Source organism: Ctenopharyngodon idella, chromosome 19, assembly GCF_019924925.1.
Source record: "Ctenopharyngodon idella isolate HZGC_01 chromosome 19, HZGC01, whole genome shotgun sequence".
NCBI lineage: Eukaryota > Metazoa > Chordata > Actinopteri > Cypriniformes > Xenocyprididae > Ctenopharyngodon > Ctenopharyngodon idella.
Window position 1 is genome coordinate 28,697,685 of NC_067238.1, and position 288,358 is coordinate 28,986,042.

General features: G+C 36.6%; 8 protein-coding genes and 1 long non-coding RNA gene across 39 annotated transcripts in view; 5 read left to right on the forward strand and 4 right to left on the reverse strand.

The window, feature by feature from the left end:
• Positions 1-7,970: 7,970 nt before the first annotated feature.
• On the reverse strand, positions 7,971-41,502 carry LOC127501266 (uncharacterized). Of its 4 annotated transcripts, XR_007926573.1 has the most exons (11): positions 41,428-41,502; positions 38,802-38,919; positions 37,476-37,554; positions 37,160-37,350; positions 31,784-31,976; positions 24,596-24,747; positions 13,744-13,810; positions 12,165-13,141; positions 11,940-12,001; positions 11,777-11,859; positions 7,971-11,360 (listed from the first exon to the last, which is right to left on the reverse strand). It is a non-coding gene; the product is annotated as an uncharacterized LOC127501266 (long non-coding RNA). The 4 variants fall into 4 exon arrangements; XR_007926572.1 differs by having other exon boundaries at positions 11,940-13,141; positions 31,784-31,941; XR_007926571.1 differs by having other exon boundaries at positions 11,940-13,141; positions 13,744-13,807.
• col1a2 (collagen, type I, alpha 2) lies at positions 36,914-55,008 on the forward strand. 2 transcript variants are annotated; one of them, XM_051873166.1, is made up of 49 exons: positions 36,914-37,132; positions 39,722-39,755; positions 40,003-40,086; positions 40,481-40,537; positions 40,777-40,821; positions 41,031-41,084; positions 41,175-41,228; positions 41,321-41,374; positions 41,466-41,519; positions 41,703-41,756; positions 42,358-42,402; positions 42,518-42,616; positions 42,721-42,774; positions 42,972-43,070; positions 43,157-43,201; positions 43,750-43,848; positions 44,826-44,879; positions 44,987-45,094; positions 45,447-45,500; positions 46,232-46,330; positions 46,511-46,564; positions 46,720-46,818; positions 46,905-46,958; positions 47,075-47,128; positions 47,228-47,281; positions 47,805-47,858; positions 48,107-48,151; positions 48,244-48,342; positions 48,420-48,527; positions 48,654-48,707; positions 48,797-48,850; positions 49,892-49,945; positions 50,127-50,180; positions 50,329-50,436; positions 50,638-50,691; positions 50,785-50,838; positions 50,962-51,123; positions 51,216-51,323; positions 51,416-51,523; positions 51,609-51,662; positions 51,833-51,940; positions 52,024-52,077; positions 52,166-52,273; positions 52,386-52,439; positions 52,527-52,634; positions 52,852-53,098; positions 53,203-53,387; positions 53,504-53,746; positions 54,002-55,008. In XM_051873166.1, exons 1-49 carry the CDS (start codon positions 37,059-37,061, stop codon positions 54,146-54,148), a joined length of 4,059 nt encoding a protein of 1,352 aa, XP_051729126.1. In that variant the 5' UTR covers positions 36,914-37,058; the 3' UTR covers positions 54,149-55,008. The 2 variants fall into 2 exon arrangements, with proteins under 2 accessions (XP_051729126.1, XP_051729127.1); XM_051873167.1 differs by lacking the exon at positions 36,914-37,132 and having other exon boundaries at positions 39,720-39,755.
• Positions 55,009-56,753: 1,745 nt separating this feature from the next.
• casd1 (CAS1 domain containing 1) lies at positions 56,754-70,074 on the forward strand. 2 transcript variants are annotated; one of them, XM_051873180.1, is made up of 19 exons: positions 56,754-57,296; positions 57,421-57,837; positions 59,636-59,732; positions 59,825-59,945; positions 60,935-60,973; positions 61,078-61,140; positions 61,231-61,275; positions 61,360-61,483; positions 61,559-61,761; positions 63,104-63,517; positions 63,625-63,714; positions 63,804-63,923; positions 64,926-65,082; positions 65,230-65,309; positions 65,673-65,774; positions 65,877-66,017; positions 66,099-66,176; positions 66,453-66,545; positions 68,228-70,074. In XM_051873180.1, the coding sequence occupies exons 2-19, from the start codon at positions 57,540-57,542 to the stop codon at positions 68,477-68,479; spliced, it is 2,517 nt and encodes an 838-aa protein (XP_051729140.1). In that variant the 5' UTR covers positions 56,754-57,296; positions 57,421-57,539; the 3' UTR covers positions 68,480-70,074. The 2 variants fall into 2 exon arrangements, with proteins under 2 accessions (XP_051729140.1, XP_051729139.1); XM_051873179.1 differs by having other exon boundaries at positions 56,754-57,837.
• Positions 70,075-70,507: 433 nt separating this feature from the next.
• sgce (sarcoglycan, epsilon) lies at positions 70,508-87,522 on the reverse strand. 4 transcript variants are annotated; one of them, XM_051873190.1, is made up of 12 exons: positions 87,350-87,520; positions 81,908-82,030; positions 81,433-81,590; positions 79,835-79,907; positions 77,688-77,886; positions 76,463-76,625; positions 74,888-75,102; positions 74,266-74,292; positions 73,042-73,230; positions 72,028-72,071; positions 70,840-70,877; positions 70,508-70,755 (listed from the first exon to the last, which is right to left on the reverse strand). In XM_051873190.1, the coding sequence occupies exons 1-12, from the start codon at positions 87,384-87,386 to the stop codon at positions 70,705-70,707; spliced, it is 1,317 nt and encodes a 438-aa protein (XP_051729150.1). In that variant the 5' UTR covers positions 87,387-87,520; the 3' UTR covers positions 70,508-70,704. The 4 variants fall into 4 exon arrangements, with proteins under 4 accessions (XP_051729150.1, XP_051729151.1, XP_051729152.1 ...); XM_051873191.1 differs by lacking the exon at positions 74,266-74,292 and having other exon boundaries at positions 87,350-87,521; XM_051873192.1 differs by lacking the exon at positions 70,840-70,877 and having other exon boundaries at positions 87,350-87,518.
• ppp1r9a (protein phosphatase 1, regulatory subunit 9A) lies at positions 83,547-149,634 on the forward strand. Of its 15 annotated transcripts, none has more exons than XR_007926567.1 (22): positions 90,372-90,582; positions 93,006-94,381; positions 109,828-109,960; positions 112,319-112,439; positions 113,883-113,987; positions 117,636-117,771; positions 122,948-123,100; positions 124,222-124,275; positions 128,056-128,285; positions 129,907-130,003; positions 131,099-131,246; positions 135,746-135,798; positions 137,534-137,588; positions 137,800-137,851; positions 138,004-138,063; positions 138,823-138,871; positions 139,756-139,800; positions 141,228-141,347; positions 142,274-142,297; positions 142,577-142,759; positions 144,656-146,851; positions 146,972-149,634. XR_007926567.1 is itself a non-coding variant. In XM_051873169.1 (21 exons), exons 2-21 carry the CDS (start codon positions 93,095-93,097, stop codon positions 144,848-144,850), a joined length of 3,300 nt encoding a protein of 1,099 aa, XP_051729129.1. In that variant the 5' UTR covers positions 83,547-86,016; positions 93,006-93,094; the 3' UTR covers positions 144,851-149,634. The 15 variants fall into 15 exon arrangements, 11 of the variants coding, with proteins under 11 accessions (XP_051729129.1, XP_051729128.1, XP_051729132.1 ...); XR_007926566.1 differs by having other exon boundaries at positions 144,656-146,773; XR_007926568.1 differs by having other exon boundaries at positions 144,656-146,331.
• Positions 149,635-149,797: 163 nt separating this feature from the next.
• asb4 (ankyrin repeat and SOCS box containing 4) lies at positions 149,798-158,950 on the forward strand. Of its 2 annotated transcripts, none has more exons than XM_051873195.1 (5): positions 149,798-151,793; positions 153,265-153,564; positions 155,009-155,496; positions 155,571-155,684; positions 156,426-158,950. In XM_051873195.1, the coding sequence occupies exons 2-5, from the start codon at positions 153,306-153,308 to the stop codon at positions 156,612-156,614; spliced, it is 1,050 nt and encodes a 349-aa protein (XP_051729155.1). In that variant the 5' UTR covers positions 149,798-151,793; positions 153,265-153,305; the 3' UTR covers positions 156,615-158,950. The 2 variants fall into 2 exon arrangements, with proteins under 2 accessions (XP_051729155.1, XP_051729154.1); XM_051873194.1 differs by lacking the exon at positions 149,798-151,793 and adding an exon at positions 151,802-152,254.
• pdk4 (pyruvate dehydrogenase kinase, isozyme 4) lies at positions 158,432-173,446 on the reverse strand. The gene is made up of 11 exons (XM_051873196.1): positions 172,873-173,446; positions 172,125-172,266; positions 168,620-168,691; positions 167,739-167,923; positions 167,059-167,148; positions 166,860-166,937; positions 164,901-164,977; positions 162,684-162,782; positions 162,159-162,269; positions 161,821-161,934; positions 158,432-160,213 (listed from the first exon to the last, which is right to left on the reverse strand). The coding sequence occupies exons 1-11, from the start codon at positions 172,988-172,990 to the stop codon at positions 160,070-160,072; spliced, it is 1,230 nt and encodes a 409-aa protein (XP_051729156.1). The 5' UTR covers positions 172,991-173,446; the 3' UTR covers positions 158,432-160,069.
• A 2,010-nt stretch (positions 173,447-175,456) lies between these two features.
• Positions 175,457-258,928, forward strand: LOC127501261 (cytoplasmic dynein 1 intermediate chain 1). Of its 5 annotated transcripts, none has more exons than XM_051873185.1 (17): positions 175,457-175,731; positions 176,718-176,831; positions 176,919-177,033; positions 177,693-177,780; positions 184,215-184,274; positions 186,053-186,168; positions 211,261-211,353; positions 215,241-215,403; positions 216,538-216,637; positions 217,148-217,273; positions 232,080-232,226; positions 235,040-235,153; positions 235,237-235,370; positions 237,949-238,093; positions 247,196-247,336; positions 254,338-254,463; positions 256,850-258,928. In XM_051873185.1, the coding sequence occupies exons 2-17, from the start codon at positions 176,724-176,726 to the stop codon at positions 256,958-256,960; spliced, it is 1,887 nt and encodes a 628-aa protein (XP_051729145.1). In that variant the 5' UTR covers positions 175,457-175,731; positions 176,718-176,723; the 3' UTR covers positions 256,961-258,928. The 5 variants fall into 5 exon arrangements, with proteins under 5 accessions (XP_051729145.1, XP_051729146.1, XP_051729149.1 ...); XM_051873186.1 differs by having other exon boundaries at positions 211,264-211,353; XM_051873189.1 differs by lacking the exon at positions 217,148-217,273.
• Positions 258,929-288,358, reverse strand: part of LOC127501260 (electrogenic aspartate/glutamate antiporter SLC25A13, mitochondrial) — a 53,351-nt gene continuing 23,921 nt past the window's right edge. For 3 of the 4 annotated variants that reach the window (XM_051873182.1, XM_051873183.1, XM_051873181.1), the window contains 10 exons: positions 288,355-288,358; positions 283,278-283,362; positions 282,575-282,733; positions 281,078-281,130; positions 279,257-279,337; positions 274,597-274,737; positions 268,423-268,561; positions 265,413-265,571; positions 262,589-262,679; positions 258,929-259,862 (listed from right to left, as the gene is read on the reverse strand). The exon at positions 288,355-288,358 is cut by the window's right edge and continues 81 nt beyond it. In XM_051873182.1, coding sequence (XP_051729142.1) covers positions 259,694-259,862; positions 262,589-262,679; positions 265,413-265,571; positions 268,423-268,561; positions 274,597-274,737; positions 279,257-279,337; positions 281,078-281,130; positions 282,575-282,733; positions 283,278-283,362; positions 288,355-288,358 — 1,081 coding nt within the window. In that variant the 3' untranslated portion in view covers positions 258,929-259,693. The other variant, XM_051873184.1, reaches the window with a different exon arrangement.

Sequence of the window (288,358 nt, forward strand, 5' to 3'; positions counted from 1 at the left end):
GATCTGGTCCGCCCAAGTGCCATCATTCCATGCCACGTGTGGCCCAGATCATCATACCACTCGTGGCAGATGTGGGCCGGATTTGGGCCGGCACAAAGTTGCTATCTGAGGAGTGTCATTTGGAACTTAATATTTTTATTAAAGAGTTATTTTTATTAAAAAATATATGTTGATAATGATTAAACACTTCAGTGCCACCCAAAGGCACAATTTAAGCCTACATAAAGAGATGGATTGTGTGTGTGTGTACTGATAAAAAAATCTCATGAAATTCTGAGCTCTCTATGTTTTTAATAAAATAATGTTGCAGCCATACAGTCATTCTGCACAGCTTACAGGTCTGGGCCAACTTGGCCACTTGCATAAACATATTTTCATAACTTTGGTCCCATCATTTGCACAGCTGTGTTCCACTTCAATGAACATAATCTCTGTTTACACTCTGAGCTATTCTGCTTTCATTAATATACAATTATAAACTGTCCCTGGATATATTTTGTGCAAAGACCAACATTCACAAAGCAGTTTAGGAGCTGTAATAAATAAATATCAGCAAAATCTCATCTATTGCCCAGAGGCTGTTTATCATCAACTCTTCAAACATGCTTTCAAATTCTAGAAATCTTCCCTACGATCTGCACTTATTTTTCTTAATGATCTAAGGATGATAACTTGTACGGTAGATGAATCTTATGCTCCAGATGATACCAAATGTTCTTCTTTTCTCACAGAAGATGACATCACCATCATTTTCAGAATAGCTGTTGCATAAATTCTTCATGACTTGAAAAGGGAAATATAGCAAGTGAAGAAACAGTGATAAAGACCTGCACAGCAGGCCAAGAACATTCTTCTAATAGAAAAGTAATGCTTTCATGACAGCCATGAAAAAGCTCAGACCTCCAGATAAGGGCGGGTGATATACTGGTAGAGACGATTAACCAGTAGAAATTTGTCAACCGGCAGAGATTTTGTCTCTATCACAGTTACACTCACACTGTGCTGCTTGGTCACGAAAGTGTATCTTTTGCATGCATTTTTAAGCATTGCAGTTTAAAAACAAGTGTGATTTTAAACTGTTGACAGCACAGTAAGCAGCAAAAGATAACTCATTTCGATATACAGTATGCGCACGCTGAGAGGCACACGCACATAAATCTGCTGCTCATATAGCGTGTGAGTACTGAACTGAGTTCTTTTTGCCTAGTCAAAATGCCCGTCTTTGCAAGTATCATCATAAACAGTCATTTATAGGGGTTTTCGCACAAGAGGAACCTTTTCATAGTTCCTAGAACTACTGGCGGAAGTACCCGGATTTTGTCGTGTTCGCACCGCAGGAACTAGGAACGATTTTAGTTCTAGGAACTCCTTTTGGGGGAACTGATCTAGCTTCTTCTTCAGAGTAGGGTCTAAACCAGCTCTATAGGAACTATCTGTGACGTAAGTGTACGTTGACTGGTCAAACGCATGTCAAACACCGACACCCGATCACGGCATCCTCCATTCACCGGTTTTTAGCGTTTGTAAATGCCGCGCTTAAAGACGCTGCTGTCGGCCACTTCGCGGTTCCTATTTCCAGTGCGAATGCAACCGGGGCATGGAAGAAATTAGTTCTCGGGGAACTATCCTATTGGCTAGTTCCTAGAACTAAGTTCCTAGAACTATTCGGTGCGAAAGCCCCTTATGTCTTAAGTGAAGGCAAACAGTTGAGAAAGAATATGCATGCAGCCTAAACCTGCTGCTGTCTGTCTAAATTAAATTATATATATTGTTATCATGAAATAAAATTACTCATATCGTTATTTAAGATTTTGGTCATATCGCCCACCTCCAGATGTATTTCTAGAAAACTACAAACTCAACAAAACAACATTCACTTCATGCTTCTATATGCAGCCTTTTCCCTATACAGAATAACAGCAATTATCTTTGCTGAACGTGTTTTCAAATGTAAATGTAAGTCATTGAGACCTTCTTAAGTCCTCACAAAAAGCACCGGGCAGAGATTTAAAAGAAAACTCTTTTAATTAATAGTGGTTAAATCTGCATCAACGTTAATTAATCTGATTGAGGTAAACGTGACATGGACTAATTAGATATTTAAGACAGAGAAAGACGGGTTTGGATTGCTTCACATCACACCAGCCACCAGTGCAGCGTAACCCAAGTGCTAAAAGGTGAAGTTAATTATTCATCAAATTAAAATACATTACAAGTGAACTCATTAATAACATCATGCCTGAGGATGCACAATAGACCAAGAAAATGGCAAACATCTCAAAAATCATCAGCCAAAAGGTTCTTATCATAACAAAGCAGAGTAGCTGAAACTCTAAATTAATTTAGGTATTGAGATCTAATAAAAGCATACTGTCACGATCACCGTCTGTTCCTGTCAGTTCCTGGACTCCATTTCCCATAATCCTCCCTGCCAATCACATGCACACTCCACACCAATCACCTGTTGCCACATACAGTTTAGCACACTACCTGGACTATAAAAGACTCACACACACACCACCTGATTGCGAAGTCTTGATTTGCCCCGGTGATCAACTCTGAGCGTTTTCTTGTGGACTGTTTACTCTGTTTCTGTTGGACTGTTTATTCGTTGTAATTCTCTGCTGCCTGCCCTGATCCTTGCCTGCTTACTGGACTGTGTTTGTTTGCCGCCTGCCCTGATCTCTGCCTGCTTCCTGATACCGTTTGTCTGCCGCCTGCCTCGACCCTTGCCTGTCCCTGTTTATGTTCTTGCCTTTGCCCCTGTCTACCTGTGTATCTACTATTCTTAATAAAGCTGCAACTGGATCCCCGCTCTGCCGACCCATCATTACACATACAGTATTTCCTGGCTCCTATACAGAACCCTAGAGTTCTTGATTTAATTTTGCAGAACCCTTCATGCCAAAAATGTTCTATATAAGGAGAAATTTCTTAAATGATTGCATAATACTTTCATGTTTAACAAGTTATTTCAAATTTTCTAGTGATAAAGTGTGTGTACAATCTATATCAAATTTAATTAAAATTAAAACTAAATCCATGAAAGGAAACCCCTAAAAGATTCTATATGAAGCGCCTGATAGAATCCTTTAAGGTTCTATATAGAACCTTTTCTTCAGTTGTTCTTGTTTTTTCCTTGTTCATCCATTCCCAACAGGTCTCTTTCATTTCATTCTACTAACTAATTGCAGATTCACAGAGTTTAACAAGTAAATCATTGTTTGTTGAGCAGGGAAAATTGCTTTTGCAAATCCCCTCTATATGAAGTGCCCCATCTGGTCAAACATTTCTCATTCTATAACAAGAGCGAGGTGCTTATCATTCTGAAGGCAACATCGTGAGGCTGTAACTGCTTTCTTTATTAAAACAAAAGCATAAGTTGTCATTCACCGGGTGAATTTCCCCAGAGCCTCTGTTTGCCGAAAACATATGCACAGGGGAAGCATTCATCTGCTCAGCATAACAGAACCTGCTTGTAGGTTTGAAAAGACTTTGGTTTGTTCAAATTTGATGAAATTGCAACAAGCGATGCTCTAGGGTGCGAATGGTGATGTCTAAGTCTATTTTACGCAAAATGAACAGGCATAGAGCATTATTACATGCATAAAAGGTAATTAGAGTATCCCCCAAATTCATGTGCATCATTCATGTTCTGGGAGTACTGAATGCCTCATTAAGAGAGGGAGGAGAAAGAGAGAGGGGAAAATAAAAGATAATTAAATGTAGACTCGTAATGAGTTTAGTGCCTTCAAATTTGTTCACAGCTCTCAGAAAATCCTCTTAACATTTAAGTTGTCCTAGTTATACAAATCTATTTAAAAAAAGGTTGAACCATCTAACTGTGTGAACATGAATAGCCTATATATGAAAATACACTGCTGTACCGTACATCCCCATTCAAAATAAAAGCTGGATTGCTTGTCATTCCTCCATATTTCTTATACAAGGAGATTCTAATATTTAGCAAACTAAATTTGGTTGAGATTCCAGCATAGTTCGCTGCCTTTGATATCCTACAATCCTGCTTTCCATTCTGTGACAGTTGAGCTAATAAATAAAGATGGCGTCTGAAAGTTGCGGTTGGCAGTCAGTTTGTGTGTTTTTGACCTTTGTTTTCCACTTTTCATGTCATTTCTAGCTATAAATTACTATTGTAGTAATTAAATATTTGCTTAGTTATCACCAAAGCTTGCGCTATTTTGCTGTAATGTTAGATTATTAAACTGTTACGCTGCCTCAGAAGTCTGTCCGAAATCAGTTTCGTGGGGTGCCTTCGTGCGCAAACTCTGCCTGCAAAGGTATTGCCTGAAAGGGCAGAGAGGCAACAAGTCAGCCACCTAAGTTTTTGGATTCAGCCTCTATGTCGTAGCCACGACATGTCCCCTCCCGATCACTGTAAATTTACATGAATTCTTGGATGCTGTGTTACAAAATAGGCATGTATATATTTCATATTATTGTTGCTTTTATTCCAAGGAGGAGCAACACTGCCATCTAGTTTATTGCAGCTACATTACACCTCCTTTTCTACTGAGGTCTCTCACCAAATAGTCTGGTATAACCAAACAACTGCTCATTCCCAAAAGCTTAAGACATACAATACGAAGCATTTAAAAAATCCACAACATTCTTGATTTAGACAAACAAAATATGGTGCACAAAAAATTAGATAAAAAGAATTAAAGTAGGATTTATAAACATGACAGGTTGTCATGAGGGGAAAAAAATAATTTAAAGTCCTTTGTATTATTTCTTGCATTTTCATTGTCATGCTAGACAAATATCAGTACGTGTCAGAGAAAATGAAAATGGTGATTAAAGCACAGCCTTGTCTGACAGAGGCTTTCTAATGTAATCTCCTTTCATGTTTCACAAAAATCACTGTACTGTCAGGGGAAATGGCTTTCTCTGACCAACAAAATATACAAAGGAAAAACAACTATTTTTTGACCTATACAGCTCAACTAAAGCGTTGCAGACATGACTGAGATCAAACATTTATCAAACAACACTGTCCCACTACTTCAGCATTCAGTCTCAGATGTGGCATAGCACTTCTTCAGGCATAACAACAAGCTTGGGATTAAAGTACTACTTATTTGAAAGACTGAAAATGTGGGATCAGTAAAAAGAAAATAATACACAAGCTCTACTGTTTGTAGAAAGCTTGTTTCTGGCCAAACAAATCTGCAGTTTCCTTGGTTTTGAGAAAGAAAGAAAAAAACAATAACAAACAATCAAATAAATCAATTATTTGAAAGGAAAAGAGTTCATAAAATATAATAAAAAAAATTATATAAACATTATTTTACACTATCAATAATCCAATATGCTGTTACAATAGGCTGTTCCTAAAATTAGATCAGAACAGACAGTGCGGTCATTTATATTTGCCATGGAAATGCAACCCCTCTGGTTCTACTTGCACCGCTCTGAGTGGGATTCAAACCAGTGTTTCCGGCATGGGAGGTGGGCGAGCTAACAAGTACGTTCAAGACCGGATCCTCTAGCGCCAGTCACTAGTGTGCCTCTTAAGGCCAGGGAAGTGAGGTTTACTCACACAGCTCTTACTAGCTAGCCTCAGTTACACTCACCCACCTAAACCTCACTCCCATCCGGGTCACGGCACCAATATAACCCCTCCGGTTCTACTTGCCCCACTCTGAGCGGGATTCGAACCAGCGTTTTTGGCATGCAAGGCAGGGGCGCTAACAAGGACGCTAAAGGCTGCGGTCTTTTGCGTCAGTCAATAATGCACCTCTTGAGGCCAGGGAAGTGAGGTTTACTCGCACAGCTCTTAACTAGTTAGCCTCCGTTACACTCACCCAACTAAACCTCACTCCCATCCGGGTCACGGCACCAATGTAACTCTTTCGGTTCTACTTGCCCCACTCTGAGCGGGATTTGAACCAGCATTTTTGGCATGCAAGGCAGGCGCACTAACAAGGACGCTAAAGACCGCAGCCTCTAGTGTCAGTCGCTAGTGTGGCTCTTGAGGCCAGGGAAGTGAGGTTTACTCTCACAGCTGGCCTCCCTTACAGAAACATCCAACTAAAAATCTGCTTCTGTTTCCTATCCACTGGGGCTTCAGTGAATGAGGTGTTGAATAAATGTGAGAAAGTACTGTAGAACAAATCACAGTGACAAGAGAAGAGCTTACTTCTGCTATAGGAATCTGACAGATAATTAATCTGAAATATTACATGTGTTCTATTTAAGAAGAGTCAAATGAATCAACCTACAGGACCTTGATAAGAACGTAGTTGCTCATAATTCAAAATGACTCAATCCATTTCAAGAAATTAAATTGGTGCATCATCACTTAGCTAATGCTATCATTACTAATGATGGAATTGTTAAAAATGGCAATCTGTGAGGTACTGTCCGATATTAACTAAGCCATGGATGACAGACATATTGAGTTTCCAACAATATAAGGTAGACAGACAGTCTTTGCAAGACCTTTGCAAGGAAACAATGCAAGGAAACATGATCAATCACATCCACAAAATGCTGTAAATATCATTACAGATCACAAGAGTGATATTTTCATGTTATACAAATGAAGATTAATAGTGATGAGGTGCATCTCACAAGGAACTGCTATTGCAAGCTATTGTATAAGTGTCCAAACCCAATTAGTCTGACTATATATAGCCAATACACACACACACAATAGATTTAGCAATACTTTAATTTGCAGCATTAGTAAGCATTCTAACGTATCATGACATTATATTGCATCTGAGGGCAATGAGAGCATTATGTTACAAATAGCTAATGTCTGAAAACTGAACTCCATTTCTGTCTACATAACTCTACACTTCGAACTGATTTAAACTGATTTAAAGACATCAGTCTGCAGATCTCAATTATCAGTTGACCTTTACCTGTGGTCACAAAACCAAAATTCCAACATGTTTACTCACAAGGAGCTTTTCCAAATACTTGCGAACTAGCATAAATACCATGCTCTGCTTAGACTTTTGTGTAAATGGGCTCAGACTTTTTGTTATTTTGCTCTGTATTTGATAAAGTTATCAAACACGGGCCACTTCATGAATCATTGCGGCAGTGTTGATTAAACCAGAGAAGCTCTATACGACTTTTGATTTTAAGTCCTTGTTTAAATGATTACATAGTCTGTTCAGCTACAATCTACAAAAAATATTTCTTTGCAATATTTCACTGTATTTGCCAGATTATTCAAGGTTTGTGTTCAGATGTTACAATCTTTGAACATGACATATCTCTCTGCCTCAGAAATAAAGGGTTAATGACCTTTCAACAAGATCTGTATCATTCAAACACATTCCACAAGGTTTTTCACTCTTTGCATTAAACGAGCTATGCATTAGTCACACAAGCCACTCAGCATCTGTCAAACAGATTCAGTCTCCTGTTATCGCTCATCTGATGGCTAGAAGTTCATCTGAAAGATAACACTGCAAGATACGTTTTAAAAGTGACAAAAGATGTTGATTTTGTCGCTTTAAATGTCTGTAGGCCAGGCCTAAAATTCAATGATCAAGGACACAAAGGTAGGACAGGTTTATCTTCTAGCACATAAAATGGGTTTGGTCACGACTTATGCTCGTTGAAATATGGAAAAAAAGCATCATCCGTTTTTCCAACCCTCCCAGTTATACGTGAGCGCCACCCAGTGGACATAGATATATAGCTTCTTAGCCAAGTGATTCCCTGTCCAATTTTCAATATTCTTCTCCATTAAGAAACACAGAACCCGTTTTTGAACTCGTCTTTGCTATGTGGGTGCAAGAAAGTTCCAGAAACAGTACAACTTTTTCCCTAAATCACCGCATCATATTTAATTAGTCAAAAAATGTCCTTAAAATAAATGAGTCATGATTCAATGGGCTTGCAAGTGAGTTGCATCTATAGAAGCTCCACTATAGTCAGAAATAATCCATAAGAGTCAGCAGCTTTATTGTCACCCAGCTCTTTATTAACATCTAATTTTATTATTAGAGTAGCTGCTTCCACATAACCGGACCACAACAAAAGTTAACGCTTTAATTTGAGCAATGAATGTGAGCTAAATCCTCAAAAGCTGTTTGATGAAGCCTTTGGGCAGCTCTTCTTCACCAGAAGGGGTCGCTGCTCTCTCATTCATGGAGCTTCTGAGCGCCAAGAAATAAAGGCCGATCCAGAAATGGAAGGGTTGTTTTCATACAATTAAACAGTTTAAGTCTAGTAAACTTTCATTTTATTATACTGCGTTTAAAACTGGAATGCAAAATGAAGGTTTGTATTTATTTAAAACTTAAGTAGCCTATATTTTGCTATTTTTTTTGGCAAGACACTGATTTCTGAATGTCTAAACCGTAAAAAAAAATATCCATGAAGACCAAAAAGGTCACTTTCCCCAGCTTATTTTCCTTTTAGAGTTCAGTCTGTTAACTGGACTATTTCACTTTTCTGTTTTCTAGCTTGTCTGGTGAAGTCGTTAGGGAATGACTTGAGAATAGGGGGAGGTGCAGAATACCTCAAGTTTCTTAGTTTTGTTCCAGGGCTATTCGATGAACACTTTTCTATCCAGATGCCTTTACTTGAGTTAATGCAACAATATGGCTGCGATCAAGATTAAATAAACTCTTACAGTATTCCACATCAACAAATAAGCTTGAAAATCCAGCCTGTAAACCAAACCCCATTCAAATTTGAAGGAATGCAGGCTAAAATTGTTTTAAAAGATTAAAATTAATATGTGACTACAGGAAAGTGTCTTTACGAGGTTAGAAAAGAAAAAAAAACACTGGCTGCAGTTTGTGGACTTTGCTTGAGTCAAGAACGCCTGTCAGACCATTGCTAGTCTGTGAAGGGTTTAAGCTGTGGTCGTGTCACAGGTTTGAGCTGTTTTAGCTGCTTTCTTAAAGTGGTCAGATATGATGAAGTACAATGACAGTCTACCTTAACACTAAACATTCACTCTTAGGGGGGAAAAAAAGGTTCAGTGTGGTTCTTGACTCCATTTTAAAGAATGCTTTATGCCAAAAACTTCCTAAGAAGAAATGTCTTAAATGATTTCATAATACTTTCCAAGTTAAACAACCTTTTTTCTAGTGATAAAGTATGTTTATGGGCTGTTTAATTCATAAAATGAAAGGTTCTATGTATGAATCGCCTGACAGAACCCTTTAAGGTTCTATATTTTCTAGTACAGCATCTGTTCAATTGGTGTATTTGCAGTAAAGATCAGAGAAAAGGATATGTTTTACTGTCCCTGTAATCATCAACCACACTGCACCTGTGATCTAAGACCAGGGATTTTCCACAGGTATTTCATTGAATATCACTCCAACACACTCTTTTCTTGTTTTCCAGTAAAAATATCTAAACATCCTTAAAAGAAATTAAATTGACTTGAGAAATAAAACTCAATACAACAATTACACTTCTTGGTGCTCCGGTATTTGGTGACATGGTGGTTTGAGGATGGCATTGAGGTCATATTTGCCCAGGAAGTCCCTGAATTACACTGCCTCCTCCTGGCCCCGAAACAACCACATCTTAAGTCTGAAATCCATAGAGTTAAACATCAGGGAGGTCAGAGCGCATGTTAGAGAAAGAGATGGGATGGTACGCCAGCAGGGAAAATGCAGGGGAAGAAATAGACGTGAGAGACAGGGAGGGGAATGAGAATGAAGGAGACAACGTGGCAGTGTGTATTCCTGTGCTACTTCTGGAGACAGACAAATTACTAAAGGTTCATCTGAGGTAGCAAAGATGGCCATGTGAACACTCAATAGTGCTTTTCTTAAAAAAGGAAAAAAAAAATTAGTAAAAAGTAAAAAGTGCAACAAGTATGTATGCATGAAACATTGAATTGCTGAAATAAAATCTAAATTAAATTGAAACAATATAGCAGAGCTGTAAATTATATTACCAATATGTTCTGGGGCAAATCGTTGATATCTTATAAACATGTCACAGCAACTTACTATGATCTAAGACCATACAGTTTGGGGTTGGTAAGATTTTTTATGTATTTATTTAAAAGAAGTCTCTTCCGCTCACCAAGGCTGCATTTATTTTACCAAAAATATAGTAAAAACAGTAATACTGTGAAATATTATTACAAACTGTTTCTATTTGTATATAAAGTAATTTCAACCATGACAACTCTCGGAATAGTTTTAGCATGTTATTTAAAATGGCTATCAATGTTAATGTATTTGGTCTTGGCGGACTAAATCTGCAACGCTGCTGCTGCTGTTGATTATTGCTGATGCTGCAAAGCAAGTATGGACTGAATACTGCTAATAGATACACAGACACACTGCTGTGAGCATGTAAGATATGCTGCTGCTGCTGCACAAATAGACTTAGATAAATCCTGTAGCAGATCTAGGCAGGTGGAGCTGGGGGAGGTGGAAGGGTTCAGAGGAGCTCTGATAGCAGGACCAGCTTACAGCAAACACTGAACTAGGCTATTTAAATGTTGAGCAAGCAATCTCATTGGCTGCAGGATCAGCAGAAGCCAATCAGCTTGTGCCATTTGGTAATGATGTGATTGCTTGCAGATTGCATGTAAAGGACCTTTCAGACTGCGCCCTCTAGAGTTTCATGACTGAACTAGATATTTATTCCTGTGATGCAAATCTGAATTTTCAGCATCATTACTCCAGTCTTCAGTGTCACATGATCCTTCACAAATCATTCTAATATGCTGATTTGCTGCTCAATAAACATTTCTTTTTATTATGAATATGCATATACATTCATTCTTTGATGAATAGAAAGTTAAAAGAACAGCATTTATGTGAAACATAAATCTTTTGTAACATTATAAATGTCTTTGCTTCCACCTTTGGTCAATTTAATGCATCCTTGCTAAATAAAAGTATTAATTAAAAAAATCTTACTGACCCCAAATTTTTCATCTTGGACATCAGAACAAAGAGTCACAATTGCACAAATTCACTTATTTGATTAGTGACCTAGAAATAGAACAGAAATATTTCTTCATTTTACATCACTTCTTCATTTGAAATTGTTCTCAAACAAAATCCTAACAATCTAAATGTTGATCTCAGATGTTTGGACCCCACTGTATGTCCGACAAATGAGTTTAAAGATGATAGCACCTTTGCTTTTGAGAAAAAAAAAAAAGTTCCTTGTACTGTTCTCTATAGGTGTCCAGAACGACAGTCACAAACTGCTGGTAGCTGAGCTTCCCAAACCCACCTTTCCTTTTAAAGTTTATGACCCCTGAGATGGAGCCTCTCAACATGCAGTCACTCCACACGTGGCTCTAAAGAGCAGGTATGCTTCGCCACAGGTGTGTAATTTGATGGGCGGTATAGTCCCAAACGTGAGGCTCCAACACAGATCAGCTGTTAAGGAAAGAGTACAGATAGAATAGTCTTAGTTCTGATGCTGAATGAAAATGACACTTATAAATAAATCTAGGTTGGAAGCATGGAGCCATAAAATTGATGGTACCTTGTTTATATACAAATACAACACATTTTCAGAGCGTTTATGCTTTAATGTACACTTCCGGTAAAAAAAGTTTGGAATAATTACGATTTTTGTTGTTGCATTTTTTTTAAATAAAAAATACAGTAATATTGTGAAATATTATTACAATCAACCTTTCACCGGGAGTTTGATTGACAGGCAATCTAACCAATCATAATGCCGAATCCGCCATTTTGTCCGACAAAGCAGTCAGGGTGAGTTAGAAGATTAAAAATGAAACTTGAAAAATGGTGTGTACTGACTTCTTTCCGCGATTGAAACAACATACCTTATGATGTTCGTTCATGTTTATTTGATGCTATAAATGAACTAGTAGGAAGAGATGATCGGTTCACAAGGCGCTACAGCGATCTGTCACGACAAAATGGTATTTATTTATTTAAAAATTACAAAATTTGAAATTTTAGACTTTGTTTCATATCAAACGTAACCTGCTCTGTCTTGTCTGTCGACGTGTTGTCAGTATCCTCTTTGCTCTGCGATGTATTTTTCACTGTGTGAGAACATGATGTGTGATGAATAGAAAGTTCAAAAGAACAGCATTTATTTGAAAAATATTATGTAACATTTTAAATGTCTTTACTGTCACTTTTTGCATTAATTTAATGCATTCATGCTGGAAAAAAAGTAATAATTTCTTTAAAAAAAAAACTTACCCCAAACTTTTGAATGATGCTGTATCAGTTTCCACAAAAATATTAAGCAGCACAACTGTTTTCAACACTGATAATAATACAAATGTTTCTTAAGCAGCAAATCAGCACATTAAAATGATTTCTGAAGGATCATGTGACACTGAAGACTGGAGTAATGAAGCTGAAAATTCAGCTTTGATCACAGGAATAAATTATATTTTTAAAATATATTAAACTAAAAAACAGTTATTTTAAATTGTAATAATATTTCACAATATTACTGTTTTTACTGTATTTTTCACCAAATAAATGCAGCCTTGGTGAGCAGAAGAGACTTCTTTAAAAAAAAAAAAAAAAAAAAATTGGATAATTCCAAACTGTTGACTGGTAGTGTATATATAGTGTGTGTATATTATATATAATTATATAATTTCATAAATAAATAAATAATCGTACTTGGTACCTTTTACAATTTTAGTCTCCAAGTATGAAGTTAATGACTTTGATTTTTGACTTTAAATATGATTTTATAAAAAAAAATTAATATATTTATATACTGCCCTTAAAGTATGTCTAAATCTACATTATTGCTGCCATCAGTGTCATGTTAAACAAATACAACTAGGCAAGAAATCACAACGTATATGGTGTTTCAATGGAGAAAAGTTCAGAAATGGGCGGAGCATAGACGCCATTCAAAGGAAGGGTTTCTCAAAGCAGTATTTTCTTCAGTGACTGACTGACATTAACCCATAAAATCCTCCTTCCTCATCAAGTCTGGACCACACCCCCCTAGAACGAGGGTCTCGGCCTTCGGGGTCCCGTAAAAGCCCCTGGTTGACTGTGTTTGCTGACCACAGGCCCTGAACAGGGTGGGGCGGGGCCGAGAGGAACGACGTCCCACCATTATCTGTGTGTATGCGTGTAGCTCCAGGCCACAGGATTCCATTCCTTCCTTCTGCTGTGTTTTTTCCAGACCTGACAGGCAGGCTGAGGCACTGCAGGAGTGAGAGAAAAAGAGAGTGAGACAGGGGAGATAGTGAGAGGGGGCCTCAAGATGTCTGTGGAAAATGAATCACAGAGGCTGACTCAAGGGAGAGGGAGAGAGAGAGAGAGACGAGAAACACATCTGGACAAAAAAAAGGAGAGCAAGAAAGGAAAACTTTCACAGACACATCTCTAACTTTCCATTTTCCATAGATATATCTCTTTTACACCCTAAAAGTTTTTAAAGAAACCCTTTGTAATCATTAGTTTAGTATCATTTACAGATTTTGCTCAGCAAAATGTGTGCAAAGTTTTATTGTTCAGCTCATCTAGACTCTGCAATTGAGTCACGATCCCTTCTATTACAGTAAGAAGCAGTCTGGGATCTACAGTCTAAACATTCGGACAGAGTTACAGGCATCAAGCTCTCCTCGCCATCCTCGGGTTCCTTTAATGTCATGTTTTTTCAGGCTGCAGACTGCTCCGTAAAATACTAACCATCCTCCACAATAACAGATAGAACAGCACTGCAAACTTCAGCTGCCAATGCCCAAATCTCTTTGGCTCGCCACACATGTCATTACAGTTTTTTCTTTCCTCTTCCTTTTCTTACCGGAGGTGTGTGCTGCTCGGTGCAATAAGGTCAAGAAAATCTTTGTCTTCAGCCACGTCATATACTGCTGAGAGAAAAAGAAGCATCTTTTAGGCAGACGTGTAAAGGAGATACTTGAGTAATTGTGTTTAAATTCTATGCTATTGTATTATTTTGGGAAACCTACCTGTTAATTAAGTAACATTATGATTGAAAACTTATACTTTGAGACTGTAAATGAAAAATTAGATTTTTAATCCAAAATGTAGGATAAAGTGACTTATGAAAGATTAAAATCATTTGCTGTGAATTTTACTAAACTTTTATTTTAAACAATCCATTCCAGTGTATGTATACTTCATATACTTCAAAAGTTTGGGGTCAGTAACAATTTTTTATTTTTATTTTTTTGTTGAAAACCCTAGTGAAAAATAATTAAATATACTAATATACATTTATTTTACACTAAGTATGCTACAAATACATTTACATACTTATGTACTTAATATAAATACCATGCAATTGTACTTTTAGTATACTAAATTGATATACTTATTGTCTGCTAAATTGGAACAACTAACTTAGTCCAACTAAAGATATACTGAAGTATATTTGATTGTGCCAAAGTGGAACTATTGCAAGTATACTTATATATCTTGCATTTAAAGACTGATATTATACAGAGATCACTAATAGTGATATTAAAACACATTTTAGGCTTAATATTAAAAAATGTGCATTGTGCAATAAAGAAGTACTCCAAATAAAGTTTAATTATAATATTTATATCAGTACATCTCAAGCGATATGTCAGTAAATATGTTAATAGATTTGTAGTATACTTAGTATAAATGTATTTTAAATATGTTTTGGTATAGGTTTTTTTTTTTTTTTTTCGCTAGGGAAGGAATTAAATTTTTTATTCAGCAAGGACTCATTATCAAAAGTGACATTAAAGACATTTATAATGTTACAAAAGATTTCTATTTCAAATACATACTGTTCTTTTTTAGAATCTTCCACACACAAAAAATTAAGCAGCACAACTGAAATGTTAAAAAATGTTAAAAACTTATAATTACTAAAGAAAAACGCAATTTATAAAATTCATCAATTAAAAATAAATTAAATTATTTGTTACCATATAAAAATAATAGTTAATTTTAATTTGACGATGTAAAAAGTTTGCAAATCCATGACAAAGTCCTGAAACTGCTTTATTTTAAATGTAATTTTGGCATGATTTTAGGGGCCGTTTACACAACACCGTTCAACTAAAAACAGAAACGTTTTATGCGTTTTGGCCGTTCATTTACACAACAACATTGTGTTGGGGGCTTGAAAACAAAACTTTTGAAAACAGGATTCAAAGTGCAAGTTTTTACAAAACGATACAAAAACGGTGACGTGATGCACATGCGTATTATGTGTTCAATCTATAGGCATGTAGTTTTTCTTTACAAAGTGACATCGCCATCTACTGGCCTGGCATGAATAATACAGTGTTTTTAATAGTTTTCGTGGATCCGTGTGAACGGGGATCGTTTTGACAATGTTGTCGTCTGTACACAAAAAATGCGAAGGAAAAACTTTTCAAGTACATCGTTGTTGTGTAAACGTACCCTTAGATGGCCAATGTGAATGTAGTAATAACTAATATAAAGTATTTGACTATGAGTGGAGGGCTATTGTGTCACTCTGGACATTTCCGTCTCTAACTGAGACAGGATTGTAGGTGTTATGGAGAAGTATTGAAGCTTTTGGGGCAGTGGTGGTGGGAGCAAGTATAATTTGTAGTCAGAGCCACCTCACTTCCTCTGGTCCACACTTATATACACTGTACACTCTGATCACACATGAAGATCAGACGAGAGAAAACACAGCGTCCATGTTGTGAACTTGCGAAGAAGAGATCTGGGTCTTAGGCCAGCGTATGAGCGTGTTTATCTAACTGCCCCTGGGACAAGCAGAGGAAACCACTTTGATTCCAGCTCAGTACGGCTTATCCTGCCTGGTAGGGGCTAAACTAAACGTCCCGCACAACCCACTGACAGTCAGACACACACCGGCTAAAGCTCAGACATTTTCTTAACCTGCATGTGTGCGGTGCAAAGCATCTGCTTCATGCATGCATCTGTGAGAAACAGTGACTATAGCTAAAGCCTTTTTTGAACTGACAAGCAGCTGAATTCCTTCAGCATGCAACCACCAAATCTGTCAGCTGTTAATCACCCTGAAAAAGCCCATCAGCACTCTGATGCTCCGCTGTAAGGAAACACACAAGCAACAGCCCATTAAAGAAGCTTAGAGTTTAAGAGTCTGTCATCTCAATACGTCTACTGTTGTTTGGCTAAAATAGAAACATATATAAAATAACAGTTTTAGGAAACTTGATTTATGCGTTGAACAAAATACCTCATTATTAGAGTAAAAAGGGCTTGATCTTTTGACCAAAACAAAATAAAGATCCTTGGTAACACATTTGACAGTTGACATGTAGTTGCAAAGTTATTTAGAGTAAGTAGAATGTCTAAAGTGGACCATCGAAATAAAGTGTAACCAGATTCGTTTACTATTCACATATTTTCTTTTTTCTTTCATTTTTTCTTGTACGTTTTTACAATTTTTATATCGATTAAGGACCTTTTATAAAGGTGCTTAAATGCTTTAACATCTAGAACCTTTCCATTGCAGAAAAGAAAGAAAAAAAAAGCTCTTTAGACTATGAAAATGTCCTTCCCGCTAAGGGTACGTTTGTACAACAACAATGTACTAAAAACAGAAAAGTTTTTCCTTTGTACAGACAACAAAGTTGTCAAAACTATGCGGATCAGCGAAAACGACTAAAAATGCTGTATTAAACATGCCAGGCCAGTAGTTGGCGATGTCACTTTGTAAAGAAACTACGCGTCTATAGACTGAACACGTAATACGCATGCACATGACGTCACAGCTTTCACAAATTCACATTTTTGTAGTTTACACAGAGATGATAATGGTATCATTTTCAAAAACTTGCACTTTGAATCCCATTTTCAGTTTGCATTTCCAGGCCACCAAAATGCTGTTGTCATGTAAATGAATGGCCAAAACGCATAAAAAGTTTTCCGTTTATAGTTGAAAACTGTGTTGTGTAAATGGCCCCTGAGAAAATGGTTCTTCTAAAGGATTAGTTCACTTCAGAATTAAAATTTCCTGATAATTTACTCACCCCCATGTCATCCAAGATGTTCATGTCTTTCTTTCTTCAGTCGAAAAGAAATGAGGGTTTTTGAGGAAAACATTCCAGGATTTTTCTCCAAATAGTAGACTTCAACAGGGTTCAACGGGTTGAAGGTCCAAATTGCAGTTTCAAAGGGCTCTACACGATCCCAGCTGAGGAATAAGGGTCTTATCTAGGGAAACAATCGGTCATTTTCTAAAAAAAATAAAAATGATATACTTATTAACCACAAATGCTTGTCATGCATTGCTCTGCGATGCGCCACACATGACGTAATCACATTGGAAAGGTCATACGTGACGTAGGCGGAAGTACCGATCCAGTGATGTAGGCGGAGGTACCGCAGTTTCCAACATGATTATGTAATGCATGGCGCATCGCAGAGCAGTGCAAGATGAGCATTTGTAGTTAAAAAGTACATACATTTTTATTTTTTTAGAAAATGACTGATTGTTTCGCTAGACAAGACCCTCATTCCTCGTCTGGGATCGTGTAGAGCCCTTTGAAGCTGCACTGAAACTGACATTTGGACCTTCAATCTGTTGAACCCCAGTGAAGTCCACTATATGGAGAAAAATCCTGGAATGTTTTCCTCAAAAACCTTAATTTCTTTTCAACTGAAGAAAGAAAGACAAACATCTTGGATGACATGGGGGTGAGTAAATTATCACAAAATTTTAATTCTGAAGTGAACTAATCCTTTAAGTTCTTAGGGGAAACATAAATGGTTCTTCTATGGAATTATTGTGAAATCTCTTATAACAGAATTGAAGTATAAACAGTAGAGCCTCAGATCTTTATAATATGAAAGAACTTTAATTTCGCAAATCTGGGGATTTCAAATAAACCAATACCTTTAATAAACTCCAGTAAAGTAAATGCAATAAACAAAAAGATCTTACTAAATGTAGGTGGGATGGATGGCATTTGAACATGTTGCTTAGGCAATGTGCTGAGCACATCCACTGAAGTCTCAGCAGGAGTGGCAGGTGTTCCCTATAAAGAGCACCCCAGACAGGACCCTAATTTAACCACACTCGACACATGGCCACGAGGTGACACTCACCTAAAACGCTTCTTCTTTTACAACCAATGCTTCATACTTAGAATGTAACAGCATTTAGTAAATAATTCAAATGAGGGAAGAATATTTACATTCAAATTCTACATACAACTAAATGATCCACTGTAATACTATATATATTAAATGATACAGATTTTGGAACTGATGTAACTTCCCATTAAAATTATATGGGTGGAGGTAGAGGTGGAAGTGAATGAGAACTGTATAATTGTTTGAAGGTTTTTGTTGTACTACCACTAATTGGCTGTGGGTTGTAGATGTTATGGATTGTGCTTGTAAGGAGCCGTTCACACAGAACGCATTTTTCAATTCCACTTCACTACTTTTTCATTGTTGTAAACGTTCCAGACGGACATCTTTAACTGCTGCGCTCGCATCTTTTTGCATCATTTCATGCATGACGCCATTCTAAAAACGTGGCACTCAAGTTAAAAGAAGTTCAATATTTAAAAAATGTGTCTCTAGACCTCGCCCTTTTGGTCGTTCCACTGATCTGCGTCTCACGTTTTTAACAGCAAAAATGCATTCTGTGTGAACCGGCCCTAAGAGTTGAAATATGGTTGATCATTCAGCTTTAAATAGTGAGGAGGACAAAAGCTGTTATAAATTATATAAGAATGAATATTTACACTGATGAAGGATGTATTTTTCCATACCTGATCAGTCATGATTATGTTACTTTTAAAAAAGTAAATCTAAAAGTTAAAAGTGCAGAAAAGCAAGAGGGAGAAAGAAAAGAATATAAGTGTGAGTGTAATTTGAGTCTGTGCAGACTGCAGCTGCACCAGTCCTGGCCTGTCCTGTGTCTTCCAACCCTCCACACACACACACACACACACACACACACACACACACAAAGAAAAGCACAGCTCATGACCTGAGGGTTCCCATTCTTGACTCATACTAACCTTCACTCTCATCTCCCCCCATATACCTCCCAGGAAATACAACACTTCAATTCCTTTCACACAGAGGCCCGTTTGAACCAACCTATCCTCAATAAAATGCAAAGAGACAGACGTTTAAAGAGAGTTAGCAAGTTGGCAATTTATAACAGCGAACATAATGGAAAAATAATGAGGCTAAAAGAAATACAATGGCCTTTATTAACAAAAAATATTGCTTATAATGGACAGATATGGAGATTTAATGTAATAATAAGCCAAATAAGGCTGGGTATGGAGTGTTTTAAGGCACGACAAAGCAAATTTCATTTATTAAAATAATTAAATTAGCACACAGCTTAAGAAGACTATACATATACATAAATATAAGTTTTCAGAATTCCACAAACTTTTCCTCCAGAAAAGTATCTTTAAAGACTTGCGGGTATAGTATGATATTATATATACATATACACCACAAGTCTTTCATGGTATGTTTATGGTGCTTTTACATCCATTTTGAAACATGAAAGCTTCAATACCCATTCCATGCTTCAGTACATGCTTCAAATTTTATTTTTGGGGAACTATTCCTTTTATACAGAATATGTGCGCACAACTATGCATTTATAGTCAATTTACAATGGCTTTGAATGCGGCTCATAAAATCAGAACTGAAAGTCTAAATAATCTGTTTTCAAATATGTTACAATTATTCTTTTTTGTACTATGGTTTAATCACAGTGTTGTACAAGAACTGTATTGATTTAGAAACACCCAGTTATTCTGATTTCTGGTGGAGATTGTGGATGTCTGAGATACATGAAGCTCAAATCAGCAGAACGTCTTTAAACACAAGCATTAATATTCACTTTCCAAAGCGTCTGTCCACTTAAATTTAATCTAAACTCCATTAAACAATGGCCTTAAATGTTAATGTGCACTGAAAGGAGAATTTGGGTTTATGGATTATTGTTTTCCTTTTAAGTCTCTAAGTGGAGAACATTAAAAATACATGTACATACTTTAAAGAGTTCAAATATAGTTTACATGTATATGTGAAGGATTTCCTGTGAGTTAAAAAGGGGAAAATGCACCTCCTCTACAGTATAACTAAAAGAAATCATCTGGTGAAAAAGCAGCAATGAAACTGAGAGACACACCCATGAACTTGTTAAGCTTTTCTTCAAGCAGTAGAGAGAGAGGGGCAAGCCCATACGTATCCATTCTCAAATTTAAGTGATATATTCAACATGGAAGACACTGACAAAATATTCCAGATATAATCCTATTTTACATTTAATTCTTTATGATTTCATTCCGACCATATGCAGAGAATTTATAGTGATTCTGCTGGAAAATACATCTGTCTTATGTCTTTTTTTTCCATCTTTATTTAGTTTTTGTGGGTTAAAAAGAATGGAAAAAATTACAAAAGAATGAAAAGTATTCCTTTCAAATTTTTTGTGACCTGGCAAGTGCACTATAAATTCCAGGGCTAGACTATAATAGATCAAATCGAAAAGCCAACCTACAGTATATTACTATAAAGGAACAAAAGATTCAAATACTAGAATAAAGTGAACAGAAAGAGAACTGAATATTTTTTACTTAAAAGGATTAGTTCACTTCAGAATTAAAATTTCCTGATAATTTACTCACCCCCATGTCAGATGTTTGTCTTTCTTTCTTCAGTCGAAATTAAAAATTTTGAGGAAAACATTCCAGGATTTTTTTCCATATAGTGGACTTCAATGGGGACCAACAGGCTGAAGGTCCAAATGTGCAGCTTCAAAGGGCTCTACACGATCCCAGACGAGGAATAAGGGTCTTATCTAGCAAAATGATCGGTCATTTTCCTAAAAAGAAAATGTATATATAAGTATATAAAATTTATTTATTTTTTTAGAAAATGACCGATAGTTTCACTAGTTAAGACCCTTATTCCTTGTCTGGGATCGTGTAGAGCCCTTTGAAGCTGCACTGAAACTGCAATTTGGACCTTCAGTCTGTTGGTCCCAATTGAAGTCCACTATATGCAGAAAAATCCTGGAATGTTTTCCTCAAAAACCTTCATTTCTTTTCGACTGAAGAAAGAAAGACATGAACATCTTGGATGACATGGGGGTGAGTAAATTATCAGGAAGTTTTAATTAAAAGTGAACTAATCCTTTAATTTTTTTGTTATGCAGTAGTGGCCAAAAGTGAAGTCCAGAGGGGATATTTGTTTTTAATGACCCTACAAGTTAGATGAGAAAAATATTTATTATTATTTTTCTAAAATATTTAAAATATGAGGCAAGAACAAATCATGAAACTTGGTTAAGGTATTTATCTGACAAAATTATTTGGCAAAAAAAGCCAAACTAAAGCTACAGGTTTTATTTTACTATGCAAAAAATAGCATAGAAAAAAGTTCACAGGGAAAAGCTGACTACAACATAATCAGTTATCAATATTTTGTTGGTTCTCTCTTGTTTTTGCATGTGTTCATAATTTCTTTGTATAACAGCCATGGCCCAAAAATATGTCCGCACAATTTGGCATGTTTCATAGCATTATCACTAATAAAACCACTGACTCCAAGAACAACTACGCAATATGCTTAGAAAATCTTTAATAATATTTGATTAAAGGGTAAATTTTCCAAGGCTAGACATCACTTTTGGCCACTACTGTTGCATGTTTCATAGTCTGCTCAATGTTTCTCTACAACAAAGCATTAATGCATGTTTACAGTTCAACCTCCATTACAATATGTGCATGCTGCTTTATATGCAACGTGATGAACATGAATCTTTGCTTAAGAGACTGTAAAATTCTGTTGCTTGCTTCTTCTCACATGAATCGTCTGTTTTTCTTTGTTTAGAGAGAGCAAACGACAGAGAGAGGGAGAGGCAAAAAGAACCGAGAGAAAGGACAGGAGATTTCTACCAGATGCAGCGGTTTCACGCTGGAGAAAGGCCAGTGAGAATGTACTCATGCTTTAGCTATTTCATGGGCAGCCCAATCACTGAGGGAGGGGCTTATAGTTACAGAGTTCAAAAAAAACTTCCATCCTACATTCAAAACTTTCAAATGTGCAAAGAGATGTTTCCATGTTTTAGATGTATCTGTATCTACACCTCTCCAGAACGATGCATTAAATATATGATATATGAAGCTCAACTCAACAAGCAACAAGCACTGCAATGTTAAAACAGCAAATGTGTGCTATTATTGAGCTATTTACTGGTGACTGCCTCTCTTTCCATTTAAGAGGGCCGAGAGATGTTAAGCACAAGAAACTGCATCTCACATTAACTGTGACTGTGATTTTCCACTGCGAGAGCTTATGGAGAAGAAAGGGGGAGGGACGAGACAAAGGAAGCTGGAAAAAATAAATTCGTCTGCAGTTCTCCAAGCTGGAATTTCTGGCATCATCAACCAGACCTCTGAATGTAACCGAATGGAGAAGAAACAGAGAAACAAAACTTCATTTTAAGAAAATGTAGGGGCAATTTCTTTACGCACTCTTAAAAGAAAAGGTTCTATATAGAACCTTAAAGGGTTCCGTCAGACACTTCATATAACCTTTTAGGGGTTTCATCATGGGATCATTTTATGGATTTAGTTTTAACTAATTACTAATTCATTTTTTATGTTTTATTAAATTTTATGAATTAATCAGCTCAAACATACTTTATCACTAGAAAAATTCAAATAACCTATTAAACATGAAAGTATTACGCAATCATTTAAGACATTTCTCCTTAGAACCTTTTTCACATAAATGGTTCTTTAAAGGGGACCTATAATGCCCCTTTTACAAGATGTAATATAAGTCTCTGGTGTCCCCAGAATGTGTCTGTGAAGTTTCAGCTCAAAATACCCCACAGATCATTTATTATAGCTTGTCAAATTTGCCCCTATTTGGCTGTGAGCAAAAACACACTGTTTTTGTGTGTGTCCCTTTAAATGCAAATGAGCTGCTGCTCCTGGCCTGCTTTCCAAAAGAGGGAGGAGCTTTAACAGCTCACACTTGGGTTGCTCAACAACAACAAAGCTGGAGAATCTCACGCAGCCAAAATGAGGATTGTCAGTAACGGTGTTCAGCCTTACATTGTTCAAACTGGAGTCGACACTGATGGAGAGACTCAGGAAGAAGTTACAACTTTTAGAATGAAACTGGATGTTTCTGAATGGTTAGTGGATAAATTTATGTAGTTGCTGTGGAGTTGATTCAACTCATCGACTAGCATGTGCCGTCATGTTAATCTTTTGTGCAAATCCAGCTTTGAATTGACCCTCGTTTGTGAAGCAGTCCGGCATAAAATGACGGTATGGTAACAACACTCTACTACAACTCTTCCTCTTCTCTAAAGCAGCCCAACATGACTGTTGCGTGTTCTCGGGGGCGGGGTTTATGAAAATTTTAGGGTTAGTGATGTCACTAACCCGGGAAGAAGCTCACTGTAGTCCCTACCAGCTGTTTGTTGTAGTCCTTAAACAGCAAATTCTTTAAAAGAAAATATCTCCCTTTGCATTGAACTTTGAGCATTGTAACTTTGCAGATGTTGTTTATGCTCTAAAAAAAACATTACACACTAAGTAAAGTTAAAAAAGTGAAATTATAATCAACCGCCCCTTTAAAACTGAGTCTCGAACCACAGGGTTTTATATTAGAACCCCAGTGAACTTTTTTTTATTTTTTTAGATATTTTAGACAGCCTATTTTGTATTAAATTTATCATGTTAACTTAGTAGCTTATCTAATCATTTTGGTCGTCTTTGGTGACTTATGACATCACAAACATCTTGATGATGTCATGTACCAGGCTAAAGAGACCTCCCACAGACTCTTCAATACCTTTAAGCCACCAGTGTGGAAAAAAATGGAGCTGTGCCTCTTCAAAACTTGTGTGCCCTCCATATGTTTCCTCACGGATATAATGTCTTCCAGGTGTCTTTAGGGCTTTTTATGGCCCTAAGATATGAGTTCCTTCACCCTGGGATTGAATTTACAACTAACTAACCAACTAAGTTAATAGTTGTTAAACACTCAAAACATTTTGGACTACTCTTTCCAAAAAAAAAAAAAACTCTTGCGCTTTAATCTGATTCACTCATGCTCCATCTTTGCAGTTAAACTCTCTTCTCCTTCCTCATACCTAAACAGCTCAACAGGACAGTCCATCAATCCTCACAGCTCTCACTGGCTCCAAATTGTTCCACTAACCAAAGGTTTATGTGATCTGAGAATGTCATGGCATGCTTTTCAAGTAATCATACCATAAACAACCACTGATTTCCACCTATCATCTTTCCCCAAAGCACTCTCAAGTATACAACTCACTGTGGGGAATTGTTTTAGTAGTAAAAATCCTCATATCCCTTATGATTTTAATGAGCAAATGCAAAGAACATATTTCAAAAAAGTCATTGATTGCATTATTATTGCTTTTTAAATACTATGCATCATATTAACTGATTTAAATAGGACAGATCTGCAGGAAACTGTAAGTGAGTAAGTGCAGCATATTTGAACGAAAACTCTGTTTTATCAAACTAGATAAATGTTTAGATTTTATTTCAGCAACAGACGAGCTGAGCTGAAGAGGGAGGAAAGACCAGGAGGAAAAAAAGCATGAGAGACAAAAAAGGAGGAGTTTGAAGGGTCACATATGTTGCTTATAAACTCACTGAAAGTGGAGAAGGACGGAGAGAATTATCTGCTTCGGTCTTTGAGAGTGACCAACACTGTGTGCTGAGTAGTCTTCCCCCCAAACACTGACACCATGGAAAAAGTGATACGGCATGTGGAAAAATCACTTTACGGGCAGGAGGGAGTGACCCTAAAAACCAAAACAAAACAATGAAACAGTCATTTGACTTCTGTCATGAAAAATAAGTCAAACACATATAACTATACAAGATTCAAATTCAACACTATTAGTTTATCCTTCAACTCAGTTGTAAATATAGCTTTACTGACCTTGATAGACTTTGTGTTCAGTGCAATAATATAGACATGAATGTGTTTATGTGTGTTTACAGTGACATGATAGGAAGTCTCATCATGAAGTGATTCATGAAGATGAAATTTTTGTCATTTTGGCAACATGACAACAACAAAGTGTTATTCTAACATTTTCCCCTGGTTTCACAGACAAAGCTTAAGCATAGTCCCAGACTAAAATGCATGTTTGAACTGTTTTAAATGAAAGCAACTTGTACTGACATATCTGAAACTATGTCAGTGCCATTGTTTTGTCTGAAGATGCACACACACAGTAATGTTTTTTTTTTCTAAGGAAAAATATTACAAAAGCCACTTAAATGTCCTAACTGAACTAAGATTAGGCCTAATCCTGGCTTAATCTAAGCCCTGTCTGTGAAACCGGGCCTTTATGTTCTAACGTTCCCATTAAGTTATGAAAACATTATTTCTGAATGTTCCCTGAATATCTAGTTTATTTTAATGTTTAAAAATGCTTTTTCTTGGTTATACAAACGTTAAAGGGTTAGTTCACCCAAAAATAAAAAAAATCTGTCATTAATTACTCACCCTCATGTCGTTCCACACCCGTAAGACCTTCGTTCATCTTCAGAACACAAATTAAGATATTTTTTGATGAAATCCGAGAGCTCTCTGACTCCTGCAATTTAACCACCACTGTCAAGGTCCAGAAAGGTATTAAAGACATCGTTAAAACAGTCGACGTGACTGCAGCGGTTCAATCTTCATTTTATGAAACGACAAGAATACTTTTTGTGCGCAAAAACGAAACAAAAATAATGACTTTATTCAACAATATCTTCTCTTCTGTGTCATTCTCATACGCTTTTTACGTCTAGCGCTTCTACGTCAGAATGCTCGTTACTGGCTGACGCTGCACATGTGAGTAGCACAACGCATATGTGTGATGCTGATGCAGGAGCCGGCCAATAATGAGTCAGCGTTCTGACGTAGAACATAGTGTCTTTAATACCTTTCTGGACCTTTAAAGTGGTGGTTATATTGCTGAGAGAGCTCTCGGATTTCATCAAAAATATCTTAATTTGCGTTCTGAAGATGAACGAAGGTCTTACGGGTGTGGAACGACATGAGTGTGAGTAATTAATGACAGGATTTTCATTTTTGGGTGGACTAACCCTCATTTAATTTTATCATTTTGCAAACATTTTGAGAACGTTACTTTTGAATGTCCTCTGAACATTCTGAGACAAGTAGTAACATTTAAAAAACATTAAACGAACACCCAACTAAAATGTTTCAGAAACAAAACAAAAAAAAAACGTTCCATGAATTATGTATAAGTGATGTTTTTGTGTGGTTTTGCAAACATTATTAAAGACCAGATAACTTTAGCGAATGTTCTATTAATGTTACTGCAAGAACGTTTGTTCATAACTTTTGAGAGAACGTTCTCTGTTAGCTGGGAAGTTTCAAAACCTCAAAAATTTAGTCACAAAAATAATTACCAAAAGATTATTTGCAGGAATATATCTGTATCAAAAAAAAAGACGTACTGGAAAAATTGCTAGTTCAAAAATAAACATAAATAAAATGCATCTAAAACACATCTAGACTGACTTAAGGTCTTGTGTTTTAGACTTTTGTTAGAGATCCTCATATACTCTTTCACCTCTGCACCATTTTAAAAGGGTGTTGGATTGTGCCTGAGGACTAGTGATAATTTTATCAGAGATTCAGTGGCAGTTAAAGGTAAACTAGTTAGGAAGAGTTTTGTTTGAGAGGTGGGAGTCTAATTGTAAACAGGTGGCTGACAGCGCTACGTTTTCACCAAATCCACAAACTAGATACAGTAACTGTAATCAATTATCCAATTATATATCCTCATCTATCTATCTATCTATGCCATTTTGAATGGTGTGTTTGCAGCAGTTTCTCCTGCTGTTTCCATCTGAGCTCAGGATGTGTGTGGGGGTTTGGGGTGTGGATCAGGGAGAGAACTGAGGACTTCTGGGCTCTAAAGGTCTGATGATCTGGTCACTTCTGAATGCATAATATAAACTGTATTCGCTAGCTCATCTTTCATATCGATACAAAATACGAAAGAATGAGACTTGCTTGCTTGACAGTTAAAATAGTTAAAGAGAAAGGAATTTGTGTTGGAGAACATCATACTGTATGTGGAATGTGAAGTCAGCTGGGCAGCCACATTTTCCATATTGGAAAAGAAGTTCCATTCTCCTCTTTTGGAATGAACCAATCGGAATCTTTTCTTTGCAAGAGCTTATTAATTTATTTCTTTATATCAGATTTCAGATGCATGACATTTGCGAATAAAACCGTTTTTCTTTCTCTCATTTCAGATCAAGGCGGAGCCCTAATAAACGGTTCCCTCCCCTTCACTCTTGACGGACAGCTGTGAGGAAGCCAATGAACTGAAGGCATTGTAAAAATCGCTGCGTTCTATCATTGGCATTCACGTTTTCTTTGCTTCCCACACTGCTGGAGACCACAGTACCAAAGAGCTGTAATTGTGTGTGTTTACAGAGTGGTATATTGGTGCCTGGTGAAGCTGGCAGGAAAGCTAGCAATACTCAACTTCCTGTGCTTTTTGACATTTTAACACGTTTGTCTTCTTTTGCTGTTAGTGTTATTGAGAACAAAAAAACTTTCAGCTCACAGCTTTGTCTTGCTGCAGCAGACCAAGAGTGAGTTTCCCAGATGTGTGATGATATACTGCACCATATTTGCCCTCTTGCAGAGTTAGAGGAGAAGGGAGGTGGGAGAAAGAGAGAGAGAGTGAGGGAGTCCAGACAGCTGGACCCACTTAAACTATTCCTCATGTGCACTGTTATATGGAAAAGATTTCACCGTTCGCTTTTGCTGAGACTGTTTAGCTTAACCATTTAATGACCCACTCACTTGCAGGATTCAGCTTGGCTTGGGCCTGATCAAATACAGTCCTAAGCTTGTATTAACCAACTAACATTATGGTCTTTACTTATTATCTGCATTATTGAAGATATTTTAAGATTTAAGATATATTGAAGATTTACTTTGCATGCATGCATATACATGAAACAGTGTAGTATATATTTAAGGGTGATTTAGTGATATCAGTGAATCTCTAAAATTGCAGATATAGTCTCAGTTCCTATAAACTATTTATCAGTAAACTTATGTGATTATCAAATAAATAAATAAATAACTAAAAATAATAAATGAAATAAAAAAAATATATACTTTGTGCAGGACATTTTATTTGACCTACCTAAAAAACAAAAAATATATTTATACAGCGATATTAACCACTGAAATAATATTTATTTTGCATGTAAAAAATAAAATAAAATAAAATAAAAAATAAAACTCAATATACTTTTGTGCAGGACATTTTATTTGACCTACCTAAACAACAATAAAAAAAATAAAATAAAATAAAATAAAATATACTTTTGTGCAGGACATTTTATTTGACCTACCTAAATGACAAAAATTATATAATAATTATGGAACAATATAATAATAATTGAATATTTATTTTGCATGTAAAATAAAATAAAATAAAATATAAAACGCAATATACTTTTGTGCAGGACATTTTATTTGACCTACCTAAATGACAAAAATAATATAATAATTATTGAACAATATAATAATAATTGAATATATTTATTTTGCATGTAAAATAAAATAAAATAAAATAAATAATAAAAATATTAAAATATAAAACTCAATATACTTTTGTGCAGGACATTTTATGTGACCTTCCTAAATGACAAAAATTATATAATAATTATTGAACAATATAATAATAATTGAATATATTTATTTTGCATTTAAAATAAAAAATAAAAAATAAATAATAAAATAAAATATAAAACGCAATATACTTTTGTGCAGGACATTTTATTTGACCTACCGAAATGACAAAAATTATATAATAATTATTGAACAATATAATAATAATTGAATATATTTATTTTGCATGTAAAATAAAATAAAATAAAATAAATAATAAAAATAATAAAATATAAAACTCAATATACTTTTGTGCAGGACATTTTATTTGACCTTCCTTAATGACAAAAGATATATAATAATTATTGAACAATATAATAATAATTGAATATTTATTTTGCATGTAAAAAAATAAATAAATTAAAATAAAAACCCAATATACTTTGTGCAGGATATTTTATTTGGCCTACCTAAACAACAAAAATTACAATTATACAGTGATATTAACCACTTTGAAATACTGAAGATTTATTTTGCATGTAAAATAAAATAAAATAAAATAATTTTGTGCAGGACATTTTATTTGATCGACAACAAAAAATATATTCATACATTAATATTTATAATAAAATATAATAATAATAGATATATTATTAGATTCAATTATATTTCATTTCAATCTGCTATATGGTCCTTGAGCTGGACAACTCCTTTGCTGATCTTAAAAGGTATTATATGTTAGGCCTATATTCTCAAACCACTGCAGACCCATCTACCAATTTAACTGGCTGTGCACCCCTGTGACATTGTGCTTGTGTATTTTTATACCTCTTATTATGCCTTTGCTGACCAGACTTTGAGTCATGTGGACACGGAATAAAACTAACTATGTGTTAGGCAGAAACAAGGGTGGTTCCCAGCTTTGATTCTCTCTTCTTCTCTCTTTCGAGAAGGCTACGTTTTTGACTTATCTCACAGATGAAGAATGCTGGATCTAGTTTTAAGATGACGAGGGTGTTAAAAAGCATATTCAAGTTCGATTTTAATGGTGACCAGCTATGATGGTTGTTTCAGCAGGGGCAACTAACAAATATCTAATGATGGACGGACCTGTAGAAGATCAACTTAACATTAGTCGTTAAAAAAGCAAAAATGTAGCACTGATGTGTACACAGTAGGATTCATTCTGTTCATTTTTGCTGTAAATTTTTCTCTCTTTTCATATGGAAAGGTCATCACCACAGAGTCCAAAGTAAGGAAAAAGGATATCAGCCTTGGAGCACAGCCTGTAATTTCAAAACCTCAGTCTACTTTCTTTCTCTCTGTGCGAGTGTGTGCTCTTCTCAGTCAAATGAGTTCTAAATTATGGGAGTGTGTGCTCCTCCTCCTTAATAACCTACTGTCTAGCAGTGCTTTCTCAAAGATAGGATAATTCACGTGCCACACCAGCAGACTAGCACTCCTGCAGCTCACCCACAGTGCCTGTGTATCCATAAGCTACAATCCATTAGACTCACTATAAATCAGTTACAATATTTACACTATGTATAAGCAATAAGTATTGCTTTAAAAAATGTATACTACAAACACGCATTTGACAGATGCTTGTATCAAAAGAGACATAATCTGGGAATTGAGCCCATAGTGGTAGTGCCATGTTTTGCTGTTTGAGGTACATTTATTTTTTTCATTTTACATTATAAAGTCTGTGCCATGCAAACAATAACAATTTAACAGCATTAAGTTAGAATGCTGTATTGACCAATCAGCATCCAGGACTGGATCGATTCATTTTAAGAAAATGATATAGACATATGATTTAATAATAAACGTAAAAAATAATATAGTATAAATTATTACATAATGTATAGATATTTTACATTCAATACCATTCAAAGGTTTGGGGTCAGTAGGATTTTTTAAAAATACTTTAATTCAGCACGAATGCATTCAAATAATCAAAAGTGACAGTATAGATATTTATAATGTTACAAAAGATTTCTATTTATAAAAGCTGTTCTTTTGAACTTTTTTGGGGTGTTTTTTCAAATAATCCACAAAAATGTGAAGCAGCACAACTTTTTTAACATTGATCAGAAATGTTTTTTGAGCAGCAAATCTTTATATTAGAATGATTTCTGAAGGATCATGTGACACTGAAGACTGGAGTAAATGCTGAAATGTTATTTTAAATTGTAGTAATATTTCTCAATATTACTGTTTTTTTTTTTTTTGGTGAGCATAGGAGACTTCTTTCAAAAACTTTTACATTGTAAAAAATATTTTCATGATTTATCATCACAACATTTTTTCTTTTGTCAAATCAACTTAGATAATTAATGTGGTTCAGGTAACATAATATTTTGAGTTGATTAAACCATTCACCTTCATTGTATTAACTCAAATTTTTAATTTCAATGAACTCAAAATTTTAAGGCAACCAGGTAACTTACTTTTTTAAGTTAAACCAACAATTATTTTTTTTACAGTGTACCAACCCCAGACTTTTTAACGGTAATGTATCTATAATAATATGTCATTAGATAATACAGATGGGATATATTCATGATCTGTTGAATGAAATACAGTGGAGCATGTTACATGCCATTGATGGAGATGGAGATTTTTATATTTTGGACTTTTTCTCACTATCACAAAGAAACATCACTAACATATGTGTCACAAAAAATATATAATGTAATGTAATGTAATATATATAAGTGAAGACTGAGAGTGTTCAAGTCTTGCTACTCTATGCCAGCACCACCTACAGTCAATGAGAAGGTAGGTTGTTTAAATGCATGCTTCACTGAGAATGCCTTACTTGGGCGTGTCTCCTCCACCTTTAAGAATGGCAGATCTTTAGGAACTCTCCTCAGGGGAAGCACCAGCTCAAGTCCCTTTGAATACGAGTGCTATATACACATACAATGCCAAAAATAAAACACTAAATAAATTTGGGTTCTCTCGTTCAAGTTGTCTTTTGACCCCCTTCCTAGTTTACCTGTGAACCTACATTGTTTACATTTGGTTTTCACACTTGTGTCTGACTGCATTAGCTACATGCTGTGACAGCCACACTGGTATGATAGTCTTGTTCTGATCATGTTGCAGCTAGCTGGCAGGTGTACAGTGGATAAACTCTAACATGAGGCTTTTTGTGGTCCATGTACCTCCTCTGCTCTGCCTCTGGATGTGGAGAAATCTGAGACGCGGAAACTGGGTTGAGCACGCAGCCAATCACACGATGCCTGAGCTAAGCACATCTGGAATCCAACGACATACAGCACCAGCAGATCAGTCTGGAGACCTCAGTGGAAAAAGGAGAGTTCTGCAAAATGGCCGACAATAAAAGCTGAGCAACATCTGAAAAGCAACATCAGAAAAGAGATCTCAAATATTGTTTGATCTGGGTATAATGTCATGAAAGTGAACAAACTAAGTTAAGTCTTTACCCTGTTTCAGAACTGTTTGAAGGGTTCTATTATGAGTATGACTTATTGTTATATATTATTTTACTACACAATAGGCATATGACTACATACTATATCATAAAGGCCAACTAGAGCAGTCTAAATATGCAAAATAGCCAAGGAATTCAAATAAAAGGATGTCCACCTTTCAGACAAATGGCTATTCTTGTTCAATATGGAAAATTTAACAGTTTGCTGAACCATACAAGATTATTTCTTATAATTATTAGATTTAAATTTTCATCTATTTTACTTCAAAATACAGATTACATTACCAAAATTGTATCCTCTTTTGTAAAACAAAATGTATAATGTAATTAATAAATAATTTCATTAAAGGTGCAATACAATATACATACACAGTATATATATATATATATATATATATATAATTTATTAATTAAATTTTTAACACATCGGTTGGGTTGAAAGCAGTTGTAGAGTTGTATTTTATATATATATTAATTATTATTACTGTTATTATTTCCTTTCATACATAACATGCAGTTTAAAGTGATAACATTTGCACATACACTCAAATTTCTTAAAATACACAAAATCCATAGAAATAGGCCACAATGTACTGTATTAATTTGATATTAAAATTGGAATTTTACCTAGATCTTGAATTTTGAACTTCATTGCATTGTGTTTTAGAGTTAATGGAAATGTCCATAAAATTACTGGATAATGTCCTGATAATTTTCTGCCAGTGCATTATCCTTTTTTTTTTTTTTTTACAGATTTTTAATTTTTTTTTTTTTTTTTTTTTACAGTGTAGGCACTTTTTCAAGTTACAGCAGGTTGACTGGTAAAAGTTGACAAGTGCTTTTATTTTCTATGTAGTTAAATCTAATAATGCTTTTATAGTTGGAGTTTTCAGAACCTTTTCCACTTCTGACAATATAAGAAACATTGAATAAGGTCAGTTCAGCAACTTCTACTTCACTAGTGCAGTACGCAAACACTGTTCTCAAATCTTCATCTAGTCTCTCTTGAATCTGTTGAACTCCATGTTTGACTGAACATGCTGCAGTGCCTGGCCATCTTTGAAACACATTTGCTCTCATATGCTCCTCCCCTTCAATGCTTTCCCTGCTTTAACTACAAGCAAGTTGCCTGGACATTCCAGCTATGACTAATATTTTTCTGGCACACAGAAGTGAAGCCCTAAGGAATAGAAATAGTGGAGCGCCATTTTACGAAAACGTGTTATTCAGCTTCTTTAGGCCTAATAAGTATAATGTATATTGACAATATTTCTTATTCGCCACCGACAAGGACTTGCCAATAATATGAGACTATAAAATCTCTGTAAAAAAAAGTTTAGCTGACAATTTTCTAAAACCCAGAAAGCGTCTCCTACTTAAACAGAACAAGTACTTGTCAAACTCATGGGGAATCTGCCTGTACAGAGGTCATTAACACTTAATGACAATAATGGGTGTGAGTATGTTACAGTCCTGCTGAGGGGTCTAATTAAGTACTCACAGTCTATGAACTTTCCCATCCTGTCCAATTAACTATTTAAACAGTGGGTGGGCCCTAACAGACCTAGGAGTTTATTAAACTGAAGAAAACAAACATGCTTTCACATCAGTTATCATTACAGAGTTCCTATTTACACTAAGTCCAAATATAGCTTCATTTGTGCCCAAAACAGTAGCTCTTTTTCTGGTACTTCAAGGACACATTTACTGCAGGCTGATATGGATAGGTCCCAATAAGGGAGCATCCATTTATGATTTTAATAAATACAATCATATACACTGATGTTGTTTAGCTATTTGCACTTGCATCTGCTCAATCATTATGAAGTGCTTAGTGAGTTTATGTGTACATGTGTTCACGGACAACACAACTGCATCATCTATACTCTTTATAATAGTACCAGTTGCAGTTTACTGACAACAGAGCATTACTGTAAGCTGCAATATCATGTAGTCAAAAACAGCTGATGCTCTTATCTCAGGGGCTGTTCACACAGAACGTGTGTTTCCATTGTTTTTTAAGTGTAAATACGTGCTAGATGAACATCTTTAACCATTGCGCATGACAGGCGTTCTGAAAACGTGGCACTCAAGTTAAAAAAGTTAAAAAACGTGTCCCTACACCTTGCACTTTTTTTCATTCCGTTCACCTGCATCTCGAGTTTTTAACAGCAAAAATGTATTCTGTGTGAACCGGCCCTCATACAGAATGCGTTTTTGCTGTTGAAAACGCAAGGCGCAGGTCAGCAGAATGGAAAAAAAAGCTTAAGGTGTAGAGACTGGGGCTGTGTCAGAAATCGCCCCCTATACCCTGAAATAGGGCACTATTTGAGGGGATAGCTATTTGTAGTGGTGTCTGAAACCATAGTGGACATTATCGAGTGCAGTCATTCAATCCCACAATGCACCGCAATAACGAGTGTACAACCGATGTAAGCTTAATGGCTAGAGAATACCCATGATGCACTATGAGTGTCGTGCCGAATAAATTGCCGCGTATCGCCAGAAGATGGCGCCTGCAGCCGAATCATCCATCCATTCATTTTCCAAACCGCTGGTCCAATGTGGGTACAGCGTAACATCATACAGGTATAAATTCCTTTTTAATTATTAATTAAGGATTATACATAGTTTCCACGACAAGGTTCAAGATAAATCTTTTCATTACTACTGGAGTTGCCATTAAACAGCAAGTTTGCACAAACTATGCAAACTATAGTGTCTGAATTCACTCACTTGTTTTCATTCACTCCTTCAAGTGGACTATATTAGTGGACTAATGCAGGGAATAGGGGGTGATTTCGAACACAGCTGCTGCAGAAGACGCCAGTGCAATAGTCAAGCACATCCTTCTAGCCTGTGTTTACATAGAAAAACAATGGAAAAGTAGCACAATTAAATGGAAAAAATCCGTTCTGTGTGAACCAGCCCTTAATTAGTGTGGGATCACATGGCTACAGCCAGATAAATATTATTAATGATTAAAAGCTTCAAAGCACATGCATACTCATATTTATGGTTTCAATCTGGTAATAATTTCAGATTGTAAACCAACACTGGTAGACACAGTAAATGTGTGTTTTGGTGAATATGCCACCAAGGTTCTGTGTGCTTTAAAACGCCACATTCTGCAGAGGACTAAGTGGTGGATTCTGGCTGCAGACATGTCTGGTCCTGTGGCCACTGAGAAAGGAGGATCTGAAATTAGATCTCTCAGACCGGCCTTTACTCTTCTGCCTAAAAGAGAACTTAAGTAAAGGTCTACAGCAAAAATCTACACAAGAGTTTGAAAAATAAAGAAAAAAAGACCTGAGGCCAGCCAATTGGTCATCTATGTGTGGATAAAAGACAAACAAGAATGATAAAAGGAAGAAAGCTTGATTACACTTATTATGATGGTCCACTTTAGACATTCTACTAACTATTAGTAACTTTGCAAGAGTTTAGAGTAGAGTATAAGTATTAGTGGACTGTTAGGTTAGGGCTAGTAGAATTAGTTGATGTAGTTGCAAAGTTAGAATGTCTGTTGGGAGCATCAAAAAAAAAAGTGTTAGCAGATATTAAGCAGACAGTCTCTAATACTCTAATAACTGCTAGTTGACATGCAAAGTTAGTTAGTAGAATGTCTGAAGTGGACCATCGAAATAAAGTGTTACTGAAATCTTTTCTCTCTTTTTTTTATACAGTTCACCAAAAGCTAGGATGAGGGTTAAAGGTTTCAAACATATTTTTCAGTCTTTCTTGGCCTTACTTTATCAGATGAAACATGATGACAATGTAATATTTTTAAAGTAATTTTGGGGGTCTTAAGGGGTCATCACTATTGTTCTTGTCACATGACAACAAAATGGCTTCCTGCATGTCAGTTATGCCACACTGACTTTTCCACACTGATTTGCAGGAGAAATGTTTACATATATATATGTATGTATATATATGTGCTGCTCCACTGCATACTTTCTTAAGAAATAAAAATAAAATTATAAATGAATACAAATGTCAAACTACTCAAAAATTTTCTTTTTCCAACAATTTCAGTCCTTTAATGTCTTTTTGACTTTTTCTTTGAACAGTTATTCCAACCATTCTTATTTTAAGCCCTACAAAAATATCATGACTTTATTCATAACCTAAAAACTTTCATCACTGAAGAGTAGTCATTTTTGCCTGAATTTAATTTTTAATGTAACTCTGAATAACCAGGAAGAAAGATCGCCATGTCACTGACCCACATAGTTTACAAAAGCTTTACTGGAGGCAAAAACAATACTAACTGCACACTGTGGCCAACCTTTATAATTAATAGTCTGCACATAAAAAAGAAAAATGTTTCAGTGTGTGATATCAACACTGCAAATGCATTTAAGTGCGAAAAAAAAAGCAAAAAGATGCAGTTCCGTTTAAACACACGCGCATATTGACGGCCTGATCATAGTGATGTGCGTTTTCACAGTGTCTAAGACTGACTCATAACGAGTATTCTTCAGTTAGATAGGCTATATCTCCCGCTAATTCGGGGTCAGAAGCGCATTATGAAGATGCGTCAAATGCGTAAAATGTGCCATAGGTGCCCGCTTGACGCGCTCGGACCCATCCATCCCATTGAAAAGCCTGAGAAAAACGGAAAGCTTTTCTCTTTTAAACCTCGACCATGTCCACGTCCTCAAAAGAATGGATCTAATTAAAACGTTGTACTCGTCATCATTGTCAGAGCATTGCCAAAGTCTGAGAGAGAGAGAGGCAGGGATGAGGGCAGTACTAGGATGAGAGTCATATAGAGTCTCTCTCTCCCATTGGTTTGGGGGCTCACTCTGGACACGCAGTCAAGGGAACCTCCTGCCATATAAATAGGGCTGGTTGCTCTTTATTATTCTAGCATCACGGCAGCAGGTTCCTGCTAAGTTTGGAGTTTATACCACAACTGTATGCCTGCTTGAGTTAAACCAGGGCACTGCAGCACAAGGAGTCTGCATGTCGGTTTAGACATGCTCAGCTTTGTGGATACCAGGATTCTGTTGCTGCTTGCAGTGACTTCGTACCTAGCATCATGTCAATGTAAGTCTGAAATATGCTTTTTTTGTCTTACCAAGGATCTTAAGGCTTTTTCTTTCTTCTTCTACTGGATTTGCTCCGCTTGTTTGGTTGAACCTTGCTGGGAAATTACCTCAAGGAAAGCTAGAACTACATCTGAAGAATTGAGGCGTTTCCTTTTGGCATTCCACTGTAAAATCCAGCGGATCTTTTTAATGGATACTTCGTGGTCTTGGATATTTTCATCTGTTGCGATTGAGAAACGGAAACACATGGCATAGTTATCAAAAACTATTATCAAAAAAGTTTAAAATGTAAATATAGACGGACAGCTGGTTAAACGTGTTTAGTTTATGGTCAGGGCGCTGTACCTCATCTTTGTCCCAGACTCCAGGAGTGTTTTTTTAATTATGGGGGGGTCTGTAAAATCTGCCCCCTGCTGGCTGAAGTCTGTAACAACCAATTTAAGCAACATCATATAAAATTTACTGATTTAAATTCTTATTTAAATGAACTCTTTTCAGTGTAAAAAGCAATAGTTATTACTTTAAATAATCCCAAGTGTTAAGATATATCTGCAGAGTGACTTCAAATATAGGCCTATCATAAAGTAGAATTATGCCTCTAAAACACAAAAGTGTTTTAAAACGAGCTGATTTAATAAAATATTCTTACCTTTTAATATTTTATAGATTATCTTTAGAAAACAACGACATTTGGCATTTAATGTGGCATTAGGTCATTACTCAGTAGTCAAATACGCCACCTGGTGGAGAATAAACGACATGACACGTAGCTGCTCCTACTGGATAAACACTATTTAGTTCAGTGGGTGTCACAGTTGGCACTGCAACCGGAAGGCCTAAGCATGTAAACAATACCTGATAACATCTATAGGGTTAGTATTACCTGACAACCTCCAATGCATGTCACTCACTTGCTAAAATAAATCAATAAATACATTCAAATTTATAAAAAAAAAAAACACATCAATACAGTATTATATTATATATACAAAGGGACTATATAAATAATCAAAAGATTGCATATTTGTAAATTCACTTGCTCAAATTTACTATGATTACTTTATTTGAACTCAAATTAATCAGCACTTAATTAGTAAATTAATTAAGTACAAAAATAAGTTTATTAATTAGGAATAATTTTATGCTTTGGGATATAATTTTTTAGACACTACACAGTTTTTACATCCATTCATACAGGTGCTCAATCATAAGAATAAATTTAACTGCAAGTTATTAATCTTTTAAGGTTTTACAGCAAAAGACAGACAAATGCTCAAAATTAAATCCAGACCTACTAAAATTCGATCCTCTCATTTTAGCAACAATGCAAAAAAAATAATAAAAAGGCATAATTCTCTTCCTGTCATTACTATTTTACATTGATTTTTGCATGTAAGGATATTGTATTTGTAATAAACATTTACAGTATTGTTTTATTCTTCTGAAATGCTTACATTGAGTGAAGCCTAGAATAATAAATAGACATGTCTGGTTTTTATAAATGTTACAGTATTTCAACAATTTGTGGAGTGCATAACTCTAATCGATCACCTCTGTCTTCCCCTTTCTCTCTCTGTTTTTCTGTTCTCTTCCTCCACCCCCATCTTCATCATACAGCGGTCAGTACACTCGGCATGAAGTTATTTCAATTGTATTAATAGAGATATTTACCTTATCTGATCCCAAATCTCCAAACGGATGATGATATTCGGTGAACAGATCCTTTGGCCAATCTCAAACACACCAGAGCATTTGGGATTATCGTAATTTCTGGGTTTTTCCTTCTTGCCTGTGACGGGAAGGAGGAAAACAGTCCATTGGCTCAAGCAAATGTCAGTGAAACTAGAGACCACCTTATCCTGCCTACCAGACAGCCTGGGCACAATGGACCTTTTTAGATGGCCTGCTCAAGAGGTGGACTCAAAGTAACAAAATCAACATGCCGCAGAAATTCCTCTAACCTGGTGGATTTCGCCCAGCAGTTCCCTCAAGTGGACATGCGAAGCATAGATTATTGAAATTGGCATAAATATGGCATATTATTTGGGATTGAGTCAAACTGCTCACCTGAATATCACATAACAGTAATGATCACCAACAACAGAAGGTGCTTAAAGGAGCATAAACTTCAGTGGGACAGACTCAACGTCCTGTTGACTAGGCCTGTGTGCTCCTTAAAACACCTTTGTTGCTACCTTCATTAATATCTAATATTAATTTCAGGCATGCAGTCAATAGTATTTACTGGACAGTGCATGTTATAACTCTTTTTGCAGAATAATTTGCATGTTTGTAGTTTGAAGAACACAAGAAATGCTTTTAATATGAGCTACTGCACATCACATGACAGATGGAATAAATAAATCCTGTATTTATTTATTCTCTTTTCTATGTGCAGTTATACAAAGGTTATGCTTTATGGTGATGAATGTAGCATAGCATATCTAACCAACTCAAACCTGCACCCAAAATGCACCCTGCACATGCATATGAAAAGCAAGTGTTCTTCAAATGAAGGTCTTAATAAAGATGTTAGACTTTAAAACATAGGTCTCTGCCTGTTGTCTGATTATACTTTTCTATAAACAGAGCCCCAGGGGACCAAAAGGACCCAGAGGTGAGAGGGTAAGTTCATACCGTCATTTTTCAGCATTATAGTTATATTTAAAATAGGCTAAATGGTACATTTCAGAGCATTATTACAAGGTGTTTGACTTACTCATTATCTATAATGACATATGGACAGGAAAAAGCTTTCACTACATTGGCATAGTGGCTAGTTCACGTCAATACTACAGATTTACCTCACATTTTAAAACATTAGAGCAATCACAACTTGCTTAATTTTGTTATTTATACTTGTTCTACACAGGGTCCTAAAGGACCCGATGGAAAACCCGGCAAACCTGGACTTCCTGGGCCTGCCGGCCCTCCTGGCCCCCCTGGTCTTGGTGGAGTAAGTTTCTGTTTTAAACAAAAAACTTTTCCAGACACATGAACCTGTTTTTTACATAGCGGTTGAGTGATTAAAGCTTGTGGGTAGTTATATTCGAGGCTCATGCTCCTCCCGTTAACCCATGACCGAGTCATATTTAACATTTGACCTTTAACCTTTGCCCTGAACCTTGGCTTCAAAATGGCTGTGAGCTGTATATAGGACAGAAACAGTTTCATAATTTAAGTATGAAATAAAAAAAAAAACATTTAGAGAATGTTTTGTGCCTTCCAATTTTTTCTAAATACTTTTTTTAATGATAGTGGAATATTAAGTTCAGTATTTTAAAGTTAAAATATTCTAATACTGAATTAAAATAATATTTTGCTAAATATTTGCTCAATTACTTTTGTAGAACTTTGCTGCTCAATATGATGGCGCGAAAGGAATTGAAGCCGGCCCTGGACCAATGGTGAGTTCGTATCAGTTTCAGTTGCATTTCAGTTGTGAATCCTTTCTGTTAATATTAAATATATTAATATTAAGTTTATATTAACTGTGTATTAAATACTTCGGTACTAAAGTAAAGACTTTTTTTGCTGTATTACTGTTGCAGTGTCCATAGATTGGACCTTTACATTTTTGATAGGCCAACATTCATCATAATAGTTTTCAGGCCACTCATGTTTACTTTCACTTTCACTTTCTCAGGGTTTGATGGGACCCAGAGGCCCATCTGGACCTCCCGGTGCCCCTGTGAGTATTTCATTCTTTTTAACTGGATTGCAAATGTAGATTTGATTGTCTCAATAAAAATGTAAATACAACTGAGTGATTTAGAGTAAATTATCAGTTCAATAATCAGTCATTTCATCAAATATCATTTTGCATATAGCCTGTGAGTATTTATGGCTCTAAAAAACTAAATGTGACATTCCTTTATTCCTTTTCCCATGAATATATAGGGACCTCAAGGATTCCAAGGACATGCTGGTGAGCCCGGAGAGCCAGGACAAGCTGTAAGTACTCTTGGTCAACACTATTTCACACAGTTTGAAAATGACCTTTGAACTTAAAAGCTGATTTTTCCCTCTGTCATTTCATTACAGGGAGCTGTTGGTTCTCGTGGTCCTCCTGGACCTCCTGGCAAAAATGGTGAAGATGTGAGTGCTACAATATACTGAAACGATGCATTAACTTCAGCCATTTATACACTTTGTTAGTCTTGACCTCCTCTTTTATATTTCTCTCTAAGGGTAACAACGGCAGACCTGGAAAACCTGGAGATAGAGGAGCACCTGGAGCACAGGTAAGGGCATCAAAATTGACTTTTTTGTTTAAACCAAGCATGTTTGTATCTACCTCAGTAAGGAGCTTCATCTTTGCTCTTTCTTCTACAGGGTGCTCGTGGTTTCCCCGGAACTCCTGGACTTCCTGGCATGAAGGGACACAGAGTAAGTGCTTAGTGTTGATTACTGACGAAAAGACATTGTTAGCTTTTAGCCATCAATTCCAACATTTCTCATACTGAAGTGAGAGCTTACATGTAGTTTCAAGGGCTTACAGAGACGAACAAGTTTTGTAAGTAATCTCCTTAGTAGCCATCTTAATTTTGATCTTGATTTCTTGCTCATCAGGGTTACACTGGCCTTGATGGACGCAAAGGAGAGCCTGGTGCAGCTGGTGCTAAGGTAATAATCACACATCATATAAAAGTTTAGCACCCTAAAGTTTGTGTGTTTGTTTGTTTTTAATGCCATGGCTGCTTCTGTGGCTATTTTCATGGCGAGAAAAAAATGTGATAAAATTATATCAAGTTTTTACAATTTATTTTTGCTAAAAACTTGGTTTAACTTAGTTTCTTCCAAAATATTAACTGAATAAAATAGGTTTCTCACAGGGTTAAACCCAGCACAACCTAAAAAAACATGCTCCAAACGTGCTAATACGAAAAACTTGTGTGTCTTAGCACTCTAAAGCATCTCAGACTATAAAGAAATTAACCTGCCACTTATTCATAAAGTAATTCAGTTTAGTGGAATCGAAGTGCAATTCAAGCCAACTTTCATGTATGCATGAAAGAAAGTGCACTTGCTAATGCTTTACATAAAAAAAATTTGTTTTATGTTTTTACACTCTGACTTGTGAAGATTTTATGTATAAAAGATGCTATAAAAATAACATGCATTATTATTATTGACAATATTACTCATACTCTAGAGCCCATTTAATGAATAACTTCAAATCTATTGTGCCATTTTCTAAAGGCTTACATTTGTCTCTTTTCATCAGGGTGAGAATGGTGCTCCTGGATCAAACGGAACCCCCGGACAGAGAGTAAGTCAAATATTATTATTTTCTCAGTCATATAAAAATGTTTAATGCATATCCCAATACACACCTACTTCATCTCTTCATCTTCAGCTCATATCTCATTCCTCTTGTTGCACAGGGCGGTCGTGGTCTTCCTGGTGAGAGAGGTCGTGTTGGACCTTCTGGCCCAGCTGGTGCTCGCGGTGCTGATGGCAACACTGGTCCTGCTGGCCCTGCTGTGAGTGGACTGGCTGCCCTTTGACCCTTCTGTCTCCTAAAATGTGCCTTATGGCGTAATCCTGAAGTATTCTAGTAGAAGTAACACATTTTCTCTCCTCTCAGGGTCCTTTGGGATCAGCTGGTCCTCCCGGTTTCCCTGGTGCTCCTGGACCTAAGGTATGAGTGACAGCTGGTGAATTCAAAACTAAATTTGACATTAAAAGAATGTGCCAGAAGATAAGCTAATACTGGCAGTTCATATCATTTGATTAGATCTCATGCTCTACTTATATAATATCTTTCCTTAATTTATCATAGCAACCGTCCTTCTTTTGAAATCTGTAATTTACAATGTCTATAATAATATTTCACAGGGAGAAGTTGGACCTGCTGGTCCCTCTGGCCCATCTGGACCTCAGGGACAAAGAGGAGAGCCAGGCACGAATGGTGCTGTGGGCCCAGTTGGACCCCCTGTAAGTGCATTTTAAATAGTTTGCAGATAAATTCGTCTGATTTTCATGATATAAAAAATAATCTGTCTCTCTTTGTACTTTTACAGGGTAATCCTGGTGCTAACGGTATCAATGGTGCTAAGGGAGCAGCTGTGAGTTTCCATACATTTTATACTACTTAATTTGAACTAAATATGTTCACAAGAAATGTACTAATTATGCAACTGAATTATGGTAAATAATTGCCAAATAGTTTGTATTAGAATTATTTTTTGCAGTATTTTAAATGCACTATGTAACTTTTTTGTTCAAAATTGACAATGTCTATAATGAGCGAGTACATCATGAATCCATCTTCCAAACCGTGTTTTTTTCTTTTCCTGAATAACTATGGTATGCCTATAATAAGTGCTTATATTCGACAACCGCTGGAGTAGCCCAGTACCTGCGTGACTCGTCATAGACATAAACAGAGAAGATGCATGCAGTTAACATAGTAACATAGTGTACCTTTAAGTTTAAAACTAGCTTAAGTGTCAAAATTCATCGTAAAACAGATGACTTTGCATTTACTCTACTGTCTAAACTTGACTCACTGAAAGCAGTGTGCTTTATCTTAAAGTAACACTTCTATGTATCCAACCTTTGTAAATGTTAGTTCTTCTTAGTTTTTTAAATATATTTCTGATGTCTTTCACAGGGACAACCCGGAGTTGCTGGTGCCCCTGGTTTCCCTGGCCCTAGAGGAGGCCCTGGCCCCCAGGGACCTTCTGGAGCCTCTGGCCCAAGAGGTCTTGCTGTGAGTACCATGTGATTCATCACAATGTGTATTAATGATGTACCCAATTGTTAGCAGCCATTTTGGGGTTTTGGCTGGAAAGTTTTAGAGAACTTTAAAGGCCTGTTCACACCAAGAACGATAAATATAAAGATATATGTAACGATAACTACATTAGCGTCCACAACAAAGTACGATATCGTTCTGTTTATTCTAAGCGCATGCTGCAGGTTTGTCATCTGCTGCTTTAAATGTTACAGAATGGATTCTGATTGGCTGTCAATTATTTTTATCATTCATCAGCTGGAAAAATGGTTCTGAAAGTGAATCCAACGATTTCATTTCTCTGTGCCGTTATCGTTATAGCTGTGCTGTAAACTCTGCTATTATTTTACATTTAGGACAATTTTTAGAACTATATCTTTATGGTTATCATTACAGTTAATGTCCTTGGTGTGAATGGGCCTTAACAGATTCATTATCAAAAATTCTGACATGGAGAAAAAGCAGCTTTCATGTGAAATAATCCAGGTTTATATTTTTAAAAAGGACACGTTTTCAGTTGATAACACACCCACACCTAGACAGCGATCCAAAATTGCACAACAATCATGATATGGAAGTATTTTGCAGTCAAATTTATATTACATAGACCAACAGTAACCTAATTACATAGGTCTTTAGCTTTGTACATTCATTTTTATTTAAACAATATTTTAAAAAATAGTTTTGAGACTAGATGCTAATCAAAAGTATCACAAATTGAGCGAGGAACAGTTTAATCATTTATTATACATTAAAGGTAGTATGAAGGTTATTCTATTAAGTCATCCCAATTTAAACTTTTCTGTTGCGGTTTGGTTTTGTTTTTCATTTCGGTGTATCTCTGCTGTCTATTCTTTGTTCATTCATGAATTTTTAACAATGAATTTCTGATTTGTACATCTCATAAGTGGAACACTGAAACAGTCTAACCTTTGAACTGTTTTGCTGCTCAGGGTGACCCTGGACCCGTTGGAGTGAAGGGAGATTCTGGTGTCAAGGGTGAGCCTGTAAGTAAACACACTTTCAAGCATCTCAACATATTTTATAAAGCATGCAGTTGGTGCTCTAGCTGAATGCCCTTGTTCACTTCCTTTTTTTCCTGCTTCCTGTACAGGGTAGTGCTGGTCCTCAGGGACCCCCTGGTCCTTCTGGTGAAGAGGGCAAGAGAGGTTCAACTGGAGAGCAGGGATCTACTGGACCCTTGGGAATGCGTGGACCTAGAGTAAGTTTGATCTTGTTTTCATCCATTGCAAGTGTCAGAAAGAGAATGGTCATAAAAGCTTGACTATCGTTATTAGAGTACTATAGGGACAAAAACAAAATAATAAAAATGTATGATCACCACTTTTGGTTGGTTAAAAGGACAAGGAACAGATCTGAAAGAAAAAGTACAAGAGGTACAGAACAACAGTACAGAAAATAAAAAAAAATACAGTGGATTAAGTGAGAATAATGCATCTATTGAACTTGATGCTATGGTTAATTGTTAGCATAAAATATGCTCATATATGTAATAGGTTATGGGTTTTTATTATTTATTTTTATTAATCTATGTACATTTATGTTTCCTGCAGGGAGCTGCTGGTACTCGTGGTCTGCCTGGTCTGGCTGGAAGATCGGGCCCAATGGTAAGATTCAAGTGATATTAAACATCCTGTTCTGTATTGAACCAAACTACAGTAGTGGCCAAAAGTGATGTCCGGAGAGGATATTTGTTTTTAATGACCCTACTAGTTTGATTAAACCATCAAAATATGAGAAAAATCTCTTATATTTTGTAAATATTTTAAATATGAGGGAAGAACAAAATACTAAACTTGGTTAAGGTATTTATCTGACAAAATGATTTGGCTACAGGTTTTATTTTACTATGCAAAAAATGCATAAAACACAAAAAGCTAAAAGGAAAAAAATATTTATTTAATATTTAGTTGTTCTCTCTTGTTTTTGCATGTGTTCATAATTTCTTTGTATGAAAGCCTGGCCAAAAATTATGTACACACAATTTGGCATGTTTCATTGCGTTATCACAAATAAAACTATTGACTACAAGCATATGCAATATGCTTACAAAATCTTTAACAAATTTTTAATAATATTTGAATAAAGGGTGAAGATGTCAATTTTTCTACGCAGGACATCACTTTTGCTCACTAGTATATGTATATATACAATCGCACTGTCATTTAGCTGCTTTGGAAAAGCATAGATCGCTAATCTTAAGGTCATTTAAAAATAAATTTAAAATAAATAAAACTAAATAATATATTTACATAATGATAGTCTCTAAAAATCCATGCAGTTTCACATTGTTCTGATGCTTTTTTAAAACACTAACCTTTGGAATCTTGTACCTCAGGGCATGCCTGGTGCCCGTGGTGCCACTGGTGCCCCTGGAGCCCGTGGACCTCCTGGAGATGCTGGTCGTGCTGGTGAGCCTGGTCTTCTTGGAGCCAGAGTGAGTATCACAATTAGCCTCCCACTACTTTTTATCTGTTCACTCCATTATGACAAGGAAAATCTGTAGACTACAAAGCAAGACACATATGAAATACACCTAATCTCTACAATTCTACAAGTACATTTTGAGATCAGTCATTCTTGATATAAACAACACCTTCATCTTATATCTTTTCAGGGTCTCCCTGGTAGCCCTGGCAGTTCTGGACCCCCTGGAAAGGAAGGACCTGCTGTGAGTACAATCGCAGTTTATATTTTTGAGTTACCCAAAGTAATTTCTGAAAACATGCAATGAAAAAAATTGAAAGCAATGACAAAAAATATTATTCATATTATGAGCATTGTGCTTTGTGTGCACTCATCACCAATTTATATGCCATATTCTAGGGTCCCGCTGGTCAAGATGGTCGCTCTGGCCCCCCTGGACCAACTGGACCCAGAGGCCAGCCTGGTAATATTGGATTCCCCGGTCCTAAGGGACCTTCTGTAAGTAATGACTCTATTTTGTGCATTTCATCTTTATTTAGAGCTTCAAAAAGTACCATTGAGCTTATCAATAAACCTCCTTGCAGGGCGAGCCTGGCAAGCCTGGTGAGAAGGGACCTGCTGGCCCAACTGGACTGAGAGTAAGTATTTTCAGAGAGAGAGAGAGAGGAATATATGCTATTCATCAGTATCATTCTCAAGGAGCAACTTATTGATTATTGAGCTGCTCTGATTCAGTTCCTTACTTTTCACTTAGGGTCAACCTGGTCCTGATGGTAACAACGGCCCTGCTGGTCCCGTCGGACTTGCTGTAAGTAGGCCATCTTAAATTTTTTGAAAAAACTATCTATGTGGATTAGCACATGATCACTTTTTCTTAGTGGTAACAGATTGTTGTCTTCTCATTTAGGGTGCCCCAGGTGAGAAAGGAGAGCAGGGACCCTCTGGTGCTCCTGGTTTCCAGGTGAGTGTCACGTCATGCCTGCTGAAACTTTTACAAGCATTTTTTGAAGATTATATATGGTCTTCATTCAAACGTAAACTTTGCTAAAAGTACTTAAGTTAAATCTAAGAAGTGTTTCTCAAACTTTCTTGTCTTATGTACACCCATAACCCTATCTGTAGGGCTCAAGTACCCTCTATTTACAGCAAATGTGGCCAGAAACATGTTCCTTTTAACTTATATTACGCTGTGTATTCTTTAGCATAATCATAAATATTATTAAAGCGGTTGTTATTACAATGACTGACTTATAAACAAAAAACAATCAATACAGTGGGTGAAAAACTTAGTTCACAGGCAGTTGTAAGCAATGCAGACAAACGCAAAATCAAAAGGTTTCCATGTAGCCCTTGGGTTTACCCATGGTTGGGAATCACTGTCATAGACAAATAGCATAAGATAAAGTTGTAATAGTCTTGTATGCATTCTACCCATTTATCTAGTGACTTCTCAACAACTTATGTCGCTCATTCAACTTTAACAGGGTCTTCCTGGCCCCGCTGGACCCGTTGGTGAGGCTGGCAAGCCCGGAGATAGAGTAAGTTTTTGTCACGATGAACATCTTGCATTCAATATATAATGAAAATAAATATAAATTACTTAACACTAAATATTTGGTGATAATGAGTCAATTCTTACTTTAGAGCATGTTTTACCCATATTTTATTGGAGAATGAGAATTTATTGTTCTCAAAGCTCAGCTGCTATGCAGCTTATGCAGTTATTCACTTTCATAATATTGGATGTCATGCAAATAATTTACAAATATTCAACATCTCTCAACAGGGTATCCCTGGAGATCAAGGTGCATCAGGACCTGCTGGCGTGAAGGTGACCTACCTATCTCAGATTTCTTGTTGTGTGTTTATTTTCACATTCAGGAGAATAAATGACTGTTCTTCCTCCCTTTTATCACTGTTTAGGGAGAGCGTGGTAACCCTGGACCCGCTGGTGCTGCTGGCGCTCAGGGACCCATTGGGGCTCGTGGCCCTTCTGGTACTCCTGGCCCTGATGGAAACAAGGTAGGTATACGTGTTACCACACGTCATCCAGACAGATCATTTATACGAGTATAACTGACAAAATATGTATTCTACAGGGAGAGCCTGGTGCAGTTGGAGCTGCTGGTGCCCCTGGACACCAGGGAGCTGCTGGCATGCCTGGTGAGCGTGGTGCTGCTGGCACCCCTGGACCTAAGGGAGAGAAGGTATGTGTTAGAGCAAAGCTCATGGTCTCCATAATGATGAAACTGCTTTGGTGAGAAATTTCGATGTACTTGTACACCAAACCTATATGACTTCTAGCTGACTGAAAACATTTATCTAATACACAGGGTGAACAAGGATACAGAGGACTAGAGGGCAACGCTGGAAGAGATGGTGCCCGTGTAAGTATACCATGTACCTTTTCTCATTTTATATTTAATAGCAAAATTGCATACATTTTGATTCTGTGGTACTTTTCTTTAATTTACAGGGTGCTCCTGGACCCAGTGGACCCCCTGGACCCGCAGGTGCTAATGGTGACAAGGTAAAGAGCATTTTCTCAGCTGTTATGTGTGATCAAAGCAGAGAATCAAAAGCGACACCATAAAAATGAATATATTTAATGGCATGCCTCTAACAGAACATTAAAAAAGATTCTTACGTTCTCAAGGGGCACGTAATTTGCCTCCTTGACCCACTACTTGAAGAAGAAACCCCTGCTGGCAATTGTCACAATGTGGCTAAGATGAAGAGAATCACTTTATAAATTCAAACAATATTCCACCATTCAAAAACACTTTAGGTTAATGCCATGATATGATCATGGCATATCATTTTCAATGTTTTTTATTTGATTATAACCTACAATCTCTGGAAATATTTAACAATGGTGATCAACAGTGTATGATTCTTACTATATGATAAACAGCAATCAAACTTTGCTGCATTTTTTTAAATCAGATTTTTACTCCTCACGAATGACACATATCTGTTTTTAGATGACAGTGTAAACAGAAAAAATGACACATTTTCATTTCTGATACTGACAATTCTGTTCTAGACCACTTGCACATGTAAACAAATTAGAAACATGTACGTGTTTTTCTTTTTCATCAAAGTGATGCACATGAAGCACTACACAAGTGCAAAACATACATTTAAAAATATATATTGATGTGCATATTAAGGTCTCATATGTGGCTCTGAACAGTGAAAACAGCTGAAATGCCAATGCACTGATTTAAGACTGGAAGTCCAATGTTCTTCTAATTTCTTATGACAAAAATATACTAAATGTCTAGTACTCTGAAATTTGTTCGGCATGATTAAGGTGTTTTAGGACTCTCTCAAATTTAGAACAAATGGGCCACATTTAATTAATTTGAACAGCTTCACAAAAAAATGGAATAGGGACTACTTTTGGCATGAATGTAGCCGAACTGTTCTGATGGATCTCCAAAATGATTTGAATGACAACTACTTCCTTGGGACTTGGGACAGTTAATTAACTTGGAAGAATGGCAAAAGTACAAAAAGTATTTGTAAAGATAATTTTGATCAAACTTCCCTTTGTGTTCTCTTTCAGGGTGAGACTGGCTCCTTCGGTCCTCCTGGACCAGCTGGTGCTCGTGGTGCTCCTGTGAGTATTATGACCATTTTTTTAATCACACATTGTCACATTTATCACACATTGATACCATGATCCTTTCAATCATACAAATTGTCCAAAATTGAGGAACTGACTAGAAAAAAAGAACTGTGCATAAGCTATAATTCACTTCAGAATCAAGCATTCATGCTCGTCTTGTCTTGTCTTTTAGGGGGAGCGTGGTGAGTCTGGCCCTGCTGGACCTTCCGGTTTTGCTGGACCCCCTGTAAGTCCACATGAATTCTGCTAAAGTCTGCTACTAAAGAACGCTTCTTAGCGATTCATACATTAGATTTAAAAGCTTAAATCAGCTTTTTAAAAAACTCTGAACAGACATGCAGTGAAAACTGACAGGGACACAATGTGTCTTGTAGGGTGCTGATGGCCAGACTGGACAAAGAGGTGAGAAAGGACCTGCTGGTGTAAAGGGAGACGCTGGACCTCCTGGCCCTGCTGGTCCCGCTGGCAATACTGGACCCCTCGTAAGTTTGAGACTACATTTAATATGGCACATTTACTGGCGAAGAAACGTGCTTAACTGAGACTTTACTTCTTGGGTATAATTGTAGTAGTATTGATAAATTATGTCTCAGTTAAGGATTTCTAGTCAACACTTCCAAGGAAGGATTTATATACCTCTTTTGTGATTTTGAACTTGTTTTAAATGTCTTGTGTGTCTTTAGGGTCCTTCTGGTCCTGTTGGCCCACCTGGTGCCCGTGGTGACAGTGGTCCCCCTGTAAGTATGCTTTTATGAGTTTATGGAGTTTTTGTTTGTTTTGTTGTGTGACATTTACTACATGTGACCCATGAATTTCTGGCTCTATCCTAGGGTCTGACTGGCTTCCCTGGTGCTGCTGGCAGAGTTGGACCTCCTGGTCCTTCTGTGAGTAATATCAGATAACTATAAATGAACTTGTTCTGACCTAAAACTCTGCTTGCTTCATTTCAAGATATAATACTATCTTTATGGTCTCACATGAAATCTGGTTTTCTTCCCAACCATTAGGGTATTGTTGGACCTGCTGGTCCCACTGGTGCTCCTGGAAAGGATGGCCCACGTGGTGCTCGTGGTGATGTTGGCCCTGCTGGTCCCCCAGGAGAGAATGGAATTATTGGACCCCCAGGTCTGGCTGGTGAGAAGGGATCTCCTGGAGAGTCTGGCGCACCTGTAAGTACTAGTTGAACAAGCCAGACCGTGTTAATTGCGAAGTATTAAGTATATACTATGTCTCATGATAAACTTGTTCTGTTTAAAAATAGGGAGCACCTGGACTTGCTGGGCCTCAGGGTCAGCTGGGATCTCAGGGATTCAATGGTCTTCCTGGCTCCAGAGGTGACCGTGGTCTTCCTGGTGGCCCCGGTGCTGTTGTAAGTGCACTGAACAACGTCCTAATTGTGTCCGGTCAGGTCAAACTAACTTGTTACAAGGTAAATATTGATGATTTTTTTGTGTACTTTAGGGTGATGCTGGAAGAGTTGGCCCTGCTGGTGCCCCTGGTTCCCGTGGTCCCGCTGGTAACATTGGCATGCCCGGTATGACTGGTCCTCAGGGTGAGGCTGGACGTGAGGTGAGTAACAGTTTTACTTCATCTTAAGAATTTGCAGGGTACTTTTTCATACAATATTTACATATGCTTCTGTGTTGTTTTGTAGGGAAGCCCTGGTAATGATGGACCTCCTGGCCGTCCTGGTGCTGCTGGCCTTAAGGTATACAGCTCTGATATGAATTCTGACTACGCATTTATCCATACTGGTCCATCACTAGCTTATCGTAGGACTGTAGTCTTGTAATAAATCTTAAAAGTTTTATTACCAGAACAGATTGTGTTATATATAAATGACAAAAAGTAACTGAACTGGACTATTTCAACTGCCAGGGTGATCGTGGTGAGCCTGGTTCTCCTGGAGCCGCTGGACCTGCTGGCGCTCCTGGACCCAACGGACCATCAGGCGCTGTTGGCAGACCCGGAAACCGCGGTGAATCTGTATGTGTCACTGAACAAAACCACAGCATTTACTGAATTATAAACAAATAAACTAAACAATCTCTCATTTACACACCCTTCAGGGACCTTCTGGTTCTTCTGGCCCTGTTGGACCTGCTGGAGCAAGAGGTGCACCTGTAAGTCTGTCAGACAGAGTGACCCAGGAAAAAGCTTCTATGAAAGATTCTTCCATTTTAATTACTTTCTGTCTCTCTTGTTTAACAGGGCCCTGCTGGACCTCGTGGTGAGAAGGGTGTTGCTGGAGACAAAGGAGAAAGGGGCATGAAGGGACTTCGTGGACATCCTGGTCTGCAGGGAATGCCCGGACCCAGTGTAAGTGGCCCAATGTAACTTTGCTGATAATGTTCTGTTAGAACAGTTTGAACAGATTATTAATGAGCATCAAAAAGACTCCAGAACTAGAACAAATGTAACTGTCTTACAGGGTCCTTCTGGTGACAGTGGCGCTGCTGGTATTGCTGGTCCTGCTGGTCCAAGAGTAAGAAACTTTCCCATTCTCCAGACTTAAGATTTTATCATGAAATTGAGGAAATGAGCATAATGGTTGTCTGCAATTTGTCTTCAGGGCCCAGCTGGTCCTAATGGTCCCCCTGGTAAGGATGGTTCAAATGGCATGCCTGGTGCTATTGGACCCCCTGGACACCGTGGTCCTCCTGGTTATGTTGGACCTGCTGTAAGTAAATATACATTTGAGTATTTCTTTCGATTTTTCAATTCATGTTTCCAGAGACAACTAAGTCTGGACAATAAGACAACATAAGAAAACAAATACATGGAATACATATAATATAGAAAATACCATACCTTACCTTGAGATGGAATGCAGAGAAAACATGAAGTTGTAACCATAAATATGATATGTGGTTAATCAATGGTGTGTTTGACCGCAGGGTCCTCCTGGAACTCCTGGTCTTCCCGGACCCCCTGGCCAAGCTGGTGGAGGATATGACACATCTGGTGGCTATGATGAGTACAGAGCTGACCAGGCCTCTCTCAGGGCCAAGGATTATGAGGTGGATGCCACCATCAAGTCCTTGAACACTCAGATTGAGAATCTGCTTTCCCCTGAGGGCTCAAAGAAGAACCCTGCTCGTACCTGCCGCGACATCAGGCTGAGTCACCCAGAATGGAGCAGCGGTAAGTGACCAAAGCAATTTCAGGTCTTTCTTTTTCCAGTAGCTCTAACACTCTTACTGCTTCTGACTGTCCCTAATTATCTGTGTTGCTTTCTTCCCCTGTAGGATTCTACTGGATCGACCCCAACCAGGGCTGCACCATGGATGCCATCAAGGCTTACTGCGACTTTTCTACTGGACAGACCTGCATCCACCCCCACCCCGAGAGCATCCCACAAAAGAACTGGTACAGAAGCTCCCAGGAGAAGAAACACATTTGGTTTGGCGAGACCATCAATGGTGGTACTGAGGTAAGTCACAGTATTTCACAACAGTTGGGGAAGTCAGAAAGGACAAAATAAATTACTGTTCAAGATTTATAAAGAGAAAACAGTCTGAAGGTTGCATTCTGCCATTCTCTTTTCAGTTTTCTTACAATGATGAGACCCTGAGCCCACAGTCCATGGCTACTCAGCTGGCCTTCATGCGCCTGCTGGCTAACCAGGCAGTCCAGAACATCACCTACCACTGCAAGAACAGCATCGCCTACATGGATGCTGAGAATGGAAACCTGAAGAAGGCTGTGTTGCTGCAGGGCTCCAACGATGTGGAGCTCAGGGCGGAGGGCAACAGCCGCTTCACGTTCAGCGTCCTAGAGGATGGCTGCAGTGTAAGTTCTCTTTTTACACTTTGATTAAACAGACAAACTCTTCATCCACTTCGCAAAATCTATATTAATATTATACAATCACAGAGGATAGTGTTCAGTATGCATGTGAGACTGTCACATGTGAGACTGTCACAATTACATGAGCTAGCAGAGGCGGTCCATATATTTTTACATCACAGCATGTTTATGACAGTTTGATTTCTGTCAAAAAAGACGTCACTTAACATGTTTTGTCTCTTTGTTGCGTCCCTGCAGAGACACACTGGCCAGTGGAGCAAGACAGTCATTGAATACAGAACGAATAAACCATCTCGCCTTCCCATCCTCGACATTGCACCTTTGGACATTGGTGGCGCAGATCAAGAGTTTGGTTTGGACATTGGCCCAGTCTGTTTCAAATAAATAGACTCATGATAAATTAAACAAGAGAAAGAAAGAAAAAAGAAAAATCTCTGCCCTTCTTTCTGTGTTTTTTTATACTGAATGCTGATTTTTTCTGCAAATCCACTTGCTTAAGCTGGGCTCTATCGGAGAGGACCAATGGACTGAACGGAGCATTGCGCAATGCAAATTAATACAGCAGCCCAAAGAGACGCGGGATAACACCATGTTATGGGACATGTCATCATTTTGTAAAATAAAAGAAGTGTAATAAAACCAATGAAAGTATACATCACTTTGTGGTCTTTGTATATCTTCCAAAGAGGAAGTTTAAAACCACAATTTCCGTAAGGTTTAAACTACCTCATGTGTAAAGGAAAATAATAATCAACATCCTAGTTGTCACTAGTTGGTACTAAGGCTTCAAGTTCTGTCCTGTTTCAAAGGTGCTCCAATACTTGAAGCAGTGATATTATATGGTGCTAAACATGCAGCTGTGGAGAAAACCACTGTTACTGTATTACTTTGTATTGTCTCTGAGGAATATTGCACAGGTCCCCCTGATAACCCCATTTTTAAGCAGGTGGAATATTCCTAAACCTGATGTTTGTCTGGTTTTTACTTTTTGTTTCATTTGTTTTTGTTTTCTCAGAGTTTTGTTCGGATTTTTTTTTTATTTTTATTTTGTTCAGGCATTACATTCTTTTACGCCCCCAGTGTTAATACTGACAGCACAGTTCGTCCATTTTAAAGGGTTGCAGAGGCCTCTCTCTCAAAACAAACCACAAAGTTTATTGTACCTATTTTGTATATGTGAGATGTTTAAATAAATTGTGAAAAGTTCTGAAAATAAAGCATGTCCGATGTTCCGAAACACATTATTCTATGAGTTAAGTGCTTTAATGTTGAAAAAGATGTCTGACTTAATTGGACATTTTGGATGCCTTCCTGATTTCTAATTCTTAAATTGACTAGCAAAGGATTTTAATGTGTTTATTTTCAAAACATGAAATGGATTTTCTATTTTTTTCAAAGAATGGGTGTTTGTCTTAGCAAATATAACTTGGAGTCTTTTACCGTACGGAGCTTATTTTCCTCTGTTCTCAGTTATGACATGTTTTTTAGATGGCAAAATCTTTCTCACTTTTGGATCAAATAAAAAGGCAGTCACTGCAACTTGGCATGTTTGTATTTGTAGAGAATCCAAACATGTAGATTTTTACATAGAAAAGATAGCATTGAATGCTATACTTTGTTCGAGCACCAAATAGCATTCCCGCCAATCCCAAACAGAACAGGTTTCTTTTAGATGTTTAGGGTTATCCAACATCCCCACTCACATTCTTTTCATATATAATTTTTAAATGTCTCTCTCTCACTTATTTCAGGGCTAGTTTTTGATCTGACATAATACAGAGAATTTGCAAGGTTTTGACTGTTTAACATCTTGATAGAATCTGTTGAGGTTCAAGAGGGCTACTGTACATTTATTTGAAAGCATCCACTTCTGACCTAGCTCTGTGGCAGCCAATCCCAGAATCCCCTACTAAAGATAAGGGTTGTGTCCGAAATCGCCCCTTATATAGTGCACTATCTGAGGAGACAGCCATTTGTAGTGGTGTCCAAAACCATAGTGGACATTATCGAGTAACAGGAAGTAAGTGCGAAAGACTGTCTTGGGTCTAACAAACACTAAATCTCTTATACTGCTTTGGAATGATATCTGAGGTTAAGAGTATCCCATCATTCATCATGTTCAGGAACTCACATGCTCAGATATAAAGGAAAACATTTCAGTGTAAGATAAATTAATTAGATATTACATATAGGGTTGAATTCATGTTGATTGGGACACTTTTTGCCATTGAGATGACTGGGAAAAAGTGTACCACTCAACTTGAATTCACCTTAAATTTCGTAGTGAAATGCAAAGTATTGCATATTTTATTGACAGAGATGAGTATTTTGTAAAACATTTACAACTGCTTTTTATCACTTCATTAGATGTACCGCAATTAAATTGCGTTGTCTGTTACAGTACATAGGAACTACTAAACAGACATTTAGAAATGTATCTTAAAGTTCAAAGTATTTGAAAAATCTGAAAGTTCTGTTAAAAACTTTACTTGCATTTTTACACTATAATGTAACACTATAAGCATGTCCCATCGAGTAATCAAAAGTTCAACAAATACTTGCGATCTTCACATCCACTTGAATATTTGGACCAAACACAAGAAAAATACGTCATGTAAGTACTTAGACAAGTGGTCAAGTGCAAAGACCGAAAGTGTGGGTATTGGGACAGGCCCGAATTCCTGCATCTCGCCAGAAGATGGCGTCCACAGAACTTCTGGGCCTCACTGTTTTCTCCAAGTAGTGCTCACAGCAGAGCTAAATGATTTCCAGCTCCCCCTCTCTGAATGTAATGGGTAGAGCTTTACCTAGTCGAGCTCCACCTCTGTGGACCTAATGGGAGGAGCCTGACCTAATTAAGTTTAGGGTTGGGGTAGGGTTAGGGTGTGGCAGGGTAGCGTTAGGGCGTGGCTTGACGTTAACATACAGAAAGGGGGAGCTGGACATCAAGCTCCCCCCATTGGCTTTCACGATATTCATGCACTCCTTCAAAAATGAAATTTTGGGTAAAGTCCAGATTTTATGACATGGGCAGGGCTAAGGGTGGTATTACAGAATACAGCTAAAATCTGATTGGCTTCAGGCCTTTGTCCTGGATAATTATTGGTTTTAACTGGGTGGGAGCCACATGATTTATATAACTTAATTCATAACTCATGGATGTTTACTTTTTATTGTCTTTAAGAAACTATGGTTTTTCTAACAGTTTTTGACTATTCAATTTTAACGTTATTTAATAGTAATGGAATCATTGGAAGTGATAAAATATGTCAGCTGGTTAGTATCATATATGAAAAGTATGTGAGTTAGGGTGGTGGTGGTTTGTGTAGAAGAGAGGGACAGGACATTGATGAGCCATTAAATCATATTGAAATGTCCTTTGGAGAGTAATTTCTTACGCCCTGAAACTGTTTGGCACTGTGCTCGTCTTACACAACACAACATTTCGTCCCAGCCAGAACAACCTGATGAACAACATACCAAGGGAGCTCAAAAAAAGAAATATCCGTGTTCTTCACCCTGCAGATGAAAAGTATTATTCAACATAGCATTTACACACCTCTTTGTCTCGATCAAACTACATATATTCGATGTAACCCGGGAAAAGAGGGAAGAGGGAAAAGGTTCAAAGTCTAACTAGATTTGTTTTCCTTCAGCTTATGCAGGACAGTGAAAAGTAATTAAAAAAAGAACCCGAAGGAGTTGTTTGGGAAATCCGGAATAGTTGGAAGGCGAAAGAAAGTAATGAGAAGATAGTAAAACCTGAAAGGTGGATATGAAAGGTGATACAACAGCAACATCAGACTCCAATCAACGCTCGACTGCAGAAGCTGAAGCTGAGGCAGAGGCACACGCGGGAAGCGGGCACGCGCTGTTCGGCTCTGCCTTCGTCAGCTTCGCCGCAGCTCGTCTGTCTGCCTGTTGTCATGGAGGAGCCAAGATGGCGGTCCTGGCCTATAGCCTAGGCAAACGGGAAATAAATCAGTATTTCAGTATCAAAAATGCAAAATTGTTGTCTGTCGCCGCCGTCATTCTTCTCACTGTGTTTCACTCGGTTTCTCGACATTATGGAGGTAAGTGTTTGTGTAACAGTGTGTGAGAAAGAGCTGCGTGTTTGTATTAGCATCAATGCTAAAGCTGTCACTCAGTGTTTGCAGTCAGCGTGTGCGCGTGTCTGTCATTGCTAGATAACAGCTACAGCTTTGCTCGTGCAAACTCAGTTAAATTGTGGCCGCTTTGTTAAAACGGACGTCTGTTGGGTGCACTTTTATTACTGAGCACAACATTTTATCTGCCAACGACTTTAGCTAATCAATAACAGGTTAACGCTCAAATCAGTATTGTCGCCCAGCTGGCAAAAGCCTGTCTGTCATCACCGTTGCATTTCCAGTTAGACTTGATTTTTTGACGCATAGCGCCAAATAGGCTATATCTCAAAATGAATTGCCTAGGTAGTATTCTGGAGCATTATAGGCGTGTCTGATGCCCACAAATAAATAAGTAGTTCACTAGATTCAAATGCTTGTAGTATCTCTATTCTTAAGTCTATTTCAGGTAACTTCAGTCAATCCTATAGGTGTAACCATATCCTATACAGTAACCATGGTTGATCATTAATCTAGTACTGACATGTGTTGACAAATATTGAAAGCTTAGTATTGTTATTGGTTTTATCCTAATATTTAGGCATGTTCAATTAATTTTATTGTGCTCTATTAGGATTGTGCAGTGCATATTTGTTTAAACAAATTAATGATCTTATCTCATAGTCAGATTTTCATTGTTTACATCATTTACTTACTGTGTTTAAAATGAAATACAATTTAAATACAGTTGCATGTATAATAGAGTAATTGAATCAAAAAATATTAAACAGCACAACTGCTTTCAACATTGATAACAACAAATGTTTATTGAGCAGCAAATCGGCATATTGGAATGATTTTAAAATGATTCGAAATACAATTTAAATGCAGTTTTGCATGTATAATAAAGTAATGAAAGATACAAATGTTCTCCTGTTGGTCCGTTTATACCAGTAGTTCACATTCTTTCTTGCTTTACGTCTTCTTTAGCCCTGAGGTTATTTAAAATATGTGATATGAACAAATATCCTATTCTACCATGCTGGCATAGAAGCTGCATGAGAGGCAAATGGAGGAAGAAAATATATTGAAAGTGAAAACACCTTACATTTTTTTTAATTTAAATTATTCCTGTAATGCAAAGCTGAATTTTTCAGCCTTCATATTGGAATGATTTCTGAAGGATCATGTGACAATGAAACATTCAGCTTTGCATTACAGGAATAATTTACATTTTAAAATGTAAAGTGTTTTCAGTTCACTTTTCAATGTTTTCTGCCTCTCATGCAGCTTCTTTGCCAGCATGGTAGGACAGGATATTTGTTCATATCACATATTTTTAATTTTAAATAACCTCAGGGCTAATGAAAAAGTAAAGAAAGAAAGAATGTGAACTACTGGTATAACCGGATCAACGGGGGAACATTTGTATCTGTCATTACTTTATTATACATGCATTTAAATTGTATTTCAAATCATTTTAAAATCATTGCAATATGCTGATTTGCTGCTCAATAAACATTTGTTGTCAATGTTGAAAGCAGTTGTGCTATTTAATATTTTTGTGGAAACTGATGCATTTTTTTCAGGATTCTTTGATGAATAAAATGTTTAAAAGAACAACATTTATTTGAATATAACTTATAACTTGTATTTGTAACCATGTAAAAGTATTTACTGTCACGTTTGAACAAATTGAAGGAATTTCTTTAAAAAACAAATAAAATCTTACAGACCCTTTCCTGAATTTGGTTTATTCACTGTAATTATGTGTCGTTTCTTTCAGGCAGTGACACATGTGACTGGCTTTTATCTAGTGGACGTTTTTTAGGGGATAATGTGTGGCAGCCCTATGGCTGTATGTTACACAAGTACAAAAGCACGTAAGTCATGTTGTCATTGTTAATGTACATCAGTGATGTATGTGGCATAGATATGTGGGCTGGAATTTACAGTCTTTTTTGTTGTCTTTCAGTGAAGCAAAGTTTTGCCTCAGAGAGAAGAGAATAGCTTTTGTAGGAGACTCTAGAATACGTCAGCTCTTCTATTCTTTCATCAAAATGATGAACCCGGAGGTGAAAGAAGTTGGGAACAAGGTTTGTTGTTGCTATTCATTTCAGTAAGCATTCTTTTGGTTAACTGGTATGTATTCCAAACCAGAGTGAAAATTTACTTCATAGTTGTGTTTCGTTGGATGGCCCAGCAAGCAATTGAGAGTTTAAAGGGATAGTTCACCCAAAAATAAATTTACTCACTCTCAAGTTGTTCCATCCAAACCGATATGAATCTCTTTCTTCTGCTAAACACAAAAGAAGATATTTTGAAGAAATAGGTTTGGAACAACTTGAGGATGAGTAAATGATGACAGAATTTTCATTTTTTGGTGAACTATCCCTTTAATACATATGCCAAAGGCTGCAGTTAAACTAAAAAGGAAAAGGGTGTAACTGTTCCTGTTTACCACAGGATTACCTCTGGTATTTTAATATATGCCTCAGATAAAAGCAGTTGTTTATAGACATTAACCTGCATGCAGTCATTTTTGTTTTTGTATAGAAGACCTTTTCTAAAGAGTTTTGTATGACATTAGTGAAAAGTGTATGATAATGGGGTTGCAGATTCATCTCAACATGTCTGCCCAACCTCAATGTATGATAAAATAACGAATAGTTTTTTTTTAGCCCGCTGATGTGACTGGAGTTTTCATTTCATGTCATTTAACATGATTTAAAATCACCATAAAATTAAAATGAACAATTCTTATTTTTTTATGGAATGTTGCAGTGTTTATTAATGATTTATCCGTGCACATATGTATTATTTTTTTTATTAAAAAAAATATATGTGCCCCATAATCTGTAATAATAATTTTTTTAAGGAAAAATTATAATTTGTAATTATATTTGTAATTATTTTTTTCAAAATTAATAAGGATAATGCATTTTATAAAGATATAATATAAATACATTTAATGCTAAAACTTTATTATTATAAATATACAGTAGATGCAGTAACGGTTATAAATATGTCATTTATTATGAGTAAAGTTATTTTATTTTTCTGTTTTTATCAATTGTTTCACCAGCATGAAAACATCCCCTTTGTAGATGGTGATTCCACTGTGGTAAGTATTTTTAATTAGTTGTGTCCGGTGCAGCAGAAAGTTTCATTTTATTTGAGACTTGATCTATCACAGTTATTGAACTCAAAATATGTTCCATATCGTAGAACTTCCTGTGGTATGCAGAAGTGAACAATTCCTTGAAGGAGCAGTTGATGTTATGGACAGAGGTAAAGACAATTAAATTGTACTGGATACAAAAAAGGCGGGTTCTTACATTACAGGCTTAAGAATCTTGTCTCATTTCTCAATAATTATAGGGATCTGCTTCCAAACCACACATCATCATCATTGGTGCTGCTACGGTGAGTTCTTGTTTGCAATCATCATGCCTTCAGGTGCTATTAATGAAAATCAGTCTAATGACTGATGTTTGTGGTTTTCAACAGTGGTCCATTAAGTTGCACAACGGCAAGAGTGAGGCACTCTTTCAGTACAAAGCAAACCTCACGGCTATATCAGACACACTGGAAAAACTAGCTGAGCACAGTGAAGTCTATTGGGTTCTGCAAGGTGAGTTTTAAAATCCAGATGCTCTGTAACCCTTCATGTTCCTGTCTTATGTTTTTATTCTTCCTGTTTATGTAGATCCTGTTTATGAGGATGTGCTAAGTGACAGTCGAAAGATGATCACAAACGAGCAGATAAATCTGTACAACGAGGCGGCGGTTAGCACTCTAAATACCAGCAAAAAGAAGGTCAAGTTCTTGGAGGCCTCTCGGCAAGCTGCTATGGAGACCATTTCCCAGTCGGTGGATGGCCTGCACCTTCCTGAGAGCACAAGAGATGTTGTAAGTCTACACATGAGTCTTAGGGCATTTTCAGACCTGTAGACTTTTGCTTTGTTCCAAAACGGGGATTATGCAGCCTTCACATCCTATAGGAATTATTAGTTTCCTAGTTAAAAATTGGACATGAGCGCCCTCTCAAGTCGTATTTACCACTGGGAAGCTTGGGGATAATTAATACCTAAGATCCCGAGATGGGCGGGCCATAAACTTTAAACATGGCAGAGAATGATTGCTGCTTTGACTGGAATTCTTTATATTTTTTTCACCTTGTCTTGTTGTTAAATTAGAGCATATTTACAAATATGAATAATTATATAAAGCGTATTGTATGTTTTATACACTGTGAAAATAGCCTATATTTGACTGAAATTTGGCTTTAATAAGATTTTCCCAATAAACAGGCAAGAATAAACCTGGATTCCTCCATGATTCCTGTTCTTTCAGACAAAAAAAGCACTTGAATGCGATGAGCTCGTAATCATGACTATAGAAGTGGGAAGTAGGAAACTTCCAATAGTGTGTGAAGGCAGCAATAAATAAATTTACAATGTTGCAATTTCTTCCTGGCTTGGCTCACTTTTTCAAGATAACAATTCTGAACAGATCAAAATTTATTACAAGTAAACTGTACTCTCATTGGTCAGAGTGCACTGTTTATGTTCCGGGATTCGTCTCACAGCGGTCATCCATCAGAATGGATAGACAACTGCTCTGCATGGATTAAAGGGGACCCATTATGCCCCTTTTAACAAGATGTAATATAAGACTCTGGTGTCCCCAGAATGTGTCTGTGAAGTTTCAGCTCAAAATCCCCCACAGATCATTTATTATAGCTTGTCAAATTTGCCCCTACTTGGCTGTGAGCAAAAACACGCCATTTTTTGTGTGTCCCTTTAAATGCAAATGAGCTGTTGCTCCCAGCCCACTTTCCAAAAGAGGGCAGAGCTTTAACAGCTCACACTTGGGTTGCTCAACAACAACAAAGCTGGAGAATCTCACTCAGTCAAAATGAGGATTGTCAGTAACGGTGTTCAGCCTTACATTGTTCAAACCGGAGTCAGACACTGATGGAGAGACTCAGGAAGAAGTTACAACTTTTAGAATGAAACTGGACGTTTCTGAACGGTTAGTGGATAAATTTATGTAGTCGCTGTGGAGTTGATTCAACTCATCGACTAGCATGTGCTGTCATGTTAATCTTTTGTGCAAGAGAAAATGCACCAGGTTCTGAAACAACCACTCCAAACAAGCCAGGTGTGAAAACACCCTTAGTTTTGACAATTATTAGTAGTTCCATTTTTTATTCTTTTTAACACAATTAAATTATTTCCTCTCTTCACAGGGTGCCATGGTTCTGATGAACTCCATGTGCAACAAGATCCTGAAGCCCATTGACGGCTCATGCTGTCAGAGCGCTCCTCCGCTAAGCGTCCTTCAGAAGCTAGCTGCTGGCCTCTTCCTGGTGTGCATCATCTGCTTTCTCCTCCTGGGCTTTAGCAAACATAATAAGAGCAGGCCCATTCCTGATGTGGAGAGTGGAGAAGAGAAGAAACCCCCCGTTGTTATGGGTCAACTCAACCCAAAGGGTCCGCTACTGGCCATTTGCAAAATGAGCCTTATCATGTTGTACTTCTACCTGTGTGACAGGGCAGACATTTTTATGAAGGAACAGAAATTCTACACACATTCTACCTTTTTCATCCCTCTTATCTACATCTTCGTTCTGGGCATCTTCTACAATGAGAACAGCAAAGAGGTAACACTGACTCTTGGGAAATTGTTGCGTTTTTCTAGTCCGAAATAGGAGTCAAATTCTGTTTAGATATACATACTGATATTCTCAATTTTCATGTTTCTTTTCAGACAAAACTCCTGAACAGAGAGCAAACAGATGAATGGAAGGGCTGGATGCAGCTGGTTATCCTTATTTACCACATTTCTGGAGCTAGCGCTGTACGTTTTTTAATAGCTTTGTTTTGGATTACTTTGCATTTGTAGTGACTGCACTCTCAATTTCCTTTTATATCTATTTGCTTCCTCAGTTCATACCTGTGTACATGCATGTCCGTGTCCTGGTAGCTGCGTATCTCTTCCAAACAGGATATGGACACTTCTCATTCTTCTGGCTAAAGGGAGACTTTGGACTTTACAGAGTGTGTCAGGTAATTGTTGCCCAACTCTGCTTGTCTTGTTTTCCTGTATGCACCAGTGGCATGTGTTGGTCCTTTGTCACTGGTTTTAGTCTGAAACCATTAGTTTGAAGGGTTTTAGTTGAATAAAGAAATGAATACTTTTATTTCAGCAAGCAGACATTATATTGGTCAAAAGTGACAGTAAAACATTTATAATGTTACAAAAGATTTCTATTTTAAAAAAATGCTTTTTTTAAACTTTGTTCATCAAACAATCCTGAAAAACGTATCACATTTTCCTACAAAAAATTAAGCCCCACAACTGTTTTCAACATTGATAATAATAAGAAATGTTTCTTGAGCAGAAAATCAGCATATTAGAATGATTTCTGAAGGATCATGTGACACTGAAGACTGGAGTAATGATGCTGAAAATTCAGCTTTGATCACAGGAATAAATTACTTTTTAAAATATATTATAATAGAAAACAGTTATTTTAATTTGTAATAATATTTTACTGTATTTTCGATCAAATGCAGCCTTGGTGAGCACGAGACTTATCAAAACCCAAACTTTTGAACAGTAAAGTATATTATCATACTATTTATTAAAGCTAAAATCACAATAAAATATGATTTATATTAATAATATCATACATTATTATAAATAATATTATTTATGCTAAAATATCAATCTCTTCAAGTTTGCATTTTTAAACATGTTTACATTTATTAAAAAATAACTAACAATATAGTAATATAATTTTTTTTTTTTTTTTTAAATCAATTTTAATTAAACTGTCAGCTATTGTTTTTAATAGTCACCTTCTTTATGGATGATTAGTAGTTTGAAGTTAAAGTTTATAATTTACTAGATTATGGTTTGTTGGCTTTCTGTTATTGTGCAATGTAGAACAATTTTGTTTTAAAGTAGATAAAGTGACCAAACTTATTATTCATTGAACATGCTAATCTTAATGCATATTGGCACAGTATGATATAAATAATGAGTCCTTTCTGTTTGTCTTTTAGGTTCTCTTCAGGCTTAACTTCCTTGTGGTGGTGCTGTGTCTGGTTATGGACAGGCCTTATCAGTTCTATTACTTCGTGCCTCTTGTCACCTTTTGGTTTGCAGTTATTTATGCCACAATGGCTTTGTGGCCACAGATTCTTCAGAAGCAAGCCAATGGTAATTGATGTCACATAACAATATTTGCATTTGTTTATTCAGAAGACACTAAACAATCCTAACATCATTTTTTTAAACACATTTGATTTAATATATTAAGAATTGAAATAATGTTTTCTCTTTTTTCCCCCCCTCAATAACATGCAGGTAGTGCATTCTGGAATCTGGCACTTCTGTTGAAACTTCTGGTTTTGCTGTTTTTCATCTGCTTCTTTGCGTACTCACAAGTGAGTTTCTCTCTTACAGCAGGACTGTTTTGGTTTAAATTTGGGTTACGATTTAGTTCAATAGTCCACTTTAGACATTCTACCAACTATAAGTGACTTTGCTACTACATGTCAGCGAACTCTCATTAGAGTATTAGTAGACTGATAGCTTAGGGTTAGGAGAATAAGTTGACATGTACTTGTAAAATTAATTATAGTTAGTAGAATGTCTGCTGGGGAGCATCAAAATAAAGTGTTAGCAGATATTAAGCAGACAGTCTCTAATGACTGGTAGTTGACATGTAATTGCAAAGTTACTTATAGTTAGTAGAATGCCTAATGTGGACCATCAAAATAAATTTGCGTTTAAATCTTTTTTTGCAGGAACTCTTTGAGAGTGTTTTCTCTGTTTGGCCTGTTTCAAAGCTCTTTGAGCTGCAAGGTAGCATCCATGAGTGGTGGTTCAGGTGGAAACTTGATCGATTTGTACGTAAAAAAAAAAATTCATTTGAATGAGTAAGAACTGTAAAACATTTCTCAAATTCACAACTTGAAGTAACGGATTTTTTCTGCTCTTTTGGATGCTAGGCTGTGATCAATGGGATGCTCTTTGCCTTCATATACCTGCTGCTTCAGAAATGTCAGTTGCTCTCTGAAGGCAAAGGAGAGCCTCTCTTCTCCAACAAGATTTCCAACTGTCTGCTCTTCGTCTCTGTGGTTTCTTTTATTGTAAGGCTTATTCTCTCTCTCTCTCTTCGAGACACTTAAATTTTAATCTGACTCCTTCACAGTTGATTCTTTTGTTCACAGACATACTCCATTTGGGCCAGTGGGTGCAAAAACAAGTCTGAGTGTAATGAGATGCATCCGTATATTTCTGTTGTCCAGGCAAGTACCCATTACCACTACATGCTCTTTTATGTTCTCATTCACAGCTTTAACTATGGATGATTTAACCAAACCTTGAAAAGAAAAATTCTTTTGACTGTTCATAACCGCACTAACCTTTATCACAGATGATTCACACAGTCAGAAGGCTTTTGTGGGAACAGAAAGAACATTTGCAACCTAAAATAATGGATCCATTTCAAAAGGCTTTTTGTTTCGTTCTGTTGTGCCTGTGAGGCTGCCGACTTTTCATCACTGCACTTTTTCTGCCCACAGATTCTGGCTTTCATTTTGATCCGGAATATTCCTGGTTACGCTCGCTCTTTGTACAGTTCATTCTTTGCATGGTTTGGAAAGATCTCCCTAGAGGTGAGACTTCGCTGCAAACAAACATTTTATAAGAATACTCTAGGTTATTGTCAACATCATATTGATAATATTTTTGGCATACGGTTGATTAGGACGGACAATTCCAACTTGTCCCTCATTAAGTATATAAAATGAACAAGAAACACATTTACAGTAATACACAATCCTGTAGGCACCAATGTGAATGAATGTTTAAAATATGCGGAAAACAAACTACTCCACCATTTTGAATGTTTAGCCATAATACCCAAGTATTAAGGTGTGGTCACATTTACCATTGTTTTACGAATTTTCGGGGACGAAATCCAGTCAGGAGTAATCCACGCAATCTGTAATTTTACGTTAGGGCAAAAGATTTCCCAACGCAGATTTTCCAACGTGTTCAAGTTGTTCGCCATGTTAGGTTTGAAAGTGACTTCTGTGTGAGGTGCTTCATACATTACTACACTGTTAACAATGGCCTTTTTTACAGTCCCTTAAATTTAACTAATGTGACCCACACATTATAAAGGCATATGTAATTTTTCGCCGCTCAAAACAAAGGTGTAGCTTGATGACACTTTGATTTCGTGGAATCATGGGAGGTTTCGTCTCCTTACGTCTACAGCCGGTGGTAAAGAATCCAACGGGCAGAAATCATATTCATGGATGAACGGATGTATTAAAGATTTATTAACATTACTATAGCGTGAAGAGGGGTGTGGCTGAAAACCGTTGGTGCGATTGCTAATGAGAGACGAGCGTGACACGCGTCTTGAGAGCAGCTGAGCTTTTATTATGCCACAAATGACCGCTTCTGCTTCTTCCGGTCATGCGTATGTGGGGGTAACGCAGTGCTGTTTATCAAATTAGATACATTCGTGTGTTGAAAGTTGTTATAGTGCTACCCTGCGTTCGCTCGGCGGCTGCTATGAGACACTTGGTGCACACTGCAGTAAGCTAGAATGATATTAGGCATTGTAAAACATGGTATTTGTGGTAAATCAAGTAAACGAGATTTAAACAAACTTACTGTGTTATAATATATAACATTGTTCTTGTGGTTTTTATATATTTTAATACAAAAATCTTACATATTGTGCCTTCAAGTGTACTGTAAATGTGGTTCCAATTTAATTTTTACCACCTGAGGAATAAATTCACAATTGAAGTGAGTTTAATTCAGAAAGTCCACATTTCTTCAAAGAGCTGAACTTGATTTTGATTTATAGTGCCCCTATTATACTTTGTCAGATATTAGCTTTCATGTTGTGTGTTATGTAGCTGTTTGTGAATGTAAAAGGTTTGCAAAGTTTCAAAGATCAAAGTGCATAATAAATGGAGTTATTGGCTGAGGAAGCTACCAGAGCTGAAATTCAGATATGGTGATAGGTGTTTTGTTTGACATGCACTGTAAGTGGTTGACCAATCACAACAGACTAGGTCGTCTGACCAATCAGAGCAGAGTAGGCTCTCAGAAAGTAGAGGTTTAGAGAGACTGAATCCTTGATCAAACTGTTTCAGACACCGATTCTGCAATGTATATTATGAATTAAAATTAAAGTGTTTTTTTGTACCTAGATGCACGTAAACCTATTGTACGAGAACACAAAAATGAGGAACCTGTAAAATGGCATAATAGGGGCACTTTAAGAAAATAAATTATTGGAACCATTCTAACATTCTTCTTGTTTTCCCACCAGCTCTTCATATGCCAGTATCATATTTGGCTGGCAGCGGACACCAAGGGCATCCTGGTCCTCATTCCAGGAAACCCCACCTTAAACATTATCGTCAGCACATTCATCTTCGTCTGTGTAGCTCATGAGATCTCCCAGATCACCAATGACTTGGCCCAGGTGGCCATTCCTAAAGAGAGCGGGCCTCTGCTGAAGAGACTGCTGGGGGCAGGAGTCTTTCTAGTGCTGGTACTGATACTGTCCCAAAACGAGTAATTCAGGGCAATCAGAGACAGTAGCACACCTCATCCGGTGAGGATTCTAATGGATCTGTGTGTATAAAACAAATAAACTCCCACCAGCCTAGAACGTTTTTTTTCCTAGGAGTTGATCCAGCGAATTCTTTCGGCACTGGTCTATATACAAAACTCAAGCTGGAACGGAAGCCAAGGACCGTAGAGCAACAGTGACTGAGATGAACAAATAAGGATTCTTAAGCAGGATGTTTGCAGTAGACAAATCACACAGACTATGTGCAGATAAGTCAAGAACACTCGTGCTCCGTCCGCTCTTCTCTTATAGCTTTGAGGTGTTTTAGGGACAGTATTTAATAATTTATGTTTATATTTTATACTGTGGGTCTGTGTTTGTGTCTCTTCATAGTTTTTCCTGTTCTGTTTTATACATGATGCCCATGACTGCAAAATGTGAAGAAGTAACACATTCCTTGTAAAACTGATAGTGCGCCATTGGCTCGTGCACCAAATGTTTCGTTACAAACAATCAGTTCATATCACACCAGCAGCTTTAGCCTTCAGATGAACAACCTCCGAACTTTGGATTATTGAAACGTTAACATTCATTTATTGCTGTTATAAAATGAACTCGAACAATGGCAGCGAATTTAATGAGATGTATACTTTACAATTGGAAAATGGGGTGGTGCCACTACTAAGGGAATCCATAAGCACATTCTGCTTCTATCAGAATGTTTTTCAGAATGTTTTAATTTGCTGGAGGAACAGCATTTGAACTATCAAGACAAAATCATGTGCTTTGATCAGACACATTCAGAACACGACGGCCTCTTTCATTTGCACTGAGCGGGGCGTCTTCCCTGCAAACTTTAAAGTATTTGAGCCAGTTACTTGTTTGGTTTTCTTACCACATGGGTTTACACAGTTCATAAGAATTCAGCTTAATGTTAGAGCCAGTTTTGTCTACGATCAGTGACCTCATTATTTATTGTCTAATGTGCGTCTTCATGTTCTCTCCAACTGCTTGAATTGCAGCAACCGAAGCCTGATGTTCATGTTTAACTTGATGTATTTTTTTTTTTAAATATATTATATTTAAAAGAGTTACATTTAATTGTCAGTTACCTGATAATGCTGTAAATAAATCCTTCATTATGTGCCATTGAGATAAAAGTGGCACTTCGTTCTAGTTACAAATACTGACAATTTTGGCTGAAAAGTTGATTTACTTTGAAACTATTACATTTTTAACTCTACTTTTCATAGCAGTTCAGTATATGTGAATTTACAAGCAGCTGCAAGGTATATTCATTTTTTTTCCATCAGTGAAAATGTTTTTTTTCTAAGCAAAGCAAAATTTGTACAGATCGCCATCAACTGGCACATTCAAGCAACTGACTGTAAATGTTTATTTGTCTTTTTCACTTTGTTCATAAAACAAATTATTTGTATAGTTCGCTTTAAGTTTTATTTAAAGAAACCCCAAAGGCCTCAAAGGAAATGTTTTTGTGTATGTACAATACATTTTTCCTAAAATGTGAAAATATTCATTTAATTCGGAAATGCCTTCATCTTATTGTACAGTCAATGTTGATAAATTCCTTCTCAAAAACATGTCAGTTTTTTTATTCATCTTCATTTCTGTTTAAATATCTATCTATACTTGCATCCCCAGAGCAAACATGAGCCAATCTTGTTATGTAGTGACATGTGTATTAATTTATTTATCAAAACATATTTACTCATATACTGTAAGAGAAAAAAACGAACAATATCAACCTGTTCAGATCCCATTAAATGTGCCTTCATTAGTGGTAGACCAAAAACAACTGGTGTTTGACCAAAATAAAGTGAGTTTGTTCACTCGTAAAACAAAATTAGAACATTTGACTCCAGTTCATATTTAAAGGTACACTGTAACTTCTGGCGCTCTAAAACTGCATGCGTCTTGCGGAAGTACACTAGCCGGATCTACTTCTCTCTTTTCATGTGTAGTGATTCAGGATTCATGTGTTGTTCATTCGTAGTGATTAAGACAAAAACACGGTTTGAAAGATGACTCAAAATTACAAGTGTACCTTTAATGTTGATACTATTTTAAAGTATTCTTTTAGTGTGCCCATCTCAATATTAGTTCCGACACTGAATATGTGCATGAGAACAAAAAGGCATCGAGCTTGAAGCTACAGCTACACATGCACATTTGGCAGGATTAAACAGGTACAAAAGTGAAGCCACGTGAGATCACAGGTTTAGAGCTTCGGCCACTTTTCTCTCCTCAGGAATACCATTTACCTATAATGAGAGGAACATTTTAGAAACAGTTTATTTGATTCTTTTTAAAAACACGTGATCGCAGATGCAAAGAGTAATACTTGCCTCTAGCCTCCGAAAAGTCGACATACAATAATTATCTCCTTTGTTAGCATGAATGAATGAACAGTATGTTAGACAGGAAGAGATTTCACAGACGTCTGATGGCAGTTCATTATGTGGACACTGGGGGTCGCCAGAGTGCAATGGCGTGAGAAAAACACTCTTTTGGCGCTAACAAGCTACTGTCAGGATTTACTAAAAACGCAGAGAAAAATTAGCGATGACAAGGCGTGGACAGTTAATTTTTGCGGCTGACCTTATTGAACATGCATTTGTAGGAGTTTCTCTTTCAGACACAATATTTATGGGAGGTGATTTAAATGAACCACTAAGGTTAGCGCCATTTACCGCCTAAAAAAGCATGTCTTAAAGGGTTAGTTCACCCAAAAATGAAAATTCTGTCATTACTCACCCTCATGTTGTTCCACACCAGTAAGACTTTCGCTCATCTTCGAAACACAAATGACAATCTTTCTGATGAAATCTGAGAGCTTTCTGTCCCTCCATAGACGTCTACACAACTGAAACTTTGACGCTTCAAAAAGTTCATAAAGAGATTGTAAAAATAATCCATATGTATTGAGCGGTGAGAGACTTGATTGCTTTATATATTGAATTTAGCTTCTTTTTATGTTCGCTGATCAATGTTTATGTGAATAAAAGCCTAAATTAAATCTGTTCATCACATAAAGCGATCAAGTCTCTTCAGAAAATCTGGACTAAACCACTCAATTCATATGGATAAGTTTTACGATCTCTTTATGAACTTTTTGAAGCATCAAAGTTTTAGTCGTGTAGCTGTCGATGGAGGGACAGAAAGCTCTCAGATTTCATAAAAAAGATCTTCATTTGCATTCCGAAGATCAACGAAAGTCTTGCGGGTTTGGAACGACGTGAGGGTGAGTAATTAATGACAGAATTTTCATTTTTGGGTAATTGTCAGTAAATCACCCGCAGAACTTTCCACTCCCAACGGCGCTTATTGGATTATGGTCTCACACTAATTTGCCCTAAAACACCAAAACTGCAATTAACATGGCTATCTGAAAGGAGAATGACCACAGCTCACATTTGTTTTTGTTTTGTTATGTTAAGAAAAGTTAAAATCTATTTCTGTCCCATCTAGTATCAGGTGCTGTTCGTATCAATGGGATGGAAAGCTTAGGCATCAGTATTGGATTCTGCACTTACCAGAGATCTGCTGCTGTGGTATTTGGATCTGATTTTGAAGATTTCTGTGAATAAACACAAAGCTTTGGTCAAGATGGACATTACTAGCACTCTAGGATTTAGAACTGATTTCATTAATTAAAAATGCCAGAATGATGTTCAGTTGCGTTTCCACATGCGTTAAAAGAAATCAAAATTCTTGCACAAAAGAGACATTACAATCAGACTCACAAACAAATGAACAAATGACTCTGAGTCGGTTCTTTTTAATGAATCGGATTACAACTTAAAAGGATAGTTCACCCAAAAATGAAAATTTTGTCAACATTTACTCACCGTTAAGTTGTTCCAAACCTGTATAAATTTCTTTGTTCTGCTGTACACAAAGGAAGATATCTGGAAGAATTTTTGTAACCAAGCAGATCTTGCCTCCCATTGACTACCATAGTATGAAAAAAATACTATGGTAGACAATGGGGGGGCGAGATCTGCTCGGTTATAAACATTCTTCCAAATATCTTTCTTCTTTCTTTGTTCTGCTATACACAAAGTAAGATATTTGGAAGAATGTTGGTAACCAAACAGTTTCTGGTCCCCATTGAATTCCATAGCATTTTTTGATACTAAGGAAGTCAATGGGGTCAATCAGCTGTTTGGTTCCAAACACTCTTCAAAATATCTTCTTTCGTGTTCAGCAGAAGAAAGAAATTTATACAGGTTTGGAACAACTTGAGGGTGAGTAAATGATGACAGAATTTTCATTTCTGGGTGAGCTACATCATCTTAGCACATAATTTTAGGTCAATCTTGCTGATGATAATACACATATGTTGTTTTGATCTGTTCTAAGCTCTCTAACTCCTCAGTGAGTTAATACCAGAGTACTGAGTGATTCAAGCTTGTTTTTAAAGACATAAACATTGGATTACAGTAACCTACTTTCTCGACTCTTCTTCTTAAACCAGATCCGCCAATCTCAAACAGGAATTGTGCCTTACTTTCCACCCAGAATTAAAGAAAAACTAACAGACTCACGTCTGCGTCTGCATGAGCGGCATGCTGGTGGTCTCGTAGTTGTCGGGGTGGATGGGCGGCACCACCTCTCCGCTCACAGGGTGGAAGACCGGCAGTGTCGAGAGAGGCCATGAGATCTCCCGGTTCTTAGACATGCTGCGAAGTTCCTTAGTAGACTTCTGAATGGAGCTGTGGTGAACCAGCTGAATACTGGGAATGGAAGGAACAAATAAATGACTGTTTTTAGCAAAAATTATAATATAGAATATCTGACATTTCTATGCAACCGATTAACATTTATGTAAACAATGAAGTACTAAGCATAACGCGGGGGTCAGGGTTATTATCTAAAACTAAAACTATTAACATTTCTGGGCCGCGTGTCCCAAAAGCATCATAAGCCTAAGTTGATCGTACAACAATTGCCAATAATGGTGTCTACGATCAACTTAGGCTTATGATGCTTTTGGGAAACGTAGCCCTGTAAAATAAAATAATAAAATTAAATTAAATTAAAAAAAAATATATATATATATATAATAAAATAAAAATATTAGTTAGAAAAACCTAAACTAAATAATAATTAGAAATCTTGCCTTGGCAATTACCTGAAATAAGATTAAGCTGAAACACTAAAATTATTAACAGAAAATAAAAATTAATAATAAAACTAAAACTAAGGGGGAAAAAACTAAATAGCAATATTTAAAAACAAACAAAAACTAATAAAATGACTAAACTAAAATTAACATGAAAACTAAAAATAGAAAAATAAAAGCTTATTTAAAACTTTAATAAAACTAAAATAACACTGGTTGGGTTATTATTTATGTACTTCGCAAAGGGCTATTGATGAATATTTAAAAATATAAAAATAAAAGCTTATTTAAAATATTAATAAAACTTTAATAAAATTAAAATAACACTGGTTGGGTTATTATTTATCTACTTCGCAAAGGGCTACTGATGAATATTTATGTCTTTTATCACACTACCTCATTCCACAGTATGAATTATTTACAATTATAATAAGCTGGCATATATCTCTGTCACTGAAGCAGCTGCCCATTGATGACTCCATGGAGACACAGAGGTGAATGGATGAATGAGATGGAAATGAAAATGTCACCATGATGAAGGATCTGAGATAACAAAACGTAGGAAAGGGGGACCTATCAGAAGAAAGGAAAAAAGATCCAAAAAGGAGAAAGAAAAGGCCAAGACCACAGGAGAGGGAACACTTACTCTGGTGTTTGCATGTTTCTTTTTTCCCTAGAAACAAAACAAAATGACTGAATTAAATTCTAATATTAATAGTTAAAGACAACCACACAAAAGCCAATGGAGAGCGAGTCAGGAGGGGAATGGAGGGGTGCAGATGGATCAACTGAAGTCTGATGATGATCTCCTTCAGGCTGAGCTTTGATGGTGGGTGACATCATCAGGAAACACACTGGGATTGGCTGATCATGTGGACGAAACATCTGTCGGAATGGCTCTAAATACAACAGATGGAACCTTTGGACTGAGTGTGCTTTGGTTAATGATTAAATGGTAAAAAAACTGATGCTTGATGAAGATGGTAAGCTGCTTTTTGGCAGGGATGGGACCCTGTCTTGCCTTTCAGAATTTGACTTAGGCGGTACACACATATTCTAAAAAAGCCCTTGTGATCTTCGCTTAATTCATTTCAAAAGACGCCATACTGGCACTACATGGTCTATTATGATTAAAAAAGTATCTATCGTTTACATGTTGATCATTAAACAATGGCCACTCACTACAAGTATTAAGTATAAGAGCAGTTTTGCGCTTGCTTGTGTGTGAAACTTTCACTTTCATCAAGAGGTTAGCACAGCGAACTTACACCCCTTCCCGTCGGCAGCACATGGAGTAGGCAAGGATGATGAAGAGGACCAGGGCGACAGCTGAGGGCACCGCCAGGGTGATCAGGAAGTCAGCGAAATAGTCTCTACTTTTCAGTGACTCAGAAGGGGGGTTGTACTCGCCAATGTCTGGCAGCACACCTATGCCCGGGTCTGGACGGTTACTGCGCACTGGAACAACCTTAGTGATGTCCACCTTCAAGAACAAAGACAAACGGGGCTCAGTATAAAAAAACACTTCACACTGTTACAGAATGAATATATTATGTGTAAGTTCATGTACAAATGTGTTTCTCCAAAAAATCAAAAAAAAATTCGCAAAAATTATTTTGAGGTACACTACCGTTTGTACGTAAAGTTTGGGGTTGGTAGGATTTTTTAAAAATGTTTTTCAAAGTAGTCTTTTCTGCTCAGCAAGCCTGCATTTATGATCCAAAATACAGTAAAAACTGTAATATTGTGAAATATTATAATTTAAAACATCTGTTTTCTATTTTAATATATTTAAAAATTATTATTATCTTCAGTGTCACATGATCCTTCAGAAATCATTTTTAATATGCTGATTTGATGCTCAAGAAACATTTCTTGTTATTATCAATGTTGAAATCAGTTGTAGGAATTTGTGGGAACTGTGATACATTTTTTTTTTTCAGGATTCTTTGATAAATAGAAAGTTAGAAAGAGAGAGAACAGCAATTATTTGAAATAGAAATTTTTTGTAACATTATAAATGTCGCTTTTGATCAATTTAATGCATTCTTGCAAAAATAAAATATTAATTTCATTTTAATTCTTGACCACAAACTTTTGAACAGTAATGTATAAAAAATTATGTTTTTGATGTCCAATATTTTTCTTTTGCTGTCTAACATTTGATGCATCTGACATTAAGCTTATATTTACTTTATCTCTATGCTGTTGATTAAGAATTACCAAAATTTTATAAATAAAATAATTTGAAACATTTAATCTTTAATTGTGCAATTAGCATCAAAGTAGCTAGTTTTAAATATATTTTATTTTTAAAAAAAATAAATAAACTAGAATATATATATATATATATATATATATATATATATATATTCTAGTTTATTTATTTATTTTTTAAATAAAATACATTTAAAACTAGCTACTTTGATGAAACAGTGCTCAAATATATATATATATATATATATATATATATATATATATATATAATTAGAATTTTGCTTTAAATAAATATTTAAAAAATTCTATTATTCAATAATGGTGGGAGTTGTAAATGATTGTTCTGTTAAATATTTAAAAGCTATAATGTCTTTCTCATTAAGTCAGTTAATAGTAAAGTTACTTTTGACACATACAGCTAAATGTTTTTATACCAAAAATTGGATATACAGTAAAGTTGGAGTAATATGTGAGCTGAGATGATGTAAAAATGTAAAATAAAATAAATAATCAAAACAATTGTCCCTGGTCTTGTATACATATATAAAAGTGCCTCTAAAATCAAATGCCATGTTTATTTGCACACAACAGTGGATTCTATGCTGGACTGGAGATCTGGCGCTCACCAGAGAGATTTTGCACCAGTCGATGTGGAACTGAGCTCTGAACTTCTTATCGCAGCTGATGACAGGCTCCATCTCCTGACTGCAACGCAACTGGTTCTGTGGGGTCTCTACCTCTCGAAGGCACGACGAGAACTGCACGTCTGCTCCCACCATCACATACACTCTGTGAACATCACAGAGGCTTAATGAAGAGCAAGGTTTTAAGCACAAATATGTTCACAAATATTCATTAAGCTGAGTTTGACAGTGAATTAACACTTAACATAACCATGATGCACAGAAATAAAGCATTAAAACAACAATAGGACTAGATGGATAATATACATATTCTGTCTGCCAAGATGAATATGTTTTCTGCTCTGAGACCTTCTAAAATTCCTTCATCTGGAACATTTTATCTTCTGAAAGGGGGACATAAATATTTGATGAACAACTTATGCCAACGCATGAGGGAATTCCTCTAAAGAAATGTGAACCGAGACGGGCAGCCTCTATCCTTACGTAAATACACCACAGCTCGATACAGAGTGTTCTTCTGCCTTCTGGGAAAGGATGTTCTCACTTTCATGAGTTTTTCTCAAGAACGTTACATTTCATATTTGTTGATATATATCACAATATGCTCAAGTTCTGTGCCAAAAAGCTGATTAAAGGGGACTTTAATTATGCTTTTTTTACATTTTCAACTTTCTTAAGTGTGTAATGTTGCTGTTTGAGCATGAAAAAGGTCTGCAAAATCACTCCAAAGGGAGTTATTCTCTATATCAGTTTCTGAACTCCCTGAAACGGCTCCATTGTAGTCTTGAGATTTCTTCTAGGAATGAACACGTCACAATATTCCTCATTTCTATAATTCCCGTCCAAGGCATACACAAAAAAAGGGGATGGGGCCTGGTTGAGTGGGTTAGCAGTGCGTTAAAACTTGCAGCTATGGTAAGGGGTGTGGCATTTCCCAAACACGCTCGAAGCGGTTGACCAATCACTGCCAATCAGAGAAAACTGTTCTTTTCAGAAGGAGTGGCTTCATAGAGACAGGAACTAAACAGAGCGTTACTGACAGACTGGAAAAAGAGGTGCTGCAAGAATGTCAAATATGTGTTTTTTGAACGTTTAAGCATGAAAACTTTCTAGTAGACCCAAAAAACAAAATCTAGACTTTGTAAAAGGTCATAATAGGTCCCCTTTAATTACATTTATTTCAGTGTACAGTATATTTAAGTCTTACCCCTCTTTCAGGTCATTGATGGGTAAAGGCACTCGTCCACCCCGGTCCAGCGCTGAAGTGATGTTGATGGCGTTGAGTCTCTCTGGCTGCCACACGTTCTTGACAGCACCGAGGAAATCTCCCAGCACCTCACTGGCCAACATCTCCTCAACGTTCATGTTCTTGATGAAGAACTCGGCCTGATAGGGCAAGGGAAATTCTGCCAGAGAGCAAGAGAGGAAAGATATGAGCATATCTTCCTGTATGCAATTAGAAGTAACCCAAACTAGGTTACGTAACAGTTGGATAATAAGTTGGCTATCATTTTAAAGTGTTCATTCTGGACGAGATGGCAGATGGTGGACTGCGTCACAGTGAGGACGACACATCTGTACTGAAACAGTTGCTCAGCTTAAAGCTAAACGCAGAAAATGAACTGGAATTTCAGAGCATTCAATGTAAACGGATCTGCCAGTAGAAGAGACGGCAAATACAGTCAAACCAAAATTTATTCAGACACCTTGCACATTTCATTTATTATTACAGTTTATTCACTATAGTTTAAAAAAATGGTAATAAAATATGACAAGATCTGAGTTAAACTGTGTCAGAAAAAATTTATCTTAATTATGTCAGATAACACTTAAGCAAAACATGGTCAGGTCAAAGTGTCTGAATAATTTTTGGTTCCAAATTTTTATCAGTTTTACTGGTAGTCCACTGTATGAAGAATTTTTGGGTGTAATATGTCACAGTTTACTTCATTTTGCTATCCTCACTTACATAAATGAACTATAGTGTCCTGCACCCACTAGTAAAAATATATCAAAAATGTCTGAATAATTTTTGGTTTGACTGTATTTTAAAATATTTTCCCGAATATAATGTGGTGAATATAAATCAGCTACTAAAACATACAAACAAATGACGCTATTAACTGTAGGCCTCTAATCGTGGTTATTCGCTCTAATCACAATTATTTGAGATAAACGCAATAATTACGCAGTTTAATTTTCAATCACATTTTGCCTAAGAATATAAAAAAAACTTGTAAAGTACACAAAGATAGTCAAAGGTCTTCCTTTGTACGAAATGAAGGTTTGTGGGTTTAATCAGATTGCATTACAAAGTATTCTAATTAATTATATAAATATTAATTTTCACAGCATCAACGTAAACCATATGGGCCTATTTTATTATAATTGTATTATGTGCAATTCCAAGTAAATAATAACATATTAGGCTTACGCTGTAAGTGAGATGAAAAAATTAGCCGTTTAAAATATGTTTTTATACAACTTTTACAACAGTATTACTAAAATAACTTTAAATCAATGGGTCTCATGCGTACGCACAAATTTGTGTGTGAAATCTGCGTATGAATGTTTTCACAAACAAATGATGATTCACCAAAAACTTTTGTACTAAAATTTATTCTAAATTTACGAAAAAATGTAGGAACAACTGAAACCACACATATGCAAAAAGCACTTACATTTCATCTTATCGCCACTATAATTACATACTATATTATATCTAAAATTATATAATAAATAATACCATTTAATTTAATGCTAAATATATTTCATCACATACAGTGAAAGAAAAGCTGCGTTATAGCTTCAGCTGCAAGGTTTCTCTGAATAAAGCAGCAAATATACGCGTATGTACAGCTGGCTAATCAGAGGTTTGTAATCTGGGTCTGTTTTTGAACTGGTTTTGAGAATGGCACACTTGGCATTGCTCGAGGATCGAGCGTGTCTGCATAGAGCGATGAAAGGCTGTAAAGGAAAAGTTGTGCGGAAAGCCCTTATATGGAGATGGTTTGGGCGTGTTTTATGCAAATGACTAACCTCGTGCATGCGGCCGCTCATTTAGAATTCTCCAAATTCACTAACATTAGAACGAGGATTAAGAACAAATTCATGTGCAAAATGCACGTGTTGTGAATTAGGCGGAGATTTTTCATGAGAAGTTCTCCTGTGCAAAATAATCCACGCAATTATTAGTGAATAAGACCCAATGTCTGGCTGGTTTATTCTTACACAAATACATGTTTTCCATACTTTAGGATTAAGGTTTTCAGTCAAACAATAGACTCTTTCATTTAACATATGGCTGTATGTTATAATGAGATTTGCTAGATCAAAAAAGTTCTCGGGTCTCACCTTCTGTAGACATGATGTTTATGACCAAGTTGTGCCTGGCAGTTTCAAAAGTGCGTTTATTATACGCGGTAATCTGCAACACGCAAGAGGAAAAGTTTAAGCCCGGCTCAGGACAGCTTTACATTCATACCATGCAGAGGATGTCAGAACCAGATGCAAACACATACAGTTTCTCAAGGGTAAAGAAGAATAACAAAGCCAAATCCTTACATGAATCTAAAGCCTGAACAATACACAAAGAGGAGATAAGCATTCTTATGCATACACATTCAACTTTGCCCTTTTACTTTCTATTTTCCAAGCAAAAAATGATTTGACTACTATACACTTATTTGCTACAAACCAGGGCCGTAACCACCATAGACACTGAACATAGTCCCCCCATTAGTTAGAAATGGCCAAATTGTCTCCCACAATATTTGATATTCTTGATGCTGCTCTGCTGCACTCCATTACACACTTCTCTGTTTGCTGTATTAGGATGAACAAAAAGTTTTAAAAGTTACATTTTTAGGCTAGTCTGCATCAGCAGCCTAACAGCGCTCGTCAGTGTCAAAATGATTGAGATGGCCAATCAAATCAAAGAAGGCAGGGCTTAATATTCACAGAGAACGAGTGCAAATTCCAACGCAATGCTTTAGTTTTAACGATGGAAAAAAATGTGGTAAGATATAAGTAGCTAAACATTTATTGTTTGATAGCTCTTTTATGATAGAAATGTTGACTGACAGTAATATCAAGTGATGCAAACTTCTCAACTTTTTTATCAAATTTCGCCGTTTTAAACTGAAAATATGTGATGCATAATGTGATGAGACAAGGAACGCTTTGCGTTTCCGACATATTAGACATACAAATAAGTATAAATGTGTTAATTTTTTAAAGGTGCAGTGTGTACATTTTAGCGGCATTTAGCAGTAAGGTTTGCGAAATGCAATACAGAGAAGCTACGGTGGCCAACACAGGACAAAGATGTCATCGTCTGAGACAGCAGAGAGTTGACAGTCAAGCAAACGCACTCTATAGAGCAGTTTGGCCATTTAGAGCTACTGTATAAACATGGTGGCACAAAATGGCAATTTAACATGTAAGGGGACCTGCGGTGTATGTAGATAGAAATGTCTCGTTCTAGGTAATAAAAACATAACAGTTCATTGTGTAAGGTCTTTATACACCACTGAAAACATAGTTATGTATATTATATTGCATTTTTGATCCTCCTAACATTTACACATTGCACCTTTAATATAAAATACTATTTACAGTTAGACCTAAAACTGATTTTACCATTCTTATTTGGTCCCCCCTGAATGTTCAAAACATGGTTACGGCCTTGCTACAAACTATACACTACTGTTCAAAAGTTTAGGATCGGGTTAGGGTTGTTTTTGAACAGCATTTATTTGAAATAAAAATCTTTTGTAACACTATAAATGTCTTTACTGTCACTTTTGATCGATTTAATGCATCCTTGCTGAATAAAAGTATACATTTCTTTCAAAGAAAAAACCTTAATGACCACAAACTTTTGAACAGCAGTGTATATGAGGTCAGATGCAATGGTAAACAAATTCTAATAAGTCTACATTATAACACACCTCGATGATGGTCGGCTTGCCCACATGCTCAGCGGTCGGTGATCCATAGAGGACTCCATCACTATGCGGGGTTCTTTGAATGTACCGCAACCATCCAGGCCTGTCTGGATAGCCTTTAAGGTTAGTGTTAAATGTGATGGGGTCGTTACTCGAATCACCTGAAATGAAAAAATAATTTTCAGAAGCCTTTACTTAAGCAGTAAGGTATGAAAGGTTGTGCTTTATTGGCAATTGTGCCTTAACAAAAAGGTTGCTGAGAAACAAAAATATTATTGAGACTAATATTCATTATATTTGTTATGTGACATGTTTCCTTAGAAGATATAGGCCCTTAGACCCTGACTAATATGACTAAGATTAATATGTTTGATGTGCAGTGATATGCAAAGTACAAGGTGAACAGGTTTTTCATAAAAAATAAAAATGTATTCTGTATAGACATATTATTGACTAAGTAGTGGAGTAATAAGTATACCTGCTTTTGGATACGGTGGGAACTCTCCTTTAAAGTATTCTCTCTCTAGCACATGAACGAAAAGCACTCCGGCAGAAGGATAAACGTTGCGATCCGCGTGCGACTTAGAGAGGATGGTGACCACTGGTGCAGATAGAAATGACAAAAGAGTTATTAAGTGCAGTGTAATGTGGCAGACAAAATCCCTCACTGTACATACTAAAGGATCCGCACATACAATAAAGAAATAGCTATTAAAAAGATTATATATACCGTTCAAAAATTTGGAGAATTTTGGGTAATATTTTTCTTAAGAATTTAATACTTTTATTTAGCAAGGACAAATTAAATTTATCAAAAATGTATAACGTTACAAAAGATTTCTATTTCAAATGCTATTCTTTTGAACTTTCTATTCATCAAATAATCCTAGAAAAAATCTATCAAGTTTTCCAAAAAAAATATTAAGTAGCACAACAATTTTCACATTGATAATAACAAGAAATGTTTCTTGAGCAGCAAATCAGCATATCAGAATGATTTCTGAAGGATCATGTGACACTGAAGACTGGAGTAATTCAGCTTTACATCACAGGAATACATTACTTTTTAAATATATATTCAAATAGAAAATTTTAAATTGTAATGATATTTTACAATATTACTGTTTTTATCAAATAAATAAAGCCATGGTGAGCAAAAGAAACTTTAAACACAATAAAAATCTTATCGGCTCCAAACTTTTGAACGGTAGTTTATATATATATATATATATATATATATATATATATATATAAAAATATATAAACCTTAATTATGAACATAACATTGTCATATTAACTTACAACAAAATTAATTAAAAATACGATTTTGTTGTTTCATAATAAATTATTCAATGTTGAGACAGACAGACATGTTACAATTTAGGCATATTATTTAGAGCTTAATAATGTAAACTATTAAAAAAAAAAGATTTATTTTTGGCATTTTGGCGTTTCCTTTATTATGACAGGAACTCAGGACACCCATAGCGCAACTGTGCTATATTTCGTTGCGCTGCCCACGAGGCTACTGTCACTGACAAATGTAAACTCTTTTTTAACTTAATTTTTTATTTATTTTTAATACATTTATGTAACAGGGGCATTTCTTTCTTCTAAAAATGATGTGGGAGTGTGTAAGAATGTGTTATGTGAGCGAGTGGGTGAGTGTGTCTTGGGCATTAGAGTCTCACTGGCTGGTGGACAGTAGTACAGTGAATCACAATCTCTAAACACTCAAACACTCACACGCCACCCCCCACCCCTCGCTTTCCACAACAACCCCTTTTTTTTCTGGCTCAACACATACTTACACACACTATTATTTAAGAGGAAAGAGCTATTTTTTCCCCAGCAGTTTATAATAGATACTGGAGAGATGGTTGTCAGTGTGCTTTCTCAGTCTTTTTCTTTTCTCACTTTGAGTCAGTTGGGAGGAAGCTGGTTTTGAATCTCCACAGGGGATGCACTACAGAAACGCCAGATTTCTTCACAGTTTTAGATACAAAACAGCTCCTAGTGCATCACTCAAGGCAAAGAGTGTGCTTACACGGAGGCAGCAACTCGCTCAAACACATTGTAAGCTGATCGGAACAGCACAAACCAAGGGTGATCACAAGACATCTGGAAGTCCAGATTAAACACAGAAATGGATTACACAAAAAGAGCTGACATAAATATGAACACATAAAGATCAAATAATCTTTTGATACATCTACAAACAAACTAAACTGCTGGTCCTGTGGATTAGAACCAGCCTATCTCATAAATTCATACACACCAACATGTTTAATGCCTGTAAGAGTCTATAATGTGTGCATCAACTATATTTAATGTATATTTACATAAAGGATATACATTTCATATATTTGTATTTAAATGTGTGTATTATTTACATTTGTATATAAATTAATAAAATAAATGTTTTTTTTATGCAAATTATGCCCTATTTCCAAAAGTCATCACACTTTGCTTAACGCAATGTTACGCTATTACTGCTGCAAAAAGCAGGCTGTAAACTGAGTGTTTTGTACCTTTTCTATCGATTGCTGATACAATGCAGACAATTAAACAACACTATCAGCAAGCACAATTTATTCTTAGTGAATTCCAAAATTATGTCCATCTATAAAGGCCTGCTTACACCAAGACGAATATTTGGTATAAAAAAAATTGTGTGACAAACACAATTTGATTGAAGGGGTGTTAAAGGAGACCTAATATACCCCTTTTTCACAAGATGTAATATAAGTGTCTGGTGTCCTCAGAATGTGTCTGTGAAGTTTCAGCTCAAAACAGATAATTTATTATAGCTTGTCAAACTTTCTCCTATTTGGATGTGAGCAAAAATGCGCAGTTTTTGTGTGTATCCTTTTAAATGCAAAAGAGGGCGGAGCTTTAACAGCTCGCGCTTCGGTTGCTCTTCAGCAACAAAGCTGGAGAATCTCACGCAGGCAAAATGAGGATTGTCAGTAACGGTGTTCAGCCTTACATTGTTCAAACCGGAGTCGGACACTGATGGAGAGACTCAGGAAGAAGTTGCAACTTTTAGAATGAAACTGGACGTTTCTGAATGGTTAGTGGATAAATTCATGTAGTTGCTGTGGAGTTGATTCAACTCATCAACGAGCATGTGCCGTCATGTTAATCTTTTGTGCAAATTCAGCGTTGAACTGAAAAAAAAAAAAAACAGTGAATCCAAAATCGTCCAACTGATGCTAACTGCCAACAGTCAGCAGACTACATTGCATCCCTTCTCAGATGTTACATGACCTTACAAATGCCAACTGAACATGTTCAAACTTCAAACATGTCAAACACGTTTGAAGTCTTCAAACACATTAACTTTGTCTCAAAACCTAGTGAGGTGCCCTACCTAGTCAGCATTTTGAACATCATAGGAACATGTACCATTTTGGCTGTCTGGCTAAGACATGTTCATGAACAAGTTCAATCGGTCAAAACAAGCACCAACCAATGCCAACAGACACAGACAGACACACTGATCCGACAAAACCCAACAAAGTGTCTGTTGTGGTATGAATTGACCTTTTGACTTCCTTTCTTCTTCATGAGAAATGGGTGTCGAAACAGAAAGTTGTGCTGCACTTTGTGTCTCGGCATGACTGGGTATTTCTGCTTTTCTAAGCTGTAAGCTCAGTTTTTAAGCATGTGATAACATGCACAAATTGAACCGATTTTTTGCTCCAAACATTCGTTTTGGTGTGAACAAGCCTTGAGAATACACAACAATCTGCGTTAATGTGCAGATATCACAGAAATCCACACTGAAGGCACACATTAATGCACTGTTATGGGCTTGCTGAACAGCTGCGTCTTTACTAATGCTTTTATCCATGGTGGGGGTATTGATCTGTTTCTGTGGGGTTGATGGCTGTGGTTTTGTACGTATGCACAGATGCATGCTTTGAATAATTGGAGTGCCAGATGGTTTATTCTGTCACCCTGTGGGCGACCTTAGCCCAGAGCCTGATATAGCGCAAAACTACATCCCAAACCCTCTATAATGATTCTAATACTATGTGAACTCAAGGAAAACTGAAGGTGATGCACAACATTATATTCTAATAGATCAACCATTAACAGTTAATGCCAAACTTTGCGACACTAAGTAATGGCAGAGCGAACACGCACATGCGCAAACTCACACAAATTACTGACGGGCCCTTCAGTAGGAATGGCTAATCCTGGTTTATGATTTTATGGGCTGACCTTGGTTGAGCCAAATGAAGATATTCATCATGTGCTAACTGAGAAAAGACACTTTCTCTTTCGCTCCCTCCCTTTCCGTGACACAGACAGGGATGTCCTACTGAACTGTCGAATCAGCTCTGTGCTGACTTCTCCCTTCCGGTCAAGGGGAATTCATGCACTTTACGGTTCACTGGGAAGGAAAAAAACAGTGCAGACTAATTGCATGATAGTGAAGACGTCAAACTGTTCAAAGTACTGCGCCTGGAAGTCAATGTTATGCACAAAACTGGGTCAGCCTGTCATGATTAAGCTGTAGCCGGGAACACACTCAAGGTGAAGTGAGAGAATGCTTTTCTCAAGCTGTCCACTTATCAGGTAATGCTGATTTTCATTTTGATACATTTGTGGACACATTAATTACACATTAATATAATGCTAAATGTATCATGCAGATCAAACATTTTATGTCAAACTGTAAAGCATTTAAAAAAACATGTTATATATTAGAGGCTGCAACACTAGGCTACAGCATGTTATAGCCTAATATACAAGTAGTTTTGTTAAAGGAGTAGTTCTTCCACTTCTATTTCAAAAGAGTCAATAGGAAGGTGAATTATACAGGTTGGCGATTCAGCAGGTTGGCAGGTGTTAAGCCCAAAAAGCTTTGCACAGGAGAGTGCTGTGCATGTGTTACAATCACTTCAAACACATTGGCTTTGTCTCAAAACCTAGTGAGGTGCCTACCTAGTCAACGTTTTGAACATCACAGGAACATGTACCATTTTGTCTGTCTGGCTAAGCGTTCCTATAATGCCCAAAAAGCTTCTGTATAGGTATTTCATAAACAAATCAGTGTTTTAATGAATCTTTAAAGTGAACAACTCTTTCTAGTTCACTTGACTCATCTTTTTTATTCACCTACTGTATATCTCTCCTTTTTAAAATATATGTCTGTTTTAGGTGATCACTGTTGTTATCGTTCTTGATAAAAGTAATTCACAGCAGTTGACAAAATCGAGAAAACAATGATAGATCTGCTTTGTTATTTTCTAGTGTCTCCTAGTCGATTTGTTCCTGTAAAGAACAGATAAAAACATTAATCATGTAGAATAACATGCACAGAAGGCCACTAAATGAATCAGTGAACCATTTAAAAAGATTTGAGTCACTGGAATCACTACTAGACAGGCAGCATACTAGTTTTTGAGACACATCCAGCCTTTCCAATCACTCACCACCAGTCTGAATCACAGATCTCTGTTTGGAGGAGATTAAAGCCAGGGTTTGGCCGTCTATGCCACTGACAGAACGAACAATTGTGGCTTTTACAACGGACAAAGAGGAATAATAGAGGAAAAAATGTCATAAAACAATTTACTAAGAAAAACGGCGTCGTAATCTAACAAGAAATTCCTGTCAAGGCAAAAGAACCAAGTGTATTTATGTATGTTGCTTACAATTAGCTACAGTATAATACCAATACGGAATGTATAAAATAATATATTACTAGTGGAATTCGCTATCTTAACGTCAGTTACACGTAATACTGCTGATATACCGTCTTTGAATTAACGATTAGCTGCCAGTCGTGTTATCCAATGATGTAATGAGCACGAGAGCTATTCCGTTAGCCAGCAGGCTAGCTATCATCCAACGGAAAAGAACAAGTATTTCTCCCAGTGTCGTCGTCTCAAGTCTGTATACGTACCCACTACGAGCCCCACGAAAATGCCAATCGAGGCCATCGTTCACTTGCCGCAGTGACTCTTAACATCACACATTTGAAGTATCGCTGGTGGTCCTCGGGATGTGACAGTGACAGCCATAAGCATCATCCTCCGCTGCGCGGATTCCTCCCACTCACTGAAGCCGATGGGCGCTGGTTGGCTGAAAACATCTGGCGCAGATGCTGGAAAAAAAATTACAAGCTATATTTACAGGGAGACCCGGTTAGGACGGAATGGAAAACATATGTAGCACATACCATACAAGTAAATATTTTTTTAAATGCAAACCGAATATGTTGTTTAGTGTAGCTATAATGTATTAGATGTTTATATAATTTAGCCTAATATAGCTTACTATACTAGTATTCTGTAAAATTGACTAAGAAACTTTGCTTCAATTATTGTCAGTTCAGTCAAATACATTTGCTTTGGGAGAATTTAAGTTGTTATCTCTCTCATTTATAATATAATTTAACCTATTGTTAATTTCTTTTACAATAATACATTCACAATAATACATTTCAACACTTTACTAGGATTTGAAGTCTTTCTTGCTGAGATTTTCCTTACTGTAAAATATTTAAAACTTATAAATAATGCACTCTAAAAACAACCCAAGTTGGGTTGAAAATGGACAAACCCAGCGGTTGGGTTAAATGTTTGCCCAACGTGCTGGGCAGTTTTATTTAACTCAACTATTGTTTAAAAATGACTATATGTCTGGCTTAAAATGAACCCAAAATAGGTTGGAAATTAAAAATCAGACACATAATTATTAGAGGCAACAATAATAATCAAAAGGTGAACATTTATTAATAAGCAATTCAATAAATGTTTATTGTTTAATTATTATATTTAATAAATGTTAATTTCCAACATTTTTGGGTTCATTTTAAGGAAACAATACAGCAATTTTTACACAATTGTTGAGTTAAATGAAACTACCCAGCAGATTGGGCAAACATTTAACTCAACTGCTGGGCTTGTCCATTTTCAACACAACTTGGGTTGTTTTTAACCCAGCATTTTTTAGAGTGTACGATTAACAAGTTAAGCAGTATTATGATCTTATTTTTCGTACTGATTGAGATGTCCTTTGTTTACCTGTTTGTATTTCCCCTTTTCCTTTCATTTTATTTTTTTTTTTTTTTACTTAAAAAATAATAATAAAATAAAAACAATAATACTTTATTATATATTATATTATACAATTTTAAATTGGCTGAAAAAGTTCAATAAGCAGATTGTGACAGATTTTGGTAACGCTTTATTTTACAGTGCAGTAGTTACACATTACTACATGTACTTACTATAGTAATAACAGTAAATTATGCATAATTACAAATAAATAACTAACCCTAAACCAAACCCTAACCCTAACTGTAACTCTATAGTAAGTACATGTAGTTAATTAATAGTTCTCAGTACTTATTTGAGTAATTACAATGTAACTACGGCACTGTAAAATAAAGTGTAACCTATAGATTTTTTTTAAATTGGTGACTTAAGTACACAGTATGACCACTGAAGTGTGATTTATTTATTTGGTTTCAGCATTCCCTAAATATAATATCAGATAAGTGCTGTACAAATGAAGCAATGACAGAAAAGCAACCTCTCTCCTAAGGATAATGCACAGGAGGCTCCTCCCCCATCCATCATGCCCCATAAGCTCTAAAGATGACAATGAGATCAGGTCTATTAAAATGTATTCAACCCCCTGTGGAGAGGCTGAGCACACAGATGGTCATGACCACTTGCACTGTGTGCACAATGCCGCACAACTGGACGGTCTATAGTGACCTTCTGTTGGATCTGTGTCATTTTTTTTTGTACCTCATGAACAAAAGTGCAACCAGGCTGCATCTTGTGCCATCAAGATTTTAGGTTGCTAAGCAACATCTCCAGACAACCTCTGACAGGAATACAAGCGGATCAAGTGTTATGCAATAAATAGTATTTAAAAAAAAAAAAAAAGGTGTAACAGAATATTTCTGTTGTCAATTATGCAATTATCTGCAACACAAGTTCTTAGGCGGTATTTGGGCTGAAGACAGAATAAATAAAATAAAAAAATGAAACAAATAAGAAGTTAACAAATTAAATTATACATCACTACCGTAAATATAAATATGCCAAATTTACACTGCAAAGGTGGCACAGAAGCACTTCCAAAATGTCATTTAGGTGTCTTTACACAGACGTTTAAAGGTGGCATAATTGCATTTACACAGCAATTTTAACTGTATACTTTGATACCAGGGGTTGAGGTGGGTCAGAGCAGGCATAATTTAGACTGGCTTTTATGCAGCATTGCATCTTTACACTAAATTTTGTGCAGGCACAGAGCAGCCTTAACTTGGCTGTGTAAAGATGCCTCTATAGCTAGAAGAATAAATATCCTGTGTTTCGCACTCTTTGAATAATTAAGTTTTTTTAACGTTTATAATTCATATTTCGTCCTCAAAACACTTATTAATGGCTTTATGCCACGTGTATGCTGCAAAGGCGGCACAGACGCTGCATCTGAAGTGGCATATAGCTAACACAAAAAAGTGCATTTACAGACTATTTATTGCTGCACAGAGGCAGCATAAATGCATTTACATGGGAATTAAAATTGAATGATCCTTCTTATCACCACGTGGCCTTGTATCACCCCAGCACGACCACTATAGTTATTATGCTGCGATTTTAATCACTTTCTTTCCTTTGCCAGACTGCAGTTTGCTTGTTCCCCCTCTACACAGATTACTGGACCGAACCATTTTTGAAAATTAAGGTTACACACCTGTCAATTGTTGAAGCTCTCAAAACAACAGCACATAGTCGAGTAACCGTATTTGTTGAGGTAAATACATGAAGAAATACGGAAATGACTGATAGTTTGACTCTGAATGGTGTTGTGTATCAACAACACCCCTACTAAGGGAATGGCGGCATCACCCCTCGCCTGCAATGGCGTTGTCTAGCTGCGCGCTCGTGTATGTGTGTGCGTGCGCGCGTGTATATGTGTGTGTGTGTGTGTGTGTGTGTGTAAAGCCCGGCTTGTATGTCAAATTGTGTCAATTGTCTGGTAAGGTCCTGCATGGCAGCTTGATGCTAGTAGCGAGCTGAATTAAAATGCTGTTCAATGCAATTCCCCTTTGGTTAATGATTTAAAGCGAGGACACATTTATTCCTGGGACATCTGACATTACATTTGAAGGCGTAGGTAAGTGACTCTTTTGTTTTGGAGCAACAACAAGGGAGTTAAGCAATACTTGCGCTACTTCTGCTTTTTGTTTACGCATGATGTTATGCTAGCTGTGGCTAGATACACTCGCTGGAATGAACTAGGTCTGTATTTTTTGAGTGTTTATGGATACTGGGTTTGTAGGATGGAGCTGTCAGTGATGCAGGCGATGTGATGTGATGCGCGTAACGTTACTGGTTGTTCATCATCTCTGAATAGCGCAATGATCGCACTTTTGCTAAATGCATATTTACATTTGCAGTTTCGCATTTATTTGCGTTATGCATTGTTGTGAGAGTTGAATGTGGGTTGTTATCTAACCAACATAAACTGTTTTTACATTATGCATGTCGCGCGCACAGTTATATTTTGTCCTTGTGTTGGGCTGAAATGTGCATCTGCCTTTCCGTGCTTTTATTATCCGTATTAAATATTAATGTGGGATTGATTTTAAATACATTCCGGCAGCCTAAAATGCAGCGGCTGTCTGCGGTGTACACGATGGGTGATGGAAGGCAAATCTAATCTGTGAGTCATATCGAGATCTGCGTCGAAAACACATCGGTGCATCAACAACATCGCGCTGATATTGAGTGCTCCGTCGGCCCTTATGGCAAAGTGATGATCACGCATAATGTTCAGGGACCAGGGCGGTGGACTAGAGCCAATGCAAAGGCATTTTCCAGCATCCGAGTCCTTTTTGAGGCGTTGTGTTTACAAACTGATGTGCAGCAGAGTTGCTTGTTTTCATCTGCCCTGCTGCTGCTGCAGCTGCTGTTCAGTAGGCTATAAAAACGAATTTTGGGTAAACTGAAAAAATTAAATTGCTTTATTTAATAGAAAAGTCCAGAGTGGACTTATAAGGTACATGCCCACCTGTGTGGCCAAATAAAGCCACGACACATTTGTCATGTTAACGCGTTTACATTGTATTAGGCGCTTAATATTTAATTCGGATTCATTTTTGATTAGTCAGCATGACTAGCCTAATTAAAGAACTGCTGATCAAACTGGAGTTTAGTGTCTCAATGTCCATTGAACAATATCCAAACATTCGCAGTATGGATGTTACTTTAATTTTACCATGGTACCTCTAATCGGTTCCTCTATCTTAAAGTCAGTCAATTTCTCTCACACACAGCATCTATTTGGACGCTTTCACAGGTCATCATATCAACTCTATATTGCTTTGCCAATGCAGAAGGCTAGTTGTGAGACTTATTTTTAGGCTTTGTAGTAGGCCTACCTATATTGTTTCTCAGTACAATGAATTGTGAAGTTTTTGAATTAAAAGGATGTGTTCTGAGCACGGTGAATTCAGTTAATGCTTTTTATAAGAAGTTCTGTAAGGTTCTTATCTTAGTGAGCTTATTAGGAACAATAGGGGTCAATGGAGTCGTTTCTAATAATCCCACTTGACAAAAAAAGTTATTTTTCTGTGATTACGATCACAGGCAGATCTCTTTTTTGGCTCAAGAAGCTTCTTAAAATGTTTTAATGTGGTTGAATAACTGTTCAATTGTAATATTTCATGATATTTCTGTTTTTACTGTATTTTGGATCAAATAAATGCAGCCTGAGTAGCATACTTCTTTCAAAATCTTAAATAAATTAAGAATCACGATTCTTCCACGATTCTGAACAGACAAACTAAAAAAAAAAACAAAAAAAAAAAAAAAACATGTAATTTGCTAGAGGTTCTTCTGACAAAATATTAATTGCTGCAGTCTATTTAAAAATGTTTAATTATTTAAAGAAAAATCAGTTTGAATAAATGATTCAATGACTCGTTATAAATACTTCACTTGTTTCTTTAATGAATGAATCAGCGTTTTTGAACGAATCTCTTGAATAAATTATTCAATGACAAATACATTTTCACTTGTCGCCACCTTGTGGCGTAACGATGTAATCGATACGACCGTTATTTGAAGCGCCAAAGTTACTTTCAAAAGGTGATTTACTCTATTATTTTGATCGCTACCGTAGATATCAGTGTTTATATCTGAAACATAAACTTTTATCCCAGGACTTCTGTGATAATTTGAATATTTGTAACAGAAGACTGTGAAGCTGTTTCAGCACCGGCAGCGCGAGCCGCGAACACAGATTTGAATGTTCCGGTGTGATTTTGACAACGGTCTACTAGAAACAGGCGAATCGTTGTCATTTAGGATGATCATTTAACGATTAATATTGCAGTTCTAGTTTATATTATGCGTAGTAGCCTATATGAAACAACAACACCTGGGTCTATTTTGTTGGCTATGTGGGCTTATTAGGGTCACTTCGTTGGCAAGTTTCCTTTGCAGTATATGATTGTCTGCTGTTCAAAAATGAATAATAATTGCATAATTTGTGAACAAACAAGCTACTCATAACATTTTTGTAAATGTTTTCAGGAATCCCCAACAAAATGTGATTGCACCCAACGAACAACCTGAAGGAATGTTACTGTATATTTGAGAAGACCTCCATTGTCGAGGCTAAGATGTTGAAGACGGAGGCCTCGGCAGAGAGGAATACCCTGAGGAGCGCTTCCCCGCACCGGAATGCTTACAGGACGGAGTTCCAGGCTCTAAAGAAGGCATTTGACCAACCAAAACAGGATGGAGACCCCAAACTCAAGGACCCGGAGGGGGTCAGGCAGCCTCGAGGGCGGCAATACGGGGCCCACGTCAGTCGCATCAAGAACATGTTCATGCAGATGGGGACCGAGAGCACTGGGTCCAACAGACGATCAAGGGATGAGACCTCCCCACAGAAACTCAACAAGCCAACAAACTTCATCAACAAGGCGGATGGGTCAGTGGTCAAGTTCCAGCATGGCACTGGAGAACGGACTGCCAGTGGCCATCATAACTCAAAGTTCTCAGAAACGAGGAAACTCTTTGAGCAGAGCTCCAGAGATGCTTCACAGTCACCTGTGTACTCTTACGGCCGAGAGAAGAGGGGTTCTCACGAGCATTTGGATGACTGGCGGGGAGCACGTTCAAACAGAGGCAGTACGGACTCTTTGGATAGTCTTTGCTCCAGGACAGAGGCCTCATCTCCCACTGTGAGTCAGCTCAGTGCTGTGTTCGAAAATATTGATCAGCAGGGCTCCGGTGCTACTTTCAGAAGAGGCCACGGAGGCGGAAGAGGGCTGTACTCCCCAGATGGCTTACAGAGACACGGGGAGGCCAGCGAGGACGACACCAGTGCGCGACAGTCCCCGTCGCGTGGTTTTTACAGGACGCGAGTGGGTAGCAAGCACAATCTGCCAGTTTCTTCATCTTCAGAAGATCTTCTCAGTCCTAGTCCTCTGTCTGAGGCCGTGGACCAAGTTAAACCAGACGAGAAGAAGCCCCAGGAGACCCCCGAGGTGGTTGATGGATCCAGTGAACCGAAACCAAAAGATGAGGTAAACTCAACCAAGGCCGTGGAGGATTCTTCAGTCAATGACGCTGCAGGAAATTCACATGAGTCTACAGCTACCACAGCCCATGAGGACACAGACGGTCATGTGAAAGAGGAGTCTAGCCGGATTACAGAGGATCACATTGAAGAACCCAATGAGGAATACTGTGGCAATGAGAGAGTTATTTTCACTGCCGATGGAGATGCTTGCTACCAGGGCTGGGGGGAGAGCTGCACGGACCTAGAGGATGACCTGTACGATGATGACCTTTCCTATGACCCAGGACCAGAGATTACAGAGATTCCTGGTCTTCCAGAAGAGGACAAGGAGGAAATTCCACAAAAACGGAAAATTAAATTCAGCTCTGCACCCATAAAAGTAAGTTTATTGCTAGTCTTTTGCATGTTAATGGGTCAATGATGTGACACCTTAAGTTGGCATGAAAAAATGGCGCTTTTCTAAATGGATCTTATTGTGAATGATTCATCCGCACATATGTTTAAATTTTCTATTTTTTGAGCACGTAATTATAGTTCAAAGGTCAAAAATTTTATTCTCACACTCAGATCTGCCACCAACAACCGATGGATTTGAACGAATTCCTGCCCTGCAATTTTTTTCTTTTTGATAATCTGTTTCACGCAAATGTACGTCACAATATAAAAGAAAAGATCTGTCACTACTTCCATTCAGTGTTATTATTATAGTATTTATTAATATTTTGAATGAGCTTTTATTTCTAAATTTAAGTTTTAGTATTATTTGTTATGTTGTTTTATTATTTTATTTTAAATATTTCTATTTAGCAGTTTTAGTTTTAGTGATTTTGGTACTTAAATTTTAAACTTATTTTTATCAGTTTGCTGACAAGGCAACATTTCTCATTTTTGTTTGATTTTTTTAAAGTTTATGTTTTTCATCCAGTATTTATATTTGAAATATTTTATTTCAATTAATGAAAATGATTTTTAATGAGAATAGTTTTAGTTAACAATAACATACACTGCTTCCGTTACATTGCGACTTTAATTCATTAAAAAATACATTAAAAATGCAATTCATACATTCAATTACTTATTTTAATACTTCTTTATGTTTTTAAATGACCAACTCATGATACATTTTCGTTGTTTTTACCTTGTAAATATATATATTTAAATAAAAAAGTTATGAAAATATAATGATTAAAGGGTTAGTTCACCCAAAAATGAAAATTCTGTCATTATTTACTCACCCTCATGTCATACCAAACCTGTAAGACTTTTGTTCATCTTCAAAACACAAATGAAGATATTTGCAAGAACCGATTATATTGCAAGAACCAATGAGATTCATTCTCACGTGTTACGCATCACGTTTGAACTTCCACAAGAACCAATGAGCTCACGCATCAAGCAAGTACGGTTGAGCTTCTGTTTATGTTCGCTGATCAATGTTTATATGTGAATAAAAGCCTAAGTTCGATCTGTTCATCATATAAAGTGATCGAGTCTCTTTAGAAAATTTGGACTAAACCACTCAATTCCTATGGATTATTTTTACGATCTCTTCATGAACTTTTTGAAGCGTCAAAATGGTAGTTGCGTAGCTATCAATGGAGGAACAGAAATCTCTCCGATTTCATTTCAGATATCTTCATTTGTGTTTCTAAAGTCTTACGGGTTTGGAACAACATGAGGGTGGTAAATGATGACAATTTTTTTAATTTTCTTTAATATACACTCACTCAATCGCATAAATGTTTTTCAAAACAATATAAAACCAACATGAGTACAAAGCGTACATATGCGTTTTAAATTTTCCAAATCTATCCAATTATGCTTTGATTTTTTTTTTAAAAGGCCATCATGTTATTGAGTTCCTGTTGTTCATCTTTGAAAGCATAGTCATAATTGAACCTATAGAGGCCAGTAATGCCATTTTATTGATTTTCTCCAATATAGTGAGAGCATTTCTTGTTTTGCCTGCCTATGTTAGTGCTTTTTAGATAACCGTAAAGTGACATCCAAAGGCCCACTCATGCCTGTGGGGAAATGAACACATATAGCTTCTGTCCTCACATGCCTCTCTGACTCTCCTTGCTGTAACTTCTCACACCACCACTGTCTGTCCCTACGCTTGTCAATCCCCGTTCCTCTACACTATTATCATGTTCAAATGAGAACATGGATAACCGCTGTGTTTGCAACTTTTTCCAAGGAGAAGCATAATGGTAATTACAGTCTGTCTATCGACGTCTTGTGTTTCGCAGGAAGCTATAGCATTACATTGTTTAACTTATGATGTTAACTTCTCAGAAATGCATTTTACACCCAATTAGAGTTCAGATGAATTCACTTAGCCAGCATTTAAATCAGTTATCTTTGATTTGGCCATATAATGGCACAGCTGTGGACTGTTGTTATTGATTAGTTGCGATATCGTGAAAATTGCTGCTGTTTGAGCTGCTGGAAATGTGTTTACAGCCACGGCTATTAGCTCTGATCGGAAGCTGGATGTAGATGTGGAAAATACTCGAAAACAAACATTCCCCTGGTTTGGATCAGTCCCTTTAATACCCTTAAGCAGTGCTGGACCGGTTCCCCAGCTTCTCTCAATGGGTAAACGTGATGTTTGCTCACTAATCTCCCTCACACGAGCTGAATTTCATCGAGCTGTTGTGTGCCAGAATTAACTGAATTAAAAGGTTCATTACGCCCGGTTTGTACACCTTTTTGCTCTTGAAGTATTGTATTCTTGGAGTCCCTTAATCAGATCACATCCCAATGCTGCTCTCGGTTTCAATTCTTGGATCCTGCTGCTAATTATAAACATGAAATATAGGTCTTCACAGCTGCCGAATGTCAAATGTGCGACAGTGCATTCGAACATATGGCATTTAGATCAGTCTGCTATAACAGATGTGTCCTTTAGCGGTGTTCTTTCATAAATTTTCATCAACTAAATGTTATTAAATAAAGCAATAGTACTGTAACACGTGGAGCAACTAGAAAATGCCAGCTTGTTGTAAAATGGCATTGTGCCGGCTGGGTTAACTGTCAACTCGACTGAACTGCCCTGGTCGTTAGCTTGACAAAGAAAGACTTTTTCATGAGTCAGGGAATTTTGAACCCAGGCCACATGCTTTTTCTGCAGACATGGAGGAAATAACAGTCTGTGGTCTGTGTTCGGGCTTGAGAAAGGACCTGATTTGTGGTAAAACATTGTCCATTCACCAGACTAGACTAGCTTGATGATGAATAGAAGTGTCAGTCATTAATTATACTGAACATTTTCTCTCCTGCTCATAATATTTCTTAGTCACTCATTAAGTGGATCGTTTCCATTTTAAAGCTTTTCTAAGCATAATTAATATAGAGTTGCTGTAAGAGGCTCTTGTGCGAGCAGCTCTAGTGGTCGTGTGGAATAACAGCACTCATCTCAGGTTCATCAATTGCAAAATGATCACAGCATAATTCTCTGATTCATCTTATAATTTCATGCAATACATTAGGCTTGTTTTATTTATCCTTTTTCCATCTCTGTGTTTGATTTTGAGCCTGTTAAGGTATTAATGACCTTGCTTTGTGGTTGCCAAATGCTCTGTTTAGATGGGTCGCAGATGGCTAAATGCAAGTAATAAAATGCAACAAATAATGCCTGTTTAGCATAGCAAAATTAGGCTTAGCGGAGCATTTTGTTGTTAATGTCTAAGGTTGTGCATTCATGGACAGATTGCATAACATCCCCTCATCCTATTGGTGAGCGTTTACAGTTAAGTTAGTTGATTTTAAAGGGATGTTTCTCTTAATGTGCCCCTATTATGCTTTTTCGGATAGTGTGTTATATGGCTGTTTGTGAATGTAAAAGGTCTGCAGAGTTTCAAAGATCAAAGTGCACCATAAATGTCAGTTTCCGACTTGTAAGTGGTAGACCAATCACAACAGACTGGGCCGTCTGACCAATCAGAGCAGGGTAAGCTCTTGGAAAAGTAGGATTTAGAGAGACCGAATCCTTTATCGAGCCATTTCAGGCACTGTGAGAAAAGAGCTGATGCTGCAATGTATAATATAAGAAAATTACAGTGTTTTTTGACCTTGGATGCATGTAAACCTATTGTAGGAGACCTCCAAAACAAAATTAGGAGCCTTTAAAATAGTATAATTGGGGCACCCTCATGTTTTTCCAAACCTGTATGACTTTCTTTTTTCTGTGAAACACTAAAGGAGAATTTTTGAAGAATGTATAAAGTATAATAATTTTCGTGTCATTGCAAAAAAGGGGGACTGAAGCTTTCAAGCATCAAAAAGGATGTGAAAGCACCATTAAAAATAACTTAAAAGTAGTATTTTGTGGGCTTTATTTGAAATCTCCAAAAGTCATATGACAACTTCATATAAGTGTGAAACTTGAACTTGAAATTTCCCCTTTTGTGTTGAATGGAAAAAAGTATGTCATACTGGTTTGAAACAACATGATGGTGAATAAATGATGACAATTTTAATTTTGGGGTGAAATACAATATCCCTTGTAGAACATTTGTTTTCTCTCTGCAATAAAAAAAATGTTAGTACTGTGATGGGTCGCCACATGATGTCTAATATAAAAATGAAGGTTCTAAAGCAAAATCACTGACCTAGCTGACTTTAAAGGGGACCTATTATGCCCTTTTTTGTTTTTTGGTGTCTACTAGAATAGGTTTTCATGCTTGAACGCTCAAAAAAAAAAAATTACAAATTTGCTACAGTAACTCAACCAGGCCCCGCCTCTGTAATTTGCATATGTCTTGTGCGGGAATTATTTAAATGAGGAATATTGTGACATGTATCATGCATTCTCGGAAGAAATCTCAAGACTTCTATGGAGGCGTTTCAGGGAGTTCAGAAACAGTGCGCACTGATATAGAGAATAACTCCCTTTGAAGTGACTTTGTGCTTTGTAACTTTGCAGGCATTTTTCATACAAAAACAGCAACACACTAAAGAAAGCTGAAAATGTGAAAAAGCATAATAGGACCCCTTTAATGTATTTATTCCATATGGGTTGTTTTGTAAACACTGGAGAGGCAGTGGAGAGCACTTCAAGTCCATTTCAATGTGCACATCCTGTGATTGTACTCGTCTCGTAGTCCTGCCCAGCGTGGGAGCGTGTGTCAGTCTGACTCTGATAATGAGCATCTGGCATCTAGTAGCCATGTCCTCTGCCTGCCCTTTTTATAGATGGATGTTAGTTTCACAAATCAGTTTTACATCTAGCTTTTCAGCTGTCATGTGATATAAACTCAGACATGTTTATATTCACTGGTTTAGTTGTCACAACAGTCTGTAACTGTAGATTTTGAACATGATATACTAGGGTGGGTGTAGTTGAGTAGATGCTGTTTACAAGATCATTTTATTTCTAATATTAGATATAATTGAGAGCAAACTAACCAGATCCCATTAGATGAAACATCAAACACGTGCCTTTTACAGTGAATTCTAGTGTTTGTTTAGCTGTGCCCTTTGTTACATCCGTCCTGTCATCATCATCCTCCTACATAAACTGCACTTGCAGGCTAAATGAAATATGACATTAGCTCTTCTAATCTCAGCCTCTTGTTATGGCATATTTATTCCTTCTTGATTCTCTAATGGAATCAAATGGATTTGAATGACTGGGCAGCAGTTGAATGACTGCTGAAATGATTCAATGATTATACACTCCATTCTGTGCTCAGATGCACATACTGTATATAGACCAGTCTGAATCAGTCCAGCCATTTACTATATCAGCTCAATCCTGTAATTCAGTTAAAAGGGTTGATGGCTATAGTCTAGTTATTAGCTATATTTTAGGGTTCTATTAAATATATATAAACATTCTTTCAGGAACGTGGATGAGAAAAGTCTTTTCGGTGAGTGAGCTGAGTAGTAGAGGATGTTTTATTCATTTTCATTTTATTTTAAGGAATTTTCAGTAGATCAAGGTATTTTTAAAGCCATAGTCCTGACTTGAAAAGATTAAGGTGGCTTTATGTAATTGGAAAAGGGGTATTTCAGTCTTATACCGTGGATAAAGATGTCTCAGTTGGTGATTTCATGATGATTTTCAGCTACTTAGGTAGTTGATAACTTAAATCACCTAATAAGTGCGGTTTTCTAACCTGGCTTGATGTATTTTTTTATTTAAGCAGGAAGTTTGGGCTATACATATAAAAGTGCATTTCCCTTTAAAAAAACACATAGAAAAAGACAAGTTAGCTCTATCACAGCCATGATTTTCTACTTTCTATGTAGTTGTAGATAGGATGCACCGCTCATTTTGAAAATTTTTGCTGATACCGATAACCGATAATTCTTTATATATGAAAGCCGATAACCGATATATTGGCCGATAAATCTATATCAAAATTTTTATATAATTTTTGAGAGCCTGATTACAAAAACAAAAGTCTCACCATTAATAGTCATGTCCCATGCACAAAATTATAATGTTCTCATTATAATATTATGTAGCCTATATGACAGACTTGTGCTGTGAATTATACTTAACTGTATTTTCCTTTTTGAAGTGATTTCATTCATATTTCAAGCATATAGTGGTGGACAGTGCGCACCTGAAGTGTTTCAGCTGAAGGAAAAATAATCCATTATTTATCGGCTTTATTATATCGGCCTAATTTTCTTATCGGCCGATAACGATAACATTAAAAATGAACATATATCGGCCGATACTGATATGGTGGCCGATATATCGTGCATCCCTAAATAGGGGGTGGGGCATTCTCATTCCAGAGAGCATCTGATTGGACAAAAATTTGTGTAGTGCAGGATGAGTCATCTTTTTTCCAGGAAAAAAACTGTATTTTAAATGTGTATTTCTGCTAAAAGTGAGTTTTGTCCAATTTTGTGTTACTTTTGTACACATGCCTACAGTTTGGTCTGTTTATCAGGAGCTATCAGTTATTTTTCTCATTTGTTACGCAGAACAAACATGCTGTCATGACACGAGATGTCAATGTACGGTTTGTGCACTTCAGCTTCAGACAAAATGAAGCTATCAAGCGATTTTGAAACTGTAGTCATTGACAGAGGTCTGTCTCGCAATGCATTATGAATGCTGTGGTATTTTTTGTTTGCTTGTTTCTCTGACATCTGACCCTTTCTGGAGTTGAATTTTTAACGACTGTGGAAACAGAAGACAGGCCTGTGGTTCCGACGCTGCACCGTTCCAGCTGTCCGTGTCAGGCACTAATTCTCCACTTCTCTCCCTCCACCCCCGTCACAGACCATCACTGAATCTATCAGAGTGTAGATCCTGCTTTTTTCCATGATGGAAACAAGGAGGTGTTCAATGCTGACACAGTGTCCTGTATTGTTTGTTGCTCGCTGAGTGTTCACCAAGTTGTGTAGAGTGACATTTTTCCCTCACTGTGTGTCCATTGTACTCAGGAATATATTATTTATTAATAATAATAATAATAATAATATAGTAGTATTTTAGAATATATATATATATATATATTATGGTTTTTTTTGCTACTTATTTTTTGTTGGTTTTTGTTAGAAACACAAAGTAAACTTAAAGAAAAAAAACATGTAACACAAATAAAATATAATGTAAAAAATAAAGTTGCCATACATTACATATATAAACATTCAAATGCAAACTTCTATTCTTCAGAGGAGAAAAGTGAACCATTTTCTCCTTTTGTTCTCAAAGTCAGAGTATAAGAGTCTTTTTATTCTATTTCTATATCTTTATTATTTTTTATTTATATATTCAAGAGAAAGAATAAATTATTATATTTTTAATACATACAGTAGTGGCCAAAAGTGATGTCCGTGATGTCCTAGGAAAATTGACATCTTCACCCTTTATTCATTTATGTTAGCTTTTAATCATGTATTTATTCATAATTATGTTGTAATCAGTGTATGCTTTTTCCTGTGAGCTTTTTGTTTTTCTATGCAAAAAAAAAAAAAAAAAATTTGCATAGTAAAATAAAACCTGTAGTTTGCCTTTTTTTTGCCAAATAATTTTTCAGTTAAATACTGTATTTTTGTTCTTCATATTTAAAATATTTTAAAAAATATACAATATTTTCCTCATATTTTGATGGTTTAATAGAACTAGTAGTGTCATTAAAAACAAATAATCCCCTCCAGACATCCCTTTTGGCCAGTACTATATTTTAGAAAATATAGGTCCAGTAAAAATATAATCAGATTGTTAAAAATAAATTAATTAATAAAAAAAGTATATATATATATATATATATATATATAGTGTAATATATTCTAAAATATGTATTTAAAATATATTGTTATATTATTTACTTTTTTATTTATTTTTAATAATCTGATTATTATATTTATTAGTGGACCTATATTTTCTAAAATATCTATTAAAATTCAATAATATATTCTTTAATTTTTTATTTATTTTATTTTTTTACATAGTCTAAGAACTAGTTAGGAACTATTGTAAATCTTTAATATAAAGTTTTGAATATAAAGTTCAAATCATTATTAAATGCATATTATATATATAATGTATACGTATTAAGGATAGGCTGATAGCTGGAACTAGCTTGCATGTAAATGTAACACCCTCACCCACTCGTGTGGTCAGTTGATGAATTATGTATTCATCAGACCATGTTTGTGATCATGTGAGAAGACTCAGCCAACACATGAGAATGAAGCATAAAGTAAGCGATTGTTGTCTTGTTTATCCACTTATGCTAGCAGCTCCCCCTCACTGTTCTAGCGTGCTACGTGTTGGCGGGTGGTGAGGCCCCCAGAGGTATTTCCACAAACACAGGATTAAAAAGAGGGTGAAATGATGACATTCCAGGCCAGATAAACTGAAAAAAGAATCAAGAGGACGAACAGAACCATATGTTTTGAAGGAGCTATGTTCTTGACACAGAGCAAAAGGCTAATAACGCTTGAGAGTTTCATATCACCTGACTCATCAGTTCAAGTCTCCTCCGTGGCCAAAGTGCTTTCAAAATATAGTTGAAATAAAATGTCTTTTAAGTCTCATGGAATGCACTCTCTGCAAAGAGAGAATGGATGAATGAATGGATAACGGCTTTTAATAGCTTTCAGCTTTAGAAAAACATTCAAATGCTTGTCATGAAACTGGTGATTCATATATTTTTATGCACTGTGTTTCTTCAGCTGCAGGCACTTTTATGTCCCAGGTGTTTATTTGAATTGAAACTAAAAGACTTGTCTATTCTTTTTAGGTCAAATGTTTAAAACATACTATATTTATTTTTTATTTTTTTACAATATTCATCATTGACTTTTGCCACTTTCAAATGTCTTTTATATCTAGATTTTATTTATTATGATAATGTGATTTTAATGTGTATTGTGTGAAAAGATTTTACGTTGCTGTTAAAAATTTTGGGATTGGTAAGATTTTTTAAATGTTTTTGAAAGAAGTCTGTTCTGCTCACCAAAGCTATTTATTTGATTAAAAATCCAGTAAAAACAGTAATATTGTGAAATATTATTACAATTTAAAATAACCATTTTCTATGTGAATATATTGTAAAATATAATTTATTCCTGTGATCAAATCTAAATTTTCAGCATTACTCCAGTCGTCAGTGTCACATGATCCTTCAGAAATCATTATAATATGCTGATTTGCTGCTCAAGAAACATTTATTATTATTATCAATGTTGAAAACAGTTGTGCTGCTCAATAATTTGGGAAACCATAACAAAATTTCAGAATACTTTGATTAATTTATTTCAAAGAAACAACATTATTTAAAATAATTTTGATCAATTTAATGCATCCTTGCTGAATAACAGTATTAATTTCTGTATATAAAAAAATCTTATTGACCCCAAACTTTTGAATGGCATATCACAACATGTGATAAAAACAACAAAAACACTAATAATCACTAATAAACAGAACATTTTTATTATACGTAATTTCCAAATGTAGTCAAATTATGCAAAAAGTGTGAAAATACACTCTAAAAAATGGTTGTTTCAATGCAATTTTGGGTTAAATATGGACAAACTCAACAGTTGGGTTCGATTTTTAAATTACATTTTTAACCCAACGGTTGTCCCAAAATTGTGTTGAAACAACCCAGCATTTTTTAGAGTGTATTATTTATTGTATGCGTTCAGATGCTAGCTATGAAATTAGCAAGACAAATGTTTTAATAATGGTTTAAGGTCATTTCCATCATTCACTCTAAAAATGCTGGGTTAAAAACAACTTGGGTTGAAAATGGACAAACCTAGCGATTGGGTTGTTTTAACCCAGCGGTTGGGTTAAATGTTTGCCCAACGTGCTGGGCAGTTTTATTTAACCCAACTATTGTTTAAAAATGACTATATGAATGGCTTAAAATGAACCAAAAATAGGTTGGAAATTAAAAATCAGACACATAATTACTAGAGGCAACAATAATAATCAAAAGGTGAAAGGTTTATTAATAAGCAATTTAATAAATGTTAATTGTTTAATTAGTCATTAAAATTATTAATAAATGTTCATTTATTAAACATATTAATAAATGTTAATTTCCAACGTACTTTGGGTTCATTTTAAGCAAGAAATACAGTAATTTTTAAACAATAGTTGAGTTAAATAAAACTACCCAGCAGGTTGGGCAAACATTTAATCCAACCGCTGGGTTTGTCTATTTTCAACCCAACTTGGGTTGTTTTTAACCCAGTATTTTCGTGTTGAATGCATACTTTATGACATTTGTTGTGGAAAAAAATTCTCCTTTGATGCATATATTCCCACTGTTGGACATTGTTAGTAGATAAACTAGTGAAAGTGTGAACAAAAGAGTTTTTCCACTGGCCCACAAGTGCCCGTAGTTGAAGAAACGTTTATATTTGAATGTATTTCTTAATAACATGATAGAGAGAAAGTTAATTTGACTTTGGCAAACAGCAGCAACAGCTTCCTGTTTTCAGAGAATAGTACAGGAATGTCTGTCTGCAGATTTGTCTCTGTGTTGCATGGTTAATCCACTCAGCATCAGCTTCGCCGTCCCTCCGGGAGAGAGCTGTGTGTGTGTGTGTGTGTGTGTGTGTGTGTGTGTGTGTTGACACTGGGAGCGCTGGCACCGCTGCATGACTGTAAGGCCATTTAATGCGATCAGTTGTAGTCAGCCAGACTCTGAGCCATGCAGCACCATTGCCAGCCTATGATTCAAATGCCGACAAACACTTTCAGTCGATTGTTCTTCTCCACCCTCCCTGTTTCCCCTCGGTCTGCTCCTCGGTTAATCCTTGGACTGTTCCCCACAAGCATTGCAGTCACCCACGATGCAGCTGGAGGCGTGCTGGTGTAATATACTGCGTTAGAGGCATACCGATGAGCCATGGCTACTGCGCTAGAAGTGCAGTGACACAAAGAAGGATGAGAGACGAGACGGATAATGAAGTAATGAGCAAAGAGAGATGAGGAAGAGAGTGGGAGTAGAGGGATGGATGATGGGCCTGGCTCAGTTTCACTCACCCCTGCAGTTCTGTGCAAATTCACTCTTTGCCGAGAAAAATTAGCTCTTAGAGCCTTTGGTGGAATCTCACAACATGCAATAAAAACTTAAAGTGCTCTCTCCGAACAGGAAAACGCTTATACAAGCTTACATTTCTTGGCTATTATGCAAGGTAACAGTTGGAGCCAAATACCTCGCAGGCTGCTGGGTTTTAAATATAAGACTGCAGTAGATGAGAGGATAGAGTGAGAGCTGATCTACCGTATGATGAGAAGACAAAAGAGATGTGCTGTGTTTGTTTGAAGGCAGCTAACAGGTGTATTGATCTAAACGGTGAATGACAGGAGATGGATGGAGATGACAGAGAGGTGAGCTGAGTGGGCCGAATCAATATTACTAGATAAAGATGCACAAGGATATTCAAGAAAAGTATCACTGTTAGTCGGACCAAAGCCAAGAAAAGATTCAGCATAAAAGGCTGCACTATATAGTAAACTAAAGAAACAGCTACAAGTTATTGGCGTTTTCTTTTTTGTGGAGTGTTTTTTTTAAGAATCAACAGGAAGATTATTAATTGAAGCTGCAAATGTTTTGCAAAAGATTAACATGACGGCACATGCTAGTCGATGAGTTGAATCAACTCCACAGCAACTACATAAATTTATCCACTAACCATTCAGAAACGTCCAGTTTCATTCTAAAAGTTGTAACTTCTTCCTGAGTCTCTCCATCAGTATCGACTCCGGTTTGAACAATGTAAGGCTGAACACCGTTACTGACAATCCTCATTTTGGCTGCGTGAGATTCTCCAGCTTTGTTGTTGTTGAGCAACCGAAGCGTGAGCTGTTAAAGCTCCGCCCTCTTCTGGAAAGCGGGTCGGGAGCAGCAGCTCATTTGCATTTAAAGGGACACACACAAAAACGGCGTGTTTTTGCTCACCCAAATGGGGCAAATTTGACAAGCTATAATAAATGATCTGTGGGGTATTTTGAGCTGAAACTTCACAGATGCATTCTGGGGACACCAGAGACTTATATTACATCTTGTAAAAGGGGCATTATAGGTCCCCTTTAATGTATTTTATTTATTTATCAAAGCCATCGTTTACTCGCTTTTGGCACTTGATGACAAATATTCTTAGTCTACATATTATCTTACGAATAAGCCCATTAAAATTTAAAATGAAGCCATGTAATGATATTAAAACAAACAAAGTATCCTGGACAGCTATATACAATATGTCTAATGAATATAATAGATGATGTGAATTACTATGTTCTCCCTCGGCACGTCAGACCTGACAGTAGCCTTCAGCACACTGCCCACACTTTGTCTGTTGCGTAGAGCCCCTCATGCTTGTCATGTCTGGCAGATTCACAAAAGACAGTCGGCTGTTGAGCCATTTTTAGCCAGCTGTGGACTGTCAACACTGTGATAGTTGGCTGAGCTCAGGAGAATACAGGAGAATAAGGTGTGAGGGAAGCTCTGGAACAGATCCACTGACTGTAGAGATGGATGTTTCTGGAAATGTCTTCACTTTCAGGTTAGAGCTCTGCGCAAGGGAATGTTTTTATATTTATGCCCTCCTGGCCTCTGTGTAAGAGTAACTGTGGCACAGAAGCTGGTTGGCATGCAATGGATAATGTGAGCTATGCGCTGTAGTTCAGCTGGAGCACTTTTATATGGTTGTTTTCTTTCAACAAGTCACTCTTAATGTTTCAGTGAAGGAAACATCTTTATAGTTGCTATCTTCAAGGCTGCAGACTCACTATCCAGCCCTTTCTGCCAATATGATTTTCATCAAGACCATTCAAAGGAATGTAGAAAAAAAGGCTCATTACACATCAGCCAATCATTCGGTCAGCAATGTGACTGCTCAATAATGCATAGCTGTTGATCAGTTTACATTATTGATGTTGTGCACTAGAGATTATGCTTGCTTTTGTACCTGCGCTTGGATATAACCCTGCGCTCTGGTTTCAGAGTGCTTCCTACCATGTATGATTCGGACACATTGGTTTAGGCTTGTAATTAGCATAAAACGTCAGATTTGAGTCTAATTTGTTTCCTTCACAGATGAGATTGCTTTGATTCTGCCATGATCAGTCATGATTTAATTGAAGCTGTTGATTCTCATGGTGGCAGCTGGACTGACGGTGTCACTGGAATAGCAGGGATGAGGAGAGTTGAGGATCTTTTAGCAAGAAGTCCAAGAACATACAAACACAAGGGTAAACCAAATAAGAGGCCAATGGTAATAGTCCAAACAATGAAGACACGGGAGATGCAATAGCTCAATATAACAAGTGTGTAAAGGTAACGGCCGACCAGGGTTGCCAGGTTTTCACAATAAAAAAACCCGCCCAATTGCTCCCCCTGGTAAAAATCGTGTTCTGGGGGGTAAAATCCACGTTTTTGGTGGGGTTCCCCTGGTAAAATTCTCATTCCAGGGGATAATTATCATGTTATTTGGGGTCGTTTCAACCCACGGACATGAAAAACAACCCACAGCAACAGTGTTAAAGTAGCCCAATTTCTAGAAACTAAGCTAAACAGAAACTGTTATTTTTATGTTTATATATTATGTTTATATATATAAATATACACACACATTTTATTTTTCGTACATTTAGCAAGAAATAATGTATACATTTTATGAATGTTATTTTTATTTATATTATTTAGATTATGCATTATTTAGATTATGTTAATATTATTTAGAAAATTTATTTAATTTTAGAACATTTTATTTAATATTTTATTTAAATAAATGCTGTTCTTTTTAACTTTTTATTCATTTAAAAATCCTAAAAAAAAAATCTGTTTCCACAAAAATATTAAGTTGACAACTGTTTTCAACATTGATTATAATAATAAATGTTTCTTGAGCAGCAAATCAGCATATTAGAATGATTTCTGAAGGTTCATGTGACACTGAAGACTGGAGCAATAATGCTGAAATATATTACATTTTAAAATATAGTAAAAAAGTTATTTTAAATTGTAATAATATATCAGAATAAATGCAGCCTTGGAGATAACCAAGCATGTGTATATGTAGTGTTTATATGTAAGCAATTTTTTTTATTTTTTTTGTGGTTCCAGCTTAAAAACAGTTCTTGAAATTCTTACCATTTCCCTTTGACAATTTCTATATTAACTCTGATACTTGCCTGTGTAACAGTGAGCGTGTAGTAAATCCACAAGAGAGATGCATGATGCAGAATGGATGATGAAATAAACTTTAATAAGCACAAAGAGCAATAACACTACACTTTAATGCAGAACCAAGAAAGAACTAAGGAAAACTGAGGTCTTAAATACAAAAAGGAAGATTATTAACGAAACAGCGAACAGGTGAGGACTAATCAGAAACCATCTAATCATTAACTATAACACAGGCAAAACAGTGACAAAGAAATCCATGACTAGAAGTCAAACAGAACAAGACTGTGACATGCTGAGGAAGTTTATTCTTTTAAGATGAAAGATGTTGAAAGATGTTGAAATTGGGTAAGGGACCATGAAGCCACAACTTAACCAGTGAACACTTTTAATAAGGACACAGTTAGGCATGTTGGCATGGGGCCGATGTTTGTCCGAGAACTTGTTTAGGGGACACAGTTGTGCGTGATTGTCCTTTCACACCGCGGTGCACAAGACCATCACTTGCTCTGAGGAGATGGCAGTTTGTGTTTCAGACGATAAGCACTGTTATGAAGATGCTCTGATGTAACCCAAGACATTGATTTATTGATCACATGCTGTCTTACTATATATACAGAAGTGACCAAAAGTGATGTCCGGAGGGGATATTTGTTTTTAATGACCCTACTAGTTTGATGAAACCATCAAAATATTAGGAAATATTTTATATTTTAAATATGAAAGAAAGAACAAAACACTAAACTTGATTAAGGTCTTTATCTGACAAAATTATTTGGCAAAAAAAACTACAGCTACAGGTTTTATTTTACTATGCAACAATAAAATGCATAGAAAAACAAAAAGCTCACAGGAAAAAGCATACATTGACTACAATAATCAGTTATTAATATTTCATTGATTCTCTAATTTTTGCATGTGTTCATAATTTCTTTGTATGGCAGCCTGGACAAACATTATGTCATACAATTTGGCATGTTTCATTGCGTTATCACAAATAAAACAATCAACTACACAATATGCTTTCAAAATTACAATATTTGTTGGATATATACAGTATATTAATCTTTCTGTGTTTCAGAAGACACATACTCTGTAGCCCTGCATGGTTTACTTACTCAATCTTTTGTAACGATGAAAAAATGGGCTGTTTTACTCATGTGACCTCAGTAATGTGACATTGAATTTTTTCGGCTCCCAGGTGTTCAAAACCTACTGCAATGAAGATTATGACCGGAGGAATGAAGAGGTGGACCCGGTGGCATCCTCAGCTGAGTATGAGCTGGAGAAACGGGTAGAGAAGCTGGAACTTCTCCCTGTGGAACTGGAAAAAGGTGAATAGCAGCAATGCCAGTGTCACAAAAGAGATTTCTCTGAGGTTATAAGTTTAGGATAGTTTCCATGATTGGTGACAATGGGTATAGTCATCACGCTTTTCACTCAAGTTAATATTTTTTCAGTCAGTTTTTACTCAAAACCTTATGATTACTGAGATACACTATAGCCCTTGTGACAACTAGCTCTGGTTTCCGCTATAACAGGGGTGTCCAATCCTGCTCCTGGAGGGCCACTGTCCTGCAAAGTTTAGCTCCAACCCCAATTAAACACACCTGAACCAGCTAATCAAGGTCTTACTAGGCATGCTAGAAACTTCCAGGCAGGTGTGTTGAGGCAAGTTGGAGCTAGATTCTGCAGGACAGTGGCCCTCCAGGACTGAGTCTGGACACCCCTGCTCTATAAGTTTTCTCATAAAAAAAAAATATAGTAGTGGCGTGCGGTCCATATAAGCTGTGAATGCTCTGCATACCCAAGATATTCATGGACTCTGCAATTAATATTACCACTATCTATAAATTACTATTAAATCCCTTTGAGGTGTACCATAAAGCTTACATAATAAAATGTTGGTAATGCACATGTAACTGTCCGTAATTTATTTATTTGCCAAACGACAGTAGTTACGGAGACTTCCGGGTAAGCTGATCTACAGTAGCTTTTGCGCTTTTGTTCTTTTGTTATGGAACGTCATCATTGTCTCTCATTCTCATTGGTTTTCATGGGCAGGTTAGGCTGTGAGCAGATCGCTCGCCCAAGAGGAAAAATGGGCTGCTGCTGCTAGATCTCAATCACCGAAAATCAAATTGTATTTGATACAAAACTAACTAGACTAAATCAAATGGGGAAAAAAAAAAAAAAAACTAAAACAATTTTCATAGTATTTCATTTTCTCCAAAGGGTCTATCACAAAAATTACTTTAACATCTACATGGTGAAAAATGTGCAAAAAAAGTGAAAAGTGTTTTAAAAACAGACCATTTACTATTACTTATTTGTCATGTCTGATTTAGGGTGCGTTCACACTTGTAGTTCAGTTCGTTTGGTTCATTTGGTCCGGACCAAAAAAAAAAAAAAAACATTTAGTCCTGGTCTGATTAGAGTTCAGATTGGCAATTTTATCACCGAACCAAAAGATACCGAACCTAAAGGCATCGGGATACATTCACAACCTGATTGGTCAGATTTTATGACGTATTGCCTATTTTGAGACGGAACTTACTGAACATCCAAAACAATGCTGTGTGCTGAGGTAAATGGGCTCGTTGTATGTGTGTAGCCTGCATATGATGGTATTTTGGCCAGCTGGGAACTCGTGAAGAGCTTATAAAATGTGTAAAGGAGTCAAAACAGCAGCGGGAATCCATCCGTCACACACACAAACGATCTGCTACGTGGAGACGCGCGTCTGATGCCTGTGATGGGCAAACTCGTGACTATGATGAGAAAAAAAACAATATGCATGAGGATTCTGTCCTTTTTAGGGTCTCATCTTCCTTATTTTGGTTCGTTTACATGTCTTTGGTCCGTGTTGCTTTCATATATCATTCGAACCGCACCAGAGTTCGCTTGGAAGCGGACCGAGACCCATCTTTTCAGCGGTCTCAGTCCGCTTGTTTGGTGCGCACCAGGGTTCAGATGGCAGCGTTCAGACATGTTCAAATGAACCGCACTAACAGAGCAATCGCACCAGGGTTCGTTTTAATCGAACCAAACATGAAAAGTGTAAACACACCCTTAGACTAAAATAAACTGATACATTTAAAGGTGAAGTAGGTTGTTTCTGTGACACTAGCGACACCTAATGGACATACAAAAATACAGCATATTTTGCAAACGTACCTTTTCTCATCTTGCGCCTTTGTCGACTCAAACATCACAAAAGCTCTTACGGTTGCTTGTGAAGGCATGTCTCAACAGGTAAATGTAGGCTGCTCTCAATAAAAGATCGAACATATTAGAAATAATTTTCGCTGTGTTGTTATGTGTCATGAGTAAGCAACTACATAAACTAACTCTGTCTAGAGAACGCGAGTGTCTCGCTTATTAGCTATAAACCCATTCAACGTAACTGCATCGGCCACATTTATTTACATGCACCACCAGCATACCCGGTTAAAAAAGTCACCGCTCGCCACTGCAATATAGATACTAATAGGTTTTCAGGGAAATGTTCTGCATGTATCTGTATATTTTGAGCGCTGTAAGTAAATCAGTGGTAAGCCTTGAATATCGATCAGTCATAATTTCCATCCATCCATCCAATGATTTATTAAAATGTAATTCATTCTTTCCATTTGCTCACCACTAATGCTTTTCCGTTCACTGATTTGTGTATGTTCATCTGTGTATGTCAGATGAGGACGGCCTGGGCATCAGTATTATAGGAATGGGGGTCGGTGCTGACGCAGGCCTGGAGAAGCTGGGCATCTTCGTCAAGACTGTCATAGAGGGTGGAGCAGCAGAGAGAGATGGCAGGTAAACTAAACTGCACATAGAAAGTAGTAATAGACATGTATATATCGGTATTATATCACCTTACTTTTATCACATCTGGCCAAACATCTTAGCCACTTTAGTAGACATTTTTAGAGCGTTTTAGTTTTTTAGATTAGAAAATTATTGGAAATTATTTTTTCATTATTAAATATATTATCACCATAAAAACTTTCTGTTTATTTCCAAGTTTAAAAGTTTAAAATTTTGAATCATAGACGTTTAGTGTTGCCTCAGTCTGTTGAACTGCACTGTGCCGTTTGCTGAGTGGCATTAAATCCTGAGAAATTTTACTTGTTTCGAAATTACCGAGCAACTGTCTCTTTGCTTTGCAATCAGGTTTCAAAAGGACCATTCAGTAGCCAGAATGCAATTTCCTCCACCATTAACTCTGCTGTTTCTGTGTGCAGTGTAACAATGGAGGATTCGACAGCGACATTGAAATCTTTACACTGGAGTCCTTATTTTTTAATTTTTTGCATAGAGGAATACTTATTTCCTGCTTTCAGTATTAATACATTGGCGACATTGCAAAATGCATGTGAAGGTCAAGGTGTGCTTACGCCACACTCTTTAGGTGCACATTAGGATTCAATATTGCAAGCATCTCTCTGTCTGCTTTCCCTGCATAACAGACGAGATTTGCCAGGAGCTCAATATCCAGACAGGAATCAAGGATCAAGGCAATTTGGTCAAACTCACAAAGCTCATTACAGATATCACACAGCTCTTCATACAAACACTGTAGCATTCTGAAAATTATATTATCACATGTTGCTAAGGAGCTTACTTGTCTTTGTAATCCTATGCTATCATTGTAATTCCTTCTGTCTTGTGAGCATTACTCTTTAGCTTCTAAAATGAAATAATGTGACCAACTAGTCTGAAAACATACTCGTAGAAGAGGGGTTCCTAACCGCTTTTTGTCCCTTTTATGCCCTATGACCTAAATTATCTACTTGAAGTACTCTCTAAGATTTTAAGTAATAATTACTTTTTAAAAAAATCATATTTATGTTCATTCACATCGTATAAAGAATATATTTTAATTATTTTATTATTAATAACAACAACAACAATAATAGTTGTTACATTTTATTATAAATTATTAATTTAATTAACTGTTAGCAGCTTTACACTGGTGTTTTTACAATGAAATTTTATCTTCCATATTTATGCAGCAATAAATCTTTACACATCCTTATTAAATTTTTACAATCCTTTTTTCGGGTCTTTACTTTTATCTTTACATATTTACAAAGAAATCTTAGCGCAGTCTCACTGGAGGTTTGTGTTGAAGTCTAGTCTCCTAGTCTTGATTGTCATGATTGAAATACTATTATAGAAACCTGTTTTAGAGATTGCGCAATGTCCTAATAGTGTCATTGTAACACGTTAAAACATATCCACCTTCATTTTCCACAGAATTAAGGTGAATGATCAGATCGTGGAGGTTGACGGCACAAGTTTGGTGGGAGTAACTCAGAGCTTCGCTGCTTCTGTCCTGAGAAACACGCAGGGTGTGGTTAGGTAAGATGCTCCACCAACATTTTTGGTTGTTTATTATGTTTTATTAATCCCAGGTTTCCCTTTAATGCTGACCACCAGTTACCCACATTCAAATCCTCACTGTAACTTACACAAAGCTGCTAGAATGACCAGTGTTATTTTTAGCGTATGAAATAGCATGACATGTCATCATCTTTCCCTCCCACTCAGCACTTAGGTGAGAAAAACACAGAATTCTTATTAGTGTATCTAAACTCCCCTTAGACACGACAGCAGAAAGCTTGTCTTTGAAAAGAGTATCAGCCAGCAGGAGCACTTCCCTGTGAGAAAACAAGATTGTTCATTAACAGTAGGTCTGCACAGTGTGATGGAGCATATTGTTTTTTTAAACAGATGCTATCAGTGGTATATTCTACTTCATCTGAAAAATTGACACATTGAAAATGTGGTTGATTGGAACTATGAATTTACCCTTAACCTTCAAAAGTACACTGTAAAACTCAATAAGTTCAGAATAATCAAAACATTTGAGGAGACTTGTTATCTCAAAACATTTAAGTAAACTAGCTCTATTTTTTTAAGTTAGTAGAACTTAAAATTTTTGTGACAAGTAGGGCGGGGCCAAGAGCTGTGGAAGCGGAGCAAGGTCAGTGTGGTGCACAGGTGTCTCTCATTAACAATCACATCACCGGCATCCCTTCACTCCCACAGTTCTGTAAATCCCAACATAACACAATATTAAACACTAACTTATGTCTTTCTATGTTAATCCTGTGCAAAAACACACATTAACACTTAATTTCAACATTTATTTTCCTTATACAGTTTGATGCAAAGCATGCTGGGAATTAGAAATCTGCTGCAAGTCAATCATATTAAGTTCAGCTTAAATTTTGAGTTCATGCAACTTTTTTTTCTATTAAGTACAATGAATTTTCATTATTATTTGAGTGAAACAAACTAATTTCATTTAATTAATTTCACTGTTCGGTTTTGATTCATATGGCCAGGGACAAGGTGACACAGTCTGTACTGCAAAAAAAAAAAAAAATTTGATCAGTACTTTTGTCTTGTTTTCCAGTAAAAAATATTAAAACATCCTTAAAAATAAAATAAATTCACTTGAGAAGCAAAATTGTAAAATTGTGTGAGTTTGTGTGTGTGTGTATATATATATATATATATATATATATATAATATAACAATATAATTAATATTTTTATTATTTTATTTATATTTTATGATCTCTAAACAAAAAAGCTGTAATATTATATAGTTTTTATATAGTTGTTGTCCGATTTTTACTAGAAAACATCAAATGCATCTAATACTATGAAGGTCTCACTGTTTCAAACGTACCATTTCAGCATAAGTATATTTTTATTTTTCAGCTGTCAGTCCTTCCCTGGTTTTGATTCATTCCCTCCTCCTGGTTATTTCACCTCTGTTCTCACCGATGAGGCAGTGTGGCCCAGATTCTAAATTTGTGCTAAATTTAACCCACTGTAGGAATTAAGGCAGGTCTTAAACTCTGTCTGCACCAGCGACCACCAATAAATATATTAAGATTGGCATTCTATTAAGAGTGAGTCATTGCTGTGATGATTCAGTGTTAGAATCAGGGGATTTTTTTAGCAAGTTGGCAGGAACAACTCCTCGCTGTGTGAGGCGATGCATACATCCTGAAATGCATCCTGTCACTCCAGATGTATGTGAATAAAAATGGAGGGATCTCTCTATAAGAGATCTCTGTCCCGGAGCAGTTGGGACTCCCTGCGTGTGGTACCGAGATGGAAGAGAGGACTGTTTCCAGGTCAGCTACACTGCATAAGCATCACAGGGTATTGGCCCAGTTGTTGCTTCAGATGTAGATCAAATTTGGACCCTTATCTGGTTGATTAGGACTCCATGCTGAGTGCTTTCCTGCTGGTTATCCACAACATGGATTGTGTACTGCAGAGAACAGGGTAAATATAATTGAGGGGAATTGTCTTTTTTATCTCAAATTATTTGACATGTTATGGCTTATATAATCGATAAACAGCAGACTACATTTATATCCTGTTGTGTCCAAAAACAGATATGTTGTGCATCCTAATATTATATGCAGAGACAAGAAAGTGATTTGTAGGTTAATATCTGGTTAATATAAAACCAGTTAGACCCTTTTTTTATTTTTTATTTTTTTTACCAATACTCAGTTTTTCATTCACAAACAGTTCTTAAATATGAGGTTTACCCATAAATGATGCCATTTTGGTGTGTCTTTAAAAATAGCACCCAATAATGTCAGAACACCACTGTGCATTCAATTGGAAACAAAATTCTTCACAGGTAAAGTAACTTGCAAAAATTATTTGACTTTTTATTATTATTCAAACATCTTGTAAAGCAAGATGTCACCCTTCAGAGATGAAGAATTAATGAATAACAAATTGCAATTCCTTTTGGTGCCACTAGTGGTGCAGAAATAACAAGTGTTCATTTTCAAGTTTTTGGTGCTTTAGCAGTAAATTTTTCTCTGACATTCTCAAGTAGGATTCTTAACATTTTGTACAGTTATTATGTTCACCTTGTCACAGTCATTTATCACACTGACCTCGCAAGAAGTGCCTCCTGCCAGTTTCATTGATTTGTAAGGTATATTATAAAAGAGACAATCGGTCAGTGAAGTGAGAACAAAAATGCCTGCTTAAAGCCAGACAATGCGAGAAAAGAGCATCGTTTCATTGAAATAGAAAAGAAGGGTTTTTATACCTTTCTTTATTTTAATGAATGACACTCAATTTCACCTTCTACATTTTTATACCCACCTCATTTATGTAAAATCTGTTCTGTTCTTTGTCTCCGTTTGAAAATCAATAGCCATGATCTTTTAAAGAGTTCAACAGTCGGGTTCCAGAAGTAAAAACTCCATTCATTTTCTCCATAGGGAAATTGATATTTAATGATAACTAATGCTACTGTGAACTACAAGGTTGTTAATCGATGGTGTATGCTTTTGTTGAAGCCATGAACCCACATTATTTCAACCTTTTTTTTTTAAATTACTATGTTTAACAGTTGAATTTGTGGTGAAAATTACATTACCCATGATGCTGTACAGAAAATCCCAATCAGAGAGTCGCAACAAGCAAACCGCGCCAAAAGAGCTCTTTAGCTCCGCCCACTCCCATGAAGAACTGCAAATAACGTAATCGAGTTGGTCTCCCTACACTCTCAAAATACTTAAATATGTGCATATTTTTTTTAAAAACTTAAAATAAATTGTTTCTGTAGATGCAATCGACATTTTTAAATGAGGAGTTTATCTTTCTACGTTTTTTAATTTGATCATGTTGTTCGCAATGCTTCATGGGATTGTAGTTCTTTCCCTCGCTAAAGCTGTTATGTACACAGTCTTGTACCTTTGTATTTTTGTCCGATTTTCAAGTACTTTTTTGTTTCCAATCAAAGTTTGTAATGCTATGATTCACCTTGTAGCTGGTTGGCTTGGTTCATGGCTTATAATGCTTTAATGAAGACTTTTTTTAAAACCCTATGGGAGAAATGAATGGAAAAATTACTTTCAGAACCAACGGCGCTGAAAAAGTGTGCGGGCACTGTTACCACGCTGCATTTGATCCCAAAGCCCCTCCCTTCTCATTGGCAGTTGGTGTGTCTGTGCAGGTTTGTGATTGGCCGAGAGCGTCCGGGTCAGCAGAGTGAGGTGGCTCAGCTCATCAGTCAGACTCTGGAGCAGGAGAGACGTCAGAGAGAGATGATGGAGCAGCAGTACGCCCAATACGACGCTGATGATGACGAGGTGAGCACAGAACAGGTCTCACATCAGAGCTTGTCTGAGCATGTCAGCATCTGTCTGAACAAGTTAATCAACCGTCAAGAGCCAGTTGGAGCAGGTTCAAATCTATTATCCATGATTCGACCATGCTACAAGCCTCAACCTGTTACAATTTGTCACATAAAATTCAGCAGGATGAAACTAGTTCTGCTGGTCAAAAACTATATAATCAAGTTACAACCTGTCCAGTCATATTAAAAATAATACTATGAACTGTTGGGTTGCACAGCTCTATTTTATCAAGAGATCTATTGTATATTTATTTTCTCACAATATCCTACATTTGACCATATTTTTCTACATTTGCAGCAGGACAGATAATTCCTTCTCAAAATAAATATAAATGAATCTTGAGCCCGTAGTGCCGCCAAAACACATAATATCATTGCTATCATCTAATTAAAGGGTTCACCTAAAAATAAAAATTCTGTCCTCAATTACTCACCCTTGTGTCGTTAGACATCTGTAAGACCTTCGTTCATTTTCGGAACACAAATGAAGATATTTTTAATGAAATCTGAGAGCTTTCTGTCCCTCCATAGAGATGCAACGCAAATACCACTTTTAAGGTCCATAAAGGTACTAAAGACATCATTAAAGTAATCCATGTGACTCCAGTGGTTTAACCTCAATTTTATGAAGCAACGCAAGTGATTTGTTTGCACAAAAAAACATAATTTACCACTTTATTTACAAAATAATATTTTCCAAAGCATGTTCATGCAACAATGTCAGCTCTCGCATGAACACAAAACGCATGTGTCGTGGTGCTCTCGTGAACGCGTGTTGGAGATTAATGGTTTATAATTAAAGTGGTAAATTGTTTTTTTTTGCGCAAACAAAGCACTTGCGTCGCTTCATAAAATTGAGGTGAAACCACTGGAGTCACATGGATTACTTTAATGATATCTTTACTACCTTTATGGATCTTGAAAGTGGTACTTGAGTTGGATCTCTATGAAGGGACAGAAAGCTCTCAGATTTAATTAAAAATATCTTAATTTGTGTTCTGAAGATGAACGAAGATCTTACAGATGTGGAACGACATGAGGGTAAGTACTTAAAGGGCTAGTTCACCTAAAAATGAAAATTATGTCATTAATTACTCACCCTCATGTCATTCCACACCTTCATTCATCTTCAGAACACAAATTAAGATATTTTTGATAAAAACTGATGGCTCAGTGAGGCCTCCATTGCCTGCAAGATAATTAACACTTTCAGATGTTCAGAAAGCTACTAAAGACATGTTTAAAACAGTTCATGTGACTACAGTGGTTCAACCTTAATGTAATGAAGCGACGAGAATACTTTTTGTGCACCAAAAAAACAAAATAACGACTTTTCAACAATATCTAGTGATAGGGCGATTTCAAAACACTGCCTCGAAGCTTTACGAATCTTTTGTTTCAAATCAGTAGTTCGGATCGCGTATCAAACTGCCGAAGTCACGCCCCCTCAGTGGTGAACCATTGAAATTTCGAAACACTTATGAGGTAACGAAGCCTCGTTTACTGAAATCACATGACTTTGGCGCTCCGAACCACTGTTTGGAAACAAGATTCGTAAAGCTTCATGAAGCAGTGTTTTGAAATCGCCCATCACTAGATATTGTTGAAAAGTCATTACTTTGTTTTTTAGTTGCACAAAAAGTATTCTCGTCACTTTATAATATTAAGGTTGAACCACTGTAGTCACATGAACTGTACTAAATATGTCTTTAGTAGCTTTCTGGGCATCTGAAAGCGTTAATTATCTTGCTGGCAATGCAGGCCTCACTGAGCCATCAGATTTTATCAAAAAGATCGTAATTTGTGTTCTGAAGATGAACGAAGGTCTTACGGGTGTGAAACGACATGAGGCTGAGTAATTAATTACATAATTTTCATTTTTGGGTGAACTAACCCTTTTAGTCTTCCTCTTGAAAGGAAAAACACAAATCAATTGTTCCTCCTAGACCAGGGATTTTCAAAGTGGTCCTTAAAAAAATGTACCAAACATTTACCAAATTAAATATATTGTTGTTTCATTCAGTTTTTAAGATGGAATTCATTCTGTTAATGAATACTAATCGCTAATCGCAATCATTTTATTCTAATGTTTTTTTTGTTTTTTTGCCCAAGGAAGTAGAGATGCACATTTAATAATAATAATAATCTCACCTTCCTTGGGTAGAAAAAAAGATAAACTGTAAAATTAATACAATTTTACTACATAAATATATATAGTTCCCCTTATATTTTGGCATATTTATTATTATATATGCATTATTTGGATGTCATTGGCATTAAAGATTTTGAAAACCTCTGTCCAGTGAGATTTAAATAAAGCACAAATGGAGTCTCCTGCTTCTCCTCTAGAGATTTCAGCAATGTTACAAAATGTGTTTAGGTTGGTGAGGGCTTCTTATGGAAAAACACCCACTTTGCAGCTTTCTGCTCCATGGAGAGTTGATGGGGATTGTTATATTACTAGTCACTGAGCAGTTATTTCTCATTAGCAGATCGGGGGGCGGCCTGGCTTTCCAGACAAAAGGTCTTCAAGTCTGTTGTCACGTCTGTGAGTGTGCTGCGATCTATTTTTGAAGGATAAAGAGAGATGCATTTCCATAATGCATGCAGGACTGTCATGGTGGTGGGATTCTATACGAAAGCTCTGACGACGTTGAATTAATCGCCCGCTATGATTCAGAGATAATTACATCAGTAGACCAGGCAAAGCAATTTCTACCTTGTGATTTGTAGGACACGGACAATTTAGCTTTATAGGCTCTTGTGCGGTGCAGAATGATGCAAGACTCACATGTACTAATGCAAGAGTGAATTTTCTCATTATTTGTCAGTGAGAAACTAAATTAGCATTTTGACTGATGGATATATGTGCGTTAAGTTCTCCTTCAGATTGCATCAAAATCTCACATTATAAATTTAGCCGATGTCCTTCTTATGCACTCGCATTTTTTTTATTTGTTCCTCCTCTGCTGGCTCGGATGCGGGCTGCGCTCTTGAAATAGCTGTGCGATCAGCACTGTTTTATAATTCTGGCACAGGCGGCTTCACCCGGCAGACAAGCTGCCCGTAAGGAATTGTAATGAATGTGGCAGTCCTTGCTAAAGATTAGCGTGTTTGCATGTGGGTGGGTGGGTGTTTGTTCTTGCGAATGTGCCATGTGTGTGCTTGAGTTTGAATGTGTCATATCAGTGTCATGCAAGAGGAGCCTCCAAAATGAAGGTTTAAGGCCTGGTGTGTTCAGTGAGGCAGAATGGTGTGAACCTGCCGGAGATCTTGCTGTGCTGTGGATTAGCAGCTGCCAAAACCATTCACAAGCTGCCTGCCAGCAGTAAATGGCCTTAAAACAGCAGGGTCCTGCAGGATATAGTGGTTATAAGGACGTCCAAGAAAGGTTCGGAAAGGTTAGTGGTGTTGGAACAGGTGTAAAGTGAAACACTCAGCCACTCTTATAAATATATGAATTTCGCATAATTATAAAACATCAAACCAAATAATGCTAGGCCTTTTTGTAAACTTTTATTTATTTTTTTATTTTTTTTGCAGTTAATTAGCAAACCATAACATTCATAATTTTTTTTTTTTTTATCAGTTTATCTATTGTTTAAGGATGCACAATAATTAAGTACTATATCGGTTATTGGCTGGCATTTGACCAAATTTAATTTATCATAACGGTCGATACTGGATCGATATTTATAATATTGACTCATTAAAAATCCAATACCAAACAATAATTTATAATGCTTGTCATACAAAAAACACACACACATTACATACATATAATTAGTGCTGTCAAATGATTAATCATAATCAATCGCATCCAAAATAAAAGATTGTTTTCATAATATATGTGTGTGTACTGTGTATATTTATTATGTATATATACATGTACACACATGCATGTATATATTTAACAAAAATACATTATATTTATATATAAAATACTTATATTTATATTTATATATATATAATTTTTTAAAAAATATATTAAAATATAAAATTTATATTTAAATGTGATATTGCCAATTCCCCCTGTTATTATATTTATATTACCTTTGTTTTCTGTTCTACAGATCACAAAAAAAGTTAATCTTTCAAAACGCTAATATGAAATCTTAAAACGTTAAATGTAATCTTTAGAAAATCTTAAAATTAATATCCATTTTCTTACTGTTACTAAATTCACTTGAAGCTTTTGTAACTATTTAGTTTAGTTTTTATTCTGTTACTTTTAATTATAGACAAAATAGATATTTTTTTTATAATATAAAATTCAGTAAATGGCACTTGTTTTGATATTTCGTTATCTAATACAGTGGTAATCATACATTTTTAAGTGTGTCTTTCTGTGCCACTGTATATGACCTTCTTGCAATTAGTTTCCTCAAACGTGCAGTACGGTAACCACCAGTGTGTTAAAAGGATGGTGACACATAAACTAATTGAATGTGACACTCCAAAATGAGCTAATTTGCCCCTTGACGATATCTGAGAGGTAATATCATGCTGATGATATGGAGTCTGTGTGCTGCTCTCCATGTCATCGCAATTAACATATAATGTGTGTGAGGAGATGAGAGCGAGAGACACAGATGAGACACAAATGAGACACTCAGGTTAAAGCAGTACAGTATGGCAGGGTTACATGTGGACTCCTGCCAGGCAGAATAATTTGATCTGGAAAGAAGGCCTCCCAGGAATCAGCCCTGCTCTGCAACCGGATACAAGCCCCAGCCAAGCAGAACCAACCTGTCCGTGTGTGTCTGCACATCCATCCACCTAAAAACTACAGGCAGATCCACACGCAAGCAGGAGAAATAGATGCTGCATGCTTGTTTTATTTCGAAAAGATAACAGACTAAAACTCGTTGAAAAGTTTGGGGTCAGTTATTTTTTAATTAATTCATTAATAATTTTTTTTTAAAGAAATGAATACTTTTATTTAGCAAGGAAGGATACATTAAATTGATCAAAAGTGACAGTCAGGCATTGCTACATGATTGCTAGGGTGCTCTGTATGGTTTTTTGGAATTTTGAAATGAAAAATGTGTGGGACCCCTGAATAAGACTGGAACCGTCCACATTGATTGCTCTAGTAAATGCAGTGTGGATGTTTATTCTGTGCTCAGACAGGGGAATATGCCACAGATGAAGAGGAGGAGGCAGGACAGACGGGAAGAGACAGAGATGTGGCCATTGAGGTTTTCGATTTACCTGAAAATGAGGAGATCATCTCGCCATCAGAGCTGGATGCCACCAAACTTTATCAGAAGTTTCGAGAGGTAAACCAAGAACACATGCATTTTTTTAACAATTGATCAATGAAACGAAGAACTTAACGTTTAGAAAACGTCAAAAGGTCATACAAAATATTGTCAGGTATTTTATTTATTTATTTTTTTTGCTATTTTTGCAATGTCTAAATACAGATTAAAATAATCATTTTTTTTTTTTTAAATAATAATATAAAAATTAAAAAAATTGAAAGAAGTAGACATTAGATATGTAACTAGTTTTCATTTCAAGATTATTTTTAATGTTAGATAATAGTTTATATATTACATATATACAATACTGTTCAAAAGTTTGGAGTCAGTACATTTGTTTTAAAAGGAAATTAATACTTTTATTCAGCAAGGATGCATTAAATCGATCAAAAGTGATTATACAGACATTTATAATGTTACCAAAGATTTCTATTTAAAAAAAATGCTGTTCTTTTGAACTTTCTGGACATCAAAGAATCCTGAAAAAAAAAAACATATCAAGGTTTCCACATAAATATTAAGGAGCACAACTCTTTTCAACACTGATAATAATAAAAATAATAATAATAATAATAAATGTTTCTTAAGCAGCAAATCAGCATATTAGAATGATTTCTGGAGGATAATGTGACACTGAAGACTGGAGTAATGATGCTGAAAATACAGTTTTGACATCACAGGAATAAATTACATTTAAAATATATTAAAATAGACTACAGTCATTTTAAATTATAATAACATTTCACAATATAATAATAATAATAACTCCAAACTTTTAAATGGTACTAGTGTACATATCAACATTTCTCAAAAAAAGAGATCTGTGCCACTAATCATGTTTAAAATGTGTACCTTATTCATGGCAAGTTCTTACTGCCAACCTGCCTTGACATCTTGATCAGCCTGGTGCTGATGAGAGACCATTTTCTTTCTATATAAATATTGCATCCCAAAGCTCACTCCTTCTTCCCCAGTAGTCTTTTTCCCGCTCCCTCTCTCCTGTTCTTTCTCTTGAGTGAGAGAGAGTGTTGTCACGCAGAAAGAGAGCCTCTCTGGTCAGTTCCCTTTGAGAGGAAGATTGTCCCTGATCATCAGTCATCTTTCATCTACTCTCTCTTATCCCTTTGTGTCTACAGCTGCAGATTAAACACACTGTCACTGAAGCTGAGATCCAGAAACTCAAGAACAAGGTAAGAGGCTACTGTATCTGCTAATATGTGTTTCCCCCCACAAATGTAGTTAAGCTACAAATTGGTTGTTGTTGTTTTTTCAACTGGAAATTACACTATATTGAAGGAAAAGAACAACTGGTTTTATTGCTTTTATTTTTTCCTTTATAGTATACTTAAGACTTTTTATTTGTTGTCAATTATCATTAATAAAGGAAGAGGAGAGTGCATCTGCAGGGCTCATTGACCTCAGACAGGCTGCAAAAATCAGTGTTATTTTAGTATTATTTCTATACTGTTATAGCATTTATTAATATTTTAAATATATTTCATTTTTATATTTTCAGTTTTCATTTTAATTTTAGTTTAGGTTTTAGTAATTTTGTAATGTGCCTTTTGTTTTTTTAAATTCTATATAGCTTTAATTTTTATTTCAGTTTTATTTTTTGTAACTTTAGTAATTCAACTTGAACTCGTAACATAAGATATTAGACAAATGAATATTAGAAAAGGCTTTAAGTTTTTCATCTAATATATATTTAATTTTATTTCAGCTTTTTTTTTTTAAATTTCCTAAAATGATTAAGTTCGCTTTTTTTAAGTGAGTTTCAGTTTTAGTTAACAATAACAGCATTGGGAATTTTTTTTTGTTGTATTCGACTCAAATCAGTTTTGTTTTTTGAAGTCCGAACAGCAATTCAGAGTCATTCAGAGCATATTGCATATGAAACATCATACAATGTGCACAATGTGATCTCCAAATATGCTATTTTTCTTTACTCACACTCTCCACATTGACATTCACTATGTAGTGAAAAGTGAATGAGTGAATGAGTCAGCGGTTTTGAGTATATGCATGAATGCATAAAGCACCTTCTCTCAATTCAGCGGTGAGATGACGTGATAGACATGAGCAGAATCAAAATTCCCAGCTTTCCACACTGACAGCTACTCTCAGTTGTTGTCTGAAAAAGTCTCTTGGCATAGTGCTGAAGCTTACATCATTACTATTCACCCTATTCTTAAAGGATTAGTTCACTTCAGTATTAGAATTTCCTGATAATTTACCATGTAATCCAAGATGTTCATGTCTTTCTTTCTTCAGTCGAAAAGAAATTAAGTTTTTTGAGGAAGACATTCCAGGATTTTTCTCCATATAGTGGACTTCAACAGGGACCAACGGGTTGAAAGTTCAAATTGCCGCTTCAAAGGGCTCTACATGATCCCAAACGAGGAATAAGGGTCTTATCTAGCAAAACGATCGGTCATTTTCTAAAAAAAAATGAAAATTTATATACTTTTTAACCAGAAATGCTTGTCTTGCACTGCTCTGTGATACGCCACGTATTATGTAATCATGTTGGAAAGGTCACGCGTGACGTAGGCAGAAGTACCGATCCAGTGTTTACAAAGCGAATGTGCAAAGACTAAGTCAAACGGCCTTTACAAAAAAAAAGGTAAAACAACGATGTCGGACGATTTTGAAGTTGGAGGAGAAAATAAGATGGAGTTTTTCGCCCTACCGTGGTACTTCCGCCTATGTCACGCGTGACCTTTCCAATGTGATTACGTAATGCGTGTCGCATTACAGAGCAGTGCAAGATGAGCATTTTTTTAGAAAATGACCAGTCGTTTCGCTAGATAAGACCCTTATTCCTCATCTGGGATCGTGTAGAGCCTTTTGAAGCTGCACTGAAACTGTAATTTGGACCTTCAACCTGTTGGTCCCTGTTGAAGTCCACTATATGGAGAAAAATCCTGGAATGTTTTCCTCAAAAACCCTAATTTATTTTCAACTGAAGAAAGAAAGACATGAACATCTTGTATGACATGGGGGTGAGTAAATTATCAGGAAATTTTAATACTGAAGTGAACTAATCCTTTAATGTTAGAGCGGGCGCTGCCATTTATAACTTAAACGTGTCGAGGCTTCCGGTCTCATTTGTTCTCTCTAAAAGTGTTATTCAGTTATTTACCTGTAGCGACTAATGAATCGGAAGTTCACACACATTCACAGAAAATAGCTAACTTCCTCGTTGCAAAATAAGGTGGATAGCAAGTCATGTAGATGTGCCAGATATTGATTACACTGTTTAAACAAACTAATCAGATTTCACCACTTGTAAAATGACCAATGCGGTCTGACAGGGCTAAATTTGAACTTGTGTACGGTGTGAGCAAAGCTATTGATGCTCCTCTGGCTGATATGAAACATATTTTGTTTCTTGTGATAATTCCCTCTATCCGTTTAATTGGGTAATAATAATATTTTCCCTTTTATATTAAGGCAGTTGTATATTTTGTGATGCTCTCCTTCAGGCCATATATTTCTGAATGCATGTGCATATAAATTGGATGCGCACAGCTTCTTATCTTATTAGTGTGAGATTTTGCTGGATTTTGGATTTACAGTTTCTTCATGTTGATGATGTCTAGGCTGATTAAGCTGTGCTTTTTTAAGTCTTCATAGTCATTTGCCCTGGTTTACAGACTCTGCATATACAGTAGGGGTAGCTGACGTGAAATACTTTTGGGAAGAGGGCGTGTCCTGCAGTGTGCTGCTATACATCATTCAGAACAGTATTTTGCTTGGCATAATATTTTATACTAGCCATTCATCACACTGCAGAACAATTAAAAATGAACGAATGTAGATGAAAGTAAAAAGAGGATTTAAAAAAATGTGGAAAATTTGTAGACTAGTGTCCTCGATCTATCTATCTATCTATCTATCTGTCTATCTATCTATCGTTCTATCTATCGTTCTATTTATCTATCGTTCTATCATTCCATCTAACAATCTATTTACCGTTCTATCTATCTATTGTTCTATCGTTCTATCTATCCATCGATTTATTAATCTTTCTATCTATCTTTCTATCTATCGTTCTATCTATTGTTCTATTGTTCTATCTATCTATCATTCTATTGTTCTATCTATCTATCTATTGTTCTATCATTCTATCTATTGTTCTATCTTTCTATCTATCGTTCTATCTGTCGTTCTATCATTCTATCTATCGTTCTATTAATCTTCTATCTATCGTTCTATTTATCTATTGTTCTATCTATCATGCTATCTATCATTCTATCGTTCTATCTATTTATCATTCTGTCTATCGTTCTATCTATCTATCTATCATTCTATCTATCGTTCTATCTATTGTTCTATCTGTCTTTCTATCTATTGTTCTATCGTTCTATCTATCTATCTTTCTATCCATTGTTCTTTCGATTTATTAATCTTTCTATCTATCTATCATTCTATCTATTTATTGTTTTATCTATCTGTCATTCTATCATTCTATCTATCATTATATCTATCGTTTTATCTATCTATCGGTCTATCTATCGTTCTATCGTTTTATCTATCTATTGTTCTATCTGTCGTTCTATCTATTGCTCTATCGTTCTATCTATCTACCTATCATTCTATCCATCGTTCTATCGATTTATTAATCTTTCTATCTATCTATCTATCGTTCTATCTATCGTTTTATCTATCGTTCTATCTGTCATTCTATCGTTTTATCTATCATTCTATCTGTCGTTCTATCTATCTATCATTTTATCTATCTATCGTTCTGTCTATCATTCTATCTATCATTCTGTCTATCTGTCTATCTATCTATCTGAATAAACAGTAGCATGCACAATAATACCAGGAAAATTTCTTAGAAAAGTTAATAGGGTCTATTTTGTTTTCATGTTGTCTTTATTGTTCACCATATGCTTTATTGACTTTGTTGCATATTTACTTTCATTTCCTCCCTCTGTCTCCATCCTGGTCTCTCTATTTAGCTGGCTGCAGTGGAAAAAGAGAAGGCACGGTGGGAGAGAGAGAAGACCCAGCTCAAGCAAAGCATCGAGGATAACAAGGAGAGGATGCTAAAACTGGAGAGCTATTGGATCGAGGCTCAGACGCTGTGCCATACGGTCAACGAGCATCTGAAGGAGGCCCAGAGTCAGTATCAGACCCTGGAGAAGAAGTACAACAAGGCCAAGAAGCTCATTAAGGACTTCCAGCAGAGGTACATTTACTGAGATGATCTAAGAGTTCTTTAACTACGTCCCCTAAACATAAGAGAATTCCAAGAGAATAATTATTACATTTCAGGTAATTACAAAAGCATCGCTGTGCTGAAGACAAGTGTCTTGATTATATGGTTACCATTCTATCACAAAAGACCACAAATGAGCTGATTACCATAAATGGCAGCAAAAGAGCTTCTGAGTTTTCTAAAGGAGCACTGTTTTTAAACTTACTGTTTCTAAACTGCTGCCTACATAGGGAGCTGTCTTCTTAGGCAGCATCCTAACCATTGTGGAACCTCATAAGCAACCCAAATTGGAAACACTTTATTCTATTGTTCAAACGTTTGGGGTCGGTTTTTGAAAGAAGTCATTTTGCTCACCAAGGCTGCATTTATTTGCTCAAAAATACAGTAAAAACAGTAATATTGTGAAATATTATTACAATTTAAAATAACGGTTTTCTATTTTAATATATTTAAAATATAATTTATTCCTGTGATGTCAAATCACAATTACTCCAGTCTTCAGTGTCACATGATCATTCAAATATGCTGATTTGGTGCTCAAGAAACACTTCTTATTAATATCAATGTTGAAAACAGTTGTCCTGCTTAATATTTTTGTGGAAACTATGATACGTTTTATTTTTCAGCATTCTTTGATGAAAAGAAAGTTCACAAGAACAGCATTTATTTCAAAAATAAATACTTTTACTGTCACTTTTGATCAATTTAATGCATCCTTGCTGAATAAAAGTATTAATTTCTTTAAAAAAAAATCTTACTGACCCAAAACTTTTAAATGGTAGTGTAAATAAGAAGGCACGACTCTGTTGATTTCAGTAGCGCTTGTACTTGTTTTTCAGTAGAGCTTGTTTGTGATTCTGTATGTAGGCAGCTCACTATGTTTTGGCACAGAGCCCGGGTGACAAGAAAAGGCTTGTAGCCATTTTTATGCAATGTCTGTCTTACTGTAAACACAGTTGTCAAGCTGGACCAGGTTTATGCTGACATAGCTGGTGAAGCTGATCGATTGACATGGTCTTTCTGGCAAAGAAACTTGACCATCATCCAAATCATCCAAGTCTTTTCAACAGGGCAGATTGTGTGCCTAAATGCAGCCTAGGTTATAAATGAAAAGATGTTACGATTGAGTTTATAACATCACACAGACAGTTTCATAATGTCTGTATGGCTGAGGGTGGTGATGTCTACTGAGAGAATCACACTGCGCACATTTCTCAAACCAAACTAATGGAAATCATGAGCAGCGGAGTGCGTGAGCTGATCTCTGTGGTCATTTCTATCACAACTCCTCTCCTCTGGAGCTTGACTGCCTTTAATTGCAGTTTCCCTTCAGGCATTATCACCATAGTTAACCACAGAGGCGCTGTCTGTCCATGCCAACAAGCCTGAGTAAGCAGTCATGAGACGGCATGATATTTCAGTTGACAGTAGTTTGATGGAATCGTTTTTTGTTATTTGCTTGATAATGAGGCTCTCTGTTCTCGAAGCCCTTCAAAATAGACTAATGGGTCCACATAAACCCATCTCAGCCCATATATGAGCACAAACATTATTGGCTTTTCTCCAAATCTCTCTCTTTGCTTGCTTTCAGAGAGATGGAGTTTGCACAGAGGGAAGATGCAGAGAAGAAGAGGCTGGAGGAGGCGGAAAAGGCTCATTTGGCTGAAATCCAGAGTCTTCAAGTGAGGGTAATTATCTGCACACACACATACGCACATGTCAGTGCATTTCATTGCTACTGTCTCAGACTGTGAAATCATACAAAGTCCGTTTTCATTAGTCAGCTTGTGAGCCCATATGGAAAAGATATATCACAGTATATATTGTTCTGCTGGAAATTTTAACGAAACAAGCGTAGGAACAATATGAAAACATTACAAACCTCGTCAGTTTGCCTTGTGAATATTAATTGGGTGATGTAATGCCCAGTAGTCCTAAGTGATTTGCTGAAAGTCAGGTGAAAGTGAACGATGCTATTAGCATGCACTATTAATTTGTAGTGATGTCCACCGTCTGACAATATGTTTGGACAATCAGTATCAGAAATTTTTATTATTTATTTTAAATATCACAGTACGGTCAGTGCCGATAGCCTAGTGGTTAGTGTGCCGACATATGGCACAAATGCGTTGACGGCGACCCGAATTCGATTACTGTGTCAAAGTCCTTTGCCGATCCTGCCCCCCTCTCTCCACCCAATGCTTTCCTGTCTGCTCTCTACTGTCTTCTCTGAATAAAGGCACAAAAAGCCCATAAATATAACTTTAAAAATAAATAAATAAATAAAATATCACAGTACATACTTTTATCATAGTTAGATATGATTCATACTTATAAAATCCATCTTAAAAGAGGGTTTTTTTCATATGGGGGTATTATATACTTCAGTTTAAAATATTTTTTGTTTTTAAAAAAAATTAATACATTTATTCAGCAAGGACGCATTAAATGAATCAAAAGTGAGCTAAAAACATTTATAATGTTATAAAAGATTTGTTTCAAATACATTTTGTTTTTAACTTCATATTCATCAAAGAATCTCTGAGAAAAAAAAAAGACTAATATTAAGCAGTACAAATGGTTTCAACAGGGATAGTAATACGGACTGTTGTTTGAGCACCAAATCAGCAATAAAAGTAGAAATCAGTTATTTTAAATTGTAATATTTTACAATATTACTGTATTTTCATCAAATAAATGCAGCCTTGGTGAGCATAAGAGTCTTCTATATATATTCCATATCTATAGTGTATAAAAACTATCGCATATGTGCTTTTGTATAGATTGTTACTCTGGAGTCAGAGCTGATGCAACTGATGAAGCAAAATGGCATCCAGGTAAACAATAACAACAACAGCGCTGAGAGCCGAGCCCAGCTGACTGAGAGACTGACAGCCTTACAGTGCCCAAGGACAAGTGTCACTGCAGCGGGTGAGTCACAAACACGCACATACACACACATTAATTACCAAAATTAACATCAGTCTTCTGTTTGACAAGTGTCCTCAAACTAGAACTCATGTAAACACACTTACATAGCAGGACACACATTATCAAGTACAGCAGGTCATTTATTTGCACTAAAACTATTAATATATGGTGTAGGTGAAGCACCATGCAGGTAACAGATGGTCATCATCATCATCATCATGTGAGAGGAAACAATTAATACACAGGACAGATTTACTTATCAGTCTCTTTTAAAGCTGTGCTTATCAGAAAGATGGGAGGAAATTAGAAGGATTTCAGCTACTCCAGAGGGGGAAATATGTCAATGTGTGACAGTTCTTAAAAGAACACTTTTTTTCTTAGTGTGAAAAATTTTTTAATAATCTGAAGAACCTTTTTTTGGATATGGTAAAAGGTAGAGAGAAAAAAAATAGTCACACTTGGCTCCTTCACGGTCAAAAATGACCTACATAGGAAATAATGTGCAGAAAAAAGTGCACAGCAATGAAGGGGTGACACTTTAAAATTTCAAGAGTGCAAAATAGACACATCCACCCCCCTCCCTCCACACACATATGTATGAACTAGCGTGACTAACACAGAGCAAGTTTTTGCAAATGTGTGAAATAAAATCAATAATTCAGCCACAAAGCAGTAAAAGGAACAGCAAGGAAGAGGTTACACTCTAAAACATCGACAGTACAAAACAGACATACCCACTCAAACACACACGCAGAGACACACACACACGCAACACAGTATTATACACACACAAATTAACTGGTGTGGCTGTAACGATATGGTAAAATCGAGCTAAAAGACTCAAATGAGAGGTTGAAATCAGATCAGACCCAGATTTATTAGGCTGTGATAAAACATACTTGATCATTTTTGTTACATTTTTATTGAATTTTGATGTTATGTGTAACAAAATGTCCTCCTCTGTGTTCAGGTTTGACTGTAGTAATATTAAAGGGTTAGTTCACCCAAAAATGAAAATTCTGTCATTTATTACTCACCCTCATGTCGTTCCACACCTGTAAGACCTTCGTTCATCTTTGGAACACAAATTAAGATATTTTTGATGAAATCCAAGGGTATCTGAACCACACATAGGCAGCAACGTCATTGCACCTTTTGAGGTCCAGAAAAGTAGTAAAAACATGGTTAAAATAAACAACGTGACTAAAGTGGTTCAACCTTGATGTTATGAAGCGTCGAGAATACTTTTTGTGTGCAAAAACAAAACAAAAATAACTTTATTCAACAATTTGAACCGCTGTCATACGTAGTGAACTCAGTGCAGGCTTCCGTGTTTACGTCCAAACGCAGACTCAGTATTGGCTGGCTCTTGCGTCAGGGTGAGTAAATTTAATTTTTGGGTGAACTAACCCTTTAATGCAAAAACTGACACTTCAAATCAACATTTCAAACAAAAAAAAATCTAAACCTTGACAAAGAGTTGTCTTTGAGAATGTCTAAATATAAATCCAAATCCACAACTAAATAAAAATAAGTATTTATGTCTAAAAAACACTAGAGAATTTATAAGGAATCTAGTGGTTACACCATGGCATTACATAAGTTTTTCTTTTTTTACTCCCACCAGATGGCACTAATTTACTTTCAAAAAATTGGATTTTAAATGCCTTGTCTCTATTTTAACATGGAATACTGCTTTAATTGAAAAATAATTTTAAAATATATTAGAAAAAAAATTGTGTATTATTTTCAGTGGGGAAAAATAGCTAATAATAATTGTATAAATATTGCATAGTATCATAAAATGTTAAATAATAATCAAAAAATATTATTAAACTAAAATATATTACATTGGTTTTCCTGACCCCTAAACAAAGAGGACCAGAGGTTAAACAAAACAGCAAAAATAAATCCAGGTAGGAAGGAACACGGAGGAACTGAACTAAAACAAAAGTGCACATCACATCCATAAAGGACAACACCAGACAAAGAACAGAAGAAACACTTGGGATTAAATACATAATATAGCAAGGGCAGGAAACAAGGAACAGGTGTGAACAATGAATCATTATTGAGGGTTACTATTGGCAAACAGGAACTAAACACAGGAAGTGAAACACTGGAACAATAGGAACAAGAATACACTCTTTAAACACAAGACAGGACAACACGAGACAGGATTCGTAACATCATAGAACCATCAGTTCCTTTACAGAACCTTTATTTTAAAGAGTGTATTAAGCATGACAGTAGTAGTAATAATAATCATTATAATAATAATTCAAGTAAAAATTCATTTATACTGTATTTTTCAATACACTGAACAGACAATATTCAGGGACACTCATAGTCTCATATGTGTCAAATTTAACACAGCGATCACTTTCTGCCTGTTATGTAACAGTATCTCATTTTACTCTGTGGCCCTTGCACTCTCTCTCACTTTGAACTCTGACCTTGCAGCTGCACACAACTGAGATTTGTTAATGAAATTAAAGCAGCACTGTTCATCTCAGGCTCTTGATGCTTCACACCTCACACACTCAATGGCAATGGGTGCACTGGCCCTTCAAATCTGCCTATTCTGAATCCGCTATGATCACTGTGATAAGAGCGGACAGCGCAGGAAAGCTGATTGGATGCATTGTGACTGAATGAGGCAGATTATGAGGAAGTGCTGCCGCAGGGACGCTTCAGTATACTAAAAGGCTCTTCTGCAGGAAACCTCTCAGCCCATTTCAATTCAAATATCCATAAACAGCATATGGCGCTACAGGACAATCTAACATATAAACATACTAGCCAGCAGTCTGTTGCAGGATTACGTGTTTTCATCAGCCAAAGTACACCAATATTTGATTGTGGCATCCAGATTTGTGTCCTTTTGAGCTTAAAGCTTCTGTATGCAATTTTTTCCATGTTAAAATAATACATGAAAATCCATCATAAAATTGAATCTGATTTTCAATAAAATCACAATAGACGAACACACAGTACACAAATAATTATATGATTTCATGTACACTATTGTTCAAAAGTTTGGGGTCAGTAAGATTTTTGTTAATGTTTTTGAAAGAAGTCTTTTATGTTCACCAAGGCTGCATTTATTTGATCAAAAATACAGTAAAAACTGTAATATTGTAAAATATTACAATTTAAAATAACTATACTTGAATAATTTTCATTCCTGTGATCAAAGCTGAATTTTCAGCATCATTACTCCAGTCTTCAGTGTCACATGATCCTTCAGAAATCATTCTAATATGCTGATTTGCTGGTCAAGAAACATTTATTATTACTATTATCAATGTTGAAAACCTTGATACATTAGTTCAATTGAACAACATTTATTTGAAATAAAATCTTTGTAAATGTCTTTACTGTCACTTGCTGAATAAAAGTATTAATTTCTTTCAAAAGAAAAAATCTTACTGACCCCAAACTTTTGAACAGTGGTGTATGTATTGGACACAGTATGTAAATATTCAATACAGGGTGGAAAAAGTAAGTAAAAAAAGCACTGGTTGTCCCGCCTTTGGTAGCACCAAACGTCCTCCACATGTTTTCCATAATTGCAGATCAGGCCAGAACTATGGTCAGAAGGATTTTTTTACCCAATTCCTCTTTGATTTTAGCTACAGTTCTTGTAATGTCTGGTGTGCAGCGCTCTCTTGAGGTCGTGCCAAAGCATGAGGTCAGAGTCAGTCGGGTTGAGGTCAGAGTTCTGACTGGGCCAGTCCAGAAGGTGTATTTTTCTAAGTGTTTTTCATTGTTTGGGCTCCAATTTAGCTTTAAGAGATATTATGAGCTACTGAAAATCACATACTTTTTCCACATTGCACTGTGAATGTTGTTCAGTCAGGAACGTGTCATTTTTGTGTGTTACTTGTTTAAGCAGACACATACACTATTGTTCAAAAGTTTGGTGTCAGTAAGATTTTTTTAAACTCTTATGCTCAGCAAAGCTGCATTTATTTGATCAAAAATACAGTAAAAACTGTAATATTGTGAAATTAATTGAAGTTATTTTAAATTGTAATTATTACAATTTAAAATAACTTTTTTTTTAATCTATATTTTAAAATGTAATTTATTCCTGTGATCAAAGCTGAATTTTCAGCATCATTACTCCAGTCTTCAGTGTCACATGATCCTTCAGAAATCATTCTAATATGCTGATTTGCTGCTCAAGAAACATTTATTATTACTATTATCAATGTTGAAAACAGTTGTGCTGTGGAAATGGTAATAATATTTTTAGTAGAAATTAAATTTAAAAAGAACAGCATTTATTTGATATAGAAATCTTATGTTACGTTATAAATGCCTTTACAGTCACATTTGATCAATTTAATGCATCCTTGCGGAATAAAAGTATTAATTTCTTATTAAGTATTGATTTAATTTCAGAAATGTTCTGTTTTGCTATTGTGTTACTGTTCTGTGTATTATATATTATATTATATTATATTATATTATGGATCTGTTTTGTGTGGTAGAACTGGACGAGCTGACAGGAGCCCATGGAAATCACACTGAGAGAGACGAGAGGGTGAGACTCACTTTCACACACACCAGACACCTTTCACTGATAAAGAGTGGAAGTCGATTCTAATCTCATATTTAACAATTCATGAGTATGTGTAGAATATGTCAGGTTTCTATAGTCACAGAATACTCCATTAAAGAGGACCTATTATGCTTTTTTACATTTTTATCTTTCTTTACGCCCGTTTCACACTGCAAGCTTAAGCGGCGTGTGAGCAGCTCGTGAGCGTAACTACATCGTCACTGCAGCTGCAGAGACATGCGAGTATTCACACTGGAAGTGTTTGTACAGCGTCACAGCAGCGGCTCGAAGCTACATATAAAGTGAGCATTTCTTTACAAAGACAGCTATAAATTTGTTTTTATAAGTTGGTCACTTATAAACTTGATAGTCTTGAAAGTTTGTTAACATGGGGAGGTGTACAACATTCACATATAAAGGTAAATAAATAAATAAATAAAAATAAATAAATAAAAGCCTCATGTCATCCATTGCTGCACATGAATGAGGTAAGCTTTGTGTTTTACATCATCTGCCGCGTGCACATGTTTACAAGACAGCAAACTCTGTGAAAAAAGTCAGCAAACTCGGGTTTGATTTGGGAATGCTGCAGCCTATATATCTCTCTGTGTAATAACTAAAATAATGTTTATATATCATATTTTCTGGCTAGTTTACTTTAGTTTTTTATAATGCACCATACTTTAACCCAAACTGAATAATTAAAAACAAGTTAAATGAGTAAATCTTCTATAAATATTTTTTATTTTTATTTTATTTTCTGTCATACTCAAATTCTTGTTAAAACACATTAGACATGCTTATTCTGTGCATTTTGAACACTTTGTGTGTGAAATAATATTTAATGCAAAGTTACAAAGTGCGATGTCACTCCAAGGCCTGGTTGAGTTGCATTAGTAGTGTTTTCTTTATGTCCAAGACATGCTGTTTTTCCACCTCAGATCTAACGCGGTTATAGTAAAGGCCGTGACATTTACAAAACACGCTTGAAGCAGTTGACCAATCACAACACAGTCCAGCTGACCAGAGTCCAGAGCACATTGCGCTTTTCAGGAGGAGGGGCTTCATAGAGACAGGAACTAAACAGAACGTTACTGACAGACTGGGAAGAGAGGAGCTGCAACAATGACAAATATGTGAAAAATAAGGTGTTTTTTGAACATTCAAGCATATTCTAGTAAATGCCAAAAACAAAATCAAGACTGTAAAAGGGCATAATAGGTCCTCTTTAACATTTGAATGCATTTCTGTTGTATGATTGGCCACAGTTGTCGCTATTTTCTCCATTTATGGTCAAAAGTCAAAATTAATTGAGTTAGTTCTCTTTTCTGACAGTAGCTCTTGGATAGGAAAGGATAGGATAGGATAGGATAGGATAGGATCACAAAATGTGGGCAAAGCTAGAACATGTTATTGTATAAGTTGTCCTTATTATATGGTAATATCAAGTTACAAAATATTGCTACTGAAGGGTCTATTTCTACCTGTTTAGCATATTTTTCAGGTTACCTTAGAAAACATTGGTTACAGGGTATTCTCTCCCAGATTCAAAAGTCAGACTAGCTGTTGTAAGTGTCTGTAATAACAATAATATGCCTCTGCTGAGAAACAGAAGGAAGTACTGTTGTGTCAGAAAAAAGACAGGAAACAGCTTATTGTTGCAAAGAGCTTTCTTTCATGAATGTTAAACATCTCTCTCTCTCGTTTTTGTCTGTAGGGCTCTAGGTCTCAATCCTCCAGAGTGTCTGGTGCCACAGAGGCTGATAATGAGGGTAAACGCACCAAACCATTAATACCTGATTAGGGCTCAATTACAAGCCTAGTGAATTATGAATTATGCTTAAGGCCTGAGAGACACAATAAAGAAAGAAGTCCCAAAAGAAAAGATAATATAACAAGAAGTAATGAATATTGCCTCTGTACAGTAAATGTTGTATCTTGTTGAATGATGATTGTCTCTTAATGTCTGTTTTTTTTCTACAGGCTCTTCAGCAAGTCGAGATGAAAAACATGGCAAAAAAATACTTGACTTGGGGTATGTTGGTGCTAATTCTTCATTTGTAAATGTGAAGAAAAATTATATATATAGTAGTGTAGATTCAATAAAAGGAACTGTATACATATTACTGATAAACATTCTTATGTCTCTTGTTGGAAAATGTAACAAGCTTCTGCTAATATTTTCAGATCTACTCTGAGGAAAAGCAACGGGAAAGAGCAGAATCCAAAAGGATCTCCTGGTAAAAGGTAAAGCACCACATATCTAATATAAGTGATAACATACAGCCTGCTTTGTAGTATGTGCCCAGGTGTGCCTTAAAACTGAGGTCTTCTGGACTGCAAGGAAAAAAGAGCTTCCATACTCAATCCAAGGGGAAAAAATCGTACAAAATCTGTATTAGGAGGTCAAAATGTGTCCATGTGTCCTTGGAGTAAGATGAAAAAGTAACTGAAAAACTTTTTCACCTCTTTCACTGAGCACTTTTTATGCACCTTTTGGCTTTTCAGCTTGTATTTAATGTGTGTTTTTTTTTCTCTTTATTTAATTTTTTTTCCTGAGCGTACACACCTAATTCATATGGACTGGGTTGGACGTCTCAGCTGTGCCAGACTGCAGGATGCACACACACATTTTGCATTTGAATGAATCTTCACTGATTCAAAGAATTGCTTAATCAATGATTAAGAATTGCTCAGCAGAAGCAAGGCTAAATGAAGGATTTTATTTCCTCTGAGAATATATACAGAATGGTTGTATCACACAGCGTCACAGTTCCTGGATTCCAACCGAGATTTACAATTGACTTTTTAACACTGCAAATTATACAATGCAAAAAAAAAAAAAAACTAAATTAAAGCTAAAGCTGAACCTTAAGTCTTTAAAGCAGCAGTGTTATGAATGCAGCTTTGGCCTGTAAGTATGATTTGTCTCAGCTCTTGCCTGCATCTGTGCCGTGTGCCAGTCATTCACTGTGCATGTTTCAATAACCAGTCACTTATCTTTAGCTCCACAGGGCCTTCAGCAGAAAACAGCCCTGAAAGATGCAAGAGCAAGGTGAGAAAAGACACACACACACACACACATATATACTGTATGTATATGTATAGTATACACATGTTTAGAAGTTTGGGATCAGCAAAGAGGTATTTAGTTTTCCAAAGTGATTAAAGTGACAGTACAGACATTTATAATATCACAAAATATTTCTATTTCGAATAAATGCTGTTCTTTTGAACTTTCTAATCATCAAAGAATCCCGGAAAAAAAAACACTTCATTCATTAAGCATCATTACCACTTTCAGGAGATAATAAGAAGAAAAAGAAATGTTTCTTGAGTAGCAAATCAGCATATTAAAATGATTTCTGAAGGAGTAATGATGCTGAAAATTAAGCTTTGCATCACAACAATAAATTACAACAGTACTGAAAAGTTAGTTGAAATTGTAATAATATTTCACAATTTTACTGTTTTTACTGTATTTTTGTTCAAATAGCCTTGGTAAGCAGAAGAAAGTCAGAATTGCGATACTTGCATTTGAGAAAAAAGTCAGAAGTGTGAGAAATTGCGCAATTCTGACTTTTTTCTCAAATGCAAGTTATCGCAATTCTGACTTTTTTTCTTGCATTTCTGACTTTTTCTCACAATTGCGAGTTTATATCTTGCAATTCTGACTTTATAACTCTCAATTGCAACTTTATATCATGCAATTCTGAGAAAAAAGTCAGAATTGTGAGATAAAAAGTCGCAATTACCTTTTTTATTTTTTATTCAGTGGCAGAAACAAGCTTCCATAGTAGTGTGTGTATGTATGTAGTAGTGTATATGTTTTTATTGATAGCTGGTTTAAAAGAAACTGCAATCAGTTTCAAATATGAATGCCTACTGCTTGTTTAGTGACATAATCTCCCTCTGGTTTGTTACATTTCCGTTGAACAGAAATCTCTTTCCTGGCCACGCTTCTTCTCCTATTCATATTACGTGGTACTGTATCACGTCTTGTTTGTTCAGATCCAAGGCTAATCGGATAAAAAAAAAAATCTTTGCTTTTAGCTGTAGACATAGTTGCACATTACTGTTTTATTTGCTTAATTATTATAGAGATTCACACATTTAAATGGACTGTTTTGGAGCTGAAATTGGGGAATTTAATTCAGCTGCATGCATTCTTTTAATGTTTTCTTCTTCTTCTCATACTCTACATGAACCTCACAAAAAGTGACTTTGCTCAGGCTGTGCTCCTGGGATAAATGAATTCTTGTATTAATGCTTTGTGCAAATGTCTAAAGGACAGAAGTAAAATATGGCCAGCTACCCATGCTGAGTCTAGGCATTAAATTACTGTAGCTTTGAATGAATCACCTCTGTGCAAATGAATAGTCCAAAATATTCAGAGTATTTTCATAATCAGGTCAGAATCTCTCTCAGAGGCTTTGAGATGTTAGAGACAAGCAGGCTGGTAAACATGTCCATCTCATCTGTCTGGATAGTCTCTACAGGGACGAGAGTGTGCTTCTTCAAAAAAATTTAGTGAATGCAAGTTTGACATTGACAGAAAAGCACTAACTTTGAGTTCTGAAGCTTTTTGGCAACATTTTAGATGACAGAAAGTGACCAGTGAACAAAGTATGCCACATAATGCCATTTGATTCTCAACCCTGTGACCTTGTGTTCAGAATATCTAATCAGAATCATATTCAAATGCATCATGTTAGTTGATTACACGTGTTGAAAGACTTTCCCCGAATGCATTCATTTAAAGAGGACCTATTATGCCCTTTTACAAAGTCTTGATTTAGTTTTTGGGCTCTACTAGAATAGGTTTTCATGTATGAATGTTCAAAAAACATTATTTTTCACATATTTGACATTGTTGCCGCACCTCCCCTCCCTAGTCTGTCAGTAACGCTCTGTTTAGTTCCTGTCTCTGTGAAGCCCCTCCTTCTGAAAAGCACAATGTGCTCTGATTAGTCGACTGGAACAGTGTGTCGTGATTGGTCAACCGCTTCAAATGTGTTTCGGAAATGTCACGCCCCTTATCAACAACATTACACAGTTGCAAATGTAAAAAAGCATAATAGGACCCCTTTAAAAATGCAAATCAATTACTCAGTAACAAATTATCATGATAATCATTTGAGTGACAGTATCAATATACTCAAAGCAATTTGTCGGGTTGTCACAATAATTTTAAGAGACTTAATTGGTTTAACTGTCAATCAACATTAATTACACTGATAAACCTTTGTCATAATCAATAAAACAATCAGAATGGAGGAAAAATAATTACATAATTACCTCTCAAGAAATGGGGAAACAATTCATGCCAATCAACATGGTACAAGGGTAAACGTGTCAATCAGATAACAATTGTGTCTTACAGGTGTATCTCTGTCTATGTCTCTCTTCAGGGTCCTGGTGTCACTGATGACCTCAGCCTCAGCAGCACGAGCTCCACAGAGATCAGTGGTGCCCTGACCGACGTTAAGGTGTCTGGCCGATCGCAAACACTAACGCTATCCTCAGATGAGGTGATGTTTGTACATTTAACCTGATGTCTCTGTTTAAAGAGATGCAAAAGTGAAAATCCTGTCAGTATTTTCTCAGCCTCACATTGCTCCAAATCTCTATGACTTTCTTTTATAATCCTCTAACTGAAGTATGGTGTGTTCACACTTTTAATTTGATTCTTTTGGTCTGGACCAAAAAAGGAAATTATACATTTTGTGCTGGTTCGCTTAGCATTGACACTCTCATTTTTACCCAAAAGGGTAAAACCCAAAGGGGGAAAAAACTGTTTTTATGACATATATTTTGCGACGGAGCTTACCGAACATCCAAAACAATGCTGTGTTCTGGGTTAAACATGCTCATTGTATGTGCATACATATGGTGGTATTTTAACCAGCTGAGAACTCGTGATAAGCTTATAAAATGTGTAAAGAAGTCAAAACAATGACAGGAATTCCTCCGCCACACAAAAACGAAGATCTGCTGAAAGGAGACGTGGTTCTGACACCTGTACTGAACTGTAATGGACATCATTGCGACAATGATGAGAAAAAACAGGTATTCTTGAGCATTCTGCCCTTTTTAGGGCTGTATCTTGTGACATCACGTCCTGTCTTTGGTTCGTTTAGATGTCTTTGGCCCGTGTGTTCATATTTCAGTCAAACCCCACTGGAGTTTGTTTGAAAACAGACAGGTGGGTAAGCTGGAAAGTTGGTTCTTGGTCTGCTTGTTTGGTTCGGATGACTTCGTTCACACTTATTCAAATGAACCGCATTAACAGAGCAATCGCACCAGTTTGTTTTATTCAAACCAAACCTGCCAAGTGTGAACACACCCTAAAGCATCACTTGCATGCTAAAATATTCTGCCTGAAAAGTGTATATGATCAGCAAAGGCTTTTACTGACTCTGAATGTTTTTCTTGTTATTTATGCTGCGTTTATTAGAGTGTGGATATGATTGAAGATGAGGTGAGGCTTTGTTTTAATGAGCTTGAGTCCCAGCATGATTCTTCTTCCCACTTAAAACACTTAAATTTAGTCTAGTTCTGGCATTTATTGCAGGTCATTTGTGACCCAAACAATAATTTTCTTTATTAATGAATTCCATTTGTTTCCTCAAAGTATATTAACTGTGCTTTCTAGAAATGTAGGTAAAATTCATGGAAGCCAGTTCACATAAATAATTAATCAATGCTGATGACTATGTGACCTTGTCCAGCCAGTGCCGTAAGTTTGTGTGTGTGTCAGATTCTAGATGACGGTCCGCCTCCAAAGCCGTATCAGTGGCAGAACCGTAGTGTGACTGAATGGACATGTCAACAGGTGTCATGTTGGCTCATGGGTTTGAACCTGGAACAATATGTCTCTCTTTTTACTGCCAAGAATGTGGATGGAGAGCAGTTACTGAAGCTGGACAGCACAGCACTCAAGGTGAGGAACAGATTTGTTGGGATGATTTAGTCTGTTAACCCTCTATTCATAGTTTTCAGTCACATGACTGGCTCGGAGACCTGGAGGTCAAAACATCCATAAAACTGCAGCACAGGTCTGTCAATTATCCATCTGTTTCAAGCCACGAATATTTAGATCACCTCTCAAAAGAAGAAAAACAATAATATGTGAACAAAATGTAAGTTTTGGATACTTGTGATCATATACAGCACCTGCTGCAGTATTTAAATCACTAAAAGCAACTCTTAAAATGCCTTAATGTTAAAGGATTAGTTCACTTCAGAATTAAAATTTCTTCATAATTTACTCACCCCCATGTCATCCAAGATGTTTATGTCTTTTGAAAAGAAATTAAGGTTTTTGAGGAAAACATTCCAGGATTTTTCTCCATATAGTGGACTTCAACAGGGACCAATGGGTTGAAGGTCCAAATTGCAGTTTCAGTGCAGCTTCAAAGGGCTCTACACAATCCCAGACAAGGAATAAGGGTCTTATCAAGTCTTTTTCCAAAAAAAAAAAAATTAATATATTTTTTAACCACAAATGCTCGTCTTGCACTGCTCTGCGATACGCCATGCATTACATAATCACGTTGGGAAGGTCACGCATGATATAGGCGGAAGTACCGCGGATAGGGTGAAAAACTCCATCTCATTTTCTCCTCTAACTTCAAAATCATCCGACATCGTTGTTTTACCCCTTTTTTTTTTTTTTTTTTTGGTAAAGGCAGTTTGACTTAATCTTTGCACGTTCACTTTGTAGACACTGGATCGGTACTTTCGTAATGCGTGGCGCAGTGCAAGACAAGCATTTGTGGTTAAAAAGTATATAATTTTTATTTTTCTTAGAAAATGACCAATCGTTTCGCTAGATAAGACCCTTATTCCTCGTCTGGGATCGTGTAGAGCCCTTTGAAACTGCACTGAAACTGCAATTTGGACCTTCAACCCGCTGGTCCCTTTTGAAGTCCACTATATAGAAATAAATCTTGGAATGTTTTCCTCCAAAACCTTAATTTCTTCTCGACTGAAGAAATAAAGACATAAACATCTTGGATGACATGGGGGTGAGTAAATTATCAGGAAATTTGAATTCTGAAGTGAACTAATCCTTTAAAAGATCAAATTCAGCAGATGAGCCCAGAATATGAACACAATGCGCTAAATGGTTAAGCATTACAGTGAGGCAAGAACTGCATTTATAACGCTTAACGAGAAACTGGGTTCTATTCTGGGTTCATCTATTTGCCTGAATATAGTATGCATCATCAATAAGCTGTATATTGAAATTGGTCTTTTAATATCATTGTCTTACTACATTAGTACTTAGTACAAACCTATGGTGGAAAGCCTTGTTTTGGGCGTTCCTATAAGGATGTGAAACTATGATGCAAATGATTAATATGGCAAATATAAATAGTCTTGGTCACACTACATGCTGATGTTAAATTTAAAACTTATTCTGGCATGATATTTTCCCTTACAATTCAACAGCATTTTATTTATTTATTTATATATTATGAGTATAAAATGTTTGTATATTACACAAATAAATTAAATATTTAGATCTTCTCTTTTAAGTATATCTAAATTTTTAAGATTAATATTATCTACAACAAAAGCTTTTTTTTAGTTTAAAGTTTATTTTATTTTTATATTTTTTAAGTAATTAAGTCCATTAAATGTGTGCATAAGATGGTTATGTGTTGTTTTGATGCATGAAAATGTCTGTTTCCAGCCATATGCTAAAATGTCTAGAATAATTCATGTCCCATCTGCTTTCCCTGTGATGGGAAAGTTATCTTTAAGAGATTAGCATAGTTTCTTAAGACCCATCTGAACATATCGTAAGTGTATTTGCCTGTGTTTTTGGCAGGCTCTGGGCGTAGAGTCCTCTCAGGATCGGGCTCTGCTTAAGAAAAAGCTGAAGGATCTGAAGTTGTTGATGGAAAAAGCTCGTAGAAACAGAGAGAAAATGGAGAAACAGCGCAAGAAAGAACTGGAGCAGGTTCAGAAACGGGTCCAGAAAAATAGCAACTCCTCCGGACCAGGAGAGGGCGCTACTGAATGACAGTACTTTTTAACCCTCACTACTATCTCACCATTTTAAGTACAGATGAGTTCAGCGATTCAAGAGACTCAAAGTTCATTGCAAAAGGGGCTTATTGCTACTGAGCTGCCATTGGATGAATTGAAACCAAAATGTCCAGATATGGATTTTGTTATTTTTACTGAACAACATTCAGGTTTTTTCTTGTTTTAGCAGAATAATCACTGCTTTTTGGTTTCCTGTGTTTTATGTCTGATTAATATCTATTTATTTGCATATGGAGAGTATGTATGTTAACCGGAGCATATCAGCTCATAACTCATTCATGACAGTTAATAACTCTGCATTACAAGCACCTTTAGACATTGAGACAATGTACATATGCAGAAAAAGTAAATATGAATATGTCTAACGTGCCATTTTTCTATCAAAACAAGGATAGTTTGTTCAAGGAAATGGGAAAGTTTTTAATACGACTGCTTTGACAAAGCACAGGTCATAGTGATGGACAGTGTTGCTGTCGAGTGTCTCTTCACCTCAGACTAGAGTTTGAGTGCTGCTCAAAAGAACCACTACAGTCTGATTCACTGGCGAACGCAAACCTTACTGTGAGAAGAAAGCCATTCCGGGTAATGAGATATCACGGACCCTCATTGTGGATATTTCACTGTATACTTTGAACCTACTGTTCGGATCTCCTTCAACGACCTGCCAGTATTCAAGTCGAATACAACTGACGTGTACGTTCTTCTCCGAGCTTGAAACCTTCTAATGATCTTTGGAAGTCACGTGGTGGCAATGCGATACTAAACGATTTCTCCAAAGATGCGAGACTTGTATTCTAAAAGAAAAAAGCAAGAAAAAAGCCCCTCTGCTGCTTCTATTCCACAGCTACCTGCTTCTGCCCTCTCCATCGCCCTGAGGTAGATTCTCAGTTAGACCCAAGTGCTGCCTTTTGAAGTGCTTTATGGTTTATGGTTTGAGGTTACAGTTTGGATCACGATTGTGTGAATGCACGTCTATTTTACCGGCATCCAAATGTTGTAGAGCAGATGACAAATGTGCACTTAAAATGGACCTATATCTATATACTATAGAAGCTTGTTTCCGCCACAGAATAAAAAAAAAAAGATAATTGCACCTTTTTATCTCACAATTCTGACTTTTTTTCTCACAATTGCGAGATATAAAGTCGCAATTGCGAGTTATAAAGTCAGAATTGCGTGATATAAAGTCGCAATTGCGAGTTATAAAGTCAGAATTGCGTGATATAAAGTCGCAATTGCAAGTTATAAAGTCTGAATTGCGTGATATAAAGTCGCAATTGTGAGTTATAAAGTCAGAATTGTGATAAAGTCGCAATTGCGAGTTATAAAGTCAGAATTGCGTGATATAAAGTCGCAATTGCGAGTTATAAAGTCAGAATTGCGTGATATAAAGTCGCAATTGCGAGTTATAAAGTCAGAATTGCGTGATATAAAGTCGCAATTGTGAGTTATAAAGTCAGAATTGTGATAAAGTCGCAGTTGTGAGTTATAAAGTCAGAATTGCGTGATATAAAGTCGCAATTGCGAGTTATAAAGTCAGAATTGCGTGATATAAAGTCGCAATTGCGAGTTATAAAGTCAGAATTGCGTGATATAAAGTCGCAATTGCGAGTTATAAAGTCAGAATTGTGATAGTCGCAATTGCGAGTTATAAAGTCAGAATTGTGATAAAGTCGCAGTTGTGAGTTATAAAGTCAGAATTGCGTGATATAAAGTCGCAATTGCGAGTTATAAAGTCAGAATTGCGTGATATAAAGTCGCAATTGCGAGTTATAAAGTCAGAATTGCGTGATATAAAGTCGCAATTGCGAGTTATAAAGTCAGAATTGTGATAGTCGCAATTGCGAGTTATAAAGTCAGAATTGCGTGATATAAAGTCGCAATTGTGAGTTATAAAGTCAGAATTGTGATAGTCGCAATTGCGAGTTATAAAGTCAGAATTGTGTGATATAAAGTCGCAATTGTGAGTTATAAAGTCAGAATTGCGTGATATAAAGTCGCAATTGCGAGTTATAAAGTCAGAATTGTGATAGTCGCAATTGCGAGTTATAAAGTCAGAATTGCGTGATATAAAGTCGCAATTGTGAGTTATAAGGTCAGAACTGTGATAAAGTCGCAATTGCGAGTTATAAAGTCAGAATTGTGTGATATAAAGTCGCAATTGCGAGTTATAAAGTCAGAATTGCGTGATATAAAAGTCGCAGTTGTGAGTTATAAAGTCAGAATTGCGTGATATAAAGTCGCAATTGCGAGTTATAAAGTCAGACTTGTGATAAAGTCGCAATTGCGAGTTATAAAGTCAGAATTGTGTGATAGTTGCAATTGCGAGTTATAAAGTCAGAATTGTGTGATAGTTGCAATTGCGAGTTATAAAATCAGAATTGTGAGATAGTCTCAATTGCGAGTTTTAAAGTCAGAATTGCGAGATATACTCACATTTGTGAGTTATAAAGTCAGAATTATGTGATAGTCACAATTGCGAGTTATAAAGTCAGAATTGTGTGATAGTCTCAATTGCGAATTTTAAAGTCAGAATTGCGAGATATACTCACATTTGTGAGTTATAAAGTTAGAATTGTGATAAAGTCGCAATTGCGAGTTTATATCACGCAATTCTGAGAAAAAAGTAAGAATTGCAATATGTGAACTTGCAGTTGCAAAGAAAAAAGTCAGAATTGAGAGATAAAAAGTCGCAATTACCTTTTTTATTTTTTATTCAATGGTGGAAACAAGCTTCCATAATATCATAACACTACCATTCAAAAGTTTAGGGTTAGTAAGATTTTTTTTTAATACTTGCAAGCAGGGCCTAAAACTAACTTTTTGCTACACCTGCCAATGGCCGGTGACTTAAGAAAATTTATCGGCCATAAATATTTTTTACCAGCCATGAAACAAAGATTAATCCTTACCAAAGTTACAGAAGTTATTCAGTCATTAGCAATTAGTGATTGTTCTTTGTCTTTTGTTGTTTAACATTAAAAACAGACAGCAGCAGGTTTATTAGGCTGCTGTCACTTTAAGAGCGAATGCACGGATCCAATATACTGATACACATGCGTTTTCTTTCTCAACTGTTTACATTCAGTTAAGACATAACTATGTTATGTTTACAAGGATATTGCCAAGACATAAGAAGACGTGAAAGAGAGCTCAGATCAGTATTTGCACACTGTTTGAGATGCGGATTTCTGGGCGCACTCATCGGATGTTTGCATATGAAACTTCCTACACAGCGTGCGAGTAACGAATTGAGTTCCCTTTACTGAACAACATATACAGTTTTAAACATTGATGATAAACAGAAATGCTTCTTGAGCAGCAAATCAGAATTATTTCTGAAGGGCCACGTGACACTGAAGACTGGAGTATGATGCTAAAAATTCAGCTTTGCATCACAGGAATAAACTTTTGAATGGTAATGTATGTTATTTTATCAGTATAGACTTTATTTAGTTTGATCCCATTGTTTGTTTTTTTATCAGTATTTGTCACACTCACAAAGAGAGCACCGTAACGTGGTAAATAAGTGTTTTATAATGTAATTTACTGCATAGAGTAACCAATATAGCCTCTATCGATTTATCCTGGGTTGTATTTTAAAATTTATGCAACACATTTCCCTTATGTATCCATTGCAAGTGTACAAAACACAGTAGCCTACAGACGTCGCTTTTGCATTTCAGATTCCGCTTTGACGAGTCAAACAGTATTAAGCCTGCGTTCTTTTCACTGCCCAGTTTTTTCTGTCCAGATCACATTTTTCTCAATTCTGCATTCTTGTAAACATGCTGTTCTCCCATCTGTGATGATGTTCATGTTTACATTTGAATTACTGGTTATTTCCATAGCAACATGAAGGCAGCTTCAGTGTTACTTGGGCACTGTACAGAGAACATCAGGCAGTGCCTGATGACCCTGTGGATTTATTACAAGCACTCAAATGTGACTCCATGTAAGATTATATTCACTGTTAATTACTGAATTATTTATCTCTAATAATTTGAAGTCTGTCATAGTCTATTTATTTTTGTTCCCAATCAAAGAAATGTTTGTAAATCAGTTCACGTTATTTATTTACGAAGCAAAAAAGTATTACCAAAACAAAAAAAAAATGTTATACATTGTAATCAAAAAGTCAGAGAATTAGTATGTTTCTTCATTAGCTCACAATGCTCTTGTGAACATATCTTTATATGCTCGTCTTAACATGAAATCCTTTCTAGCCCTCTAACTGGAAAATAACCTGCTGTAGATCCAAATCTAACCTGCCTGTCCATTTACTATATACTGACTTTTGTATGTGAAAGTTGAAGCAATAGCTTTTAAGCCCGGTGTTTTGTTTGTTTGTTTGTTTTTAAATCAATTTCCATGAGGAGACTGAAGACCGGGTCTGTCTGTCTGAATGTGTCTGTGTGCAGGGATAATCACGTACTGATTTGATGACAGAAATGTGTTTCTCGTTCGTGGGTTGTTTTGTTGTTCTCACTATACAGCAGAGTCGGTCAGGGTATATAGAGGAGCTGCACGCAAAACACCTGAGAAAAGAGCATTAACCTGTGTATTTTCTTTTGTCATACCCGCATGAGGGACCTTAATGTGCCATAGCCTACCCATTCTTTCCAAAACTACTCAATTTTATCTTTTATTTTTGTTCATAAAAAATTAAAAGCCTTGTGAAAGTTTGTCATGTTGGACTGTAAATACACTTCAAATGACATATTTGGTCAGAGAAATACAATGAAAGATCATTCCAAAGTGTCTCGAGTTGTTCTTCATGTGCAAGAAGTTCGATTCAGTTGTGGATGTTTTGAACATTACAAACCCAATTCATGAGAAAATATAAATATTTTATGTTTTGGCAAATTGGTTCTGAACTCATATGAGAAATAAGATCATTCCAAACGTGTCTCAAGTTTCTTCATGTGCAAGCAGTTTGTGGATTCAGATGTGTCCTCCAGTTGTATAATTATTATACATGTGATTTTTTTATGACCTCAAATGAATCAAGAGACTATTAAAATAATTTGTCGCAGCACCCCCTGAAATAAAAATCAGGAGTTTTGTGGCCTTGTGTGTTAGCTTTGAGGTCATCTATAAGGTTGTATACTGCTACAAGTTCACTTTTAGTAAGATTTTGTCTTCCGGGAAAAACAAACTAAAAATATTGATGACTCATCATGCACTATACAGATGTTTGACTAATCGGATGCTCTCTAGAATGAAAATGCCCCGCCCCCAATACCACCTGCAACCAATTAGCAAGCTGCTTTTTTAAAAGGGATATTTCCTGCCTGGAATGTTTTATTTTAATAAGAAATATGTTAACACAGAAAACGCCTTGTTACACAATACTTAAGAAATTTCTAAAGTGTTGATTTAGTACTTGAAAAACTTTTATTGTTAGCACATCTGAAAATGGTTGACGCTTAAAGGTGCAGTATGTAGGATTTCTGTCCGCTAGAGGTCGCTAGAGGCCTATTCAAAACAAAGGCGTAGCTTGATGACGCCAAGTTTGAGCGCAGAATCTTGGGACATGTGGTCTTCACCTCAACGGACGGTGCAAAAGAATAGGGATGGGACTCGGGAAGAAATCATGTTCATGGATGCGATTATTAACGTTATTGTAGTATGAAGCAGAGCAGGACCGAGTGTTGTGGGAGCTGAACGAGGCCGCTGGAGCGATTGTGCAACACGCCGCGAGCAGAGGAACTTTTATTATGCCACAGTCACCGGCGACGCTTCCGCTTTTCCGGTCATGAGTATGAGGTAACGCAGCTCTGTTTATCATATTAGATACATTTGAGTGTGTTGAAAATAATGTTATAATGTTACTCTGCGTTCGCTCGGCGGCTGCTGTGAGACACTCGTTACACACTGCAGTAAGATCAATTTTAGAATATCAGTGCTGGATGGCTTGTATTGATAAATGGCATGCAATTAATTTTAAAACGTATGATGGAGAAAATTCTGTATTACTGTTACTAAAAATAAAGCTGCATCTGATTATGCTATGTTAGCTACTTGACAAAACAGTGTTTTTCTCTGAGGCATGGTAAAGCATGGTACTCGCAAAAAATCAAGAAAATTCGATTTAAACAATAAGACTAAACGTGTTGAGCTATATAACAATAATTAGTTTTCTGTCTATAAATATATCAAAACAGTTGAACGTGTAATATATTAAAGCATCTTTGGTGTTTCCATGGTTTCTAATAAAATAAAACCGGAAACCGAGGCAGACTGAGGGTTAACGCGGGTATGACGCAATTGACAGGCGATTTCTCACACGTCCCGGAGCCTTGGTTAAAATTGCAATTTTCTCCCGATTTACAAATAGTTGGAAACATTTGGGATATTGTAAGTACTCAAGTGAACAAAATTTATAACACTGGCCTAGTGGTTTTTGGATATTTTACTGCAAAAATCTTACATATTGCACCTTTAATGGCTTGTGGAAACAATACTTAACATCTTATTTCAGCTTTACTGGTGTGCAACTTTTACTTCATTTCACCTATTCACTTGTTATCCAATCACAGTTACAAGACTGGGCCTCCAAAAAATACCAAGGTGTCACACATTTGGTTAACGTTGGCTTTAATAATCATGGTTTTGGCCAAAATACTTTATTGTAACTGTAAGATCATAATAAACTAATATGGCCTCTTCTGCAAACATTGCACTTACCTTTATTCATTTAGCAGACGCTAAATGCAACTTACAAATGAGCGATTCGTTTTAAGGAGGCATAACAGAGAAGTGTTAGCTAGCTAAACAAAGTTTCAAACGCCGTGACCGTCTAGCATAGTACAAGCTAGAAAATGGAGAGATTAACAAATTGTGAATATTTCTGTCATGTAGTCGATATTTGAGTGTAGTAACAATTATATTTTGGCGGACATCGTGGTACTGTGGTAGGTACCATGGCACTATTTTTTTTTTTTTTTGTAAAGGTAAACTTATAAAGTTTGCTGGTCCAGTATGCTATGCCTTGACCTCTTCCCCTCACAGTCTATTAATAGTCGGACTATGTGACTGACTCCACCGATTGTGTTTCACAGCCACGCTCCCGACCACCGGAATTTACAAAGCTTTTGGGAATAACTTATATTTACTGAAAGAGTGTTTCTTGCGGATTAATCTGTGTATGTGTGCGATATGAGCGGGCCTCGAGCAGTTCTCTGTTTAGTGGAGGAAGATGACCGGGATTTGTCGCGGCGGGAAGCAGTGAACCGTTTAAAGACACGCTTTCTAGAAGCGCTCACGCGTAACGATGCAGCTGAGGTTGCAAAAATCCTTCGCACCACCAGCATTGACATAGACGCTGTGTTAGACGTGGAGGACCGCGATATGATCCTTGCGTCGTATAAGCAAGGTAATTCATGATGATAACACAACAGTCGCTCTTTTACCAGAGAAATCATTGCACTGTATGGCTGCAGTTAGTTATCCAGCCACAGGGTGGAGCCAGACCGCCAGTAACCAACAGAAATTAAGCACGTCTATGAAATCACCCTCAGTGAAGCACGCTGAGTAGGGTACTTGAACGTGAACGGTGTCCTGCAGTATGATATGGACTATATATTCATCTAAAACTTTTTTTTTAAAATAGCATTTGTCCAGCTGTATAATACATGTGATTTTTATGGCCTCAGATGAATCAAAAGCTTTGTTTACTGTAAATTAGTTGGTCACAACCCCTCAAATCAAAAATCAGGAGTTTTGTAGCCTTTAGGCCTTGTGTGTTAGCTTTGAGGCCATCTATAAGGTTGTATAGTGCTAAAAGTTAACTTTTAATAAAATTTTGTCTTCTGGGAAAAACAAACAAAAAATATTGATGACTCATCATGCACTACACAGAATTCTGTCTAATCAAATGCTCTAGAATAAAAATGCCCCGCCCCCTAATACCACCTGCAACCAATTAGCATGCTGCTTTTTAAAAGGATAGTCCCTGCCCCATATGTACTATTTTAATATGAAATAAGTGTTTTAGTATTATTTATATACTATTGTAGTGTTTATTAATATTTTTAAAAAGCTTTTATTTTTATATTTTCATAGTTTTATATTTTGTGTCTGTATTAGTTTTGAGAAATATCGCTTTGGCATATAACTGAAATAAATAATAAGTTTATATATTATATATAAACTTATCTTTTATTTCAGTCATTTGCCAAAGCGATATTTCTCAATTTTGTTTACGTTTTATTGCAGCTTTATTTCAATTACTGAGAATTATTTTTAGTTTTTGTTAATAATAACAACTCCGGGACCAGTTACACCTAAAATATAAACTTTTCCTTACATATGTATATACATTTTAACCTTAAATCTTGATGTTGAGGCTCTATGACTACTTATAAAATGCTTATTTTCCACTAGGTTACTGGCTACCAAGTTATAAGTTGGAGACATCCTGGGCGATGGGTCTTCACGTGTGTATGATGTACAATGCTTTGGAGAGTGCCGTAGTTCTTCTGCAGAATGGGGCAGCGGTCAACAGGAAACCTAATGGGAAGACCCCTCTACATGTGGCCTGTACGGTGTCTAATGCTGACTGTGTGGGACTTCTGCTGGAATGGGGCGCACGGATCAACAGCATGTCGCTGAGTGGACACACCCCTTTACACTACTGCATTTCAGCAGAGTCTTTGGACTGTGCCAAACATCTTATTCTCAAAGGTCCGTAAATTTGTGAAGTTATGATTGCAGAATTTCTCAATTTCATTCAGTTTAACTTAATGTACTAAAATAAGTAAAACTGAAATAAAAATTAAAGGGGACCTATTATGCAAAATCATTATCTGCAAATCATTTTATGCTGGACTAATTCAAAAAACGAAGGTCAGTTCAACGCTGGATTTGCACAAAAGATTAACATGACGGCACATGCTAGTCGATGAGTTGAATCAACTCCACAGCAACTACATAAATTTATCCACTAACCATTCAGAAACTTCCAGATGCATTCTAAAAGTTGTAACTTCTTCCTGAGTCTCTCCATCAGTGTCGACACCGGTTTGAACAATGTAAGGCTGAACACCATTACTGACAATCCTCATTTTGGGTGCGTGAGATTGTCCATCTTTGTTGTTGTTGAGGAACTGAAGCATGAGCTGTTAAAGCTCCGCCCTCTTTTGGAAAGCGGGCGGGAGCAGAAGCTCATTTGCATTTAAAGGGACACACACAAAAACGGTGTGTTTTTGCTCACACCCAAATGGGGCAAATTTGACAAGCTGCACGATTTATCGCACGATACGAAAAATAACTGAAATCGTGCTTAATTGCGATTCTTAGTGCAATTATGAAATCGCAAAGGCTGCAATTATCTTTTTATGCGCAGCTTGTCAATGAAGTATGGCTCCAAATTCTAATCCATCTGAAAGCACTGCGAGTTTGAGTTTTGAAAAAGCAACACACGTCAAACATCTTTCCAGACATGAGGAGCATTTATTAACATCTTGTCCAACAAGACAAGACAACATTTAATAACATGTTTTTACTCCAAACTCACTTCATAACGACAGTTGAGCGTCCTTCTATGAGATGATGTGGCTTCTTACACAGAATAAGGCAGTCGTGTGTTTATTAGTCATGTTTAATCAATCAAAGTGTTTCAATCTTCTGTTTATTCAGCTACAGCGATAGTATGATGCCCATGGAGATTCCCTGGAATGACGCATGTTATCTACTTCTGCGGCGGGGCATATTTGGAGTTTCTGCGCAAGAGCGCCCTCTGACTTTCAGATGGAGAAGCATTTACTACTGATCACAGAGCCGTACAGCTCTGACAAGCTGCGCATAAAATAATCACAGCCTTTACCAAATCGCGTGCAATAAAATTTGCAATAAATCGCAATATATTGTGCATCCCTAATAGACATATTGTTTTTAATATGCCATCTAAAAAGAAAATTCTGTCATTATTTACTCATCCTCATGTCTTTCCAAACCTGCATGGCTTGCTTTCTTCTGCAGAACAAAAGAAATTTTGAAAAAGATTTTAACTGTTTTTGTCCATATAATGAAAGTCAATGGGGTCCAAAACAACATTGGACACTGTTAACTTTCATTGTGTGGACAAAAAAAATAAAAAAAACACGAACAACTTCTAATCTGACTTCAGGAGCAAATGTCAACATGCCCAGTGAGGAGAACCAGGACACCCCTCTGCACACAGCGGCCCGCTTCGGTATCCCTGAGCTGGTGGCTTTATATATCGCTCATGGAGCTGATATTAATGCAGTCAACGGTTACATGGAGACACCTCTGATCACCGCTTCATTCTGGGCCATGGATATTCGCGAACGAACCTATAGCTCAGACCACCATCTCGTCTGCCGGATCCTGTTGGACCACAATGCTAACGTATATTTATATGAGGAAGACAAGAAGACGGCATTGCATAAAGCTTGCTGGAATTGTGACCATGTGCTTATCCAGATGTTGCTGGAGGCCGGTGCCGAGACTAAGGCTATGGATGTCAATGGATGCGCAGCTATACAGTATCTGCTGAAGGTGACGCAGATCAGGCCGTGGGCCATTCCTGAACGCTGCTATCAGCTGCTTCTGAACTACGGAGCAGCCCGAGTGTATCCACCACAGTTTCACAAGGTACATCACTACCCCAGCCCAACTGCTTTATAAATACTACTTAACATTAACAGTGTTGTTTTTGTATTAAGTAGGTGTTGCAGGCGTGTCATGAATACCCCAGGGCAGTGGAGGTGATGGTCAATTCATATGAGCATATCAAGCACACTAAAAAATGGAGAACTGCTATTCCTGAAGCTGTATATGAGGTCAGAAATAAACTTTTTAATACACCACAAATAATAGAATTATTATTTAATACGTTTTTTTTATTATTATTTAATAAAGGATAAGATAAGAAAAGATAAGAAAATACAAAATAAAATATATTAGTTTTATTATTATTTTAAAATATTTTAAAATAAAATAATTATTACTTTAAAATCTAGTAAGGTTTATACTTAAAATAAGTGAGAAAATAAGCCGTTGGAAAAGTTAAACAATTTTTTGGGAAAATATTCAATATTACTCTTTTTTTTTTTTTTTAAGTTTACTGTTTCTTTAGAAACAAGTCAGCGTATTAGAATGATTTCTGAAGGATCATGTGACACTGAAAATTCAGCTTTGCCATCACAGGAATAAATTACATTTTAAAATATATTATAATAGAATATTATATAAATATTATGGTTTTTACTGTATTTTTGATCAAATAAATGCAGTCTTGGTGAGCATAAGAGACTTCTTTTTAAAACATTATTATTATAAAAAACATTATTGACCCCAAATATACTATATATTGGTCTGTGTAAAAAAAAAACAATATTTTGTGATGTTTTAGTATCTTGCAGTTTTAGGGCATGAAGTTTTCTTATGCATTTCAAACTACATATTCAGAAAAAGCAAAGAATAATTTCTCTGTTGCATTAGTAAATGGGTAAGCTATCTATTCAAGAAGTCCAATAATGAAGTTTTGCTTTTCAGCCTTGTTTCTTTTCTTCTTCATTTAGCGGCACAGGAATTTCTACGACTCTCTGTTTGCCGTCTGCACCAACAATCCACGCACTCTACAGCATCTGGCCAGATGTGCAATACGTGCCGCACTGTCGAAACGCTGTGAATTGGGTGTCCAGCAACTCATTCTTCCTCCATCAGTGAAGAAATACCTACTTCTGGAGCCTGTTGGATTCATATTCTGACATCATATTCTGCATTATAGACATATGACTGCTGCATACTCACCATCTTTTACATCAATTCTCCATACATCATGTTTGCTTGTCAGACATTCCACATACAGTAATTCCAGTGTTGGCGACATTAGATGTTTTATTTACATCTTTTTGTTCACTGGTTTCCAGGTCTTGTTTGCTTATGTTTTAAAATGTTTTCTTTATTTGATCCTTTACCAGCAAACAATTATAGTCCTCGTGTATTTAATATGAATATTTAATATTAAAAATAAATATGAAATACAAGTAATAAACAATTTTATATGAATGCTAATAATATTTAATATATTTTCACTATTAATTATGACACTTATGAAGTTAGTGGTCTTTCCACACATCCATAAGCCTCATGTTTTACTAAATCTGCACTATACTATAATCAAAGTCTGGTTTTAGGCTTGTCTGCTAAGACTGTAGATCATTTTTGAGGGGGAAATGAACATGGAAAGCCATATTTAGCGTAAGAGGATAATATCATGGTGTAATAATATCGCCAACAGCACATTACAGATAACAGCTGAATAGGATGAGATGTCTAAGTCCTTTAGTCAGAGTTAAAACTGAAGTGCTTATCAGGGTTTAACTCTGAATAATGAGGGCAGACACAAAAGTCATTGATCCTCTTTAGAGGGGCTTCATTTAATTTAAGCTATAAAGGGGTTTTAAATGTCATTTTTGACAAGTTAAAATGATAGAATCCAAGAACAAGAATAAAAGTAATATGGTTAATCTGGAAGAATGTTCAGACCACAATTTTACACTTTCCCAAGAACGAAGTGTGCGAGTTTAGGATAGCATTTGTTCTTCCTATCTCTCTGTATCCTCACACAGCCTGTCACCTGGAAGCAATGATTCTTCTTCCCAGCAGACAGCCTGTTTCCACTCATTCTCTACAGAAGAGATACAACAGAGAAACAGACTCTAACAAATTAACCTCTACCCCGAAATTGTATAGACCGACTTTTGCTTTGAATGAGATTAAATTAGATTTTATACTTCAAGCACATTAAAAATTGATCATCAACAAGCACTGTATATGGTAGGAAATGAGGAACTAGCAGCAGTTGTGTGGTTTCAGAAAGAGGGGACATTGTGTCAATGACTGACAGGGCAGGCGGGGCAGTTATGGTTCTTAAAATAGCACTATTTTCCAAGGTGGGCGGGACTCCGGTGTCACATCCACCAGATCAAGTGCTGTTAGGAGAGACTGGTAGACGTGCAAAAGAAAAGACGGATCATTTTGTTCCCGGCTTATGGCTACAGGCCAAAAATAAACAGAGGATCTCTGCCAAAATTCTGGCCTTAAGTAAGAGTGTAGATCTCCTGCTCGATAAGTTGTAGTTATGAGACATCCCAGGCTACACAACTGAAGTTACAACAAACTACTGTTAAACAACAACTCAGAATAATCTAACCAGTGAATTGTGACACCTGTTTAACCACTTTCAAAATGGTTTATACCATTTAAAAATTTGGGGAAAGAAATTAATGTTTATTCAGCAAGGATGCATTAAATTGATTAAAAGTGACAGAAAATTAAATTAGACATTTGTAGCCTAAAATTTGGCTTTGCTCCAGAGACAGAGTAATTTTTGCATCACCCTATTTAGAGAAAATGTTGTTCTCTAAGTTATATTATTAACCTTACTTTCATGTTGTGTTATATAAAACTTAGTCTTGTCAACATTTTGGAAATTGTTTTTGTGTTCATTGAGATATTGTTTAAAATGTTACTCATTTACGCTGAGCACTGTATGTGTAAAAAGACAAACAAAAAGGAAACCTTTTTTCTTCATTCATTGTTTTAATAGTACAGAAAATGGCACTCTCACAGAATGAGAAATTGAAATAACGTTTCATGAATAGTGCTGAGCATTCATTCACACAGTTGCTCCTTTGTGAATACAGGATTGTGTATCTAAAACACGCCAAGAAGCAGGTGTGATTTCACTAGGACGGGGATATGACTACAAATGAAGCTTATGAGGTATGAATGAAAAACATCAACACGGTAGATGTCAGTTCTAGATTATAACTGGAAATGTGCAAATTATCTACTGAGGTTGTCTAAATACTTCCATCTCTCTGTATGAGGCTAATACATGATAGCAAACTGCTAGCAGCTAAAACCCACCCAGAGTTTAATGAGTGTCACTTGACAGAGAGCAGCTGCTCACACTTGAGTGCCCTTAAAATTCATACAGGTCCTTCTTATTGCTTTCAAAAAGCCAACTTTACAAATATTACAATGAAATTAAAACAAAACAACAATAAAAACCAAATGAAATGATAAAAAAAAAAAATAGAAAGGCAAATCTGCACAATCCTGAGATAACATATATTTAAAAACAAGAAATTAAATTTATCTTTCATTATGCAAATGAACATAACAAAAATATTGCCTCTTCAGTGTTTTAATGCTACAAAACTAATCCCAAACAAAACTACTATAGTGCTACACATCATATTTGTTCATACAGAATACCTGAAATGTTCAGCCAGAAGCTGTTGTCACAAAGATTATAAATTCTTGTGGTCATAAAAAGCTTCACACATAACAAAGATCAACACGGTCTAATCCACCTAGCCAGTTTTAAATAAATCAATACAATAGTTGCTAACCTGGGCCCAAACTTACTTTGTCGGTTCCTTATGACAAATCAATATTTTATTTTATTTAGTGGAGTAACTTGGATGACAACAACTCTTGTTGTTCTTACTTTGAAACTGAATTTTGTGTTAACATATTTTTGAAGATACGTTTATGAAATGATATGGCTTCAATGGTAGCATCACATTTTTACATTTCAAACAAAATGGAGTGTTAGACAGTAGGTCCAACTGTTACAGGAACATTTCAAGCTCACAATCAAGCAACACACAACTATGGTCATTCTAATGTTTGCATTGCGAATGCATTTTCATCCAAGGAAATAAATAAAGCCTTGGTTACTTTCATTTGCTTTTGTGTTCTTGCTAGAGATACATGCTATAAAACTCACACAAAGCTGGTAACTTGGCCCCAAAGACTAAAACACAAGTTCACATCCTCTAAAACACACTTAAAGAATCAGTTCAAATCCGTGGTAATGTGTAAGAATCAACGTGTTCAAACAACCAGTCCGCTTCAGTACATTCAACTGAAGTCTCTGACACAAGAGTTAACATGTTTTTTCGTATCCTGTGAAACTCTGAATGAAAAAGTTAGCACCGCAAATGAAGTGTGTGGTGTATTATAAGCAATGTGAGATGTGGAAGACAAAATGCCCTTGTTATTCAGACTGTAACATTCATGAAGACAGTTATCAACCTTTTGATAATACCATGTTTTTGAAACACCTGAAGAGTCACATACATAGTTACCCCATGGTTCCACTATAGTTCAGTCCTTATGTTCCTATCGTATGAGCTTCTTCTCCCTCTCAAACACTGAACTCGTACTTTCCCAGTTTCTTGGGTTCACTGCTCGGGATGCACCAGTCATCCGCCTCCGTGCTTGTTTGATAATGCCGTAACGCTGACTTGTTGAACACAGGAAGCCTCTCTATTGATTCAGTGGATAAGGCCTGTTTAAACAGAGGGTGAGAAAAGAGAGAGTGAACATATTAAAGTTTAAATTGCGGTCACATTTACTGTTGTTCTGCAAATTTTTGTGGGCGAAATCCAGTCATTTCAAAAGGAGTCCACGTGATTGGGAATAGAGTTGTCAAAAGTACGGACTTCGGTACTGAAATTTTAAAAATGTGATGCTTTGAGCACTGTTGAGTGGATTCGTAAACACCTCTGATTGGCCAATGTGTTGACGCGCTCATCAGATATGTCTGTGATTGGCTTCAATGATCAACGCTTCAAAAAGCATTGTACATAGTCAGCAGGCGTTTATCATGGACCAGTCCGCTGACAGATGCCTGCTTTCAAACGCTCCCGCTTTTACATTCAAACACTTCTGTGTGTTGATCGTTGTAGCCAATCACAGACATATCAAATGAGCCGTGAACACAATGACCAATCAGAGGTGTTTACGAATCCGCTCAACAGCGTTCAAAGCGTCACATTTTTAAAATTTCAGTACCGATTGGTACCGAAGTTGGTACTTTTGACAACTCTAATTGGGAATTTTGTTAAAGATTTCCTGACGCAAATTTTGTAACTGGTTTTAGTTGGTTGCATTGATTCGCAAACGGACCTTGTGAAATTTGTGACCGAAAAACTGCCCACAAAATTTTTGACCGCACCTTAAAGAGGACCTATTATGCCCTTTACAAAGTCTGATTTTGTGTTTGGGCTCTACTAGAATAGGGTTTGATGCTTGATTATTCAAAAAAACACATTATTTTTCACATATTTGACATTGTTGCAGCACCTCCCTTCCCAGTCTGTCAGTAATGATCTGTTTAGTTCCTGTCTCTCTGAAGCCCCTCCTTCTAAAAAGAACAGTGTGCTCTGATTGGTCGGCTGGACCAGTGTGTTGTGATTGGCCCCTACTAACTAACTCAATCAGGCCCGCCCCCCTTTTTTGCGAATATTGTGACACGTTCATTCCTGGAAGAAAACTCGACTACAATGGAGGCATTTCAGGGAGTTCAGAAACAGAGACACTGATATAGAGAACAACTCCTTTTGGAGTGATTTTGTGCTTTGTAACTTTGCAGGCCTTGTTTATTCTCAGACAGCAACATTACACACTAAAGAAAGCATAATAGATCCACTTTAAAAGGGATAATCTGTCATGAATTCTATGGAACACTAAAATATTAATTTTTAAGAATGTTGGTAACCAAACAGTTCCATTTCCCATTGACTTCCACTATTTCTGTCCATACAATGGAAGTCAATGGGAACCCAAACTGTTTGGTTATCAACATTCTTCAAAATATCTTCTTATGTGTTCTGCAGAAGAGAGTCATGAATATACCTTTTAATGCAGCATTGTATGCATCCATCAGAATCCCAGAATGCATTGTGACAATACATTGTGATCCCAGAATGCATTGTGACAAGCTCTATCATTTAGTACCTATGCTTAATTGTGTTGTTAGCTTAGCAATATGCTAAGGATGAAATTTGTGTGGCACGGAGAGTCGAAGAGCTCTTCAAATCAGTCACTTATGAGCACGTTGCCTATGTAGGTAGTATGCATCGAGGCAGCTCACTAGGTAGAGCTAGAGTGTACCTTTAAGTATATGACTGCCGATGTGCCGTATCCCTCCATAGAGTAGAGCTGCAGATCTCCCTGGAAGTACTTGGCATATAGGCGGGAAATAGGAAGACCATAGCCAAAACCAGCCTGCAAACAATATGAGCCATAGTGAATGTGTGAGAGAAAGAGAAAACATTACACCTGCATTACAATACTAATCTGGTGTAAACAACAGACTGAGCTGTTAGTAATTCTGCTAATTTATAACTCTGTAAGCTTACAGAAAACATGACTGTGGATCAAAGTTTTTCCATTGCACAACAAAGACTATCTGCATACAGTATGTTGAAATAGACCAGCGCGGCACTTACCAGGGGAGCATTACGAGTGTCTTCAGTCACAGGACTCGGTGCAGTTGAATACATGTAACTAAAAAGCCTTTCGATTTTCCTCAAAGGAACCCCACCTCCTCTGTCAGACATCTAATATAACACAAGAGGCATTACAAAACATGTTTTGACCCTCACTGCTCTTTCCAGCATGTTGTGAGTTAAAACAGAGATAAAATATTCAACTTTTGATGAACCGTTACATCTGTGAGTATAAAGCCCTGTTCGCTGTTGAACCTGTTGTCGCTGGATATTGCTAGTCTCTGTACCTAGTGCTAGTTGCTCAAATGTTATTGGTAGACTGCACGTCATGGTCATATCTTAAGAAAATGCAATCACAAATTATATATACTGGAACAACTTGACACACCTACATTCTGTCACCAATGGTCAATGTTGCTCGTGTCGCTGGAATCACCAGCTCTCCATTGAAAATGAATGGGATCATGTCACTGCATGTCACTGGTGGTGTGAACAGGGCTTGAGTGTTTTTCAAAGAAAGCTCACCTTGATGGTCAGATCTTCTCTTCCTAGAGAAACTCTTACTTTGATTGGTGGGAGATGTAGGCTGGTCTCATGGGTTTCCACAGTTGCTCTCATTGCATTCTGTTATGGAGAAACAACTTCGTTATCTTCAAATGCATGATGGCCATGTCATTCCAAACCCGTTAGACTTTCTTTCTTCCACGGAACACAAAAATAGATGTTTAGCTGAATGTTCATGCTGCTCTTTTCCATATAGTGGCGTTCAGTGTTGGGTGTAATGCATCAAGATAACATTCTCCCCTAAAACTGATCGGGCAGACCAAACTGTAAGTCGTAGACACTGGAAACTTTGAGGGCTGGTAGTACTCACACCATCTACAGTGTCACCAAGGCTCGCCTCGATTGGCCTGACGGGGTGCTGCAGCGGTCAAAAGTACAAAATGGCCCATAAATCCTGGAATCCTTGGCTCAAGACGGATAAAATGCCTCGCCATTTTGGCGAAATTTTCGGGTATTTTGGATTTTTTGAAAAACCTACTTTTGCAAATTAGTACTAGGTTTTTGGCCTGATTGGAACCAAACCAGTGCAGCAAAATTTACTGGAGTCTGATTGTCAATAATTATCAAAAAAAAGTTGAAATTTCGATTCACCTATGTAAGAGCTCATTCTGTGGTTGCGTAAAAAAGGATGTGGCAACTGGCTACTTGGTGGCGCTATAAAAGGAAAAAACATGAAAATGGCTATAACTACTTCACCATTACCATGCGTTCACACCGCCGCCAGCGAGAGCGTGAAAGTGACAGGAAGTAATTCATTTTCAATGTGAGCCAGTGGCGAGCTCCGGTGAGAGCAGCGCGGCGCATCTTAGACGGTGAGAGCGTCGTGGAAAGTTGAAGTCAGTTCAACTTTATGGTAATGAGCTATGACGCGGTTCAGCGGCAACCAATAGGAATGTAGAGGTCCTCGCTTGAGAGGATTCCGATTGGTAGCCACAACTTGTCATTTACTTTGACCCTCCCGCCAGCGGCGGTTTGAACACACAGTACAGCATTGTTGGCAGGGCAGCCAAGGCGAATTTTGACGCTCTCGCCGGCGGTGGTGTGAACGCATGGTTAGTCCAATTGACTTGAAAATTGCCATGCATTGTTGTATCTCAAAAAACATGTCTGCCATCGCCCAATGAATTTTGAGCAACTATCAGACAAGGTTAACGGAGGCCGATCGAAATGAAACTCGCTTGGCCTGTCTGACTCATGGCCCTTTCTCTGTGAGAAATTTAAAAGAAATCGGCCACCGGGGGATGCCTTTGCGTTTTTCATATGCGTAAAGGATCGTATATTGCACGATTTTTCGCACACACCCACGACATTCGTACCACATGGTGGAACTCCTCATTCTAAACAACTTTGCCTCTAGGACCGCCTCTGTCCATCGAATCGTTCGTTAAATATTGGAGATTATTTCAAAAACCAACTTTGGCAAACTAGTCCTAGGTTTTTGGCTCAACCTCGAAAACTGTTAAAAAGCTTTATAAACCATATATTTCCTATGGTAAATTGCCTCTATTGGCTGTAAATGATCTTTTCCATGTATGATCGAGATGGTTACAGGCTTGCTAAATAAAACATAATATATTTTTATGCATGTGCTTAAAGGCCTTAAAGCGCTTGAACTCAGATAATTGCTGCTCGCAGCCATATTTAAATTACTGTAGTTTAATTACTTTTCTCTTGAAAAAGTAAAGCATTACAAGTAATGCAATACTTTTTACAGAGAGTAATTAGTACAGTAATCTAATTACACCGTTGAAGATGTAATTAGTAGCTAGTAATTAATTACTTTTTTAGAGTAATCTACCCAACACTGGTGATGTTCATGTTCATCATGTTCCGTCAAGCCCAAAATGTCACCATAAAAATGGTCCATACAACTGGTGTGCCATATTCCAAGTCTTCTGAACCCACACACTAGATCTGGATTGGGAACGGACCAAAATTTAAGTCATTATTCACTGAAAATCTGTCTTAAATCTCATTTGCGCTTGTACATATTCTTGTTTTGTAACTCATTGCAATGCACCAACATTTATAGTGTTCTGCAGAAGAAAGAAATTCATACAGGTTTGGAGTAACATGAGGCTGAGTAAATGATGACAGAATGATACATTTTCTACTCTTGTGTTTATATAAGACAATCATTGTGAATGGGCTATAGCTACTATAAAGTGATTCAAGTACCTTGAAGAGCTCAAAGAGCATGTGGTACAGATGAGAAGGCACATAAACCATATGTATAGGGTCATTGGGTCCTTTAACTGCAATAACAACAGATATACTGATTCAGTAACAGTTGTGCAAACCAGACAGCAAGGCCATAACATGCTATCCCACATAAACTTATTAAGAATGCTTTGAAGAAATCAACACTGGCATGCTGCCCAAAATAGTCATCTATGAAGAATATGATAGAGGTTATGCTGGCTAATTTGTTACTATGTGTTGGTAAAACAGGTGACCAACTGCAACGGTGGTCACTCAACCTTGTAGGTTCTCTTTTCTTGACACAATAATACACTGCTGTTTACATGACTAAAAGATAAACTGTGAGATCATGCCAACATTATGTCAATGTGTAACTAAGTATACAGCGCTGTTCCTATCATTCAATATATTTCTTCATAGACACACAGTGATAAGATTATAAAGCGCTAATTCTGTCTACACACATGGGTGATTCAAGAACTTACACAATGTGTTTGCATTATAGCTTAGATTTCTTATCAAATTCAAATACACTACACTATATTTGATATTTATAAAATGGTTAGTTCCTGTCCTTGATTAACCCAACAGTTCTGTGTATCACTACACAACACCCTTAGCAACCACTCTTAGCAATATAAACTGTTTGTTCTCAATTTATATTGTTCATTGAAGCTTACTGTATTATGTAGAAGAGTATTGTGAGAAAAAGATTGAGTGAGCGAGTCTATTGCCTGCATTCAGATTTAGCATTTTCCTTCAAGGCAGTCCTATGTTCGTAATAAAAAATCTGTTTAAATGTCCAATGTATTATCTTGTCCTTTTAACAGTTAAGGGGTTTTCCCGTGACTGACAGCGCTAGTCAAAGCATTTGTCAGTTTCATCTTGTTCCATGTTCACGACAATTCAGTCTTTTCAATATAAAAGTCTTCGCTACTGACTGACACACTCATAAAGACAGTCTTTGCCGCCATCTAATGGCGTAATAATGTAACTTCTGTTGCTGTTCATGGTCAGGGACTATTTTTCCGGCAGAAGGAAAGCTTTTAGTGAAAGTTTACTTCATGAAATTTGCATTGATACATATTTTTGCCCTTTTTATAAAAGCAATAAAGTACTTGAGGCTAGTGCTGTATAGTGAATAAGTCACGGCTGAAGGGGTTGCAGGCACTCCTAACAACGCCCTTCAGCCGTGACTTATTCACGATACAGCACAGCCTCTCGTTCCTTATTGCTTACATATACTATATTGAATTCTTAAGCAAATTCACTATTATTTATTACTATCAATCCACATAATAAAACTTACTGTACATTACAGTTACATTACTGTTTAAAATTTTGGGGTTGGTAAGATTTTTTGCTCATCAAGGCTGCATTTATTTGATCAAAAATGCAGTAAAAACAGTAATATTATGATTTAAAATAACTGTTGTCTATTTTAGTATATTTTAAAATGTAATTTATTCCTGTGATGGTAAAGCTGAATTTTCAGCATCATTACTCCAGTCTTCAGTGTCACATGATCCTTCAGAAATCATTCTAATATGCCGATTTGCTGCTCAAGAAACTTTTTTTTATTATTTTCAATGTTGAAAACAGTTGTGCTGCTTAATATTTTTGTGGAAACTGTGATAATATGGATTATTTGATGAATAGAAAGTTCAAAAGAACAGCATTTATTTGAAATAGAATGAAATAGAACTGAACAATGAAGAGTCCAGGCATGTTTTATAGCATGCAGGACAAGAATGTGTCATTTCACATCCATAATCCCCACCCAACACATTTTGTTGGCACCATCCCACAGTCAAACAACTCAAATCTATAGACTAGCATGGAATCAACTGTCATGTAAATAACATTGCAGAGTAGGACTCATCACGCACAGGGCACACAAAGATGGAAAGTTTAAGACGTAAAGTTCTCACTCACAGTTCACTTGTTTGATTTCCACTTCAGGAGAAGTCAAGTAGTACTGATCACACAGCATCTTGGCACTTTCATAGGCATCTAGGGAGAGAAAGAGTGAGACACAGCTTGAGTTAGCCACTGTAGGACCTACAATGTCAATTTCACTTTCAGTTTATTAATAAAAAAAAAAATGTTACAGTCAAGAAACATAGTTAATTACCTTTTACAACCTCCACAACATCACAATTTGGGTCGATACTGCCAATGTGTTTGGGGTGGGCTGGATTGGTGCTGCCATCGAAGATTAATGCTAAAATGAACACACATTTTAAGTACATTTTATTTGTAGGGATGCATGATTTATTGGATACTACATCCGTTAATTGCTAATATTATTAATTCTTAACTAAATGTATCGTTTAATATTGGATCTACATTACCATTTAAAAATTTGGGATCAGTATGATTTTTTTTTTTAAAGAAATTAATACTTTTATTCAGCAAGGATGCATTAAATCGATCAAAAGTGACAGTAAAGACTTTAACATTGTTACAAAAAGTATTTCTATTTCAAATAAATGCTGTTCCTTTGAACTTTCTGTTCATCAAAAAAATTCTGAAAAAAATATATCAAGGTTTCCAAAAGTATTAAGCAGCACAACTGTTTAACATTGATAATTATAAGAAATCTTTCTTGAGCAGCAAATCAGACATCTGTCAATTTTAATGTATTTAGACCAAATACTACAGAATTTTAAAATATATTGTCTATTTATCGGTCATGCAGCTATGGTACCATGTACATTACATAATCAGCAGATTGCTAGTCTATTTGTTTCAGCTAAGACAGAAATATCCATCGTACTGGCCAGGGCTTTAGGAAATGTCCTGAACACTTACTGTGCTGATTCATCAGCATGCGTGTGGAGATTCGGCTCATGTAGAAGCGGTCCAAAAAATATTGGACGTTCTGATTGGTCACAGGATCCACGCCAAAGGCCTCCTTGTACTCCAGCACTCCCTGTGCCATGGTGGGCACCACATTGTTGTGCCTGTTCCTGACATTGATCAGCGTTTCTGTGAATCTAAGAGACATGCCATCCAGTTAAACACACTATTAGAGGTCACTTAAAGCAGGCTGCAGCCAAAGTAAACATGAGATAAATGTGTGTAAGATTCATGAAGGGCCTATTATGCCCTTTTACAAAGATTTTAGTTTTCTACTAATATCTACTGTTTTGATGTCTACTAAAATAGGTTTTCATGCTTGAATGTTCAAAAAACACCTTATTTTTCACATATTTTACATTGTTGCAGCTCCTCCAGACTTCCGAGTCTGTCTGTAACGCTCTGTTTAGTTTAATTTCTATGAAGCTCCTCCCTCTGAAAAGCGCAATGTGCTCTGATTGGTCAGCTGGACCTGTGTGTTGTGATTGGTCAACAACTTTGAGCATGTTTGGGAAATGTCACGCCCTTTACCAGAACCGCAACACACTACTAACACAACTCTACCAGGCCCCTCCCCTTTTATTTTGCATATGCCTTGGGCGGGAATTATTTAAATGAGGAATATTGTGACGTGTTCATTCCCGGAAGAAACACAAGACTACAATGTAGGCATTTCAGGGAGTTCAGAAACAGTGACACTGATATAGAGAATAACTCCCGCTGGAGTGACTTTGTGCTTTGTAATGTTGCAGACCTTTTTCATGCTCAAACAGCAACATTACACACTAAAGAAAGTTGAAAATGTAAAAACTCATAATAGGTCCTGGACTTACTTAGTCAGGATTTTTTTATCCTCAGGGTCTTTCTCCAAAAAGTCAACAAGCTCCATCAGACTCTGCGCATACCTGTTTTTGAGAGTAAACAAACAGTCAGGGCTTATTTTTAGACTGGCCTATATGAGCACAATTCACTGGGTTATAATAAGAGGCATAAAGTAAAAACTATTATACAAATTTTTCCAAATAAATTGACATAAAATCAAATCAAATTGAGATCAGAATCAATCATTCATTCAGCCCTAGTTGGAAAAGTCATAATGCACTGCACACATTACGTATTTCTGTGTATTCTTTCCTTTGAACAACAAAGCCAATGGCTGAAGGAAGATGCATAACACTGATGGGTATTTACTCTAACCACTGATCCAATTCTATTGCTGCTTTTCCAAAGCTGAATAGTGAATAAATAGTTTTGTGTGAATAATTTAATGGTTCGAGTAAATCAAGTCCACCCTTGTGACTGGTGGTATAAGGGAGACGTGCTGCACTGGGAACAACTGTCATGTGACACAATGGACATGCTGTACTAGCTACAATCCACCTGAATGACACTGTTCTGAGTCAGACTGTACCGCTCTGTCAAAGAGGACTTGTTTACATTTGAGACCTCTAGGAAGGTTACAGCGCAACACTTGTTTGTGTACAGTGTCTCATGATATTTGACACTGCATAACATTTTGATGAACACATTTTAAAGTTACATTTAGCTCAGGTTTTGAACTCAGCATGAGATTCTACTGTCTTGAGGACAAGGACTCTGAAACAGACTAGCACATAAGAAGACTAAAAGTTATAAAAAAAAAATATTTACAGCAAAAACACACCTATTTTTGTTTTTCATATAGGGAAGACCAGGGGCAATTGCAACAATTTGGACATTGTCCTTCACAATTTAAAGACTATTACAAATCAACCTGGCATTTTTTTCAACAGTAACAGTGCCATTAAATTATTAACACAAGTTAATAATTTAATATAAAAAATGAATATAATATAACATAATAGAATAGAAATTCATTAAATAATTTGCACAAAAATTAATATGTACTAAAATAAAATAAAAAATAAAAAATAATAAATAAAAATAATAATAAAATAATTTATATAAATAATTAAAAATAATAGAATAAATAATTATATAAATAATTAAAAATAATAATAAATTAAAATATATATTTTTTTGTTGTTGTTGTTGAATTTATTTTTCAGGTAGAAAGAAATCTCAACTACTTCACTGAGCATAATGCCGAGTAAACGTTAATTATAGCTTATGTTTTGCCTGTCCCCGGTGTCACTTCATACATTTTTTAGACTGATCTATATGAGTATAATTCATTGGGTTAAAATAAAAGGCATAAAGTAAAAACTGTAAATAAGAGTGAAAAAAAAAAATACTAAAATGAAAAAAACTAAAAAAAAAAAATAAAAAAAAAAGTACATTCTAAAATTGAAAAAATAAAATAATAATAAAATAATTTATAAATTAAAAAAAAAAAAAATAATTAAAAAATATGTATTTTTGTTGACAATTCTGTGAAATAATTTTTGCTTGATTGTGATTCGCCTGTCCCCAGTGTCATGTAGTTTTTATTTAAAAAAAAATTGCCTCTGAGAAAATCCAGCAAAGTCAGCGGAAAACAACCAGTTTACATAACGCCCACAATTACATAATTTTCAATGCATTATTCCAGTTGACTTGTTGAACACAAAGCCTCTGCCAAACCTTGTAAGACAAAGGTCGAGAACTGCAACAGTTCATTTTGAGTTTATAAATCATTCTGTCCTTCAAAATCCTGTCCATTCAGAACAGGGTTAAACAAAGTCTATTCATAAACTGAAAAACTTTTCATGAAGAACAAGTGTTTTTTTCAGTACTGTCAACATCTTTTACCTCTGATTTGCTAGTGTATTTTTGTTTTAAAACATGCTATGGCCATTTGCTTTCAATACAGCTGAGTGACAGGAAAGTGTAGGGGAAAGGGATCAGGACATGACATGACAAAGGTCAGACTCCGACCTACATCCTCATGAGAACAACAACTATTACATGTCATTAACATGTACTACCTTCTGCGGCAAACGTCTATTTTTGTCATCTTCAAAATGACACACAGCTACAAAAACTTGCTTCTAATATTCTAATTGATTTATGTAAATGTCTCTTAACAGGCTAACTAAGAAAGATTTTTACTAGTCTGTCTGTGTCAACTGACTTCTTTATGGTTTAAAAAATATAAAAGACCAGCTGTCTATCCAGCGTCTCTGTTAACAGCACTAATAACTTTGACCTCAGGTTCAAATTTCTGAAGCACACATCATTTGTGTTAACAGAACACTACCAACTGTTGTACAGGTAGCATTATATATCTGTGTGCATGTTAGATAAACATAAATATTATCCATAATATCTGGAAACAAACCTGAACTTGCTAGAATAGCAGCTAAATACTCAAAAATGCTGACGAAGGTTGGTGACATCCTGCATTTTTGCTAAGAGGTATTAACAATGTGCTGAATCAACACTTCATACCGACACAACTACATGTCCAACAGTAATAAACATACCATCACTCCCTAATGGACTGCAACAGTGCCCGCCCACTTTTTCAGCAGCGCTGGTTCCGGAAGTATTCCCATTCATTCCTCCCATAGAGATTTTTAAAAAGTCTTAAGGTCATGAACCAAGCCAACCAGGTACGACGTGAATCATAAGTATTTGAATATCAGACAAAAAAAAAAACAAAAGGTACAAGACTGTGTACTTGATGGTTTTAGTGAAGGAAAGAACTACAATCCCATGAAGCATTGCAAACTGCATAATCAAAATATAAACAATGGAGAAATTAAACTATGCATTTAAATTCATTAAATTCTTTCATTCACAGTACTTTACGGGAGTGGGCGGAGCTAACGAGATCTTTTGGCATGTTGAGACTCTGATTGGTGCAATTTTCTGTACTGCATCATGGGTAATGTAGTTTTCCATGAATTCCGCTGTTAAAACATGATTATTTAAGTTGAAATATTGTGGGCTGATGGCTTCAACAGAAGCAAATACTATCGATTAACAAACTTGTAGCTCAAAGTAGGGCTGCCTTTAAAGGTTTATAAGTTATTGTTAAAAAAAACCAATTTATTCAATCTGGAACTGACCTATTCTTGATCACCATGAATAATAAACACAAAAAAACAAAGCCTATTGATTCGTAATAAAAGTTAATAAAAGTTACTTTTCAAACTCAATCTGCTATGATATTCCATATATAAAATTTCATTTTCATTAGTTTTAATAAGATGAGAAAACTGTCTTCATCATCCCTAAAACTACAATTTAATGTCACTGTCACTTCTCTTTTGAAGTCATGTGCTGTGCATTATAGGTCATATATGTCATATGAGTTGTAAACAGTTAACAGAAAGTCTACAGTAGGCTGGAATTCATCACACTGCTCACATTCGGAGCATATGGCCCTGCATGATGTACATTTATGGATCTCACCAGCTTTGAAGCAGCTTCAGTGAAGGAGTGCCGAGCAGTTTGTCCGGGAGGAAGTCTATCTCCTTCATAATGTTGGCTAACCGGACGGGAAGCTCTTGCCTCAAAAACATAAAGGAGGTCTTCTCACAGGCATTGGCAGATCCTGCGAGCAAGACGGGACTACGTTAGTAAGAATTTCCCTCTTGAATGATTATATGTACTGTATATCTGATATTCACTATACCACTATAAATGGTGAAATCATTTGGGGAAGAGATATTCTTTTTATATATATATATCCCAAAAACAAACAAGATTGTTTACATTCTGTCACCTACCAAATAACAATAGAGAAAGATTGCGTCTCAAAACCTAGTGAGCTGCCTATATAGACAGCAGGATGCAGGTGAAGTATGCAGTTATGATGCACACAATTCTGTATACGTTGGTAGGCTCTTCTTATTAAAAGTATAATGTGTACAACTATGTTAATACCATAGTATTTTGATATGTATATAACACGCAAACCTCCATAGAATTACCATAATACCATGTTATATTGCCATACCATGGACTTTTTAGTTAGTATTGTTAAAATGAGGATACCATGGAGCTGTTATATTGTTGTACTTTGATATAGGGCCATACTGAATTAATTCCATATTTATTTACTCTGTTATTTATTTTGTTAGTGAGCTCACTAGGTTTTCGGACACCACCACAACGAGTTGGACCCATTAGATCCATTTCAAACAGGTAAACAACTTACCAAAGTCAATGAACTGCTTCATTGACAGCGGGGACGGAGAGTACTTTGAAAATCTGTCCACCTGTTTAGGTATGTTCAGCTTTGAGCTGTTCTTCAGCATGATCTGGGCGAACTTCATGTTGATCTTCAAGTGAAGTCCACAGATACTGAAATGTTCTCACCGAGTTATTGTTGTCCTGCTCTCATCAGATGCAGTTCGCAAAGTTCAAGACATTCTAGCACAGTCTTGTTTCAAATGAAGATGTCCGCAGAAATCCGGTGTGGTCGGACTGTCAGATGGAAGAGTCCTCCTAATTCGGTTTATTTTGTCATTGAGTCAAAATAACTCGCCAGCACAAGGTACAAAACAGGGTACAAACATAACACAAGAGAGGGAGGGGAGAGGGGAGACTGTTACTCCACTCTGCATAGATATAATATAATAGAATTTAACACACACATCAAGCTATTTTTTTTCTATTCTTATCGACAGGTAGAATTTTACCATGGGATTATATAGATCATATAAAGAGACAGACTTTATGATTTTAGCATATGCTGCTCCAAGCGCAAGCAACAGAAATGGGCTCCGAAATCTACAAGATGCACATCTATATCGCCCTGCTTGTTGACGCATGCGCACAGCTAATGTAGAGCAAAGGTCTTTGGGAGTGGGTTTGAGGCAGTTTTTTAAGTCATCTTTAGTGCTGTATTGTACAGTGTGTTCCGCATCCTCTAAATGACTGAGAGGACAAATCACTTACTATAACCTTTAATTACACAATTTAATTGGTATTCAGTAGACTACTAAAGCGAAAAAAATATTAAGGGAAAAAAAAAAAAAAAAAAAAAAACGGGGTATATTTCATGTGCATAGGATATACAATAATTTAAAGTAGCCTACAAATAACCAAAAAGAGAGACTTTACAAAAATCATACTACTTTTGACCAATTTCTATTTTGAAATGTGTGAACCATGACCATTTTCATTTTAGACACGTTATGCTTGTCAGACCATCTTGAAGCTCAGCCTAAACCAGCAAACCATCTTTAGGCTGGTTTAAAACATTTTTAGCAGGGCGCTGAATGACAAAAAGGATGAACTGCCTTGCTCATTTGGACTATGGCTCCATCTAGTGGTGTATAACGATTGAAACGAACACTGTGTTTTCGTGTTCAGATTTCATATGGTTGTAGGATGTGATTTAGCTAAACCGATCTACAGTAAATTGTCCAAAAACACCACTTTGTTAAATAAAGTTAACCATTACTGCAATGTTTATTTGTTGCTTGCATATGTATTATGTTGTTGTTTTTTTTAAATAAAGGTTTGAATTCCTTTTCTGCTTAAAATACACTCTAAACCATCCATGTGTAACCCCTCATATTTGAACTGCCCGCTCTAAGCTGGACTCGAACCCAGGTCCGCCACATGGGAGGCAGGCACTCTAACAAGGAGGCTCCCCTTGAGATCAGGGGAGTGAGATTTACACGCACAGCTCTTACTAGCCTATGTCTGTTACACATGCTTGTTAGATGTTCTCTCATTCTGGATTTTAAGGTAGGGTAGGCAATTTCAGAGCTGCTAGCAATAGCAAGTTAGCTTTGAAAGCATGAGATCCCACCATCACTTCAGAGGGCTCTCCAAAGCCACGCCTTCTTCAAAACACATGAACACGCACAGCAGAGTCTGCAAAGTGTCACGAGAGACGGCGTTAAATTACCTCATGTCTCAAAGCACATAACATTAATATGAACGTAACAATAATAATATACAATAATATAATGATAATGACATACAATAATAATGAATGTAAACAACTTACAGAACTTTTAAGCCCGGAACACACCAAGCCGACAGTCGGCCGTCGGGCAGTTTTTGTTCGTCGGCTGACTATGTTTTCTCAGTGTGTTCTGCACCGTCGGCTGAAGTTGATACTGTTGACATAGAAACGCATAAATCCGTGTCTGAGGACGTGAACTGCTCCGGGTAGAATGTCACGGGTTACCATCTCGTAATGAAACGGCGTGAACGCAGCACAAGCTTGTTGTTTTGGTTCAGGAGGAACTGTAAAAGGTGTCTGCTGTTTGTTTATGGCGCCCAGTGACTGTGTCTAGCAGCAGGGTGCGTGGAGGTATGGAAATACATTTGTTGACAGGCAGGTAGGACATCGCATCAGTGCATTGGGACCGAATGCAGTGATTGGATGAACATTTTTTTGGTCCAGAGACTTCCACATAAGATATGAACATGTTATAATATTTAGACCACTTCTATTATTGATTGCTCTCAGGATGTGAAGAGCGTTTCAACCAGTATAACAAAAAGTGTTTAAAACAAATTGCCTACCCTACCTTTAAAGGGGTTTGGGGCACTTTTTAAACTAGCTGAGAGCCATGGTGACTAAACCATATGCTACTAACACAATAAAAGACCAGTAACTCATATTAGGCTGGTTCAAGCTGGGGATTTATTCTCAGCAAGGTTAAATTGTGCTTACTGGTTCTTGGTTAACGTGGTTCAAGAACCCAATGTTTACATTTGTACGTCGTCAATGCAATATAATATCCGCTAGGTGGCACTGTTGTCGTGTATTAATTTATTTCTATATTAACAGGGTTTGGAAGGGGAGAGCGAGGTGGGATCTTTTAGTTATCTCGAGGTTGCAAGGCGGTGTTTGAGCATCTGCCTCCTCTGAAAAATGTAGGCCGTTAGCCTTAAATTTTGCCAACAGCTTCGCTGCATTTCTAAATGGTCGCATCGTATAATCTCAGACATGTTTTAAATCAAGGGCCGTATTAAAGCGGGTGGCAGATTGTGTACATCAGCAGTGATACAGCATATTTACAGTGGACAGCAGCATCCACACTGGGAGCAGGTAGGAAGTGTCACACACACCGGGTGCATGTTTCTCATGCTCCATCTGTGAGGTTTCATACGTGCATTTTGTTGTAATGGCGCGCTGTGTTTCATGCTTTATGCTTGATGACTTCATAATAGCATATGGATTATGACGTCATTGTGCTTCTCGTGGTACCCACTGTTAGCAATAGCCACGCTGACATCATTTGTATCTTCAAATGTATCATTGTGACATCTGTGAAGCATAACTGGATTTTCAATAATTGTTTATTCTGTAAGTCTCAGTAATCGAATCTGCTTCTGTTATGACAGCAAAATTAGCATTATAATACATGATATTCAACCTAATGTAGCATTATGTATACCAACCTTATGTATACCACTTGTCCACATCATAAATGTGACGTTTGCATGAAAATTTGCATTCGAAATGTATGTTTTTATTTATTTTTTTATTTTTAAAAATTATTTTATGTCCCCCTAATTCATTATGCCATTTATGGAGTTTTATTTATGCTTTAATAAAAAAAATTCCCCCCTCATTTTGATATTGTTTTGTTTTTATTACCACTCCATTTCATCACATGTATGCATTTATCATTAGTTAAGCTTGTTACCTTTTAGTTAAAAAGCTTAATTTTTGATTTAATCAAAAATTATATTAAGAAATATTATTAATAGATCCTATAGATACGGTCATCTGCCACACCCTATACACAACAGTATTTTTGCTGTATTAGAGGATCAAACTAGGTTTCAAATGCCTCATAAATATTTATAATACATTTTTCATCATGAATTTATTATACTGCAAGGATAAAACACAGATGGGCCTTAAAATTGTAATTGTGATTTTCACTGCAGCAGTGAATGTTTAACAATTGCCTTTACTGAACAAAGAGTCTAAAAATAGTTCTAGCTACTGTAGTCTCCATACGGCCCTGCTTACACCGGGACAGATGTGCAAAACTGTCGGTTTGTGGTGTAATTATTGTGTCGCAGGACAAAATGGCTGATAAGAGTGACCTAAAAGCTGAACTTGAGCGCAAGAAACAGCGCCTTGCTCAAATCAGAGAGGAAAAAAAGAGAAAGGAGGAAGAAAAAAAGAAGAAAGAGGTAAGATGACATTTAATGAGACTCATTCAGAATGTAGAAAGAATATAACATAACATACTGTATGTGTGTGTTTGCAAACGTGGACAGTCAGAGACACAACAGAAAGCGGAAGCTGCTCCTGAGGACTCGGATTTGGACCGCAAGCGCAGGGAGACGGAGGCCCTCCTCCAAAGCATTGGAATCTCACCCGAACCTCCATTAGGTACAGTACACAGACCACTGGACCGCACTGAAATATCCATCTGCACCGCAACCATCTCACTCAACAATGCCTGCCTCCAAAAACACATCAGAAAGTTGCCTTTTTACCCTTGCCAAGATCAGGCTGTGTTGTATTCTGGGTTTCTTCATGGCTTTGAATGGGACTTCATCCAAACCCCTTATTCTGTAGGCTTTTCCCAGTTTTTTTTTTTTTTTTTGCTTCTTGGATTTTGCATTTTAGCCTTTTTTACCACAATGTATTACTAAAACTGTCAAAATGGTTTTGTAATGGGTAATGTAATTTCTAAGGTTTAACCAACAGACTAGATCTTTTCATCCGCTCATCAAGTCACAAAGATCTTTGGGGCTTTATCAAAGACACTACCTAATGCAAACACGAGGAAGAAACTAAGAAATTTAATTTGTTATTGGTCTATATGAATGATCTCACCCCTGTATTGATTTTGTGAGTCATTGTAATCCCTTTCTCTGCTACTATCGCCATCTAGTGCAGGGCCTTGTACATTACAAACATGGGCTCCATACTCACAACATTACCTTTTTAATGAAATCTAATTGTGTATAGACTTTACATTGTTTAAAAAGTAGCTGGTTAATTTTTGTAAATGAATATTTAATGATCTTTTTGTCTCTAAATAGTGCCGACACCAATGTCCCCATCAAAGTCTATGAGCACCCCCAGCGAGACGGGCAGCCAGGACTCTGTGGATGGAGCAGCAGCTGGCAGGTATTTAAGCAACCTAAATAAATAAATAAATATATATATATATATATATATATATATATATAGAGAGAGAGAGAGAGAGAGACATAAATCATTTGTTTTTACGGTATTTGAGAAACAAACAAAATTTATATTATTATTATTTTTAAGTATTTATATAGACTATTGTTCAAAGGTTTGGATTTGGTAAAATTTATTTTATTGTTTTTGAAAGAAGTTACCAAGTGACCAAATGCACACTGCTTTTATTTAATAAAAATACAGTAAAACCAGTAATATTTTGAAATATTATTACAATTTAAAATAACTGTTTTAATATATATTTTTAAATATGTTTTTAAATGTAATTTATGCTTGTGATGCAAATATTCAGCATCATTACTCCAGTCTTCAGTGTCACATGATCCTTCACAAATCATCCTGATATGCTGATTTGCTGCTCAAGAAACATTCCTAATTATTATCAAATTTGCTTAGTATTTTTGTGGAAACCTTGATATGATTTTTTCAGGATATATTATGGATTTAAAGTAAAAAAAAAAAAAAAAACAGCTTTTATTAGAAATTGTAAATTTTTGTAACAATATAAAAGTCTTTACTGTCATTTTTTGATATATTTCATGTGTACTTGCTGAATAAAAGTAAAAAAAACAACAACAACAACTTACTGATCCTAAATTTTTGAATGATAATGTAAATAAGAAAAAGTGTGTGTGTATATATATATATATATATATATATTAGAATAATTGTATTAATTGTATAATGTGGAACATCCAGGGACATTAAATAAAATTTTAATTGCCATTTTAGAAATCAAATGTTCTGCTCTTTGTTTTACAAAGACTAGAAGTGTTTTGATGTTAATAGCTTGTGTTTACGCATTTATGTAACACAAGTGTGTCATGTTTCTCTGTCTTTTTATATGGGATCAACAGATATAGGTAAGAATCAATGTCTGAGGTTCCTGTTGTGTGTTTCATTTAGTGCTCATTTCTGATTTTCCACTTCACCTGTCAGTTTGTCTCAAGGTATAAAACCTAATTCCACCGGTACTGAAATCAAGAGTTTATGAGAATGCCTGATCAATTTAATGGGCATCTAGAAATTGATCATCAACCAGAGAACTTCCTGTGTGGGAAATATTTGAAAGATATAAGATGATCGATTTTACCATAAGCACCAAAAATAACAACCAAGAGTGTATCAGTGACGGTAGCAGTGAGGGTTGTTAACAGGCTCATTTTTCTTTCTCTGAAATATAGACAGATAGCTGCAGTCATGTGGAAAGGGGAAGGCTGATGCGACTGCTGCTCTGGCCTGTAATTAAGCCTGCGTAATGCAGACGTGCAGCACGTTTGACACATGATGTGTGCGTTTGTCCCTGTCATCGCTCCCTGCAGGGGGCTCGACTCGGCTAACAGTCACTGGACTGAAGTGATATTTCCAAGACTTCATCTTCAGCTATACAGGACCGTTGCCTCATGATAGCATGATAGTCACATAGGTTTTTGTGAGTTGTTTTTGCTCCGACGTCAGGACTGTGTGTTGTAATGGTGTCCCGCTCTAGGTCCGTTCAAACCAAGAACGATTACTATAGGGAAAAGTATTAGCGTCCACATCAGCAGACGATATCGTTCTGTTTATTCTAAGCATGCGCTGTTTATTCGTCCGCCGCTTTAAATGCTTGAGCTTTTAAAGCAGAATAGATTATGATTGTCTGTCCGTTTGAGCTGCACGATTAATCATTAAAAGACCACGATCTCATTCAAACACCCACCCACGCGATCTTATTCCTAAATGACAGCGATTCGTCTGTCTAGTAATAACCTTTGACATGTACAATCACAGGGAACATTCAAATCTGCGTTGGCGCTGAGCCAGAGAGAGCAGTTGTCATGTAAAGGTATGAAACAGCTTCACAAACAGTCTGTTCAACAACACACTATCAGTATCACAGAAGTACTGGGATAAACGTTTATAGTTCGGATATAAACACTGATGTTTACGGTAGCAATCAAAATAGAGTAAATCACATTTTGAAAGTAACTTGATGCTTCAAATAAAGATTGTGTCAATTACATCGATACACCAGTAGGCGGCGACAAGTGACTTGTATAGTCTTTAAATCGTTCATTCAAGAGATTCGTTCAAAAACACTGAGGGGCCGTTTACACAACACCATTTTCAACTAAAAACTTTTTATGTGTTTTGGCTGTTCATTTACATGACAATGGCATTTTGGGGGCCTGAAAACACAAACTTTTGAAAATGGGTTTCAAAGTGCATGTTTTTGAAAACGATACAGTTATTGTCTCCATGTAAACCACAAAAACGCGAATTTGTGAAAACGGCGACGTCATGCGCATGCGTATTACACTTTCAGTGTATAAGCATGTAGTTCTTTACAAAGTGACATCGCCAACTACTGGCCTGGCAGCATAATACAGCGTTTTTAGTTGTTTTCGCTGATCCATGTGAACAGGGATCATTTTGACAATGGTGTCGTCTGTATACGAAAAATGCGAAGGAAAAACTTTTTCATTTTTGGTACATCGTTGTTGTGTAAACGTACCCTGAGGCTGTGTTCCAAATCGCCCCCTATACCCTCATTCACTATTCCCTGTATTGGTCCACTAATATAGTCCACTTGAAGGATTGAATGAAAACGAGTGAGTGAATTCAGACACTGAGTGCGTCGGAAGGGCTGCCGCATTTGCGTAGTTTGTGCTTGCTGTTTAATAATCATTTGAAACTTGCAAAATGGCAGCTCTAGTAGTTAATGAAAAGATTTATCTTGAAATCTGTCATGGAAACTATGTATAAACCTTAATTAAACAATTTAATAATCAGTTAAAAAGGAATTTATACCTGTATGATATTACGCTGTAAGGCTGGGTAAAAAATATCGATTTCTCGATTTTAATCGATTCTCATTTTTACGAACCGATATCGATTCTTAAATCCCAAGAATCGATTAGTCTAGTCTGTTTTCAGTTGATGAATGAGCAGAATATGTAGCGCGCCTCCCATCCAATAAATCGCAATAATCTTTGTGCTTTGTTACTTTTGATATGAAGCAAGGTCTCAGATTTTAAATGACGTCCACCTTATTATGAGATTCAAAAAATAAGTACCGTTTTGGCGCTGTTTATTGTGACGCGACAGATCGCTTTAGCGCCTCAGCTGCAGCACGGAGCGCATGTGAACATCCTCTCCTCCGCTTTAATACCAGTTACAGCGCGAAATAAACACGACTAAACATCTGAAGGTATGTTAAAATATACATTACAACTTACCGAAATCCGTCTCGTGTAATAGCTCAATCAGTGTTTTAACCTCGGAAAGACGTCAATAAAACAGCTTGTAAACAATGTCACGTAATGTCACGTTTACCCCAGAAAAATATAGTGACCATAAACTCATTAGTTAGCTAGAAACGTGTACTCTAGAAAGCAGCATTCTTATAAATAGGCTATTGCTATGCACCATTACATATTCATTATAATTTTTAATGTTCTTCAATATTTAATGCATGTTTGTAAATCAGTTATGACAGCCGCGATTTAAATGTTTATATGTAATTCTAAACTTTATAATAAAAACATCATTGAGTGTAATTTAAGTGTTTGTATAAATAAGTTAATTTAACCTTCAATATTATTATAGTAGTTCCAACTGACTTACATGTGTAGTTTACAGCATTAGTTGAGAGATTTTTTTTCCTCTAGAAAATTTTCCATGTAGGCCTACTGTAACTGAAATACTACATCCAAAATAATCGTAATCGAATCGAATCAAATCGAAAGCATGTGAATAGTAATCGAATCGAATCGTGAAAATTGTGTCAATACCCAGCCCTATTACGCTGTACCCACATTGGACCAGCGGTTTGGAAAGCGGATGGATGATTCAGCTGCGGGCGCCATCTTCTGGCGAGACATGGGAATTCATTCGCCGCGACTCTCAGTGCATTAAGGGTATTCTCTAGCTGTTGAGTGTACATCATTTGTACACTCGTTATTGCGGTGCATAATGGGATTGAATGAGTGCACTTGGACTCCACTACAAATGGCTGTTCCCTCAATTAGTGCTATTTCACACAGCCAAATTCATCCAGTAATGAAAGAAGTGAAGTCTTTATGAGTGAGTCATTGACTCATTCATTCAAACCGATTTATTCTTTTACATTTAGAACGATTTTTAAACTTTATCGTTATAGTTAATGTCCTTGGTGTGAACGGGCCTTAAGCGTCTCTATCTACAACTCTTATCCTCTACCAGGTCAGGGGTCAGTGGGATTAGTAAGAACACAACAGACACACACAATGAAAGGTATGCATCCAAACAAAACCATAACACAGAATCTCATGAACCCCTTTGAAGGGGTTGTGTATTCGCTCTGCTATTAAAGTCAAGGCACACTGTATTTTATTGGCAGCTGAAAAAAGCAGAGCAGTTTAGATCATTCCCCCCGGTGTGACTGCCTGATGCCTGCTGTTACCTTGAGCCTTGACTTCAACAATTCCTCTTGCATGGTTAAATTGGAGCCATTTGCAACGACGTGAATGACAATATGGTTTTTAAATGTCATCACTGGTAAAACAGAGTGTCAGTTTGACACGCTACCTCTCTGACTGTGTAAGTTTAGTGAAAAAAATTAATAGGCATGTTTGTGACTTGTACTGAAGGTTGAAGAAAAAAGTTTACAAGGTCAACACCCCTTTATTACTTGTTCCCATATATGATAAAATATTCACGCTTTGCCTACAGGTTTTGTGGGTGCTGCTGACGCCATAGGTCATGTGATAAATTAAACGTGGTGAATCTAGTACATCCGAATTTCATTCTTACTACACACATTCATACTATATAGAACATACTTTCTCAAAATAAGTTCTTAACCAAATGTAGTACCTGGGCCCTGTCCCAAATGGGATTCACCTAAACACTTGCGTCCTTCCTATGAGTTCGCACTTTCGTGACGTAATGCTGCTTTGATTGATGGGTAGAAGTCTGGTGCAGTGCGGGCTCAGGAAAAGTGTGCATTGATGGGTGCGTATCGACCGCAAAGGGGTCGCTCGCATTCACTCTTCTGAAACCTAAAATGACAATTAGGACACCCTACGGTCTCGTGATCTCACGATCACACGCACATCGGCTATTGTACAGTAAGTCCACAAGACCGTAAGTGCAAATGAAGTGTGCCATTTAGGACAGGGCCCTATGCAGACATATGCGATTTTTGAATACAAAAGTCAAACAGTGAAGGAAAACGTGTTCATTTTTAATTCATTTGAGTGAAGAAGAGACACTTGTATTCTATGGACTGAAAAGTTTATCGAGGATAAAATTATGTGTAAGAGTGGGACAAGCCATTAAACAGGTTATCGCGAGTTGTCAATTATACTAATGTTGCAAATATGCAAATAGGAATGTTAACCTAGGGTTTAGAAATGTACAGTACCATGTCCAAAAAAAAAAAAAAAAAAAAATCCATGGGACTACTATTGAACTTTTTGTAAGGGTATTTATTTTACATTTTATTGTTTTTTGTTCACTTAAGCTGTAAACTAATGGAAGCTTGTTTCCACCACTAAATAAAAAAAAAATACAAAAGGAAATTGCGACTTTTTATCTCACAATTCTGACTTTTTTCTCGCAATTGTGAGTTTTTATCACGCAATTCTGACTTTACATCTCGCAATTTTGACTTTTTTTTCAGAATTGTAAGTTATAAAGTCAGAATTGTGAGATATAAAGAATTGCGAGTTTATATCTCACAATTTTGACTTTATAACTTGCAATTCTGACTTTATAACTTGCAATTCTGACTTTATAACTTGCAATTATGACTTTATATCACGCAATTATGACTTTATAACTCGCAATTATGACTTTAGATCACACAATTATGACTTTATAACTCGCAATTGCGAGAAAAAAGTCAAAATTGTGAGATAAAAAGTCACAATTACCTTTTTTATTTTTTTATTTCATGGCGGAAACAAGCTTCCATAGTAAGCACATCTCATATGTCCATCCCACCATTTAAGATTATAACCTAAGGAAGACTTGGTGACTGTTATCATATGCCCCATGATATTTTAACATCATTTTAAAATAATACATCATCTTCAGTGTTATACATCCCAGTTCTACCATCCATTCTTTGGAAAGTGCATAAACATGAGTATTTTATATGTACATGACACATAAACCTCCTCAGCATTGCTTTGAACTGCATCCCTATGTGTGCTGATTTGATTAGTCCTTTCTCACTGTTCTCCTGGCTTGCATGTGGCGTGTTGTTTGATGGCGTGTGTGCTATGATATTTATGTTTGTGTGTGTATGATGGTGTTGTTTCTGCTGAGGTTAATCTTGCATGTTTTCTCCCTCCTGTCCCCTGCGTGACACCCCCTGCCGCCCCCTCCAGGACCTTGCAGTGGGACACTGACCCCTCTGTTCTTCAACTGCAGGCTGACTCTGAGCTCGGGTATCTCCTCCTCTCTGTCTCTTTCTTTCTCTCTTTTTACTCAAATCTGCTGAACTTTGATATGCATACACATACGCATTTACATGTGCATGTACAAACATTTTTCAACATACAGATGTGTACATGCATTTCTTTGGACACCTATTGGCTTTTTGTGCAGGGGTATGTAAATTAATTCTTGAATTTGAATTGATTGAGCAAACAGAATGCAAAACTGCAATTAGTTTGAAAAAGGAGGTGGAATCAGGGCTGGAAATGCGGGTCCAGGGTGTAAAGGGGGTTCCAGACCTCCAGTTCAAAATGTACTGGCTTTTCATCTTTTATCCACGTAATTGCCTCCAAAAGCTATGCAAATTTAATTAATAAATATATTGGGATTTTGTTCTTTTTAAAATATGTCCCCAACTAGGGTCCCCCCAGTGAATCTTGGCCATTTCCACCATTGAGTGGAATAAAAATTAATTGAAAAAGTTGTCAAGATAAGGTTGGCTTGACAAAGTCTTGATAGATAGATAGATAGATAGATAGATAGATAGATAGAAACACTAAAATTGTGAAATATTATTACAATATTATATATATAGGCTGCATTATGCTCACCAAGACTGCATTTTCTTGATAAAAAATAGAGCAAAACACCAATATTGTGAAATATTATTAAAATGTTTACCATAAAAACATTAATATTGTGAAATATTATTACAATATTAAATATTATTACAATTTAAAAAGAATAAAAAGTTCAAAAGAACAGCATTTATTTTGAAATATTAATCTTTTGTAACATTAGAAATGTCTTTACTGTCAATTTAATGCATCCTTGCTAAACAAAAGCATAATTTTTTTTTTTACAAAAAAGTTGTATTGACCCCAAACCTTTGAACAGTAGCGTGTATATTTTAACATATTCAGTAAATTAAGTTTTGTAAGTCATAAGACAATCAGTGTGTCAGCTCTATAGAATATTTGATTCTGATTGGTCAATCAATGGCATTGAGTATAGGAAAAATATTCTTGTTTAATAACTAAGTCTTTTGCAAGTCAATAAATGTTAGAAAAGCTTATAGGCGTCATCTTATTATAGCTATAGACTAAAGTAAAACATTTTTATATTGTTTATTGTGAGCATTAAACGTTTGATACATGGCTAAAGGCTCAGAAGAAACCGGTTAAAAAGCAAGAAAATGGAAAAGAACCGCATGTAGATTAATAATATATGGATTAATATTATAAAATTGCGGAGTTTGCCTTGTTTTTGATTGTGTTCTAAGTAAGTACCCTTCTAATTTACTGATTTGTACATTGATAATCTACATTTACACATCTGTGTGTGTGTGTGCGTGTGGTATTTCACTGCTGTACTGTAGTGTACCGTTGTGTATGCAACTTTTTCTTTGTTCCTCTTGTTCTCCGTCTTTCTCTTTATTTCTCCTTCTGGCTTGCTCCCTCTATCTCATTCCGCTTTCCTTTTAAGTTTGTCAGGTTCAAGTGTTTTCAGCTGGTCACTCTCCAGCTGTGTGCCCAGGGCTGTATGTGACAGTGATTGATGCCCCATGCCATGTACTGAGAATGCTTTAAACATTACTTCTAGCAGTCAACCGAGGGTCATCCAAACTTACAATATGTTCATGGACCTGAATAATGAGCCCTACAGCATATTAGATGTAACATTGGATTTTATCTTTGTGATGCACTGTATGTATTTTAATGTGCATGCAAGTGTGTGCGCACATGCGTCAGGTTGCAAGACATTCATAGGCTGATTTCTCTCTCCCCAGACGCCGAACGCACAGATTGGGACCTTCTAAGATAACTCAGGTGGATTTCCTGCCCAGAGAGTTGGTGTCCTACTGTAAAGAGACTCAGACACCGCTAGCAGCTCATCAGTCTGAAGGTAGAGAGTTACAGTAATATTCTATACGTTCTGCACTCTGCAGTGTTGAGGATGCTACCTTGAAACTCTACTGGTGTTTGTGAAGCTGCTGGTCATAATTTAAAATGGTTAAAATACATTCAAGTGAAGTACTTAGATACACTGGAAACTACCAACAAAAATCGCTAATTACATTGAAACTATTTAAGATGGCACGGTCTCTTAAAATATGGATTTGAGGTAATATAAGATGATATAATGAGGGTCTCATTTAGAGTGACAGCATTGACAACTTGAACATACAGTAGTGGCCAAAAGTGATGTCCAGAGAGTATATTTGTTTTTAATGACACTACAAGTTTGATTAAACCATTAAAATATGAGGAAAATATTGTATTTTTTTTTTTTTTTTTTTTTAAATATTTTAAATATGAGGGAAGAACAAAATACTAAACTTGGTTAAGGTATTTATCTGACAAGATTATTTGGCAAAAAAGGCAAACTACAGCTACAGATTTTGTTTTTTTATTATGCAATAAACAGTGCATAGAAAAACATAAAGCTCCCAGGAAAAAAGCATACATTGACTACAACATAAATATTAATATTTCATTGGTTCACTCTTGTTTTTGCATAATTTCTTTGTATGACAGCCTGGCCAAAAATGATGTTGCACAATTTGGGATGTTTCATTGCGTTATCACAGTTAAAACAATTGACTCCAAACTCAACTACGCAAGCTCAACTTTATCACATTTTTAATAAGATTTAAATTAAAGGGTGAAGATAGCAATTTTCCTAGACCAGATATCACTTTTGCTCACTACTTGTAGTGGAAGAGTTGATTAATTCCAGTAACACAAATCTTTTGATAACTTCAGCTAAAAACATTCATTTTTGTTCAATAATTTACAGTAATTTTAAAGTGATTAGTATGACAGAGTCGAACGCATAATGATGAACATTTAGCAGCATTTAACTGAAGATTTTACTATAAAAATATATAAAATGCTGTTCTGTGCATTAATTCAAATGAATATGTGAATCATTTTTGAATAAGTTCATTTACATGAACATTCCGATGAACTGATTCACTGAAATGAATCTTTTTAGTGCCCATGTGATTCAAGTTCGTTCAGCTGTGAAGATGTGTGTATAATATAATGTGACATACTTGTATCAGGTCCTGTCTTAGACTGGTTCAGATCCTACTTAAGCAACAGGGAATACTACGTTACACTGGGTACCTACACCTCCAGGCGTTACGTCATTTCTTGTGGTGTTCCTCAAGGCTCAATTTTGGGTCCTCTATTATTTAACCTATACATGCTTCCTTTAGCTGGTGACACGCAACTCTATCTTCCACAATTCAATTTCCACGCTACTTGGACTGCATAAAGAGCATAAAATTGTGGATGTCCCAGAACTTTCTACAGCTAAACAAAGATAAGACAGAGGTACTTGTAATCGGTAATGATTTGCTGAGAGCATCTTGACTCTCTATCAATAAAAGCCAGTAATCGGGCCAAGAACTTAGGAATCGTGTTTGACAGTGACCTCAGTTTTAAAAAAAAACATGTTAGCATTTTTACTAAAACAGCATATTATCACCTCAGAAACATGTATAAAGTACATGACATTCTCTAGCTGACAACCTACGAGCAATCGACTCACTGTGCACTTTTAAAAGGTATCTCAAAACACATTTGTTCACTAGGGCCTTCCTTGATTCATTTTATTGTTGTATTTTATTATCTTTTAATTTATTTATTTTCTAGTATTTTATGTTTTAAAAGGTGCTATATACGTACTTATTTTAACCACTTTATCACACTACATCGCTACTCATTTAAAAGCTACATTTTGAAAAGAGCTGAGCTATTGTCACACTGTTGAAAAATGTAGTTAGTAATAGCATTGCTTTTAGTTAGTTATTCCCCAACTCTTAGCTCTAACCACATGAACTGTGGGAGAAAAAAATAATGCTATTAATCAATTTAAGTTTTCCGGCCAATTACAGTGTGAGGTCATAACCTATGCTTAATTCAATTAAAAATTAATGTAATTAAAATATTTTTTTTCAGTTGTTTTATAAGCACCATTTTACAGCTAGAACTATAATTGCCTGTTGTGTGAAGTGGTATTTATGTAGCGCAAATTCAGACAATTAATTACAAATGTACATGTACTCGCCTTGTCAGTCACTGTTAAGATCTACAATAACTTATTTATGTAGGTTTATCTGTATTCAATCAAAATAGGCAATTTGGGATTTCATGGTAAAACAGCTTAGGACAAGCTCGGAAATTGAAACGGGCTGCTCAGTGAAGAGCTTTGATTTTCATCGCTGTCAGGTGGGCTGTCATCCTGACCGTCTGGATCCGTTGAAGAGCTCCAAACCTGCGTAGATTAAGATTCATTTGACCAGCCGCGGCCTCCATTTCCTGAGAGGGGAGCTAGGGGGACGGCTTTTTTGAAAAGAGATGCCTGCCCATCAGTGGCTCTGCTTGAAACGGCAGAACAGTAATGGCATTGAGTCAGGCTTTAAGTGGATGCAGACGGGTAATTCAAGATGGCTTCTATCATCAGAACATCACTTGGAGTTGTGCCTGCGTCTCTGCTGAGGGCTACCAGTTTACTTTCAGCTTTCTGTTGAGATTGTTGGGTCCGCTATCAGTTCATGTGCATGACATTTCAAAAGATTGGATGTTATAGATGAATCCTTTGTAGAATCCATCTACATTTAAATAGTAATATACCTCCTTAAAGGCACAGTACACCAAAAAATGAAAATTCTATCATTATTCACCCTTGTGTTTGTTATAACATGTATAATTGTATGTCTTGTTTACAACATAAATAAGATATTTTGAAGAATGTAGAAAACCAAACAGTTTTGGTGACCACTGACTTCCATTTGTATGGACAAAAAACAAAAAGAGAGAGAGGAAACACTGAGACATTTTTCAAAATATTCTCTTTTGACAGAATTTTCATTTTTGAGTGAACTATTCCTTTAAAGTCAGGACCTAATAATAATTTTTAATATATATATATATATATATATATATATATATATATAATTTTTTCTATTATTATTATTATTATTATTATATTTTTTTTTTTGCTGGCCTGGGCAGGACAGTAGTTCAGATTTTTTCCTTGCCTTGTCAACATTTTGACAACATAAATAATGCTGCTTTTTGCATATTTTTAGAAACAAATATATAATTTTTATATATATATATATATATATATATATATTGTTTATTATAATATTATATAATAATATATAAAATAATAATATTATATGAGCAATATCACACTGGTAGCCGTGCGATATATATATATAGATATATATATAATAATTTGTTTATATTTATTTATATATATATATATATATTTGTGTGATTTTAAGTTTTTTTTCAGCAAAAAAGAAAATTTACAACAAATATTATTTTAGTTTTTTCATTTGCAGCCTTAACTTGAAATTATTGAAATGCATTTTTTTGCATATTTTTAGAAAAATATTCCAATACCTCATACATATATATATATATATATATATATATATAAAATAAAGTTAAATATATATATATATATATATATATATAACTTTATTTTTTATATATATATATATATATATATATAATTTTATTTTTGTTTAACTTGTTTAATTTTAATTAGCAGAAAAGAATATTTACAACAAATAATTTATTAGATTTTTCATTTGCAGCAGTAACTTGAAATTATACAGCTTAAATATGTTATTTAGAACCATGGTCATATTATTTAGAACAGCAATATTCAAAAATTAAGCTTGCATGGCACAAAAACAAAAAGATATAGTGACATAGCAACATCGGCCATTCTTTTTGTTGAATCCTGAATAAGTAGAATTCCTTTAAATGGTTAAATAGTAAACCCGTACCTCATGTAGCACGAGACCATATTAATAAAACTCCTCGAGTTGATTGATTTATGAAATGTGAAAGTGCTTAATCAAAGCCACTTTTGCTTGTTTGTAAAAGAATAATGTCAGGATATTTCTCCTTATTAGTTTAAGTGTGGTTCCTACCACAAAGACTTCTTGGCTTCTACAGTCGTTAACTCGACACAGCAGTCAGCACCGAGTCGCTCTCTTCCACAAGTGCACTCTAATGTACTCCATTGGCTTCAATCATATATCTGAAGCCAATCATATTTAAAGCGTCATATTTCAATTACATTTTTAAATTTATAGCCTTGTTAAAATGAAGCTCACATAGAGCTCGGCTAATTTGATTGCATCCCCCAGACTCGGGAGCCAGGCCTGGTATAAAATGCAGATGGTTTGAAAAGCACCCTAAACATCTCCATATGGACGGGACCCCCTAACAAGCGGCTTTTGGTGTATTTGCATAACATGGCTGGTAGTCGTGATGTGAAGCACATCTTTTGCTATTTGGTTTCCTCTTATTTGCAAGCGGTGCACAAAAAACGACACACAGGCTTTACCTCGCTTCTCTCATTCCCCTCGATCTCATCTTCTTTTTTTCCATCTGCATTTCGCACCAGAATCACTCCATCCTCTCACGGCTCCTTGATCCCTACGTTGGCAACAGCTGCTTGCCATGTGATTGGAGACTTCCTGTCATTATAACTGATGTGTTTTTATTCTTTCCACTTCCTTGAAGCCTGATCAGAATTAAAATTGCTAGTGGAATTTCCTGTCAAGGCAGGTCATTTATTCAGCAAGTGCAACCGCTGACAAGCCTTTGATTGGCCGTTGCCCTTAGCGCTCGCACTCTGTACAGTTTATTTGTTTTTTCCTCTCGGCCTACAGATGCAGGCCGGCCTCACAGCTGTCTGTAGGTACAGGTTGTCTGTGCAGGGGAGACCCTGCCCCTGTGAGACCTCTCACATGGGAAAGAGAGAGGAAGTTTTAATAGGTCTTTCCACCACCTGCTACAGCTTGCATTCTGTGTTTGTTCAGGCCGGTGCAGAGATTTCGTCCATTGATTGGTGAAACTAAACAGATGCCTTTTTTCCTTTTCTTTCTTTTAGTTGGGGGGATCCAAGAACCGCCCAGGTGTTAACCCCCCACCCCCATCCCCGAGACTGCACTATAACACTGTCATGAAGGCCAGCAGTGCCTGCAGAGACCCTTGTACCAGCAGCAGCCAGCATGTAGTTTAAAGGATTTTTTTTTTATTTTTCTAAAAAAAAAAATTAAAACTATATACTTTTTAACCACAAATGCTCGTCTTACACTGCTCTGTGATGCGCCACACATTACGTAGTTACATTGGAAAGGTCATGCGTGACGTAGGTGGAAGTACCGCGGTAGGGCGAAAAACTCATAAATAATAAATAAAATAATAAATCTTATTTTCTCCTCCAACTTCAAAATCGTCCGACATCGTCGTTTTACTTTTTTTTTTTTTTTTTTTTTTTGTAAAGGCCGTTTGACTTAGTCTTTGCACAGTCGCTTTGTAAACACTTGCTCGGTACTTCCACCTATGTCACGCGTGACCTTTCCAACGTGATTACGTAATGCGTGGCGCATTGCAGAGCAGAGCAAGATGAGCATCTGTGGTTAAAATGTATATAATTTTTAATTTTTTTTAAAAAATGACTTCGTTTCGCTAGATAAGACCCTTATTCCTCGTCTGGGATCGTGTAGAGCCCTTTGAATCTACACTGAAACTGCAATTTGGACCTTCAACCCATTGAAAAAAGTTACATGGTGCACCTTTAAAATATTCTTATTTAACATTATAAATGTCTTTGATAAATTTAATGTATCCTTGCTGAATAAAAGTATTAATTTCTTTCAAAAATAAAACTGACCCCAAATTTTGAACAATATGTTCTTTCAATGTTTTGATCACCATTCACTTTGATTGTATGGACAAAAACATGATCCTTTAAAAATTTAGCCATCATCTTTTTATTCAAACCAGCGAGTCATTTGTTTCTTAAAGGGAACCTATTATGCCCCCTTTTACAAGATGTAAAATAAGTCTCTGATGTCCCTAGAGTGTGTATGTGAAGTTTTAGCTCAAAATACCCCACAGATTATTTTTTATAGCATGTTAAAATTGCCACTTTTTGGGGGTGAGCAAAAACGCGCCTTTCAGTGTGTGCCCTTTAAATGCAAATGAGCTGCTGCGCTCGGCCTAAGAGGGGGCGGAGCTTCAGGAGCTAATTCTCCAGTGTCAGGACGCACTATAATGCGAAATTGCGAATATATGCTGCATGGAGATGGAACAGGTATAGTTTAGTTCAATTACAGTTATAACTTATATTGTCTTCTTGTTTTTATCCACTATATTAGAACAAGCCTGTTTACCGATATAACGTTTATTGTACGTCACACAAAATGTTTTCACTCTAGAAAATCACTGTAAGAGCTTAATAAAACACAGTGCAAGTGTGCATTAAAATATTATCCATAAACTCACACTCTCTTCCTTGCATTATCATCAACATACATAGCGAATTACACAGAAACACTCGTTACAACTAAAAGTAAACAAATATATAAAGACCTTATGCCTTTTCGGGTGGTGCTTAATAAACTCCCTTAATAGAACTCGCTCAGGGCGGTTCTATGTTAAAACGGCAGTGTCTGTCAACATCCGTGGGCGGGGCCTGTGGCTAATGTGACATCACATTGACAGGAACCTGCAAACGGCTTGTTCTGAGACACTGCTTATGATTTATGGGGATTAAAAAAAAGGAGTGGTTGGATTTTTATCATTATAGGGTGGTTGTGTACACACACTGCCAACACACATTTATGTCCAAACACCATGCAAAAGTGAACTAGGTCCCCTTTAAGTTCTGATGCAATAACAGAAATAAACAGCAAGTTTCAGGATTTTTAGAACATCAAAAACAAGAAATGTAAAATTAATGAGAAATATTTAGGATTCTATATTATGTCTAGGTCACTAATCAGTCAAATTTGAGACACTAATCATGCAAACTCTTTTGTACAAAAGGTCAGAAGGTCGTGCTTTCTCTAAAGTTTTTGGCTCAACACACTCAGTCTAAAAGTTCCTTGATGGATCCAAAAAGTGCTTGGCGTGCGTTTGTGTTCATCAGCTGCTTGTGATGTTTTGTTGACCCCAATTTAGCCCGCGATGCAGGTTTAGTCACGTGCAGGTTCAACCTATGTGTTTCCAGCAGTATCTGATCCCTTGATAGACACAGTTTCATAAAGATTTTTGCTGGTGGTCAGGGAAAACCTAGCGGAAATGAATGCCAAACCTGTTAGCCAGTGGTTCATTTGTGGTTTAAAAGCCTTCCAGATTTCACCATCAGAGGCAAAAGACCTTAAAATGACACGATTGTGAAACAACAGCACTGGATGTGTGTAGGATGTAGTCATGGCTCAGCAGGACTGGTCACTCAGGGGTTGTGACCCATCTGAACTTTTGACCCCTCTGAGAAGCCTACTCTCTCAAGCTGTAGTTTGTCTCACATTGGTCTAAATGTGTGTGACTCTGTTTAGGGAAATGTAATTTAATGAACTGTTTGCTTCCGTCTCAGCTTTGCTGTAATGAATATGACTAGTGTGATATGTGTCTAGGTTCTTGTCTATTGGTTGGTCGGAGATCTGTCTCTGCTAAGTGTACATTGTTCTTCACTCAATCGAATTACTTGCCAATCACTGAACGCCATATTCAAGGCTCCAGTGGGCTCTCGGCGACATAATTTGTATTAAAGGACAGGCTTGTAATTCATAAAGGGTAATGGGAGTGGTTAGCATTGCAAAGGCATGGCTCATCCACTAGACAGTGCGTAAGTGGGTTCTGGGAAAGTTGGCTATCCAGTTATATATACTTTCCTCTGGTTCTTTGTCATTGTTGGTGTAACGTTTAACACTGCATATTTGGAGAAAATGACCCCTGAAAATTTGGCATCGTTGAGTGGAGCAAAGGTAGTGATTAAATGTTAATCTGTAAAAACAGTTTATAAATGAACGCATTAGATCTTTTGAGTCAATCTGTTCTGAGAGGAAACAGTTTTTCATCCAAAGGGATAGTTCACCTAACAATGAAAATGTCATTATTCACTTATTCTCGTGTCATTTCAAGTCTTTCTCAGGACACCAGTCTGCCACGCAATAAACAACAAAAATAAAGCAAAATAGTAAATTCTCGCAATCAGGGTTAGGCAAAAAGACATCAAAATGTATTTTAAAATTAAATACCAAATACCTTCATTTTAAGTGTATTAAAATAAACTACAAAATACAGCTGCCACATCATGTATCAAAATAAACTACTGTATTTTTGTATTTTAAAAATACTAAAAAATACTTTTACAAGGGAGCATGAAATTTCATTGCAAACCTTCCATCATTTAGCCTGTTTGATCTATCCCTTCACCATTACACATGACTCAGTTGATAAAGTAAACAATGTTTGATAGCTTTTCTTTGCCTGAGTCATGCAATAAATCTGACATATGCAACCAGTTAAAGGCACAGTATGTACAGTAGGATTTTTGGATTAAAATATATTATATTACATTATCCCAAATGTTTCCAAGAATGTTTCAATCCAGAGAAATAAGCAGTTTTAACCAGGACACGGGCTGTGTCCGTGCGTCGCCTATCAATGACATCATACCAGCGTTACCTTCGATTTCTGGTTTTATTTTGTAAAAACCATGGAAACACCAAAGAAAACTAATCATGTTATATAGCTTCTTGTTTAAATCTCGTTTTCTTGATTTACCGCGAGTACCATGTTTTACCATGACTAATATCGATCTAGCTTACTGCAGTGTGCCACAAGTGTCTCATAGCAGCCGCCGAGCGAACGCAGATTAGCATTATAACAACTTTCAACACAAATGTATCTAATATGATAAACAGCGCTGCGTTACCCCACATACACTAAACCGGCGACTGTGGCATAATAAAAGTTCCACTGCTCTCGAGACATGTGTCGCGTTCGTCTCTCATTAGCAATCACTCCAGCGGTCTCGTTCAGCTCCAACATCACTCGGCCCTGCTCTGCTTCGTACTACAATAATGTTAATACTCTCAATCATAAACATGATTTCTGACTGAGTCCCGTCCCGATTCTTTTCCGCTGGCTGTAGACGTGAAGACAACACATCCCATGATTCCACAAAAACAAGGATAAGTGACCTCTAGTGGCGAAAATTTACATATTGTGGCTTTAACAGATCAAATATTCACATATCCCTGTGATCTCCCAGATGAAGGTTAGTTTTAAAGTAACCCACAGTTTAATGTTTAACAGTTTGCAAATGACTCATAATTGTATCCTAATTTAGTTATTTGGTGTTTGGTAACGAAGGGCCTACTTTGCATCAGCAACACTGACTCAATGACAAACAAGTCATTCATAAGAAGACAACTGATGGCACCTGTATTCATAGCACTAATTAATCATTTGATTGTTAATCATAAATATAGGGGGCTGCTGCTCGATATAATAGTTTTCAAGAACATTTTGCAAATTGGTAAACTATTTAATCTAGGCTATTAAAACGAACACCAAAACTTAACTATTGAGTAGGCACCAATCAGAGGCCGCATGTCATCATGTAGACTTCTTACAAAGTATTTTACAGTATATTTAAAAACTACAAAAATACAAAACACTGAAGTATTTTGAAATGAACCATGTAATTTTAAAGACATTATAGCGCATTTTAAGCGATATAAATCATAACATGATTTTGCAGGAATTATAATCAGGCGCTAAAAATACTACCCATTAAAAGTCTGTTTAACCAATGGGATCACTTGGGGTCCTAAAAGAGACCCGATTCCTGGGGGGGACTTGATTTGTCACGACACCGCCAATGTCCCAAAATGGCACTGACATCTTGTACTGATTCGGGACTGCGCAGTAGTGAGCATGAAGTGGAGCCACGCACTATCAAGGCCCCACCCACACTCCCGCAGAATCAGTTAGTACGGTTTACTGCAGAACAATTCATGTCGGTGTGAAATAAACAGTTATGGAAATGTTATATATTAAAGTTAAAGCTCCAATCTCCTCCTGAAAATCCCAAAAAAAGTCTGTTGGTGCCTCAGTGACTACTTCGCTCAACGAAGCTGTCAATCACATCTCATTAAATTACATGGAGAGGGCAGGGTTTATGACCTATACTGGGACCAACCTCCTGGGGGCGATCAAGACGCTTTGGCTTGTGCGGCACACTTGGTCCTATCAATGAAATGAGGTCCAAATCAGCAGAGCTCAGATCTACAAGAAAGCTACAAGACTTGAACTGGCTTTGCAGGCTCTACCGCTAATTACCATCAACCGATAAGAACTGTTACTGTTAAAAATAGTATTTCAGCTGTGCAAAGGTCTTCTTGCCAAATAGCGAGGCCTAAGGTTGATTCAAAACCATAGAACTTTGTTGCAACCGTTACGATACCGAATTTTGTAATTTCTTTACTGCACTCGGTCACCCCTGTCCTGGAAACCATCTCAAGGAAGTTGAACAGTTCAGAAGGTCATGGAAATGATGTGGTTCTTTGTTTCTCACAATCTCTCTCTTTCTCTATTTAACGCGTGCACATACATTTGTGTGTGTGTGAGTGAGTGTGTATTAGGCTTCTTTTGCTGGAATTTTTCAGGGCCATTAGCACTGGGGGTCTCCAGTGGGAAGTGGTGATTCACTTTTTTACAGTCACTTTTTTGGTAAACTTGTGGTGGTCCTGTAATGGTTCCTAATTGCAGGCAAACTGAGTTCTAACTAACTGCTAATCTGAAAGACATTACAGAGACTTTGCAGAGACCACCGTAACCAAGCTGTTGAAAACAACAGAGCGAATGCCAATTGATCCCAGCCGAGCATATTGACTCAATTAATTAATTGAGTTATCGGGTCAGTGTTTGACCACTGAATATCTCAAGAGTTGAAATAATCATAGTGTTTGATGGCAGAGCAAACTTTATTAACATTCAGGCTAATTGAGATTATAATGATTTTTTTCAGGTCATTCTCAAGAGCAGCCATGAATGATGCTTGAAAGGGGGCCTAATTTAACCACTTACAAATATTTTGTGTTCTGGCACATGTATTTAATATCACCTTGACAAACAGTTTTGCCTTGTAGAGAGTGTGTTGCATTTGGCGTCTTACGTATGGCAGATTTTGTGATAATTGTAGTCAAGGCTTTTGCCCATAGCCTTGCCATTCGGCACCAGCTCGCCCTCAATCGCTGACGTCTGGGTTGAGCCGGGCGAATGGGTCACATATGGAAGCGCTTCATGCCTGCGTGTTGTTTTAGCTCTTTTATACAAGAGAAAAGCTGAGGGTGTCAGTGTTCACAAAACTAAAGGTTAGCCAAAAATTCACTTTCATACAACAGTGGTTGCTATTTCCCCTCCATCTCCGTCCCAGGGAGCGTCATGTCGCATTTAGATACTGTTACATTTACTCTCTTTTGATCTGCGATGTCAAAATTAATTGGTGGCATTAGAGGGGATGTCTGTCTTTTCTCCCTTTGCTCTGTGCTGAAATGCTTAGACTTTGAATTCATTGCCATCATCTGACTCTGGTTTCAAGCCCAAAAAGGCCTGAATCCCAAATGGTTTGGATCGAGGCGGGATGCCAGTCAAAAAAAAACTGATATCAGACAATACAGTGTCTTTCACAGTAGGTGGACCATGCCAATCTGGACCCAGATGATTACAATTTTCCTCTCTTACCGCCACATAATAAGATACATGAAACCACCTCAGCCAAAAAATCGGCCTGTGTCCATGGAGCAACTATAATAATATTTGCCGTCTGATGTGTTGAACATCAGATGGGATACTGTTTCATTCCTCTGAATGGTTAAAGTTTTTCCATGTAGCACACAAAATTTGAAAGTCCCATATTCCCCAGGAACTTCTAAGATCATTGTGAAGTCAGGTGAGGTGGTGTGCAGGTCTGGGTGGTCCTGGGATTGCTGCTCCAGAGGGTTTCTATTATACAAGCATTTCAGTTCTGCATGAAAAAAAAAAAAAAATTATATATATATATGTTTTTAAAAGAAGTCTTTTCTGCTCATCAAGGCTGCATTTATTGGATCAAAAATACAGTAAAAAGAGTAATATTGTGAAATTTTATTACAATTTAAAATAACTGTTTTATATTTTAATATATTTTAAAATGTAATTTATTCCTGTGATCAAATCTGAATTTTCAGCATCATTACTCCAGTCTTCAGTGTCACATGATCCTTCAGAAATCATTCTAATATGCTGATTTGCTGCTCAAGAAACATTTCTTCAAATTATCAGTGTTGAAAACAGTTGTGCTGCTTAATATGTTTGTGTAAATAAGAGTCTTCTTTCAAAATCATGAAAAAAATCTCACCAACCCAATATCAGAGAGAGGTAGATGAATAAATCTATATATCTATCTATATATATAATGTATATGAGTGTGTGTATATACATGTACGTGTGTGTGTGTGTGTGTGTGTGTGTATATATATATATATATATATATATATATACACACACTATATATACACTATATATACAGTATATACATTACCTACAAGAACTTTGTTTACCTTTGTTTGAGGTGTCTCTGATTAAGCAGGGAAATTTTTGGGTGATTTTAGCTATAGTAAATGTAAATCTTCAAAAATTATATTTATAAGAAAGTTACATTATATAATAATTTATTTAATGCAATTTTATGGAACAAAATATTAGTGTCTGATTGAATGAGTTGTTTTGGTTATGTCCTACAGGGGACATTAGGGGGCACTCTTAGCACATCAACATAATAGAAACTACAGAAGCCTTCAGACTTCTGCTCCTATGAGAAACCCATGAATCGTGTACTTACAGTAAGAAAATTACATGATATACTTTATTAAATAATTTAAATGCCATTCCAGGCTATTTCTCATGTATTCCAGTTGTATGAATTGCAGTGTATTTCACTGCTGAACGATATTAATCGGTTTATTTTATCACAGAGCTTGTGATAAATTTCTTGTTCTTAATTCTGGATGAAAACATGACTTCTTTGAGACAAATCTATCTAAGTGCTAAAATCTTGAAATCAATTTTAACCAATATGCCATCTCTGTTTTGTGACTTGTTGAAAAGTGAGTTTAGCTCATTGCTTGGGTTGAGTTGCTCATTTTGACAGGCTAGGGTTTGGAAAGTTTGAAGTCATGAGGTTTAATCATGCTCTGTGGCCAGTCTGTGCATGGCGTGGCATGATGACTCCCTTAAAGATGTGGTTCTGGGAGCAGGCCAGCTTCACTGGCACCACATTTGCGGGCCAGAGACCCGTTGCATAATGTAGGTTCATTACCAGACCAGAGTCTTGGTAGGTCAGGAATATGGGATCTGGAACAGTAGACGTTCAGTAAAAGGAGGAACTAATCATTTTCATTAGAGTTTGTGATTAATGTCAGCGTGATGCTGTAAGGGATTCATTTCACATCACATATAGAATTTAATTGTCTGGGATATTTAGACAAACTAAAAGACTTGGAGGTTTTGGGAGGTAATAGAGCTTTTTTTATGCAACATTGTTTCAGTGGACAATTATTGTGACTTAGTTTGAATAAAAGAAATGTAATCTATTTGTGTGTGTGTGTGTGTGTGTGTGTGTGTTAAAAAATACTGAAGTAGGCAATCAACAACAGCCAAACAAGTTAGTTTAGTTTAGTTTGGTCGGATGGATAATGGAAGCCTGTTTGTGTCGGTCTAATATAGTATCTTGTTTCTTATTGTTTGAATTAGCGGTTTGAAATGGCATTTAACAATGTGCTAAGTGTCATGTTCTGTTCTGATTAGTAATAAGAGTGTATTTCCTAGTTAATATCCATTTACTACTTTTTATACTTGATTCATAACACTAACTGTTTAAATATGACAAAAGCTGAATCTAAAATATATACAGTAAATGTATTTTAATATTGTATTACTATCAAAGAACTGCCAAAAAATCAAGTGAAATGTAATTTCAATAGAAATATTTGGTTTAGATTTTAGAAATAATTTAGAATTTGGAAAAAATAATGGTTTTGTCTAATTCTATCAAAGTTTAACAAAGAGAGGAGCTCGCACACATAATAGTAGAAGATTTCTTACTAAAAAAACTTTATTTAGAGGCCAAATGCAAAGACAAAACATTGTATTCGATTTACTTCTGTGACAACACTGATGGGAATGTAAATCGAAAACATTTTCTTTGCATTTGGTCTCTAAATAAAGTTTTTTATTTAGAGGCCAAACAGTTTGTCTGAGAGACTTAAAACCTTTTAAAACTGATTCAAACTTAAAACTACTTCAAATTTAAATCCTTTAAGCTTTTAAAATGTCTTCACACTTAAAAGCTTTTTAAACGAACTTTCTCTCTAAACGATTTTACACTTCAGGGTTTTACAATTACTTCAAACTTTCAGGCTAGGCTTTCTCGAACCAACATCAAAGTTTGTTTTTAAGTATTTTGTCTAAATAACTTGGATTAAAAGTTTAAATATGATGAAAGTTAACTCTAAAATAAGTACAATAGTATGTATTTATATATTTTTTACTATCAAAGAACTGCTAATAAATCTATTAAAATGTGAAAAATATATGTTTAGATGTTTATTGGATATGTTAATAAAAATTGTCTTGAAATAATTTTGTTCAAATCAACTATATAAATGTTTACACACTATAAAATGAAGATCCATTAAAATAGTGAGAAGTACTATAAAATGGTGAAATACAATCTCAGAACTGTAGGAAGGTGGTAACTTCCCCACACACTAACACATTATTTAAAATATTCAGTCCGGTCTGAAATCTCAAATCTAAAACATTTCCTGTGCACGTTAGCAGCGCTTCAGAGAAGATATCTGTTCAAAGTGCTCACTTTCTTTATCTCCTGACTCTGAACATTTCCAGACCCCAGAGTGCGTCTCACTCTCCGAGGGGAAGGCAGGCCTGTGCCGCGTGGCCTTGGGCTAGAAGATAGCGGTACTCTAAAAAGGACTTCATGATCAATCTCAGCCGTTTGTCATAATGATGTCATAATGATGACAAACGAGAATGATGAGGAAGGCCAACAAAAGGCCGTGCCCAAATGTGAAGTTGCTTTTCCAGTAAAGAGTCAAAGCATTATTCGCCACAACAGCAAACTTTGAAGATCCTCAGAACGGGCTTCAGAAGAGGAGAAGAAAGATAAGGGTTGCTATGATTTATGTGTATGGTTTGATGAGCTGCATTCAGTGCATTTCAGTGTTTGTTTCTACCATTTGTCATTGTGCTATTGATTCTTTATTTTACCAGGAAGACCCCACTGAGATAAAAAATAATCTCTTCTTCCAGGGAATTCATTCATCTACCCCTCTCTGAAGTTTGAGTCATTATTATTAGATTCAAATTTATTGTCATTCCCCTAGCAGAGCCAATGATATACAGCAACTAATTAGCTGTGCAAGTAGAAATATAGCACATAAATAAACTATGGTAAACTGTAAATTAGCTGACGTGACGGGTCATTTTTTTGTCCAAAGGCCTTAATAATGATAAAAAACAAAGATATGACATCCGAAGTATGTATGGTAGTACAACTAGATCTCTATTATTGAATCCCAAAGGTTTTAATTATATTTTGCTACATATAAAGGTATTTTAAAGATTTTGTAATAAATGTATATATTTTTGTACATGCCATTTTTTATTATGGCATGATTTTATATCATCATATATTAACATGGTAAAAGTCGTTGCTTTGTTATGAGAAAGAATGTAATTGATGTCATTCGGAGTAACCAATATAAAGGGACCATTTTGGATCAAGTAATGCGGTCAGTATCATGTGACAGGATGTGACATCATTCAGACACCTGCAAAGGACAACATGGTCGTGAAGCAAAGTATCTAAGTAACTTTTTGAAAAATTCATGTTTTCACTTGCTCATACGCATGTCCCAAAACATCAGGTCATTCGGTACAACCGCTATAAAACATGGAAAATGTTGTAATATTTAAAAAAAACTTGTACTAAATATAAAATGTTTAGTTGTCCTTTTGTAATCTAGCTAGCAAGCTAGCTAGCCAGATATCAGCCTGTTAGCATTGTTTGAAAATATCGTCATTCGGTAAAACCGAAATTTTGGTTAAAACGAATGACTTTTGGAGACAAATTTTGTCCATATTGTAAAAAATGACAAAAGCAGTGTTAAATGATTTATAAAAAACACATGATCTCATTGTTAACACTTAATAAATCTTCAAAATTAATTATATCTCCATTATGTTTTTTTTTTTTACACTTTTAAAAACCTTATTCGTCAATGATCCATATACATATAATTATTTTTACAATATTATAACAAGTCTGTGCTTGGTGTGAAAGATGTTATGATTTTACTTTGGCACTTTTATTTGGACTCTAAATAATTCCATTTTTTTCTTTCTGAGTTGTAGCTGCAGGGGCGGAAATGGCATGGCTGGTTTGTCAACCATCCGTGTGGTTTGTAGTTATGAAATGCAAACGCTGTATCCACAGTCATGGGCTTTCACACAGCTGCAGGAGGCCGTGAAGAGTGTCAGCTCAAGGACCTGACTCCACTCTGGCCTGTGCTCTGTGTGTTTGATGAGCAAGTAGCCAGGAGTACAAGTACTCTCTCCACAGCTTTTTTTCCATCTGATTTCAGAAGACAGTCTCACACTCTCTGTGTGCGTCTGAGTGAGAGAGACGGGAAAAGGAAAGAGAAGAGCTTTTGTTGGCTGGATGGGTCACAGTTTGCAGACTGCAGCGTGTGCGGAATCTATCATCGTGGCTCAGCCCTGTTTGATGTGACTTATTTTCCTGTTACTATTTTAATATTTGCATTGTAGGTTGAATTTGTAACACTTACATTATGTTTGTGCATGTGGCGTTCAATACATTTTCTCAGTTTTGTGTTTCACCAAGAAATTGAACCTTTTTGCATTGCTAGCACCAGGCATAGTTACTTAAGCTGAAGCGTGTAATTTTTTGATGAAGATTAAAATACTTTCTTCTAACTCAGCTTACATGGTAGGATGATTTGGATGACATGTTTAGCTGTTGGGCGACTTGAATCCAGCTCAAGCTTAAAGTCACCATGAATTCTAAATTGACAATTCTTATTTTTTATGGAATATTGCAGTATTTATTATAAATGATTTATCCGTGCACATGACTATCCTCTTAAATTCATGTGCCTTGTAATCTTTAACCAAAATACCTTCCCCTCCCTCTTGCAGTGACATCTCTTCTCTTCTGTAATGACGTGTTTACTGGCAAGAGGGCGGGGCAACCTGTCACTCACATGAGATCAGCCAATAGCAAACCACAACCATCCAATCAATTCCTCACAGACACGATCAAGCCCCGTGCTTTCTTGTTCGAGAAGCTGTTTCATTTGTATATACACCGATCAGGCATAACATTATGACCACTGACAGGTGAAGTGAATAACACTGATCATCTCTTCATCACGGCCTGATATATTAGGCAGCAAGTGAACATTTTGCCCTCAAAGTTGATGTGTAAGAAGCAGGAAAAATGGGCAAGCGTAAGGATTTGAGCGAGTTTGACAAGGGCCAAATTGTGGACGACTGGGTCAGAGCATCTCCAAAACTGCAGCTCTTGTGGGGTGTTCCCGGTCTGCAGTGGTCAGTGTCTATCAAAAGTCGTCCAAGTAAGGAACAGTGGTGAACCGGCGACAGGGTCATGCTGACCCCTGTCCACCGCCGAAAGCACGTTTTCTTTTACATCACATGGATGGCCAGGTGCGTGTGCGTCGCTTACCTGGGGAACACACCAGGATGCACTATGGGAAGAAGGCAAGCCGGTGGAGGGAGTGTGATGCTTTGGGCAATGTTCTGCTGGGAAACCTTGGGTCCTGCCATCCATGTGGATGTTACTTTGACACATACCACCTACCTAAGCATTGTTGCAGATCATGTACACCCTTTCATGGAAACGGTATTCCCTGGTGGCTGTGGCCTCTTTCAGTAGGATAATGCGCCCTGCCACAAAGCAAAAATGGTTCAGGAATGGTTTGAGGTGTTGACATGGCCTCCAAATTCCCCTGATCTCAATCCAATCGAGCATCTGTGGGATGTGCTGAACAAACAAGTCCGATCCATGGAGGCCCCAACTCACAACTTACAGGACTGAAAGGATCTGCTGTTAACATCTCGGTGCCAGATACCACAGCACACCTTCAGGGGTCTAGTGGAGTCCATGCCTCGACTGGTCAGGGCTGTTTGGGCAACAAAAGGGGGACCAACACAAAATTAGGAAGGTGGTCATAATGTTATGCCTGATCGGTGTACGTCACAATAAGGAAGAAGAGACTATCGTGACTTCCGTTTCATGCTGACTTTAAACTTAAAACTGGCTGGGTTTTTTTCCAGCTGATTTATGCAAGGTTGTCGTAGTACACCTTTTGAAGGGACTCAAAGCCTCATTTTTATTCGTGTCAAATTCAATACGGCATCTGCCCTGACAGTGACTTTGTGGACGTTTTTGTGACCGATGTGCCATGCAGGGGTACGATAGATAGATAGTGCTTGTCTCATGCGCAGTTTGTCGTGCCAGTTCCACATTACAGACCTCTTTCATGTTCCTGTTGCCGCCTCCTCAGTGCTTTGCCTCTGTTGTGGTCTACAGGCTGCTCGACACCCAACTTCTGAAGCCTAATTTTAGTATGTCTGTATGTGGTGCTTCTTAAAAGAGGACGACACTTGTATGAATGTAGGCCTGAAAGTGTAGGCAGTAGGGGTGTCCTCCCTACCGTGTCTCATGCCCCATATGGAAATACCCTAGGTCCTTCAGTTCAATTTCTCTCTCTGTTTCAGAGGCCTCGAGGAAAACAAACACCCCCCGCCTTTTCACAGACAGAAAAAAATCCCCACTTGTCAGATGAGGGGATTTTTTGATTGTCTAATCAGCTCCATATCCCAATCCAGAGGCCTGGAGCAGTGCAGCTTGGTCCAATAAAATGCTGGATGAAAGTCTGAGGCGCATCCTTCTTCCGTTTAATCGATGGCATCTTATACTGCTTTTGCCGGCATTTTATCACCACCATACTCCTTTATACCATGTCACGTGCCTTTTCCAGAGGTGCTCAAAGCTCTTCTGTGTGGCAGTGATGGTCGACTAGTTGATGATGGGCTGCAGGGGGCTCTGCAGAAAACTTGTTTTTTTATGTAATAATTGTATTGTATTTTATTATTATATTTTAAAGATTGTTAACACTAATTCACATTAGACTGTAACTTTATTCGCATAAAATATATATTTGTATATTCAATCCAATTTGATATTGCTTTAAGTCTGCTTTCTAAAGACAGAAATCATAAGATTAGTCATGATTGTTTTATTTTTTATTTTACTTAATTCAGAAATGTATTAAAAGTGCTACAGAAATATACTGTAATTGTTTCTCTTCAAATCTAGGACAGTGGTTCTCAGAATAACTTATAATTATATTTATATTATTATTATGATTATTATTAATATGATCAATATAATACAACATATAATTAATTAATATATTTAATGTAATTACTATTAATGTTATTATTGATATATTAATAATTTTAATATTAATTATTATTTAAGTTTAATAATCCTTTTAATTCTTAATCTCTTAATTAAAATGCTAAAAAACAAAATCTAGGTATTTAAAATCATTTAAAATATATAATCGATATATATATATATATATATATATATATATATATATATATAAATTAGTGTTGTCAAATCGATTAATCGCAATAAATCAGATCTACCTATATTGACAGTTTCTTAGTTTACCAGATAATGATAGATAGATAGATAGATAGATAGATAGATAGATAGATAGATAGATATGTCAAATCAATTAATCACGATTAGTCGAATCTAACATGAATACATATACACACATATATGTATAAACACACAAAGGCATATAATATATATATAAATTTAATAATATAATCAATACAGGTTAATCAATTTACCTATATCGACAGTTTCTTAGTTAACAGTTAATAATATAATATAGTTTATATATATATATATATTAGTGCTGTCAAATCGATTAATCGCGATTAATTGAATATATATATATATATATAAATATAATGTGTGTGTATAGGTTGACAATCACTGATCACTGATCTCAAGTTAAACCAGTTTAAGATGTTTTATCATCATGACAACTGCATGGAAGTGTGAGCCTGACAAGTGCACTGTGACTCTCCTTCAACACTGATTTTTCCAAGACCACGTCCATCTGTGAACCATTTGCATCTGGTATATCGCGTGCAGTGTCTTAACAGCGGGAAGTGCTAAGATCCTCCTTACCACATTCAGAGGCATTCGCTCTCGCACCCTCTATAACGAATCAAACCTTTTTACGTTTCCACTGCGACTCTAATATGTGATAACCAGAACTAATCTTTCACATACCCCGCACCCAACTGTTGCACAAATAGCGATTTCTGTTGCCTAATTAAGCAGTTAATTAGCTCAGGTGTCTTGAGTCCTACACCCGGAGATAAGCTTGTCACTTTAAGGATGGAAGTCCTGTTTTGATTGAGCGCTGCTGCTGTGTTGGTCATTACGACTAGCAGCTTGACAAGCGATGGATTTGAATTGCTCCGAGCAGCTTGAGGAAACTGAGAGGAGATTGAAGGCAGGTAAGATAGAGGGGGGATGTTATTACCTTGCAGGGCACGTCCAGAGTTTCATCAACCTGGTGAACAGGGTAGACGGTTCCTAATGTTCCTTCCCACTGAGTGAACATGTATTACACATCAGGGTAGAGTGTGTTAAAGCTGTCTCGTTTATCCTTCTCTTCTTCGCTTTCAAGCCGTCTAACCGATCCCTTGATGCCATGTGGGTCGCCGTCACCTCATGGGAAGCGCAAATAAACATTTTGACACGGATAAAAATGGATTTTAAGGCATAATTTAATTTACAAATTGGCTTGAAAGTTCCCTTGAGTTTTGGCCCACAGTGTTGATGTTTTGCAGAGCGATATGGTGTGTCACAAAAACACGCTTTTAGGCAGGAAGCCACAGGGATCTGCTGATATATTGCGAACCTCTTGAACGTTGTTTGCGAACCTTCAGACCACAACCATGAATCAGGACTGTTGTTGCTTTGTCCCCGGTCGGTGTGGTCAACACTTCTGGTGGCTTCTTGTGGATGACTTTCCTCCAGTCCTGGTTATATCAGGTCACATCCTGCTCTAGACTTGGACATCCCGTTCCAAAACCTTCTGACATAGCCTGTCTAGCATGTGGGTCTTCTGGTATGCAAGAGGTGTCCTGTTCTCTGCCTGTGCTATTTTCTGTCAGGCCCCAGAGAGAAGGAACAAACTCAAAATGAATGGCAGGGCTCTTTCTTCCTCATAGGGCAAAAACAGATGAGAGAGGGAGAAAGAGAAAGAAGGCCAGAGTAGGCCATGTTGTTGTGGTTGGCCTGGGCTGGCTGGCTGCCTGTCTGGGGCTAAGGACTCCTCTCTTCCCCGCTGGTCTCTGGCTCAGAAGCTCAGTCGTATTCAGCAGCTAAACCACACTTTCTCCAGGCCAGGCCAGACTCGGCTCACATCAGTGATCCACATTCAACCTCTGGGGAATCAATTGTCTCAGTGCTTATACTCATATGCTATGGATTTAAATCACAATACACACTGTATTATGAATTCAACATACACTACATTCTATGCACATTTTATTCAAAGCAAAAACGCATTGTATTTAAAGAGGGAATAAATGTTTCATGTGCACCTAGGTAGGGTTTAATTTGACCCAAATGAAGAACAGAAGCACACTTTTGTTTGTTTCGAAGTGACTTCTCTTTAAAGGGATAGTTCACCCAAATATGAAAATTCTGTCACAATTTACTCACCCTCATGTCTTTCAAAACCTGTATGCAGAACATTAGGGCTGCCCTCGACTAAAATTTTTTCTAGTCGACTAGTAGTCATTCATTTAAGTGATTTAGCTGACTAATCGTGCATTTATATTAATAAATCAAATAAATCTTAATAATGAGCCTTTAATTGCCTATATACAGTCAAAATTTATTCAGACACCTTGAACATTTCATTCATTAATACAGTTTATTCACTATAGTTTAAAAAAATGGTAAAAAAATATGACAAGATCTGTGTCAGAAAAAAATTATCTTAATTATGTCAGATAACACTTGAGCAAAATGTGGTCAGGTCAAAGTATCTGAATAATTTTTGGTTCCAAATTTTTATCAATTTTACTGGTAGTCCACTGTATGAAGAATTTTTGGGTATAATATGTCACAGTTTACTTTATTGTGCTATCGTCACTTACATAAATGAATTATAGTGTCCTGCACCCACTAGTAAAAAAAATATAAAAAATGTCTAAATAATATTTGGTTTGACTGTGTAATACAGCGCTCAAACACATGCATAAAGCTTGCAGCAGCGCTCCGGCAAACGTAATGATTATGAGTGTGTTGTGAAAAAACAGAAGGAGACTGTCTAAACATTTTAATAATTTATTGATAAACTACTTTGTGTTTTCGGCTTCAGAGATGAAGTAGACGATGCTGACTCATCTCCGCAGTAGTGGACGCACCTATATGCACTTTTCATATGGATTACATAATCTGAGAATATTTGATTTAGATTTGATCGGTCGGTTCTTTTAAAAGTAGACATTTCAAGCTTTCCATAGATATATTTCTCGTGTCTGTGAGGCAAGTAAATGCTGAGTTTTGGTCATTTTTATGACGCTCTCAAGTTCACTTGAGACAGCAGAAAGCTCATCCTGTTTGTTTCCATTGTTTTCAACAGTTTTGTTGTTATTGTGAGTTTACAGAAATATATGTAAACCATTTGCAGTTTTTCGAATGTTGGATTATTCTTATCTGTATGACCAAAAATGACGGAGTATTATAATAGCATAACTAATAGTGCGCCAAATAATTGCGTACATTTATCTAGGTTAAAGGTGCAATATGTAAAAATTGTGTCCGCTAGAGGTCGCTAGAGGCCTTTTCAAAACAAAGGCGTAGCTTGATGACGGCAAGTTTGAGTGCGGAATCTTGGGACATGTGGTCTTCACCACAGAGCCGGTGGAAAATATTCGGGATAGGACTCAGGCAGAAATCATGTTCATGGATGCAATTATTAACGTTACTGTAGTATGAAGCAGAGCAGGACCGAGTGTTGTGGGAGCTGAGCGAGGCCGCTGGAGCGATTGTGCAACACACGCCTCACAAGCAGCGGAACTTTTATTATGCCACAGTCGCCGGCGCCACTGTTGCTTTTCCGGTCATGAGTATGAGGTAACGCAGCTCTGTTTATCATATTAGATACATTTGTGTGTGTTTTTAAACAAAATTTTACAGAAATTATCCAAAAATACTGCAACAATGTTGCAGAATCACTTATAGTATAAGGTGTTTCAGTTAACAACAGTAACTAAGCGAGGCGGAGCTTAGTGGAGCATCAGTTAAATACGTATGTGATCTGAGGTCCATTGAGTTTTGTCTTTTAATATTTTTTTTATTTTAAATTATATTTTCTTATTTTAAGCTATTATTAGCTAATGTTATTAAAGTTAAAGTCTCTTCAAAATTACAGTAAAAATAGTATATTTTGAAATATTGTTGCAATTTAAAATAACTTTTTTCTGTTTTAATATATTTTTTATTTATTCCTGTGATGCAAATCTGTATTTTCAGCATCATTACTCCAGTCTTCAGTGTCACATGATCCTTCGGAAATCATTCTAATATGCTGATTTGCTGCTCAAGAAACACTTCTTTTTATTAGCGATGCTGAAAACAGTTGTGCTGCTTAATATTTTTGTGGAAACTGAAATAATATGGATTCTTTGATGAATAGAATGTTCAAAAGAACAGCATTTATTTGAAATAGATCCTTTTTGTAACATTATAAATATCTTAACTGTCACTTTTGATCAATTTAATGCATCCTTGCTGAATAAAAGTATTAATTTCCTACTGACCCCAAACTTTTGAATGGTTGTGTGCATTATTGCTAGCTTTTACTATAGAAAAAGTTTTCATTTTTCCTTCCAGAACCCACTGGATAAAAATAAATATAGGAAAAAAACATTATTGTTTAAGATTAAACACCAATAAATAAACAAAGGCGGCAAATCTGTCATACTACAGCATAATTCACAACAATGTAAGCGACTGCATTCTTGCAGAACTTAAATCATTGTTGAGCGCGCCTCCAGGCCCTTGCCTCCTCCCTAACTGGTGTGAACACAAATACACTGGTGTTGAGAGAGTCAGCCGCAACACGTCTGGCATGATGGGATCACTTCCTTCTGCAGACTGGGCACCCACTGTCAGCCCGACCCCGGATAATTAACCTCTGCCACTGGGGTTCAACAAGAAAACAATCTCACAGAGCTCTGTGTGTATGCTAGCGTGACTGTGTGTGTGCCCCATCTACAGGTGCCTCTGAGGGTGTTAAGCGTCATCCTTCTCGCCATCTGTAGGCGTGGGGCAAGGTTAGGAACACATGCCCAGCATTTCAGGGCCGAGGAGGGGTACGGACGGCGTAGCAGGTGGCTGAGAGCGGGTAGCACTAGGCTGGGTCTTTGACTGGGGTGACTAGGTTAATTAAGGGGTGAGACTTTGCGGCCCTGGGGCAGGCGGTTGGGGGGTTTCAGGGGGTTGATCGAGTGCAGAAAGAGGCCACGCCACTCACCAGCTCCGCTTCCTGTGGGGTATCTGTGCCTCTCTTCACGAGCGGACCTCTGGATTCATAAACGCACACACACGTGTAGCACACATGTTCTTGGGGACCTGAGGGATGTGTCTTTTTAACTGTGTTGTTTCTCTGGAGATCACGGTTGTGAAAAAGCAGCTGTGCAAATCCCCATCAAACCGAAAAAACAACAGGCCGTGTTGATCCAAAACAAGGTGTTGAGTTGAGCGCGTCTGATTAGTGAAGAGTCTGATTGTGAAATGAGTGGAAGTCTGAGTCAGTATATCAGACACAGAAGATCTGTAAGCTATTATTATGGGTCTCGGGGTGGGTCACAGGGAGGCAGTGGAGTTTTGGCAGGTGTCATAGAACAGATGAATGTGACCGTCTGTGTGTCCTTTCAGAAGATGAAGAGGAGGATGAAGAGGTCACAGAACCGAAAGATGGCCTAGAAACCGACCTGCAGGAGGAGGAAGAAAGCAAGGAAACAAAAGAAGGTAAGAGTGGGTCTGAATGCACTTGCTTATTAGCTGAAGGTGAGCAGAAATGAGATATACATTCTCTCTGCTTGTTAGGAAAGTGAGTGAGAACACAAACAAACTTCAGTTTTATCGAATCATACATCAGCAATAGTGGTTCACTTCTGCTATTTAGTATGATTGCAATCATATCAGCTGTGAACCATACCGGAGTTCACATGAACCGTACCCCAGACCACCCTTTCTATGCAGACTCTGGTACGGTTTGCGCAAAAAAAGCATTAACATCATCCGAACGAAGCGAACTCTGATGTCAGTCGAACCCGGGTGTGCACCAAAAGTGCTAGCGTGAAAGCAACCTAAATTTCACAAAACTCCCTTTAAGGATGTCCAAGGATGTCCTCAAAGGCAGAAATGATTTACTCACCCTCATGTCATCCAAGATTTTCATGTCTTTCTTTCTTCAGTCGAAAAGAAATTAAGGTTTTTGAGGAAAACATTCCAGGATTTTTCTCCATATAGTGGACTTCAACAGGGTTCAACGGGTTGAAGGTCTAAATTGGAGATTCAGTGCAGCTTCAAAGGGCTCTACACGATCCCAGACGAGGAATAAGGGTCTTATCTAGTGAAACGATGGGTCTTTTTCTTAAAAAAATAAAAATGTATATACTTTTTAACCACAAATGCTCATCTTGCACTGCTCTGCGATACGCCACGCATTACGTAATCACGTTGGAAAGGTCATGCGTGACGTAGGCGGAATACCACGGTAGGGCTAAAAACTCAACATTTTCTCCTCCAACTTCAAATCATCCAACATTGTTGTTTTACCTTTTTTTGTAAAGGCCGTTTGACTTAGACTTTGCCGTTTGACTTAGTCTTCTTAGTATATAAATTTTTTTTAAAAAAATGACTGATCGTTTTGCTAGATAAGACCCTTATTTCTCATCTGGGATCCTGTAGAGCTCTTTGAAGCTGCACTGAAACGGCAATTTGGACCTTCAACCCGTTGAACCCCAGTGAAGTCCACTATATGGAGAAAATTCCTGGAATGTTTTCCTCAAAAACCTTAATTTCTTTTCGACTGAAGAAAGAAAGACATAAACATCTTGGATGACATGGGGGTGAGTAAATTATCAGGAAATTTTAATTCTGAAGTGAACTAGTCCTTTAAGGTAAGTTAAGTCAAACTAAGTTAAACCAAAGGCCGTACTCTGTTTAAAAAACGTGTTCCCTACACCAACAGCCTCCACCTGGCACAAATTTAGCACATTTGACTTCTGTATGTCGGATGTTACACGAAACAACATCTGCTCAGTTCAGACTCAGCGAGAGAGACGTCTCTTTACAGTAAAGCCTGACGTTGAGGCGCATGTTCTGCGCACATGTTCCATAAGTGCCAATAGAAACCATAACAGATTTGTAGATAAATTACCCAGACTGACTAAAATGACATCCAGTTTGGCTGTTCCACAAGGGCAATTCCTTCTGTGTTGGCATAGCTGGGATTTTATTGTCGCTGTCTTTTGATGTTTCAAAGGGAAATGCATTCTGTTAGCGGTTAATGAGCCATGGGTGGAGTGACATGACATTGAGGAGTTTATTAACATGACGTAGCGCCTCTAATAATTTGCCATGTGATTTACAGCTTGCGCTGTTATGCAAGCCATGCGATGTAAAACCTTCCACCAGTGAAGTAATGTGTGTATCTTACAATTACAGGGTTTAACTTATTTACAGTGACAAAAGATTCCTAAAAAGGTCATTTAAAGAGGACCTAATATGCTTTTTTACATTTTCAACTTTTTTAGTGTGCAATGTTGCTGTTTGAGCAAGAAAAAGGTCTGCAAAGTTACAAAGCACAAAGTCACTCCATAGTGAGATATTCTCTATATCATTATACTCCCTGAAACGCCTCCATTATAGTCTTGAGTTTTCTGCCGGGAATGAACACGTCACAATATTCCTCACTTAAATAATTCCTGCTCAAGGCGTATGCAAAATAAAGGGGCAGGGCCTGGTTGAGTTAGTTAGTAGTGTGTCGAAACTCACGGTTTTGGTAAGGGGCGGGACATTTTCGAAACACACTCAGTTGACCAATCACAACACACTGGTTCAGCCAACCAATCAGAGTGCATTATGCTTTTTGGAAGTAGGGGCTTCATAGAGACAGGAACTAAACAGGGCGTTAATGACAGACTGGGAAGAGAGGTGCTGCAACAATGTCAAATATGTGAAAAATAATGTGTTTAATGTGTCATTTTTTTTTCGTAGAACCCAAAAACAAACTCAAGACTTTGTAAAAGAGCCTAATAAGTCCTCTTTAAAATGATTAGAGCTGCACAATTAATCGTAAAAAGATTGCGATCTCGATTCAGACACCCATGTGATCTTATTTATTATTGATAACGATTCGCCCATGTATATTAAACCTTTGACAAAATCATACCGTAACATTCATGCTGCCGCTGAGCCAGAGAAAGCAGTTTTTGAACCACACAGTATCGTTATTTCTGTCTTACAAATATTCAATTTATCACAGAAGTACTGAGATAAAAGTTTATAGTTCGGATATAAGCACTGATGTCTACGGTAGCGATCAAATTAGAGCAAACCACCTTTTGAAACGAACTTGTCGCTTCAAATAACGGTTGTATTGATTACATTGTTACACCACTAGGTGGCGACAAGTGACTGTTAAAAAATGTATAGTCTTTGAATCATTCATTCAAAAGATTTGTTCAAAAACGCTGATTTATCCAGTAATGAAACAAGTGAAGTCTTTATGAGTGAGTCATTGAATCATTCATTCAAAACCATTAAAAAAAATAATTTAAATTAATGAAACATTTTTAAATGGAGGTTGTCAGAACCTCTAGTAAATTACGTTATTTTGTTTAGCTGTCTGTTTAGAATCGTGATTTTAAACAAAAAAATTGCGATTTTCATGTTATCCAGAATTGTGCAGCTCTAACTATGATGCAAACATTTCCACTACTGTACAAATCACTTTTGTTCCTACCTGTGCTGATATTACTATTTCGTGTTTGGGCCTCCCACACGTCAAATTCCCAAAGTCACCAAACAGGATCAGCAGAGCGTTGAGTAGCCACTCGCGTGTGACCCCGCAGCCGTATCAGATGGCATTCTCGCTGGCCGGGGGCTGGGCTTATCGGGCCGCGGCATTCTGGGTCAGGCCTGATCGAACTTTAATGTCACTAGACCCCAGCAAGTGGACTTCAAAGCGAGTGGAGAGTGCATTCTTTGTGCAAGTGTACAGGGTAAATAACTAGAGGGAGGCCGGACAGAGGCAGACTGTGAAAGCACACGAGGGCTTTGACTCCACGCTGACTTTGATCACGCTTTTGTCTTCCTTATGAGTCATCAAAAAAGGCACGCAAATCAAGTGGGCTCGGATCAAAGGAATGGGCCCCTAATAGTCTGGGAGAAAATGGAGAAACGCAATAACATCAAAAAAGGAGGAGAAAAACTGGGCGTGTTGTCATTATGGAAAGATGTACTAAGAGCTGTGTGTGTATTTGCTTATTCATTTAGATGTTTGTTTGTTGTTTTTTTACGCCCATATCTCCCTTCTAATTGGCTTAACTACCTTCAAAGCTTGTTGGGAGTCAGGAAAAAGAATGCGGGCGAGTTTGTTTAGGTTCAGTTTGTACAGTTACTGCTCATCGTTATGCTGTACGGCCATGATTTTGTCTGTGGTTAGATCCGTTTGTTAGTGTTATTGTATGTAAGTAGTAGGTATAAACATGTAGCCCATCGTTGCGGCTGTGACATGTGCTTTTGTGTGTTTGTGTATTAAAACATACGGCCTGTTCTGTGTTTATTTACTCGGCAGCTGTGTTTACATCTTAATTTTGTTGTGTTTTGTCTCGCGTGTGTATCAGGCCACCCGCGGGAGCTGACGGAGGAAGAGAAACAGCAGGTTCTGCACTCGGAGGAGTTCCTCATCTTCTTTGACCGCAGTATTCGTGTGATGGAGAGAGCTTTAGCTGAGGACTCCAACATCTTCTTCGACTACAGCGGACGAGACCTGGAGGATAAAGAGGGGTGAGAAAGTGCTGCGTAACACACAAACATGATTTCTAGGTATTTTTTATAAACAAATTTTTATTATATTATATAATTTTATTGCTATATTAAGAATTTCATTTAACAGCAATCTTAAATAATAAATGATTGCATTACTAATGGTTATATTAAAACAAATTTGATTGTTGTGAAATGTAATTAATGTGAGAAAGTGATGACTTTCAAATTAATCTACACAAAATGGAACCAAAACCCAAAATGTAGTTACACAATATAAACTGCTCAAATCATCTGGATGCAGTCAGATTTGCATATTATGCAAATTTAATATTTACATAATAAATATTTTTTTAAGCAATGGATGTGTAGGCTTCTCCAGTGTTTTGATCAGTCATAAAAAGCCTGTTGAAATGATCACATTTTAGTGCATTTAAAAAAAAAAAATTTCTGAACTCAGTGAGATAAATATAGCAAAATTAGGTAGGGTTAGTGTGAGTTTGTAGTATTTATAATCAGGCTAATATGAAAACAATAGAAGACTATAGTATGTCTTCAATGAGCTAAACGTGTGTGTGTGTGTGTGTGTGTGGGTGTGGGTGTGTGTCTGCGCACATTGTTCTTCAAAGAAATTCTTGCATAATGATGTCATCTATTAACAAGCTCTCATTTTGCTCTTCTGTATGGGTATTATAAACAGTTATTTTTATGACCTTTTTTTTCTTTTCATTTCTTTATTTTACATTTGTATAATATTTTATATAAATAGATAAAACAATAATATATTAAAAGTATTTTGATGCACCATTTATATATATATATATATATATAGATAGATAGATAGATATTATAGATATATATATATAGATATTTATATAAGCAAGTAAAAACAATATTTCACAATATTACTGTTTTTACTGTATTTTTCTTCCAATAAATGCAGCCTTAGTGGGCATAAGATACTTCTTTCAAAAACATTAAAATTCTTACCGACCCCAAACAAACTTTATATATATATATATATATATATATATATATACATACACACACACACACACATATACACACACACACACATACATACATATATAATGGTTTAAATACTATTAAATATGGTTAAGTGTGTATTAAAACCCGAGTTTCTCCCCCTCTCAGAGATCTGCAGGGCGGCTCCAGTCTCTCTCTCAGTCGCCTGTTCTATGATGAGCACTGGTCAAAGCATCGGGTCATCACCTGTCTGGACTGGTCCCCTCAGGTAGACTGACCTCCCTCTCTGACCTTTCCCTCTATGTCAACACCTGTTCATTTAAAAGGGAGAATCTTCCCTTGCTCTGTCTCTCAGTCAGCTTTTTCATTCTCATCTTCTTCTCTGTTCTCTCTCTCTCACACACACACACACACATCTTTCGGTAACACTTTACAATAAGGTTCATTAGTTAAACATTAGTTAATGTATTAACTAACATGAACTAACCATGAGCAATACATTTGTTACTGTATTTACTAATCTTCGCTAACGTTAGTTAATGAAAATACATTTGTTCATTATTTGTTCATGTTAGTTCACAGTGCATTAACTAATGTTAACAAGATTTTAATAATGTATTAGTAAATGATAAAATTAACATTAACAAAGATTAAGAAATGCTGTGTTAGTGCAGTTCATTATTAGTTCATGTTAACTAATGTAGTTAACTAATGAACCTTATTGTAAAGTGTTACCCATCTTTCCTTTGCCCTCGCTATCTTCTTTTCATATTTCCAGTACCCTGAGCTCTTGGTGGCCTCCTACAACAACAATGAAGACGCTCCTCATGAGCCAGATGGTGTGGCTTTGGTGTGGAATATGAAATTCAAGAAGACCACACCAGAGTACATCTACCACTGCCAGGTGAAAACCCTTAACACAGCATGACTTTACACTCGTACCCTCCAAAAATCACGTCACACAGAATATTAAAGGACTGGAACTTGTGCAGGAAAGTGTCAAAGGGATAGTTCACCCAAAAATGAAAATTCTGTGATCATTTACCCACCGCCATGTCATTTCAAAACAGTATGAATTTCTTTCTTCTGCAGAACTCAGAAGAGTTCTTCTGAAAATCTCAAAAGAAGATATTTGGAAGAATGTTGGTAATTAAACAGTTTTGGTGAACATTGACTTCCATTGTATGAAAAAAAAAAAAAAAAAAAAAAAACTCATTTTCTTAAAATATCTTGTTAAATATGAGTGTGAGTAAATGACAGAATTTTTTTTTTTTATTGAGCTGTGCCTTTAAGGTTAGTGCAAAAAACAAAACAGCATACTATTACCATACCATTTGTACTGTTTTTTTAGCATTGCTCAGCATAATTGTCATGCTAGAGTGGTTGTAATGAGCACACAACATTGGAGAATAAAAAGAAAATCTTTATTTCACAATGTATGGTAATAAAGAACATGCAGGAGAATCACTAAGAAACACAACCACATCAACATAAATGCAAACGATACCAGACAAAAAACTGAAGGTTTATATATACACAAGGGAGTAATCAATGAAAACAGAACAGGTGTGGTACTAAATTAACAACCATGGAGACTAACTAGCACAGGGAACTCCGGCAAACCAGAACAGGGAAAACAGAACCAAAACACAATGTTACTAAACAGACTAAAGTCTTGGTTGGTTGGTCAGTCGGTCGGTCGGTTGGTTGAACGCTCGGTTGAACGGTCGGTTGGTTGGTTAGTTGGTTGGTTTGTCGCTTGGTTGGTTAGTTGAACGGTTGAACGGTTAGTTGGTTGGTTAAACAGTTGGTTGGTTGGTTGAACGGTGGGTTGGTTGGTTGGTTGGTTGGTTGGTTGAACGGTGGGTTGGTTGGTTGGTTGGTTGGTTGGTTGAACGGTGGGTTGGTTGGTTGGTTGGTTGGTTGGTTGGTTGGTTGGTTGAACGGTTAGTTGGTTGGTTGAGCAGTTGGTTGGTTGGTTGAACGGTGGGTTGGTTGATTGAACGGTTGGTTGAACGGTTAGTTGGTTGGTTAAACAGTTGGTTAGTTGGTTGAACGGTGGGTTGGTTGGTTGGTTGGTTGGTTGGTTGAACGGTTAGTTGGTTGGTTGAGCAGTTGGTTGGTTGGTTGAACGGTGGGTTGGTTGATTGAACGGTTGGTTGAACGGTGGGTGGGTTGGTTGGTTGAAAGGTTGGGTGGTTGGTTGAACAGTTGGTTGAACGGTTGGTTGAGCGTTTGAACGGTTAGTAGAACGGTTGAACGATTGATTGAGTGAATGGTTGATTGAACAAACTTTTGAATGACTCAATGGAGAAAGATGTTTTCTGGACCCATAAGAGCATCTACCAGAAGGGGCTAACAGGGCGATGCTAACCAACAAAACCTAGACCCCTTGAAATAACCTCATTTTTTTGAATTTTCAGAATGTACAATATATGCACTTTGACTTGATTCACGTAGTATACCGACTGAACAGACATATTAATAACACCTTTTAATTTTTTTTTTTTTTACTTATACTACACAAAGTTAAGACATTTTACACAAATTTAGATTAAAATGGAAAATTACAATTTATTTTATAGATTTTATTATTCGCTGAGTTAAAAATATATTTATTGTTGTGTTTATCGTTGCATACTGCATGCTATATATTGCATACGATTAAAAAAATTGCAGGCAGCATGTAGCGCATACTGTGCAGTAAGCAGCTCACTAGAATATACACATAGTATTCTAAGCACTTCACAATAAATTTATACCAAAACGACCTAATTGGAAAGCCATGATAAAGGAAGTGGTAGCTTCAATAAAAGGGAGGTCTAATGGAGCGTACCACTTCAGATGACGACATGGATTTAAATGAGTGTAAGGTGATATTTAATTAAAGGTGCATGCTGGCCTTGGAGTACCGCAGCGGAACAGAACACCTTATTACGGTGTGTGTCCGCTTGGGTCAGGCCAAAAAAATCCTGAGGTTTGTGTGTAAAACATATCTGGTGTCGGTTTTGACGCTAATTATAAAAGACTCTGGGTTGAGAGTCTTTTCAGAGAGACGACCAAGTAAGCAAGTCTGGGAGGCGACAGCCTGGTGCGAGGGAGAGATATTAGAGAGACATTTCTGTAATAAAAAGATGTGGCTTACCACTTCCTAATCCTACCAGCCGCATATGTTTGCCCACCCACATGGACTGCTCGTGCATGTGCTGCTTTTCCAATGCCCAGCACCTCTCACATGCACATAGACGGATACACGTACACATGCTCGTTTACACACAGTTACAACCGAAGCATGCCATATTGACACGTTCATAAAGAGCAGACTTTTCATTTTAATATAAAATTTAGATTTTCGAAAGACAAGTTGCTGTCTAATATAACACCCATGTCTTTAACCTTAGAGGATGAAGTAACAATACATCCTTCTAAATGTAAATTGTATTCTATGATATTCTGTATACAGGTTTTTGCTCCAATAAGTAATACCTCAGTCTTATCTGAATTTAATAGAAGAAATTTACTGGTCATCCAATATTTTATCTCTTTAACATACTCTACCAGCTTGGATATTTTAGAGATTTCATCTGGTCATGATGGAATATAAAATTGAGGCATAGCAGTGGAAGCTAATTCCATGTTTTCTTATAATATTACCAAGTGGCAGCTTACATATTGAAAATAGCAGAGGGCCTAACACAGATCCTTGAGGTACTCCATAATTTACTGACGTTATCTTCGATTTTTCCCTGTTTAAATAAACAAAATGGTAACGGTCGGATAGGTACGATCTAAACCACCTTAATGCCTGTCCCTGAATACCAGTGTAATTTTGTAGTCGGTCTAAGAGTATTTTATCATCTATACTAGTGTTGAACGCAGCACTGATATCAAGTAAAACTAGTATTGAGATACAGCCTTGGTCAGAAGCTAAAAGTAACTCATTTGTAATTTTAACAAGCGCAGTTTCTGTGCTATAATGAGGCCTGAATCCTGACTGAGATTTTTTTTTGCAAGAAGGAGCACAATTAAGCTGACACAACATTTTATAGTATTTTAGACATTTGAAATGGGTCTGTAATTTGCTAATTAATTTTGATCTAATTGTGGTTTCTTAATGAGAGACTTAATAACTGCCAGCTTGAACGGTCTTGATAAAGACGAGTTAATAATATTGAGAAGAGGCTCTTCTGCAACAGGTAACAACTCTTTCAGTAGTTTTAGTGGGTATTGGATCTAATAAACATGTTGGTTTAGACGCAATGAAAAGATAATTTAGCTCTAGTTGTAAAGCACTGCAACTGTTCTTGAGGGGCGATAATTGAGGCTAAATCATAAAACGCTGTCAAAGGTTGTACATTTACAATCAATGTTCAATATGAGGATAGACACGAAACTGCACTTTTGATTCTTTCAAATAAACAATATACAATTGCATAAATTATTCTTGAACTGACCAAAGTGTGGAGAAGGTTACATTAAAAACATTTTAACATTAAATCCACTATTGTTTTATATAGAATTGTTCTATAGTCTAAACAGTGCTTAATGCAATTATATCAGAAGTAACTAATTAAATTACAGAAAAATTAAAAGTAATCCCTTACTTTTTCAAGGGAAAGGTAATTAAATTACAGTAATTAGATTACTTAGTAATTAATTACACCCAATACTGATAATGCTGAGGGCTTACAGACTGGTTTTTGGCCACTGGTTTAGAAATGCTTTGTAAAATTTCTGTGGCCATTCTGAGAGAGTATGATGGGGATCATAACAAAAGTTTTCTAGATATAATTTTTTAATTTGGCACTTTTTTTATAAAACATAATCAGCCCTGAAACTTTAAAAGAAATAGCAAATAGTCAGCAAAAATAAGTAGCCTTCAGGAAATATTATGTGTGTTACCGTAATTATGAGATTCCGACTTGTGAAAAGCATTCACGTCTTTGTAGAACTCGTAATTACAACTTGTAAATTCGTAATTTACTGAGAGCTCCTATTTGTACCACATGACTGCTGTGTACAGATTCATTTTGGAGTTGATAGTGTCACCATAGAAACACATAATTCCGAGGACGAAGGTCATGAGTTGTTCCGGTAATTACAACATGGCCTGAACGCAGCAATTCATTATAAACCTTAGGAGGTCAAAATAAATATTATATTTGTTGTTTATTTTCTATTCATTTTAAATGTGGTTTGCAAGCTGTGGTTTGCAAATGTCTAAAGAAAGTTTCAATCCTGAATTATGTGATTTTGTCATTTTTTTTTTTTTTAGAAATAAACAGTAAATAAACATCAAAACTAAGTACCCAAAATGCTTAATGGTTGCAAATTGAACTTAAATGAAGTGGGGAAGTTTGAGACCAAATATTGGTTTGTAGTTATTTCCAATACATTAAAGAAAAATATTTGATCATTTTTCTTACAATAAATTCGTGTAACAGTGTTGAATGGTTTTGCTTGACAAATGCATTCAGCACTACAATATGTGTAAAAATTGAGAAAATGGAATAAGGTTATTTATTTGTTGTGTCAGCAGAATGCTGTAGAAAGGCTTCAAATTATGTTTTTTTTTTTTTTTTTTTTTATGGGTGTCATAATGCTTTGTATTAGGAAGAAGGTAACAGGGATGATGGTTACAAACATTTGATGTATATAACACTGTCTGCTTGTCATGCTAGGTCAGTTTTATGTAATTTATCTAACATATCTAATGGTTCTCACAACAGAACACATTGGATTTAATGATTTTAAAAAAGTATACGAGACACTAAAATGTATGGTACATAAATCAAGACTCACTTTGACCTTCCTCACTCTGTCCTTCTGTTCTCTGCGGCTCAGTCGCTAAAGAAAAGATGGGACATATATATAAAAATATATATAAAAATACAAAATGAACAACACACAATGGCATTTCACAGCTTTCCTTCAGTGTGGCCTGAGGTTCGAGCATCCTTTTTTCATCATGAGGAGAGAAATGGAGAGAGAAGCAAAGGATCTCCAAACATTTGGCCGTTGGCTGAGGATGAAAGAGGTTGGGCCAATTTGCCGAGATATTGTTTTTCGCTCTGGGCTCTGTTCTAAACGGCGGAGCTCCCCTCTCACTAGACCGGGAATCTGATGGCTCTTAATGTGCGAGCATGTTCTGCCGCTTAACCTCTCCAAACCACACTGATCTTATTCCCTCTGAGGTACACGCATGCAAGAGCCATATACTCATCCCCCACACGCTCCTCTCCTCTCTTCTTCTCCCCTCCTATTCTCCCTTTGCGGCTTCCCTCACTTTTGGCAGGCCGTACGGCGGAGTTCAGCAGTTTTGCAGTCGTTTTTCCAGATTTACCCACAGCCGCAACTTTCATGTGCTGGATACTTCAGAAACCCCCCCTCCAGCGCCGCTGTCTCCCGCTTTTCCCTCAATTTCTCTTTTTGCAGTTCCAACTTTACCTCTTTTTGCCACATCTCTCCCTCCATCTCTCTCTCCTTATGCGTCTTCTCACACTCTAGCTCTGTTCAAAAACCTAGTGAGCTGCCTCGTTGCCTACTTAGGCAGCATCCTAATTGTAATGGAATCTCATAAGTGAGCATACTACATAGGTAGTACACATACATGATGGGAGGCAATTGATTTCATTGGAGTTTGCCTTTAGCAAACAAAGTGATTAGTTAAGAAGCATAAAAATACATAGTACACACAGATATGTTAAAATATTGCAGATTTTTATTTTTAGGATCACTTTTTATTATTTTAGCAGTATTTTTATCTGTTGAGTAAAATATGTGTATTTATATACAACTTTTTTCTTTTGTCAAATCAACTTAATTTATGTAATAAATTTAACATAATATTTTAAGTTTCTATTTATTTCCACCAAAGCTCCATTTATTTGATCTAAAATAATGTAAAAATATTATTACAATTTAGTGCCGTAAAACGATTAATCGCGATTAAGCACATCCAAAATAAAAGTTTGCTTTTACATAATATATGTGTATATATATATATATATATATATATATATATATAATTTAAAAATAATTTATTTTACATATAAATGTTTTATATATAAATAGAATATATTTTTAAATATATACATGCATTTGTGTGTATTTATATATACATAAAACATATACACAGTACACACATATATTATCTAAACACAAACTTTTATTTTGGATTACAATTTAAAATAACTGTTTTCTATTACATTTTTTTTTTTTTATTTCAAAGTTGAATTTTCAGCATCATTACTCCAGTCTTCAGTGTCACACGATCCTTCATAATTCATACTAATACACTGATTTGCTTCTCAAGAAACATTTATTATTATAAATGTTGTAAACAGTTGTGCTGTTTTTAGAAACCATAATATATCTTTTCTTGACTCTATGATAAGTCGAAAGTTCAAAAGAACAGCATTTATTTAAAATAGAATGCTTTTATAATAATTGTAAACATATTTACTGTCACTTTTGATCAATATAATGCATCCTTGCTGAATAAAAAGTATTTTTTTTTATTATTATTATTATTATTATTATTATTATTTTTTAATAAATCATCCTGACCCCAAACTTTTCAACGGTAGTGTACATTTTAAAACTTCACGTCTGGAAAACACTTTAAAATGCAGCCTACAAAGACAGCACACTAGCTTTTGAAGCACAGCTTCTGTCTCTCTTATGTTTGTCTTCATCCTCTCCTCCTTCATTTCACAGTTTCTCTGGCTTTGGATGGTGACAGAAGGCCACTCCTGTTCAGACAGTTGTGGAATATTTCTGAGGTGGTTTTGGTTTGTTTTGGGCTCTGTTTGGCGTGATCTTGGCTCCCTGCTCTCTGCTGTTCTTTCGGGCCCATCATCACAGCAGGCCCAGCTTGCCAGTAACATCACATGACCTTCTAAAGTGGGCTGCCTCTCGCCACATCAAGAGCACACCCAAAAAAACCTGCTCACCGATACTGTCAGCCCTCATCTGCATCGCCTGTATTTTATTGATATGGTTTATATATTTTACCCAGGATGACTCTGTGTGAACCCCTGCTGGATGCCTGAGGCTCACTGGCACAGAGGAAGATGTGTTCGCAGGAGCTTGGAGAGATGCCCGCTCGGCATAATGCTGGTGGATGAAGTTGCATGTGCTCATAAAGCTGAGTGTAGAAAGGCTTCAAAACCACTCACAGCTTTTGAGACAGGAAGAGCAGAGACCTCCAGTCCGCTACGGTTTTACTGCCTACTCTTGTATTCTCATATAAGTATTACTGCAGATAGGGATGGATCATGATGGTTGACTAGTTTATTTCTTTTTTTTTGTTTTTTATGTGCTTTTATCAGTAGTGCTTTAATTAGAATACTGTACTTCAGAAAAGTTGCGTCTTTAATCTCTTTTAAAGAGGACCTATTATGCCCTTTTTCAAAGACTTAGATTTTGTTTTTGTGCTCTACTAGAATAGGTTTTCACTCTTGAATGTTCAAAACCACATTGTTTTTACATTGTTGCAGTTCCTCTCTTCCTAGTCTGTCAGTAACGCTCTGTCTCTATGAAGCCCCTCCTTCTGAAAAGCACAATGTGCTCTGATTGGTTGGCTGGATCAGTGTGTTGTGATTGGTCAACTGCTCTGAGCTTGTCACGCCCCTCACCATAACCGCTACTTTCTACACACTACTAACGCAACTTAACCAGGCCTTGCACCCCTTTTTTTGCGTATTCCTTGGGCGGGAATTATTTAAATGAGGGATATTGTGACGTGTTCTTCCTAGAAGAAATCTCAAGACTACAATCGATGTGTTTCAGTGAATTCAGAAACAGTGCGTACTGATATAACTCTCTTTTGAGTGACTTTTCAAATCATCAAAACATCTTAAGGCCTTTCACACCAAGAACGATAACTATAAAGATAAAGATATAGTTTTAAAAATCATTCTAAATATAATAGCACAGTCCACACCACAACTATAATGATAATGGCACAGATTTGCAGACGACATAATTAGAGGATGTGCTTAGTATAAACGGAACAATATGGTGGACATTAATATAGGTATTGTATCATTATATTTATCTTTATTGTTATTGTTCTTGGTGTGAACGTACCTTTAAGCTGTTATGTGTTTCACACTCATTTTGAATTTAGAAGTTCTGACAAAATAGTCCATCTAGTCCAATATCCAAATGCTATTTGCCAAAAGTCAGAGTTAGTCTGCAGATTTTGGTCAGTCGGAGTTGATCGATTTCACAGAAAACCTCATTGTGTATGATGGCCACTTTTTTTTAGCTTCAGACTATGATTCTGAGGTCAGAGGATATCAAACATGTTTGATATTTTGAGCTGATTTTAGAACACATTGTTTTCATTTGTTATGCGTCTCCTAGTAAAGAGTCGCATGTTTCTGCAAGAGTTCGGAAAAAAGGCTGGTTGTGTGTGTTACTCAGTCATTTAGAGTATGATGCATATATTTTTTTCTCCAACCCTTTACAAAGTCGGCAAGTGTACGAAGCCTAGTGTTTTAAAATCTGTTCAGGTTCAAGTTGTGTCTGACTGAGGACTAGTTATACTGTAACCAACCAGTAGACTAGTCGTTTAAAGGGGACCTATAATGCCCCTTTTACAAGATGTATTATAAGTCTCTGGTGTCCCCAGAATGTGTCTGTGAAGTTTCAGCTCAAAATACCCCACAGATCATTTATTATAGCTTGTTAAATTTGCCCCTGTTTGGGTGTGAGCAAAAACACAGCGCTTCGGTTGCTCAACAACAACAAAGCTGGAGAATCTCACGCAGCCAAAATGATGATTGTCAGTAACTGTGTTTAGCCTTACATTGTTCAAACCAGAGTCGACACTGATGGAGAGACTCAGAAAGAAGTTACAACTTTTAGAATGAAACTGGACGTTTCTGAATGGTTAGTGGATAAATTTATGTAGTTGCTGTGAAGTGATTCATCTCATCAACTAGCATGTGCCGTCATGTTAAATCTTATGCGCAAAACCAGTGTTGAATTGACCCTCGTTTGTGAAGCAGTCCGGAGTAAAATGACAGCAACAACACTCTACTACAACAACTCTTCCTCTTCTCTAAAGCAGCCCAACATGGCGTCACTGCCTTTGTTGCGTGTTCCCGGGGGCGGGGTTTATATAAATTTTATGGTTAGTGATGTCACTAACCTGGGAAGAAGCTCATTGTAGTCCCTACCAGCCGTTTGTTGTAGTCCAGCGAATTCTTCAAAAGAAAATATTTCCCTTTGTATTGAACTTTTTTGAGTGTTTTAACTTTGCAGACATTGTTTATGCTCTAACAGCAACATTACACACTAACTTTTGTTTGAGTTAAAAAAGTGAAATCATAATCAACCACCCCTTTAACCAATCCACTGACTAGACAGTTGTGAAATTATGTAGTAGCAGTAACTGTAGGCCAAAAGAGAAGGTGGAATGATATAAGGTTGTGGCGCAAGCTGAATTTGAGAGAACGTTGACTAAATTGTTGATGTTTTAGAACGAAAAAACAAATGATCTTTAGTAAACCTTGAATTGGAACAGAAACATATGTTTTAGCTGTTCAAATTGAATATAATAAATCTGATTTATGTATTTTGAGGAGGAACAAATTCACTTTTATAAGTGCACTTCCAAAACAAATGAAACTGAAATCCATTTTTGACCATGCTAAGAATGCTGTTCATTCACATTGACTGGGGCACGGCCGTTCTTTCCTCTTGTCCTAAGGTAAAAGAGGGAGAGATCGAGCTACTCGCTTTCACTGGCTTCTCCTCCATTGTTCTCTGAAACGGAGATATGGTATTACAAGGCCTGTGCCAGTAACCGCAGAGTGACAAAATCCGTGGGGTGCCGTTTGGGAAAAAAAAGAGGTAGGGAGTGAAGGATGCTGGTGGAAGACAGAGGAGTGCATCTGGAGCTGATAAGCTTTGCTGAGAACCACATGATTGTGGTGCTTCAGGAGAAGGCGGCAGTGAATGTACTGTCTGTTACACAGTCATCTGCTCCCTGACAAATGGCTCCAACTTTTTTTTCCCCTCTTTTCCCTTTCGGCCCGCAAAAAAAGGGGGCAACAAAGGAGGGAGTGTTCCTCATGCCATCTCTCCTCACGGGGTTAGTCCTGTGGATTATCCCATTCTGAACCATTCCCATTGATATTATTATATCCCAGTGAAACCCATTAAGCTGCAGGAAGGTGTGGGATTGTGTTTTCACTTGCATTTTACTTTTCTATTTGACTTTCATCAGAGCTTCGGGTTGTTAGATGTCAAGCTGAGCTTGTAATGAGAAATATTCTCAATTAAATTAGTCAGTGAAATGACTGCATTGGCGAAATAGTTCTAATACAGAACTGAAAACTACTGAAAAGATCACAGCCAACGATTGTATTGGGACAAAGTGAGCTAATTCCAGCAGCAAAAGCTTTCATGTGGAGCACGGTGCTCGAGTGTTTATGGGCTTCCTGTAAAACTGAGGAGGTAGTTTCAGGATCCATGCGTTGAAGATCGACAGATCTTAACTTACGCTCTCCATATGGTGTGAATATACAGCCTTTTCATCCATTTTCCTCTCAGCGTCTTGCGCCTTTGCCATGTTTAGATTATGACTTTAAAGAGAGTTCAAATACTTGTCATATTTCTCTGCGCTTCGTTATGGAGCAAAAGGTCTCTCTGGATTTATGTGGTCACGGTAATGAGGGAAGTATACATCTGATGTTTTATAAACTGAGATTGCCCTATGACATGTTATTCATCATTACAGGCCCGTTCACATTGTGTCAGTATTGTCCAATGCATTGAACTTTATAGAGTGAGGCGACGACTACAGCGTTACCATAGCCAGGCATTGTCATCCAGTGCTCAAATTTCAAACTATTTTGTGTTTGAACCCATTTTGGGGTTTGACCTCTTTGACCTTTTTTGAAAGGTCCAACTTTGGACCTACAGAATTTAAGTTTGTGATTTTTTTTTTTTTTTTTTTTTGAATGAAACTCATACATTATGAATGCCTCCATTTTTTGCCTTAATTTCCTTTTATATAGTTTATATTTACCTTAGTGTTTATATATATATATATACATTTTTTTTTTCTCATGCTTGGTTTACAAACATCCAATGTTAGTTTGGTATGGTTAGGACTTCAAATGAGACATTAATTACATTTGTTTTAAATTTAATTATTTTGTGATTATGTCTCATAACAGCCGCTGAGCAAACGCACAGAGTAACGTTTTCAGCACACTCAAATGTATCTAATATGATAAACAGAGATGCGTTACCTCATACTCATGACTGGAAAAGCGGAAGCGGCGCCGGCGACTGTGGCATAATAAAAGTTCCGCTGCTCGCGGCGCAATCACTCCAGCGGCCTCGTTCAGCTCCCACAACACTCTGTCCTGCTCTGCTTCATACTACATTAACGTTAATAATCGCATCCATGAACATGATTTCTTCCCGAGTCCTATCCCTATTCTTTTGCACCGTCCGTTAAGGTGAAGACCACATATGTCCCAAGATTCCGCGCTCAAACTTGGTGTCATCAAGCTACGCCTTTGTTTTGAATAGGCCTCTAGCGGACAGAAATCCTACATACTGCACCTTTAATTTAGTTTATTGCCGGCAACATTTCCAATTTTCATTTAGTTTAAGATTTTCAACTTATATTTATTTTTTATTTTATTTCAGCTTTATTTCAATTAACAGAAAAAAAGTTTTTATAGTTTCAGTTTTAGTTAATGATAATAACCCTGCTGGGAGCAGGTCACACTGGCTGCTGTCCAGACAGTAAAGTTTTGTAAAAATCTAATCAGATACTAATCAGAAAATTAATCTGTTATGCTATAGATTCAGCATCTTTAGGAACAGAAAACGGACAGATAGAGGTTGCTGTAGGACACAGTGATGATACAGCAGACGAGTCTGATAAAAAAAAAGGCCTGCGGTGTGCGGAGAGGCCAGAGAAGGCTGTGATTGGCTGTTGGCTGGACTGCTCTCCTGAGCTGAAGTTTCAGGTTACGATACTTCATTAAGTCTCTGATTAATGGCTTCATAGTGGAGTTATTACCCTCTTGTTGTGGTGACCCCAGCTCATGTTCATTAGCCCAGTAATGAAGCGCTGGTCTGGGGAGCGTGTCCCTGACACATGACTATAGGAGAGAGAGAGAAAGAGACTTGGTTCAGAGGTCGGCTTGTGGCTCTGATTGAAATAGCCGTGTATTTAAGCAGCAATGTTCCCCTGTCTCTGTGTTAGTATTCAGGACTGACTGATCATTAATCACCCAACAGAGATCCTTTTCCAGCAGTACTGGCAATCAGACTAATCAAGACTTGAGTGAAACTTTTCAACCTCTTAAAAGATACTAATCAATTTATTAACTGAAATGTTGGCTTTTGATGTCCAGTGATTGTATTATTGCAGCCGGTGCAAGTATCTACTTTCTATTTTATTTTCTACAATAATACTGTAGTTAGGAGTGGGAATCATAATAAATTTGAAGCTAATACATTTAAATCAGTTCTTGCAAAAGGTGATTTTTTTTAAAGACTATTAATTTGTTCAGTAACTATTAGTCTTTTTAGAGGCGGAATAAATGCAATTCAGATATTGGCTTTAACTGTATTAATTAACAATATTAAACAAACAAAAAATGTGGTAACATTTCATTTATAAAATACCACTGATTACAGAACACATAATGTGTATCTTAAACTACATGTTATAATATGAACAACAATACTGATTTAAGTCTCATATAAGCTGTTTGATTCACTAAGAAGAACCAAATCATTCACAGTAATTTATTTGTGAATCAGTTGGAATACACGGATTGCGTATATTTTGTATATTTTTGATTCACCAAAAAGAACTTGCTCATAAGAGTCATTTGTTCATGAATCATTTGGATGTGCTGTATGGTTTTGATTCACTAAGAAGAATCGACTCGGAAGAGTCTTTCGTTCGAGAATCTGACTACACTGGTCACTCTGTATATTTTTGATTCACTAAAAAGAAGTTGCTCATATGAGTCATTTGTTCATGAATCATTTGGATGTGCTGTGTGGTTTTGATTCACTAAAACGAATCGACTCGGAAGAGTCTTTCATTCGAGAATCGGACTACACTGGTCACTCTGTATATTTTTGATTCACCAAAAAGAACTCAAAGAGTCATTTGTTCATGAATCGTTTGGATTACCCTGGGTGTATTGTATGGTTTTGATTCACTATAAAGGTGGCTCAAAAAAGTAATTTGTTTGAGAACTGTATGGTTTTGACTCCTGTATTTAAAGTTCCTGTATTCTCACTGTATTCAGAAACAGCTCAAAAGTCATTCAGGAATCTGTCTAATTTAATCACAGATTGCGCTCTTTGTGTTTTGAGCTATAGATTAAGTAGCAGTGTTGCAATACCGCTGAAAAATAGTTCCAGGAGTATTCGTTTTGAAGAACGCACGTGTAAAATCTAGTCAGCATCCCTTATTGTGATTTATATCTGAGTGAAACTGCTTCTCAAACAAGAGAAAATGTCGGGCGGGACTTGATTTTGTCCATGGGGAATTGATTGGATGGTTGGATGGTTGTGGCTTGCTATTGGTCGATCTCGTGAGTGACAGGTTGCCCCGCCCTCCCGTCATTAACACATCATCAGAGAAGAGATGTCGCTGCAAGAGGGAGAGTTATCTCTAATAAATATGCAATATTCCACAGAAAAATAAGAAATTTGATTTCATGGTGACTCTAATGGAACATAATGTCGTTCATTTCCGTATGTAAATGAAGGGAATCGTTTCTGAATAAGAATTGGTTCTCTGTATTTGTGTAGTATTTCTCCATCAGGCTGCAGTCAATCACACAATCAGTCACATGTATTTCAAAATTTTCCAAATAATCTCCAGTCCAACCATCAAACGCTTTTGTCTTAATGCATTTAAACTTTAAACCAGATTGGCCTGCGTGTCCTGAGAGTAAATAAACTCAACTCGCCTTTATTTTTACCCCTCCAACTTAGTTTATTTTGAGTCCTTTTAAAAAACCACCTCACATGTGAGGCTGCTCCCGAACCCTCTTAGAAGCTGTATTTTTTTTAGAGGGGGGAAAGAATGAAAGAAAAGAGAAGCGTGTTTTCTTTTTCTCTGGTTTGTTTTCCAGTCACTTTAAAATGAACTCTGGGTGCATGACGGGGAGGCCACAGATGGTGCGGTGTACGAAGGGAGACAGTCGTAGTCTTTGCTTTACAGACGACTGGAGAGCGCTGTGAAAACATGCTTTTTACACTTCAGTCCCACTGCTGTCACATCACGACGAAAAGGGCAGTTTTGCAAGTAAAACAAAATATCGTTGTCTCCTTTCTGTCAGTAATTGGTCTCCTGAGATAATTGTAAAAGCGCTTAGTAAGGGCGCTACAGAGAATTTTGTGTGAAAATATGTAAGCGTTAGGGCACGTTTCATGTGACAGGCACTGAAGAGGAACCAAAAACTTAATAAAAGTGAAGACGGAGGGAAAGTTCAAGGCCAAGGCTGTCACAACAAAAGGCAGCGCTTTTCGCTCTATTGCACTCTGTTTATGATGCTGTAATATAAAACTGCTGCTCCCACAATCCTTAGCATAGTTTGGTACTCTGCCCATCCTTCCTCCTCTGCCTTTATCATCAGCTTCATCATTCTCTCTTTACTTGGTCTTTTTGTCCTGAAGATTTTGTCTTGTCATCTCTTTTCCAGTCTCCAGTGGTGTCAGTGGGTTTTGCTCGGTTTCATCCTAACCTGTTGGTGGGTGGCACATACTCGGGGCAGATTGTTCTCTGGGACAACAGAAGTCACCGAAGAACGCCGGTTCAGAGGACCCCCCTGTCCGCTGCAGCACATACAGTAAGAACACTACAGATACAATCATCCTTCTTAAACTTAAAGCGATAGTTCACCCAAAAATGAAAATTATCCCATAATTTACTCACCCTCAAGCCATCCTAGGTGTATACGACTTTCTTCTTGCAGTCAAACACAATCTGAGATATATTAAAAAATATTCTGGCTCTTCCAAGCTTTATAATGGGAGTGAGATTTTGAAGCCCAAAAAAGCTCATCCATCCATCATAAAAGTAATCCATACGGCTCCAGGGGGTTAATAAAGGCCTTCTGAAGTGAAGCGATGCGTTTTTTGGAAGAAAAATATCCATATTTACAACCTTATAAACTAGAATCACTGGCTTTACAGTGATTTAAGACCCTTTACAGTTTCGAATGATGTATTACTCGTATCTGTATGACTGAAAATGGAGTATTTTAAGTTCTTTTCGCCATTATCAGGAAAAAATGCAAGTGATCGCGCCTCTGCCGACCCCAGAGGGTTAAAGACGTACACTTATTTTGATAATTTAAACTTAATCAACACAAATGTGTAATTACAAATATATTTAAATACACGCTGCAATAGAAATTACATTAAAGCACATTTTTTAGTGTATCATAAATGCTTGTCGGTACATTTGGCAGTGCACATTTACCATATTTCAAAGACAATAGTAGTAATTATGAAAGTACATATAAAGAGGTACTTAAGTCTTACTTGAGTCGGTCAAATAGTTCAACTAATTGCATTTAATATTACTTTAAACTATAATACATTTTAATTTAATTGCAGTTAACATTACATTCAGTTTCCACTTCAGTATTTATTTCTTTTAAAAGTATTCTAAAGTATACTTCTTTTTCACAAGGGATGTGTAACTCTTTTATGGTGCTTTTTTGTCTATTTTGATTTCCAATTTTCTTTCATCGTATGGCATGAACATTCTTAAAAACATCTTCTTTTGAGTTGCACAGGAGAAAGAAAATCTAAGGGGTTTTTGCATGAGGGTGAGTAAATGATGACAGAATTATAATTTTGGGTGGACTGTCCCTTTAATCGGACATGATGCTGGTAGCAATCACCCCTCAACGTTTTCCTGACCTCGTCTTCTCTCTGTGCAAAAGGCCGCCCACCGTCTACCCAGGGCTAGACTCTGTCTGTCAGCACAGTCGGGCTCAATGAGCCCCATCTAACTCCTTGTCATGCAATAAAGACAGTACAGCCTAGTAGCAGAGGAAAGGGACGTCCATAGACCCTTATTGTGCTCAGCTGCCACACACACGGCCCCTGAATGCCATACATGCTGAGGGTTTAAACTCCCGTGCCCTCAATAATGAAAGCCAATGTCCCAACCGCCGTCTCACCACTCCACCGGCTCATCTGAAAGAGCCCATTGTTGGTCAAAAAACAAAATCAAATTGACGGCAATAACGACATAATGGATTCACACAATCAACTGTATTTGCAGACAGGCAGATGCCCGAGCCAGGTTAGTTCACAGGCTAGGTATTGTGTCTGTGTACACATTCAGTTCATAGCTGTAATTTTGCAACATGTTTGCTGGCCATACAGTAGTGGAAAATTGACATCTTCACTCTTTATTCAAATATTATTAGAAATTTGTTGAAGATTTTGTAAGCATATTGCATAGTTGTGCTTGGAGTCAATTGATTTATTTGTGATAATAACGTAATGAAACATGCCAAATTGTGCGACATAATTTTTGTCCAGGCTGTCATACAAAGAAATTATGAACACATGCAAAAACAAGAGAGGACCAATGAAATATTAAGACCTATTAAGTGGTAGTTAATGTATGCTTTTTCCTGTGAGTTTTTTTTTTTTTTTTTTTTTTTTATGCATTGCATAGTAAAACTAGATGAGTAAAGTTTAATGACAAACTTTGATGTCTGAAAGTTTAAAATAATTTTGAACAGCTTGAAGTTGAAGGTTTTACTCAGAGCAGAGTTTTAGCATGTTGTTAACATGAATTAGTAGGTTTTTAGCATGTTATTAGCATGAATTAGCATGTTGCTAATATGTTTTAACATGTTCCTAGCATGAATTAGCATGTTTTAACACTTTGTTAGCATGAATTAGAATATTGCTACCATGTTTTAACACTTTGCTAGCATGAATTATGTTACTAGCATGTTTTAACATTTTACTAACATGAATTAGCATGTTGTGGCACATTGCTAACATGAATAAGTATGTTGTTAGCATGTTTTACCACATTGCAAGCATGAATTAGCATGTTGCTAACATGTTTTAGCATGCTGTCCTAAGATAGTCATTAAGCTTTGCTAGTGATAGACAGCTTAAATACTCTATAAGTCTTATTGTACAAAAGTCTTGACCCCTTCAACGAAAGTCTGTGGAGCTTTTCGTAGTTTTGATCATCCGAAAATCGTAAGTCGGATCAGTTTAAAAAGATATAGCAACCTGAGTCAGAACAGTCTGAAGGTCTGAAGCTTGAAAGCTCTAGGAGGAGATACAGTCCAAATTTTGGCTCAGAAGAATAATAATAAGTTTAAATAGTAGATCAGTATGTTGGCTTGACAAGGTAAAATAAAACCTGTAGCTGTAGTTTGCCCTTTTTTGCCAAATAATTTTATCAGATAAATACCTTAACCAAATTTAGTGTTTTGTTCTTCCTTCATATTTAAAATATAAAATATTTTCCTCATATTTTGATGGTTTAATCAAACTTGAATGGTCATTATAAACAAATATCCTCTCCGGACATCACTTTAGGCCACTACTACTGTATGACACTTTCTTGAATTTCTCATATTTGTAGGTGACATACTGTATATGTTTTTTCTCCAAGCACCCAGTGTACTGCGTCAATGTGGTCGGCACCCAGAACGCCAACAACCTGATCACTGTGTCCACAGATGGCCGGATGTGTTCCTGGAGTCTGGATATGCTGTCACAGCCTCAGGTCAGTACTGACATCTGATCAGCACCTGACACTCTACCAGCATCCATCACACCTGTATGAAAGTCTGCTTGTGTCTGTTGTAGGAGAGCATGGAGCTTATTTATAACAAGTCTAAACCAGTGGCTGTGACTGGGATGGCCTTTCCCACTGGAGACGTCAATAATTATATAGTTGGCAGTGAGGAGGGGACAGTGTATACAGCGTCCAGACATGGCAGGTGAGTGGCACATACACGCATATATTCACACCAAGAACAATAACTATAATGATGATAACTATATTAGTGTCCACACCAACACACTATATCGTTCTGTTTATTCTAAGCGTGCACTGCAGTTTTGTCGTCTGTCGAGCTCTTTAAAGCAGGATGGATTCTGATTGGCTTTCAATGTTTTTATCGTTCATCAGCTGGAAAAAAACGTTCTGAAAGTGATTCCAACTATATAGTTTCTCTGTGCTGTTATTGTTATAGTTGTGGTAAAAATCGCTTGGAGCGATTTTTAAACTATATCTTTATTAGGGGTTCAAGTGCATAATTGTTAAATTTTCCAAGGATCAGCATTCTCTCCTAAAAGTGATCGGGCAGACCAAACCATAAGTCGTAGAGACTTGAAACTTTGAGGGTTGGTAGTACTCATACAGCCTACAACGTCACCAAAGGCTCGCCCCGATCGGCCTGACGGGGGCGCTACAGCGGTCAAAAGTACGAAATGGCTTATCGTTAGGCCCAGGCTCAAGTGTCTTATATCGTTGGAATCCTTGGCTCAAGGCGGACAAGATGCATATCTCGGATTCGCTTGTCAAAAATTTTCAAAATTTTCGGGTGTTTTGAGTTTTTTGAAAAACCTACTTTTGCGAAATAGTCGCCAGTGCAGAAATGTTCTCTGGAGTTTGAATATTAATAATTATCAAAAAAAAGAAATTTTGGTTCATGGTCGCTAAGGGTACTGTGAGGGTACATCAAAACTAAGATGTGGGCAGAGCCACTTCTACTAAAATGGCTATAACTCGAGAAGGAAATGAGATATTTGCACCAAACTCGGTTCCCGTGTGTATCTTTGGTCACGGTAAAAAAATTGCGTCGATTGGACACTAGGTGGTGCTATAACTTGAAAAAAACATGAAAACGGCCGTAACTATACTGTTAGTCTGATCGACTTGAAATTTGGCATGCAGTGTCTTGGTCCAAGGGGGGCATGATAGTCTATGAGGACATTGGCGTATCTCAAAAAACATGGCCGTCATCGGCCAATGAATTTTGAGCACCTATTAGACAAGGCTAATGGAGGCCAACCGGAACGAAACTCGGTGAGCATGTTCGACTCATGGTCCTAGAGGTCTGTAAGAATTTTGAAAGAAATCGGCCACTAGTTGGTGCTAACGAGTTTTACACCTCAGTAATCACGTGGTGTTTCACAGATTCACACAATATGCATATCATTTGATAGATCTCCTCATGCTGAACAACTTTGCCTCAAGAACCAATGCTGTCAATCAAATCGTTCATTAATTATTCACGAATAGCTGAAAAACCTACTTTTGCAAACTAGTCCTAGGTTTTTCGCCCGATCGGACCAAAACCAGTGCAGGACAATTCTCTGGACTCTCTAGTTTAATAATTATCAAAAAAAAGTTGAACTTTACCCTTTGGGTCGCTATAACAGGGTCGTTTAAAAAATGGGCGTGGCTAAATATACCCAAAAGCCTATAAATCCTGAACGAAAACTCAGAACTTCACGGAATTAAGGGAGCACATGCAGCATATGATTCTAAAGAAGCATGCCAACTTTTATGGAGATCAGACCATAGGTGGCGCTATAACTGTTAAAAAACTTGGTACATGGTTTTAGCTGAAAATGTATATAACTCTGGGTGTGGTCGAGTCACGTCCTTAGACTTCTGAAACCTTGACGAATCCAATGATACTAGACTTGCCAGGTTTCGCCTTATGGTTTGTGCTACGTTGTGATTTAGCACTTAAAAAATGTTTGCGAATATCTTCTAAACCGTTAGTCCAATCGAGACGAAACCACCGTAGGAAACACGAAACCTAAGTTGGTTTACTAAACATAAAAGCCCAAAAATTTTGACAGGAAGTGGCAAAAAAATCCAATCAAAGTCTCTCATGGGTCATTTTTTATGCTCTCATATGTGTAAGTGTCTATAACTTAAAAACAAAATGAGATATTTTCACCAAAATTAACATGCATATGTATAGGAACACTCTGAGGACACCCGAAAAAAGTGGTGGAGATCGGGCAATAGGTGGCGCTATAACTGTCAAAAAAATCTTTGAAAACCATATTTTTCCTTACTAAATTGCCTGTATTGGCTGTAAATGGTCTTTTCCACAATAAAACATAAATATAATACCTTTTTATGCATGTGCTTAAAGGCCTTAAAGTGCTTGAACCCCCGATGATTGCTGCTCGCAGCTATATTTTTTATAGTTATCGTCCTTCGTGTAAACGGGCCTTTTAGACACCAAGAACTGCCTCAGGTGATATACATATAAAAAATTTATAATACTTAAAAGTTCAAAATCTTTGATGAATAGAAAGTTCAAAAGAACAGCATTTATTTGAGATATAAATCCTATGTAACATTATAAATGTCTGTACTGTCACTTTTGGTCAGTTTAATCAATGCATCCTTGCTGAATAAAAGTACAATTTCTTTTAAAAAAATCTTACTGACTCCAAACTTTTGAACAGGAAAGTACATATACATGCACAAGACTTACATCAGGTGTACAGAGGGCCTTCTGTTGACCATCTGTTTGTGTTGCTCCTCAGTAAAGCTGGCATCTGTGAGATGTTTGAAGGCCATCAGGGGCCAGTGACAGGCATCAGTTGTCACAGTGCTGTGGGCCCTGTCGATTTCTCCCACCTCTTTATCACCTCTTCTTTCGACTGGACTGTAAAATTGTGGAGCACAAAGGTAAGACGGAGTATCCTCTACACCTTTTGAGCCTCATCAGAGTACCTCACTCTTCTCTATTGACACCACACTGCAAGATATTCTAAACAAATGAATGCATGACTAACCATCACATTCCCGCCTCATGGACTGGATTGAGTCACCATTCAAACATTTACCAGTGCATTATTAATGAATTCATTCAAGAGTCTGAAGTTTTGTAGCACTTTTGTTCATTCAGTGATATTTGAATATTTAAACATGCAGATATTTAAACCTTGCCATTCTAACAGCAGCAAACAGTTTTGTTTGAGGTTTTTGTACACTCAGAAAGTACAAAATTAATATTAGCTTGTCAAAAATATGCCCTTAATTCCTGGTTGGATATTGAAAAGTCACTTGTCAGATAGTGAGTTATCATTTTCTTAAAAGGGGGGGTATCACACACAGTTTCTGCCAATCTCATGTCAATCTTGAGTACCTATAGAGTAGTAGTGCATCCTTCATATCTCCAAAAAGTCTTTAGTTTTATCATATTTATAAAAGATACATACGCTGTACCGAGTCTTTCCGAAAAAAGCCGAGCGCCTGGAGGCGTGTCGTGTGAGCGGAGCTAAAGAGTCACAAGCACGCGCAGCTTTTGCGTAGCGATCGTCTGCAAGCTATCAATGGTCAGCTAAACAAATGTATTTAAACACACACAATACACCATCGCATTATCCATGGATAACTTTTGAATCACTATAATGAATATAGCGTATAGTGAATGATGAATAATGAATTTATGAATTCACTACGTTCATGTTGTTTACATTATATGCACTTAGGCGCCTATTGCCAACAAAACAGACATTTGAAGCAGTTTTACTCTCCACCTGCGGTTCCGACTCATGACTGGGATCATTATCGCTGGGACCGCTCCATCTTTCAGTTTCAAACGATCTGTAAATCCAGCATAGAACTGGGCCTTGCTTATAAAACCATAAGCGCCGATCCTGAGGGCTCGAGCAGCCACGGAAAAACACGAGATATTCTCCATTCATTTTAACCAATAAAAAAAGCTTCTATGGTTATTTTAATAACAAATATCGAGAGCGCATCAATGTAATGCGTGAGCACAAATCTCTCAGCTCCACTTAACGCTGGATTCTTTGGGAAGCAAGGTTATCTTTCCTGTCACAACCAAAAATTTTGTGATTTTGTGAAGTCCTGTGACCTGTGCAGAGCTGCCGACGACTTCCGTAAAGCCGAACACACGTTGATGGGTGTGCTCTTGCTCTCTCTCTCTGGTCGATGTGTGTGCGCACGCTCTTCCGGGAGAAGTGTCCGTACAAGAAATTCCGACCTTTATGAGGTCACTCAGCCCCATACTCGAAAAAAAGACCGCGAAGTTTATGATGATTTGAAAGAATATTTTTGGCACTGAAATACTCTGTCATACATCCAACTCGTGTTTTGAAACTTTGGCCATGTTTAGCATGAGAATCCAACTCTTTAACAGTGTAAATAAGTCAGAATGCATGAAACAGCATTATAATCAACCTTGTCTTGTTTTACCAAATATCTAAAATCTAAATTTACTTAAAAAAGCAAAATTATGTAAGATAATAGGATGTTTTTAAGCATACAAGTACAGTAGTGGCCAAAAGTGATGTCCTGCCTAGGAAAATTGACATAATATTCAAATATTATTAAAAATTTGTTAAAGATTTTGTAATCATATTGCATAGTTGAGCTTGGAGTCTGTAGTTTTATTTGTGATAACGCAATGAAACATGCCAAATTGTGTGGACATAATTTTTGGCCAGGCTGTCATACAAAGAAATTATGAACACATGCAAAACCAAGAGACAACCAACAAAATATTAATAACTGATGTTGTAGTTGTACAATGTATGCTTTTTTTCTGTGAGCTTTGTTTTTCTATGCTTTTTTTTGGGGATAGTAAAATAAAACCTGTAGCTATAGCAAATAGTTTAGTATTTTGTTCTTCCCTCATATTTAAAATATTTAAAAAAATATATATAAAATATTCTCCTCATATTTTGATGGTTTAATGGAACTTGTAGGGTCATTAAAACAAATATCCTCTCTATCATCACTTTTGGCCTCTACTGTACAGGACATTGCAATTGGGTAAAAAAAATAAATATAAAAATAATGAATTCAAGATTATTTATTTTCTTATTATCTTTGTTTTTGGCTCTCAAACAAATGCATCTTGTTTTAAGTATGTTTTGACTGGAAAGCAGGATAAAATGCAGTTTTTTTGTGTGTGTGTCTTAAACCCTAATATATGTAACGTACAAACCAAGCTAATTCAAAATGTACACACAGTTTCCAATATTAATGTAGGCACGTTGTTTTTAAAGGGCATTTTAAGCCCTGCTTTGTTAATGAGGACAGTATCTTGGCAGTGTCTTGTACATGCAAGTAAATCCGTTCTGTGTCCAAAGCTTTGAGACCACTGGACAGTGGCTTTTTGCCTTGTAGCTTAATCTGCAAGTTCAGAAATGAATGATTGAGTCTCTTGATTGGGGTTCAAACCACATGGACCAAAGAGATTGAGCAAGAGCGGGCTAGGGTGGGAGACGTATGGACATGGTTGTGCTCACAGATACTGCAATCTGTGTCTGGAGATACTGGCTCAGATCACATTAACCACAGAGTGAGGGAAGCATGAAGGCCAAGTATGAATAAAAGATGGACGTAGAAGGAATGTTAGGGGAGGAGAGAGGCACAAATAATAAAAAAAAGCGATGGAAAAGTGGAATAGTTTGACAAAGAGACTTCGATGACACAACCCTAGTGGAAACGGAAAGGATAAGTAGTAGTTAAAGGGATAGTTTGCCAAAAACTGAAAATGCTCATGATCTTCCAAACCTGTATGATATTCATTTCTATGTGGAAATGAAACTGTTTCTTGACCTTTTCCAATGCGATTACAATAAATAGGGACTGAAGCTTTCGAGCATCAAAAAGAGCTATAAAAGTGGTCTAAATTTTGTTAAATTTAGTGGTCTTGTTTGTTAAATTTCAAGTGTTTTGAGGTCATAATATAGCTTTGTGTGAGAAACAGACCAAACATGAAGTAATTTACAGGATGATGAGTAAATGATGACAGAATTTGCACTACCTTTCAAAATTTGGGGTCAATAATATACACACACACATATATATTTATATATATATATTTTTCAGAAATTATAACATTTTATTTAGAAAGGATACACTAAAATTATCAAAAATGATTACAAAAGATTTCTAATTTAAATAAATGCTGTTGAACTTTGTTCATCTAAGAATCCTGAAAAAAAAAATATTGGTTTCCACAAAAATATTAAGCAGCACAACTGTTTTCAACATTGATAATAATCAGAAATGTTTCTTGAGAAGCAAATCAGCATATTAGAATGATTCCTGAAGGATCATGTGACACTGATGATGCTGAAAATTCAGCTTTCACATCACAGGAATAAATTACATTTTAAAATATATTAAAATAGAAACAAAATAGAATTGTAATAATGTTTCACAAAATTATTGTTTTACTCTATTTTTGATCAAATAAAAGCAGCCTTTGTGAGCATAAGAGACGAAAAACATTAAAAAAAATATTACAGACCACAAAGTGTACATTTTGTGAGAACCGTCCCTTTAAAACGAGTTAACAAGGAGATAAAAAGCAGAAAAGGCCAAATAAACTGAAGTAGATGGAGGACACGGGTCATTTAACGAGGAAGCGGCACATCTATTGCCTCAGGCCCTGCGATGGTTAATCCAGCTGAGCTGCATGAATGAGAGCTACAGTATACATATCATGTTCTCACACTCATCGCTATCTATATGAACAAGCGTACGTAAAGTGCTGAGCTTCCCGAAACCACAACATACCGTCCTGTCACTTTAAGTTGTGCTCCATGCATTTTCTCTACAAATCTTACACTTTGTGCATTGTGACAGATATTAAAACATTCCTGGGATGTTATGGATGTGCATGTGTTATTTTTTGGGGACGGGGGAATTCCTTCCCCTTTGAGGAGAGCCGCAGGAATGCAGTCCTGTCTCTTTCTCCTGCGTGTGGTTGTGGGCACACCTTCACTCGGATCGAAGCACCCTGTGAGCCGCCGCACATTATCAGTCACATGCAATAATGTGAATTTCAAATGACACCTGGCTTAATATTTTTAGACATCGACGAGTTAGTATTTGTCATTTTGTGTTATAAAAATAGAATATTTAATTTGTATTTATTAACTCTTTCCCCACCAGTTCCCCACCAAACCCAAAAGTTGCCAGCCTGGTTGCATTTTTGATCATTTTCACAAAATTTTTATGGCCCCCAGAGTATTTTGTTCTATGAATATCTGAACATGCAATATATCAAAAGATAGAACAGAGCCTCTTAAAAAAAAGTTAGTTTCATAAAAATGCAACATGTTGAACAAAAAGCTAAGAAAATTTTTAATTAAATTAAACCGTTGGCAAAGGTTACGATTAATTAATGCGCAGCTTGTCAGAGCTGTATGGCTCTGTGATCAGTAGTAAATGCTTCTCCATCTGAAAGCCAGAGGGCGCTCTTATGCAGAAACTCCAAATATGCCCTGCTGCAGAAGAAGATAACGTGTCATATCGCTGTAGCTGAATAAACAGAAGATTGAAACGCTTTGATTGATTAAACGTGACTAATAAACACACGACTGCCTTATTCTGTGTAAGAAGCCACATCATCTCATAGAAGGACGCTCAACTGTCGTTAAAGTAAAAACATGTTATTAAATGTTAAGATGTTACTAAATGCTTCTCATGTCTGAAAAGATGTTTGATGCGTGTTGCTTTTTCAAATGCACATTATAAGCGACTCAAACTCGCAGTGCTTTCAGATGGATTAGCATTTGGAGCCGTACTTCATTGACAAGCTGCGCATAAAAAAATAATCACAGCCTTTGCGATTTCATAATCGCACTAGGAATCGCGTTTAAGCGAAAAACGCATTTAAGTTCAATGTTACTTTTCGTATCGTGCGATAAATCGTGCAGCCCTATTATAGGCAATGCTTTTATCGCTTTTTTCTGCTCCTTTTTTGCCTGTGTTTTGATCCAGAGATTCTCTACTCTTTCAGAATATGCATAATAGCGCCCCCTACCGTATAACAGTGAAATCACGGAAAGCGGGTGTCATGAGAAATCGAGTCCCCCCCACAGGAATCGGGTCTCCTTTAGGACCCAGACGGTCCTGATCAAAAGTTGTTATTGTGATGTTTTAACTAATTATATTACATTAAGTGCACAAACACTTATATACAAAAGTATAAAATAAATGCCTATGTATTGCATAATAAAACCAACTGGAAACACAACCATGCCTAAAATATATATTTTTAATAAGGATAAGGATTGTTGCAACATACTATGTTCTGTAAAAGTAATTTAATATTATTTTTACACAATAATAGCAATGTGGTATAGTATTTAATATTATTTACTAGTATACATTTAAAAAAAAAAAAAATTAATTGTCATGCTAAGTACACACAAACATCATTTATTTGAAACCTAATTCTGAACTATATTGGAAGCAAAAAACATACCTAATATAATATAAGCTAAGCTAGCAGGCTAATCAGATAGATATATGCTATTCTAGTACATAAGCTAATTAAAAAACAGTTAGAATGAGAAATGCTTGATTTCACAACCTATAGCTTCAGTTATACACTATGAACCATGTAATTTAAAAGACATTAATGGTCATTATAACACATTTTAAATAATAAATCATAACGTGATTTTGCAGGAATTATAATCAGGCACTAAAAATACTACCCATTAAAAGTGCATTGAAACAATGGGATCACTCGGGGTCCTAAAGGAGACCCGATTCCTGGGGGGACTCGATTTCTCACCACACCGGAAATTTCGTCAATAGCGGGGAAAGAGTTAAGCACAAAGCTGCCTAGTCACACTTGTACTCCTCACCATCAAAAATTACTGTCATAGAAATGAATGGGAAATAATTTTTTAAACAAATTAAAATACAGAGAGTTCTTTGGGGTACAATCTATAAATCATCCATGATACAGAAAAAAAGCACAGCAAAGAAGTGTTAATTAAAAAATAATTTTACATTTAAAAAAAAAAAAAAGGATTTTGTATGGATTAATTGTATTCTACTGTAAAAATTGGGGACAAACAAGTGGATCAATTATTGCAAAATTATTACTAAGTACCATAAAATTCTCTCAAAATAATAAATATTAAATTAAAAAATATATTGAACAAAATATATTACATTGATTCTACCAAAAAAAAGTTACATTTGAGGTGTTCGGCCACTTTTGACCAGGATGAGTATAACTGTGACCCCTAAATGAGGAGCACCAGAGGATTATTGGTGTCTTAAACCAAACCCTTTAAGGCTCTATATAGAACCTTTTCTTCGAATAGTGTTTAAAACATGGAAAATAAAACCATTAGTATGTTTTCCGTCAAAGACCAGTCGCTGCTCGGAAAACCCTCCTTGTGCCCTAATTCGTGTCCTTAAGTGCCCGTGGCGAGTCCTTGATGACTTTTCGATCTGCATCACGGTACTCGTCCAGCTCTGTAATGGTGGTGACATGAATAAGCACCATTTACAGTGGGTATTAAACAAGTACAAGTACTAAATCCCATCACTAGATCTCTGCGGAGGCATCAGAGAGGTTATCGAATGAATGAGAGGTCCGCTGCTCTGTGGGCTGAGGAGTGCGCACATCAATAGAGGGTAAAAAAAGCTCTGCAAACTGATCTGTAGTTCTCAGGGAGAGCAGAATCAGCACTGGCGCCTTCAGGATTTGGATTTGTGGCCGTGGATCTTGTGGATCAGATCGACTGTTGAGCATAGTTAAAGTTCTAATTGGACCTCTACTGGTTTGATCATAACAAAAGTAAATAACAAAATTGCCATAGCGGCACATAACAAACTGAATGTGAAATGGAAACCACCATTCATTTCATACTGGTGGATTTTTCATGGGTTTTCTCACTGCCTTTTTATTTGCATCAACTGAAATAGTCTCTTTGTGCTATCTATGTTTGTCGGCATGCATTGCAAAAGTTTCCTGACTCATGAGCTCTCATATGCAATGACATCTGTTTTGTTGATGCTGATTTAGTCAGTATTTTCCTGTAACTGTTGAATAAGTGGTTGAGTTTTCACACAAACTGTGTTCTGTCAATATTTATTGAAAAGAAATATATCTGGGGTTTTTTTTTTTTTTTTTTTTTTTTAATATTATATACTTTGGCATCAGAAAAAGAACATTTAAGTGTGATTTTATGGCAGTTGTACTCTAGGTGTTAATTTACACTAGTAACACTATCGATCAAAAGTTTAAGGTTGGTGAGATTTTTTTTAAATATCTCTTCTGCTCACCAAGGCTGGATTTATTTGATCAAAAATACAGTAAAAACAGTAATATTGTGAAATATTATTACAATTTAAAATAACCGTTTTCTATTTTAATATACTTTAATATGTAATTTATTCCTGTGATCAAATTTTCAGCATCATTACTCCATTCTTCAGTGATCCTTCAGAAATCATTCTAATATGATGATTTGCTGATTATTATTAAGGTTGAAAACAGTTGTGCTGCCTAATATTTTCAGGATTTATTTGAAATAGAAAACTTTTGTAACATTATAAATGTCTTAAAGGCACAATATGTAATTTTCGCCACTAGAGGTCGCTTATTCAATACAAAGGCGTAGCTTGATGACACCTTGATTTCACGGAATGGGAGGTGTTGTCTTCACGTCCTACAGCTGATGGTACAGAATCCCACGGGACTCGGGCAGAAATAATATTCATGGATAAGCTAATGTATTAAAAATGTATTAACATTACTGTAGTATGAAGAAGGGTGTGGCTAAAAGCCTTTGGAGCAGTGCGACACACGTCTCGGGAGCAGCGGACCTTTTATTATGCCGCAGACGACCGCTTCCACTTCTTCCGGTCATGTGTATGTGGGTTAACGCAGCGCTGTTTATCATATTAGATACATTTGTGTGTTGAAAGTTGTTATAGTGTGTTTGCTCGCCGACTGCTCTGAGACTCTTGTTGCACACTGCAGTAAGCTAGATCGATATTAGACATGGTAAAACATGAGACATCTCGCGGTAAATCAAAAAAATGAGATTTAAACAGTAAGACTTACTGTGTTGAGCTATATAACATTAGATTTCTCTGGATTTAAACATTCTTAGAAACATTTGGGATCATGTAAGTACACAAGTCAACAAAATATATAACATTGTTCTAGTGGGGTTTGGTTATTTTAATCCAAAAATCTTACATATTGTGCCTTTAATTGTCACTTTTGATCAATTTAATCCATCCTTGATGAATAGAAGTATTACTGAAACACACTGACCCCAAACTTTTGAATGCTAGTGCATATAAAAAAGGTTTGTTTATTCATTCATTCATTCATATTTAATGTTTTGTATGTTTTTCTTTATCATTTTTCCAACTTTTTATGATTGGACCATGTCAGATTAATAGATTTTAAATAGATTTTCAGATGAAGTATGCACACAGCATGTTGTCTTTTGGTGTGGTGGCGTGGCTCAGTGCACATTCTTCAGTGTGTCTCTATGTGGTTCATTATCGTGCTGTGGTTTGCATCGCTCCCGCCCAGCTGTCTCCTTCATACCTGTTCGGAATGCATCCAGCAATCCTCAGGATCTCTACCTCACCCTACCCCTCTCTCTCTCTCTCTCTCTCTCTCTCTCTCTCTCTCTCTCTCTCTCCTTTATTCTCTTTTCTTCTATGCCACAGACAGCTGTTACACTTAGGTTACAGTACACCTTGGAGAGACTTTCATCTAGTGTTTTTTTATGACACTGCTTGAATGTGCAAAGGTTTTAATTAGCCCAATCCCAGACAGGCCCGAGGGCTGCAGCAGCGCCACTCTGTCTACTGCCTATGCCACTCACTCATTCTCTCAATCTTCACCCGCTCTCTCGCCCTCTGCCTGTACTCTTACAACCCCACCACCTTCTTGCTTGTCCTGTGTGCCCTTTCATTCCCCCTTTCTCTTTATATTTCACCTTCTTTTTCTCATTTTGTGTCCCCCCTCAGCAAAACAAGCCCCTGTACTCGTTTGAGGATAATGCGGACTATGTCTACGATGTGATGTGGTCTCCCGTTCACCCTTCGCTCTTCGCCGCCGTGGACGGCATGGGTCGTCTGGATCTGTGGAACTTGAACAATGACACTGAGGTGAGGTAACGCTCTCGGTCGATCTGGTCCCCCAGATCACGCCAGGCCAAAGATGCATCAAAACAACAACAAGTTCCTTTCTGTGTGGGCGTCTCCCCACAGGCCGCCTTTAAATCAGCTTTCTGACAGCTCCTCACCAACAGCTCGCACAACACTCCAGCGACGTTCCTTCCCACACACACATAGTCTGCAAGCTTAAGGCTAATTACTCCGATGTGTGCGGATTCCTCTCTCTCCACCATTCCAGAGTCATTGAGTTCCCATGGGCTACGGCCCAGCAAAGCGGTTTAACCTGGTCCTCTAGGGCCACCGTCTCTCAAGACCTTCAATGTCACGGACAATCACTTTATGTATGGGATTGAGGTACGCGGCAAAAAAAAATTATTATTCAATATTTCTAAACATTCCTAAAACAAGGCACAATTATTTGGGAAGAAAAAGTTGTTTACACTCTTAAAAAAGGGTTAAATGGGATTCTATATAGAACCCTAGATTCTTGACTCGATTTTAGAGAACCTGTTATGCCAAAAAGATTCTAGATAAGGAGAAATGTCTTAAATGACTGCATAATACTTTCATGCTAACAGGTTATTTCAATTCTTTGTAGTGATAAAGTATCTTTACAAGCTGCTTATTTGATAAAATTAAATTAAAATTAAAAATTAAATTAAAACAGAATTAATGAATTAAAACTAAATTTATAAAATGATCTCATGATGAGTACCCCTAAAAGGTTTTATATATAATTATCAGAATATTTATTATATATTATATTATATTTTATAATAATTATAGAAAAAAAAAATATATATATATATAGAGAGAGAGAGAGAGAATTCATATAATTAATATTATTAATATTTTATATTTAATTAAGTATATTTTTCTTACTCCACTGCAGTTATTTTGTTATCTTGTATATGTTTATATAGTTCATATAATTAATTTTATTAATATTTTATATTTAATTACGTTTATTTTTCTTACTCCACTGGAGTTATTTTGTTATCTTGTATTTCTATAGTTCATATAATTAATTTTATTAATATTTTATATTTAATTAAGTTTATTTTTCTTACTCCACTGTAGTTATTTTGTTATCTTGTATTTTTATAGTTCATATAATTAATTTTATCCATACTTTATATTTAATTAAGTTTATTTTTCTTACTCCACTATTTTATCTTGTTCCAAACATAAGCTTAATTTTGTTAGCTTTATACTTTAATATGCAATTAATTTGATTATATGAAAATAAACCAATAAAATAATGAAATAAAAACTATATAAATATATGAAAATAACATTTTATTAAAATAATAAAATGTTTAAGATATATTCTTTGAAAACAAACAAAAAAAACTGCCATTGAATTAGGAAAATAAACATTATTTAAAGAATAAATAAAATTTCAAATATAAGAATAATTGCTTTAGTACAAAAAATTAAATATAAAACAGAAAATGAGTCTTATTATCATAAGGATATTTTTTCTGAAAACAAGGCAAAAACATGACAAAAATACAGATTGAACTGATTTTTGCAGTGTATTGGCATGCAGACTTTGTGGAATGATGAGTCATATTAACTGTCATATACTGGATCCAGCAGTGTATATCACTGATAATGGAGTGTCATTGTACATCACATGGTATGATGTTGTTTCATGTGACAGCTGACTTAGTGCTACATGGACCATTCACGCAATATGTCAGTCCATAATGGTGGACATGCCGGCCCCTGAGGCCACAGAGAGCTGTTGGGTGTTACATCTCTGCTGTGTGAAATGAGATCTGCTCTGACTGACACTGCCTGTCCACTGAGGAATACACACCCACTTTAATTACATACTGCTCTGAGACTCTCTCCGCTGTTCTTGACTCACCCATCTCTCTCTGCATGTGTGTTTGGTGGAAGGTAACCAACAACCAGCTCACTGATTGTAAATCATATATACTAAAGTCAACTTGAAATCAACACACATTTCTGGTCTGACTGAATGACTCTTGGAAAATAATGCTTGTCAGTGTAATCTTTTATTTAAAAAAAAATCGCCTTTTCTTGCTCTTATTTGTCTAACCAGCTGTCATATAGTGACCATTTCTCATGCCCCTGTCACATCTGATTATATAAAAATCAATCCCATACTATATATTTTTATTTTTAATATCCTGTTTAACTCAAGTAAACTAGTAAAATACAAATGTAAAATGGGTTGCAAACACCATTTCGTGTTGATTTAAAGACTTTGGTGAATGGGGACACAACGTGAGCTGGATTCAAACCCATATCATAGCCAATATTTGATATTTCCTCTACTTTGCTCTAATGTTAGCTGATATTCGACAGGATAACAATATACACTTATGAAAAAAAAGGTTCAATGAGGTTCTATACAGAAGCATAGAGTTTGTGACTTAATTTTATGCCAAAAAGGTTTTATATAAAGCACAAAGTATAGTTCACTTTTTGTGCGTATGCGAGGGTCAGCGTACAGTGCGCGTGACGCGAATTTCCTCATCAGAAGAGTGTGCGTACTGTACACGCACCGCCAGATTTTTGCAACCACACGTAGGTCTCACGTGCACATTTATTTGTCTTTGCAGTAATTTGTTTATCCACAAGGTGGCAACCGTGCCCTGGGGGCGTCGATTCACAAGGTAGTCAAAGAAAAACTGCATAAACAGAACAGACCGGAACGCATGCAAACTACAGCGACAATGGAGGCCTACATAGACGCGAGATTGTGCGAAGAGGTTAGAAAGTACCCTCATTTGTACAACTCTAACATGATAGAAACAAACATGTTTACATGGGTTGTAACTCGTGGCGAGAGATTGCTCAAAACTGGGCATGCGTCGAACGCCTGTGTATGCGTACGAGTCAAGTGAAGTATACTTTGCAAGGCTGTGCATTCAACTGTGTGTGTACACTAGTGTATGCATAAAAAAAATGAAGAATACCCAGGGCTTAAAGGGTTAGTTCACCCAAAAATGGAAATTCTGTCATTAATTACTCACCCTCATGTCGTTCCACACCCGTAAGACTTTCATTCATCTTCAGAACACAAATTAAGATATTTTTGATAAAATCCGATGGCTCAGTGAGGCCTGCAAGACAATTAACACTTTCAGATGCCCAGAAAGCTACTAAAGACGTATTTAAAACAGTTCATGTGACTACAGTGGTTCAACCTTAATTTTATGAAGTGACAAGAATACTTTTTGTGTGCCAAAAAAACAAAATAAGGACTTTATTCAACAATATCTAGTGATGGGCGATTTCAAAACACTGCTTCATGAAGCTTCGAAGCTTTACGAATCTTTTGTTTTGAATCAGTGGTTCAGAGCGCGTATCAAACTACCAAAGTCATGCCCCTCAGTGGTGAACCATTGAAATTTTGAAACACTTATGATGTAACGAAGCCTTTATACTGTAATCACGTGACACTGGCAGTTTGATACACGCTCTGAACCACTGATTCAAAACAAAAGATTCGTAAAGCTTCGAAGCTTCATGAAGCAGTTTTTTGAAATCGCCCATCACTAGATATTGTTGAATAAAGTTGTTATTTTGTTTTTTTGGCACTCAAAAAGTATTCTCGTTGCTTTATAACATTAACGTTGAACCACTGTAGTCACATGAACTGTTTTAAATATGTCTTTAGTAGCTTTCTGGGCATTGAAAGCGTTAATTATCTTGCTGGCAATGGAGGCCTCACTGAGCCATTGGATTTTATCAAAAATATCTTAATTTGTGTTCCGAAGATGAACGGTCTTACGGGTGTGGAATGACATGAGGGTGAGTAATAAATGACAGAATTTTCATTTTTGGGTGAACTAACCCTTTAGGGAGAAATTACTGCATAATATTATCATGTTTAATGTGTTATTTATTTTAGTGATAAAGTATGTTTACAAGCTGTTTAATTTATAAAGTTTAATCAAAATTAAAAAATGAATTACAACAAAATTAATTAATTAAAACTAAATCTATAAAATGATCCCATGATGGAACCCCTAAAAGGTTCTATATATGAAGCTTTGAGATTCTTTTGAGAGTGCACTTCAAAAAATTTATTTTTGTCTTGATTTTGAGTACCAATATCTAAACATTCTTGAATCAAGATACATTTACTTTTAGAAACATAATTACATAGGATATTAAGTCTTGTTTTCTGAAAAAAAATCATCAACTTTAAGTGAGTTTGTGCTTAAAACTAGAACTTTTTTGCCGTGTGTATTGCGCATTATTATTTATTTATGTAGCGTGGTATTTACATGGTACTCTAAGGTATTTCAAAGAATATATGTCCACTATGGTGTCATTTCTACAAAATAAATAAATAAATAAATATATATATATATATATATATATATATATATATATATATATGGTAATGGTTCTATTAGTGTTGAAAGTATGTCTTTCATGTATAGCAGTAAATTTGGCCTTTCGTGTCATATCAGTAACCTTTGACCCTGACCTATGTAACTCATGCCCCTTCTCTGTCTTTTTGCATATTCCAGTGTCAACAGCTTGTTTGGTCTGTTGAGAAGAGATAATGAAAGAGTGTGTGTTGCCTCAAGAACAATGCGTGTTATCCAAAACACCAGGAGCCCCCAGTGCTGACGCACACACCGACACATGCGTAAACAGGCAAAGATCTTGTGCCAGAAAGCAGCCAACAGTTCTCCATTGTCAACTTATAAAGAAATTCACCCATAACACCATTAACAGACTGCGGGCTCGCCTGGTTCCAATTTACGCGAAGAGAAGCTTGCAGCCAATTTAACCTTGCAGTTGACTCTTGGAGGAAGCTGCTCGCTAATAGCTCTCAGGCTGTGGTTAGCCTGTTCTGAAGCGAGGAAGCTTTTGTATTAGCCAGCGTACAGCTTCTATCTTTGCTGACAACATATGTCAGGCCAGTCTTAACTGTCATAAGTAATAGGCAGAAATCAACCTCACACACGCGCACAAACAGAGCCTGTGTATCGCTTTAATGTGTGCGCCGCAACTTTTCATGATGATTTATGAAATCATTAAATGCGTTCATAGCTATTTCCTTTAGAGCTGTGGATTCATCTCTTCTTCCTGTTAGAGCTCAGCTTCAAATAGACATCCTAACAACATCATTTTATATTATATAATATCCAATAAGAGTTATAGCACAAACTGAAGGCACGTTTTCCGACAAATTTATTATACTCCAATTCCTCTGGTTATAATTTATTGTGTTTATCTATATTCTTCCTTGAATTTGAGAATATGAGGTTTTTACATCAACTTCATCAATGGAAGTCAAATTTTTCTACAAGAATAACAGAGAGGTGGTTGATATTTTTTGGTTTTAAAGGCGAGCACATTGGGGGCTATACAAAAACTCTGACTTTGTCAACATTTGTGTCATTTGTGACTTTTTTTTTTTATTGCCCCTAAATAATTGTCATGAATATTTTGGAGAAATATGAATTTTGTAAATATTTTCAAAAAGATGTTTTGTGGCCCATTTCCATTTTTTTTTATCTTTTTTTTTTTTTCCTGAATTTTTATGCAATTAGCTGTAAATATTCACATTATACAGTTACAAAATTACAACGTCAAGTTTTCAGAACACAAAATATGATTCCAAATTGATCATTTTGGCAATGAAACATAAAATACCATTCAAACACTTTTTTGGGTCAGTACGATTTTTTTTTAATTGATTAAATTGATCAAAAGTGACAGTAAAGACATTTATAACATTTATAGTATTTCTTTCACATAAATACTGTTCTTTTTAACTTTCTATTCATCAAAGACTCTTGAAAACTAATGTCTTACAATTTCTACAAAAATATTATTATAAGCAGTTTATATCTCATAATTCTGGCTTCTTTTCTCAGAATAGTGAGATATAAACTTGTTATAAAGTCCAATTCTGAGGAAAAACACTGACTTTTTTTCTCAGAATTTATATCTCACAATTCTGACTTTATAACTTGCACTTGTGACTTTATATCACACAATTCTGAGAAAAAAGATCAATTGTGAGTTTATATCATGAAATTCTGAGAAAAAAAAGTCAGAAATGTGAGGTTATATCATGCAATTCGACGAAAAAAGTCGGAATTATGAGTTTATATTGCGCAATTCTGAGAAAAAAGTCAGAATTGTGAGTTTATATCATGCAATTCTACGGAAAAAGTCGAAATTGTGTTTATATTGTGCAATTCTGAGAGAAAAAAGTCAGAATTGTGAGTTTATATCACGCAATTCTGTGGAAAAAGTCAAAATTGTGAGTTTACATTGTGCATTTCTGAGGAAAAAAGTTGGAATTGTGAGTTTATATCACAATTCTATGGAAAAAGTCAAAATTGTGAGTTTAAATAGTGCATTTCTGAGGAAAAAAGTCGGAATTGTGAGTTTATACCACGCAATTCTGCGGAAAAAGTTAGAATTGTGAGTTTATATCGCACAATTCTGAGGAAAAAAAGTCGGAATTGTGAGTTTATATCACGCAATTCTGAGAAAAAAGTCGGAAGTGTGAGATAAGTCGCAATTACTTTTTTATTTTTTATTCAGTGGCAGAAACAAGCATCCATAGTTTACTACATTGTTAATAATAAGAAATGTTTCTTGAGCAGCAAATCAGCATATTAGAATGATTTCTGAAGGATCATGTGACACTGAAGACTGGAGTAATGATGCTGAAAATTCAGCTTTGATGACAGGAATAAATTACATTTTAAAATATATTAAAAAATTATTTTAAATGGTAATATTTCACAATATTTGACTGTGTTTTGGTCAAATAAATGCAGCCATGGTGAGCAGAAGAGACTTCTTTCAAAAACATAAAAAATCTTACCAACCCAAAACTTTTGAACCATACATTATACCTAAGAACTCCATTAAGTCTCCTTCACTATGAGAGAGTATCCTCTGTGAGAGCATAACTGTCATATTGTGTGTTTGATATGAAGCTGTATTTGATTAGAGGTGTGTTTTGAGTCCAGGTGCCCAGCGCTAGTGTGACAATAGAGGGAGCCCCCGCTCTGAACCGCGTCAGATGGGCCGCTGGGGGCAAAGAGGTCGCCGTGGGAGACTCAGAGGGGCGTGTGTGGATATACGACGTTGGAGAGGTATGAATCTTTTGTCAGTAATTAAGAATCGTAATGTGCGAAATTACTGTTATTATTATCCCCTCAGGATTATTTTCAGCCCGTACAGCAGCTTTACGAACATCATCAACCCAACGCTGCCTGGATGCGGAATGAAAGTGGAAGTGAAATTGAATCTCTCAGAGTTTGACATAAAGGGTTTGCATGTTTACCAAGCTCTCTGCATGGCTAGCTTGTTTTTGTTTGAATCTTTTATTTTAAGGCCGTCTCCACATGAATTAACCACCGCCACAGAGCAGCAAACCACGAGGACTCCCATGTTCTTTTCGGGCTCCGGGTTTCGCCTCATGTGTGGGGCAGTGCTAATCTTAGCGCAGTGTATTGTGGTAATTGGAGAGTACGTCGGTCGAGCATGTGGGCTCCTTGGGCTGATGATAATGGTGGGTCATCAATAAAATGAAGTGAAGGAAAGTTGAAGGGTTTCGGGGGAACGGGGGCTTATTTACAAAAAGCACTCAACATGGCTTCCATCAGCAGAGGCCGTCACCAACTTCCAGTCGTGGCGAGAAGTACCACTTCTGAGGACTGCCAAGGTCCCTTTGTGTTATATTTAGTAGACTGTGTTAAATATTTGCTTTGGCTCACCACCGCATGTTTTCACTACGCTTGAGTCGCATTGCGTAAAGTTCAGATATCATTAAATGCTTTTTGTTCTTCAACCGCGGGTCACCCCCAGTAACAGAGTGTTTTTTAAGGCATGAAATATGCTTTAGATTGTCTTTAAAATGCTTTGTTCTAGTGGACCATAGAAGAAGACTTCTATCTCCTATAGTGCCCCTTGTGGCAAAACAAAGGAAGCAACATTCTGTTCAGACATTTTGGGGTGTTTGCATTCATGTTTTTGTATAGATTGTTTCAGAGTTGTTTAACATATTTTATTATTTCCTAGAAAAAATGGTAACACTTTACAATAAGGTCTCATTTATTAACATTAGTTAATGCATGGACTACAACAAGCTTCTTCCCGGGTTGGTGACATCACAAACCCAAAATTTACATAAACCCTGCCCCTGGGAACACACAACAAAGGGAGTGAGGCCATGTTGGGCTGCTTTAGAGAAGAGGAAGAGTTGTTGTAGTAGAGTGTTGTTACCATGCCGTCATTTTACGCCGGACTGCTTCACAAACGAGGGTCAATTCAACGCTGAATTTGCACAAAAGATTAACATGACGGCACATGCTAGTCGATGAGTTGAATCAACTCCACAGCAACTACATAAATTTATCCACTAACCATTCAGAAACGTCCAGTTTCATTCTAAAAGTTGTAACTTCTTCCTGAGTCTCTCCATCAGTGTCGACTCCGGTTTGAACAATGTAAGGCTGAACACCGTTACTGACAATCCTCATTTTGGCTGCGTGAGATTGTCCATCTTTGTTGTTGTTGAGCAACCGAAGCACGAGCTGTTAATGCTCCGCCCACTCTGGAAAGCGTGCTATAATAAATGATCTGTGGGGTATTTTGAGCTGAAACTTCACAGACACATTCTGGGGACACCAGAGACTTATATTACATCTTGTAAAAGGGGCATTATAGTCTCCCTTTCAGCTCAGTGAAATATCAGATATATTTCAGTTCGCAAAATGTCCCCGAAAACGGTATGATGATACCTTGAAAAATATGTTTAAACCTTTTTTTAAATAATGTAAATGAAAATTATGATGTACAAGATACGAAATATGGTGATACTTTTTACTTGATAATTATACCACATAAAATTTTTTACATTTATCAAATTGAAACTTTTTTTAAAAATTGTATTTTTCAGGTTTTATGAAACCTTTTTCACATCAAATCTATAACTTTCTCTCATATGTACACTCTACCTCTCTAATATACATCTATACAGTATATAGTGATCAAATCCCAGTGTTATAAGGTGACGGCCTCTTAAGACCCCCTGCTGTACTATAAAAGAGCTTGATTTGGTCTTTGGTTTGGAAGTGGCTGTCATCTCCTCCCACCTCTCTATTCCTGTTTAATTAAACCCTGTAGATCTCTCTCTCTCTATCTCTCTCCCTCTCTGTCTCAGCATGGGCGGCAGGCAGCCTTCCTTTCTCATCTAAATCTGACTCTGACAGCAGAAAGCGATCCCACATCGTCACCCAGCCGGCCCATAGTCCCCATCTTCCCCTTCCTGAGAACTGACACGATAAATATTCAGCACTCAAAGGCCAAACAAGCAGCTTTATTGTTCTGTCTCTGAATCACAATGTGTGGTGATCTCTTTCCTCTCCCACACTGTGACAGCACATGTAATGCGTAGCTTTGCTCTTGATGTGGCGTTTTGGAGAGGTGGGGGTGGTGTTTTTGGCACTGGATTTCTAAAATGCTCATCTGTTGCAGCTGGCCGTGCCCCACAGTGAGGACTGGACCCACTTCGGCCGCACACTGATGGAGTTCCGTGCCAACCGCGGGGACGGTGAGGAGGAGGGGCCTGTGGAACTGGCCACGTAAACACGTACCCATAAACAGGATCAGCGTCATCACAAACCCAGACTGAGCCTGATGTAACACACACAATTAGCATGCCCACTAGTACTGTGCTGTTTACCGTTTATCCAAAGGGACCGTTTATCCAAATCTAATGAAAAATGTGGCATTGTTTACCAAGGCTGGGTAAAAATACTGCATGATTTTTTTTAAGCGCAAACCCTACCTCGCAGCTGATTTCATTGGTCAACCAGTCAAGAAAAGATCAAACTTCATGCATTCAGTTCAGAAATATCATCAGTGGATCTGATCATGACAAACCGTAATGCTATTTATCCATCTATCTATCAGGATGTGCTATACTGAGGTTAGGATTTAGGTTGGGTTTAAAGTCAGCATGAAATGGAAGTTGCGATAGTCTATTCTTCTGAAATGGCTTCTCAAACAAGAAAAAATGTAGGGCGGGACTTGATTTTGTCCATGGGGAATTGATTGGATGGTTGTGGTTTGCTATTGCTTTGATCTCATGTGACAGTTTTTTCCGCCCTCACGCCATAAAACATCATCAGAGAAGAGATGTCACTGCAAGTTATTTCAATTAAAGATTACGAGGGCACATGAATTTAAGTACATGGATGAACCATTTACAATAAATACTCCAATATTCCATAAAAAAATAAGTCAATTCTGATTTCACTATCACTTTAAAAGCGTTAGTAGCCTATTTCAACGCATGTAAGCAATCAGCACTGTGATTAACATGACCAATGAAATCTGTAGAATCGGCTGCGGGGCGGGGATAGCAAAAAAATATCGGTTTTGCGATTATTTGCAGATAATTCTTAAAATTAGTCATTAGATCATTTTTTACTCAGAGGGTGTGTGTTAATGTGGGCTATTAGTACAGCGCTATATATCTTGGAGATGTCGCTGTGTTTAGCGGAACTAATTCAGTCAATTCACTCTCTATATTTTGCGTAATTTACGATGTTAGCAGGTTCCGTGTATCAAGTTTCTCACAACGCTTTTCAGCATCGCCATTTCCTCACTCCTGAATCTTCAGCGCCACGGCAAAATAAATCAAATTTTACCTGAGTAAATGTGACTGCAGTGTGTATACTTAATGTGATCACTGTGTACAGCGAAATAATATAAACGTCTTTCTATTGAGTTGTCTTAACGGAATTCACGGAAACATACATGAGTCGGACGTTTTAGTGAATCAAAACACAACGCGAATCCAATTCCAAAAATGAATGACTCGAATGAATCAGTATTTTCATGATTTATATAATTTACAGCGTTAGCACAGAGTAGCAAAATTGACATTTTAACTGAAATATACCCACATGGATAGCAAAAATGAGTAAAATTGAATCAAGTTTGCGAATCGCCATTTTGTTTACTGGCCATCGTCATTACATAGAATAATGAACAGTCTTATTATGGAAAAGAGCTGCTTATTTTGTGTGGAAACACACGAAAGTGAGTGAATGACAGTTTAGGTGAACGATCCCTTTAATGTTGTTGCTTATGGGTTTGTTACTTTAGCATAAAATTAGGTTTTATTTCTGTGAGCTTTGTGTGCAGTTTTGTTGTGTTAGAGTTCATTGTATTTTAATGTTTCGTCTCATTTCCTTGATAGCATTTACTGCTAAATCAGTCCATAACATGTTTGAAAATGTGAATTTGAAATAACCTGCTGCTAGGAAGGCATTTTCAACGTTGGTTGGTGGTTATTTTTAGTATACTTGAACAGTGTGTGTATATTTTTGTACTGAGCCCCCTGCATGAAGTATTGACAAATTAAGTCATGTAATTTGGTAACTGTGTCAACAATAGTGGCTTTCTCATCAGTGTTACAGCAATGCAAACAGGTATTGTGTGCTTGCTAAAAGATGTTTCACATTTTAGAAATGTTATTGAAAACCATAAGTGAGAAGTGTGTGGTTAAATGAAACAAGTATTGACAAATAAAACATGCTAAACCAGTTTCGTTTTGATCTTTTAATAAAACTTTCTTTCCATCAGTGCATCTAAGGCACAGTCTTTACACACTATATGTACAATCAACTCTACTGTAGTGTACAGCTCAACATAGTGTCTTCACATTATTTTTCAAGGGGTAAAATACAGAACTAACAAACATTATCTGTAAAACCTTACTCTGGAGTCTCCAGACTATGAATCGGCATTGCACATAGCTCCCCAAAACATGATACAAACATAAATATGAAATACTATATAATACATTCAAATGTGATTGTCCACATCAGTAATGAAATGAATGTGAGTAGTATGTGATTACATAGTTTTATGGTAAAATGAGAAAATAAATCATTAAAAATAAATAAAATCATTGTTTAATTTCAACTGGATATGCTTGTACTGTTAAAACTCTGCAATATGCATCAAGTAACTTGTTCATTAAATAAATAAATAAAAAGGGGAATAACTGTAGTAAATATAACATGAATTGACATTAATTTTTTCCGGGTAAATAAATAAAAATACAATAAAACAACTAAAAGAATCAAATGTAAAATGATTTATATTTAAGAATCCAGAACTTTGTGGTAGATCATCCCCATGTACTTTAAAGCTGTAATTTGCATTAATAATCACATAAAACATCCGTTCCAGTTCATCTGCTGAAGGTTTTACGTTCTCAACATGAAGGAAAAGATTCATAAGTGTGTGTTTGTTCCAGTGCAGCTGAACACAAGGTACCGTCACCCCCATGTGCACGCGTTTGCTTCAAGCATGGGGGGTGGCAGGCGCTCGGAATCGTGGTAGATGAAGTCCAAATTTGCTCTCGATGCCAGCAAACGTGGCCACGGCCAACCTGAAGCCACCGATGTGGTCAGGATTGGGCGCCGGGAGGCTGATCCGAGACTTGGGAGTAGGCTCCGCGCCAGCTGGTTTTCTGTGGTGAGGAGAGAGAAGATGGATGAGGAGGAGGAGCATTCTGCCCCGTCCTGTCAAAAAAGAATAAACAGCCTGCCTGCATAGTGAAAACAAGAATACTTTCCCCTGAAGTTATGGAACACGAAATAAATGAATAGACCAGAACCGGTTTCTTGCTTTTCTTTTCTTTTTTTTTTAAAAAAACTTTCCATTTAGGAAACAAATCCTATTTTAGGATGTCGTCTTAACATTTTAGCTTGAATGAAATCATAATCATGTAGTAGCTCAAGTCAGTCTGTTGAAGATCCAAAACCAGACATGAATATACTGTATAAAAAAAAATACTTTTAAACTTGTGTCCACATAAGCAATAAAATGTCAATCAATGTGCACATGTAGACGTATGATAAAGGAAATAATGGAAAATCGACCACATACAAATAAATGCTGTTCTTTTGAACTTTCTATTCATTAAAGAACCCTAAAAAAATGTCTCACAGTTTCCTTAAAAATATGAAGCAGCACAACTGTTTTCAGCATTGATGACGAAAAATGTTTCTTGAGCATCAAATCATCATATTAGAATGATTTCTGAAGGATCATGTGACACTGAAGACATGAAGAAAATTCAGCTTTGATGTCAAAAATATTAGTTTTTACTGTATTTTTGATCAAATAAATGCCTTGGTGAGCATTAGAGACTTCTTTCAAAAACATTACCGACCCAAACTTTTAAAAGGTAGTGTCTAGAGATCAGCACCTTATTGGTTATTGCCAATAAAATCCTTAAAAAAATACTATATTAGCCAGCACTGGATATTTAATTGTTTCCGCCTACTTAGATCAACTATTCTAGCTTCTACTTAAAGGGACAGCGATAAATTATGGCAAAGATTAAACCCTTTAAGACATATGGGCAACATTGGCACTCTAAATCCACTGTCCTGGAGAGTTTAGATCAAACTTGGAAATGCTAATCAAGGTCATCAGGATGACTAGAAAGCTTCAGGCAGGAGAGTTTTATCAGGGTTGGAGCTAAAGTCTGAGGGCCAGAGTTGCCAGTCCTGCTTTAAAGGGATAGTTCATCCAAAAATAAAAAAATTCTGTCATCATTTACTCACCCTCAAGTTGTTCCAAACATGTATGAATTTCTTTCTTCTCCTGAACACAAAAGAAGATATTTTGAAGAATGATGGTAACAAAACAGTTGACTTCCATGGTATTTTTTTCCCATACTATGGAAGTCAGTGGGGCCCATCAACTGTTTGGTTACCCATATTCTTCAAAATACCTTCTTTTGTGTTCAGCAGAAGAAAAATTCATACAGGTTTGGAACAACTTCAGGGTGAGTAAATGATGACAGAATTTTCATTTTTGAGTGGACTATCCCTTTAAGATCACTGTCTCTGTAAAGCATTCTACAGGTCTCTCCTCTATTAGAATGAGCATTACAATATTATTATTTTATTATATTTATAGTACTATTGGGCCTTATAACAGTCATAACATGAAAGTACTTAAAGGGGAAATATCATGAAAATCTGACTTTTTCCATGTTTAAGTGCTATAATCGGAGCAACTGAAGCGTGAGCTGTTAAAGCCCCGCCCTCTTTTGGAAAGCAGGCTGGGAGCAGCAGCTCATTTGCATTTAAAGGGACACACACAAAAACTGTGTGTTTTTGCTCACACCCAAATAGGGGCAAATTTGACAAGCTATAATAAATGATCTGTGGGGTATTTTGAGCTGAAACTTCACAGACACATTCTGGGGACACCAGAGACTTATCTTACATCTTGTAAAAATATGTTCCCTTCAAGTATCAGCTAGAATTTCAATATCAGTGCATCCTCACTCTTTCTTTTCACATTAAATAATGTCAACTCAAAGAGATGTTTCACATCTGAGCTACATGACTGTATGACTTAACATTGTCCTAAAATACAGTCTGTATCCTGAATGGAAAGGTTTCAAGATTTTGTGTTCCATAACTTGAGAGGAAAATATTCTTGTTTTTACAATTCAGTCAGGCCATTTATCTCCAGTAAACTTTTCGATATGACAACATGTATATTTATTAAAGTGCTCACTGAGCCACATGAATAAATAAATAAACAGGTATAAAAATAAATCCACACATAGGTTTATATATATATATATATATATATATATATATATATATATATATATATATATACACACACACACATGATGTTCTTTTATATGTGCCTGTGGTTTCTGGGTTTCAGGACAGCACAATGTTCCATGGGAAAATAAGGTCATTCTGTCCAGAACTGGAACAGACTCCAGTCAAAGCAATTCTCCCCACCTCAAATCACTTGGACACATGGAGCCATGTGGCTATGGAAGAGCATTTCTAGAAATGTCACCTCCAGGCTTCAGTGAGTCAGCTGACCCTTTCTAAATCATAAAGCGAGGGTGTTTTTCGCTTCAGCAGGAGAGATAAAGATGCCGCGGCAAACAGCTTTCAGTCCAGGCATTCAACGCTTTCTTGTGCAGCAATTAGGCCTCCCTGCCTCAGCTGTAACAAAGTGCCCGTCGAAATGAGAGTCTTTGCTACAAAGCCAGCCCTCTCTAAACAGCTATTAATGAAATTTCAGAGCATCTGACATTTTAGTGCTCTTCAAATTCACACTGTGTGCCCCAGAGCTTTTTTCCTAATGGAAGAAATCTAAAGAAAGTGCTACTATACCATTTTAAAGTTTTAGGAAGTGTGAGAGTCTTACTGTCCACCGAAGTCTACGTAAAACCACCTCTGCAGCAGCTCATAGGTCACCAGCGTCACTCCAAACTGCGGCGAGGAGCGAAACACACGAGCTGAGCAGGAAAAATAAACAATATGACATTCATATGAAGCATCAGCAAGCAGTCTGTACAGATTCTACATTTATTAAAAATGCTTTAGGAGACGGTCATGTAGGAGAGCTAATACACACAATTATTAAAGGGGTGGTTGATTATGATTTCACTTTTTTTAACTTTAGTTAGTGTAATGTTGCTGTTTGAGAATAAACAACATATGCAAAGTTACGACGCTCAAAGTTCAATGCAAAGGGAGATATTTTCTTTTAAAGAATTTTCTGTTTTAGGACTACAACAAACGACTGGTAGGGACTACAACAAGCTTTTTCCCAGGTTAATGACATCACAAACCCTAAAATTTAGATAAACCCTGCCCCCGAGAACACACAACAAAGGGGGTGAGGCCATGTTGGGCTGCTTTAGAGTAGAGTTTTGTTACCATGCCGTCATTTTACTCCGGACTGCTTCACAAATGAGGGTCAATTCAACGCTGGATTTGCACAAAAGATTAACATGACGGCACGTGCTAGGTGATGAGTTGAATCAACTCCACAGCAGCTACATAAATTTATCCACTAACCATTCAGAAACTTCCAGTTTTATTCTAAAAGTTGTAACTTCTTCCTGAGTCTCTCCATCAGTGTCCGACTCCGGTTTGAACAATGTAAGGCTGAACACCGTTACTGACAATCCTCATTTTGGCTGCGTGAGATTCTCCAGTTTTGTTGTTGTTGAGCAACCAAAGCGCGAGCTGTTAAAGCTCCGCCCTTTTCTGGAAAGCAGGCTGGGAGCAGCAGCTCATTTGCATTTAAACACCCTGTCCTAACCAGACGCGACAAAACATATCTTTTCCATGTTAATCAGAGCTTTTGTCCTAACCAGCCGCGACGGCTGGAACAACAACACAAAGTAAAGCAATGATAATATCAGGTACTTTTTATGTGCTTTATTTAATGTTAAAAGCGTCTAATGTGAGTTTGAATACCATTCTGTGTTCCCAGCTTTTTAGCTGTAATGAAAACAACACTGAATTCACCTCAGATCTTGAAAATAAATAAATGGGCACAAGAACATTCAAATTGTCAACTCAATGCGAACACACAAGTGTATTCTATGACAAAGATTGGTTCAGTCACTCCATATGTACTTTAAATGGTGTAATATTTATGAATTTTACTATGTACTTGCCCATGCCATTGCGTCTGCTGTGCTCTTGCCAAGAGAGCCCGCCCACACTCTCTTCTGATTGGCTGTAGTTTTTGATTGATTTTAATCGCTTCTCATCGCCACGTCGCGTCTAGTGTGGACAGTCAAATTGCTCGCCACTGGAATCTTATCGCATCGCTTCTGGTTAGGACATGGTGAAAGGGACACAAAAATGGCGTGTTTTTGCTCACACCCAAAAAGGGGCAAATTTAACAAGCTATAATAAATGATCTGTGGGGTATTTTGAGCTGAAACTTCAGAGACACATTCTTGGGACACCAGACACTTATATCACATCTTGTAAAAGGGGCATTATAGGTCCCATTTAAGAGATTGGAAAACAAAATATTCTTTACTCTATTCTTAAATTAGAAAATAGCAGTTTTTCTAGCAAGATTTAAGAAGAATTCAGCCCCTGTATGACTTTCATTCTTCCGTGTAAAACAAAAAAGAAGTAATTTTGTTCCAAAAACAATTGCATAACGTCCAGTGTGCTCCATAATGGGAACTGAGACTGGCCATCTCCAAAATCTATGAAAAAGCATCATAAAAGTGAAATAAAAGTTGTCCACATGATATGTGTGCTATATTTTATATCTTCGGAAGTCATACGGCAATTTTCTTTGAGAAACAGTGAAATTTAAGTCATTATTCGCTGAAAAGCTTCCCCTAGGTTTTAAATCACATTTATGCTTGCGTTCAATTCATATGTGGCACGTCAAGATGTGTTTAATGTCAACAACATCTCATCATTGATGTCAAACCAACTGTGATGCACATCCTGACAAACCAAATTTGAATTGAATGAGATTTGAGAGCTATGACAGAAGTGGGCGATTTTGGTGACTAAACTTTTTGTGGTCCACTGAAGAAAAAAATGCGTACAGGTTTGGAAAGATATAAATGATGATGGAATTCTCATTTTTGGCTGAATTAACCCTTTAAAGGCGCTGTATAAAACTTTTTGTCTGTACTAAAACATAAAAATACCATACTTTTGGACTGCAAAGATTTAGGAATCATGCTAAGTTCAAATACTTGTTTCTCTGAAAAACACTGCTACAGCCAGTTATTCTACTTTGAAATGTGCGTTCCGGTTCAGAATGTTTTTGTTTTGGTCTGTGTGATCCTGCCCACTGCCAATTTAGCTAATAGTATTTCGACACCCCAGGTTGCCAGTTGGCAGAAAACACAACTTGGAAGCCAACAAACTAACTGGTTCAGAGATCTACCTGAGCTAAAAAGTCTCAGCATCCATCTAAAAATCTCTATGACCAAAAGCATATTAAAATGCAGATAAAAGTCATTTTCCTTTGTCCTTGTCCTCAATCTGGCAACCCGTGTGAGCGTCGAGTCTGAGAAGGAGGATGTGGGGGAAACAACTCTCTCCGATATTGTGAATTTGGGCTGTAGTGCCCATTCCAACCGCTAACTGTCAATTTTACATAATGCACCTTTACTATATAAGGCCAACTGCAACATTTTTTGGAGCAAAAAAGCAAAATTAGCATGACTAGTTTCAGGTAAGTTGGCGAGATGCACCTCCAGCTCCTTTCCAAAAGGCACGAGGCCCCTCCTCCTGAAGAATCTTCCAGAAACAGTCAATGAGTCCATTGTACGTGGTCTGGCCTGCACGGGCAGCCACTTGTAACCGGGTCTTGATAACATCAGCAGGGGTCACCAGGGATGCGGCAGGCATGCCTAAAGAGAAGTCACACATGTCAATGAAGAGTCTGATTTGAATAACTTGAAGGATTCAGACATCATTTTTGAGTACCTTTGATTCATATATCACATGAATGTAATTTAATTCAGTTTTCAGGCCAGGATTTAAACATTAGGGTATGTAAACTCTGAGACTCCATCTATGATTAATGCACAGCGTGCCATGAATTAGTTCCACCAAATAAATACAGACAGCCTATTTTATCACATATAATAAATATCTCAAGCGGAAAGCTCCATTTATCCAGCATTAGGCAATGTCTTTTTTATTTAAAGGTCCAGACAATGCTTAATAATGAGGCTGACATAAGCCCTGTCCCACGCTGTCCGGCACAAAGGCCAATGTAGCACCAATTCAGCTCTTAATAGCCTAAATCAGCGATAGCATTTAGTCTGAGCAGCCACGCCGCCATCACACCAACTCCACCGCATGTTCAAGAGCTTTAACATCTAAATAAAATACTTGCATCTGAATAATTACGTGCCTTTCTCTCTGCTGACCTGCTTCGATGGACAAACCTTCACTGGACAAAGAACATAATAAATTGTAGCATAAAATTGAATTACTCAAACTAAACTCAAATAATTTTCATTACCAAAAATAAAACTGGCAACAAATTAATTTTAGTTTTTAATATATGTGACCCTGGACCACAAAACCAGTCATAAGTCGCATGGGTAGCAATAACCAACAATACATTGTATGGGTCAAAATTATTGATTTATCGATTTGCCAAAAATCATTAGGATATTAAGTAAAGATCATGTTCCATGAAGATACTTTGTACAATTCCTACCGTAAATATATAAAAAATTTATTTTTGTAAGTAATATGCATTGCTAAGGACTTCATTTGGATAACTTTAAATGTGATTTTCTCAATATTTTGATTTTTTTGCATCAGATTCCGGTTGTATCTCAGCAAAATATTGTCCTATCCTAACAAACCGTACATCAATGGTTATTTATTCAGCTTTCAGATGATGTATAAATCTCAATTTCAAAAAATTGACCCTTGTGACTGGTTTTGTGGTCCAGGGTCACATATGGGGAAGCCTTTACAACTCGCCCATATTAAACATTAACAGGCCACTAGACAGAAATAACACTAGATTTAGGGCCCTATGAAATCAGTTTTATTTTTACCAAATTCCGTTTTATTTTTTCTGGATTCCGTTTATTTTTTTTATTTTTTTATTTTATTTTATTTGGACTAAATTAAATTTTAGTAATCAAAAAGCATGTCTAATTAATTGAAATCATGAAACTTATACAACTTAATAACAAATTATTAAAGGTTTAACAAAAATTAAATATTTTTAGGGCCCTGTGAAATACGTTTAATTTTTTTCCTCAAAATCCAATTTATTTTTACCAAATTCTGTTTTCTGTTTTAAGTCTTCTGGATTCCATTTTAATGGTTTAATTGAATTTCAATAATCAAAAAGCATGTCTAATTAATTGAACAAAAAATGTTTTGATTTGTTTTTTTAAGAAATTCTGTGTTGTGTATTTAAATTTTTCTGGCAATCAAATGAAGACATAAAATATTAATTTAATTTATCTTTTAATCTCATGACATTAAACAAACTTTTTTGTTAAACAAAGTGCTGCACAACCGAGCTTTACTGTTAAAATTCAAACATGGAAGAAAACACAGCGAGCGTCACGCGTGCTTCAGTATGTGTGTGAGGTAAATGAAACCACGCGTCTGCGCCATTCATTCACACAGAGACACAGAATATGAGGGATTCATATTCAAATAGTCTTTTTGCAGTTTAATATTGACACACTAATCTATATCGCGATTTGATTCAAGTGTACTGAACTACTTTTTATTTATTAATCAAACATTTGACAAATTACGTGACATTCCGCGCTATACAGTAAATTCCGTTTTTATGACAGGATTCCGCAACTCCGTTCGCGTTTTCTAGATAGAGAATTGTAGTGAAAAGAAAAAACTAAACACTGAAGACAAATTAAAAATGCAATACATACATCCATTTCCACAAAAACATGCAGAAGTAGGGGATAAAGCCAACTGTACATTGGTTGATGCCCCAGAAGTCTGCCTTCACCAATAATGGCACACAAACTGAGCGTGTAATTAAATTTCCCGAACTGACTGTAAATCACTAATTGCCTTGAAGCTCGAATTGCTGATAAATGGTAGACTGAGTGATACATGCCATAAGAACATACCTACCCATAAAAACTTGCTTTAAACCATCTGACAGATATAAAACATTGGGAAAGACAGGAATGCTAAGCTCTTTCTGACCATGTATGGCTTTTCGATCGCGTATCACACTCACGTCAAAAAGCAGTAAATCTAAAAAGGCAAAAAGGATTAGAAATAAATATTAATTCTCTTTCACTTACATTCCAAACCATACTGGCTTGGCTAAAGATATGGTCTTTTAAACAATGTTTTCTTAAAGATGAACCACAAGAGTAAAATATTAAAAACAACATCAGATCTGGATCGTATTTTATACGTGACGAGAAAAGAGAGACTTGTAAAAATATAGCAAGTCAGATCTTGGATGTGTTGTCCTGGTCATGCCAGTCTCGTAGGATCTGTTTATTGCTCCTGCAGTATGGCTACTTTGGGACTTTGAGATATTTTTTTCCTCTTTTAACACTCTCAAAGCTCAAAGCACAAACTTCCAGCCCCTTTATATTAAACAGTGGAAAATATCCAACCCTTGGCAGGCGCGCTGCACTTCAAAACACAGCCTAAATCACTGAGCACTCTAATTACGGCCAACCACAATGGAGCCAGCGGTGGCAGGCGGCTACCGGAGAGTGCGTGGTGGCTTACCCGCCAGCGCCCCTGCCAGCAAAAGCCTGCCAGGTCCCACTCGCCCGTCTTCGTCGGTCAGGGCCGCCTTGGTGTGTGCGTAACAGGGGAAGTAGATGGCCGAGAAGGGGATGTCTCTCAGGAAACAGGCTTTTGCACCCTGGGGGCCAGAAAGATGGACGCATGATGTCAAGTCAAAGACATAAATATTTCATGAGAAAGACTTCTTTTTTATTCTGGGACCGCAGTAGTGTAGTATTGTGAGGTATTCTGGGATTCGGTTTATGGTGTGTTAATGTCAACCCTTTGGAATGAGTCTGTTTTGTGCCTTTTCTGACTTGTCACTTCAAATAAACTTTCACCATGCTGCTTTTTCTTCGATGGAACGGTCGCAGAGACTATTTTTGCATCTGTCACTGTAAACAAAGCCGTACACTGTAAAAAATTATCGTGATTTTAACAATAAAAGACTGTAAAAATGCTACGGTGAAAAACTGTTAATTGGTTAACAAAGTTTCCGTACTATATATGGTGAATAACTGTAATAGAACTAACCGCACATTAAATGTAATTTTACAGTAAAATACCGTTAAATTTGCAGTTTTTGGAAGTAAAAAAGACCAAGTCATTGTATAATTTACAGTAAAAAAAAATGTAAATTGACAATCCCAGAATTCCCTACATAACACTTCACATTTGATGTATTTTCATTGAAATAAGTATGTTTCTTCTTAGTTACATTAGAGTTTTATGCTACATCTAATGTTGTTAAATTAATGTTTATTGTATTTTTTTAATGTCACCATAAACAAAGCCGTACACTGTAAAAAATTATCCTCATTTTAACGGTAAAAGACTGTTAATTGGTTAACAGAAAGTTTCCATACTATATACGGTGAATAACTGTAATAGATCTAACCGTACATTTAATGTAATTTTAGAGTAAAAAAACTGTTAAATTTACAGCTTTTGGAAGTAAAAAAAGAATAAGCCATTGTATAATTTAAAGTAAAAAAAAAAATTCCCTACGTGACACTTCACATTTGATGTATTTTCATTGAAATAACTATGTTTCTTTGTAGTTTTTTCTAATCAGTTATGTACATTATAAAACCTTATGTTACATCTAATGTTGTTAAATGAATGTTTATTGCATTTTTTTAATTTCATGTGTGTTACCATGATGGTGTTTAGTGTTTGTGTAAATGACACTGTGCACCTTCCATATATTAGTTTATATCTTTTCAGCTTGTGGAAAAGCTGCTTGTGATGAGCTTTGATTCATCATGTGACTCATATCACCTCTGTGTTTGGCGGTTGTCAGTGTATTATAAAGGTACAAAACAGATATTAGTATTTCAACAGGTTGGTCAATTAACATATATAACATAAATAACTTAAATGTAATTTAAAATTACAGTAAAATACCGTATTTCATTAACTGTAATATTTTACTGTAAATTTGAAGTTAAATCTATAAAACCTAAAATGTTGCTACCGCATTTTTTACGGAGAATTTCTGGCAACCACAGCTGCCAGTTTTTTACCGTAAATTTAACGGATTTTTTTTTTTTTTTTACAGTGTACCTTCAACGGGATTCGGTTTCCTCGTCTCCAGCGCTCTGGCGAGCAGCCAGGAGTGAAGAAACAGAGAGATTTTCCTCTCAGCAGAACGCTTTAAAGCCCGGCTGAAGTGCGCTTTAGACAGGCTTCATTAAACTCGCAAGGTTAATCTGCAGCGTGTACACAGGTAGCGCAGATAGCCGAGGTATCTCTTTCCTGAAGCGATCTTTGTGCTCTCCTGAGGGCCAAGGCAGACTGCTTGCTGCGAAACCAGATAAAAATCACCCCCGCGTCCAAAAGGCCCAGCCTGGCTCATCTGCGTTTGGCAGAGCCCGGAGTGCCGGAGGTGAAGGTTGTGTTAATGTGGGAACATCTGGATCCACTGGCCCTCAGTGTGCATGATAACTCGCCAACAGCACACTCGCAGGTGTGTGTGTGAATGTGATATGAAGTGTGTGTGTGCTGAGGCTCTTCGTTTTGGAGCATGGGCAGGGAGTGGTGGTGGAGGCCCTGCAGCGGCAGAAGGGGAGAGGCGGGGTAATTAGGCTGACAAAGACAGCTCTGTGCCTGGGCCGGACCCTGAGGAGCCAGGCCGTCTGAGAGAAGCAGGCTGCAGCGCGTCTCCTGCACTCAAAGCACATTGTCCGCGCGGCTCAGGAGAGACACAGATGGAGGGGAGGCACCGGATTCAACATTCTTACACACACAGGCTGTTGTGTGCCGTAGTGACCCCCCTCCGACCATGACTCTGAAAATAAAGGCTTCTTTCCCACGACAGGCTGACAGGTGAGCCCTGGAGACTTACCTGCCTCGGCCAGACGACAGGAGCGCAGGCTTTTTTCCAGTGACCAGCCATCTGATTTACTGATAAGTGAAGCACATTCTACTGTAATTTACTGAGTGATATCGAAACTGTATGTGAGATATTGATACTAGAGACAACATGAGAAATAAAAGGCTCAATATAAAAGAGCCATGGTCCTTGTGCGGGCAAAGTGGGTTTGAGTCTAACTTCTATACATACATACATACATACATACATGCATAAATACATACTTATATGCATATACATATATATACACACACAGTGTGTGCACAAGTTTGGACACATTACAATTTGCTTTGTTTTTGAAATAAGTCTCATCAAGCCTGCATTTATTTGATCAAAAATACAGAAAAAACAGTAATATTGTGAAATATTATTACAATTTAAAATAGTGGTTTTCTATTTTACTATACTTTAAAATAAAATTGATTTCTGTGATGCAAATCTGAATTTTCAGCATCATTACTCCAGTCTTCAGTGTCACATGATCCTTCAGAAATCATTCTAATATGCAGATTTGATACTCAGTTATTATCAATGTTGTAAACAGTTGTGCTGCTTAATATTTTTTTTGGACCTGTGATACTTTTTTCAGGATTCATTGATGAATAAAAAGTTAAAACAGCATTTATTCAAAATAGAAATAATTTCTAACAATATAAGTCTTTGCTATCACTTTTTATGAGTTTAACACATCCTTGCTGAATAAAAGTAATAATTTCTTTCAAAAAAAAAAAAAAAAGAAAGAAAAGAAAAGAAAGAAAACAATTACTGACCTCAAACTTTTGAACGGTATTTCTATTTTAAATATATGCTGTTCTTTTTTATCTTTTTATTCATCAAAGAATCCTGATAAAAGTATCACAGGTTATAAAAAAAAAAAATTAAGCAGCACAACTGTTGCCAAAATTGATAATAAATCAGCATATTAGAATGATTTCTGAAGGATCATGTGACACTGAAGACTGGAGTAGTAGATGCTGATGAAAATTCAGCTTTGCATCACAGAAATAAATTATATTTTAAAGCATATTAAAATAGAAAACCATTATTTTAAATTGTAATAATATTTCACAATATTACTATTTTTCCTGTATTTTTGATCAAATAAATACAGGCTTAATGAGCATAAGAGACTCCTTTCAAAAACATTAAAAATAGTAATGTCCAAACTTGTATATGTATATTCATCAAAAAATCCTGAAGATATGTATCACAGTTTCCACAAAAATATTACTATAAAAACTGTTTTCAACATTGATAATAATAAGAAACGTTTCTTGAGCAGCAAATCAGCATATTAGAATGATTTCTGAAGGATCATGTGACACTGAAGACTGGAGTAATGCTGAAATGTTATTTTAAATTGTAATATTTCAAAATATTGTTGTTTGTACTGTATTTTTTGATCAAATTATTGCAACCTTGGTGAGAAGACTTCATTCAAAAACAAAATATATATATATCTTTCTGATCCCAAAATTTTGAATGGTAGTCTGTGAATATATATGCTGTTGAAACAGAGCTGCGGCCTAGCAGTTAGAATTTAAGTTTTCCTCTTCCCCCCATTATTTACTGTCCTCTCTACTGCTTCTATAAATAAATAATTTAAAAAAGTGAACATCAGTTATTATTACAGCAAAAAACAACATCAAGCATCTACATATAATTAGCACCACACATAACACCTACGCAGAGGTGAACACGCCTCATTCATCTCTCTCCAGCTGTCCATTAATGTCAGAGAACACAGCCACTGGATGAGATACGACCCAACACCATCATGGCAGTCCCCACAACGTTGTTTACACCAAAACACTCGCTCTCCGCAACCTCCTGCGCTCCAAGCCTCAGGAATGCAGCCCTGCATCCCTGCTCAGATGCATTCGGCAGCAGCAGAATAACTGGAGATCTCCTCCTGCAGTGCTGCTGAGCCTCATGGGGAAAACAGGACACAAAAGCAGCACTCAGGGAGCTGTGGAGCATTCACGGATCTGAGAGGCTGGTGCTACCTGGCTGGACTGCTACAGCAGTCCGCAGGGGGTGGATTGAGGCATGATGGTGTGTGTGGGTGGGTGTGGAGACTTGCTGGAGAATGTGGAGTATGACTGAGGCACTCTGGGATATAAGAGGGAGTGCAGGGAGTGAATCCGCAGGTGGGAGGCGCTAGAGAGCTGAGGATGCTCCTCTGGGTCTTTAGTGTGGTAGGAGGTGGGTCAGACTGTATTTTCGAGAGATGTTTGAGGAGACACTACATATACAAAATCTTAAACGATTAGTTCACTTCAGAATTAAAATTTCCTGATAATTTACTCACCCCCATGTCATTCAAAATGTTTATGTCTTTCTTTCTTCAGTCGAAAAGAAATTAAGGTTTTTGAGGAAAACATTCCAGGATTTTTCTCCATATAGTGGACTTCAACAGGGATCAACAGGTTGAAGGTCCAAATTGCAGTTTCAGTGCAGTTTCAAAGGGCTCTACACGATCCCAGACGAGGAATAATGCTCTTATCTAGCAAAACAATTGTCATTTTCTAAAAATAAAATAAAAATTTACATACTTTTTAATCACAAATGCTCATCTTGCACTAGCTCTGTGATGACCACGCATTACGTAATCACGTTGGAAAGGTCACGCGTGACGTAGGCGAAAGTATCGATCCATTGTCTACAAAGCAAACGTGCAAAGACTAAGTCAAACAAAAAAAGGTAAAACAACGATGTCGGACGATTTTGAAGTTGGAGAAGAAAATTATATGGAGTTTTCGCCCCACCACGGTACTTCCACCTACGTCACGCGTGACCTTTCCAACGTGATTACGTAATGCGTGGCACATCGCAGAGCAGTGCAAGATGAGCATTTGTAGTTAAAAAGTTTATTTAAAAGTTTTTTTTTTTTTTTAGAAAATGACCGATTGTTTCACTAGATAGGACTCTTATTCCTCGTCTGGGATCAGGTAGAGCCCTTTGAAGCTGCACTGAGACTGTAATTTGGACCTTTAACCCGTTGGTAACTGTTGAATGTTGAATTATCAGGAAATTTTAATTCTGCAGTGAACTAATCCTTTAAATGAACATTTAAAAAAACAAAAAACTATATACTAAATGAAATAAAGAGTCTTAATGTCTTTTTGCATACTACCAATCCTAGTATGTAGGATAAAAAATGCATGTTTTTTTTAGGCATATATCACTCACAACCCCATACTTTATATTTCCATAGAACAATATAAATAAATATAAACTACCACTGAAAAGTTTGGGGTTGAAAAAAGAAGAAAGAAGTCTATTATGCTCACCAACACTGCATTTTTTTTTATTTTATCGAAAATACAGTAAAAACAGTCATTTTGTAAAATTGCAATTTAAAACATCTGCTTTCTATTTAAATATAGATAAATATAGATACATTTTAAATATATATAAATTAGAATATAATTTATTCATTTTCAGTATCATTACTCCATTCTTCAGTGTCACATGATCCTTCAGGAATCATTGTAATATGCTGATTTGCTGCTCAAAATACATTTCTTATTATTATCAATGTTGAAAACATTCATAATTCTTTTTCAGGATTCTTTGATGAATAGAAAGTTCAAAAGAACAGCATTTATTTGAAATAGAAATCCTTTATAACATTATAAATGTCTTTACTGTCACTTTTTATAAATATAAATAATACCTAATTAATGTAATGAGCATACTGAATTTATCTGATGTATAGTAGATGTACCAAGCGCATAGTAGATGTATCTGATGTATGCGAATTAGGTTTCAGGCTGTTTTGTGCGAGTGAGACCTACCTTGTACAGGCCAAAGAAACCCAGGTCACGGATGACAGAGAGAGCGCTGACGCGTGGCCCTGTGGTGATTTCTCCTGCCACCTGCAGACGGATCTTCACAATCTCCAGAGGGTTTGTGAAGATCACCTGAGATCCCCCAGCCTGTAGATCAACAACACAAGCATACCTCACAGAGCTTCACAGACAATCATGTTTTTGAGTGAGTAGTGTAAATGTATGTGCCGATCATCCGAGGTAACTGTTGTAGATACGTTCTGATGAACTTGAAGTGAAAAACCATAAATGACAAGAGGGAAGTAATGTGATATTCTTGTTATAAGAGGACAATGCTTTAAACTGGGCCCTGAGAATGATTGTGCTATTGTCACTCTTTGTAGGAGGAGAAGGAGGTTGAATCTGCCAAAGACAGACGGTGTCTGAAACATCACACAGAACACAGGCCCCTGGGGGCCTCTCAAAAAACAACCTCATGTCTCCAACCTTGTACTTGTGAGGCAGATAAAAAGCATCTGCAGGTTGAAACAGGTTCCTCAGAGCTCTTTGAAATGGTTCGAGTTTGACATGACAGCATCTGAAGCTGCAACAGAAGCATTTAAACGCGTCTCGCCAAAGAGGCTGGCCGCTTGCCGCCTCCGTGCCCTATCTTTCCTGTTGCTCCTAGTTACTGAGGCTGCACACAGAAAAACAGAGCAGTGTAATTAGATGGAAATCAGTTTCCATGGATTTCTTCTCCTTCCCTCAGCCCTCCTTTTGAATACATAAGGGCCTTACTGTTTGTTTGTTGTTGATTTTATTCCTCCATTCTTTCAGAGATATTAACGTACGGGGCCGTCTTACGGGAATCTGGTAAATGAGTCTTGAATCTCACAAGTGTACGCATTTAAAAATCCCATTGAGTACGAGGCAGCATATTTAAAAATAAAGATCATTATCATCTCATTGAAGGTGCACTTTAAATAGGACGGAGTAGATTAACCCACAGTTCCCTTCCAGAGGAAATTACAGCTCGACATGCAGAGAGGGCTGCCTACCTTTCAGAACTCACATCTACGACTTAATAGTTGGCACAATTCGTGAATACAGTTTATTTTGGTGTCCAATTATCTTTTTTTATTTTTTATTATTTAAGTATTAGAGGCACAAATCCCATGTTTTGTTTAGTTTTTTGTGAGAAGAATTAGAAATATTAGCTAAACTATTATCTAACATAAAATTAATCTAGCATGAAAAGACTTTAAAATAGACTTGCTTTGTCCTGTCCCACATCAGAGGTCTTGACCTTCTCTATTGTATCGAAAAAATTAAAATTGTTTAAATCAAATGCATTTTCACAATTAAAAAAAAAAAAAAGTTATTACATTCATGATCATAAAAAAAAATAATTTTATATATATATATATATATATATATATATATATATGGTTGTCGATTTAACATGCTAATTTAATTAATTAGTTATGGGGGAATATAACGCGTTAAAATTATTAACACATTTAACGCACCCGCCCCAGACCTATGTAGGTCATCTGACATTTCATACAGTTGATTGGTGATGAACATGAAGCCGGGCAACAACAACTCACTGCATGATGGAGCCTATAGAATGCAGTTAGAATGCATATATATCATGATAAAGTTAAGCAATATCACATGAGTAACGAGCGCAATATCATGATGTTTTTGTCCCGAATAGCACGAGTGCAAATGTGATATTGATTTTATACAACAGTTCAATAAATAAGAAGTTAATATTGTGTTATATTTTAGACACAGGATTCTTTCTACAGCATAAGAAAATTTAAACGAAAGATAAATTACATCCTATATTCTCTTTTCTTACACATTGGTAATGTTGAATGCATAAAGCTCACTTTTAAACCCAGTTACCCAAATTATCTAAGTAAAAAAGATCAAACATTTTTTGAAATATTAAAGCTCTCAAAAGCGAAAGTTCCAAATTTCAACCCTGTTAAAATTGTGTTTAATTTTTTTGTTTATTGCTTAATTACACAAGTCACAATCAACATTTTCTGAAGGTTAAGCACTTCCTATCACTAAAAAAAAACCTAGTTACGAGTTTCCCATCCTATTTTGTACCCTATTCATGGAAAATGCCACTTATTTATGTGGAAAGTAATCTTTTATGGTTAATTATGGCATCAGGGCTGAGAGCAACCTTTTTTCAAACTTGTTTTGGAAAGGAATAATGCACTAAAGGAGACGGCCAGGTTATTAGCCGCATTAATTGGGTACTAATTGGATATTTAAAAAGTTACACAAAGAGAACAAGCAACAAGCAAACAAGAACATCGGTTAGAGGGAGACAAAAGATCAATCACCTCTGGAGGAGAGGCAGTTTAAAGAGCGGGAAGCACGCGTTGCAACGTGACTGCAAGAAATGCGATTTGAGTGCAGAGTGAGCCAGTGTCGGCTCGATAATTCGGTGGTAATTACAAGGCAAGGTAATCCCCAGAGGCACTGAGAGCGTGTGTGCGTGTTTGGGGAGGGGGGGTGCTTACCGAATACATGCTCTACTGGCGAGAAGAGCAACTGAAGACAAATACTTACGCACACCAAGCGCGTCAGCACCACACACACAAAACACTACAGTCTTCTAAAAACAATACCTCAGAGCCAGACACAAACATTAGCCTCCCTTCATTAATATCGCTCACATTCCTCGCACTTAAACAGGGATTACACAAGCTTTATGCATAGAAATGGAAGCAATGCGATAAAAAAAAAAGTTTCGCAACAGACTAACAAACCATTACAAATGCTGAGAAATACCGGACAAGCTAAATTACACAGCTCGCACTGCAAATGAACAAAGCGTCACTGTATGCGTGCCACGGTTTTTCCCCACTCTCTACGGCACTTTGCATTGGCTAAGCGAGTATTTTGAGTAACCCAGCCCTCAAATGAAGGCCAGCAACAACCAGATAAGAATCCAGCCAACTGCTTGGCCAGCGAAGCATGCTGTTCTTACCAAATGATCAACTCTTGGCAACTGTCAAGGGCCTAATTCAGAGGCTGCAATGGGAGAAGAGAGGAGCTTAAAGGGATAGTTCACCCAAAAATGAAAATTATCCCATGATTTACTCACCCTCAAGCCATCCTAGGTGTATATGACTATCTTCTTTCAGACGAACACAATCTGAGATATATTTAAAATATCCTGGTTCTTCCAAGCTTTATAATGGTTGTGAACGGGGGGCGTGTTTTGAAGCCTTTGCATTCATCCATCATAAAACTAATCCATACGGCTCCAGGGGGTTAATAAAGGCCTTCTGAAGCAAAGCGAAACTTTATTAAGTATAGTGTCAGGGGTTACTCTTGTGGCGCAAGTCGACTTGTGCAGTATGCGTATGGTCGTCTGGCGGAAGCTAGTTATTTTAGATTATAAAGTTTTAAATATGGATATTTTTCTTACAAAAACCCATTGCTTCACTTCAGAAGGCCTTTATTAACCCCCTGGAGCCGTATGGATTATATTTATGATGGATGGATGCACGCCCCCCGTTCACTACCATTATAAAGCTTGGTAGAGAAAGGATACTTTTAAATATATCTCCGATTGTGTTAGATAGTCATATACACCTAGGATGGCTATCATTTTTGGGTAAACTATCCCTTTAAATGTTAAAAAAACCTCAAAATTTTAATCACAGCAGTTCCATAACCCTCACCATCTCTTGCTTTTCGCCTCTCGTTTTCTGTGATTTTACTCTCCTCCTCAGACGGGAACATTCATGGTGCACAAATCAGCAGTCTAGTCTTTTCCCTCTCAAACCAAATAAATAGATTTGATTTGCCGTGGCTGCAGTGTCAATAAACACGGCTTTGAGCAAGCGGCGCGTGTACAGGCGTGAGAAAGGGAGCGGATCCTGCCAGGCCAAACACTGGGGATTCGGTCCGGGATGAAAGGAGCTGTCAGAGAAATCAGAAGAGGAAAAACACATCTCCGTGGCACAAGCTGCCTTTCTGAGCTGACTTCATCTGCAACCAACCCGATGTTTCCGTGGCCATCTCTTTTCAAATCTCAGAGCAGAGATCATGTGGGCTAAATGCACTCATGTTGGTATATTCGAGACTCGCAATCATCCAAGAGTCATTTTTAAAAGGAAACCCACGCGTGTAGAAATGTTTTAGCGATCACTGTCATATGAAAGAGGCTCTTTCAATGTCCTGGGTCGGGGGAGACATGAAGAAGCAGGGTCTGGTTTTGACAGGTCTCAGGTATGACACAAACAGGAAGGCTAGTACTCTCTGAAACCTGAACTGACGGAATTCGTTTTCACACAGATCTGACAAGAACGAGCTAAAGCTCATGGAAACGATGTATTAATAGCGTCAGTCGCTTCTAATGAAAAGGGTAAGTGATCCCCCCTCATGCTCGAGAACCGGCAGCCGTGGGGCGGCAGACTATGATTTAGAGGTGAGATGACAGAGGAGAAGTGTTTTTATACATGTTTTTAAACACTGATGGGGCTGAAGTGTCTTTTCAATCACCTCACAAAAGGAGAGAAGTGTTCCCTCAGGCCAAGGCTTAGACCTCAAAGTCCACTGACATTCAAAACTAAACTCCTTTTTGTCAGTGTACTGTTACTGCGTGATGTATGGATTATATGTTTGCGTATCAAAGCAAAAAGCTACTCACACATCCGCCAGCCAAGATTTCAGCAGGTAGAGGAACGCTGCCGTCTTTTTGCATAGTCTTTCCTCTCACAAAGTCGTTAACCTGTGGGGAAAAAAACAACAACAATGTAGCATCAGCTATTGTTTCTTCATGGCAGACTTCTAACCCTATATAGTTTTGCAAATTTTTGCAGAATTTACATGCTTCTTGCAAGTTGTTTGGGGGTTTTAATAGCACTCAATTCACTAAAGGAATTATACAACAAGTGACAATTTAAATGGACACAAGTAAACTGGTTAAACTGGATTGCATGTAGTTAGTGAATAAGACAAGCTTTTTGTCACAATTATGAAATAATGTGGCAATTGTGAGTCATAAAGTCACAACTGAGATATAGTCACAATTTTGATATAAAATGGCAGATTTTACTTTATTTTGCAAGATTTGACTTTATATCTCACAGCTGTCGGCTGCCATTTTATATCAAAATTGTGACTATATCTCAGTATAGTCACAATTACTATATCTATAGTCTCTGACTATATCTGAGATTAAAAGTTGCAATTTTGAGATATCCAGTCAAAATTTTGATATAAAATTGCCATTTTGAGATATAAAGTCAAAATTTTGAGATAAAAAGTGGCAGCTGACAGCTGTGATATAGTCAAATTTGAGATTAAAAATTGAAATTTTGAGATATCAAGTCGAAATGTTGAGATATAAATAGCAATTTTGAGATATAACTTGGCAGCTGTGAGATATTGTCACAACTGAGATATAGTCACAACTGTGAGATATAGTAGCAATTTTTGAGATATCCAGTCAAAATTTTTATATAAAATTGCAATTTTGAGATATAAAGTGGCAGCTGACAGCTGTGAGATATAGTCAAATGTTAGATTAAAAGTTGCAATTTTGAGATATCCAGTCAAAATTTTGATATCAAGTTGCAATTTTTTTGAGATATAGCATTAATTTGGAGATATAAAGTAGCAATTTTGAGATATAAATTGGCAGCTGTGAAATGTAAAGTCACAACTGAGATATAGTCACAACTGTGAGATGTAATCGCAATTTTGAGATATCCCGTCAACATTTTGACATAAAGTTGCAATTTTGAGATATAAAGTGGCAGCTGACAGCTGTGAGATATAGTCAAATGTGAGATTAAAAGTTGCAATTTTGAGATATCCAGTCAAAATTATGATATAAAGTTGCAATCATAAGATATAAAGTCACAATTTTGAAATATAATATGGCAGCTGTGACATGTAAAGTCACAACTGAGATAGTCACAACTGTGAGATATAATCGCAATTTTGAGATATCCTGTCAACATTTTAATATAAAGTTGCAATCGTGAGATATAAAGTCACAATTTCGAGATATAAAGTGGCAGCTGACAGCTGTGAGATAAATAGTCAAATGTGAGATTAATGTAGTTGCAGTTTTAATATATCCAGTCAAAATTTTGATATAAAGGTCATAATTTTGATATAAACTCGACACTGAGATGTAAAGTTGCAATTGTGACAAAGTCACATGTGTGAAATATGAGGTCTCACTGCGAGATACAAAGTCACGACTGTGAGATAAAAAGTCACAATTACGAAAAATAAAGTATAAGTGAGCCTGCTGATGGCCAACTCAAGAATGCAAGAATGTATTCCACTTTGACAGGGGATCAAACAGAAACCAGATTCACTTCTTTTTCAAGGGGCTAAGGCGAGGCACTGAAATCAGGCAGCAAGCGGGCGAGAAAAGCAGAGGGGTGTATTTCTGAGGAGTTAAGGGCTTTGGTTTTAAGAGGCCACGCTGATGTGGTGAAGGCAGAGCACTTACTGTAAGCTTTATGGCTTTCTCGGGAGCCACGCCCAGAAGCTGCGGTACAAGGCCTATAATTAGAAAACAAGTTGATTAAAAAAGACAGGGGTGAGGGAAGCACGACTTTCCTCAATATAAAAGCTGCAGCGCTGCCTCCAATTCCCTATCATCCACACACTAATGAACACTATTGATGTGGAGTGCTTAAATATTGGAAACTTAACAGTACTACAAACTCTTTTTCCCTTTAAAAACAGCCTTAACCAAAGTTTACACAGCCCTCAATTACAACACAGATTTCTGGCTTAGACAAAAATAAACTAAATAATCTGATTTAAAAGTGATGACCCACCCCCGGCAGTAACAAACAAACTCAGTAATGTGGGCATACTCTACCAGTCCAAATAGGCCACACAGCTAGATGAATACAAAAACATTTCCTGCATGCATGGCCTACGGAGTGCATTTGTGTTTATATACAAGCAGAGAATTAGAAAAAAATATATATTTTTCAAACTTAATCATCCGTTGAAAATCTCATAAACAGTTATTGTTCTCACATGCTGCTCATTTCTTTGTGTTTGCCAGGAATGTCGGCTGCGCTTCTACTTCGTCAGTAAACAATTAGTGTGACTTTAAGTGTTGTTGTGTTTGAATATTAGTAAATATATGTTTATTACTGCCCTGCATTACGGGATCTGATAGGAAAAGCAGACATGTAAATAAAGAAACCTGTAAAATAAAATATAATAAAATAAAAAGAAATCATTTTACCTACAATAATTGTCCAACTTATTTATCTTTTTTTTTTTTTTTTTTTTGAAGTTGCATTCAAAATCATGTGGCTCATTTCACATCAAGCGAGAATGGGATTAATGCTTGTGTACTAAATGTACACTAAACTTTGCGTTGGTCTTTAAGGTATTTTTTATGCATTTGCTAAAAGCCTGGTCTGCCCACTTCCTTGTTAAAAACTAGACTACTGTATTTATATGTAAAACAAAAGCACTTTGTGCTCACTTCAAATATAGTGCTCTCTGTCATAAAGCTCTGATACGCTCTGCTAAAACGAGCACTGAATGTTCGTACCATCCCCGTTATAATTTGGCACGGGTGATGAGGATCTCAGCCTCTCTTTTGTCAGCTTTATGATTGACAAATACCAGTAGTTAGTCTTCTCAATGGAGGTCACATGGCAATTGCACCTTGCAATCACAATTTGAATCTGTGACCTCACAGAATGCTTTAAAAACTCATGTTCCAGCTCTAAAAGCAGAGCAGATACTCATTATCTGAGCGCCATTGACTGCATAGAGCATTCATGTTCTTCATTGTTAAGTTCCTGTGCTGGTATGTGCCCTTTCATGCTCTGCACATTGTCCCCTCAAGCAGCAAAGGTAGACTTAATCTCTTCAAAGCAGGTAAGGTCAGAGGGAAGATGACCTGCCCCTGGCTTTCATGAAAACGCTTTTTGTTGGTGCGTCCCTGATGGCCTGGCCGTGCGGAGCCACTGACCTCTGTAGAGACCGAAGAAGCCCTCGTAGCGCACGACCTTCTTGAAGCAGTCAAAGCTGTTCTTGTACATCAGCTCATCCACGAAGGAACCTGAAGAACGCTGGTTCTGCATGCGGGTCTTCACCAGGTCGATGGGGTACACGGCGGTGGCACCCACGGCTGTCATGAGAGAAAATTTGTTACAATATGGAAAAGCAAGACTGTTAAAAGAGATGTACACCTGAGGGGGCTGATGAAGGACACATCAAACAACAACAAAAAAAGACCGGACGGGAAGAAAGTCCGGATATTTTTGCAGAACACATCAGTCAACTCTTATCTGACAACTTTGGGGTGGACACAAAGGGAATACAGCACCGACAGGCTTAATTAAAGAGTGAGTCGCCCTGCACTACCTCCTTATTACCTTGTCTCCTCCGAGAGAGCCAGTCTGGAGCCAAACACAGGCCCAAGCACCACCTCCTTTACGTACACACAGACCAACACACACACACCTCTGATCACTCACAGGTACAAAAGAATCCACCCAGGAGGTTCCCATGGTGCATAACCTCATTAAACGGGAGAAACAGCCCCCTAAGAAGGCAATAGGGCAGGCTTTGTTTTTCTTTTTGTCCAGTCCAGCTATTTCTCGTGTGGAGGAGGGGCTGCTGCTGCAGGCTCAGGTAAAGGGGTGGTGCACAATGATCCGTGACTGACTCACCTCCAGCCACCGAGCCCAGGGTGAACCTGTACGCCGACTCAGCGACCTGAATCAGAACCGAGCGAGACGAGTCCCCACCAGACTGCTGTGGACAGCAAAAAAAAAAAAAAAAGACAAGAGAATCAGAATTCCCACCACTATGCAAAATTTCTAGTCAAATTTTAATAGAATAAAATAGAATAGAAATGTAAAGCTGTTACCAAAGCAAAGAGTGGCTTTTTCCAGAAAATTTAAAAATATTATAAAATATCATATATAATCTAATAATATAATATAATATAATAGCTTATAAATAAAACACTGCAAAGGTGTTATGAAAATTAAAGAGTGGCTTTTTTCAGCTAATTTTAATGTAGAATAGAATAGAATAGAATAGAATAGAATGTTGGAAAGGTGTTATCAAAATCAAACTGGCTTTTTATATAGAATAGAATAGAATAGAACTTATATTATAGCTTATAGCTATATAGCTTATAAATAAAACACTGAAAAGGTGTTATGAAAATTAAAAAATGTCTTTTTTAGCCAATTTTAATGTAGAATAGAATAGAATAGAGCTTAAAAACAGAATGCTGGAAAGGTGTTATCAAAATCAAACTGGCTTTTTATATAGAATAGAATAGAATAGAATATAGCTTATATTATATATAGCTTTTTTAGCCAATTTTAATGTAGAATAGAATAGAATACAGCTTAAAAATAATTATATTTTTAAGCTCTATTCTATTCTATTCTATTGCATAGGTTATCAAAATCAAAATGGCTTTTTATATAGAATAGAATAGAATATATAGCTTATAGCTTATATTCTAGCGCATAGCTTATAGCTATATAGCTTATAAATATAACACTGCAAAGGTGTTATGAAAATTAAAGAGTGTTTTTTTTCCAGCCATTATTCTATTCTATAGAATAGAATAGAAGCTTAAAAATAGAATGCTGGAAAGGTCAAAATCAAAGTGGCTTTTTATATAGAACAGAATATAATATAATATAATATAATATAATATAATACAATATAATATAATATAATACATGTTTCATCGATAATAAAAAGAAGTGTTTCGAGCACCAAATCAGCATACAATAATTAAAATGTATCATGTAAGACTGAAAACTGGAGTAATGGCTGCTGAAAATTAAATTACATTTTAAAATATATTTTAAAAAAACTGTTGTTTTAAATTATAATAATATTACTGTTTTTATATAACTTTCCAGATAATTGTTTTTTGCTTATCTGACTCAAATCTGGTGTTTTAAAGAAATTTGAAGTTTGAGTTTAACATTTAAAATTTTCCCTTCCAATTGTGTTATTTCATATTTTTGACAAATTTACTAATATTCTTAAATGAACGAGGAAAACAGAAGATAGAATGAGTAGGTACGTCTCAACTTTTGACTAAAAGCAGACAAAATTTCATTCAGCTTCCTGTTAGTTTAATTAATGAAAAAAAGAACTGTTAGGATTTTACAACATACTAAAATACTTAATTTAGTTTAAGCCAACCTCTCGTTAATGAGAATTGCCATTTCTTAGCATAGTGTTAGTTGAGACGAGCAGAAACCACAGTCAAGCGGGCCGAGCCACGGCCGTAGTCCCACAGTTAGAGAGAGCACAAGAAATAAGGCCAGCCAGAACCATCCAAGCGTCCCATGCTGCATTCCCCGCCAGAGATACAGTCGGCCTGCCTACCCGGGACCACCTGTCAGGAACCTCAAGGTAACTGCCCGGACCGCCACTGAGCCCCCCCTCTCAGGCTCACTGAGGGGTTAAGGGTGTGGGATAAACTGTGTTTGGGGGGAAGGTGGTGAGGGAGAGCTGGCCAGCAGCCCATAAGGCCAGACCACAGCCCAAAGCAGCTCATTGTGGTGGGACTGGCGTCTCTGTCCCGGGCCCCCGCTTCGTACGGCCCTGCGCGAAGGAATAACTCAGCCCTCAATGTGTTTGGAGGCAGAACTTCTGATAAAATAAAGAGGGAATATCTAGGCACAGACACACTCTCTTTCTTTTCCCTGTAGAGTATTCAAGCCTTTCTGTCTGTTTTTATTTCCCTTCATCTCGCCGTCAGACATTGATAAGTTTCCTCGACTGCTGAGCTTGCGTTTCATTTACAGCTTTTTATATGTGTGATCTGTGTGCCGATGACAGATTCAGATATTCTTTTCTTTCACTGCTCTGGTTAAAGCGAAGGCTCGAGCTCAGCAGTAGCTGATGAAAAAAATCCAGAGAGGCTGGAAATGATGCGTTGATCAGAGGCACGAATTTATAAACACAAGTTCTTATCTACCATAAAAGCAACCAAGACGTTAAAAAAAAATGAGTGAACCAATAACATCATCATGATCAAAAATATCACATTTAGATGATTATAACTTGTCAAAGTGTTTTGATAGGATATCTATGGATATATATAAGTCACATTTCTACAATGGTAGAACAATAGGAAAACTGAACAATCCACTCCCTATTTCAGTTTGCTAACCAGAGAGTCAAAATCGCTCAATCACTGTCAAAATTGCTCAAGTGCACAAACATTCCAAGAATGCACAGTAAATGCCACTACATTTACTTATCGGAAATGCTGTCATGTCTTTTTAAGAATCTCAAATTCTCAGAGAACGAGTGCAAGTGTATTTTGTTTGTAATTATCTTTTATGTATCTCTTTTTGTTATTATTTATTTATTCAGTTATACACTACTGCTGAAAAGTTTGCGATCAGTAAAAATTGTTTGAAAGAAAAATTCAGCAAGGACTCATTAAATTGATCAAAATTGACAAAGACATTTACTAGAATAGGTTTTCATGCTTGAATGTTCAAAAAACATTATTTTTTCAAATATATTACATTGTTGCAGCTCCTCTCTTCCCAGTCTGTCAGTAACGCTCTGTTTAGTTCCTGTCTCTATGAAGCACCTCCTTCCGAAAAGAGCAATGTGCTCTGATTGGTCAGCTGGACCAGTGTGTTGTGATTGGTGTTTAAGAGATGTCACACCCCTTACCATAACAGCGAGTTTCAACATACTACTACCCACTGTAAACCCTAACGCTCAAAATAATTAACTGGTTTGAGTAGGGCAAACTCAAATTAAACAAAGTAGTTCAATCAATTTAACTTTTATGAGTATTTAGAACTTTCTTTTTCTTTTGAGTTCACAAAACTGACACATTTAAGTAATCTGAATTGTTTCATTGTTTTGAGTTTTATGAACTTGTTTCTTTTAATTTAGACAAACTTAAATTTACCTGAAACTGGGCTGGAATTTTTATTTCCCAGCATGCTTTGGTATGACACTCGAAAGGGAGAATAAATGCTAAAATTAAGTGTTATATACTGTTTTTTGTGCAAGATTAATGTAAAGTGGGGGATTTAGTAGTGTTTAATGCTTTGCTATCCAAATTTAGAAGAGTTTATGTTATGTGGTTTATTTGGGGGGGTTACCATCATGGTGGCAAGTGGAGCATGGGTTTAGTTTGAGAATAGGTATTTCATAAATGTTCTATATTGCCGTACTCTTTCAGCAATTGCTATGCTATGCTAATGTTATCAAAGCACTGTGTTACCAATAGCTATTGCTGAATTAGCTAGTTATAGCTAGCTAAATGTCCACTATTAAAAACATAATTTAAGGTGCTGATAGCCTCGTGGGCAGCACGCTGACATATAGTGTCATTGCACTTCAGGCGACCTGAGTTCGAGTCACGTCTCAAGGGCATTTCCCAATCCCATCCCCCTCTCTTTTTCTCCCACTTCACTTCCTGTCTCCTAAGATTAAATGATCATTTTAAGTTTATGAATTAACTTACTCCAAAATTTCAAGTTAAGAGCAATTAAATTGTATGAGTACGAAATTTAAATCTGCCAGTTCTGCTTGGTTAAACTTTGAATTTCTTAACTTAAAAGGATTAGTCCACTTTCAAATAAAATTTTCCTGATAATTTACTCACCCTCATGGCATCCAAGATGTCCATGTCCTTCTTTCTTCAGTCGAAAAGAAATGAAGGTTTTTGATGAAAACATTCCAGGATTATTCTCCATATAGTGGACTTCAATGGACTCCAAATGGTTGAAGGTCAAAATTACAGTTTCAATGCAGCTTCAAAGGGCTTTAAACGATACCAGACGAGGAATAAGGGTCTTATCTAGCGAAACAATCGGTCATTTTCTTAAAAAATATCCAACTGTATATGCTTTATAAACACAAATGATCGCCTTGCAAGTGCTTCCGCCTTCCGTATTCTTCAAAAAGCTTATGCTGTATGTCCTACGCCTTCCCTATTCAACTTACGGAACGAACGCGGCGCCAGTTCCATGTTTTCCGTAAGTAGAATAGGGAAGCCGTAGAACATACAGCGTAAGCTTTTTGAAGAATACGGAAGGCAGAATGGTGGAAGCACTTGCAAGGCGATCATTTGTGTTTATAAAGCATATACAGTTGTATTTTTTTTTTTTTTTAAATGACCGATCATTTCGCTAGATAAGACCCTTTTTTCCTCGTCTGGTAACGTTTAAAGCACTTTGAAGCTGTACTAAAACTAATTTTGAACTTCAACCATTTGGAGTCCAGTGAAGTCCACTATAAGGAGAATAATCCTGGAATGTTTTCATCAAAAACCTTAGTTTCTTTTTGACTGAAGAAAGAAAGACATGAACATCTTGGATGACACGGGGGTGAGTAAATTATCAGGAAATTTTCATTCAGAAGTGAACTAATCCTTTAAAAAATTTGATGTAACTGATTACATTAGTTTTGCCAGCTTATTACGGTTTACAGTGTAACTTAACCAGGCCTCGCCCCCTTTTTTTGCATATGCCTTCAGCGGGAATTATTTAAATGAGGAATATTGTGATGTGTTCATTCCCGGGAGAAAACTCAAGACTAATGGAGGCGTTTCAGGGAGTTCAGAAACAGTGACACTGATATAGAGAATAACGCCCGCTGGAGTGACTTTGTGCTTTATTATTTTGCAGAGCTTTTTCATGCTCAAACAGCAACATTACACACTAAAGAGAGTTGAAAAATATAAAAAAGCATAATAGATCCTCTTTAAGACACTCAGTTTCTGTAGCTTACCTGT

Coding starts and splice junctions, on each gene's coding strand:
- asb4 (XM_051873194.1), top strand. CDS start 152,038: ATGAGCGGGCCTCGAGCAGTTCTCTGTTTAGTGGAGGAAGATGACCGG. Junction 152,255..153,264: donor CCTTGCGTCGTATAAGCAAG/GTAATTCATGAT, acceptor ATTTTCCACTAG/GTTACTGGCTACCAAGTTAT. Junction 155,685..156,425: donor TTCCTGAAGCTGTATATGAG/GTCAGAAATAAA, acceptor TTCTTCATTTAG/CGGCACAGGAATTTCTACGA.
- ppp1r9a (XM_051873169.1), top strand. CDS start 93,095: ATGTTGAAGACGGAGGCCTCGGCAGAGAGGAATACCCTGAGGAGCGCT. Junction 137,589..137,799: donor CACAGAGGCTGATAATGAGG/GTAAACGCACCA, acceptor TTTTTTCTACAG/GCTCTTCAGCAAGTCGAGAT. Junction 142,760..144,655: donor TGGACAGCACAGCACTCAAG/GTGAGGAACAGA, acceptor TGTTTTTGGCAG/GCTCTGGGCGTAGAGTCCTC.
- pdk4 (XM_051873196.1), bottom strand. CDS start 172,990: ATGAAGTTCGCCCAGATCATGCTGAAGAACAGCTCAAAGCTGAACATA. Junction 162,783..164,900: donor TGCTCTTTGAGCTCTTCAAG/GTACTTGAATCA, acceptor TCTCCATAACAG/AATGCAATGAGAGCAACTGT. Junction 162,270..162,683: donor GAGAAGATCTGACCATCAAG/GTGAGCTTTCTT, acceptor GTGTTATATTAG/ATGTCTGACAGAGGAGGTGG.
- col1a2 (XM_051873166.1), top strand. CDS start 37,059: ATGCTCAGCTTTGTGGATACCAGGATTCTGTTGCTGCTTGCAGTGACT. Junction 41,375..41,465: donor GAGGAGCACCTGGAGCACAG/GTAAGGGCATCA, acceptor TTTCTTCTACAG/GGTGCTCGTGGTTTCCCCGG. Junction 46,959..47,074: donor CTGGCCCAACTGGACTGAGA/GTAAGTATTTTC, acceptor CTTTTCACTTAG/GGTCAACCTGGTCCTGATGG.
- casd1 (XM_051873179.1), top strand. CDS start 57,540: ATGAAAGGTGATACAACAGCAACATCAGACTCCAATCAACGCTCGACT. Junction 61,141..61,230: donor AGTTGATGTTATGGACAGAG/GTAAAGACAATT, acceptor CAATAATTATAG/GGATCTGCTTCCAAACCACA. Junction 61,762..63,103: donor CTGAGAGCACAAGAGATGTT/GTAAGTCTACAC, acceptor CTCTCTTCACAG/GGTGCCATGGTTCTGATGAA.
- LOC127501261 (XM_051873185.1), top strand. CDS start 176,724: ATGGCTGATAAGAGTGACCTAAAAGCTGAACTTGAGCGCAAGAAACAG. Junction 186,169..211,260: donor AGCAGCTCATCAGTCTGAAG/GTAGAGAGTTAC, acceptor GTGTCCTTTCAG/AAGATGAAGAGGAGGATGAA. Junction 216,638..217,147: donor GTCTGGACTGGTCCCCTCAG/GTAGACTGACCT, acceptor TCATATTTCCAG/TACCCTGAGCTCTTGGTGGC.
- sgce (XM_051873190.1), bottom strand. CDS start 87,386: ATGGCCTCGATTGGCATTTTCGTGGGGCTCGTAGTGG. Junction 72,072..73,041: donor CCGCTCATGCAGACGCAGAC/GTGAGTCTGTTA, acceptor GTTTATTCACAG/AAATCTTCAAAATCAGATCC. Junction 70,878..72,027: donor ACCACAGCAGCAGATCTCTG/GTAAGTGCAGAA, acceptor ATGCTAACAAAG/GAGATAATTATTGTATGTCG.